This window comes from Rutidosis leptorrhynchoides, chromosome 11 (genome assembly GCF_046630445.1).
Source record: "Rutidosis leptorrhynchoides isolate AG116_Rl617_1_P2 chromosome 11, CSIRO_AGI_Rlap_v1, whole genome shotgun sequence".
In the NCBI taxonomy this organism is placed as follows: Eukaryota; Viridiplantae; Streptophyta; class Magnoliopsida; order Asterales; family Asteraceae; genus Rutidosis; species Rutidosis leptorrhynchoides.
Window position 1 is genome coordinate 297137389 of NC_092343.1, and position 288358 is coordinate 297425746.

The window sequence follows — 288358 nt, forward strand, 5'->3', positions numbered from 1 at the left end:
TGTAGCTTCGTGTTGCCCTTTTCTCCGTACACCATTAAGGGTTTTCCTTTTTCTTGTATAATGCGAATTGCATTTTTATAACAAACGATCTCTGCTTTCACTTCTTTCAACCAGTCTATACCGATTATCACATCAAAACTCCCTAACTCTACTGGTATCAAGTCAATCTTAAATGTTTCGCTAACCAGTTTAATTTCTCGATTCCGACATATATTATCTGCTGAAATTAATTTACCATTTGCTAATTCGAGTAAAAATTTACTATCCAACGGCGTCAATGGACAACTTAATTTAGCACAAAAATCTCTACTCATATAGCTTCTATCCGTACCCGAATCAAATAAAACGTAAGCAGATTTATTGTCAATAAGAAACGTACCCGTAACAAGCTCCGGGTCTTCCTGTGCCTCTGCCGCATTAATATTGAAAACTCTTCCGCGGCCTTGTCCATTCGTGTTCTCCTGGTTCGGGCAATTTCTAATAATGTGGCCCGGTTTTCCACATTTATAACAAACTACATTGGCATAACTTGCTCTGACACTACTTGCTCCGCTATTACTCGTTCCGACACCATTTGTTCCTTTCGTTCTGTTAACCCCTGGTCCGTAGACCTCACACTTCGTCGCGCTATGACCATTTCTTTTACACTTGTTGCAAAATTTGGTGCAGAACCCCGAGTGATACTTTTCACACCTTTGGCATAGCTGCTTCTGATTGTTGTTGTTGTTGCAGTTATTATTATTATTAAGATGATTGTTGTAGTTGCTATTGTTGTTGTTGTTGTTGTTGTTGTTGTTGTTGTTGGGCCGTTTGTTGTAGTTGCGATTGATGTTACAATTGTTAGGATAGTTGTTGCGATTATTGTTGTAATTGCTGTTGTTGTTGTATTGGTGATTCTTATTGAAATGTCCCGTTCTTATTGATTAAAAACGTTCCATATTAATTGATTTAGTTGCGAGGTTTTGACCTCTATATGAGACGTTTTTCAAAGACTGCATTCATTTTTAAAACAAACCATAACCTTTATTTCATAAATAAAGGTTTAAAAAGCTTTACGTAGATTATCAAATAATGATAATCTAAAATATCCTGTTTACACACGACTATTACATAATGGTTTACAATACAAATATGTTACATCGAAATCAGTTTCTTGAATGCAGTTTTTACACAATATCATACAAACATGGACTCCAAATCTTGTCCTTATTTTAGTATGCAACAGCGGAAGCTCTTAATATTCACCTGAGAATAAACATGCTTTAAACGTCAACAAAAATGTTGGTGAGTTATAGGTTTAACCTATATATATCAAATCGTAACAATAGACCACAAGATTTCATATTTCAATACACATCCCATACATAGAGATAAAAATCATTCATATGGTGAACACCTGGTAACCGACAATAACAAGATGCATATATAAGAATATCCCCATCATTCCGGGACACCCTTCGGATATGATATAAATTTCGAAGTACTAAAGCATCCGGTACTTTGGATGGGGTTTGTTAGGCCCAATAGATCTATCTTTAGGATTCGCGTCAATTAGGGTGTCTGTTCCCTAATTCTTAGATTACCAGACTTAATAAAAAGGGGCATATTCGATTTCGATAATTCAACCATAGAATGTAGTTTCACGTACTTGTGTCTATTTTGTAAATCATTTATAAAACCTGCATGTATTCTCATCCCAAAAATATTAGATTTTAAAAGTGGGACTATAACTCACTTTCACAGATTTTTACTTCGTCGGGAAGTAAGACTTGGCCACTGTTGATTCACGAACCTATAACAATATATACATATATATTAAAGTATGTTCAAAATATATTTACAACACTTTTAATATATTTTGATGTTTTAAGTTTATTAAGTCAGCTGTCCTCGTTAGTAACCTATAACTAGTTGTCCACAGTTAGATGTACAGAAATAAATTGATAAATATTATCTTGAATCAATCCACGACCCAGTGTATACGTATCTCAGTATTGATCACAACTCAAACTATATATATTTTGGAATCAACCTCAACCCTGTATAGCTAACTCCAACATTCACATATAGAGTGTCTATGGTTGTTCCGAAATATATATAGATGTGTCGACATGATAGGTCGAAACATTGTATACGTGTCTATGGTATCTCAAGATTACATAATATACAATACAAGTTGATTAAGTTATGGTTGGAATAGATTTGTTACCAATTTTCACGTAGCTAAAATGAGAAAAATTATCCAATCTTGTTTTACCCATAACTTCTTCATTTTAAATCCGTTTTGAGTGAATCAAATTGCTATGATTTCATATTGAACTCTATTTTATGAATCTAAACAGAAAAAGTATAGGTTTATAGTCGGAAAAATAAGTTACAAGTCGTTTTTGTAAAGGTAGTAATTTCAGTCGAAAGAACGACGTCTAGATGACCATTTTAGAAAACATACTTCCACTTTGAGTTTAACCATAATTTTTGGATATAGTTTCATGTTCATAATAAAAATCATTTTCTCAGAATAACAACTTTTAAATCAAAGTTTATCATAGTTTTTAATTAACTAACCCAAAACAGCCCGCGGTGTTACTACGATGGCGTAAATCCGGTTTTACGGTGTTTTTCGTGTTTCCAGGTTTTAAATCATTAAGTTAGCATATCATATAGATATAGAACATGTGTTTAGTTGATTTTAAAAGTCAAGTTAGAAGGATTAACTTTTGTTTGCGAACAAGTTTAGAATTAACTAAACTATGTTCTAGTGATTACAAGTTTAAACCTTCGAATAAGATAGCTTTATATGTATGAATCGAATGATGTTATGAACATCATTACTACCTTAATTTCCTTGGATAAACATACTGGAAAAGATAAAAATGGATCTAGCTTCAATGGATCCTTGGATGGCTCGAAGTTCTTGAAGCAGAATCATGACACGAAAACAAGTTCAAGTAAGATCATCACTTGAAATAAGATTGTTATAGTTATAGAAATTGAACCAAAGTTTGAATATGATTATTACCTTGTATTAGAATGATAACATACTGTAAGAAACAAAGATTTCTTGAGGTTGGATGATCACCTTACAAGATTGGAAGTGAGCTAGCAAACTTGAAAGTATTCTTGATTTTATGAAACTAGAACTTTTGGAATTTATGAAGAACACTTAGAACTTGAAGATAGAACTTGAGAGAGATTAATTAGATGAAGAAAATTGAAGAATGAAAGTGTTTGTAGGTGTTTTTGGTCGTTGGTGTATGGATTAGATATAAAGGATATGTAATTTTGTTTTCATGTAAATAAGTCATGAATGATTACTCATATTTTTGTAATTTTATGAGATATTTCATGCTAGTTGCCAAATGATGGTTCCCACATGTGTTAGGTGACTCACATGGGCTACTAAGAGCTGATCATTGGAGTGTATATACCAATAGTACATACATCTAAAAGCTGTGTATTGTACGAGTACGAATACGGGTGCATACGAGTAGAATTGTTGATGAAACTGAACGAGGATGTAATTGTAAGCATTTTTGTTAAGTAGAAGTATTTTGATAAGTGTATTTAAGTCTTTCAAAAGTGTATAAATACATATTAAAACACTACATGTATATACATTTTAACTGAGTCGTTAAGTCATCGTTAGTCGTTACATGTAAGTGTTGTTTTGAAACCTTTAGGTTAACGATCTTGTTAAATGTTGTTAACCCAATGTTTATAATATCAAATGAGATTTTAAATTATTATATTATCATGATATTATCATGTATGAATATCTCTTAATATGATATATATACATTAAATGTCTTTACAACGATAATCGTTACATATATGTCTCGTTTAAAAATCATTAAGTTAGTAGTCTTGTTTTTACATATGTAGTTCATTGTTAATATACTTTATGATATGTTTTCTTATCATAGTATCATATTAACTATATATATATATATCCATATATATGTCATCATATAGTTTTTACAAGTTTTAACGTTCGTGAATCACCGATCAACTTGGGTGGTCAATTGTCTATATGAAACATATTTCAATTAATCAAGTCTTAACAAGTTTGATTGCTTAACATGTTGGAAACATTTAATCATGTAAATATCAATCTCAATTAATATATATAAACATGGAAAAGTTCGGGTCACTACAGTACCTACCCGTTAAATAAATTTCGTCCCGAAATTTTAAGCTGTTGAAGGTGTTGACGAATCTTCTGGAAATAGATGCGGGTATTTCTTCTTCATCTGATCTTCACGCTCCCAGGTGAACTCGGGTCCTCTACGAGCATTCCATCGAACCTTAACAATTGGTATCTTGTTTTGCTTAAGTCTTTTAACCTCACGATCCATTATTTCGACGGGTTCTTCGATGAATTGAAGTTTTTCGTTGATTTGGATTTCATCTAACGGAATAGTGAGATCTTCTTTAGCAAAACATTTCTTTAAATTCGAGACATGGAAAGTGTTATGTACAGCCACGAGTTGTTGAGGTAACTCTAGTCGGTAAGCTACTGGTCCGACACGATCAATAATCTTGAATGGTCCAATATACCTTGGATTTAATTTCCCTCGTTTACCAAATCGAACAACACCTTTCCAAGGTGCAACTTTAAGCAAGACCATCTCTCCAATTTCAAATTCTATATCTTTTCTTTTAATGTCAGCGTAGCTCTTTTGTCGACTTTGGGCGGTTTTCAACCGTTGTTGAATTTGGATGATCTTCTCGGTAGTTTCTTGTATAATCTCTGGACCCGTAATCTGTCTATCCCCCACTTCACTCCAACAAATCGGAGACCTGCACTTTCTACCATAAAGTGCTTCAAACGGCGCCATCTCAATGCTTGAATGGTAGCTGTTGTTGTAGGAAAATTCTGCTAACGGTAGATGTCGATCCCAACTATTTCCGAAATCAATAACACATGCTCGTAGCATGTCTTCAAGCGTTTGTATCGTCCTTTCGCTCTGACCATCAGTTTGTGGATGATAGGCCGTACTCATGTCTAGATGAGTTCCTAATGCTTGCTGTAATGTCTGCCAGAATCTTGAAATAAATCTGCCATCCCTATCAGAGATAATAGAGATTGGTATTCCATGTCTGGAGACGACTTCCTTCAAATACAGTCGTGCTAACTTCTCCATCTTGTCATCTTCTCTTATTGGCAGGAAGTGTGCTGATTTGGTGAGACGATCAACTATTACCCAAATAGTATCAAAACCACTTGCAGTCCTTGGCAATTTAGTGATGAAATCCATGGTAATGTTTTCCCATTTCCATTCCGGGATTTCGGGTTGTTGAAGTAGACCTGATGGTTTCTGATGCTCAGCTTTGACCTTAGAACACGTCAAACATTCTCCTACGTATTTAGCAACATCGGCTTTCATACCCGGCCACCAAAAATGTTTCTTGAGATCCTTGTACATCTTCCCCGTTCCAGGATGTATTGAGTATCTGGTTTTATGAGCTTCTCTAAGTACCATTTCTCTCATATCTCCAAATTTTGGTACCCAAATTCTTTCAGCCCTATACCGGGTTCCGTCTTCCCGAATATTAAGATGCTTCTCCGATCCTTTGGGTATTTCATCCTTTAAATTTCCCTCTTTTAAAACTCCTTGTTGCGCCTCCTTTATTTGAGTAGTAAGGTTATTATGAATCATTATATTCATAGATTTTACTCGAATGGGTTCTCTGTCCTTCCTGCTCAAGGCATCAGCTACCACATTTGCCTTCCCCGGGTGGTAACGAATCTCAAAGTCGTAATCATTCAATAATTCAATCCACCTACGCTTCCTCATATTCAGTTGTTTCTGATTAAATATGTGTTGAAGACTTTTGTGGTCGGTATATATAATACTTTTGACCCCATATAAGTAGTGCCTCCAAGTCTTTAATGCAAAAACAACCGCGCCTAATTCCAAATCATGCGTCGTATAATTTTGCTCGTGAATCTTCAATTGTCTAGACGCATAAGCAATCACCTTCATTCGTTGCATTAATACACAACCGAGACCTTGCTTTGATGCGTCACAATAAATCACAAAATCATCATTCCCTTCAGGCAATGACAATATAGGTGCCGTAGTTAGCTTTTTCTTCAATAACTGAAACGCTTTCTCTTGTTCATCATTCCATTCAAATTTCTTCCCTTTATGCGTTAATGCAGTCAAGGGTTTTGCTATTCTGGAAAAGTCTTGGATGAACCTTCTGTAGTAACCAGCTAGTCCTAAAAACTGGCGTATGTGTTTCGGAGTTTTCGGGGTTTCCCACTTTTCAACAATTTCTATCTTTGCCGGATCCACCTTAATACCTTCTTTGTTCACTATGTGACTGAGGAATTGAACTTCTTCCAACCAAAATGCACACTTTGAAAACTTAGCGTACAATTCTTCCTTCCTCAATACTTCTAACACCTTTCTCAAATGTTCACCGTGTTCTTGGTCATTCTTTGAGTAAATAAGTATGTCATCAATGAAAACAATGACAAACTTGTCAAGGTATGGTCCACACACTAGGTTCATAAGGTCCATGAACACAGCTGGTGCATTAGTTAAACCAAACGGCATGACCATAAACTCGTAATGACCGTAACGTGTTCTGAAAGCAGTCTTTGGAATATCATCTTCTTTCACCCGCATTTGATGATACCCGGAACGTAAGTCAATCTTTGAATAAACAGACGAGCCTTGTAGTTGATCAAATAAGTCGTCAATTCTCGGTAGTGGGTAGCGGTTCTTGATGGTAAGTTTGTTCAACTCTCGGTAGTCGATACACAACCTGAATGTACCATCTTTCTTCTTGACAAACAAAACAGGAGCTCCCCACGGTGATGTGCTTGGTCGAATGAAACCACGCTCTAAAAGTTCTTGTAATTGGCTTTGCAGTTCTTTCATCTCGCTGGGTGCGAGTCTGTAAGGAGCACGAGCTATTGGTGCAGCTCCTGGTACAAGATCTATTTGAAATTCAACGGATCGATGTGGGGGTAATCCCGGTAATTCTTTCGGAAATACATCGGGAAATTCTTTTGCAATGGGAACATCATTGATGCTCTTTTCTTCAGTTTGTACTTTCTCGACGTGTGCTAGAACAGCATAGCAACCTTTTCTTATTAGTTTTTGTGCCTTCAAATTACTAATAAGATGTAGCTTCGTGTTTCCCTTTTCTCCGTACACCATTAAGGGTTTTCCTTTTTCTCGTATAATGCGAATTGCATTTTTGTAACAAACGATCTCCGCTTTCACTTCTTTCAACCAGTCCATACCAATTATCACATCAAAACTCCCTAACTCTACTGGTATCAAATCAATCTTAAATGTTTCGCTAACCAGTTTAATTTCTCGATTCCGACATATATTATCTGCTAAAATTAATTTACCATTTGCTAATTCGAGTAAAAATTTACTATCCAAAGGCGTCAATGGACAACTTAATTTAGCACAAAAATCTCTACTCATATAGCTTCTATCCGCACCTGAATCAAATAAAACGTAAGCAGATTTATTGTCAATAAGAAACGTACCCGTAACAAGCTCCGGGTCTTCCTGTGCCTCTACCGCATTAATATTGAAAACTCTTCCACGGCCTTGTCCATTCGTGTTCTCCTGGTTCGGGCAATTTCTAATAATGTGGCCTGGTTTTCCACATTTATAACAAACTATATTGGCATAACTTGCTCCGACACTACTTGCTCCGCCATTACTCGTTCCGACACCATTTGTTCCTTTCGTTCTATTTACCCCTGGTCCGTAGACCTCACACTTCGCCGCGCTATGACCATTTCTTTTACACTTGTTGCAAAATTTGGTGCAGAACCCCGAGTGATACTTTTCACACCTTTGGCATAGCTGCTTCTGATTGTTGTCGTTGTTGCGGTTATTATTGTTGTTGGGATGATTGTTGTAGTTGCTGTTGCTGTTGTTGTTGTTGTTGTTGTTGGGCCGTTTGTTGTAGTTGCGATTGATGTTGCGATTGTTGGGATAATTGTTGCGATTATTGTTGTAATTGCTGTTGTTGTTGTATTGGTGATTCTTATCACCGTTTTCCTCCCACTTTCTTTTGACTTGCTTCACATTGGCCTCTTCAGCAGTCTGTTCTTTAATTCTTTCTTCAATCTGGTTCACTAGTTTGTGAGCCATTCTACATGCCTGTTGTATGGAGGCGGGCTCGTGTGAACTTATATCTTCTTGGATTCTTTCCGGTAATCCTTTCACAAACGCGTCGATCTTCTCTTCCTCATCTTCGAATGCTCCCGGACACAATAGGCACAATTCTGTGAATCGTCTTTCGTACGTGGTAATATCAAATCCTTGGGTTCGTAACCCTCTAAGTTCTGTCTTGAGCTTATTGACCTCGGTTCTGGGACGGTACTTCTCGTTCATCAAGTGCTTGAATGCTGACCACGGTAGTGCGTACGCATCATCTTGTCCCACTTGCTCTAGATAGGTATTCCACCATGTTAACGCAGAACCTGTGAAGGTATGCGTAGCGTACTTCACTTTGTCCTCTTCAGTACACTTACTTATGGCAAACACCGATTCAACCTTCTCGGTCCACCGTTTCAATCCGATCGGTCCTTCGGTTCCATCAAATTCCAAAGGTTTGCAGGCAGTGAATTCTTTGTAGGTGCATCCTACACGATTTCCTGTACTGCTAGATCCAAGGTTATTGCTGGTATGTAGCGCAGCCTGTACTGCGGCTATGTTTGAAGCTAGAAAAGTACGGAATTCCTCTTCATTCATATTCACGGTGTGTCGAGTAGTCGGTGCCATTTCCTTCAAAATAGTTAAATGGAACAAGTTAATCATACAGAATATTAAGAGTAGTTAATAGTATTTCGTAGCATAATATGAACTCATTTATAAAAGCTTTTTCTTCATATTAGCGTTTTATAAGTTTAAATTCGGGTAGTACCTACCCGTTAAGTTCATACTTAGTAGCTAATATACAATTCAACTACTACAATTCTATATGACAAACTGATTGTAATAATATTTCGCGTTCAAACTTTTATACAATATTTTACAAACTTACAATACCGCTTATTTTACATAAAGCATGAAATATAGCACACAATAACTTTGATACAAGATAGTTGTGAAGACAATTCTAGCTAGTACACAAGTCGTTCAGCAAAGGCAATAAAGACACGTAATTCATACGTCCAGAAACAAGTCATGCATTCTGGTTTTACTAGGACTACTTCCCATCCTTGGTCTTGTGCAACATAACCGTTATGGCCGTTGATAAGACAGCGTGTTGTAACGTCATCAAAGGGACGAGGGTTACGTAATGTCCAACAGTCCCGTAATAATCTAAAAACCTCATTTCTTACCCCAATTACCGACTCCGTCACTTGTGGAAACGTTTTGTTTAATAGTTGTAGCCCGATGTTCTTGTTCTCACTTTGGTGAGAAGCGAACATTACTAATCCGTAAGCATAACATGCTTCTTTATGTTGCATGTTAGCCGCTTTTTCTAAATCACGAAGTCCAATATTCGGATATATTGAGTCAAAATAATTTCTTAACCCGTTGCGTAAAATAGCATTTGGGTTCCCCGCAATATATGCGTCAAAGTAAACACATCGTAACTTATGGGTTTCCCAATGTGATATCCCCCATCTTTCAAACGAAAGTCTCTTATAAACCAAGACATTCTTGGAACGTTCTTCGAATGTCTTACAAACTGATCTCGCCTTAAATAGTTGTGCCGAAGAATTCTGGCCGACTCTAGACAAGATTTCATCAATCATGTCTCCGGGTAGGTCTCTTAAAATATTGGGTTGTCTATCCATTTTGTGTTTTTAAACTGTAAAATAGACAAGAGTTAGTTTCATAAAAAAAATACTTATTAATACAAGCAATTTTTACATATATCATAAAGCATAAGAACACTATATTACATATATTACACCACACGAATACAACTATCTTATTCCGACTCGCTCGTTTCTTCTTCTTCGGTTTTGGTTCGTTTTGCCAAGTTTCTAGGGATATATGATGTTCCCCTAATACGAGCCGTCATTGTCCACATTGGTTTAGAAAAACCTGGTGGTTTAGAGGTTCCCGGGTCATTGTTACAACTTAAGGACTTCGGGGGTTGACGATACATATAAAGTTCATCGGGGTTGGAATTAGATTTCTCTATTTTTATGCCCTTTCCCTTATTATTTTCTTTTGCCTTTTTAAATTCAGTTGGGGTAATTTCTATAACATCATCGGAATTCTCTTCGGAATCCGATTCATCGGAGAATTGGTAATCCTCCCAATATTTTGCTTCCTTGGCGGAAACACCATTGACCATAATTAACTTTGGTCGGTTGGTTGAGGATTTTCTTTTACTTAACCGTTTTATTATTTCCCCCACCGGTTCTATTTCTTCATCCGGTTCCGATTCTTCTTCCGGTTCCGATTCTTCTTCCGGTTCCGACTCTTCTTCCGGTTCCTCTTCGGGAACTTGTGAATCAGTCCACAAATCATTCCAATTTACATTTGACTCTTCATTATTATTAGGTGAGTCAATGGGACTTGTTCTAGAGGTAGACATCTATCACATAATATCAAACACGTTAAGAGATTAATATATCACATAATATTCATATGTTAAAAATATATAGTTTCCAACAAAAATGTTAAGCAATCATTTTTAAAGAAAACACGGTCGAAGTCCAGACTCACTAATGCATCCTAACAAACTCGATAAGACACACTAATGCAAATTTTCTAGTTCTCTAAGACCAACGCTCGGATACCAACTGAAATGTCCCGTTCTTATTGATTAAAAACGTTCCATATTAATTGATTTCGTTGCGAGGTTTTGACCTCTATATGAGACGTTTTTCAAAGACTGCATTCATTTTTAAAACAAACCATAACCTTTATTTCATAAATAAAGGTTTAAAAAGCTTTACGTAGATTATCAAATAATGATAATCTAAAATATCCTGTTTACACACGACTATTACATAATGGTTTACAATACAAATATGTTACATCGAAATCAGTTTCTTGAATGCAGTTTTTACACAATATCATACAAACATGGACTCCAAATCTTGTCCTTATTTTAGTATGCAACAGCGGAAGCTCTTAATATTCACCTGAGAATAAACATGCTTTAAACGTCAACAAAAATGTTGGTGAGTTATAGGTTTAACCTATATATATCAAATCGTAACAATAGACCACAAGATTTCATATTTCAATACACATCCCATACATAGAGATAAAAATCATTCATATGGTGAACACCTGGTAACCGACAATAACAAGATGCATATATAAGAATATCCCCATCATTCCGGGACACCCTTCGGATATGATATAAATTTCGAAGTACTAAAGCATCCGGTACTTTGGATGGGGTTTGTTAGGCCCAATAGATCTATCTTTAGGATTCGCGTCAATTAGGGTGTCTGTTCCCTAATTCTTAAATTACCAGACTTAATAAAAAGGGGCATATTCGATTTCGATAATTCAACCATAGAATGTAGTTTCACGTACTTGTGTCTATTTTGTAAATCATTTATAAAACCTGCATGTATTCTCATCCCAAAAATATTAGATTTTAAAAGTGGGACTATAACTCACTTTCACAGATTTTTTACTTCGTCGGGAAGTAAGACTTGGCCACTGTTGATTCACGAACCTATAACAATATATACATATATATTAAAGTATGTTCAAAATATATTTACAACACTTTTAATATATTTTGATGTTTTAAGTTTATTAAGTCAGCTGTCCTCGTTAGTAACCTATAACTAGTTGTCCACAGTTAGATGTACAGAAATAAATTGATAAATATTATCTTGAATCAATCCACGACCCAGTGTATACGTATCTCAGTATTGATCACAACTCAAACTATATATATTTTGGAATCAACCTCAACCCTGTATAGCTAACTCCAACATTCACATATAGAGTGTCTATGGTTGTTCCGAAATATATATAGATGTGTCGACATGATAGGTCGAAACATTGTATACGTGTCTATGGTATCTCAAGATTACATAATATACAATACAAGTTGATTAAGTTATGGTTGGAATAGATTTGTTACCAATTTTCACGTAGCTAAAATGAGAAAAATTATCCAATCTTGTTTTACCCATAACTTCTTCATTTTAAATCCGTTTTGAGTGAATCAAATTGCTATGATTTCATATTGAACTCTATTTTATGAATCTAAACAGAAAAAGTATAGGTTTATAGTCGGAAAAATAAGTTACAAGTCGTTTTTGTAAAGGTAGTAATTTCAGTCGAAAGAACGACGTCTAGATGACCATTTTAGAAAACATACTTCCACTTTGAGTTTAACCATAATTTTTGGATATAGTTTCATGTTCATAATAAAAATCATTTTCTCAGAATAACAACTTTTAAATCAAAGTTTATCATAGTTTTTAATTAACTAACCCAAAACAGCCCGCGGTGTTACTACGACGGCGTAAATCCGGTTTTACGGTGTTTTTCGTGTTTCCAGGTTTTAAATCATTAAGTTAGCATATCATATAGATATAGAACATGTGTTTAGTTGATTTTAAAAGTCAAGTTAGAAGGATTAACTTTTGTTTGCGAACAAGTTTAGAATTAACTAAACTATGTTCTAGTGATTACAAGTTTAAACCTTCGAATAAGATAGCTTTATATGTATGAATCGAATGATGTTATGAACATCATTACTACCTTAATTTCCTTGGATAAACCTACTGGAAAAGAAAAAAATGGATCTAGCTTCAATGGATCCTTGGATGGCTCGAAGTTCTTGAAGCAGAATCATGACACGAAAACAAGTTCAAGTAAGATCATCACTTGAAATAAGATTGTTATAGTTATAGAAATTGAACCAAAGTTTGAATATGATTATTACCTTGTATTAGAATGATAACATACTGTAAGAAACAAAGATTTCTTGAGGTTGGATGATCACCTTACAAGATTGGAAGTGAGCTAGCAAACTTGAAAGTATTCTTGATTTTATGAAACTAGAACTTTTGGAATTTATGAAGAACACTTAGAACTTGAAGATAGAACTTGAGAGAGATCAATTAGATGAAGAAAATTGAAGAATGAAAGTGTTTGTAGGTGTTTTTGGTCGTTGGTGTATGGATTAGATATAAAGGATATGTAATTTTGTTTTCATGTAAATAAGTCATGAATGATTACTCATATTTTTGTAATTTTATGAGATATTTCATGCTAGTTGCCAAATGATGGTTCCCACATGTGTTAGGTGACTCACATGGGCTGCTAAGAGCTGATCATTGGAGTGTATATACCAATAGTACATACATCTAAAAGCTGTGTATTGTACGAGTACGAATACGGGTGCATACGAGTAGAATTGTTGATGAAACTGAACGAGGATGTAATTGTAAGCATTTTTGTTAAGTAGAAGTATTTTGATAAGTGTATTGAAGTCTTTCAAAAGTGTATAAATACATATTAAAACACTACATGTATATACATTTTAACTGAGTCGTTAAGTCATCGTTAGTCGTTACATGTAAGTGTTGTTTTGAAACCTTTAGGTTAACGATCTTGTTAAATGTTGTTAACCCAATGTTTATAATATCAAATGAAATTTTAAATTATTATATTATCATGATATTATCATGTATGAATATCTCTTAATATGATATATATACATTAAATGTCTTTACAACGATAATCGTTACATATATGTCTCGTTTAAAAATCATTAAGTTAGTAGTCTTGTTTTTACATATGTAGTTCATTGTTAATATACTTTATGATATGTTTTCTTATCATAGTATCATGTTAACTATATATATATATATATATATCCATATATATGTCATCATATAGTTTTTACAAGTTTTAACGTTCGTGAATCACCGATCAACTTGGGTGGTCAATTGTCTATATGAAACATATTTCAATTAATCAAGTCTTAACAAGTTTGATTGCTTAACATGTTGGAAACATTTAATCATGTAAATATCAATCTCAATTAATATATATAAACATGGAAAAGTTCGGGTCACTACACTTATCACCGTTTTCCTCCCAATATTTTGCTTCCTTGGCGGAAACACCATTGACCATAATTAACCTTGGTCGGTTGGTTGAGGATTTTCTTTTACTTAACCGTTTTATTATTTACCCCACCGGTTCTATTTCCTCCTCCGGTTCCTCCTCTTCCGGTTCTGATTCTTCTTCCGGTTCCGACTCTTCTTCCGGTTCCTCTTCGAGAACTTGTGAATCAGTCCACGAATCATTCCAATTTACATTTGACTCTTCATTATTATTAGGTGAGTCAATGGGACTTGTTCTAGAGGTAGACATCTATCACATAATATCGAACGCGTTAAGAGATTAATATATTCACATGTTAAAAATATATAGTTTCCAACAAAATTTGTTAAGCAATCATTTTTCAAGTAAACACGGTCGAAGTCCAGACTTACTAATGCATCCTAACATACTCGATAAGACACACTAATGCAAAATTCTAGTTCTCTAAGACCAACGCTCGGATACCAACTGAAATGTCCCGTTCTTATTGATTAAAAATGTTCTATATTAATTGATTTCGTTGCGAAGTTTTGACCTCTATATGAGACGTTTTTCAAAGACTGCATTCATTTTTAAAACAAACCATAACCTTTATTTCATAAATAAAGGTTTAAAAATCTTTACGTAGATTATCAAATAATGATAATCTAAAATATCCTGTTTACACACGACTATTACATAATGGTTTACAATACAAATATGTTACAACGAAATAAGTTTCTTGAATGCAGTTTTTACACAATATCATACAAGCATGGACTCCAAATCTTGTCCTTATTTAAGTATACGACAGCGGAAGCTCTTAATAATCACCTGAGAATAAACATGCTTAAAACGACAACAAAAATGTTGGTGAGTTATAGGTTTAACCTATATATATCAAATCGTAACAATAGACCACAAGATTTCATATTTCAATATACATCCCATACATAGAGATAAAAATCATTCATATGGTGAACACCTGGTAACCGACAATAACAAGATGCATTTTTAAGAATATCCCCATCATTCCGGGACACCCTTCGAATATGATATAAATTTCGAAGTACTAAAGCATCTGGTACTTTGGATGGGGTTTGTTAGGCCCAATAGATCTATCTTTAGGATTCGCGTTAATTAGGGTGTTTGTTCCCTAATTCTTAGATTACCAGACTTAATAAAAAGGGGCATATTCGATTTCGATAATTCAACCATAGAATGTAGTTTCACGTACTTGTGTCTATTTTGTAAATCATTTATAAAACCTGCATGTATTCTCATCCCAAAAATATTAGATTTTAAAAGTGGGACTATAACTCACTTTCATAGATTTTTACTTCGTCGGGAAGTAAGACTTGGCTACTGGTTGATTCACGAACCTATAACAATGTATACATATATATCAAAGTATGTTCAAAATATATTTACAACACTTTTAATATATTTTGATGTTTTAAGTTTATTAAGTCAGCTATCCTCGTTAGTAACCTACAACTAGTTGTCCACAGTTAGATGTACAGAAATAAATCGATAAATATTATCTTGAATCAATCCACGACCCAGTGTATACGTATCTCAGTATTGATCACAACTCAAACTATATATATTTTGGAATCAACCTCAACCCTGTATAGCTAACTCCAACATTCACATATAGAGTGTCTATGGTTGTTCCGAAATATATATAGATGTGTCGACATGATAGGTCGAAACATTGTATACGTGTCTATGGTATCTCAAGATTACATAATATACAATACAAGTTGATTAAGTTATGGTTGGAATAGATTTGTTACCAATTTTCACGTAGCTAAAATGAGAAAAATTATCCAATCTTGTTTTACCCATAACTTCTTCATTTTAAATCCGTTTTGAGTGAATCAAATTGCTATGATTTCATATTGAACTCTATTTTATGAATCTAAACAGAAAAAGTATAGGTTTATAGTCGGAAAAATAAGTTACAAGTCGTTTTTGTAAAGGTAGTAATTTCAGTCGAAAGAACGACGTCTAGATGACCATTTTAGAAAACATACTTCCACTTTGAGTTTAACCATAATTTTTGGATATAGTTTCATGTTCATAATAAAAATCATTTTCTCAGAATAACAACTTTTAAATCAAAGTTTATCATAGTTTTTAATTAACTAACCCAAAACAGCCCGCGGTGTTACTACGACGGCGTAAATCCGGTTTTACGGTGTTTTTCGTGTTTCCAGGTTTTAAATCATTAAGTTAGCATATCATATAGATATAGAACATGTGTTTAGTTGATTTTAAAAGTCAAGTTAGAAGGATTAACTTTTGTTTGCGAACAAGTTTAGAATTAACTAAACTATGTTCTAGTGATTACAAGTTTAAACCTTCGAATAAGATAGCTTTATATGTATGAATCGAATGATGTTATGAACATCATTACTACCTTAATTTCCTTGGATAAACCTACTGGAAAAGAAAAAAATGGATCTAGCTTCAATGGATCCTTGGATGGCTCGAAGTTCTTGAAGCAGAATCATGACACGAAAACAAGTTCAAGTAAGATCATCACTTGAAATAAGATTGTTATAGTTATAGAAATTGAACCAAAGTTTGAATATGATTATTACCTTGTATTAGAATGATAACATACTGTAAGAAACAAAGATTTCTTGAGGTTGGATGATCACCTTACAAGATTGGAAGTGAGCTAGCAAACTTGAAAGTATTCTTGATTTTATGAAACTAGAACTTTTGGAATTTATGAAGAACACTTAGAACTTGAAGATAGAACTTGAGAGAGATCAATTAGATGAAGAAAATTGAAGAATGAAAGTGTTTGTAGGTGTTTTTGGTCGTTGGTGTATGGATTAGATATAAAGGACATGTAATTTTGTTTTCATGTAAATAAGTCATGAATGATTACTCATATTTTTGTAATTTTATGAGATATTTCATGCTAGTTGCCAAATGATGGTTCCCACATGTGTTAGGTGACTCACATGGGCTGCTAAGAGCTGATCATTGGAGTGTATATACCAATAGTACATACATCTAAAAGCTGTGTATTGTACGAGTACGAATACGGGTGCATACGAGTAGAATTGTTGATGAAACTGAACGAGGATGTAATTGTAAGCATTTTTGTTAAGTAGAAGTATTTTGATAAGTGTATTGAAGTCTTTCAAAAGTGTATAAATACATATTAAAACACTACATGTATATACATTTTAACTGAGTCGTTAAGTCATCGTTAGTCGTTACATGTAAGTGTTGTTTTGAAACCTTTAGGTTAACGATCTTGTTAAATGTTGTTAACCCAATGTTTATAATATCAAATGAAATTTTAAATTATTATATTATCATGATATTATCATGTATGAATATCTCTTAATATGATATATATACATTAAATGTCTTTACAACGATAATCGTTACATATATGTCTCGTTTAAAAATCATTAAGTTAGTAGTCTTGTTTTTACATATGTAGTTCATTGTTAATATACTTTATGATATGTTTTCTTATCATAGTATCATGTTAACTATATATATATATATATCCATATATATGTCATCATATAGTTTTTACAAGTTTTAACGTTCGTGAATCACCGATCAACTTGGGTGGTCAATTGTCTATATGAAACATATTTCAATTAATCAAGTCTTAACAAGTTTGATTGCTTAACATGTTGGAAACATTTAATCATGTAAATATCAATCTCAATTAATATATATAAACATGGAAAAGTTCGGGTCACTACACTTATCACCGTTTTCCTCCCAATATTTTGCTTCCTTGGCGGAAACACCATTGACCATAATTAACCTTGGTCGGTTGGTTGAGGATTTTCTTTTACTTAACCGTTTTATTATTTACCCCACCGGTTCTATTTCCTCCTCCGGTTCCTCCTCTTCCGGTTCTGATTCTTCTTCCGGTTCCGACTCTTCTTCCGGTTCCTCTTCGAGAACTTGTGAATCAGTCCACGAATCATTCCAATTTACATTTGACTCTTCATTATTATTAGGTGAGTCAATGGGACTTGTTCTAGAGGTAGACATCTATCACATAATATCGAACGCGTTAAGAGATTAATATATTCACATGTTAAAAATATATAGTTTCCAACAAAATTTGTTAAGCAATCATTTTTCAAGTAAACACGGTCGAAGTCCAGACTTACTAATGCATCCTAACATACTCGATAAGACACACTAATGCAAAATTCTAGTTCTCTAAGACCAACGCTCGGATACCAACTGAAATGTCCCGTTCTTATTGATTAAAAACGTTCTATATTAATTGATTTCGTTGCGAAGTTTTGACCTCTATATGAGACGTTTTTCAAAGACTGCATTCATTTTTAAAACAAACCATAACCTTTATTTCATAAATAAAGGTTTAAAAATCTTTACGTAGATTATCAAATAATGATAATCTAAAATATCCTGTTTACACACGACTATTACATAATGGTTTACAATACAAATATGTTACAACGAAATAAGTTTCTTGAATGCAGTTTTTACACAATATCATACAAGCATGGACTCCAAATCTTGTCCTTATTTAAGTATACGACAGCGGAAGCTCTTAATAATCACCTGAGAATAAACATGCTTAAAACGACAACAAAAATGTTGGTGAGTTATAGGTTTAACCTATATATATCAAATCGTAACAATAGACCACAAGATTTCATATTTCAATATACATCCCATACATAGAGATAAAAATCATTCATATGGTGAACACCTGGTAACCGACAATAACAAGATGCATTTTTAAGAATATCCCCATCATTCCGGGACACCCTTCGAATATGATATAAATTTCGAAGTACTAAAGCATCCGGTACTTTGGATGGGGTTTGTTAGGCCCAATAGATCTATCTTTAGGATTCGCGTTAATTAGGGTGTTTGTTCCCTAATTCTTAGATTACCAGACTTAATAAAAAGGGGCATATTCGATTTCGATAATTCAACCATAGAATGTAGTTTCACGTACTTGTGTCTATTTTGTAAATCATTTATAAAACCTGCATGTATTCTCATCCCAAAAATATTAGATTTTAAAAGTGGGACTATAACTCACTTTCATAGATTTTTACTTCGTCGGGAAGTAAGACTTGGCCACTGGTTGATTCACGAACCTATAACAATGTATACATATATATCAAAGTATGTTCAAAATATATTTACAACACTTTTAATATATTTTGATGTTTTAAGTTTATTAAGTCAGCTGTCCTCGTTAGTAACCTACAACTAGTTGTCCACAGTTAGATGTACAGAAATAAATCGATAAATATTATCTTGAATCAATCCACGACCCAGTGTATACGTATCTCAGTATTGATCACAACTCAAACTATATATATTTTGGAATCAACCTCAACCCTGTATAGCTAACTCCAACATTCACATATAGAGTGTCTATGGTTGTTCCGAAATATATATAGATGTGTCGACATGATAGGTCGAAACATTGTATACGTGTCTATGGTATCTCAAGATTACATAATATACAATACAAGTTGATTAAGTTATGGTTGGAATAGATTTGTTACCAATTTTCACGTAGCTAAAATGAGAAAAATTATCCAATCTTGTTTTACCCATAACTTCTTCATTTTAAATCCGTTTTGAGTGAATCAAATTGCTATGGTTTCATATTGAACTCTATTTTATGAATCTAAACAGAAAAAGTATAGGTTTATAGTCGGAAATATAAGTTACAAGTCGTTTTTGTAAAGGTAGTCATTTCAGTCGAAAGAACGACGTCTAGATGACCATTTTAGAAAACATACTTCCACTTTGAGTTTAACCATGATTTTTGGATATAGTTTCATGTTTATAATAAAAATCATTTTCCTAGAAGAACAACTTTTAAATCAAAGTTTATCATAGTTTTTAATTAACTAACCCAAAACAGCCCCCGGTTGTAACTACGACGGCGTAAATCCGGTTTTATGGTGTTTATCATGTTTCCGGGTTTTAAATCATTAAGTTAGCATATCATATAGATATATATCATGTGTATAGTTGATTTTAAAAGTGTAGTTAGAAGGATTAACTTTATTTGCGAACAAGTTTAGAATTAACTAAACTATGTTCTAGTGATTACTAGTTTACCACTTCGAATATGATAGCTTTTTATGTATGAATCGAATGATGTTATGAACATCATTACTACCTTAAGTTCCTTGGATAAACCTACTAGAAAATAGAAAAATGGATCTAGCTTCAACGGATCCTTGGATGGCTCGAAGTTCTTGAAGCAGAATCATGACACGAAAACAAGTTCATGTAAGATCATCACTTGAAATAAGATTGTTATAGTTATAGAAATTGAACCAAAGTTTGAATATGATTATTACCTTATATTAGAATGATAACCTACTGTAAGAAATAAAGATTTCTTGAGGTTGGATGATCACCTTACAAGATTGGAAGTGAGCTAGCAAACTTGAAAGTATTCTTGATTTTATGTAACTAGAACTTGTAGAATTTATGAAGAACACTTAGAACTTGAAGATAGAACTTGAGAGAGATCAATTAGATGAAGAAAATTGAAGAATGAAAGTGTTTGTAGGTGTTTTTGGTCGTTGGTGTATGGATTAGATATAAAGGATATGTAATTTTGTTTTCATGTAAATAAGTCATGAATGATTACTCATATTTTTGTAATTTTATGAGATATTTCATGCTAGTTGCCAAATGATGTTCCCAAATGTGTTAGGTGACTCACATGGGCTGCTAATAGCTGATCATTGGAGTGTATATACCAATAGTATATACATCTAAAAGCTGTGTATTGTACGAGTACGAATACGGGTGCATACGAGTAGAATTGTTGATGAAACTGAATGAGGATGTAATTGTAAGCATTTTTGTTAAGTAGAAGTATTTTGATAAGTGTCTTGAAGTCTTTCAAAAGTGTATAAATACATATTAAAACGTACATGTATATACATTTTAACTGAGTCGTTAAGTCATCGTTAGTCGTTACATGTAAGTGTTGTTTTGAAACCTTTAGGTTAACGATCTTGTTAAATGTTGTTAACCCAATGTTTATAATATCAAATGACATTTTAAATTATTATATTATCATGATATTATGATGTATTAATATCTCTTAATATGATATATATACATTAAATGTCGTTACAACGATAATCGTTACATATATGTCTCGTTTAAAAATCATTAAGTTAGTAGTCTTGTTTTTACATATGTAGTTCATCGTTAATATACTTAATAATATGTTTACTTATCATAATATCATGTTAACTATATATATATCCATATATATATATGTCATCATATAGTTTTTACAAGTTTTAATGTTCGTGAATCACCGGTCAACTTGGGTGGTCAATTGTCTATATGAAACCTATTTCAATTAATCAAGTCTTAACAAGTTTGATTGCTTAACATGTTGGAAACACTTAATCATGTAAATAACAATTTCATTTTATATATATATAAACATGGATAAGTTCGGGTCACTACAACCCTAATCCCAACAACAACACCAACACCAACCCGAACTACAAAGGAACCTTACCTCAATGCAAGCGATGCTACAAACACCACACTGGGTATTGCAATGTTGTCTGTGAGAAGTGCCAACGGGCTGGGCACATCGGGAAGGACTGCAAGGTCACCACTTTGAATGGAAAGCCAAATACCAATGGACCGAAGAAGTGTTATGAATGCGGGCAGACGGGCCATTTCAGAAATGCATGTACAAATAAGCGAAAAGATGGAGGACCACATCGTGGTAGAGCTTTTAATGTTAATGCAAGGGATGCACGTGATAAACCCGACTTGGTGACAGGTATATTCACAATCAACAATCTTTTAGCTTCTGTCTTGTTTGATACTGGTGCGGATAGAAGTTATGTATGTAGACATTTTTGTGATAAGATTAATTGGTCATTAGTCCCGTTAAAAGAGAGTATGCTTGTCGAGGTCGCCAATGGAAAACTTGAAAAGGATGACCATATTAGTCGTGGAGCTATTATCAACATAGCTGGTGCAGATTTCGAAATTGATTTGATACCTATCAAACTGGGAAGTTTTGACGTGATCGTCGGTATGGATTGGTTGAGCAAGATAAAGGCCGATATTATCTGTAGAGATAAAGCACTTCGCATACCACAAGGAGATGGCGAACCACTGGTTATCTATGGAGAGAGATGTACCTCGAAGATGAACCTCATTAGTTGCGTGAAAGCGCAAAAGATTATGAAGAAGGGACATTTTGCTGTCTTAGCACATGTGAAAGCGGTAGAAACTGAGGTGAAGAGCGTGAACGACGTTCGAATTGTGAACGAATTTTCCGATGTCTTCCCAGAGGAATTACCTGGATTACTGCCGCAGAGAGCAGTAGAGTTTCATTTAGTGCCAGGAGCAGCACCTGTAGCTCGCGCACCTTATAGACTCGCACCTTCCGAGATGCAAGAATTACAGAGTCAACTACAAGAGCTGTTAGATCGAGGGTTTATCCAACCAAGTTTCTCGCCTTGGGGCGCACCTGTGTTGTTTGTAAAGAAGAAGGATGGATCTTTCCGTATGTGTATCGACTACCGTGAACTCAATAAATTGACAATCAAGAATCGGTATCCTTTTCCACGAATTGACGATCTTTTTGATCAACTACAAGGATCGAGCGTTTATTCAAAGATCGATTTGCGATCCGGCTATCACCAGTTGAGGGTAAAGGAAAGTGACGTGATGAAAACTGCATTCAGGACCCGTTATGGTCATTATGAGTTTCTCGTGATGCCATTCGGTTTGACAAATGCACCTGCCGTGTTCATGGACCTCATGAATCGTGTCTGCAAGCCTTACTTGGATAAGTTTGTTATCGTCTTCATAGATGATATCCTCATCTACTCTAAGAGCGAAGAAGAACATGAGGAACACCTCCGATTAGTGCTTGAACTCTTAAGACAAGAGCAACTTTACGCCAAATTCTCCAAGTGTGAATTTTGGTTGAAGGAAGTACAATTTTTGGGTCATGTTGTAAGCGACCAGGGTATCAAAGTTGATCCCGCCAAGATTGAAGCCATCAGCAAGTGGGAGACCCCCACTACTCCGACGCATATTCGCCAATTCCTAGGTCTCGCCGGTTATTACCGAAGATTCATCGAAGGATTTTCTCTGATTGCGCGTCCTTTGACCGCACTGACTCACAAGGGCAAGAAGTTCATTTGGGAACCCACACACGAATCAGCATTTCAAACTTTGAAGAAGAAGTTAACCACAGCACCTGAAATGTCCCGTTCTTATTGATTAAAAACGTTCCATATTAATTGATTTCGTTGCGAGGTTTTGACCTCTATATGAGACGTTTTTCAAAGACTGCATTCATTTTAAAACAAACCATAACCTTTATTTCATCAATAAAGGTTTAAAAAGCTTTACGTAGATTATCAAATAATGATAATCTAAAATATCCTGTTTACACACAACCATTACATAATGGTTTACAATACAAATATGTTACAACAAAATAAGTTTCTTGAATGCAGTTTTTACACAATATCATACAAGCATGGACTCCAAATCTTGTCCTTATTTAAGTATGCGACAGCGGAAGCTCTTAATAATCACCTGAGAATAAACATGCTTAAAACGTCAACAAAAATGTTGGTGAGTTATAGGTTTAGCCTATATATATCAAATCATAATAATAGACCACAAGATTTCATATTTCAATACACATCCCATACATAGAGATAAAAGTCATTCATATGGTGAACACCTGGTAACCGACATTAACAAGATGCATATATATAAGAATATCTCCATCATTCCGGGACACCCTTCGGATATGATATAAATTTCGAAGTACTAAAGCATCCGGTACTTTGGATGGGGTTTGTTAGGCCCAATAGATCTATCTTTAGGATTCGCGTCAATTAGGGTGTCTGTTCTCTAATTCTTAGATTACCAGACTTAATAAAAAGGGGCATATTCGATTTCGATAATTCAACCATAGAATGTAGTTTCACGTACTTGTGTCTATTTTGTAAATCATTTATAAAACCTGCATGTATTCTCATCCCAAAAATATTAGATTTTAAAAGTGGGACTATAACTCACTTTCACAGATTTTTACTTCGTCGGGAAGTAAGACTTGGCCACTAGTTGATTCACGAACCTATAACAATATATACATATATATCAAAGTATGTTCAAAATATATTTACAACACTTTTAATATATTTTGATGTTTTAAGTTTATTAAGTCAGCTGTCCTCGTTAGTAACCTACAACTAGTTGTCCACAGTTAGATGTACAGAAATAAATCGATAAATATTATCTTGAATCAATCCACGACCCAGTGTATACGTATCTCAGTATTGATCACAACTCAAACTATATATATTTTGGAATCAACCTCAACCCTGTATAGCTAACTCCAACATTCACATATAGAGTGTCTATGGTTGTTCCGAAATATATATAGATGTGTCGACATGATAGGTCGAAACATTGTATACGTGTCTATGGTATCTCAAGATTACATAATATACAATACAAGTTGATTAAGTTATGGTTGGAATAGATTTGTTACCAATTTTCATGTAGCTAAAATGAGAAAAATTATCCAATCTTGTTTTACCCATAACTTCTTCATTTTAAATCCCTTTTGAGTGAATCAAATTGCTATGGTTTCATATTGAACTCTATTTTATGAATATAAACAGAAAAAGTATAGGTTTATAGTCGGAAAAATAAGTTACAAGTCATTTTTGTAAAGGTAGTCATTTCAGTCGAAAGAACGACGTCTAGATGACCATTTTAGAAAACATACTTCCACTTTGAGTTTAACCATAATTTTTGGATATAGTTTCATGTTCATAATAAAATCATTTTCTCAGAATAACAACTTTTAAATCAAAGTTTATCATAGTTTTTAATTAACTAACCCAAAACAGCCCGCGGTGTTACTACGACGGCGTAAATCCGGTTTTACGGTATTTTTCGTGTTTCCAGGTTTTAAATCATTAAGTTAGCATATCATATAGATATAGAACATGTGTTTAGTTGATTTTAAAAGTCAAGTTAGAAGGATTAACTTTTGTTTGTGAACAAGTTTAGAATTAACTAAACTATGTTCTAGTGATTACAAGTTTAAACCTTCGAATAAGATAGCTTTATATGTATGAATCGAATGATGTTATGAACATCATTACTACCTTAAGTTCCTTGGATAAACCTACTGGAAAAGATAAAAATGGATCTAGCTTCAACGGATCCTTGGATGGCTCGAAGTTCTTGAAGCAGAATCATGACACGAAAACAAGTTCAAGTAAGATCATCACTTGAAATAAGATTGTTATAGTTATAGAAATTGAACCAAAGTTTGAATATGATTATTACCTTGTATTAGAATGATAACATACTGTAAGAAACAAAGATTTCTTGAGGTTGGATGATCACCTTACAAGATTGGAAGTGAGCTAGCAAACTTGAAAGTATTCTTGATTTTATGTAACTAGAACTTGTAGAATTTATGAAGAACACTTAGAACTTGAAGATAGAACTTGAGAGAGATCAATTAGATGAAGAAAATTGAAGAATGAAAGTGTTTGTAGGTGTTTTTGGTCATTGGTGTATGGATTAGATATAAAGGATATGTAATTTTGTTTTTATGTAAATAAGTCATGAATGATTACTCATATTTTTGTAATTTTATGAGATATTTCATGCTAGTTTCCAAATGATGGTTCCCACATGTGTTAGGTGACTCACATGGGCAGCTAAGAGCTGATCATTGGAGTGTATATACTAATAGTACATACATCTAAAAGCTGTGTATTGTACGAGTACGAATACGGGTGCATACGAGTAGAATTGTTGATGAAACTGAACGAGGATGTAATTGTAAGCATTTTTGTTAAGTAGAAGTATTTTGATAAGTGTATTGAAGTCTTTCAAAAGTGTATAAATACATATTAAAACACTACATGTATATACATTTTAACTGAGTCGTTAAGTCATCGTTAGTCGTTACATGTAAGTGTTGTTTTGAAACCTTTAGGTTAACGATCTTGTTAAATGTTGTTAACCCAATGTTTATAATATCAAATGAGATTTTAAATTATTATATTATCATGATATTATCATGTATGAATATATCTTAATATGATATATATATATACATTAAATGTCTTTACAATGATAATCGTTACATATATGTCTCGTTTAAAAATCATTAAGTTAGTAGTCTTGTTTTTACATATGTAGTTCATTGTTAATATACTTAATGATATGTTTACTTATCATAGTATCATGTTAACTATATATATATCCATATATATGTCATCATATAGTTTTTACAAGTTTTAACGTTCGTGAATCACCGGTCAACTTGGGTGGTCAATTGTCTATATGAAACATATTTCAATTAATCAAGTCTTAACAAGTTTGATTGCTTAACATGTTGGAAACATTTAATCATGTAAATATCAATCTCAATTAATATATATAAACATGGAAAAGTTCGGGTCACTACAGTACCTACCCGTTAAATAAATTTCGTCCCGAAATTTTAAGCTGTTGAAGGTGTTGACGAATCTTCTGGAAATAGATGCGGGTATTTCTTTTTCATCTGATCTTCACGCTCCCAGGTGAACTCGGGTCCTCTACGAGCATTCCATCTAACCTTAACAATTGGTATCTTGTTTTGCTTAAGTCTTTTAACCTCACGATCCAATATTTCGACGGGTTCTTCGATGAATTGGAGTTTTTCGTTGATTTGGATTTCATCTAACGGAATAGTGAGATCTTCTTTAGCAAAACATTTCTTCAAATATGAGACGTGGAAAGTGTTATGTACAGACGCGAGTTGTTGAGGTAACTCAAGTCGGTAAGCTACTGGTCCGACACGATCAATAATCTTGAATGGTCCAATATACCTTGGATTTAATTTCCCTCGTTTACCAAATCGAACAACGCCTTTCCAAGGTGCAACTTTAAGCATGACCATCTCTCCAATTTCAAATTCTATATCTTTTCTTTTAATGTCAGCGTAGCTCTTTTGTCGACTTTGGGCGGTTTTCAACCGTTGTTGAATTTGGATGATCTTCTCGGTAGTTTCTTGTATAATCTCTGGACCCGTAATCTGTCTATCCCCCACTTCACTCCAACAAATCGGAGACCTGCACTTTCTACCATAAAGTGCTTCAAACGGCGCCATCTCAATGCTTGAATGGAAGCTGTTGTTGTAGGAAAATTCTGCTAACGGTAGATGTCGATCCCAGCTGTTTCCGAAATCAATAACACATACTCGTAGCATGTCTTCAAGCATTTGTATCGTCCTTTCGCTCTGCCCATCAGTTTGTGGATGATAGGCAGTACTCATGTCTAGAGGAGTTCCTAATGCTTGCTGTAATGTCTGCCAGAATCTTGAAATAAATCTGCCATCCCTATCAGAGATAATAGAGATTGGTATTCCATGTCTGGAGACGACTTCCTTCAAATACAGTCGTGCTAACTTCTCCATCTTGTCATCTTCTCTTATTGGCAGGAAGTGTGCTGATTTGGTGAGACGATCAACTATTACCCAAATAGTATCAAAACCACTTGCAGTCCTTGGCAATTTAGTGATGAAATCCATGGTAATGTTTTCCCATTTCCATTCCGGGATTTCGGGTTGTTGAAGTAGACCTGATGGTTTCTGATGCTCAGCTTTGACCTTAGAACACATCAAACATTCTCCTACGTATTTAGCAACATCGGCTTTCATACCCGGCCACCAAAAATGTTTCTTGAGATCCTTGTACATCTTCCCCGTTCCAGGATGTATTGAGTATCTGGTTTTATGAGCTTCTCTAAGTACCATTTCTCTCATATCTCCAAATTTTGGTACCCAAATCCTTTCAGCCCTATACCGGGTTCCGTCTTCCCGAATATTAAGATGCTTCTCCGATCCTTTGGGTATTTCATCCTTTAAATTTTCCTCTTTTAAAACTCCTTGTTGCGCCTCCTTTATTTGAGTAGTAAGGTTAGTGTGAATCATTATATTCATAGATTTTACTCGAATGGGTTCTCTGTCCTTTCTGCTCAAGGCGTCGGATACCACATTTGCCTTCCCCGGGTGGTAACGAATCTCAAAGTCGTAATCATTCAATAATTCAATCCACCTACGCTGCCTCATATTCAGTTGTTTCTGATTAAATATGTGTTGAAGACTTTTGTGGTCGGTATATATAATACTTTTGACCCCATATAAGTAGTGCCTCCAAGTCCTTAATGCAAAAACAACCGCGCCTAATTCCAAATCATGCGTCGTATAATTTTGTTCGTGAATCTTCAATTGTCTAGACGCATAAGCAATCACCTTCATTTGTTGCATTAATACACAACCGAGACCTTGCTTTGATGCGTCACAATAAATCACAAAATCATCATTCCCTTCAGGCAATGACAATATAGGTGCCGTAGTTAGCTTTTTCTTCAATAACTGAAACGCTTTCTCTTGTTCATCATTCCATTCAAATTTCTTCCCTTTATGCGTTAATGCAGTCAAGGGTTTTGCTATTCTGGAAAAGTCTTGGATGAACCTTATGTAGTAACCAGCTAGTCCTAAAAACTGTCGTATGTGTTTCGGAGTTTTTGGGGTTTCCCACTTTTCAACAGTTTCTATCTTTGCCGGATCCACCTTAATACCTTCTTTTTTCACTATGTGACCGAGGAATTGAACTTCTTCCAACCAAAATGCACACTTTGAAAACTTAGCGTACAATTCTTCCTTCCTCAATACTTCTAACACCTTTCTCAAATGTTCACCGTGTTCTTGGTCATTCTTTGAGTAAATAAGTATGTCATCAATGAAAACAATGACAAACTTGTCAAGGTATGGTCCACACACTCGGTTCATAAGGTCCATGAACACAGCTGGTGCATTAGTTAAACCAAACGGCATGACCATAAACTACTAATGACCGTAACGTGTTCTGAAAGCAGTCTTTGGAATATCATCTTCTTTCACCCGCATTTGATGATACCCGGAACGTAAGTCAATCTTTGAATAAACAGATGAGCCTTGTAGTTGATCAAATAAGTCATCGATTCTCGGTAGTGGGTAGCGGTTCTTGATGGTAAGTTTGTTCAACTCTCGGTAGTCGATACACAACCTGAATGTACCATCTTTCTTCTTGACAAACAAAATAGGAGCTCCCCATGGTGATGTGCTTGGTCGAATGAAACCACGCTCTAAAAGTTCTTGTAATTGGCTTTGCAGTTCTTTCATCTCGCTGGGTGCGAGTCTGTAAGGAGCACGAGCTATTGGTGCAGCTCCTGGTACAAGATCTATTTGAAATTCAACGGATCGATGTGGGGGTAATCCCGGTATTTCTTTCGGAAATACATCGGGAAATTCTTTTGCAATGGGAACATCATTGATGCTCTTTTCTTCAGTTTGTACTTTCTCGACGTGTGCTAGAACAGCATAGCAACCTTTTCTTATTAGTTTTTGTGCCTTCAAATTACTAATAAGATGTAGCTTCGTGTTGCCCTTTTCTCCGTACACCATTAAGGGTTTTCCTTTTTCTCGTACAATGCGAATTGCATTTTTGTAACAAACGATCTCTGCTTTCACTTCTTTCAACCAGTCCATACCGATTATCACATCAAAACTCCCTAACTCTACTGGTATCAAATCAATCTTAAATGTTTCGCTAACCAGTTTAATTTCTCGATTCCGACATATATTATCTGCTGAAATTAATTTACCATTTGCTAATTCGAGTAAAAATTTACTATCCAAAGGCGTCAATGGACAACTTAATTTAGCACAAAAATCTCTACTCATATAGCTTCTATCCGCACCCGAATCAAATAAAACATAAGCAGATTTATTGTCAATAAGAAACGTACCCGTAACAAGCTCCGGGTCTTCCTGTGCCTCTACCGCATTAATATTGAAAACTCTTCCGCGGCCTTGTCCATTCGTGTTCTCCTGGTTCGGGCAATTTCTAATAATGTGGCCCGTTTTTCCACATTTATAACAAACTACATTGGCATAACTTGCTCCGACACTACTTGCTCCGCCATTACTCGTTCCGACACCATTTGTTCCTTTCGTTCTATTAACCCCTGGTCCGTAGACCTCACACTTCGCCACGCTATGACCATTTCTTTTACACTTGTTGCAAAATTTGGTGCAGAACCCCGAGTGATACTTTTCACACCTTTGGCATAGCTGCTTCTGATTGTTGTTGTTGTTGCGGTTATTATTGTTGTTGGGATGATTGTTGTAGTTGCTGTTGTTGTTGTTGTTGTTGTTGTTGTTGTTGTTGGGCCGTTTGTTGTAGTTGCGATTGATGTTGCGATTGTTGGGATAATTGTTGCGATTATTGTTGTAATTGCTGCTGTTGTTGTATTGGTGATTCTTATCACCGTTCTCCTCCCACTTTCTTTTGACTTGCTTCACATTGGTCTCTTCAGCAGTCTGTTCTTTAATTCTTTCTTCAATCTGGTTCACTAGTTTGTGAGCCATTCTACATGCCTGTTGTATGGAGGCGGGCTCGTGTGAACTTATATCTTCTTGGATTCTTTCTGGTAATCCTTTCACAAACGCGTCGATCTTCTCTTCCTCATCTTCGAATGCTCCCGGACACAATAGGCACAATTCTGTGTATCGTCTTTCGTACGTGGCAATATCAAATCCTTGGGTTCGTAACCCTCTAAGTTCTGTCTTGAGCTTATTGACCTCAGTTCTGGGACGGTACTTCTCGTTCATCAAGTGCTTGAATGCTGACCACGGTAGTGCGTACGCATCGTCTTGTCCCACTTGCTCTAGATAGGTATTCCACCATGTTAACGCAGAACCTGTGAAGGTATGCGTAGCGTACTTCACTTTGTCCTCTTCAGTACACTTACTTATGGCAAACACCGATTCGACCTTCTCGGTCCACCGTTTCAATCCGATCGGTCCTTCGGTTCCATCAAATTCCAAAGGTTTGCAGGCAGTGAATTCTTTGTAGGTGCATCCTACATGATTTCCTGTACTGCTAGATCCAAGGTTATTATTGGTATGTAGCGCAGCCTGTACTGCGGCTATGTTTGAAGCTAGAAAAGTACGGAATTCCTCTTCATTCATATTCACGGTGTGTCGAGTAGTCGGTGCCATTTCCTTCAAAATAGTCAAATGGAACAAGTTAATCATACAGAATATTAAGAGTAGTTAATAGTATTTCATAGCATAATATGAACTCATTTATAAAAGCTTTTTCTTCATATTAGCGTTTTATAAGTTTAAATTCGGGTAGTACCTACCCGTTAAGTTCATACTTAGTAGCTAATATACAATTCAACTACTACAATTCTATATGAAAAACTGATTATAATAATATTTCGCGTTCAAACTTTTATACAATATTTTACAAACTTACAATACCGCTTATTTTACATAAAGCATGAAATATAGCACACAATAACTTTGATACAAGATAGTTGTGAAGATAATTCTAGCTAATACACAAGTCGTTCAGCAAAGGCAATAAAGACACGTAATTCATACGTCCAGAAACAAGTCATGCATTCTGGTTTTACTAGGACTACTTCCCATCCTTGGTCTTGTGGAACATAACCGTTATGGCCGTTGATAAGACAGCGTGTTGTAAAGTCGTCAAAGGGACGAGGGTTACGTAATGTCCAACAGTCCCGTAACAATCTAAAAACCTCATTTCTTACCCAATTACCGACTCCGTCACTTGTGGAAACGTTTTGTTTAATAGTTGTAGCCCGATGTTCTTGTTCTCACTTTGGTGAGAAGAGAACATTACTAATCCGTAAGCATAACATGCTTCTTTATGTTGCATGTTAGCCGCTTTTTCTAAATCACGAAGTCCAATATTCGGATATATTAAGTCAAAATAATTTCTTAACCCGTTGCGTAAAATAGCATTTGGGTTCCCCGCAATATATGCGTCAAAGTAAACACATCGTAACTTATGGGTTTCCCAATGTGATATCCCCCATCTTTCAAACGAAAGTCTCTTATAAACCAAGACATTCTTGGAACGTTCTTCGAATGTCTTACAAACTGATCTCGCCTTAAATAGTTGTGCCGAGGAATTCTGACCGACTCTAGACAAGATTTCATCAATCATGTCTCCGGGTAGGACTCTTAAAATATTGGGTTGTCTATCCATTTTGTGTTTTTAAACTGTAAAATAGACAAGAGTTAGATTCATAAAAAAAACTTATTAATACAAGTTTCTAGGGATATATGATGTTCCCCTAATACTAACTGTCGTTTTCCACAACGGTTTAGAAAAACCTGGTGGTTTAGAGGTTCCCGGGTCATTGTTATAACTTAAGGACTTCGGGGGTTGACGATACATATAAAGTTCATCGGGGTTGGAATTAGATTTCTCTATTTTTATGCCCTTTCCCTTATTATTTTCTTTTGCCTTTTTAAATTCAGTTGGGGTAATTTCTATAACATCATCGGAATTCTCGTCGGAATCCGATTCATCGGAGAATTGGTAATCCTCCCAATATTTTGCTTCCTTGGCGGAAATACCATTGACCATAATTAACCTTGGTCGGTTGGTTGAGGATTTTATTTTACTTAACCGTTTTATTATTTCCCCCACCGGTTCTATTTCTTCATCCGGTTCCGATTCTTCTTCCGGTTTCGATTCTTCTTCCGGTTCCGACTCTTCTTCCGGTTCCTCTTCGGGAACTTGTGAATCAGTCCACGAATCATTCCAATTTACATTTGACTCTTCATTATTATTAGGTGAGTCAATGGGACTTGTTCTAGAGGTAGACATCTATCACATAATATCAAACGCGTTAAGAGATTAATATATCACATAATATTCACATGTTAAAAATATATAGTTTCCAACAAAATTTGTTAAGAAATCATTTTTCAAGTAAACACGGTCGAAGTCCAGACTCACTAATGCATCCTAACAAACTCGATAAGACACACTAATGCAAAATTCTGGTTCTCTAAGACCAACGCTCGGATACCAACTGAAATGTCCCGTTCTTATTGATTAAAAACGTTCCATATTAATTGATTTCGTTGCGAGGTTTTGACCTCTATATGAGACGTTTTTCAAAGACTGCATTCATTTTAAAACAAACCATAACCTTTATTTCATCAATAAAGGTTTAAAAAGCTTTATGTAGATTATCAAATAATGATAATCTAAAATATCCTGTTTACACACGACCATTACATAATGGTTTACAATACAAATATGTTACAACAAAATAAGTTTCTTGAATGCAGTTTTTACAAAATATCATACAAGCATGGACTCCAAATCTCATCCTTATTTAAGTATGCGACAGCGGAAGCTCTTAATAATCACCTGAGAATAAACATGCTTAAAACGTCAACAAAAATGTTGGGGAGTTAAAGGTTTAGCCTATATATATCAAATCATAATAATAGACCACAAGATTTCATATTTCAATACACATCCCATACATAGAGATAAAAGTCATTCATATGGTGAACACCCGGTAACCGACATTAACAAGATGCATATATATAAGAATATCCCCATCATTCCGAGACACCCTTCGGATATGATATAAATTTCGAAGTACTAAAGCATCCGGTACTTTGGATGGGGTTTGTTAGGCCCAATAGATCTATCTTTAGGATTCGCGTCAATTAGGGTGTCTGTTCCCTAATTCTTAGATTACCAGACTTAATAAAAATGGGCATATTCGATTTCGATAATTCAACCATAGAATGTAGTTTCACGTACTTGTGTCTATTTTGTAAATCATTTATAAAACCTGCATGTATTCTCATCCCAAAAATATTAGATTTTAAAAGTGGGACTATAACTCACTTTCACAGATTTTTACTTCGTCGGGAAGTAAGACTTGGCCACTGGTTGATTCACGAACCTATAACAATATATACATATATATCAAAGTATGTTCAAAATATATTTACAACACTTTTAATATATTTTGATGTTTTAAGTTTATTAAGTCAGCTGTCCTCGTTAGTAACCTACAACTAGTTGTCCACAGTTAGATGTACAGAAATAAATTGATAAATATTATCTTGAATCAATCCACAACCCAGTGTATACGTATCTCAGTATTGATCACAACTCAAACTATATATATTTTGGAATCAACCTCAACCCTGTATAGCTAACTCCAACATTCACATATAGAGTGTCTATGGTTGTTCCGAAATATATATAGATGTGTCGACATGATAGGTCGAAACATTGTATACGTGTCTATGGTATCTCAAGATTACATAATATACAATACAAGTTGATTAAGTTATGGTTGGAATAGATTTGTTACCAATTTTCACGTAGCTAAAATGAGAAAAATTATCCAATCTTGTTTTACCCATAACTTCTTCATTTTAAATCCGTTTTGAGTGAATCAAATTGCTATGGTTTCACATTGAACTCTATTTTATGAATATAAACAGAAAAAATATAGGTTTATAGTCGGAAAAATAAGTTACAAGTCATTTTTGTAAAGGTAGTCATTTCAGTCGAAAGAACGACGTCTAGATGACCATTTTAGAAAACATACTTCCACTTTGAGTTTAACCATAATTTTTGGATATAGTTTCATGTTCATAATAAAAATCATTTTCTCAGAATAACAACTTTTAAATCAAAGTTTATCATAGTTTTTAATTAACTAACCCAAAACAGCCCGCGGTGTTACTACGACGGCGTAAATCCGGTTTTACGGTGTTTTTCGTGTTTCCAGGTTTTAAATCATTAAGTTAGCATATCATATAGATATAGAACATGTGTTTAGTTGATTTTAAAAGTCAAGTTAGAAGGATTAACTTTTGTTTGCGAACAAGTTTAGAATTAACTAAACTATGTTCTAGTGATTACAAGTTTAAACCTTCGAATAAGATAGCTTTATATGTATGAATCGAATGATGTTATGAACATCATTACTACCTTAAGTTCCTTGTATAAACCTACTGGAAAAGAGAAAAATGGATCTAGCTTCAATGGATCCTTGGATGGCTCGAAGTTCTTGAAGCAGAATCATGACACGAAAACAAGTTCAAGTAAGATCATCACTTGAAATAAGATTGTTATAGTAATAGAAATTGAACCAAAGTTTGAATATGATTATTACCTTGTATTAGAATGATAACCTACTGTAAGAAACAAAGATTTCTTGAGGTTGGATGATCACCTTACAAGATTGGAAGTGAGCTAGCAAACTTGAAAGTATTCTTGATTTTATGTAACTAGAACTTGTAGAATTTATGAAGAACACTTAGAACTTGAAGATAGAACTTGAGAGAGATCAATTAGATGAAGAAAATTGAAGAATGAAAGTGTTTGTAGGTGTTTTTGGTCGTTGGTGTATGGATTAGATATAAAGGATATGTAATTTTGTTTTTATGTAAATAAGTCATGAATGATTACTCATATTTTTGTAATTTTATGAGATATTTCATGCTAGTTGCCAAATGATGGTTCCCACATGTGTTAGGTGACTTACATGGGCTACTAAGAGCTGATCATTGGAGTGTATATACCAATAGTACATACATCTAAAAGCTGTGTATTGTACGAGTACGAATACGGGTGCATACGAGTAGAATTATTGATGAAACTGAACGAGGATGTAATTGTAAGCATTTTTGTTAAGTAGAAGTATTTTGATAAGTGTATTGAAGTCTTTCAAAAGTGTATAAATACATATTAAAACACTACATGTATATACATTTTAACTGAGTCGTTAAGTCATCGTTAGTCGTTACATGTAAGTGTTGTTTTGAAACCTTTAGGTTAACGATCTTGTTAAATGTTGTTAACCCAATGTTTATAATATCAAATGAGATTTTAAATTATTATATTATCATGATATTATCATGTATGAATATATCTTAATATGATATATATATATATATATATACATTAAATGTCTTTACAATGATAATCGTTACATATATGTCTCGTTTAAAAATCATTAAGTTAGTAGTCTTGTTTTTACATATGTAGTTCATTGTTAATATACTTAATGATATGTTTACTTATCATAGTATCATGTTAACTATATATATATCCATATATATGTCATCATATAGTTTTTACAAGTTTTAACGTTCGTGAATCACCGGTCAACTTGGGTGGTCAATTGTCTATATGAAACATATTTCAATTAATCAAGTCTTAACAAGTTTGATTGCTTAACATGTTGGAAACATTTAATCATGTAAATATCAATCTCAATTAATATATATAAACATGGAAAAGTTCGGGTCACTACATCACCTATCCTATCACTTCCTGAAGGCAGTGACGACTTTGTTGTTTATTGTGATGCATCGAAGAGTGGTTTTGGTTGTGTACTGATGCAACAATCAAAGGTTATTGCCTATTCCTCCTGCCAATTGAAGATTCACGAGCGGAACTACACTACACATGATCTTGAACTTGGAGCCGTTGTCTTTGCGCTTAAATTGTGGAGACACTATTTGTATGGAACTAAGAGCACTATCTTCACTGATTACAAGAGTCTCCAACACATCTTTGATCAGAAGCAACTGAATATGAGACAACTTCGATGGATCGAGACGCTCAACGACTACGATTGTGAACTCCGTTATCACCCTTGCAAGGCCAATGTTGTAGTTGACGCTTTAAGCCGAAAGGAGAGGATGGCACCTCTTCGTGTTAGGGCTCTGAACATCACCATCCATTCGAACCTCAACAGCCAGATCAGAGTAGCCCAAGTTGAGGCTCTCAAGGAGGAGAACATATCTCACGAACATTTGAACATACGTATCTCTCGATTCGAGGTTAGGGAGTCTGGACTCCGATGTTATGCCGGAAGAATTTGGGTACCTTATTATGGAGATCTAAGAAACCTGATACTTGATGAAGCACACAAATCGAGATATTCGATTCATCCTGGAGCGGGCAAAATGTACCACGACCTTAAAGAACAGTATTGGTGGCCGAATCTTAAGAAGGACGTTGCAACTTATGTTGGGAAGTGTTTGACTTGCTCGAAGGTTAAAGCCGAGCATCAGAGACCTTCTGGATTACTTCAGCAACCGAAGATCCCACAATGGAAGTGGGAAAGGATCACAATGGATTTTATCACCAAGCTACCAAAGACGGTGGGCGGATACGATACTATTTGGGTTATTGTTGACCGCCTTACCAAATCTGCACACTTTCTAGCGATGAAGGAAACTGATACAATGGAAAGACTTGCTCAATTATACATTAAGGAGGTTGTATCTCGTCATGGTGTACCTTTATCGATCATTTCCGATCGCGATCCCCGTTTTGCCTCTAGATTTTGGCATTCTTTGCAAGAAGCCATGGGAACTCGTCTCGACATGAGTACTGCGTATCATCCACAGACTGACGGGAAAAGTGAGTGAACGATTCAGACCTTGGAAGACATGTTGCGTGCATGTGTCATTGATTTTGGAAAGGCCTGGGAAAGACATTTGCCACTCACCGAATTCTTGTACAACAACAGTTATCACTCTAGCATTAATGCTGCACCTTTCGAAGCATTGTATGGCCGTAAGTGCCGATCTCCTATTTGTTGGGCTGAAGTAGGCGAAAAGCAAATCACCGGACCCGAGGTAGTCCACGAAACCACGGAGAAGATTGCTCAGATTCAAGCTAGACTTAAGACTGCCCGTGATCGCCAAAAGAGTTATGCCGATCTTAAACGTAAGGACTTTGAATTCAATGTTGGAGACCATGTTATGTTGAAGGTTGCACCTTGGAAGGGTGTGATCCGTTTTGGGAAGCGCGGAAAGTTAAACCCGCGGTACATTGGTCCTTTTGAAATTTTGGAGCGTGTTGGACCCGTTGCTTATCGCCTTGATCTTCCAACACAACTGAGTTCAGTTCATCCTACCTTCCACGTATCAAACTTGAAGAAGTGTCTTGCTCCACCTGAACTGATCATACCACTTGAGGAACTTACGATTGACGACAAACTTCACTTTGTGGAAGAACCTGTTGAGATCATGGATCGTGAGATCAAAACTTTGAAACGCAAGAAGATTCCGATTATACGAGTACGATGGAATGCCAAACGAGGACCTGAGTTTACTTGGGAGTGAGAGGATCAAATGATGCGAAAGTATCCTCACCTTTTCCCGACTCCTCCATCTACCTCAGCTTAAATTTCGGGACGAAATTTTCTTTAACAGGTGGGTAATGTAACGACCCTAGAATTTCCAACGTTTATTTATTAATAATTGTTATTATTAATACGTGTGATTAAACTAATGTATGTTATTACATTTACATGTTACCATGATTGCCCGTACTTGACTTTTAAGTGCCCGAAACGTCTTTGTGACACCCGGAACTTTCACGAATAATATTTTTAGATATTATTTACATTCATGATTAAATTTATTAATCATTTTAATTAACTAAGGCTATTAGTTAGTTACTTGGGCTTTAATTGGGTTTAATTGTTAATTAGTTGAACTTGGGCTTTGTTAGTGTAATGGACTCATGTTATTGGACTTCCAAGCCCACCCTACATTATTAATGGACTTAGTTAGCCCATGTCCTACACTTGTAAGTATCAATTAGATGGAGACTACTTAGTTTAATACTTGAAGGAATCTAGTTACCATAATCCCCATGCACATACCTCTATTAACCGCACTTTTTCAAGCTTTACAAACAAGTAACCATTAAACATTTACCTTCCCCTTTGTTGCTGCAGAAAAACCGTAGGCCATATTTCCTTGGAGGGAGGTTTTGATTTCATTTTTTGCTATTACTCTTTCACTTATATTCATCATTCATTTTCACACACTTTACTTGCAAAATCCTCTCAACTTTTCTCTCATCTCTTTCTCTCTTTTGCTCTCAAATATTGTAAGTTACATGATACTTTTTCTCTTCCTTTCTTCTTGTAAAAACCGAAATCCAACACCATTTAATCATCATCATCTTTTGTTGTTTATTACTTGATCTTGTTGTAGCTTACTTACTTATAGTTATTTGTTACTTACTTACTTAGTTTACAAGAATCAAACTACCTAGTTGATTCTTCATTTTATCTTGTTATAACAAGAACAACAAGAACATAATCTATCTAGTTATGTTCTACCCTACTTGTTTCAAAAGATTATAAAGTTCATGGTTGAAAGACATACTTGAAGTTCATGAAGTAAACTTTAAAGTTTACTTTCTAAAGATCAAACTTTGGTTTGAATCTTTAAAGTATGAACAACCATGAACCTTTTCTTGTTTATTTAAGTTTACTTCTTCAATTTATGCACTTTAATTTCATGTAGTTAGTTTATATGGTCAAGTATTACAAGTTAGTCTTGATCTCATATCTCTTGAACAAATTAAGTTAACTTTGAAAGTTCAAGAACACACAAATAAGTTTTCTTTAAATATAACTTTGGATCTAGACTTTTGAGTCTTGGATCTTCAAGATCAAACTAAGAACTATGTTCTACTACTTATGATCTTAATTAGTTAGTTAACTTTCAAGTTATAGTTCATGTAAGTGTCAAACCTAAGACTTTGATGTAACTTTGGTTCATCAAACTACATGCAACTCTTAAGTGAGTTGTGCTTCATGTCTTAGACTTGCACTAGGGTTATGATAGTCAAGACTTGGTTAAGATGATGTAGATACATCAATGAGTTGTACACTTGAAGCTATATGCATCAAGGATGAGAACCATGATGAACATCAAGCACCAAGACCACCAGAATCCTTTTAAACTCACTGTTTCTGTCCAAAAGCTACTGGTCTGATGTTTCTGTAACAGACCAGTAGACCTGGGATATTCTAACCGTGATTTTTAGATAGAAATTTTCGAGTAGATAACTTTTCATATAGGACTCGTCTTAATCCGAGTTACGGTTTAGGATTTATGGCCCTCCGATCGTTACTATGTCCTTTAACGTTGTGCAGAAATTTCTGACCTACTCGTACTTAGACCGTCTCCACGGTCAAAACAAGATGAGTTTGCTTCTGTAAATTTTACCACACTTAAGGGACTCATAGACGGATCCATGGCCACTGGTCTCACCTTTATTCAGTAAGGGTAGAGGCCGTGGTGACTGACTGAAGTCAGACTTTGTTTTAAACTACTTTCATAAACGAAACCTACTTTACGCCGTTTGTTTGATAATGAATGATGATGACCTTTATGACCTTAAATACATCCTTTTAAGCCTATTAAGATAATTTACTGACTTAGTACTATTTGCCTTAGGTTGAGGACCTTCGGACCGATTATTTGCACACCTTTCCCGACTACTACTTTACCGCTACATATCATTGTGAGTTATAGCATTCCCTTTTTACTTTAACTTATTTTGGGAACTGAGAATACATGCGGATTTTATGTTTTACATACTAGGCACGAGTACTTAAACTTATATATGTGTGGGTTATATAACGGCAGAAACATTCCCTTTAGCTCGGTAACGTTTAATCATTGGTTTTTGAACCATGAACGCGAATCTTAGATATGGATCCATAGGGTTTGACATCCCCACTCGGGCTAGTAGCGCTAGAATTTAACGAGTGTTTAATACTTCGTAGACATACGCACTTGCCAAGTGTACTTTCAGGGGGTATAAACGTTAAGTTAGTTACCAAGTGCCCATGGTTAACATATACTTTACCATACTATTTTGAAACGCTCGTTGTAGCACTGAAATCTCGTGGCCTACCTTACATACTGTTATACTTAAACTATAGCTCACCAACCTTTGTGTTGACGTTTTTAAGCATGTTTTTCTCAGGTTCTTGAGGTTAGCTTCCGCTGTGTACTAGTCGTGCTGTAGACACCCGCTGCTTAGAGTTGTCATCGCATGAACTACTTTATTTTGCATTCAAACATTCGTACTTTTGAACTATGACTTGTAACGACCATTGTGGTCACATACACTTATTATTTGCTTCTACTTAGTGAAGCATGCTTTTGAAATGTAAAACATTTGATGTCGGTTATGACATCACCTTTTTTTTTATTGTGAATGCAACTTCTTTAATTACAGCATATAGTACGTAACCTTGTAATGATCCTGTTGTTGATGATTCGTACACGATGGTTTTGTACGGGGCATCACATTAACTAATGCTTTTGTAAGATCTTTAGATCTTGTTGAACCTTCTGAGACTATAATACTTGAAAGCAGAAATCCACTAGAGTCTGAACTTTTGAAACCTTCAGACTCTAATAGTTTAGTCTCTCAAAATAATAGTGTATGTTCTGACCTAGAGTCTGACACCCAAGAGTCAAGTTGCAAGAGCAATTCTGAATCATCATCTATCACTGACACTTGTCCAGATCTAAAAAGGTCAACTAAAAGAAGGTCAAAGTCAAAACAAGCTAAGACTATTCAAAAACTCAAAAAGAAAATTTCAAAACTCAATGAAAAAATCAAGTGTCAAGAAAAATCTTCAGTTAAAAGAACATCTTGTTTTCCTGAGAAAATTAAGAAGGTATGGAAACCTAAAGCTTGTGAAAATAAAGGTGTTTTAAAAACAGTAAAGGAAAAGTTGATTTGGATTGGAAACAAAGCTTTTGTCTAGAGAGTGAAGAGCACTCCAACTGAACCCACTGAAAAGTGGGTTCCCCTTAAAAACTAACAATTTTTTTTTGTTTTGTGTCTTGTGTAACAGGGTAACATGTGGTATTTGGATAGTGGTTGTTCAAGACACATGACTGGATGCAAAGAGCATCTTGTAGGGTTTGTTGAAGAAAAAGGTCCTTATGTAAGATATGGTGATAATTCAGTTGCAAAGACTATTGGTTATGGTACTGTTAAAGCTGGAAGTGTTTCATTTAAGAAAGTTGCTTTAGTTGAAGGGTTGAAGCATAATCTGCTAAGTGTGAGTCAAATTGCTGATGAAGATTGTGAGATCAGATTAAGAAAGAAAGCTGGTATTATTTATGACCCTAAAGGAAGACCAACACTTGTAGCCTGGAGATTTCAAAATATGTATATGCTGGATTTAGATTCTGTTGATGCTGGAATAGAAACATGTTTGTACTCTCAGACTGTTCCTGAACTTAATTGGCTCTGGCACAAAAGGTTATCTTATCTCAATTTCAAAAACATTAATGAGCTTTCCAAAAAGAAGCTTGTAAGAGGTTTGCCTCAACAACCTTTCAAGAAAGATAAACCTTGTTCTGCTTATATTATGGGTAAACAGACCAAAACAAAGTTTCCCTCAAAAACCCTAGCTACTATTAGTGATCCACTTCATATGCTACACATGGATCTATTTGGTCCAATGAACACTAGTAGTCTGGGTGGGAAAAGATATACTCTGGTAATTGTTGATGAGTATTCTAGGTTTACTTGGGTTATTTTCTTAGCTGCAAAAAGTGATGCTCCTGAAGAAATCATAAATTTAATCAAGAGAGAGCAGGTTCAAAAAGGTGTTCTTGTTAAACAATTGAGAAGTGATCATGGCACTGAGTTCAAAAATGTTACTCTAATTGACTTTTGTGAAGAGTCTGGGATTGGTCAAAATTTCTCTGCTGTTAGAACTCCATAACAAAATGGAGTTGCTGAAAGAAGAAATAGAACACTTATTGAAGCAGCCAGAACTATGCTATGCCAATCAAATGTTGCACTCAGATTCTGGGCAGAAGCTGTTAATACAGCTTGTTATACTCAAAACAGATCCTTGATTGTGAAGAAGCATGGCAAAACTCTTTATGAGTTATACCATAAAAAGGTGCCTACTATTCATTACTTCCATGTATTTGGGTGTAAGTGCTACATTTTAAATCAAAGAGATCAGCTTGATAAGATGAGGCCAAAATCTGATGAAGGTGTATTTATGGGATATTCTTCTGTTTCTAAAGCTTATAGAGTTTATAATCAGAGGAGAATGAAGATTGAAGAATCCATTAATGTTTCTTTTGATGAAAGTTCTATAGAAATGGATCAGTCGTCCAGCACTGAGCAATCTGCTCTTGGTGAATTGTCAAATTTAATTTCTGGAAACAGTGTTCAGACTCTGGATTCAGAGTCTGAGTCAGATGAACCTAATTTGTCTGGGTTGAAAAATGATTCTGCAGATAATTCTCATACAGAAGAAGTTCCACAAGAAGATGAGTCTGTTGTTATTCAAGAGGGTGATCAGTCATCAAATACCACCTTGGATCCTGCTGTTCCTACTAGAAAATCATCTATAAATATAGTTCCTCCAAAGCATCTTGAGGATTATGTTGTGGATCTTACTGGTTTGCCTAAACCTAGCTCTTCTTCTCAGACACCTGTGTCTGACTTTGCTATTGCAAACTACTGCTTCTTTTCTTGTTTTCTTTCACTAATTGAGCCCAAAGATGTATATGAAGCATTGGCTGACAATGATTGGGTTGAGGCTATGACTGAAGAGTTGACAGAATTTGAAAGGAATGATGTATGGGAGTTGGTTCCAAAGCCTGATGGTAAAACTGCAATTGGCACTAAATGGATTTATAGAAACAAAGTTGATAAAGATGGTATTGTGATTAGAAATAAAGCAAGATTGGTTGCTCAAGGGTATAGACAAGAAGAAGGAATAGATTATGATGAGACTTTTGCTCCTGTTTCTAGAATTGAAGCTATTAGACTGTTTCTGGCATATGCTGCTCATAAAGATTTCAAGGTGTTTCAAATGGATGTGAAGAGTGCTTTTCTGAATGGTAAATTGCAAGAAGAAGTGTATGTGAAACAACCTCCTGATTTTGTAAGTAAGAAATTTCCTAAGCATGTTTACAGATTGAAGAAAGCATTGTATGGTCTGAAGCAAGCTCCCAGAGCCTGGTATGATACCTTGTCAACATTTCTTCTAGAAAAGAATTTTTCCAGAGGAGCCATTGACAAGACTTTATTTATCAAAAAAGACAAAAGTGATGTGTTACTTGTTCAAATTTATGTTGATGACATTATTTTTGGGTCTACTAATCCACGCTTAAGAAAATGGTTTTCTGACATTATGTCTGAAGAGTATAGAATGAGCAATTTATGTACTTTAAACTATTTTCTTGGGTTGCAAATTAAACAGAGTTCTGAAGGCATTTTTATTAATCAAAGTAACTACATTTCTGACATGTTAACTAAATTTGGTTTTAAAAATTGTTCTACTTTGAGAACTCCAATGAGTGTTTCTGAAAAGCTTGATAAAGATGAATCTGGAAAACCCACTTGTCAATCAACCTATAGAGGTATGATTGGATCTTTGTTATACTTAACTGCTTGTAGACTTGATATAATGTTTGCTACATGTCTTTGTGCACGTTACCAATCAGATCCTAGGGAGTCTCATTATAAAGCTGTGAAAAGAATTTTTAGGTACTTAAAAGGTACCCCTAACCTGGGTCTTTGGTACTCCAAAGACTCAGGGTTTGATCTAATTGGTTACACAGATGCAGACTATGCAGGTTGTAAATTAGACAGAAAGAGCACTTCTGGTGGATGTCAATTGCTAGGTGGAAAATTGGTCAGCTGGACTAGTAAAAAGCAGAATTCTGTGGCCACGTCCACAGCAGAAGCTGAATATGTTGCTGCAGGAAGTTGTTGTGCTCAATTACTTTGGATGCAACATCAACTTTTGGATTTTGGGTTAACATTGACCAAAACTCCAATAATGTGTGACAATGAAAGTGCAATTGCTATTACTGAGAATCCAGTGTTTCACTCCAGAACCAAGCATATTGAAATCAGGCATCATTTTATAAGGGATTGTGTTGAGAAGGGCAAAGTGTTTTTAAAGCATATTGGTACTAAAGATCAATTGGCAGATATTTTCACTAAGGCACTTCCTGAAGAAAGGCATTTTTATCTGCTTGGACAACTTGGAATGTTAAATCCATCTATTGAAATGTTGTCCAGTGATGATATTTCTTGAGTCTGAATTATTTTATTAGGGTCTGGGTGACATAATATTGTTCAGAGTCTGGGAAAGTTTACTCAAGGGTATTTTTGTGTATAAATTTGTTTCCTTCTTTAGTCAAATAAAGTTTTTTTTTTAAATTTCGTTTTTAGGTTAATTTTTTTTCTTTATTCTATTTCCTAAAATAAAAGGGTCAAATTTGGTATTAATGAAGGGAGTTAATGGTAACCTTTTGCAAATTTTTGTCCGGAGTATTAATTTGATAATGATTGTGTCAATCTTTTTGATAACTTTTTGCTATAATGCATTGGATCAATCTTGACCGTGCAGACCAACCTGCAGATTCTGAGCAATCAAGTCTGAGTTGTTACCCCAGAACTGAATTGAATTGATTGTACAAATTGCCCTTCTCGAGTATCTTTTCCGCCCTACACCGACACCGGGTTTAGTTGGCTCGGTAATTTTACTCGACATGTGGTTGTTTCGAAACAGGGAACAACTTTGAATACACAAGCTTGTAACCTGCGGATGAACCGCACACTAGAGCCTTATTGGGGCTAAAACCAATAACGAGAGCCTTTTTGGTATCATTGGAATTAACGGTATACTCCACCCTATGATGTTACACATACAGAGCAGGCTGAGGATATGAATGAGGAAATCCCACCTCATTCTAACCCATCTTCTCCCGCTGCTACTGAACAAAATCTCCATTTAACCAACCTTATGAACTCACCAGTTCATATTGAGAATACCACCATACTTAAAACCCTAGATGTTACAGCACTTGTGAATTCACCTCAAAAATTCACTAGGCAAGGTGCTTCTAGTACTACTTCATCACCTCTGCTAGAGGTTGGTGAAGGCAGTGCTTTGACCCAACCTAAACTTGATAGGATAGTAAACTTGGATACCCTCATTACTGTCACTGAAGAAACCCACTCAGTTGACTTATTTGAAGAAGTCCCAATCCTGGACTCAAATAACCAAATCCAAAAACCAGCTGCAATGAACAAGCCAACTGTTACCCCAGACTTAAGTCTGTCACTACCCATCCAAAATGTTCCATCCTTACACATTCTTGAACAGGCTTCCAATGTTACACTCATGTCACAGGGTGTGATACAGGCCTCAAATCCTTCTATGTCCAAAGATCGCCCTACTTTTCAACAGGAAGACTGTGAGGACATACCAACCCTACCCTTATCTTCTGGCACTACTTCTCAGACTGAGGCACCAGTCACCATGGTTGGCCTACATCAGGCTTTGACCAAGTTGACTAAGGAGTTTTGATGACAAGCTCTCTGGTGTGCAGTCTAAGATTAATAATCTTAACTTTAATAATAATTTTGTTTCAAAAGATGAGCTGTTGGAGGTAAGGAGGTTGGTTGGGGATATGCAGGGGTTGACTAGTACAGGTGGTTCAGGGTCTGTAACAGAAATTAATCACAGGTTGGCTGAGCTGGAGAAAAGGATAATTGGTGTTGATGAACTGAGACAATGTTTTACTGGGCTTGCTTCTGATATTTTTTCCCTCAAGAATCAACAGACTGAAATTTGGAAGGTCATATCTTCTCTCCCTTTAGATGATGTCAAAAAGTGGGAGAAACGAAAGAGGTCAGATGATGCAGGTACAGGTACTGCAGATGCAGGTTTTGCAAGTATTGAGGGGGAGCAATCAAAGAGAGCTCAAATTGAGGGGGAGCATCAGATTGAGGGGGAGAATATAACTGATAGGGGTGTTGGTGATACTCAAATGGTTGCTGTTGGTAGTGTTGGTGATATTCAAGGAAGCATGAGTAGTGTTGTGGTTGCTGCTATGCAAGGTAATTTAAGAGCTCAGATGAACAAAAAATTTAGATTCAGAAGATATGAAGGTGATGTTGTCAAGGTTGAGGTTGATAAATCTGAATTTGAAGGTATCACTTTATTGCTAACCATGACTCATTTACCTGATAGGAGATTAAGAGTTAAATTGAATCAAATTGTTCGATTGGGTTTTTGTGAGTGGAAAGGCATAGCTGTTCCTGAACATTTAGAATTTGTTGATGATAAGTATGTTGAGTATTTGGATGCTTTGATGATCAAGACAAATGGAAATCAAAGGATGTTGATTAGGGTTGAACAGTTTGAAGGAGCTAGTATTGAGTTGTTGATCAGTTTGTTAACAAGATATGTGACAGAGCAGACTTATCCTTTTAGAGTCAAATTGTTGTATCATTTGTACAGCAAACTGTCCATGTTGAAGAATATTCATTTTATGAAGAGCAAGTGTAAACTGATTGAAAAAGAGTATGCAAAGTTGAAGAAGTAGGTGATCAGGTTGTTTTGACATCATCAGATAGGGGGAGATTCTTGGGAAAATGAAAATAATAATCTGATGAGTCAAAAGCATTTTGCAGATTTTAGAGTCTGGAGGTTTAGAGTCTGAAGTTGCAGACTCTGGAATTGCTGGAGTAAACGTTTGAAGATTTCTTGAAGCAAAAGCCATAGAATATTCTAGAGATATGCTTGTTATTCAAGAAGATTTGTTTTGAAGATTTGATTTTATCTCCAGAATTGACTTCCTAGTTATTAGCAAATTTGGTTTGTTTTTAGTTTATCTTTTCCGTATTTGTAGCAAAGTAGTTTTGTAAATCAAATCTCCAGATTTGGTTTTTGATCTGTATAAATAGGGACGTGTGCTTTTCATTCAATGCATCTTTTGGCACGATCAATATTATCAAACATATATTTCATATCGTGTTCTCTCAATTCTTGTACTTATAATTCTTATTTATTGTTCAATTGAGAGTCTGGTGTTCATAGATCAAATACTGTGAACTAATAATCTCGGTCCTGATGATGTCTTTCATCGGAGCAACGATGTACAATCTTCATTGGAAGACTCGGGATATTAGGTAATCGGAAGATGATTTATGATAATGCTAAAAACGAACATATATTTCATAGCATTATCCTTCAAGAAAGACAAGCTTTTAGTTGCAATTGTTCTATTTACAAGTGATATTCGTTTAAATAATAAAAGGTGAAGACAAAAGACATATTCGGCGATTTGAAGACGCAAACGACCAAAAAGCTAAAAAGTACAAAGTACAATCCAAGTGGTTCAAATTATTGCTGAGAAATGTCTAAAAGTTACAACAGTACGAGCCGCGAAACGCAAAGTACAAGATATTAAATCGTACGAAAGGACGTTCGAAAATCCAGAACCGAGACCTGAACCAACTATCAACGTACGACTCAACGGAGCTAAAATTACAAGTCTACTATGCACAAGAATATAATATAATATATATATAATTATATAAAATTATATATATTATATTATATTAATTAAATACTCAGCAGCCCACGTTTTTAGAGCAAAATATCTGGATCCAGGGTGGTCATGCGATCGCATGGCCAGGAAGGCTAAAATCCATGCGATCGCATGGAGTACTGTAGATGGCCAAGTCCTATAAATTGCAGTGTTTTCGGCCGAATTATGTACACCATATCCTACTGATATCACTCTCTCTCAAATATATATATTTATTTTATAATTATAATTTTAATATTAAGTTAATAATAATAAGGTTATAGTGGCGAATGTTTTAAGTTTGTAAGTCGAAATTCTATCTGTGTAACACTACGCGATTAATACTCATTGTAAGTTATGTTCAACATTTTTAAATTAATGTCTCGTAGCTAAATTATTATTATGTTTATTTAAGCCGAAGTAATCATGATGTTGGACTAAATATTAAGACGGGGTTATTGGGCTTTGGACCATAATTGGGGTTTGGACAAAAGACCGACACTTGTGGAAATTGGACTATGGGCTATTAATGGGCTTTATATTAATTAAATGATATCTCGTTGATTTAATATAGAGATTTATAATTTGACGTATTTATATATAACCACATACGCTTGACTGGGTACGGTGGGCGGGATATCTATAAATACTAATAATTATTCATTTGACCGGACACGGGGATGGATTAATAGTCACTGGACTCATTAAAACAGGGGTGGATTACATTCAAGGGTAATTGGTGTAATTGTTAACAAAGTATTAAAACCTTGGATTACACGCAGTCGATAACCTGATGTATTCATTAAACAAAGTATTAAGACTTTGTTACAGTTCGAATCCCCAATTAGTTGGAATATTTGACTTCGGGTATAAGGTTAATTTGGCGAAGACTCTCGCACTTTATAATTATGACCGATGGACTATTATTGAAAGGACCCGTTCATATACATTATAAACGATTCACAATAGTTGATTACATTGCGAGGTATTTGACCTCTATATGATACATTTTACAAACATTGCATTCGTTTTTAAAAGACAAACTTTCTTTACATCAAAAATTGACAGGCATGCATACCATTTCATAATATCCACTATCCAACTATAAATTGATTTAATAATAATCTTTGATGAACTCAATGACTCGAATGCAACGTTCTTCGAAATATGCTATGAAAGACTCCAAGTAATATCTTTAAAATGAGCAAATGCACAGCGAAAGATTTCTTTAACACCTGAGAATAAACATGCTTTAAAGTGTCAACCAAAAGGTTGGTGAGTTCATTAGTTTATCATAATCATTTATTTCCATCATTTTAATAGACCACAAGAATTTCATTTCCAGTTCTCATAAATATACGTCCCATGCATAGAGACAAAAAAAATCATTCATATGATGAACACCTGGTAACCGACATTAACTAGATACATATAAGAATATCCCCTATCATTCCGGGATCCTCCTTCGGACATGATATAAATTTCGAAGTACTAAAGAATCCGGTACTTTGGATGGGGTTTGTTAGGCCCAATAGATCTATCTTTAGGATTCGCGTCAATTAGGGTGTCTGTTCCCTAATTCTTAGATTACCAGACTTTAATAAAAAGGGGCATATTCGATTTCGATAATTCAACCGTAGAATGTAGTTTCAATTACTTGTGTCTATTTCGTCAAACATTTATAAAAGCGCATGTATTCTCAGTCCCAAAAATATAAAGGGTAAAAAGGCAAATGAAACTCACCATACTGTATTTCGTAGAAAAAATACATATAACGTCATTGAACAAGTGCACGGTTGGCCTCGGATTCACGAACCTAAATTAATTATATATAATTATGTGTTGGTCAATATTTGTCTAACAAATTAGGTCAAGTCATAGTGTACCACAATCCTAATGCTCGAGACTAATATGCAAAAGTCAACAAAAGTAAATTTGACTCAAAATAATTTCCAAAAATCTATACATGATTAATATATAGTTTAAATATCGTCATTTTATATTTTTAAATATTTTTAAAAGATTTATTAGAGTAAATAATATAATGTATTTATTAATAAATAAAATTTTATATTAAATTTATATAATATAATATACTTTTATATATATTAAGTAATAAAATTTATAGGGTTCATTTAATATCATAAAGATAATATGATAGGTATTATTAAAGTAAGTTATTACACGTAGTAAAATATGTTTGTATCACATATTTATTTGATAAAATAATATCTATAATGATAGTAAGTAAAAGTTGTATTATTTTGTAATAATAATTATTATTATAAAAATATCAATATTTATAATTACTAAGATGACATTATGATAAAACGATAATTCTAATTATGATAACTTTAATATTTACGATAATTTTTAATATTATCTTTAAAATAATAATTCTATTTAAAATAATAATAATAATTATATTTTATAGTAACAATGACATTTCTATTAAAATGATAATTTTTGTTAAAATGATAGTTTTAATACTAACGATACTTTTAATAATAATAGTAATGATAAAAATAATAAGAATGATAATTTTATCTAAATCAATATCTTATAATATTTTAATTTCATCATGATACTCTTACTCATTATTTCCTAATCGTTTCGTTTAATAGCTTTTAATCGTCTTTTATATCGTGTTCATAATAATGATAATAATAGTAATCAAAATAATTAGGTGTTACAAATATTTGTTTTAATTACACTAATATTAATAATGATAGTTGCTATAACATTATTAACGATAATACTAATAATTATCTTAATGATTATATAGTAATAATAATAATAACAATAACAATAACCATTTTTAAATAATGATATATATATATATATATATTAATAATGATAATAATAATACTAATACTAATAATAATAATAATAATAATAATAATAATAATTGGATAATAATAATAATACTAATTATAACTTTAACGATAATAACGATAGTAATAATAAAAAAAATAACAATTTTTAATGATAAATCCCTTTTATTGATAAAGATAATAATAATGATAATAATAAGATAAAACTAGAACGACGATAAAAATGACGATAATAATAATCATTTTTAATAAAAATATCGAAAATTCAATTGATTATAACTTCTAATCCGTTCATCGAAACCATTCGACATCTAAAGGAAAAGTCCTTAATTTTTCGCTAGCTTTCCAAGGACATGCATATCTTATACCTTATATCAACCGCAAGTGTAACTAATTCAATATTCAACCTAACCTGTCTAAGGGCAATATCAAAAGTACAAGCATGCATAATCCTAAATACTCGAGCACTAGTCAGGGATACACTATTAGTATGTAAAAGTTAAATTATGAGTACTCACGTATCAATATTGAGATTCAATATTGCAGGAAAGGTACGTAGACGCAACGGAAATGATAAACACTATATTAACCTCACGAGCATACCTATGAACCATACTCAATCACCTCCATAGCTATAACCCATAATTTCCTTAATCCTATCCTACTCGAAAAACAATTTCGAAATCACTCGGACAGCACTCCGTCGTAATATTTTATGTATACTAATAATATCTTGAAATAATACGGAGTAAATATATATATGTAAATCGATTGAGAGAGTTTAGAGAAAAATATTTTCAAGTTTCTATGAAATAATGAAACCTATTGAATTCTATTTATAATAGATTTTTGAATTATTAAAGTGAATTATTAAAGTATGAATTATTAAAGTGAATTATTAAAGTATGAATTATTAAAGTGAATTATTAAAGTATGAATTATTAAAGTGAATTATTAAAGTATGCATTATTAAAGTATGAATTATTAAAGTATGCATTATTAAAGTGAATTATTAAAGTGAATTATTAATAAAGTAAAGGTAAAGTTTAAGTATAGTAAAAGTATAAAACTATGTACATATAATACGCGTATAAATATATATAATATTAATTTAAATCGTTATATATATTTAATAAAATAAAATATAAATATCATTATCTTTATCATACTAGTTAAGTAATGAGTTGTCAAAAGTGGTTCTAGATATTTATAAAAGTTATATACGTTTTAATAATAGAGTTCTTTTTAAACTGAAAACGTTTTTGTACGTTTGAAACTAAATAGATCAATCGAGTCTTTATGAGATTCAATCTTCCACTATCCTTTGTCTAGTTCTCAATGATTGACGATTTGTTCTTATTTATAAATCACTTTACCATTTTTCGAATATTGTTAAAATGGAAAGATTTCTCAAATCAACGTGGGCCTTTCAACAGAGACTTATAATCATAATTCAATATATCTGATAATTCAATCATTTGATCTTATCTTCTAATTCCATTGATAAACATTTTGAAAGAGATACAATCATATAAAGTATTTAATCTAATATTTTGTTTACGTTTCAAGTTATAATATATATACACATATACATATATAATCATATTCGCTTAATGGTTCGTGAACGTTGGAACTTGGTCGAGGTTGAATGAATATATGAACATAGTTTAAAATTCTTGCAATTTAACTTAACAAATATTGCTTATCGTGTCGGAAACATATAAAGATTATAGTTTAAATTTGGTTGGAAATTTCCGGGTTGTCACAGTACCAACCCGTTAAAGAAATTTCGTCCCGAAATTTGAGTGGAAAGGTCGTGAATGATAATAAGTATGTTTTCATGATGCATACGGGCTGAAAATTAGAGTTTTATCATTAGCGAATAATTTGGATAAACAATCCATTTATATGAAGAGTACGAATGAAGCTAACATAGAAGAGTGAAATGAGTAAGTGTAGATTCATCTTATCATTTGACGTAGATATGATTGATTCCCAGATTTCAAGGGATTTGAAGAAAATCTTCTTAATAAGATTTGACTCTCCGGTAATCAAGGGAATTAGGATCCGCTTTAAATGCGATTGTCCATTTTAATTGTTCTGTCGGAGATTTTCTTATAAATTCACCTCCTTCGTTTCCTTACAACTCACACCTTCTGTTGATGCATTTTATGCAAGTCCCTAGACATCTACCCACGTCCATTGCAGGTACAACAATTTACAGGCCACCATGATTGCTCGTTATTATCCTATCTGTGTTTGTATGTGGTTACAGGAACTGCAGGAATGAGGTTTAGATGTTTGACTATGTTAGACTTAGTCAGACGTACGAGTGAAGCCTCACTAGTACAGCTGACAGGCTCATACGCACGGTTGATGCTGAGCTAAGTCACAATTACAACCTAAATGAGAAGACACGAGTGTGTGATCACCCGTACGGCTGATGAAGCCAACTCGTACGTGTGATGAATGAATCGTATGGGTGAGTCAATAGCAGGGGTATATAAAGTCTTATGTTCTTCATTTTAGGTTAAGCCTCTCATTTGTTACACACACTCAGATCTAGTGAGCTCCTCCGATTCTCTCTCAGTCCAAATCACCCAGGTGGTGGTTTGACTAAATTAATCAAAAAAAACTTAACCTATTCACTAGAGGGTTTGATTCACTTATTCCGCCATTGTGTGAGTTAAATCTGTTGATTTCTAAGTTCCTAGTCATGTTTCATCACCTTCTATTCTTTCCCCCTCAACTCATATTTTAAAGTATTTATCAATATGCTCCATCCAGTTCTGATTCTCGATATACTTCTAACTTTCATATCGGTCATTCTTCTTTTTCATCTACCGCCTGAAGAATCTATTTACTTCTACTATACTCTTGGGTTTATAGTGTTTCTAGCTCTCCCGTGTCTTTATATTGCTATATGCATCGATATATATGGTTTATAATTTCTGGTTTGTCGTTGGGATTTATATGTTCCTTTATATTTCAAAGTCTCTGCTTCTGTCTTCTATAATCATTATCATTCACAGTTAATGCTCTCTTTTATTTGCTACAATTTATACCCCAATTTCTATTTCGGAGTTTTGTCCTTTCGTTTCTTCTTCTTGCGAATAAGCACCGCTTGTAATGGTCCAGAATTCACAGATATGAATTTTGAAATGAACATTGTTAATGTTCTAGGAAGGAAATTGTGATGGCACGATCTTGACTTGTCAAATTACTAGAATACCTTGGAAAAGGCCAAATCATCAGGAAATATTTTCTTGATATTTTAGAGGTTAAATAGAATACAAGAGTCGTATAACATGGCACATGATGATGTTATGATCTGCGAATCATCACGTTCCATTTAGAAACTCAGCATGACTTACTGTAATATAATCACATTGATCAAGTGTCGTTATATTATACTAATTCATGCTTCAGTTCCCAACATTACTTCAAAATATTCCTATTTTAAACTTGAATGTTTCAGAATTTAGAAACTAAAATAGTTTCTTTTATGATGTAATATAGATAGCGCGAAGAGGTAAATAATTTCAAATAAGAAAAATTAAGAAAATATATTCAGAAATATGGAGGATATTTATAATGAAAGATATGATGATATTTTAGAATTTCTAATATCAGAGGATGATGAAGAATATTGTCCGCAGGGGTTTAGAGTCAGGAGCAAGGTATTTGTTAATAACTTCAGCAGGTACTGAATTATTTGGATCCTTTGAAGTCAGGTTCAGTCTTTGTAATTTGTCCACAGCCTCCTTCCTACTTTGCTCAATCCATTTTCCAGTTCCAAAACTTCTCTTTTTCTGCGCTTTGCCAGCACACTTCATCATTATCATCCAGCTTTTACCGTTTAAAGTCGTTTATAGTTTTTGCTGCTTCATTAGCATTTTTTTCCCATTTTTGGAGAACCAATTCGTAGTTCGGAGTGTTTTTCAGAAACTTCACATTCAAATTAAGTCCAGAAGATAGACGTTATATATACACATATAACTGTTAGCGTAGACATCCTGCGAGATTTCAAAATACTGATTGCTAATTCTCAATGATTCGTATGGCAATTCTGATTACAAGATGCGAATGAGTAAATGATGGGGTTTCAATGAATAATTATAATGACTTTTTGGAGAGGTTAAAGTCAAAGGGTAATGAAGTTGTTGGTACATCTGCTAATAATGTGGTGGAATGTAAAAGGTTCCCTGGTAACGATGGTGTATATCTCAAGATTATAATAAGGTTAGTCTGACTGAAAAGTTGAAGTTGACTTGCTGGAGCTGTGACAAAACTGGCTACTTTGAATAGGAGTCGCAAAGTTATTTTTGCTAATAAATGCCAAAGAATCTGACGCGGATACGTTGTTTAAACTTTTACTTTGGTTTCAAGAGTTTTTTGGGTACATAACTGTGGGTAACATGTGGTTGGATCATCATCTCGATTGCTCATCATTCGAAGTGTGTTCAGAAATTTTCGAAGGGTTTGAACACAGATTGTAATCGTTAACATACATTTGATGTTCTAACACAGTTTTGAAGTCAAAATATAGCTTGTGAAAGATGTAAGGATCTAAGAGTGATGATTTTGGTCATATCTCAAGTTGAATTTTGAGATTTCAAAATTAGAATATGTAATTAAATTTTGAATGAGTATGGTTGTTTTGATTTCTATAAAAGAATGTATATTGTTGTGAAAGTAGGGAGTATAATGGATGATTTGCTGAATCAGATTCGAAGAATGTAACATATTAATTGTGAATTTATATATCTCTCGGGTATTACCTACCCGTAAAAAAAAATTTCACAATTAATATTATGTACAAAAGAATTTTATTACAGTCTTTATGAAAATATATATATATGTATATTTTCTTCAGATGTAACATAGATTTAATGAGTTAATGTTAAATTAAACTCATTTGATTTACGGTTGAAACTAGAATTGAATAATCCCTAAAGGCTTTAAAAAGTACATAACTTTTACGCAGTATTACTTTATTGACATTGAAATTATGAATCAATACTTCGTTATTTATTGATGTATGATGTTCGGTTCGTGGAATTCTTGTGAATTTCGCAAAGTACGAATGATATTATCTGAAAAGTTTCGGGTACATCGATGATGAAAGTGTAAAATCAAATATATACTTGATTTATTATGAATTGGAATTTGTTGAATTACGACAGAGATTTTAGTTAACGCTGGTTAAGTTGCGGCCGAAGGACGTACATTATTGCATATTTGTAATATGAATTAACTGAGTAGTTAAGATTCACACACAATAGCTTAGCACGGAAAGATTTATTTCCAAAATATATATATATATATATATATATATATATATATATATATATATATATATATATATATATATATATAATATACATATAATTTCTTCAGAGGGAATGAGTTAATTCTTCATAACTCGTTGATACAATATACACGTTATTGATTCGTAATGATGTCCACAGTGATTCTTGAACTGACGGAGTTTGTGATGTTATCGGTGTTATTGATTCGGATGTTGACTGTACTGAAGATGCTGGTAACGCTGACTGTACTGTTGATGCTGTTGGTAAAGCAAGTTTAGCTTGTTAATCACACACCATTTTTGTCAGGGTTTCTACTCTTCCTTCTATCATTTTGGTTCGCTTAACTGATTTATGGTTAGGGCTAGATTAGATAATCTCTAAGACTTTAGAGATTACATAATCACCGCGGAATGTTTCTCCAATGAAGTTATGAATTAATACTTCGTCAGTTATTGTTGTTGGTACTCCTTGGTATCTATGGTGCGTATGACGTTGATGCTCATGGGACAGATTGTGAAGTTGAGATTTACGTCGCGGTTGTGGTTGGAGGTGGTAATGGTACTGTTGGCGTTGATGATGGTGGTACTGGTTATGCTGCTGATGCTGCTGCTGGTGTTTGTAATCTCTGCACCATATTCTCCAAAGCCACTACCCGAGCACGAAGCTCGTTGACTTCTTCTATTACACCGGGGTGATTGTCGGTTCAGATGAGCGGATAAATAAAATCTAAAATTTGATGTAATATATAATCGTGACGAGATACTCTGGAAATGAGCGAGAAAATGATGTTTCGGATAGGTTCGTCGGTAAGTGCTTCAGGTTCTTCGTCAAGAGGGCAATGTGGTGGATGGAATGGATCACCTTCTTCTTGTCTCCAATGATTGAGGAGGCTACGAACCCATCCCCAATTCATCCAGAATAGGTGATGACTGATTGGTTGATCTATTCTGGTCACACTGCTTTCGGAGCTTGAATGGGATTCCATTTCGGAATCTGAGTGACTTGAACTGATGACGAATTCCATTTCGTACGATTGGATAAAGGATTTTTTTTTCGATATGAAATGATTTTGGCTAATGGATGGTATTCTAATTACATAGAATATATATATATATATATATATATATATATATATATATATATATATATATATATATATATATATATATATATATATATATATATATATATATATATATATATATATATATATATATATATATATATATATATATAGATCAAAAGATTTCGTAGATTACGGAGGACTTTGCGGGATATGTCAGGCAAAGTTTAAAGTAACAGATACGATAAGATATGATTAAGCAGATATGCTAAGATATGAATTTTTGTCTATACACTATTCATGCAATCAATGCAGCAAGACGTGTCTTAGACTAAAAATGATAAGCAGGTAATTTCTTGAGGATGATAAGTAGTTAATTTTTGACACAAAATGATAAGCAAAACTTTTGACATCCAGACACGGTCGAAGTCCAGACTCACTAATGCATCCTATCGACTTATCAGTTAGACACACTAATGCAGACCTGGTTCACTAAGACCACCGCTCTGATACCAACTGAAAGGACCCGTTCATATACATTATAAACGATTCACAATAGTTGATTACATTGCGAGGTATTTGACCTCTATATGATACATTTTACAAACATTGCATTCGTTTTTAAAAGACAAACTTTTTTACATCGAAAATTGACAGGCATGCATACCATTTCATAATATCCACTATCCAACTATAAATTGATTTAATAATAATCTTTGATGAACTCAATGACTCGAATGCAACGTTCTTTGAAATATGCTATGAAAGACTCCAAGTAATATCTTTAAAATGTGCAAATGCACAGCGGAAGATTTCTTTAACACCTGAGAATAAACATGCTTTAAAGTGTCAACCAAAAGGTTGGTGAGTTCATTAGTTTATCATAATCATTTATTTCCATCATTTTAATAGACCACAAGAATTTCATTTCCAGTTCTCATAAATATACGTCCCATGCATAGAGACAAAAATAATCATTCATATGGTGAACACCTGGTAACTAACATTAACTAGATACATATAAGAATATCCCCTATCATTCCGGGATCCTCCTTCGGACATGATATAAATTTTGAAGTACTAAAGCATCCGGTACTTTGGATGGGGTTTGTTAGGCCCAATAGATCTATCTTTAGGATTCGCGTTAATTAGGGTGTCTGTTCCCTAATTCTTAGATTACCAGACTTTAATAAAAAGGGGCATATTCGATTTCGATAATTCAACCATAGAATGTAGTTTCAATTACTTGTGTCTATTTCGTCAAACATTTATAAAAGCGCATGTATTCTCAGTCCCAAAAATATAAAGGGTAAAAAGGCAAATGAAACTCACCATACTGTATTTCGTAGTAAAAATACATATAACGTCATTGAACAAGTGCAAGGTTGGCCTCGGATTCACGAACCTAAATTAATTATATAAAATTATGTGTTGGTCAATATTTGTCTAACAAATTAGGTCAAGTCATAGTGTACCACAATCCTAATGCTCGAGACTAATATGCAAAAGTCAACAAAGTAAATTTGACTCAAATTAATTTCCAAAAATCTATACGTGATTAATATATAGTTTAAATATTATCATTTTATATTTTTAAATATTTTTAAAAGATTTATTAGAGTAAATAATATAATGTATTTATTAATAAATAAAATTTTATATTAAATTTATATAATATAATATACTTTTATATATATTAAGTAATAAAATTTATAGGGTTCATTTAATATCATAAAGATAGTATGATAGGTATTATTAAAGTAAGTTATTACACGTAGTAAAATATGTTTGTATCACATATTTATTTGATAAAATAATATCTATAATGATAGTAAGTAAAAGTTGTATTATTTTGTAATAATAATTATTATTATAAAAATATCAATATTTATAATTACTAAGATGACATTATGATAAAACGATAATTCTAATTATGATAACTTTAATATTTACGATAATTTTTAATATTATCTTTAAAATAATAATTCTATTTAAAATAATAATAATAATTATATTTTATAGTAACAATGACATTTCTATTAAAATGATAATTTTTGTTAAAATGATAGTTTTAATACTAACGATACTTTTAATAATAATAGTAATGATAAAAATAATAAGAACGATAATTTTATCTAAATCAATATCTTATAATATTTTAATTTCATCATGATACACTTACTCATTATTTCCTAATCGTTTCGTTTAATAGCTTTTAATCGTCTTTTATATCGTGTTCATAATAATGATAATAATAGTAATCAAAATAATTAGGTGTTACAAATATTTATTTTAATTACACTAATATTAATAATGATAGTTGCTATAACATTATTAACGATAATACTAATAATTATCTTAATGATAATATAGTAATAATAATAATAACAATAACCATTTTTAAATAATGATATATATATATTAATAATGATAATAATAATAATAATAATAATAATAATAATAATAATAATAATAATAATAATAATAATAATAATAATAATAATAATTGGATAATAATAATAATACTAATTATAACTTTAACGATAATAACGATAGTAATAATAAAAAAATAACAATTTTTAATGATAAATCCCTTTTATTGATAAAGATAATAATAATGATAATAATAAGATAAAACTAGAACGACGATAAAAATGACGATAATAATAATCATTTTTAATAAAAATATCGAAAATTCAATTGATTATAACTTCTAAATCGTTCATCGAAACCATTCGATATCTAAAGGAAAAGTCCTTAATTTTTCGCTAGCTTTCCAAGGACATGCATATCTTATACCTTATATCAACCGCAAGTGTAACTAATTCAATATTCAACCTAACCTGTCTAAGGGCAATATCAAAAGTACAAGCAGGCATAATCCCAAATACTCGAGCACTAGTCAGGAATACACTATTAGTATGTAAAAGTTAAATTATGAGTACTCACGTATCAATATTGAGATTCAATATTGCAGGAAAGGTACGTAGACGCAACGGAAATGATAAACACTATATTGACCTCACGAGCATACCCATGAACCATACTCAATCACCTCCATAGCTATAACCCATAATTTCCTTAATCCTATCCTACTCGAAAAACAATTTCGAAATCACTCGGACAGCACTCCGTCGTAATATTTTATGTATACTAATAATATCTTGAAATAATACGGAGTAAATATATATATGTAAATCGATTGAGAGAGTTTAGAGAAAAATATTTTCAAGTTTCTATGAAATAATGAAACCTATTGAATTCTATTTATAATAGATTTTTGAATTATTAAAGTGAATTATTAAAGTATGAATTATTAAAGTAAATTATTAAAGTATGAATTATTAAAGTGAATTATTAAAGTATGAATTATTAAAGTGAATTATTAAAGTATGAATTATTAAAGTGAATTATTAAAGTATGAATTATTAAAGTGAATTATTAAAGTTAAAGTAAAGTAAAAATAAAGTAAAGGTAAAGTTTAAGTATAGTAAAAGTATAAAACTATGTACATATAATACGCGTATAAATATATATAATATTAATTTATATCGTTATATATATTTAATAAAATAAAATATAAATATCGTTATCTTTATCATACTAGTTAAGTAATGAGTTGTCAAAAGTGGTTCTAGATATTTATAAAAGTTATATACATTTTAATAATAAAGTTCTTTTTAAACTGAAAACGTTTTTGTAGGTTTGAAACTAAATAGATCAATCGAGTCTTTATGAGATTCAATCTTCCACTATCCTTTGTCTAGTTCTCAATGATTGACGATTTGTTCTTATTTATAATTCACTTTACCATTTTTCGAATATTGTTAAAATGGAAAGATTTCTCAAATCAACGTGGGCCTTTCAACAGAGACTTGTAATCATAATTCAATATATCTGATAATTCAATCATTTGATCTTATCTTCTAATTCCATTGATAAACATTTTGAAACAGATACAATCATATAAAGTATTTAATCTAATATTTTGTTTACGTTTCAAATTATAATATATATACACATATACATATATAATCATATTCGCTTAATGGTTCGTGAACATTGGAACTTGGTCGAGGTTGAATGAATGTATGAACGTAGTTTAAAATTCTTGCAATTTAACTTAACAAATATTGCTTATCGTGTCGGAAACATATAAAGATTAAAGTTTAAATTTGGTTAGAAATTTCCGGGTTGTCACAATTATGGACAAAACCAGATGGATATATCGAATAATTCATGACAAAGGACAATTAACCCATGATAATAAATTAAAATCAACACGTCAAACATCATGATTATGGAAGTTTAAATAAGCATAATTCCTTTAATTTATATCTTATCGTACTTTTATCTACCGTCATTTTATTTATCGTCATTTTATTTATCGTACTTTAAATTATTGCACTTTTATTTATCGCACTTTTATTTATCATCATTTACTTTACGCTTTAAATTAAGTTATATTTATATTTAATATTTTACATTAGGTTTTAATTGTGACTTAAGACATAAATCGACAAACCGGTCATTAAAAAGTAATAACCCCCTTTTATAATAATAATAATATTACTTTTATATATATATATATATATATATATATATATATATATATATATATATATATATATATATATATATATATTTATACAAATATAGTTTAAAATATATATAACGTTAAACTCAGCTGTATCCCTGTGGAATGAACCGGACTTACTTAAAACTACACTACTCTACGATTAGGTACAAAGCCTATAAGTGTTGTAGCAAAGTTTAGGTATATCCATTCAATAAATAAATAAATAACTTGTGTAAAATTGTATCTTATTTAATAGTATTTCGTAGTAAAATATATTCTATTTCGTACTACACCTCGCACACGCTGCCGGGGAACGCCATAGAACGTTATAATAAAAAAAAATAATTTTTAAGCCATTTTTGTAAAAATATATAAGTTTTAAAAAAAATAAAAGCATAAAAAAATATTTTTCTATATTTTTAAGTGTTTAAGTAAAAAGAAAATATATTTTATTTAATTTATATAAAGGTATAAAAGTATTATTTTTAGTTCTTAAAAATATAAATTTATTTATAATAAATATTACTTATATATTATTTTTATAAATTAAAAATTAAATTAAAATTAAAAGTATTCGGGCCGAAACTGTAGTAGCCCAACAACAAAGGCCTGGTATCCGAGTCCATGCGACCGCATGGCTTTTTAACCCTAAACTCATGCGATCGCATGAGCTGATGGGACAGTTCTGAAACCTCAGCCGACGAATTAGGGTTACGGTTTAATTAATTATTATTATTAATTAACTAGAATTAGGGTTTTAATTTAATAATAATTAGTATTAGTTTTTAATTAAAGTTTTAATTAATTTTATTAATTTATAAATTAGTACCTTTTTAATAAATAATATAAAAATTATATTTTTATAAAAATTATATTTTTATAACTTTAAGTTTTATTTTTATATTTTGTATCTTTTTATTCGTTTAATTCGTAATTTGTATATTTTGATCGTTCGTAATTAGTTTTAAACTTAGTTTTTGCCGTAGTTATTTTATATTTCTAAATTTTTAGGCTTTGCCGTAAAATCCCTTAAGAGCGTTTTCTTTAGATTAAGATTTAGGCGCTTTAGAATTTTACGACATCGCTTATCGCCTTAGTTTTAAATAAATTTTAGTGCCTATTAAGTTATTGCCGTTTTAGATATAGAATTCCTTTTAAGCTTTAATTCCTTTAGACGCAATTTTTAATATTTAGTTTTTAGACTTTTAAGTTTTGACGCTTTACTTTCTTATTATTATTTTTCGATCTTTTATTTTTCGATGTTTTTCGACACACTCTTCTTCTTTCTCATTTCTACGCTCTAGTTTTTAGGACGTAGAATTTTCTATATCTTCTTCAAAATTTTGAAAAAAAAATTATTTTAAGCGGTTAAATTGATAGACATCCAAAATTTTCTGATTCGTAGTAATAGTTGGATTTGTTAGTGGCGAGTTGTGGGCTTCCGATTTAAAGGGTCCTGGCTACCTGCTCCATCTATTGGCTATTCGAAACGTGGGCAAAATCAGAAAAGTCTATTAATTTGATAACTTATATAATTTTTTTATTTTTATAACTAATAGGATATTCAGTGAATGTACCGAGCAAAACGTTCACCACCTTTCATACGTTCACCACCTGTAACTCGATCAAGACATCTAGCCAATATTGTCTCCTTTGATTTTTCTTTAGAATCGTCATCTAGTCAACCAAGTACTGCAATTCAAATTTCCGATAATCCATTTTTTGAACCCGACCTCACAATTGAGAACCCGGAGGATATTCAAGGACAATTCAGAGATCCTGAACCACTAATCATTACTCCTGAACCACAAATCATTCAACCAAAAATTGTCGAGGAAAAAACCATTAAATCAGAATCCTCTAGTGATTCAGATTCAACAAATTCAATCATGGTAAATCAGGAACCTCTAAGTATGGAAGATCGAATGAGAGCTACACTCACTGGCCAAGGTCATGCCATTACTCAACCAGACATTAATGCGCCAGATTATGAAATCAAAGGACAATTCCTACACATGGTAACTAATCAATGCCAATTTAGTGGTGCGCCGAAGGAAGATCCAAACGAACATCTTCGTACCTTTAATAGGATTTGTACTCTATTCAAAATCAGAGAAGTTGAGGATGAACAGATCTATCTCATGTTATTTCCCTGGACTTTAAAGGGAGAAGCCAAAGATTGGTTAGAATCGTTATCTGAAGGGGCGATTGATACATGGGATGTTTTAGTTGAGAAATTTCTTAAAAGATTCTTTCCGGCATCTAAAGCCGTGAGACTTCAAGGAGAAATTGTTACGTTCACACAAAATCCAAATGAAACTTTATATGAAGCGTGGACAAGATTTGGAAAGTTGTTGAGAGGATGTCCTCAACATGGTTTAGACACTTATCAAATAGTACAAATATTCTACCAAGGATGCAACATTACTACACGAAAAGACATCGACATAGCAGCTGGTGGTTCCATTATGAAAAAAACCGCAACTGAAGCTTACAAAATTATTAATAACACAGTCTCCCACTCACATGAGTGGCATCAAGAAAAAGACATCGTTAGATCATCTAAAGCGGCTAGAGCCGATTCTAGCCATAACTTTGATTCCATTTCCGCAAAGATAGATGCTTTCGAGAGACGAATAGAAAAGATGACTAAAGATATTCAAGCAATACAAATTAGTTGTGAGCAGTGTGGAGGACCACATTTGACAAAAGATTATCTCAGTATTGAACAAACAATGGAACAAAGAGAGAATGTTTCATATATGAACCAGAGGCCTGGAAATAATTATCAAAATAATTATCAACCGCCAAGACCAAACTACAATCAAAATCAGAATTATAACCGAAATGCTCCATATAACAACCAACAAGGTCCTAGCAATCAACAAGTATCTAATAATACTTACAACCAGCAAAGACCTATTTTTCCAAATAAACCACCACAAACCGATGATAAAAAGCCAAATTTAGAAGATATGATGTCAAAGCTAGTTGAATCTCAAACTCAGTTTTTCACATCTCAGAAACAAACTAATGAACAAAATGCTCAAGCATTTAGAAATCAACAAGCTTCAATTCAAAATCTGGAACAAGAAGTAAGTAACCTAGCAAGGTTGATAGGTGAAAGAAAACTGGGGAGTCTACCCAGCGATACAAATGCTAACCCCCGGAATGAAACAGCTAAAGCCATTACTACGAGAAGTGGTATTACACTCAAACCTCCTAAAATACTTGTAATTTCTGATGACTCTATTCCCACTACACAGGATCACAGCCTGAGCAAGAGAAGGAAACAAAACCGGTAGTTGAAAAGGTTATAACATAGTTAAGGCAAAGCCTTATGTTAAACCATACCAACCACCGCTTCCTTACCCGAGTAAAATGAGAAAAGAAAGACTTGAAGCCGAGCAATCCAAATTCTTGGATATGTTTAAACAAATAAATGTCAATCTTTCTTTCATTGATGTGATTTCAGGAATGCCAAGATATGCTAAATTCTTGAAAGATCTAATTACAAATAGAAAGAAAATGGAAGAACTCTCGGCTGTTACAATGAATGCTAATTGTTCTGCAGTGCTATTAAATAAACTACCAGAAAAACTCTCAGATCCAAGAAGTTTCACAATTCCATGTTTTCTGGGTAGTCTTAGTTCAATATAAGCATTGGAAGACTTAGGTGCTAGTATAAATTTAATGCCGTATTCATTATACGCTAAACTAGACCTCGGAGAATTGAAACCAACACGAATAAGCATACAACTAGCTGATCGATCAGTAAAATATCCTAGAGGGATAATGGAGAACATGCTAGTTAAAGTTGGTACTTTAGTATTTCCAGTAGATTTTGTTATTTTGGACATGGAAGAAGATTCTCGAGTTCCTCTTTTATTAGGAAGACCATTCTTAAACACGGCTAAAGCAATAATAGACGTGTTTGGTAAGAAACTGACCCTAAGTATAGAGGACGAGAGTGTTACCTTTTCTGTTGATAGAGCCATGCAACAACTGCAATCTGCAGATGATACATGTTATTATATTCAAACTATAGATTCACATGCAGAATTGTTAGAAGAATTTCCAGAATTACAAGGAACGGGAGAATGTTCTTTAGGAGAAGGAACTGAACCAATTGATGAAGCTGAAATGTTAGCTACACTCATGGCTAATGATTACGAACTAACAACAGAAGAACTTCAAATGGTAAAAGAGGAAGACAGATATCGATATAAATCATCGATAGAAGAACCTCTGATATTAGAGTTAAAGCCACTTCCAAACCATTTAGAATACGCTTATTTACATGGTGAATCTAAATTACCTGTAATAATATCGTCTTCTCTTACGAAAAATGAAAAATCTCAACTCATTTCTGTGCTAAAAGCTCATAAACTAGCTATTGCATGGAAGATTCATGACATTAAAGGCATAAGTCCTTCGTATTGCACACACAAAATCCTTATGGAAGAAGGTCATAAAAAATATGTGCAACACCAACGAAGACTAAATCTAAATATGCAAGATGTTGTTAAGAAAGAAATTATTAAACTGCTCGATGCAGGTTTAATTTATCCAATCTCTGATAGTCCATAGATAAGCCCAGTTCAATGTGTACCTAAGAAGGGTGGCATAACTATCATCACAAATGAAAAATATGAGCTTATTCCTACTAGGACTGTAACAGGATGGCGTGTTTGTATTGATTATAGAAAATTAAATGACGCCACCAGAAAAGATCACTTTCCCTTCCTTTCATTGATCAAATGTTGGAAAGATTAGCCAGAAATAGTTACTATTGTTTTCTTGACGGTTTCTCCGGATACTTTCAAATTCCAATCGCACCCGAGCACCAAGAAAAAACTACCTTCACGTGCCCTTATGGTACTTTTGCTTACAAACGCATGCCATTTGGACTTTGCAACTGAAAGGACCTGTTCATATACATTATAAACGATTCACAATAGTTGATTACATCGCGAGGTATTTGACCTCTATATGATACATATTACAAACATTGCATTCGTTTTTAAAAGACAAACTTTCTTTACATCGAAAATTGACAGGCATGCATACCATTTCATAATATCCACTATCCAATTATAAATTAACTTAATAGTAATCTTTGATGAACTCAGTTACTCGAATGCAACGTTCTTCGAAATATGCCATGAAATACTCCAAGTAATATCTTTAAAACAACTAAATGCACAGCGGAAGATTTCTTTTATACCTGAGAATAAACATGCTTTAAAGTGTCAACCAAAAGGTTGGTGAGTTCATTAGTTTATCATAATCATTCATTTCCATCATTTTAATAGACCACAAGAATTTCATTTCCAGTTCTCATAAATATACGTCCCATGCATAGAGACAAAAATAATCATTCATATGGATTGAACACCTGGTAACCGACATTAACAATATGCATATAAGAATATCCCCATCATTCCGGGATCCTCCTTCGGACATGATATAAATTTTGAAGTACTAAAGCATCCGGTACTTTGGATGGGGTTTGTTAGGCCCAATAGATCTATCTTTAGGATTCGCGTCAATTAGGGTGTCTGTTCCCTAATTATTAGATTACCAGACTTAATAAAAAGGGGCATATTCGATTTCGATAATTCAACCATAGAATGTAGTTTCAATTACTTGTGTCTATTTCATCAAACATTTATAAAAGCGCATGTATTCTTAGTCCCAAAAATATAAAGGGTAAAAAGGCAAATGAAACTCACCATACTGTATTTCGTAGTAAAAATACATATAACGTCATTGAACAAGTGCAAGGTTGGCCTCGGATTCACGAACGTATCAATATTGAGATTCAATATTGCAGGAAAGGTACGTAGACGCAACGGAAATGATAAACACTATATTGACCTCACGAGCATACCCATGAACCATACTCAATCACCTCCATAGCTATAACCCATAATTTCCTTAATCCTATCCTACTCGAAAAATAATTTGGAAATCACTCGGACAGCACTCCGTCGTAATATTTTATGTATACTAATAATATCTTGAAATAATACGGAGTAAATATATATATATATATATATATATATATATATATATATATATATATATATATATATATATATATATATATATATATATATATATATATATGTAAATCGATTGAGAGAGTTTAGAGAAAAATATTTTCAAGTTTCTATGAAATAATGAAACCTATTGAATTCTATTTATAATAGATTTTTGAATTATTAAAGAGAATTATTAAAGTATGAATTATTAAAGTGAATTATTAAAGTATGAATTATTAAAGTAAATTATTAAAGTATGAATTATTAAAGTGAATTATTAAAGTATGAATTATTAAAATGAATTATTAAAGTATGAATTATTAAAGTGAATTATTAAAGTTAAAGTAAAGTAAAAATAAAGTAAAGGTAAAGTTTAAGTATAGTAAAAGTATAAAACTATGTACGTATAATACGCGTATAAATATATATAATATTAATTTAAATCATTATATATATTTAATAAAATAAAATATAAATATCGTTATCTTTATCATACTAGTTAAGTAATGAGTTGTCAAAAGTGGTTCTAGATATTTATAAAAGTTATATACGTTTTAATAATAAAGTTCTTTTTAAACTGAAAACGTTTTTGTACGTTTGAAACTAAATAGATCAATCGAGTCTTTATGAGATTCAATCTTCCACTATCCTTTGTCTAGTTCTCAATGATTGACAATTTGTTCTTATTTATAAATCACTTTACCATTTTCCGAATATTGTTAAAATGGAAAGATTTCTCAAATCAATGTGGGCCTTTCAACAGAGACTTGTAATCATAATTCAATATATCTGATAATTCAATCATTTGATCTTATCTTCTAATTCCATTGATAAATATTTTGAAACAGATACAATCATATAAAGTATTTAATCTAATATTTTGTTTACGTTTCAAGTTATAATATATATACACATATACATATATAATCATATTCGTTTAATGGTTCGTGAATCGTTGGAACATGGTCGAGGTTGAATGAATATATGAACATAGTTTAAAATTCTTGCAATTTAACTTAACAAATATTGCTTATCGTGTCGGAAACATATAAAGATTAAAGTTTAAATTTGGTTGGAAATTTCCGGGTTGTCACAGTACCTACCCGTTAAAGAAATTTCGTCCCGAAATTTGAGTGGAAAGGTCGTGAATGATAATAAGTATGTTTTCATGATGCATACGGGCTGAAAATTAGAGTTTTATCATCAGCGAATAATTTGGATAAACAATCCATTTATATGAAGAGTACGAATGAAGCTAACATAGAAGAGTGAAATAAGTAAGTGTAGATTCATCTTATCATTTGACGTAGATATGATTGATTCCCAGTTTTCAAGGGATTTGAAGAAAATCTTCTTAATAAGATTTAACTCTCCGGTAATCAAGGGAATTAGGATCCGCTTTAAATGCGATCGTCCATTTTAATTATTCTGTAGGAGATTTTCTTATAAATTTACCTCCTTCATTTCCTTACAACTCACACCTTCTGTTGATGCATTTTATGCAAGTTCCTAGACATCTACCCGCGTCCATTGCAGGTACAACAGTTTACAGGCCACCATGATTGCTCGTTATTATCCTATCCGTGTTTGTATGTGGTTACAGGAACTGCAGGAACGAGATTTAGATGTTTTACTATGTTAGACTTAGTCAGACGTACGAGTGAATCCTCACTAGTACAGCTGACAGGCTCATACGCACGGTTGATGCTGAGCTAAGTCACAATTACAACCTAAATGAGAAGACACGAGTGAGTGATCACCCGTACGACTGATGAAGCCAACTCGTACGTGTGATGAATGAATCGTATAGGTGAGTCAACAGCAGGGGTATATAAAGTCTTATGTTCTTCATTTTAGGTTAAGCCTCTCATTTGTTACACACACTCAGATCTAGTGAGCTCCTCCGATTCTCTCTCAGTCCAAATCACCCAGGTGGTGAATAATAGCTCTAGGTATTGATCTAATCACACTTGATTTAGTTGTGGTTTGACTAAATTAATCAAAAAAAACTTAACCTATTCACTAGAGGGTTTGATTCACTTATTCCGCCATTGTGTGAGTTAAATCTGTTGATTTCTAAGTTTCTAGTCATGTTTCATCACCTTCTATTCTTTCCCCCTCAACTCATATTTTAAAGTATTCATCAATATGCTCCATCCAGTTCTGATTCTCGATATACTTCTAACTTTCATATCGGTCATTCTTCTTTTTCATCTACCGCCGGAAGAATCTATTTACTTCTACTATACTCTTGGGTTTATAGTGTTTCTAGTTCTCCCGTGTCTTTATATTGCTATATGCATCGATATATATGGTTTATAATTTCTGGTTTGTCGTTGGGATTTATATGTTCCCTTATATTTCAAAGTATCTGCTTCTGTCTTCTATAATCATTATCATTCACAGTTAATGCTCTCTTTTATTTGCTGCAATTTATACCCCAATTTCTATTTCGGAGTTTTGTCCTTTCGTTTCTTCTTCTTGCGATTAAGCACCGCTTGTAATGGTCTAGAATTCACAGATATGAATTTCGGAATGAACATTGTTAATGTTCTAGGAAGGAAATTGTGATGGCACGATCTTGACTTGTCAAATTACTAGAATACCTTGGAAAAGGCCGAATCATCAAGAAATATTTTCTTAATATTTTAGAGGTTAAATAGAATACAAGAGTCGTATAACATGGCACATGATGATGTTATGATCTGTGAATCATCACGTTCCATTTAGAAACTCAGCATGACTTACTGTAATATAATCACATTGATCAAGTGTCATTATATTATACTAATTCATGCTTCAGTTCCCAACATTACTTCAAAATATTCCTATTTTAAACTTGAATGTTTCAGAATTTTAAAACTAAAATAGTTTCTTTTATGATGTAATACAAATAGCGCGAAGAGGTAAATGATTTCAAATAAGAAAAATTAAGAAAATATCTTCAGAAATATGGAGGATATTTATAATGAAAGATATGATGATATTTTAGAATTTCTAATATCAGAGGATGATGAAGAATATTGTCCGCAGGGGTTTAGAGTCAGGAGCAAGGTATTCGTTAATGACTTCAGCAGGTACTGAATCATTTGGATCCTTTGAAGTCAGGTTCAGTCTTTGTAATTTGTCCACAGCCTCCTTCCTACTTTGCTCAATCCATTTTCCAGTTCCAAAACTTCTCTTTTTCTGCGCTTTGCCAACACACTTCATCATTATCATCCAGCTTTTACCGTTTAAAGTCGTTTATAGTTTTTTTCTGCTTCATCAGCATTTTTTTTTTCCATTTTCGGAGAACCAATTCGTAGTTCGGAGTGTTTTTCAGAAACTTCACATTCAAATTAAGTCCAGAAGATAGACGTTATATATACACATATAACTGTTGGCGTAGACATCCTGCGAGATTTTAAAATACTGATTGCTAATTCCCAATGATTCGTATGCCAATTCTCATTACAAGATGCGAATGAGTAACTGATGGGGTTTCAATGAATAATTATAATGAATTTTTGGAGAGGCTAAAGTCAAAGGGTAATGAAGTTGTTGGTACATCTGCTAATAATGTGGTGGAATGTAAAAGGTTCCCTGGTAACGAAGGTGTATATCTCAAGGTTATAATAAGGTTAGTCTGACTGAAAAGTTGAAGTTGACTTGCTGGATCTGTGACAAAACTGGCTACTTTGAATAGGAGTCGCAAAGTTATTTTTGCTAATAAATGCCAAAGAATCTGACGCGGATATGTTGTTTAAACTTTTACTTTGGTTTCAAGAGTTTTTCGGGTACATAACTGTGGGTAACATGTGGTTGGATCATCATCTCGATTGCTCATCATTCGAAGTGTCTTCAAAAATTTTCGAAGGGTTTGAACACAGATTGTAATTGTTAACATACATTTGATGTTCTAACACAGTTTTGAAGTCAAAATATAGCTTGTGAAAGATGTAAGGATCTAAGAGTGATGATTTTAGTCATATCTCAAGTTGAATTTTGAGATTTCAAAATCATAATATGTAATTAAATTTTGAATGAGTATGGTTGTTTTGATTTCTATAAAAGAATGTATATTGTTGTGAAAGTAGGGAGTATAATGGATGATTTGCTGAATCAGATTCGAAGAATGTAACATATTAATTGTGAATTTATATATCTCTCGGGTATTACCTACCCGTTAAAAAAAAAAATTTCACAATTAATATTTTGTACAAAAGAATTTTATTACAGTCTTTATGAAAATATATATATGTATATTTTCTTCAGATGTAACATAGATTTAATGAGTTAATATTAAATTAAACTCATTTGATTTACGGTTGAAACTAGAATTGAATAATCCCTAAAGGCTTTAAAAAGTACATAACTTTTACGCAGTATTTCTTTAATGACATTGAAATTATGAATCAATACTTCGTTATTTGTTGATGTATGATGTTCGGTTCGTGGAATTCTTGTGAATTTCGCAAAGTACGAATGATGTTATCTGAAAAGTTTCGGGTACATCGATGATGAAAGTGTAAAATCAAATATATACTTGATTTATTATGAATTGGAATTTGTTGAATTGCGATAGAGATTGTAGTTAACGCTGGTTAAGTTGCGGCCGAAGGACGTACATTATTGCATATTTGTAATATGAATTAACCGAGTAGTTAAGATTCACACACAATAGCTTAGCACGGAAAGATTTATTTCAAAATATATATATATATATATATATATATATATATATATATATATATATATATATATATATATATATATATATATAATATACATATAATTTCTTCAGAGGAAATGAGTTAATTCTTCATAACTCGTTGATACAATATACATGTTATTGATTCGTAATGATGTCCACAGTGATTCTTGAACTGACGGAGTTTGTGATGTTATCGGTGTTGTTGATTCGGATGTTGACTGTACTGACGATGCTTGTAACGCTGACAGTACTGTTGATGCTGTTGGTAAAGCAAGTTTCGCTTGTTAATCACACACCATTTTTGTCAGGGTTTCTACTCTTCCTTCTATCATTTTGGTTCGCTTAACTGATTTATGGTTAGGGCAAGATTAGATAATCTCTAAGACTTTAGAGATTACATAATCGCCGCGGAATGTTTCTCCAATGAAGTTATGAATTAATACTTCGTCAGTTATTGTTGTTGGTACTCCTTGGTATCTATGGTGCGTATGACGTTGATGCTCGTGGGACAGATTGTGAAGTTGAGGTTTATGACGCGGTTGTGGTTGGAGGTGGTAATGGTACTGTTGGCGTTGATGATGGTGGTACTGGTTATGCTGCTGATGCTGCTGCTGGTGTTTGTAATCTCTGCACCATATTCTCCAAAGCCACTACCCGAGCGAGAAGCTCGTTGACTTCTTCTATTACACCGGGGTGATTGTCGGTTCGGACGAGCGGATAAATAAAATCTAAAATTTGATGTAATATATAATCATGACGAGATACTCTGAAAATGAGCGAGAAAATGGTGTTTCGGACAGGTTCGCCGGTAAGTACTTCAGGTTCTTCGTCAAGAGGGCAATGTGGTGGATGGAAGGGATCACCTTCTTCTTGTCTCCAATGATTGAGGAGGCTAGGAACCCATCCCCAATTCATCCAGAATAGGTGATGACTGATTGGTTGATCTATTCCGGTCACACTGCTTTCGGAGCTTGAATGAGATTCCATTTCGGAATCTGAGTGACTTGAACTGATGACGAATTCCATTTCGTACGATTGGATAAAGGATTATTTTTTTCGATATGAAATGATTTTGGCTAACGGATGGTATTCTAATTACATAGAATATATATATATATATATATATATATATATATATATATATATATATATATATATATATATATATATATATATATATATAGATCAAAAGATTTCGTAGATTACGAAGGACTTTGCGGGATATGTCAGGCAAAGTTTAAAGTAACAGATACGATAAGATATGATTTAGCAGATATGCTAAGATATGAATTTTTGTCTATACACTATTCATGCAATCAATGCAGCAAGACGTGTCTTAGACTAAAAATGATAAGCAGGTAATTTCCTGAGGATGATAAGTAGTTAATTTTTGACACAAAATGATAAGCAAAACTTTTGACATGCAGACACGGTCGAAGTCCAGACTCACTAATGCATCCTATCGACTTATCAGTTAGACACATTAATGCAGACCTGGTTCGCTAAGACCACCGCTCTGATACCAACTAAAATGACCCGTTCATATACATTATAAACGATTCACAATAGTTGATTACATCGCGAGGTATTTGACCTCTATATGATACATATTACAAACATTGCATTCGTTTTTAAAAGACAAACTTTCTTTACATCGAAAATTGACAGGCATGCATACCATTTCATAATATCCACTATCCAATTATAAATTAACTTAATAGTAATCTTTGATGAACTCAGTGACTCGAATGCAACGTTCTTCAAAATATGCCATGAAATACTCCAAGTAATATCTTTAAAACAAGTAAATGCACAGCGGAAGATTTCTTTTATACCTGAGAATAAACATGCTTTAAAGTGTCAACCAAAAGGTTGGTGAGTTCATTAGTTTATCATAATCATTCATTTCCCTCATTTTAATAGACCACAAGAATTTCATTTCCAGTTCTCATAAATATACGTCCCATGCATAGAGACAAAAATAATCATTCATATGGATTGAACACCTGGTAACCGACATTAACAATATGCATATAAGAATATCCCCATCATTCCGGGATCCTCCTTCGGACATGATATAAATTTTGAAGTACTAAAGCATCCGGTACTTTGGATGGGGTTTGTTAGGCCCAATAGATCTATCTTTAGGATTCGCGTCAATTAGGGTGTCTGTTCCCTAATTCTTAGATTACTAGACTTAATAAAAAGGGGCATATTCGATTTCGATAATTCAACCATAGAATGTAGTTTCAATTACTTGTGTCTATTTCATCAAACATTTATAAAAGCGCATGTATTCTCAGTCCCAAAAATATAAAGGGTAAAAAGGCAAATGAAACTCACCATACTGTATTTCGTAGTAAAAATACATATAACGTCATTGAACAAGTGCAAGGTTGGCCTCGGATTCACGAACGTATCAATATTGAGATTCAATATTGCAGGAAAGGTACGTAGACGCAACGGAAATGATAAACACTATATTGACCTCACGAGCATACCCATGAACCATACTCAATCACCTCCATAGCTATAACCCATAATTTCCTTAATCCTATCCTACTCGAAAAATAATTTGGAAATCACTCGGACAGCACTCCGTCGTAATATTTTATGTATACTAATAATATCTTGAAATAATACCGAGTAAAAATATATATATATATATATATATATATATATATATATATATATATATATATATATATATATATATATATATATATATGTAAATCGATTGAGAGAGTTTAGAGAAAAATATTTTCAAGTTTCTATGAAATAATGAAACCTATTGAATTCTATTTATAATAGATTTTTGTACGTTTGAAATAAAGTTCTTTTTAAACTGAAAACATTTTTGTACGTTTGAAACTAAATAGATCAATCGAGTCTTTATGAGATTCAATCTTCCACTATCCTTTGTCTAGTTCTCAATGATTGACAATTTGTTCTTATTTATAAATCACTTTACCATTTTCCGAATATTGTTAAAATGGAAAGATTTCTCAAATCAACGTGGGCCTTTCAACAGAGACTTGTAATCATAATTCAATATATCTGATAATTCAATCATTTGATCTTATCTTCTAATTCTATTGATAAATATTTTGAAACAGATACAATCATATAAAGTATTTAATCTAATATTTTGTTTACGTTTCAAGTTATAATATATATACACATATACATATATAATCATATTCGTTTAATGGTTCGTGAATCGTTGGAACATGGTCGAGGTTGAATGAATATATGAACATAGTTTAAAATTCTTGCAATTTAACTTAACAAATATTGCTTATCGTGTCGGAAACATATAAAGATTAAAGTTTAAATTTGGTTGGAAATTTCCGGGTTGTCATAGCAACGCCCCTGCAACCTTTCAAAGGTGCATGATGGCGATTTTTCATGACATGATAGAAGAATGCATCGAAGTTTTCATGGATGACTTTTCAGTCTTCGGTGATACTTTTGAAACATGTATAGTTAATCTTGAACGAATGCTTATTAGATGCGAGCAATCAAATCTAGTTCTTAATTGGAAGAAATGCCATTTCATGGTTAAAGAAGGCATCATTCTTGGTCATAAAATTTCAAAGGAAGGAATTGAAGTGGATAGAGCAAAAGTAGATGTAATTGCTAAACTTCCACATCCCACCAATGTTAGAGGAGTTAGGAGTTTTCTGGGGCATACCGGTTTTTATCGACGTTTCATAAAAGACTTTTCTAAAATTGTCACTCCTATGAATAAACTCCTAGAAAAGGATGCTCCATTCATCTTTTCAGATGAATGCATCAAATCTTTTAATATTCTTAAAGAAAAACTCACTAATGCGCCGATCATGATAACTCCAAATTGGAATCTACCATTTGAACTCATGTGCGATGCAAGTGATTTTGTAATGGGAGCCGTTTTAGGACAAAGGATTGAAAAACGATTTCAACCTATTTATTACGCTAGTAAGACGTTACAAGGAGAACAAACGAATTACACAACTACTGAAAAAGAACTCCTTGCTATTGTCTTTGCTTTTGATAAATTTTGTTCATATCTCGTTCTAGCTAAAACGGTGGTCTATACCGACCATTCTGCTCTTAGATACCTATTTTCGAAACAAGATGCCAAACCATGATTAATTCATTGGATCTTACTCTTACAAGAGTTCGATATTGAAATTTGAGACAAAAAGGGAGCAGAAAATCTCGCCGCTGATCATCTCTCTCGCCTTGAAAACCCTGAATTAGAAGTTCTAAATGAATCGGCTATACAAGATAACTTTCCTGATGAATATCTATTGAAAATCGATTATAGTGAAATTTCATGGTTTACAGACTATGCAAACTACTTAGTATGCGGATTCCTTGAAAAAGGGTTGTCGTACCAAAAATGAAAGAAATTCTTTAGTGATATAAAACACTATTTTTGGGAAGATCCACATTTATTCAAAAGTTTTCCCGATGGAATAATACGCCGATGCATATTCGGGGATGAAGCTAGTCAAATCTTAAACCATTGTCACGCAGGACCAACAGGAGGGCATTATGGGCCTCAACTCACAGCAAGAAAAGTCTACGACGCTGGATTCTATTGGCCTACAATTTTCAAAGACGCACACCTTCTTTGTAAATCCTGTGATGCTTGTCAAAGGGCCAGAAAAATAAGTCAACGTGATGAAATGCCACAAAATGTCATTCAAGTATGTGAAGTATTTGACGTTTGGGGTATTGACTTTATGGGTCCATTTCCAAAATCTCATAATAATCTCTACATTCTCGTTGCCATTGATTATGTATCTAAATGGGCGGAAGCACAAGCTCTCCCAACTAACAATGCACGAGTTGTAGTCAATTTCTTAAAACGTCTTTTTGCAAGGTTCGGAACACCGAAAGCTTTAATAAGTGATCGGGGTATTCATTTTTGTAATAACCAACTTGAGAAAGTTCTCAAAAGATATTGAGTAACTCATAAAATCTCAACCGCTTATCATCCACAAACAAGTGGACAAGTTGAAAATACCAACCGAGCATTAAAACGTATTCTAGAGAAAACTGTAGGGTCAAATCCGAAGGAATGGTCCATGAAATTGGAGGATGCACTCTGGGCTTTTAGAACAGCCTACAAAACTCCAATTTGAACCACACTTTTTAAACTTGTTTACGAAAAAGCATGTCACCTTCTAGTAGAAATTGAGAACAAAGCATTTTGGGCTTTGAAGACATGTAATCTTGATTTACATGAAGCTGGCCGTTTACGGTTAAATCAATTAAACGAATTAGAAGAATTAAGACCTGATGCATATGAAAATTCGTTAATCTATAAGGAAAGAACGAAGAAATGGCATGATAAAAGAATCAGAAGTTCAAAAGAATTTAAGGAAGGAGACAGAGTTCTTCTTTTCAATTCACGATTCAAGCTATTTCCTGGAAAGTTAAAATCAAGATGGTCTGGACCATTCACAGTCAAAAGAGTTTTCCCATACAGAACAATAGAGTTAATAAATTCAAATGGGATTGAATTTAAAGTTAATGGTCACAGAGTTAAACATTACATACATGGTCCGAGGAAAGTTGACAATGAAGTCAATCATAATTTCACCACCCAAGAAAACCCTCAGAATGAAAACATAAATATGTCGTCAACAACATATGAAAAACCAAAATTGGAAGACAGAGAGGCTTCAAATTGGAGTGATGAAGAAGAATTTCTATATAAACCTCCCATTCCAAGAAAAGAAGAAAAATGTGAACAAGAAGTTCAAGTAGAAGTGAAAGAACCAAGAAAAGATCACTCAGAAAAGGTTAACAAACCAACTCTACGTACTAAAGTAGGAGACCCAGGTGAATTTATCATTTCTTGCTTGCTTAATGATGGTGCTATGTATAATGGGCTCGCAGATTTAGGAGCGAGTGCGAATGTTATGCTTCTTTCTTTATACAAAAGATTAGGTGTAGGTAAATTAAGACCAACCAGAATAGGTGTTCAATTATTTGATCAAACCATTAAACACCCGGTTGGAATAGCCAATAATTTACTTGTTAAAGTAGAAAGTTTAACCTTTGTTGCAAACTTCATAGTTATTAATATGGAGGAAGACCTTGATATTCCTCTAATTTTAGGTCGCCCATTTTTAGCAACCACCGAGGCGTTCTTTGATGTAAGAGAAGGTAAAATGACACTTAGGCATGGTGATAAATCGGTCACCTTTGTGGATCAAAAGTTTCAATCTTCACCAATCAAAACTGTTGAACTAATAAAAACACCTAAGTGTGGGGAAGATGAAGCAACACCCAATGATGACCTGATAACAAAGAACCCCGTTGTTGATACAAAATTAGATGGACCCGTTTTTAACAGTTCAACGAAGAAACTTTATAAACGGATTCAAGATGCTAGGATTAAAGGGAACTTTAAGTTATGTAACTGATTAGTATCCAATTTTTCGCCTAAAGAAAAGGCGATGTTAATTGAATTTGTGAATGTTACAGAGGAAATCAACAAATGGCTTGAAGCAAAAGTCAGAGATATGCAAGTTGTTGATGTTCCAATTGAAAATAATAATGAAGTTAATCACAAGTTCGACACCACAGCTAGCTAAGTGTGGGGAGATTCAAATGTTTTAAAGGATAATATAATGCTGTCTAGGGTTAGATTTTATGTTTTCGTTTAGTTCTCGAAAATGGAATCCGAATGGTCTTTTCCTAGCAGACCCTAAAGAACTAGTCTTCTCCCTCCATTCTGAATTTTTATTTCTTTTAGGTTTTACGAGATGAAGAATTCTTTTGATTTGAACCATGGTCTACTACTACACGCTATGATTACTAAACGTAATAATAACACCTTCCCGAGTGAACTGGTATCATTCATAAGAGGCAAAATGGACGAAGTGAGGAAAGAACTCAGGAAAGATCATCATAAGACACATTTTGGTAAAGGAAAATCAAAATCCGCAACAAAAAGAAGAGCAAGACACCTTGAAAGATGTCATAAATGCGGAAAATGGTCACACGAAGGGAAATGTTCGAACAATCAAACACATTCCAATACCGAGTTCGTTACTTTATGTAGAGAAGGACCGTTTATATGTTTAGAAGAAAAGTTATTGAAAAATCGAGGTTACGCTTATGTAGCTATGGAAAACCAAATTGAACGACTCTCCTATGAGTCGACTAAAGCAGGTCTCTGAGAATTCTATCTCACAGGTAAGTATGTACATTTTTTATTTGTTTTTATTTATTACTTTTAACCTTTTGATAATGAACGCTGAATCGTTCGCTATAAAGTATTAAATTGATATTCAATAAAATTAGGTATACGAAACCGAAATTATTGATATCATACAAAAATTTAATGCATCACTGCGAAATTTACCGTTTATTCATAAGGTATAAATATCTTTAATCAATCAATTCAAAATATTTTAGAAATTCGTCAGGAGTAAAACTAGGCAATATAGCCGAAATTACTTTACCCAAAAGAGGGACGTATATTTTTGTTAATACTTGATTGATTAAAGTGGGATAAAAGACCAAAAAGATTTTTATTTTTATTTTTACCTTGTTTTTAAAATTAATATATAACTATATTATTTTAAATGTTAGTTTGAAAAATTAATGTATAAAAATATTATTAATATTTATATGAAATTTTAATATGCATTTTAATTTTAAGTTTGGTGTGAATTTAAAAACAAAAATGTACTTAATTTCATTAAGTTAAAAATATGATTTCTAAAATTCGTCGTAAGTTGAAGACTAGGTCATTGAACCGAAATAGCTTTACACAAGGGCGGGACGACAAATTTTGTTATCATTATTTTTAATCTTATTGATTTAAAGTATGCCAAAAACATTAAAAAAACTCAAAAATCTTTGCTTTTAAAACAACACTTTTAAAATGACAAATTTTAAAATTTTGCCGAGGGACGAACTAGGTGAACGTACCGAAACGCCTTCAATCTAAAAAGAAACAAAATTTTAAAAATAAATTAATTAATTGTTTTACAAAATAAAGGTTTTTATATATAAAAAAAATACAATATTACACCCCATGCGATCGCATTAGGTTTACCTTGGAAAACCATGCGATCGCATGGGGTTTACCTTGGAAAACCATGCGATCGCATGGTGGCCCAGAACAGGTCAAGTATCAAAAGCTCAGTCGACTGGTTCTCTGTCTCACAAAATACACACACACATACGAAAACACTCTCAAAAACATCCCTAAAATCATCATTTTTTCACCAAAATTCACCAAATTTCTTGCTATAATCCGCTCTAATCATGCGTTTGTTCAGAAGTTTTTCAAAGAAGGTAACAATTCCACCCCTAAAACTCTTTAAATTCGAATTTTAGTGTTCTTGAGCAAATTTTTACCTAATTTAATTTTGATGATTTCTAGTGTAATTATAGTTAAATTATTAGTATATTATGCTTGTATAACCTAAATTGATTCTATTTGTCATGATTTTTAGAAATCTAGGGTTTGTGTTCTTGAGCAATTTGGGGCTTTTTGATATAAACAGGTTATGGCCGATTTTTGTTATGAATTATTGATAAATTAAGTAGTGTAACATGTTTAGGTAGCTAAATGATCCAAACTTTGATCCTAAACATGACTTTTGAACATCAAAGTGGACTTTTTATGTCTAAAATTCATGAACTTGATTAAATTGATGTAATTGCCATTTGAAACTTGTTTAATTGCTAGTAATGGTTATTTTAACATGTTATTTGAGTTGGATGCTTATGAACTTTGTATACATTTTCATATATGCTTATTTGAAAAATTGTAGAATTGATAAAAATATGAAAATGAGTATATGTTTAATATGGATTAAACATGTTATTGTAATTGTTTTAATTTGTTATTTTGCTAATACTAATGCATATTTGAATGCACAAATTTTGTGTTTAATGTGTTTTGCAGTGAAATACAGATACGGACGGTGCATCATCGTCTAGACAACTTGAACAAGAACCTGATCAAGAACCGCAACCGGAACCACAACCTGAACAACAATAACATTATGATCAACACGTACCATACTATGAACCAGAACCACAATTTTTTATTGCATACATAATATTTCCCATTCACCATGTAATAGAACACTCAAGAATTCATGAACATGAGTTACATCCCAATCTAAGATTTGATAGAAGCTGGAGAGATTACCCAACGTACCAACGTAACAAATTTAAGCTTTGCACCAAAAATGTGGAAGTACCAAGGGTAATAGATTGGGAGCCTTTAGAAAGGGTCAACCTAGCTAACTTAGTTATGCTATTACTAATCCAAAGGTATGGCAACTCTTTTTTTCCTGATTGGGAACGTTTATTTACCACTCGTAGGCCTGTATATAAGGAGTGGTGTGTTAAGCTAATGAGTACTATAGCCTTAAATAAGGATGTAGATAGGTTAGACGATAAAACTTTTCTTAGATTTTTACTTAGAGGTAGGATGTACAGGATGTCCATGATAGACATATCTAGGGCTTTACAGATTTACACCCCCGCTAAATTATTATCACCTGATTGTACAGCTTTAATTTATCAAGGTGAGAGGGTAGATAGAGATTTTGATGCTAACGCCAAATGGAGGAGTATGTCAAATTTTAATGTGTTTACACGGGGAGGAAGACACTCCTATTTAGATATTAATAAGGCAGAGCTTCGCATAATTCATAGATTTTTAGCAAACTCGATTACACAAAGAGGTAGAAACAAGGAAAAAGTGACCCTAAACGATTTATTCTACCTTAAGTGCATTCGAGACACTAGAGGCTTTGTTAATGAAATGTCCCGTTCATATTGATTATAAACGTTCCATATTAATTGATTTCATCGCGAGGTTTTGACCTCTATATGAGACGTTTTTCAAAGACTGCATTCATTTTTAAAACAACCATAACCTTTATTTTATCGATAAAGGTTTAAAAAGCATTACGTAGATTATCAAATAATGATAATCTAAAATATACCGTTTACACACGACCATTACATAATGGTTTACAATAAGAATATATTACATCAAAAATAAGTTTCTTGAATGCAGTTTTTACATAATATCATACAAGCATGGACTCTAAATCTTGTCCTTATTTTAGTATGCAACAGCGGAAGCTCTTAATAATCACCTGAGAATAAACATGCTTAAAACGTTAACAAAAATGTTGGTGAGTTGTAGGTTTAACCTATATATTATCAAATCATAATAATAGACCACAAGATTTCATATTTCAATATACATCCCATACATAGAGATAAAAATCATTCATATGGTGAACACCTAGTAACCGACATTAACAAGATGCATATAAGAATATCCCCTATCATTCCGGGAAATCCTTCAGACATGATAAAAACGAATTCGAAGTACTAAAGCATCTGGTACTTTGGATGGGGTTTGTTAGGCCCAATAGATCTATCTTTAGGATTCGCGTCAATTAGTAGATCGGTTTACTAATTCTTAGGTTACCAAGCAAAAGGGGCATATTCGGCTTCGATCATTCACCCATATAATGTAGTTTCAATTACTTATGTCTATTTCGTAAAATATTTATAAACTGCATGTATTCTCATCCCAAAATATTAGATTTTAAAAGTGGGACTATAACTCACTTTCACAGATTTTTACTTCATCGGGAAGTAAGACTTGGCCACTGGTCGATTCACGAACCTATAACAAATATGTACATATATATCAAAGTATGTTCAAAATATATTTACAACACTTTTAATACGTTTTAATGTTTTAAGTTTATTAAGTCAGCTGTCCTCGTTAGTAACCTACAACTAGTTGTCCACAATTAGATGTACAAAAATAAATCGATATATATATTATCTTGAATCAATCCACGACCCAGTGTATACATGTCTCAGGTTAGATCACAACTCAAAGTATATATATTTTTGGAATCAACCTCAACCCTGTATAGCTAACTCCAACATTACTGCATATAGAGTGTCTATGGTTGTTCCAAATAATATATATAGATGGGTCGATATGATATGTCAAAACATTTGCATACGTGTCTATGGTGTCCCAAGATTACATAATATATTAGAATACATGTATAATATAATATAAGTTAGCTAGGATATGATTAATATAAATTTGTTACCAATTTTCACGTAGCTACAACAAGCAAAAATATCCAATCTTGTTTTACCAATAACTTCTTCGTTTTAAATCCGTTTTGAGTGTTTCAAGTTGCTATGGTTTCATATTGAACTTAAGTTTATGAATCTAAATAGAAAAAGTATAAGTTTATAGTCGGAAATACAGGTTACAAGTCATTTTTGTAAAGGTAGTCATTTCAGTCGAAAGAACGACGTCTAGATGACCATTTTGGAAAACATACTCCCACTTTGAGTTTAACCATGATTTTTGGATATAGTTTCATGTTCATAAGAAAAATCATTTTCTCAGAAGAACAACTTTTAAATCAAAGTTTATTATAGTTTTTAATTAACTAACCCAAAACAGCTCGCGGTGTTACTACGACGGCGTATATCCGATTTTACGGTGTTTTTCGTGTTTTCCGGTTTTAAATCATTAAGTTAGCATGTCATACAGATATAGAACATGTGTTTAGTTGATTTTAAAAGTCAAGTTATAAAGATTAACTTTTGTTTGCGAACAAGTTTAGAATTAACTAAACTATGTTCTAGTGATTTCAAGTTTAAACCTTCGAATAAGGTAGTTTATATATATGAATCGAATGATGTTATGAACATCATTACTACCTCAGGTTTTGTGGATAAACCTACTGGAAATGAGAAAAATAGATCTAGCTTCAAAGAATCCTTGAATGGCTTGAAAGTTCTTGAAGCAGAATCATGACACGAAAACAAGTTCAAGTAAGATTTCCACTAGAAATAAGATTGTTATAGTTATAGAAATTGAATCAAAGTTTGAATATGAGTATTACCTTGTATTAGAAAGATATCTTACTGTAAATAAGAAAGATTTCTTGAGGTTGGATGATCACTTTACAAGATTGGAAGTAAGCTAGCAAACTTGGAAGTATTCTTGATTTTATGAAACTAGAACTTATAGAATTTATGAATAACACTTAGAAATTGAAGATAGAACTTGAGAGATATCAATTAGATGAAGAAAATTGAAGAATGAAAGTGTTTGTAGGTGTTTTTGGTTGTTGGTATATGGATTAGATATAAAGGATGTGTAATTTTGTTTACTTGTAAATAAGTCATGAATGATTACTAATATTTTTGTAATTTTATGAGATATTTCATGCTAGTTGCCAAATGATGATTCCCACATGTGTTAGGTGACTCACATAGGCTGCTAAGAGCTAATCATTGGAGTATATATACCAATAGTACATACATCTAAAAGCTGTGTATTGTACGAGTACGAATACGGGTGCATACGAGTAGAATTGTTGATGAAACTGAACGAGGATGTAATTGTAAGCATTTTTGTTAATTAGAAGTATTTTGATAAGTGTCTTGAAGTCTTTCAAAAGTTTATGAATACATATTAAAACACTACATGTATATACATTTTAACTGAGTCGTTAAGTCATCATTAGTCGTTACATGTAAATGTTGATTTGAAACCTTTAAGTTAACGATCTTGTTAAATGTTGTTAACCCAATGTTTATTATATCTAATGAGATGTTAAATTATTATATTATCATGATATCATGATATATTAATATATCTTAATATGATATATTTACATTTAAATGTCGTTACAACGATAATCGTTACATATATGTCTCGTTTCGAAATCCTTAAGTTAGTAGTCTTGTTTTTACATATGTAGTTCATTGTTAATATACATAATGACATGTTTACTTATCATTTATCATGATTAAACATAGTGTAACAATATCTTAATATGTAATTAGTAAGACGTTGTTATAACGATAATCGTTATATATATCGTTTCGAGTTTCTTAATTCAATAAACACAATTTTATGTATATAACTCATTGTTAAAATACCTAATGAGATACTTAATTATCCTAATATCATGTTAACTATATATATAATCATATATATGTCATCATATAGTTTTTACAAGTTTTAATGTTCGTGAATCACCGGTCAACTTGGGTGGTCAATTGTCTATTAGAAACCTATTTCAATTAATCAAGTCTTAACAAGTTTGATTGCTTAACATGTTGGAAACACTTAATCATGTAAATATCAATTTCAGTTAATATATATAAACATGGAAAAGTTCGGGTCACTACAGTACTTACCCGTTAAATAAATTTCGTCCCGAAATTTTAAGCAGTTGGAGGTGTTGACGTATCTTCTGGAAATAAGTGCGGGTATTTCTTCTTCATCTGATCTTCTTGTTCCCAGGTGAACTCGGGCCCTCTACGAGCATTCCATCGAACCTTAACAATTGGTATCTTGTTTTGTTTAAGTCTTTTAACCTCACGATCCATTATTTCGACGGGTTCTTCGATGAATTGAAGTTTTTCGTTGATTTGGATTTCGTCTAACGGAATAGTGAGATCTTCTTTAGCTAAATATTTCTTCAAATTCGAGATGTGGAAAGTGTTATGTACAGCCGCGAGTTGTTGAGGTAACTCAAGTCAGTAAGCTACTGGTCCGACACGATCAATAATCTTGAATGGTCCAATATACCTTGGATTTAATTTCCCTCATTTACCAAATCGAACAACGCCTTTCCAAGGTGCAACCTTAAGCATGACCATCTCTCCAATTTCAAATTCTATATCTTTTCTTTTAATGTCAGCGTAGCTCTTTTGTCGACTTTGGGCGGTTTTCAACCGTTGTTGAATTTGGATGATCTTCTCGGTAGTTTCTTGTATTATCTCCAGACCCGTAATCTGTCTATCCCCCACTTCACTCCAACAAATCGGAGACCTGCACTTTAATGACCCGTAATTTTTCGATCGTTCTATACTTATAAGAATAATATTTACATAAATTAAACCTTACCAACATGATAAGCAATCCAAATAGATGAGATTTATGTTTTTGAAAAGAGTTTACACAACGTTTGACCGTCTAGTTTGACCGATGATATCACGAACTATACAATATATGATAATTATACGTTTGTGTATATATATGTATACATACATATTTAACATGATCTAAGAATGTTATAATATCTTATTTTGTATTAATAACAATAAGTTATAAGTATATTTTGAAACTACTAACTTAAGTTTTCAAAACGATAACCATACGTAACGTTAATTGACATAAATACTTATGACCTATAATGTTTATACATATATCGTATAAGTAATGTATTTAATCACTTTTTAAGGACTTGAATACATAAAACAATATAAGTGTATTCACAAAAGATAGCTATATTTGAATCCTCATTCCATTTTTCACAAAAATTCTATACGTATATCTAGAGTATATGTACTCGTATCATACCTAGCTCCTATACGTATTTACTATTGGTATATACACATCAAATCAACACCAACCAGCCCTTGTTCAATGCCGTATGTATAAGGTAATTACTTTATATGATTGCTTGACTAAATACATAAGATTACAAGCTTGAAATTTGTCCATGTCCCCCCCCCCCCTTGATCACGTTTTTAAGGAGTAAGAAGTACTCCATTTTTGATTCACTTTTACTTCAAATCTTTAGCTAAAAACACACACACTCTCAAGAGCCTTAAACTCCATAACCATTCAGCAAGAAACCATGAAGATCTAGCCATAGAAACAAGCCTTAAACACCATAAGAAAACCTTTACAAAAACACTTCAAGAATCCTTTCCAAGAACACAAACTTACTTCCAATCTTTCATCCAATTCCATCACCCTTTTGGTTCTAGGTTCTTACTCCTCTTTTACAGCAATCTTGTCCAAATAACTAGAGGTAGTAACTTTGTTCATAACCTTATTCGATTCATATATATATAGCTATCTTATTTTGTGGTATAAAATTTTAACAACAAGAACATAGTTTGAATGTTTTCAAACTTGTTTGCAAACTAAATAGATCCTTCTAACTTAACTTTTAAAATACTTCAAGACCTGTAATATAACATAAATATATGCTAATTTAACAAGGTATAACTTGGTTTTTCAAAGAACACCTTAAAAACTGAATTTACGACGTCGGAGTGTAACCGGGGGCTGTTTTGGGTTGGATAATTAAAAACCATCTTGAACTTTGAATTGGAGGTTTATATTCTGGAAAAATGATATTTCTTATGAATATGTTAACACATAAAAATTTCATGATTTAATTCAAAGTATAAGTATTTTTAGAAAAATGGTCATTAAATGATATTTTTGTAACAAAAATGATTAACTTCATAAGTTTCACTAAAGTTTGACCTATGACCTGTGATTTTGAATACAAACTAAGGTATTTACAGTTCATATTCTTAAAGAGGGACTCGATCCAAGGAAGTGGCAAGTTGAACCAACGAAAACGGAGTTGTAACGAAGAAACTATGACCAAAACGAGATCGGATATCTAAGACTAGTTTAGCTACGAAAATAATTGGAGAAAATTAAAAAAATCACATATTTTTAAAATAACATGATATTTCATATATATGTACTCATAATTTAATTTTATATGGTTCAGGATCACCCGTAAGCAATACGAGAAGATTAATCATAAGATTCCCATGATTGTACGCAACACGTCATTTGACAACACCGGTACTTTATGTACGCAACACGTCATTTGACAACACCGGTACCGTGGGTCAAGATTAATCTCGACCAATACATATACGATGGGGGTTTTATTTATTTCATTGGGGGTTTATTAAACACCTAAAAATGAACCATTAAAATTGAATTACTAACATCGGACTGCTAACTACGGACTAAGGAATTATTAAAAGTATTAAAAGTATTATAAGTATATATATGTGACGTTTGTTTAAAATGAAAATATATTGATAAATTATATATGGATAGGTTCGTGATATCAATCGGAGACCAAGTCGAAATTACATATCTTCAAGACAAAAGTGAGTATATAGTCCCACTTTTAAACTCTAAGTATTTCGGGATGAGAATACATGTATTTTATGTTTTACGTTATGGACACAAATAACTGAAAAATATATTCTACGTTGAGTTGTACCACTGGCATACTTCCCTGTAACTTGGTAACTATTATTTACAGCGGTATTGTAAACGCGAATCCTGTTGATAGATCTATCGGGCCTGACAACCCCAACCGGACTGGACGACCAGTATTCAACGGTTGCACAGTACTTCGTTTCGTGACTACACTTGGTACGGTGTAGTAAGATTTCATAATAAAGGGAATATGCGATGTGATTAAATGTTAAGTATGGTTACCAAGTGCTCAACCACTTAGAATATTTTTATTAACATGTTTACATATGAAATCTTGTGGTCTACATTTATACCGCTGCCGGCATTAAACCTATATCTCACCAACTTTATGTTGACGTTTTAAACATGTCTATTCTCAGGTGATAATTAGAAGCTTCCGCTGCAACATGTTGAATTTAAACAAGATCTTGAGTATGCATATTTGTGTCAAAAATAAAACTGCATATAGGAGGATTTGTAATGTAAGATATGCTAGAAATCGTATTGTTATCATCACATGTAAAGTTTGTAAGTCTAAGATTATCGCTAAATGATAATCATCTTTTTATTGTCTAAAGCTTGTATTAAAATAAGAGTTATGGTTTGTAATGTAAAATAAATGCAGTTGTTCTTTTAAAAATGTCGCATATAGAGGTCAATACCTCGCAATGAAATCATACGTTATCTAACTCGTTCTTATGGTTAAGGACGGGTTATGACATGTGGTATCAGAGCGGTGGTCTTAGCGAACCAGGTTTGCATTAGTGTGTCTAACTGATAAGTCGTTAAGATACATTAGTAAGTCTGGACTTTGACCGGGTCTGATTTAAAAACCATTGCTTATCATTGTTGGTTAAAATTTATATGTAAATATTATGTAGTACTAATGGGTTAGTTGTTGTGTGATAGATGTCGGGCTCAAAACTTGTTATCACATTCAGCGACTCCGAACCAGAATCTTCAGATGGTGTTCCAGTCATTAACCTATCCGATGACGAAAATAATATCTTTGGGGAAGACTCACAAATTCCGGATGAACCGACTATAGAGAACCCGGAAAGTGAACCCGAGGAGGAAAGTGAACCCGAGGAAGAAATACAGGAAATTACAAAAGACAAGTTCGAACTAGGAAAGAAACGAAAGGCTAATGAATTAGAAAATTCAAATCCCGAGTTTAGTAAGGATGATGTGGCACCAACTCCACTAGACACTACCACCCCTATTCCCGCTATTCCTATTCGTTCTATCCCGGCATCCAGTTCTTCAGTCCCACAGCCAAAATATAGGCAGACAGCCAGGATAAGCGTTAAGCGATTCTTTGAACCTAAACGTCCTAGAAAATAGACCAAACGATGCGCTGCCGTATTAAACCATGGGATCATATAATGTTTTGTATAATATTATTAGTGTGGTTTGCTTAATGTTCGATGTAAGATAAGCATATGTAAAATAGTGAAGTGTGAAATGAAATAATTTTCCATGGTTAAGTATTATTTAGATGGTAGTAATTGATTCTGTACTAAGCTATTAAGTATGGACATTAACAGGTAGGTACTACCCTAGATATAATTATAAAACGCTAATAAGAAGAAAAGGCTTTTATAATAATACCTGGTTCATATTATTAATAAGCTATAATGTACTGTAAATATACACTACATCTATAATATTCCATGTGAATAATTATTTTCTTTTCATTCTTATAGAAGAATATGGCGCGATTGAACCGAATGACGGAACAAGAAATCCAGGAACTCATCAATCAGCGAGTGAACGATAGAATGTTATGGGTCGAGGCTGCAAGAGGTGCTGCAGTTAACCTAAATCCTCGTGTGGGGTGCACTTACAAAACTTTTCAAGCTTGCAAGCCCTCATCATTCAGTGGAACAGAAGGACCGATCGGTTTAACCCGGTGGATAGAAAAGATGGAGACTGTGTTTAAAATAAGTGGTTGTGTTGAAAAGGACATGACCAAGTATGCATCGTGCACTTTACAAGATAGTGCACTTACGTGGTGGAAAAATTATGTGAAGGCTGTAGGAGGAGATGTAGCTTATGATACTCCTTGGGAAGAATTCAAAACAATGTTAATCAACGAGTATTGTCCAAGGAACGAGGTTAGGAAGTTGGAAGATGAATTACGAAGCCTGAAGGTTGTTGGTACTGAAATCACCAACTACAATCAGCGATTCATGGAATTAGTTTTGCTATGTCCTGAATTGGTTCCAACCGAAGAACGGAAGATTGAAATGTACAAAGATGGTTTGCCCAAAAAGGTCAAGGCAAATGTTACAGCATCGAAACCTAAGACAATTAATGAAGCTATAACCATGGCAAACGAGCTAATGGATCAGGTCATCATGGATAAGAAAGTATCCAATACTGATGTGAAGGTATCAGGTAACAAAAGAAAGTGGAATGGAAATTATGATCGAGGTAACCAACAACAATCTTTTAAGAAACAAGAAATCACGCAAGGTGCGGGTAGTGGTTTAAGCTTTGGTTATAAAGGACAAAATCCTTTATGCAACCGATGCCACAAACATCACTCTGGTTACTGTAATGTGGTATGCAACAAATGTAATCGAAAGGGTCATCTTGCTGAAGATTTTAGGGCTCTCGTTACAAATACAAATGGTACCAAGACTCCTGCCACTAATGCAAATAGAACTGCTTTGGCTACTGTTACTTGTTATGGATGTGGGAAACAGGGTCATTATAAGAGCCAGTGCCCGAATCCAGAGAAGAATATCGGACCTGCACAAGGGAGAGCATTTGTTATTAATGCTAGAGAGGCGTGTGAAGACCCGGAGCTTGTTACGGGTACGTTTACCATTAATAACTTATCCGCATCTATTATATTTGATACTGGTGCTGATAGAAGTTACGTGTGTAGAGACTTTCACGCTAAATTGAATTGTTCATCATTACCTCTAGATGCTAAGTACATGATTGAGTTAGCTAATGGTAAACTAATTAAAGCCGATAAAATTTGCCGTGATTGTAAAATAAATTTAGCCGGAGAAACATTTAAGATTGATTTGATACCCGTAGAATTAGGAAGTTTTGATGTAATAATCGGCATGGACTGGATGTCCAAAATAGGAGCTGAAGTTGTGTGCGCCAAGAAGGCAATTCGCATTCCTCGTAAGGATAAAACGCCAGTAATGATTTATGGAGAGAAGGGTAACTCAAAGCTAAAACTCATTAGTTATTTGAAAGCTCAAAAGTGCTTGAAGAAAGGGTGCTATGCTATCTTAGCACATGTTAATAAAGTCGAAAAGAAAGAAAAAGAGAAGTGCATCAATGACGTGCCTGTGGCAAGAGATTTTCCTGAAGTATTTCCGGAAGAGTTGCCGGGATTACCTCCATTTAGATCTGTAGAATTTCAAATAGATCTTGTACCAGGAGCTGCACCGGTTGCCCGTGCTCCATATAGACTTGCACCGTCCAAGTTAAAAGAACTTCAGAGTCAGTTAAAAGAATTACTGGATCGTGGATTCATACGACCAAGTACTTCACCGTGGGGAGCTCCAATTTTATTCGTCAAGAAGAAAGGCGGATCTTTCCGAATGTGTATAGATTATCGTGAATTAAATAAGTTAACTATCAAGAATCGGTATCCACTACCGAGAATTGACGACTTATTTGATCAACTCCAAGGATCATGTGTGTACTCGAAAATTGACCTAAGATCAGGCTATCATCAATTACGCGTCAAAGAAGAAGATATACCGAAAACTGCTTTTCGGACACGTTACGGTCATTACGAATTTTTGGTCATGCCGTTTGGATTGACGAATGCGCCAGCTGTATTCATGGACCTCATGAATCGAGTTTGTAGTCCATATTTAGATAAGTTTGTTATTGTTTTCATTGATGACATTCTTATCTATTCCAAGAGTAAGCAAGAGCATGAGCAGCATTTAAGTTTAATATTAGAGTTGTTGAGAAAAGAACAGCTATACGCTAAATTTTCTAAGTGTGCTTTCTGGTTGAAAGAAGTGCAATTTCTTGGCCACGTTGTTAGTAGCAAAGGAATTCAGGTTGATCCAGCAAAAATTGAAGCCATTGAAAAATGGGAGACTCCTAAGACACCAATGCAGATACGCCAATTTTTGGGTTTAGCCGGTTATTATAGAAGGTTTATTCAAGATTTTTCCCGAATAGCTAAGCCGTTGACAGCGTTAACGCAAAAAGGGAAGAAATATGAATGGACTTCGGAGCAGGAGAGTGCATTTCAATTACTGAAAAAGAAGTTGACTACGGCGCCTATTTTATCGTTACCAGAAGGGAACGATGATTTTGAAATATATTGTGACTCTTCGCGACAACGTTTTGGTTGCGTTCTTATGCAACGGAAGAAAGTTATTGCATACGCATCCCGACAATTAAAGATTCACGAGCGGAATTATACGACGCATGATCTAGAACTGGGAGCAGTCGTGTTTGCATTGAAGATATGGAGACACTACTTGTATGGGGTTAAATGCACTGTGTTTACTGATCATAAAAGCCTTCAACATATTTTCGATCAAAAACAGCTGAACATGAGGCAACGTAGGTGGGTTGAGTTAATAAATGACTATGATTGTGAAATTCGTTATCATCCCGGGAAAGCGAACGTGGTGGCCGACGCTCTAAGCAGAAAGGAACGAGAACCAATTCGAGTACGAGCGATGAACATAAAAATTCGCATGAATCTCAACTCACAAATCAAAGAAGTTCAACGAGAAGCACTTACTAAAGAAAATATTGGAAATGAAATAATGAAGAAGTATGAGAAGCAACTCGTTATGCGGGAAGATGGAATTCGATATTTTGCAAATCGTATTTGGGTACCAAAGTTGGGTGGATTAAGGAAGTTGATATTGAACGAGGCACATAAGACAAGATATTCGATACATCCTGGAGTTGGAAAGATGTACCAAGATCTTAAGACACATTATTGGTGGCCTAATTTAAAGACAGACGTTGCAACATATGTTGGGGAGTGTTTAACTTGTTCCAAAGTCAAAGCAGAACACCAGAAGCCGTCAGGGTTACTTCAACAACCAGAAATTCCAGAATGGAAATGGGACGGTATTACCATGGATTTCATCACGAAGTTACCAAAGACTGCCTGGGGATACGACACCATTTGGGTAATTGTTGATCGTCTTACCAAATCTGCACATTTCTTGCCTATAAAGGAAACAGATAGAATGGAGAAATTATTACGATTATATATAAAGGAAATAGTTTCAAGGCATGGAATACCTATTTCCATTATATCTGATCGTGATAGTAGATTTACCTCAAAGTTCTGGCAATCACTACAGGAGGCACTAGGAACTCGTTTGGATATGAGCACCGCATATCATCCGCAAACCGACGGGCATAGTGAAAGAACAATTCAGACTCTTGAAGACATGCTCAGGGCATGTGTGATCGATTTTGGAAACGGATGGGATAAATATCTACCATTAGCAGAATTCTCGTATAATAATAGTTATCATGCGGGCATTAAAGCTGCGCCATTCGAAGCATTGTACGGAAGGAAGTGTAGATCTCCTATTTGTTGGAATGAAGTAGGAGATCGACAATTAACTGGTCCCGAGATCATACACGAAACGACTGAGAAGATAGTACAAATCAAGGAGAGATTAAAAACAGCCCGTAGTCGCCAAAAGAGCTACGCCGATGTTCGAAGGAAACCATTAGAGTTTCAGATCGGTGACATGGTTATGTTAAAGGTGTCACCTTGGAAAGGTGTAATACGTTTTGGAAAAAGGGGTAAACTAAACCCAAGGTATGTAGGCCCGTTCAAGATCATCGAACGCATTGGACCGGTAGCTTATCGACTCGAGTTACCGCAACAACTCGCCGGAGTACATAATACTTTTCACGTCTCAAACCTTAAGAAGTGTCTTGCAAAGGAAGACCTCACCATTCCTCTTGAAGAAATCCATGTCGACGAGAAACTACAATTCGTCGAAGAACCAATCGAAATCATGGACCGTGAAGTTAAACAGCTCAAGCAGAGCAACATACCGATTGTTAAGGTTCGTTGGAATGCTCGAAGGGGTCCCGAGTTTACTTGGGAACGAGAGGATCAGATGAAACAAAAGTATCCACACTTGTTTCTCGATGACGCAAAATAGGTACAATTTTAAAATTTCGGGACGAAATTTATTTAACGGGTAGGTACTGTAATGACCCGCACTTTTTCGATCGTTCTATACTTATAAGAATAATATTTACATAAATTAAACCTTACCAACATGATAAGCAATCCAAATTGATGAGATTTATGTTTTTGAAAAGAGTTTACACAACGTTTGACCGTCTAGTTTGACCGATGATATCACGAACTATACAATATATGATAATTATACGTTTGTGTATATATATGTATACATACATATTTAACATGATCTAAGAATGTTATAATATCTTATTTTGTATTAATAACAATAAGTTATAAGTATATTTTGAAACTACTAACTTAAGTTTTCAAAACGATAACCATATGTAACGTTAATTGACATAAATACTTATGACCTATAATGTTTATACATATATCGTATAAGTAATGTATTTAATCACTTTTTAAGGACTTGAATACATAAAACAATATAAGTGTATTCACAAAAGATAGCTATATTTGAATCCTCATTCCATTTTTCACAAAATTTCTATACGTATATCTAGAGTATATGTACTCGTATCATACCTTGCTCCTATACGTATTTACTATTGGTATATACACATCAAATCACCACCAACCAGCCCTTGTTCAATGCCTTATGTATAAGGTAATTACTTTGTATGATTGCTTGACTAAATACATAAGATTACAAGCTTGAAATTTGTCCATGTCCCCCCCCTTGATCACGTTTTTAAGGAGTAAGAAGTACTCCATTTTTGATTCACTTTTACTTCAAATCTTTAGCTAAAAACACACACACTCTCAAGAGCCTTAAACTCCATAACCATTCAGCAAGAAACCATGAAGATCTAGCCATAGAAACAAGCCTTAAACACCATAAGAAAACCTTTACAAAAACACTTCAAGAATCCTTTCCAAGAACACAAACTTACTTCCAATCTTTCATCCAATTCCATCACCCTTTTGGTTCTAGGTTCTTACTCCTCTTTTACAGCAATCTTATCCAAGTAATTGGAGGTAGTAACTTTGTTCATAACCTTATTCGATTCATATATATATAGCTATCTTATTTTGTGGTATAAAATTTTAACAACAAGAACATAGTTTGAATGTTTTCAAACTTGTTTGCAAACTAAATAGATCCTTCTAACTTAACTTTTAAAATACTTCAAGACCTGTAATATAACATAAATATATGCTAATTTAACAAGGTATAACTTGGTTTTTCAAAGAACACCTTAAAAACTGAATTTACGACGTCGGAGTGTAACCGGGGGCTGTTTTGGGTTGGATAATTAAAAACCATCTTGAACTTTGAATTGGAGGTTTATATTCTGGAAAAATGATATTTCTTATGAATATGTTAATACATAAAAATTTCATGATTTAATTCAAAGTATAAGTATTTTTAGAAAAATGGTCATTAAATGATATTTTTGTAACAAAAATGATTAACTTCATAAGTTTCACTAAAGTTTGACCTATGACCTGTGATTTCGAATACAAACTAAGGTATTTACAGTTAATATTCTTAAAGAGGGACTCGATCCAAGGAAGTGGCAAGTTGAACCAACGAAAACGGAGTTGTAACGAAGAAACTATGACCAAAACGAGATCGGATATCTAAGACTAGTTTAGCTACGAAAATAATTGGAGAAAATTAAATAAATCACATATTTTTAAAATAACATGATATTTCATATATATGTACTCATAATTTAATTTTATATGGTTCAGGATCACCCGTAAGCAATACGAGAAGATTAATCATAAGATTCCCATGATTGTACGCAACACGTCATTTGACAACACCGGTACTTTATGTACGCAACACGTCATTTGACAACACCGGTACCGTGGGTCAAGATTAATCTCGACCAATACATATACGATGGGGGTTTTATTTATTTCATTGGGGGTTTATTAAACACCTAAAAATGAACCATTAAAATTGAATTACTAACATCGGACTGCTAACTACGGACTAAGGAATTATTAAAAGTATTATAAGTATATATATGTGACGTTTGTTTAAAATGAAAATATATTGATAAATTATATATGGATAGGTTCGTGATATCAATCGGAGACCAAGTCGAAATTACATATCTTCAAGACAAAAGTGAGTATATAGTCCCACTTTTAAACTCTAAGTATTTCGGGATGAGAATACATGTATTTTAAGTTTTACGTTATGGACACAAATAACTGAAAAATATATTCTACGTTGAGTTGTACCACTGGCATACTTCCCTGTAGCTTGGTAACTATTATTTACAGCGGTATTGTAAACGCGAATCCTGTTGATAGATCTATCGGGCCTGACAACCCCAACCGGACTGGACGACCAGTATTCAACGGTTGCACAGTACTTCGTTTCGTGACTACACTTGGTACGGTGTAGTAAGATTTCATAATAAAGGGAATATGCGACGTGATTAAATGTTAAGTATGGTTACCAAGTGCTCAACCACTTAGAATATTTTTATTAAAATGTTTACATATGAAATCTTGTGGTCTACATTTATACCGCTGCCGGCATTAAACCTATATCTCACCAACTTTATGTTGACGTTTTAAACATGTCTATTCTCAGGTGATAATTAGAAGCTTCCACTGCAACATGTTGAATTTAAACAAGATCTTGAGTATGCATATTTGTGTCAAAAATAAAACTGCATATCGGAGGATTTGTAATGTAAGATATGCTAGAAATCGTATTGTTATCATCACATGTAAAGTTTGTAAGTCTAAGATTATCGCTAAATGATAATCATCTTTTTATTGTCTAAAGCTTGTATTAAAATAAGAGTTATGGTTTGTAATGTAAAATAAATGCAGTTGTTCTTTTAAAATTGTCGCATATAGAGGTCAATACCTCGCAATGAAATCATACGTTATCTAACTCGTTCTTATGGTTAAGGACGGGTTATGACATGCACTTTCTACCATAAAGTGCTTCAAACAACGCCATCTCAATGCTTGAATGGTAGCTGTTGTTGTAGGAAAATTCTGCTAACGGTGGATGTCGATCCCAACTGTTTCCGAAATCAATAACACATGCTCGTACCATGTCTTCAAGCGTTTGTATCGTCCTTTCGCTCTGCCCATCAGTTTGTGGATGATAGGAAGTACTCATATCTAGACGAGTTCCTAATGCTTGCTGTAATGTCTGCCAGAATCTTGAAATAAATCTGCCATCCCTATAAGAGATAATAGAGATTGGTATTCCATGTCTGGAGACGACTTCCTTCAAATACAGTCGTGCAAACTTCTCCATCTTGTCATCTTCTCTTATTGGCAGGAAGTGTGCTAATTTGGTGAGACGATAAACTATTACCCAAATAGTATCAAAACCACTTGCAGTCCTTGGCAATTTAGTGATGAAATCCATGGTAATGTTTTCCCATTTCTATTCCGGGATTTCGGGTTGTTGAAGGAGACCTGATGGTTTCTGATGCTCCACTTTGACCTTAGAACACGTCAAACATTCCCCTACGTATTTAGTAACATCGGCTTTCATACCCGGCCACCAAAAATGTTTCTAGAGATCCTTGTACATCTTCCCCGTTCCAGGACGTATTGAGTATCTGGTTTTATGAGCTTCTCTAAGTACCATTTCTCTCATATCTCCAAATTTTGGTACCCAAATTCTTTCAGCCCTATATCGGGTTTCGTCTTCCCGAATATTAAGATGCTTCTCCGATCCTTTGGGTATTTCATCCTTTAAATTTCCCTCTTTTAAAACTCCTTGTTGCGCCTCCTTTATTTGAGTAGTAAGGTTAGTGTGAATCATTATATTCATAGCTTTTACTCGAATGGGTTCTCTGTCCTTTCTACTCAAGGTGTCGGCTACCACATTTGCCTTCCCAGGGTGGTAACGAATCTCAAAGTCGTAATCATTCAACAATTCAATCCACCTACGCTGCCTCATATTCAGCTGTTTCTGATTAAATATGTGTTGAAGAATTTTATGATCGGTATATACAATACTTTTGACCCCATATAAGTAGTGCCTCCAAGTCTTTAATGCAAAAACAACCGTGCCTAATTCCAAATCATGCGTCGTATAATTCTGTTCGTGAATCTTCAATTGTCTAGATGCATAAACAATTACTTTCGTTCGTTGCATTAATACACAAAGGAGACCTTGCTTTGAGGCGTCACAATATATCACAAAATCATCATTCCTTTCAGGTAATGACAATATAGGTGCCGTAGTTAACTTTTTCTTTAACAATTGAAACGATTTCTCTTATTCATCTTTCCATTCAAATTTCTTCCCTTTATACGTTAATGCAGTCAAGGGTTTTGCTATTCTGGAAAAGTCTTGGATGAACCTTGTGTAGTAACCAACTAGTCCTAAAAACTGGCGTATGTGTTTCGGAGTTTTTGGGGTTTCCCACTTTTCAACGGTTTCAATCTTTGCTGGATCCACCTGAATACCTTCTTTGTTCACTATGTGACCGAGGAATTGAACTTCTTCCAACCAAAATGCACACTTTGAAAACTTAGCATACAATTTTTCTTTTCTCAGCAAGTCTAGCACTTTTCTCAAATGTTCTTCATGCTCTTGATCATTCTTCGAGTAAATAAGTATGTCATCGATGAAAACAATGACAAACTTGTCAAGATATGGCCCACGCACTCGGTTCATGAGGTCCATGAACACAGCTGGTGTGTTAGTCAATCCAAACGGCATAATCATAAACTCGTAATGACCGTAACGCGTCCTAAAAGTAGTCTTTGGAATATCATCCTCCTTCACCTGCATTTGATGATATCGAGAACGTAAATCAATCTTCGAATAAACAGACGAGCCTTGTAGTTGATCAAATAAGTCGTCGATTCTCGGTAGTGGGTAGCGGTTCTTGATGGTAAGTTTGTTCAACTCTCGGTAGTCGATACACAACCTGAATGTACCATCTTTCTTGTTGAAAAACAAAAAAGGAGCTCCCCATGATGATGTGCTTGGTCGAATGAAATCACGCTCTAAAAGTTCCTGTAACTGACTTTGTAATTCTTTCATTTCGCTGGGTGCGAGTCTGTAAGGAGCACGAGCTATTGGTGCAACTCCTGGTACAAGGTCTATTTGAAATTCAACGGATCGATGTGGGGGTAATCCCGGTAATTCTTTCGGAAATACATCGGGAAATTCTTTTGCGACGGGAACATCACTGATGTTCTTTTCTTCAGGTTTAACTTCCTCGATGTGTGCTAGAATGACGTAATAACCTTTTCTTATTAGTTTTTGCACCTTCAAACTACTAATAAGATTTAATTTCGCGTTGTTCTTTTCTCCGTACACCATTAAAGGTTTTCCTTTTTTCACCCATAATGCGAATCACATTTTTGTAACAAACGACCTCTGCTTTCACCTTTTTCAACCAGTCCATGCCAATTATTACATCAAAACTCCCTAACTCGACTGGTATTAAATCAATTTTAAATGTTTCATCCCCCAGTTTATTTTCTCTCTCCCGACATATATTATCTGCTGAAATTAATTTACCGTTTGCTAATTCGAGTAAAAATTGACTATCCAAAGGCATCAATGGGAAACTTAATTTAGCATAAAATTCTCTACTCATATAGCTTCTATCCGCACCCGAATCAAATAAAACATAAGCAGATTTATCGTCAATAAGAAACGTACCCGTAACAAGCTCCGGGTCTTACTGTGCTTCTGCCGCATTAATATTGAAAACTCTTCCATGGCCCTGCCCATTAGTATTCCCCTGATTCGGGCAATTTCTAATAATGTGGCCCAGTTTTCCACATTTATAACAAACAGCGTTGGTATTACTTGCTCCGACACTATTCGTTTCGGCATTACTTGTTCCGACATTATTCGTTCCTTTAGTACTGTTAAACTTTGGTCCGTAGACCTCACACTTTGTCGCGCTATGACCATTTCTTTTACACCTGTTGCAAAATGTTGTGCAAAACCCCTGATGATTTTCTTCACACCTATGACATGGCTATTTTTGGTTTTTGTTGCCGTTGTTGTTATTGAGGTTGTTGTTGGGATTGTTATTGTTGTTGAAATGGTTGTTGTAGTTGTTGTTGTTGTTGGGATGTTTGTTGTAGTTATTGTTAGGATTGAGGTTATTGTTGCGATTATTGTTGCGGTTGTTGGGATAGTTGTTGCGATTGTGGTTGTAATTGTTGTTGTTGTTGTACTGGTGACTCTTGTCACCATTTTCCTCCCACTTTCTCTTGAGTTATTTCGTGTTGGCTTCTTCGGCCGCCTGCTCTTTAATTCTTCCCTCAATCTGATTTATGAGTTTATGAGCCATTCGACTTACCTTCTGTATAGAAGCGGGCTCGTGTGAACTCACATCTTCTTGAATCCTTACTGGTAACCCTTTTACAAACGCGTCGATCTTCTCTTCTTCATCTTCGAATGCTCCCGAACATAATAGACACAACTCTGTGAATCGTCGTTCATATATGGTAGCGTCGAACCCTTGTGTTCGTAACTCTCTAAGTTCTGCCTTAAGTTTATTGACTTCGTTTCTAGAACGGTACTGCTCGTTCATCAATTGCTTGAATGCTGACCACGGTAGTGCGTAAGCAGCATTTTGTCCTACCTGTTCAACATAGGTGTTCCACCACGTTAACGCAGTACCTTTGAAGGTATGTGTAGCGTACTTAGCTTTGTCCTCTTTAGTACACTTACTTATGGCAAACACCGATTCGACTTTCTCGGTCCACCATTTCAATCCAATTGGTCCTTCGGTTCCATCAAATTCCAAAGGTTTGCAGGCAGTGAATTCTTTGTAGGAGCATCTTACACGATTTCTTGCGCCGTTAGCTGCATTGCTAGATTCAGAGTTATTGTTGGTATGTGGCGCAGGCTGTACTGCGGCTATGTTTGCAGCAAGAAAGGTACGAAATTCCTCTTCGCTCATATTCATGGTGTGTCGAGTAGTCGGTGCTATTTCCTTCAAAATAGCCAACTGAATCGAGTTAATCATACAGAATATTAAGTGTAGTCAATAGTATTTCGTAGCATAATATGAACTCATTTATAAAAGCTTTTTCTTCATATTAGCGTTTTATAAGTTTAAATTCGGGTACTACCTACCCGTTAAGTTCATACTTAGTAGCTAATATACAATTCAACTACTACAATTCCATATGAAAAACTGATTATAATAATATATCACATACAAATATTCTTCAAACTTACAACTACGCTATATTACATATAACATGAAATATAGTACACTATGATACATGACAGTTTTGAAGATAAATCTAGTTAATACGCAAGTTGTTCAGCAAAGGAAATAAAGACACGTAATTCATAAGTCCATAAACAAGTCATGCATTCTGGTTTTACTAAGACAACTTCCCATCCTTGGTCTTGTGGAAAATAACCGTTATGACCATTGACTAGGCAGCATGTTGTAATGTTGTCAAAAGGACGAGGGTTTCGTAATGTCCAACAGCCCCGTAATAATCTAAAAACCTTGTTTCTCACCCCAACTACTGAATCCGTCACTTGTGGGAAGGTTTTATTTAAAAGTTGCAATCCGATGTTCTTTTTCTCACTTTGGTAAGAAGCGAACATCACTAACCCGTAAGCATAACATGCTTCTTTATCTTGCATGTTTGAAGCTCTTTCTAATTCACGAAATCCTATGTTGGGATATGTTGAGTCAAAATAGGTTCTTAACCCGTAGCGTAAAATTGCATTTGGGTTCCCCGCATTTAATGCTTTAAAGAAAACACGGCATAACTTACGGTCTCCCCAATGTGATATACCCCACCTATCAAAGAAAAGCCTTTTATGAACTAAGCCATTTCTGGAAAGTCTTTCAAATGTTTGACAAGTTAATTTCGCCATAACTAAATGTGCTGATGAATTCTGACCGACTCTAGACAAGATTTCCTAAATCATATCCCCTGGTAGGTCTTCTAAAATATTCGGTTGTCTACCCTTAACGTCCATTTTGTTTTTATACTGTAAAATAGACAAGGATTAGATTCGTAAAAGATAATTAACAAACAATACAAGCAATTTTTACATAGAACATAAAAGTACAAGCACACTACAATACATATAATACACAACATGATTACAACCCTCTAATCTGAATCATTGGTTTTTTCTTCTTCAGAATTGGTTTGTTTTCCTAATTTTCTAGGAATATATGGTGTTCCTCTAATACGAGCCGTCGTTTTCCATAATGGTTTAGAAAAACCTGGTGGTTTAGAGGTTCCCGGTCATTGTTACGTTTTAGGAAATACAAATGTTGTCGATACATATAAAGTTCATCGGGGTTGGAATCGGGTTTCTCTATTTTTATACCTTTTTCCTTATTATTTTCTTTCGCTTTATTAAATTGGGTCGAGGTAATTTCTATAACATCATCGGAATCCTCATCGGGATCCGATTCATCGGAAAATTGGTAATCTTCCCAATATTTTGCTTCCTCGGCGGAAACACCATTGACCATTATTAACTTTGGTCCGTTGGTTGAGGATTTTCTTTTATTTAATCGATTTACTATAGGTATCAATATTTCTTCCTCCAGAACCTCTTCTTCTTCTGGTTCCTCCTCTTCCGATTCCTCCTCTTCCGATTCCTCCTCTTCTGGTTCCTCTTCTTCCGGTTCCTCCTCTTCCGGTTCCTCTTCAGGAATTTGTGAATCTTCCCAAAATATATTCGACTCTTCATTATTATTAGGTGAATCAATAGGATTTGTACTAGAGGTAGACATCTATCACACAATATCAAACACGTTAAGAGATTAATATATCACATAATATTTACATGTTAATAATATATAGTTTCCAACAAAAAAATGTTAAGCAATCGTTTTTGAAGAAAAACACGGTCGAAGTCCAGACTCACTAATGCATCCTAACAAACTCGGTAAGACACACTAATGAAATTTTCTGGTTCTCTAAGACCAACGCTCGGATACCAACTGAAATGTCCCATTCATATTGATTATAAACGTTCCATATTAATTGATTTCGTCGCGAGGTTTTGACCTCTATATGAGACGTTTTTCAAAGACTGCATTCATTTTTTAAAACAACCATAACCTTTATTTGATCGATAAAGGTTTAAAAAGTATTACGTAGATTATCAAATAATGATAATCTAAAATATACCGTTTACACACGACCATTACATAACGGTTTACAATAAGAATATATTACATCAAAAATAAGTTTCTGGAATGCAGTTTTTACATAATATCATACAAGCATGGACTCCAAATCTTATCCTTATTTTAGTATGCAATAACAGAAGCTCTTAATAATCACCTGAGAATAAACATGCTTAAAACGTCAACAAAAATGTTGGTGAGTTATAGGTTTAACCTATATATTATCAAATCATAATAATAGACCACAAGATTTCATATTTCAATATACATCCCATACATAGAGATAAAAATCATTCATATGGTGAACACCTGGCAACCGACATTAACAAGATGCATATAAGAATATCCCCTATCATTCCGGAAAATCCTTCGGACATGATAAAAATGAATTCGAAGTACTAAAGAATCCGGTACTTTGGATGGGGTTCGTTAGGCCCAATAGATCTATCTTTAGGATTCGCGTCAATTAGTAGATCGGTTTACTGATTCTTAGGTTACCAAGCAAAATGGGCATATTTGGCTTCGATCATTCACCCATATAATGTAGTTTCAATTACTTGTGTCTATTTCATAAAATATTTAAAAACTGCATGTATTCTCATCCCAAAATATTAGATTTTAAAAGTGGGACTATAACTCACTTTCACAGATTTTTACTTCGTCGGGAAGTAAGACTTGGCCACTGGTCGATTCACGAACCTATAACAAATATGTACATATATATCAAAGTATGTTCAAAATATATTTACAACACTTTTAATACGTTTTAATGTTTTAAGTTTATTAAGTCAGCTGTCCTCGTTAGTAACCTACAACTAGTTGTCCACAATTAGATGTACAAAAATAAATCGATATATATATTATCTTTAATCAATCCATGACCCAGTGTATATACGTCTCAGGCTAGATCACAACTCAAAGTATATATATATTAGGAATCAACCTCAACCCTGTATAGCTAACTTCAACATTACTGCATATAGAGTGTCTATGGTTGTTCCAAATAATATATATAGATGGGTCGATATGATATGTCAAAACATTTGCATACGTGTCTATGGTATCCCAAGATTACATAATATATTAGAATAAATGTATAATACAATATAAGTTAGCTTGGATATGATTAATATAAATTTGTTACCAATTTTCACGTAGCTACAACAAGCAAAAATATCCAATCTTGTTTTACCCATTACTTCTTCGTTTTAAATCCGTTTTGAGTGTTTCAAGTTGCTATGGCTTCATATTGAACTTAAGTTTATGAATATAAACAGAAAAAGTATAAGTTTATAATCAGAAATACAGGTTACAAGTCATTTTTGTAAAGGTAGCCATTTCAGTCGAAAGAACGATGTCTAGATGACCATTTTGGAAAACATACTTCCACTTTGAGTTTAACCATGATTTTTGGATATAGTTTCATGTTCATAAGAAAAATCATTTTCCCAGAAGAACAACTTTTAAATCAAAGTTTATCATAGTTTTTAATTAACTAACCCAAAACAGCCCGCGGTGTTACTACGACGGCGTATATCCGGTTTTACGGTATTTTTCGTGTTTTTCGGTTTTAAATCATTAAGTTAGCATGTCATATAGATATAGAACATGTGTTTAGTTGATTTTAAAAATCAAGTTATAAAGATTTACTTTTGTTTGCAAACAAGTTTAGAATTAACTAAACTATGTTCTAGTGATTTCAAGTTTAAACCTTCGAATAAGGTAGTTTATATATATGAATCGAATGATGTTATGAACATCATTACTACCTCAGGTTTTTTGGATAAACCTACTGGAAATGAGAAAAATAGATCTAGCTTTAAAGGAACCTTGAATGGCTTGAAAGTTCTTGAAGCAGAATCATGACACGAAAACAAGTTCAAGTATGATTTCCACTCGAAATAAGATTGTTATAGTTATAGAAATTGAATCAAAGTTTGAATATGAGTATTACCTTGTATTAGAAAGATATCTTATTATAAATAAGAAAGATTTCTTGAGGTTGGATGATCACTTTACAAGATTGGAAGTAAGCTAGCAAACTTGGAAGTATTCATGATTTTATGAAACTAGAACTTATAGAATTTATGAAGAACACTTAGAACTTCAAGATAGAACTTGAGAGAGATCAATTAGATGAAGAAAATTGAAGAATGAAAGTGTTTGTAGGTGTTTTTGGTCGTTGGTATATGGATTAGTTATAAAGGATGTGTAATTTTGTTTACTTGTAAATAAGTCATGAATGATTACTAATATTTTTGTAATTTTATGAGATATTTCATGCTAGTTGCCAAATGATGATTCCCACATGTGTTAGGTGACTCACATAGGCTGCTAAGAGCTGATCATTAGAGTGTATATACCAATAGTACATACATTTAAAAGCTGTGTATTGTATGAGTACGAATACGGGTGCATACGAGTAAAATTGTTGATGAAACTGAACGAGGATGTAATTGTAAGCATTTTTATTAAGTAGAAGTATTTTGATAAGTGTATTGAAGTCTTTCAAAAGTGTATGAATACATATTAAAACACTACATGTATATACATTTTAACTGAGTCGTTAAGTCATCGTTAGTCGTTACATGTAAATGTTGATTTGAAACCTTTAAGTTAACGATCTTGTTAAATGTTGTTAACCCAATGTTTATTATATCTAATGAGATGTTAAATTATTATATTATCATAATATTATGATATATTAATATATCTTAATATGATATATTTACATTTAAATGTCGTTACAACGATAATCGTTACATATATGTCTCTTTTTGAAATCCTTAAGTTAGTAGTCTTGTTTTAACATATGTAGTTCATTGTTAATATACATAATGACATGTTTACTTATAATTTATCATGATTAAACATAGTGTAACAATATCTTAATATGATTCATATGTAATTAGTAAGACGTTGTTATAACGATAATCGTTATATATATCGTTTCGAGTTTCTTAATTCAATAAACACAATTTTATGTATATAACTCATTGTTAAAATACCTAATAAGATACTTACTTATCATAATATCATGTTAACTATATATATAATCATATATATGTCATCATATAGTTTTTACAAGTTTTAACGTTCGTGAATCACCGGTCAACTTGGGTGGTCAATTGTCTATATGAAACCTATTTCAATTAATCAAGTCTTAACAAGTTTGATTGCTTAACATGTTGGAAACACTTAATCATGTAAATATCAATTTCATTTAATATATATAAACATGGAAAAGTTCGGGTCACTACAGTTAATTTCCCCTACTGTATTGAGTTTTATTTGTCCAAAGTTGTGGAAGGTATACAGGACGGGGGAATAATAGGAGGAGGAATTTTTGTTACTTTCATTGGAGAGTATTTAGGTGTAGATAGGAAACACGGGGGTCCAATGATGGTGGTTGAGGAACAAACCGATATTATAGGTTTGCAGGTTTATCAACGTGCAAAGTTACTAAAACGGAGGCACAATATGCCAATACCATATCAGGGCAACCATCTACAGGTAGAGAGGGGTTCGGATGAGTAGATGGAGGAAGCAGATGACATTAGGGATGTCATTAGGGATAGTTATACTGATGTCTTCCAGCATGTAGATGAGGTGGAAATGAATAACCAGGCTAGGCATCATCAGTATGAGCAGTGGAGAGCCGCGGATGAGTATGAGCAATCCAGGTGACGCCAACACGATAGCTGGCAAGTTCATCAGCACCAAATCATGAGCCAACTATCATATTAGGTACCACATAACTACATTCCGACTCGGCCTGCTTTTTATCCACCACATCACCCTGACATGCGACCACCCTTTGACCTGTATGACCCCAATCAAGCCTACCAGGACACCTATCACCAACCATGGAACCCGAGCGATGATATGAACTGGAATCCCTATCCAAATCAATAGTGTTCCATTGGTGATTTCTTATCTTTTTTCATTTTTATTTATTTATGTTTAAACATTTGATATTTTGATACTTTTATGTAATTTTTAACATTTTTATTATTGTGTTACTAATATTTCAAATTACCATGCATGTTTATATTTGTATTGTATGTATATTGTGAATTGTAAACAACAGGGAAAACAGCGCATTTTCAAAGACTGGCATTAAGTTCTGCAAAAGCAACTAATTTTGACGACAAGATGCAAAATAAATGTGATATAACAACTGCAGGAATGAACAAATGATGTGCACCATTTATCATTCAAACAAACAACAATATGTTTGGAAACTTTGGTAAAATTTAATCATTTTTCTACGCTAATCACCCTCAATAATTTAAATTGTTACTGATTTCTTGCAAATGAGGGCATTGCAAGATCTTAAGTGTGGGAAGGGATTAAATTCTTTCGGTTTTTTTTAAAAAAATTTGACTTATACACTTGGTTTAATAGCCACCGTTAAACTTTACTAGTAACACAGTAGTTGTATTAGAATCTAGTGCTCTCTGATAATAAAGAACATGCCTAGTCTTATATACTGATTACCCACTTCTAGTAAAATTTTTAAAATTTTTTTCAACTAAATGAACTCAAATTCATGTTTATACATATTTATAAACGATAAAACTAGGAGTTAATACCGAAATTATTGTTACCTCGGAAAGGGCATAAATTGAGAAACAACTCAAAACGCTTGAATTCATTTAAAATGTAATAGAAGAGAATAAAAAGGCAAAGAAAGAAAAATAAAAGCCAAGTGTGGGAAATATTTACCAAGTTATTTAGAACATCTATCACATATTTTTGTACAAATAATTAAAGATACTTTTGTTTTGGACAATATTAATCAGTTTTACCCAGTTTATTGTAATATAAATGGAATTTAAAAGGAAGTAAAGTTATTCCGAGAAAAAGACACGCTTTTCTTGATTTAGGTCAGGAAGTAGTGGTCCAGACCAGTTGTAGAGTCTACGAAAAACCTTGAAAAGTTTTCTCGAAAATCAGCTGGAAATCCATGGACCTCGGCATCAAACAGGGTCGCCATGTGGTCAGACTTATCCTAACCATGAGAGGATCTGTCTCGTACAATGGGGGGTACCGTGCAAATTAGCTTATAAGACTAATGAATTAGATCCTCAGAAAGGATAATCTCCTTAAAGATCAAAAATCAGCTTTTAAGCCTGATATTACTCAATCCTTGAGATTGACTTTAAAGATTGAGAATTACAAACTCATGGAATTCAATGATATCTAAACTTGAGCTTGAACGAGAAAATACTTTGATCAAAATTACAAACCGATTTGTTTTCTGAAAACCTATTTTCAATGCGTTCATTACCATTGAACGTAAAATCCTAAGAATTCACCAAAATTCATTAGGTCACCTGAACCAAATCGGGTGTCAACCGTAAGAACGGTGGTTGCATAGCATGGTCGAAGACAGGACCTTCTGCCAGACCGAAAAATTATAGGGTGATCTTTACTATTGCTCCTACAAAGGATAGTAATTGCATCCGACACGATATAGACCATAATCAAAAGCATGTCATTAGACATTACCTTAATAGTTGCTTGTTCAACGCTTTCCTTTACAACTGGATGGTAGTTTACCGAAAGGTAATATACGGAACAAGTAAACTGGACGTGTTGCTTTCCCAATACAAGGTTAGCAAGTGGGTGACACAAAACCATAAGTTTTGAGCTAAAATTTTCAAATCTGAAACCCACAAAAACATTTTGCAAACACCGGTGAAGGTTTATTCAGGAAAACTTATCTAGGGTAAAAGCTAGATTGAATTTTCAAAAGATCAAATATTTTCATAAAGATCCAATTTTCTAAAGGATCTAAATTTTCATAGTCATGTGGGACTGTAAACCACATCGTTACTATCATTGTTCATACCGCCGTATTAAAATCACTGATGTACAAAGTGTAAAGAATAAAGAAGTGATTCTAGTAAAGTTATATTTAAGTTCTATATTGCTTGAGGATAAGCAACGCTCAAGTGTGGGAATATTTGATAATGCTAAAAACGAACATATATTTCATAGCATTATCCTTCAAGAAAAACAAACTTTTAGTCGCAATTGTTCTATTTACAAGTGATATTCGTTTAAATAATAAAAGGTGAAGACAAAAGACAGATTCGACGATTTGAAGACGCAAACGACCAAAAAGCTAAAATGTACAAAGTACAATCCAAGTGGTTCAAATTATTGCTGAGAAACGTCTAAAATTTACAAGAGTACGAGCCGCGAAACGTAAAGTACAAGATATTAAATCGTACGAAAGGACGTTCAAAAATCCGAAACCGAGACCTGAACCAACTATCAATGTACGACTCAACGAAGCTAAAATTACAAGTCTACTATGCACAAGAATATAACATAATATATATATAATTATATATATTACATTATATTAATTAAATACTCAGCAGCCCATGTTTTTAGAGAAAAATATTTGGATCCAGGGTGGCCATGTGATCGCATGGCCAGGAAGGCTAAAATCCATGCGATCGCATGGAGTACTGTAGATGACCAAGTCCTATAAATTGCAGTGTTTTTGGCCGAATTATGTACACCATATCCTACTGATATCACTCTCTCTCAAACATATATATTTATTTTATAATTATAATTTTAATATTAAGTTATTAATAATAAGGTTATTGTGGCGAATGTTTTAAGTTTGTAAGTCAAAATTCTGTCTGTGTAACACTACGCGATTAATACTCATTGTAAGTTATGTTCAACCTTTTTAAATTAATGTCTCGTAGCTAAATTATTATTATGTTTATTTAAGCCGAAGTAATCGTGATGTTGGACTAAATATTAAGACTGGTTTATTGGGCTTTGGACCATAATTGGGGTTTGGACAAAAAGACCGACACTTGTGGAAATTGGACTATGGGCTATTAATGGGCTTTATATTAATTAAATGATATCTCGTTGATTTAATATAGAGTTTTATAATTTGACGTGTTTATATATAACCACATATGCTTGACTGGGTACGGTGGATGAGATATCTATAAATACTAATAATTATTCATTTGATTGGACACGGGGATGGATTAATAGTCACTGGACTCATTAAAATAGGGGTGGATTACATTCAAGGGTAATTGGTGTAATTATTAACAAAGTATTAAAACCTTGGATTACACGCAATCAATAACCTGGTGTATTCATTAAACAAAATATTAAGACCTTGTTACAGTTCTAATCCCCAATTAATTGGAATATTTGACTTCGGGTATAAGGTTAATTTGGCGAAGACTCTCGCACTTTATAATTATGACCGATGGACTATTATGGACAAAACCAGATGGACATATCGAATAATTCAGGACAAAGGACAATTAACCCATGGTAATAAATTAAAATCAACACGTCAAACATCATGATTACGGAAGTTTAAATAAGCATAATTCCTTTAATTTATATCTTATCGTACTTTTATTTCCCGTCATTTTATTTATCGTCATTTTATTTATCGTACTTTAAATTATTGCACTTTTATTTATCGTCATTTACTTTACACTTTAAATTAAGTTATATTTATATTTAATATTTTACATTAGGTTTTAATTGTGACTTTAGACATAAAATCGACAAACTGGTCATTAAACGGTAAAAACCCACTTTTATAATAATAATAATTATATTATATATATATATATATATATATATATATATATATATATATATATATATATATATATATATATATACACAAATATAGTTTAAAATATATATATAGCGTTAAACTCAGCTGTATCCCTATGGAACGAACTGGACTTACTAAAAACTACACTACTCTACGATTAGGTACACTGCCTATAAGTGTTGTAGCAAGGTTTAGGTATATCCATTCAATAAATAAATAAATAACTTGTGTAAAATTGTATCGTATTTAATAGTATTTCGTAGTAAAATATAATCTATTTCGTACTACACCTCGCACACATCAATTTGCAACGTGTTCAAGACAATGGGCTCGATTTTGGAGACCAAGTTTTGGTCTCATTGAAGATAAGCTTTCGTGACATTTCTTTATTCGACCTATGGGTTTCGTTGGTTGTTGAGTCCCTTAATGGTTCCAGAATTTTTGGACGACCTATCTACGTAGCTTGGTCATTGCGGCATGGGATGGGCACTTCTAGTATCGTGGTATGACCTTAGTGTTTCTAAGCTAGTTTGTAATTTCGTTCTCAATGATTTTGTGGTAGTTGGACTAGATCTATATTTCACCATTCTTGGCTTGGTTTCAATCGCGGAGGAGAAAAATATGGCTTTATCGTCTATCGAATGGCTTTGGTTTCACTCACTTGTAAAAAAGGTAAATTTGGTTGTATTTATATCGGTGGGCCCTCAAGTAGGCTCATAGTACACGTGTCTTAGGAATTTGAATGGTGTAAGATTTTTTGAAAACCCTATATGTAACCATGATTTACAGCAGAATGTGTCACGGGCATGTGTTGGAAGGGTCTTCTCTCTGACATTCCATTTAATGCGCTTCCAGTCAAGGGGTCAAAAATATTTTTGCATAGAAAATTGAATGGAAGTTTAGTAACGTACCTACATAAGCTAGCATTACCAAACTGGGGGACTTAATGATACGCCCCAAAGATCGTATTTAAAAAGTCAAGAATTAAAGATTATTTATATTTACCGTATACCAGATATGAAAAGGGTTATGAGTTCTTGGTGGAAGTTGGTGTTGTGTTTAGTTGTCAGGACATATGTGTCATCTGGGTTTCATTATCATGTTCATCATTATGCAGGATAAAAACACTTGAGAATAGTTATGTAGTGTTACACGTAAGCCCTTAAACCCTTTAGCTTGGAAATTCTAAAGACTAACTGGTAGCATGTGACATAAAACCCAAAATATCTAGAAGTGCTCACACATGGCGAGCGTGTGAGCCACGTAAAGCTCTTTATTTTGAAAAGTTTATTACACGTGGTACGTGTGCCATGTTAGCAACACTCATGTAACGAACTTCCCCACCTATAAATACACTCGTTGGGTAATTCATTTCACAATCATCACTCACTCTAAACTTACTCTGTAGACTTTTGCTCTCAGATCTAGTTTTACGAATTCCGATCAAATTTTGAGTGCCTCAATCGAAATTTTCCTATTTAGATATTAATTACTCTTTTTTCGATTAGATTAGTCTTCATATGTTTTATGCCATTGTAAATTCAGATTGGACCAGGTATCTACAAATGTCTGAAATTAAACAATAGGATCCAACATTTTTTCTTTTAAATTTGCACTGGAAATTATTATCCTTGATATTACATTCGATCACAAGAACTATATTTGAAAGTAGCAAGATGGGTAATAATTTCGAACCGTTTTATATATTAACAAGTAGGTTCGAGTCCTACTTTTTTTTATTAACGGCGAAAATTTTATTAAAAACTAGCAAGAAGCTAGCAAATTACAAAAGGTTAGGAAGCCATAAGTTTTAATTTGAAACTAATGAACTTCTATTTTTTAGCTGATTAAAACAGTATAAATGAATAACTCAAACAAGTTACTCCTATTAACTTATGTATCATAGAAGACAACATTGTTAGGATAATTCCACACATTTCAAATCAACGAAACCACAATGATCCTCGGCTTAGTCTTTGTACTTGCATTGGCTTAGCATAGATTTACAATCTTTGATAAAGTGAGATAATACCCATTCATGTCACTTAGGTTATTCAGAAAATGTATTTTCATGTGTTGGTTTAAGATCCAACATTAATATTCAAACGTTAATCTAGGTTTTGATGATGAAAATAATCATAAGCAATGACAAGTAATTTTAAAGTAAAAACGCAAGTTCATTAACTTACTTTTTCTCTATCAAATGACCAAAACACATAACATATAAATCTGAAAGTGTCGTTTTAACAATGAGCATGCATATGGTCAAACTTCACGGTTAAACCGCAATCAACTGTATACACTCTATAGTCACATTCCTAAGTCTAAAACTGATAAAAGGAACATACAGACAACATCACGGCTAAGCCATATATCGACCGTAGTCGTGGCAACTCAAAACTATGATTTTAAAATAGATTTATCTAAGACAGTTTGACAATGTTAATGGTTGAAACTCCATCTAATCAACATTACATGAGTTTCTAAAAGATAATTAACAATGTTCAATCAATTCCATACTTGAACACGATTATCTCCATTAATAAGCCACATGTCTTAAGACTAATCATCGCATAAATACATAAGTGTTTGATGAATTTCATAATCTTAATATCTATCTAGACATCTTAAAAAATGTCATCAAGTCCCAATTAGGAGAAGCTCTTAAGTAAATATAAGTTGTACATTATTGTACACTTATACATGTATGTGTTTAGAGATTAGTTTATACGTGCTTAGACATGAACATGATTAGTTATTGCATGCTTAGAGATTTCCATGATTAGTTGCAAAATAAAGTTAACTATTATGTGCTTAGAAACTAACATGACTTTGTGGTTAATTGTTACATGCTTACAAATTGATATGATTAGCTAATACGTGACCAAATAATTATCTAATTCTATTAGCTATTATGTCTAACACGGTGGTTACAAATATACATGCTTAATTGAATACTTGTCCAGAGATCAAGCCATACACTTCTATATTCAAAATATATATTGGTTTAATAACTTATAACAATCTTAAATCATGTATTTATCTGATTTATGGAAATTAAATTATCTCAAGTAAAGCACTTGAACAAAGACATGATAAACCCAAGATAAAACCATACGACTCTATTTGCCTAAACACTTTAAGAACATGGTTTTATGAAACATATATATATATTGATCTAAGTGTACTAATCAATATGCTTAAATGAATACATATTATGTGATTAGAAATACCGAACAAATTTCATGCTACTTAAAAAGCTAAATCATATGGACATACATCTTGATTAACTACAAACATAATTTATGGTTAAGGACTAAATAATCAATGCATGCTATTTTCCTTACACTTAAAATGATCAATATATGTTGCCTGCTTAGTCACTTGAACAACCCAATGAATGTTGGTTTAAGTGAATAATCTTATGCCTAACCCGTAGTCATTAACAAATGCGCTTAAATTGTTGTACCTACTGCCAAAATGACTTGTACAATTGAATCAGTTAGGAGTATAAGATTAAGTGTGTGCTTAGGGTTAAGGTCAACTAATCAATATTCACAATCGTTCGATGGTAATATTAAGTTTATGATTAAAGCAAAAGTTGTTTTTTCAATCTATAACCAAATGGCTACATAATTGACCAATGTTTGATTTATAGATTGGAATTGTTCCAAATCTTCACTTAGCTTAAATGAGATTCATGGTGTAATGACAAGAAAGAAATACTTGTCCAAAGTGTTTGTGACAAGTCACTTTCATAAAGCTAAGTCCAACATAATTCAAACACTTTAAGCCTAAAACATTTGTCTAGACTATTGCACACTTTTTGCAAGTAACATTAAATCAGCAAAAGTCTAACACACTTAAATGGGAAGAATCGTTACACATCGGTCATTTAAACTATTTCTTTTAAAAGAGAAGAACCGTTACACGAACAACATCTGCGTTTGGTTTTGAAAATGCTCAAGGACGAGCAGTTGCATGCGAAGTTTTATAAGTGTGACTTTTGGTTGTAAAGTCCAATTTTTGGGCCACATTGTAGGTGTCAATTGTATTCAAGTTGATCCTGAAAAGATAGAGACAATCAGAAATTAGGAAACTCCCAAGTTGGTAAATCCGGCAATTTCTTGGTCTAGCCGGATACAAAAGATTTATTGAGGGTTTTTCTACTATTGCCCGACCTTTAACCACTTTGACTCATAAGGGTAAGAAATATGAATGGACTGAGCAACATGAGTCTGCGTTTCAGATGTTGAAGTAGAAACTGACTACTGCCCGATTCTATCTTTATCTGAGGGAAATGAAGATTTCGTGATATATTGTGATGCTTCATCACAAGGGTTTAGTTGTGTGTTGATGCAACGAAACAAAGTAATTGCTTATGGCTCTAGATAATTGAAGATTCACGAGCAGAACTATACGACACATGATCTAGAACTTGATGTTGTGGTCTTCACACTGAAAATGTGGAGACACTACTTGCATGGTACTAAGTGTACAATCTACACTGACCATAAGAGTTTACAACATATTTTCAATTAGAAACAACTCAACATGAGACAACGATGTTGGGTAGAATTGCTAAATGACTACAACTGTGAGATTCAATACCATCCTGGCAAAGCGAACGTGGTAGTGGATGCTCTAAGCAGAAAAGAGAGAGATAGACCTCTCAGGGTCCGATCTCTCAACATGGTTATCCGTACAAACCTTACGTCACGGATCTGTGATGCACACCTGGAAGTCGTGAAACAAGAGAATGTCGATGTTGAATTTATCAAGGGTTTGATAAGAAATTTGGCATAAAGGAGGATGGAACACGATATTTTGCTAACCGAATCTGGGTACCAAAGTTTAGTGGATTGAGAGAACTGGTGTTGGAGGAAGCACACAAGTCAAGGTACTCAATTCATTCTAGATTAGATAAAATGTACCAAGATCTGAAGGCTTTTTATTGGTGGCCAAATTTGAAAACTGACATTGCTACCTATGTCAGAAAGTGCTTGACTTGCTCTAAGGTCAAGGTTGAACACCAGAAGCCATCAAGGATGCTGACTCAACTAGAAATTCCCCAATGGAAGTGGAAATGCATTGCAATGAACTTCATCAAAAAACTGCCAAAAATCGTGGGAGGTTATAAAACCATTTGGGTTGCCGTGAATAGTCTCATTAAGTCTTCACACTTCCTACCAATAAGAGAAGTCATCTCCAGGCATGGAGTGACTGTATCCATTATATTCGATCGCGACAGTCGATTTACTTCTAGATTCTAGCAAACGTTAGAAGAAGCAATGAGGACTCGTTTAGATATGAGTACAACATATCACCCCCAGTCAGATGGTCAAAGTGAACGAACCATTCAAACTTTAAAAGATATGTTGCGAGCATGTGTCACTAATTTTGGAAACAAATGAGATAAGTATTTTCCATTAGCCGAGTTCTCATACAATAATAGATACCATACGAGTATTAAGACTGCACCTTTCAAAGCATTGTACGGAAGAAACTGTAGATCTCCCGTATGCTAGAGCGAACTAGGGGATACTCAATTGACAAGTTCTAAAATCATACAGGAGATAACTGAGAAAATCGTGCAAATTCAAGAACGATTGAAAACGGCTCGAAGTCGTCAGAAAAGCTATGCCGATGTCAGAAGGCGACCTTTAGAATTTCAAGTTGGCGATAAAGTCATGCTTAAAGTATCACCCCGAAAGGGTGTAGTACGGTTCAGAAAACGAGGTAAACTGAGTCCTAGATATGTTGGACCATTCGAGATAACTGAAAGAGTTGGACCGGTGGCTTACAGATTGAAACTACCACAAGAACTTAGTGAAATACATGACACTTTTCATGTGTCAATGTAACGACTCAACCCATTATCCAACCGAATACGCATCAATTTTTTTTTATATATATGACAGATGGGTGCGCGGCGCGCTCCACTGCCTGTGCGCGGCGCGCACAAGGCCTGGTCAGCTTCTGTCCGAAATTTCCAATTTTCAATTAAAGATCTCCCACTTCCCGAAACTTTTAGGCGAAACTCTTTTCACAACACATTATAATAAACAAGACTAACACGTTCTAAAAATAAAACGAGTTTTACGACACCGGGACCACATCGGCCGTTTTACGACTTTCGTACAAAATACAAATTTCAATTCCAATTTACATTTAGACGAGTTAGGACTCTATAACCCAACCCGATACCAAGAGCATAATTCCGGGGACTACCAAATCCCCAATCCGCGTTCGCATATCCAAAAGCTACCCCATCGAGCCCAAGCTGTGACGACCTAAAAATTTCCGACCAATTTAAACTTAATCATTATATGTTTCTGACACGATAAGCAAAGTCTGTAAAGTTGAGTCTCAAAAATTTTGGAACTATGATCATATATTCAATTACCCTTTAACTGTACTCGACGATTCACGAACCATTGTTGTAAATAAAAATATTTATATATATAAAAATAAATGTAAATATATAAATAATAATTGAAAGTAATAAAATATAATTTAAATAATAAAATCAAATATGTAAAATAAGAATTAAGTGTAATTTAAAATGAACATACATATATATGATATTTTTTTTACATAATTGTTGATTGTATGTATATTATAATATATTAAAATGTATAAGTATTAAATATTCAATATATGTTATTACATAATAAATATTATATAATTAGTAAATATTGCATAAATAACACTATGTAAGATTACTATATTAAATATTATTACCAGTTATAATACAGTTGTTATATCAATATATTATCATTACTTTCATTATTATTATTGGTATTAATATCAATATTAGTATTATTAATATTATTATTATAATTATAATTTAAAAGTTATGAATATCAAAATAAATATGTTAAATATAAATATTATTATAAGAATGATTAAAATTATAATTTTAGTTATTATTATTATTATGATTATTATTATTATTATTATTATTATTATTATTATTATTGTTATTAAACCATCATTTTTATTTAAAATTATTATTATCATTATTAATTATTATTATTATCAGTATTATTAATATTATTATTAACATTATTAAAAATAATTATCATTTTTCCTTGTTATTAACATTATTAATATTATTAGTTATTAATATTAATATTAATATTAATATTAATATTAATATTAATATTAATATTAATAGTAATATTATAATTAATATATTTATATTTAATTATATTACAGCAGATATAATTGGAATCTGTTTTTCCATCAACATCAATTTTTTTTTTATTTTATTTTTTTCTATCGTCCTTCTTATCTGCTAGGTAGAAAAGTCGAATTCAATTTTCAATACAAAACAATTGTGTTCAAATCATGTTACAGAATCAATCAATTATTGCACATTATATAAACCCTATTATTGTTAGAAGAAAAGAAAAAAAAACGAGAAATTAACAGAAGATGAAGGAGGAACCAGTCCCCTGTTCGTGATAGTTTTATTTCCAAAACTCAAATACGAATCAATCTTCAAAAACTATAAATGCAAGATTGTTAGGAATCATCTAATTAAATTATCTGTAAGTTTCCAATCATCAATTCTTACTATCTATTTCGAATTTTGAAGTCAAACAATAATTTCAAAAAGTCAACTGTTTTGTTCATCTTAAAATTAGAATTCATATTGATGTTTATGAATCAATTGATGGTTCAGAAAGTTTCTATGAATGATTTTCAACACAATTCATGTTATAATTATAATCTATAACTATCTAAAATTTAAGATTCGATTTGGAGTTTAAGTGTTCTTGAACTGTGATTAACAACAGCTCAATTATGAATAAATTTTCAAAATTTAACAATGCAGTATTGTTATGAATTGTTTACTTAAACTATTTGTAGAATTCCATATTCCAATTCATCATATTAAGTTATAAATTTAGAGTCAAAGATTCAAGTTAAAAAGTCAAATTATGGTTCTAAATTCGAATTGAAGTTTTAAAACGTTGTTTCTGTTGGAATTGAGAATCCCTAAAGTTTTTAAGAATAATTTAGCACCCTTTTCATGTTTTAATCTTTGTCTGAAACATATTTAAAATTCGAAATTGAATTTGAGTTTATGTCGTTTTCCATGTTTTCATTTACAGCGAATTTTATAAATTATTTTGTTGTTTTAATTAATCAAGTAAATCCCAAATTGTTTCTGTGCCTTAAAACAAAATAGATAAAATTTCATTAGTTTGATTTGAACTTGGTTCGATTTGAAATTATGATGAAGAAGAAGATAGGACAGGTACAGTAGGTTAAATGAAATTAAAACGGGGTATAGGTTAGAAAAACAGGAGCAGAGGGACGGTTAGGGTTGTTTGTGGGTAAGCGAGAGGTCTCGGGTTCAAGCCCGGGCGGTGGCGCATTCTTTTTTAAAAAAGCCTTTTTCTTCAAAGGTAGTCATTTATTTTTCATTTCTATTATTATTATTATTATTATTATTATTATTATTATTATTATTATTATTATTATTATTATTATTATTATTATTATTATTATTATTATTATTATTATTATTATTATTATTACTATTATTATTGTTATTATTATTATTATTATTATTATTGTTATGATGTTAATTATTATTAGTACTAATATTAATAATATGATTATTATTATCATTAATTTAATTAGTATTATTGTTATTACTAGTATAAAGTACTATTAGTATCATTTTATAATATAATCATTAGTAATATTATTATTATCATTATTATTACTAGTATTATACTATTAGGATTATTATTATTAATATGATCATTTGAAATATCTACTAAAACTATAATTATTATTAAACCTACCATTTTTATTAAAAATATTACTTTTGTTAAAAACTACTTTTTTTAGTAAAATTACTATTATTATTATCATTTTCGTAAATATTAGTATTAATATTTTTTTATAAATAATAGAAGTGTTAATATTGACATAAGTAATATTACTATCACAAGTATTATTATTATGAAAGTACTAAAATCTGTATCATGACTATCATTAACAGGACAATCAATATTGTTACAAGTATTATTATTAATGACACTATTATTATTACTATGATTCTTATTATAATTATTATTATAAGTAATGTTATTATTAAAATTATCATTATAATCAAATACAACTTTTTATTGCTATATTACTAAGTATATAAAAATATACTTACAAGTAAAAATTACATATATGTATGAATATATTATATTAACAATTTTTATATAAATATTCATATAAAACAAATTAGGTATTTTTAATAATAATATATATGTATATATAAATATATAAATAATAATCATTTTCAAATATATATACAAATTAAATAAATAATATATAAAGTTATAATATATGAAATTGTTCGATTACGATTATGTGTATTAATAAATATACAAATGATATAGGTTCGTGAATCCAAGGCCAACCCTACACTTGTTCAATTTCGTCATATGTATTTTTACTACAAAATACAGTATGGTGAGTTCATTTGCTCCCTTTTACTCTTTATATTTTTGGGACTGAGAATACATGCTCTATTTTTTTTATAACTGCTTTATTAAATGCTTTTGAAATATATTTTGAACTGAGAATACATGAAATGCTTTTATAAATGTTTGACGACATAGACACAAGCAAAACATTCCTCGAATGAATTATTATGGAGACGGAAGTTCTGTGGATTATTATTGAATTAGTTGAACGTTATAATTGCCACTAATTGTTGTGAATATTTTCCCGTGCTTATTATTGCTTGGTAACCTAAGAATTAGAATCGGGTATGGCCCTAATTCACGCGAATCCTAAAGGTAGCTACCGGGTTTAACACCCTCACCCAGAATGTTCACTAGACGATAGAGCTAGTGGGCGTGGTGTTTAGTACTTCGAAGTTTATATATTATACAGACGAGAGGTTCTGGTTTGGGGATATTATTGATGCGCATTATATGTTAAGGTCGGTTACCATGTTGAGAAATGAAATCGAAATGAATGTTATGTTTTCAGAGAATGATTTTTATACACAGGTTATGTGTATTAGTTTTGTGCATGAGATATGTGCATGATTATTTAAAAATCGCGAGGCAACCTACGGGGGAGAAAAGGATACGAACCTACTCTGCTAAGCATTATGAAAATTGGTTTCGTACACGAGATAGGTGTATTATATTTGAATCTTGTGGTCTATCAAAATGATGAATTTTATTGTTTTATGATAAACCTATGAACTCACTAACCTTTTGATTGACACTTGAAAGCATGTTTATTCTCAGGTATGAAAGAAATCTTTTGCTGTGCATTTGCTCATTTTAGAGATAATACTTGGAGTCATTCATGACATATTTCAAAAGACGTTGTATAAGAGTCGTTGAGTTCATCAAGATTATTATTAAGTCAATTATAATTGGATGTATTATGAAATGGTATGCATGTTGTCAACCTTCGATAAAAAGGAAGTTTGTCTTTTCAAAACGAATGCAATGTTTGTAAAATGTATCATATAGAGGTCAAGTACCTCGCGATGTAATCAACTATTGTGAATCGTTTATAATCGATATGAACGGGTCCTTTCAGTTGGTATCAGAGCGGTGGTCGTAGCGAACCAGGTCTTGCATTAGTGTGTCTAACTAGTAGTTGTTAGGATGCATTAATGAGTCTGGACTTCGGCCTAGTAGTTGTTAGGATACATTAGTAATTCTGGACTTGAACCTGGTCTGCATGTCAAAAGTTTTGCTTATCATTTCGTGTCAAAAATTAATTGCTTATCATCCTTAAAGTCTCGACACATCTTATTACAATTATTGCATAGCTGGTGTACAGACGAATTCATATCTTAGCATATCTGTTACTGTAAACTTTACCCGACATCTTCCGAAAATCCCTCCGTGATTTATGGAATTTTGGTATTATATATACATATGTAAATTATGTATTGAAGAGTACCAATCTAAAATCTATTTCATATCAATAATCATCTCCCTAATTATACAAGATGGATCCCATATCTAGTTCAAATTTCTTAAACTCCGACAGCTATTCCGATATGGATATTCGCCTGAACTCCGAAGACAGTGTAACCGGAATGGATCAACCAATCAGCCATCACCTGTTCTGGATGAATTGGGGATGGGTTCGTAGCCTACTTAATCACTGGAGACAAGAAAAAGGTAATCCCTTCCATCCACCTTATTACCCTCTCGGTGAAGAACCTGAAGCACTTACCGGTGAACCTGTCCGAAACACTATTTTCTCTCTCATTTCCAGAGTATCTCCTCATGATTATATACAATCTCAAATTTTAGATCTTATTCATCCACTCGTCCGAACTGACAATCACTTCGGCGGAATAGAAGAAGTTAACGAACTTTGCGCTCGGGTTGTGGCTTTGGAGAATATGGTGCAAAGGTTACAAGCACCACCAGCAGCACCGACAGTAACAGTACCACCAACAACAACATCCGCAAAACATCAACGTCATACGCATCATAGATACCAAAGAATACCGACAACAAAAGCCGATGAAGTATTGATCCATAACTTCATTTGAGAACCATTCTGCGGTGATTATGTAACCTCTAAAGTCTTGGAGGTTATTCATTTCTAGTTCCAGCCGAAAATCAAATGAGCTTAATATCATATTAACTCATTAAATCCATGATTACATCTGAAGAAAATATATATGAATGTATATTTTCATAAAGATTGTAATTTTAAAAAAATTCTTTTGTACAAACTGTTAATGGTGAAAATATTTTAACGGGTAGGTAATACCCGAAGAATATTTAGATTTCACATTAATAAGTTACACTGTACATTCTTCGAATCTGATTCAACATTCATTTACTATCCTACTTACATCCACAGATATACGAATCCATTCAATGCAGGATAACCATTTTCTTTCAATTTCGTATTTGGATTTTGACATATCAGAATCCAACAAGTGGTATAATGAAGAAAACATTGGACAAAATAAAATTTGTTAGAAACAAACAAAATAACTATGAGAAATTCTGTTAAGATTCCACGCTAACAAAATCCTAGCTAACTGTTCCTAGCTAACTATTAATTCCGTGTTACATTTTATTATTTATCGCAATTTTAATTCTCACAATTTTATTTATCGTCATTTAATTTCTGTTATTTATTTTACGCACTTTAAATATCGTCGTATAAATCGGGACACATATACAATGTTTTGGCATATCATATTGACGTCATATATATATATATTATTTGGAATAACCATAGACACTCTATATGCTATAATGCTCGAGTTCGATATACAGGGTTGAGGTTGATTCTTAAATAATATATATACTTTAAGTTGTGATCGAGTCTGAGACATGTATACAATGGGTCACGACATGTATTAATTAATTCAAATATTATATATTAAACTATATATGAATTGTTGATCTACTAATTGTGGACTATTAACTGTGGACTACTAACATTGAACTGATAAAATGAATTAAAATATTGATTATAACATATGAAACTAACATTTCTTAAAGTTTGCCACTTGATTTCATCTTAAACCTCAATTGTATCTTGACGATTACAATCTGCGTTCAAACCTTTCATGATTCTTGAAAACACCTCAATCGAGAGGATGAACCAACTGCACTTCATCTACGGAAGAAAAGATTTAAGAATATAGTTATGCACCTGAAAAACTCTCGGAACCTGAGTAAACGTTTAACAATCCCTTTCCAAATTAGCAAATTTTGTCACAGCTCCAACAAATCAACTTCGACTTTTATTCGAATAAGTCTTATTATAACTTTGATATATACGTTTGCCCCTTCATCATCGTTATCGAAAAATCGTTTATATTCCACCACAATAACAGTAAACTTACCAGCAACTTCATTACTCATTGGCTTAAGTCTCTCTGAAGAACCATTATATTTGTTCATTAAAACCCTATCATATACTCAAACACATTTTGTTACAAGAATTACCATACCAATTACTGAGAATTAGCAATCAGTACTTTTAAATCTCGCAGCGTTTCTACATCAACAGTTATATGTATACCTAAAACATTTATATCTTAGAATTATGATATTCCATTCTGAAATTCTGAAAAGCACCCAGTCTATGAATCAATACTCCAAATTCTGAAAAAGCTAAATGAAGCAGCAGAAACTATAGACAACCGTAAATGCCCTTAACCGTCGAAAAGTTTGATGATAAAGAATAAAATATTGGCAAAGCTTAGAAAATTTGGTACAGGAAAACGGATGGAGCAAACCATGAAGGAGGCCATGAACGAATCACAAAGACTAAACCTGCCTTCAAAGAATCCAAATGATTCAGTAACTGCTGAAGTCATTAACGAATACCTCGCTCCTGACTCTACACTTTTACAGAAAAATCTTCATCATCATCCATCGATATTAGAAATTCTAAGATATCATCGTATCTTTCATTATAAATATCCTCGATATTTTTGAAGATATTTTCATAACTATTCTTATCTGAAATCATTTATCTCTTCGCAATATCAGTGTTACATCAGAAAGGAAACTATTTTAGTTTCTAAATTCTGAAGAAAAAAAAATTCGAATTTAAAATTTGAATGTTTTTGAAGTAGTGTTGGGAACTGAAGCATGAGTTAGTATTATATAATGACACTTGATCAATGTGATTATATTACAATAAGTCATGCTGAGTTTCTAATGAAACGTGATGATCCACAGGCTATAACATCATCATGTACCATTTTACACGACTCTTACATTCTATCTAATATATATAAACATATCAAGAACATGTCTTCCTGATAATTCTATCTTTTCTCTTGAATTCTGGTAATTTAACCAATCAATATCGTGCTATTACAATATCTCTCTTAGAACGTTAGCTATGTTCATTTCGAATTTCATATCTATGAATTGTGTACCATTACTCGCTTGACTTAAGGTCGAGAAAAGAAAACAAAAGTATGGAACTCCAAAATATAAAGGAAATGAAGGGAATGGATTTATAGTGAAATATCCGGCAGAGCAATCAAAACAGATTATCGCATTTAACCAAAGAAGATCTTAATTTCCTTAATTACCGAAGAATCAAATCTTATTACGAATATATTCTCCAATTTCCTTGAATTCCGGAAATCAACCGTGACTACGTCACCGGTTAAGACAAATATACATTTACTCATTTCACTATTTTTGTGATAGCTTCACTCGTACTCTTCACATAAACAAATTGTTTTATCCATATTACTCGCTGGTGATAAAACTCTAATTTTCAGCTCGTATGTGTCATAAAGACATACTTATTATCAACCATGACCATCCCAATCAAATTTCGGGACGAAATTTATTTAACGGGTAGGTACTGTGACGACCCGGAAATTTTCGACCAAATTTAAACTTAATCTTTATATGTTTCTGACACGATAAGCAAAGTCTGTAAAGTTGAGTCTCAAAAATTTTGGAACTATGATCATATATTCAATTACCCTTTAACTGTACTCGACGATTCACGAACCATTGTTGTAAATAAAAATATTTATATATATAAAAATAAATGTAAATATATAAATAATAATTGAAAGTAATAAAATATAATTTAAATAATAAAATCAAATATGTAAATTAAGAATTAAGTGTAATTTAAGATGAACATACATATATATGATATATTTTTTTTTACATAATTATTGATTGTATGTATATTATAATATATTAAAATGTATAAGTATTAAATATTAAATATATGTTATTACATAATAAATATTATATAATTAGTAAATATTGCATAAGTAACACTATGTAAGATTAATATATTAAATATTATTACCAGTTATAATATAGTTGTTATATCAATATATTATCATTACTTTCATTATTATTATTGGTATTAATATCAATATTAGTATTATTAATATTATTATTATAATTATAATTTTAAAGTTATGAATATCAAAATAAATATGTTAAATATAAATATTATTATAAGAATGATTAAAATTATAATTTTAGTTATTATTATGATTATTATGATTATTATTATTATTGTTATTAAACCATCATTTTTATTTAAAATTATTATTATCATTAATTATTATTATTATTATTATTATCAGTATTATTAATATTAATATTATTAATATTATTATTAACATTATTAAAAATAATTATCATTTTTCCTTGTTATTAACATTATTAATATTATTAGTTATTAATATTAATATTAATATTAATATTAATGGTAATATTATAATTAATATATTTATATTTAATAATATTACAGCAGATATAATTGGAATCTGTTTTTCCATCAACATCAACTTTTTTTTTATTTTATTTTTTTCTATCGTCCTTCTTGTCTGCTAGGTAGAAAAGTTGAATTCAATTTTCAATACAAAATAATTGTGTTCAAATCATGTTACAGAATCAATCAATTATTGCACATTACATCAATCAATTTTATATTTAATATATTTATATTTAATAATATTACAGCAGATATAATTGGAATCTGTTTTTCCATCAACATCAATTTTTTATTTTTTTTATTTTTTTCTATCGTCTTTCTTGTCTGCTAGGTAGAAAAGTCGAATTCAATTTTCAATACAAAACAATTGTGTTCAAATCATGTTACATCAATCAATCAATTATTATTAGAAGAAAAGAAAAAAAGGAGAAATTAGCAGAAGATGAAGGAGGAACCAGTCCCCTGTTCGTGATAGTTTTATTTCCAAAACTCAAATATGAATCAATCTTCAAAAACTATAAATGCAAGATTGTTAGGAATCATCTAATTAAACTATCTGTAAGTTTCCAATCATCAATTCTTACTATCTATTTCGAATTTTGAAGTTAAACAATAATTTCAAAAAGTCAACTGTTTTGTTCATCTTAAAATTAGAATTCATATTGATGTTTATGAATCAATTGATGGTTCAGAAAGTTTATATGAATGATTTTCAACACAATTCATGTTATAATTATAATCTATAACTATCTAAAATTTAAGATTCGATTTGGAGTTTAAGTGTTCTTGAACTGTGATTAACAACAGCTCAATTATGAATAAATTTTCAAAATTTAAAAATGCAGTATTGTTATGAATTGTTTACTTAAACTATCTGCAGAATTTCATATTCCAATTCATCATATCGAGTTATAATTTTGGAGTCAAAGATTCAAATTAAAAAGTCAAATTATGGTTCTGAATTTGAATTGATGTTTTAAAACGTTGTTTCTGTTGGAATTGAGAATCCCTAAAGTTTTTAAGAATGATTTAACACCTTTTTCATGTTTTAATCTTCTCTGAAACATATTTAAAATTCGAAATTGAATTTGAGTTTATGTCGTGTTCCATGTTTTCATTTACAGCGAATTTTATAAATTATTTTGTTGTTTTAATTAATCCAGTAAATCCCAAATTGTTGCTGTGCCTTAAAACGAAATAGATAAAATTTCATTAGTTTGATTTGAACTTGGGTCGATTTGAAATTATGATGAAGAAGAAGAAGATAGGACTGGTACAGTGGGTTAAATGAAATTAAAACGGGGTATAGGTTAGAAAAGCAGGAGCAGAGGGACGGTTAGGGTTGTTTGTGGGTAAGCGAGAGGTCTCGGGTTCATGCCCGGGCGGTGGCACATTTTTTTTTAAAAAGCCTTTTTCTTCAAAAGTAGTCATTTATTTTTCATTTCTATTATTATTATTATTATTACTATTATTATTGTTATTATTATTATCGTTATGATGTTAATTATTATTAGTACTAATATTAATAATATGATTACTATTATCATTAATTTAATTAGTATTATTGTTATTACTAGTATTAAGTACTATCAGTATCATTTTATAATATAATCATTAGTAATATTATTATTATCATTATTATTACTAGTATTATACTATTAGGATTATTATTATTAATATGATCATTTGAAATATCTACTAAAACTATAATTATTATTAAACCTACCATTTTTATTAAAAATATTACTTTTGTTAAAAACTACTTTTTTTAGTAAAATTACTATTATTATTATTATTATTATTATTATTATTATTATTATTATTATTATCATTTTCGTAAATATTAGTATTAATATTCTTTTTTATAAATAATAGAAGTGTTAATATTGACATAAGTAATATTACTATCACAAGTATTATTATTATGAAAGTACTAAAATCAGTATCATGACTATCATTAATAGAACAATCAATATTGTTACAAGTATTATTATTAATGACACTATTATTATTACTATGATTCTTATTATAATTAATGTTATTATTAAAATTATCATTATAATCAAATACAACTTTTAATTGCTATATTACTAAGTATATTAAAATATACTTACAAGTAAAAATTACATATATGTATGAATATATTATATTTATAATTTTTATATAAATATTCATATAAAACAAATTAGGTATTTTTAATAATAATATATATGTATATATAACTATATAAATAATAATCATTTTCAAATATATATACAAATTAAATAAATAATATATAAAGTCATAATATATGAAATTGTTCGATTACAATTATGTGTATTAATAAATATACAAATGATATAGGTTCGTGAATCCAAGGCCAACCCTACACTTGTTCAATTTCGTCATATGTATTTTTACTACAAAATACAGTATGGTGAGTTCATTTGCTCCCTTTTACTCTTTATATTTTTGGGACTGAGAATACATGCGCTGTTTTTATAACTGCTTTATTAAATGCTTTTGAAATATATTTTGAACTGAGAATACATGAAATGCTTTTATAAATGTTTGATAAGATAGACACAAGCAAAACATTCCTCGAATGAATTATTATGCAGATGGAAGTTCTGTGGATTATTATTGAATTAGTTGGACGTTATAATTGCCACTAATTATTGTGAATATTTTCCCCTGATTATTATTGCTTGGTAACCTAAGAATTAGAATCGGGTATGGCCCTAATTCACGCAAATCCTAAAGGTATCTACCGGGTTTAACACCCCCACCCAGAATGTTCACTAGACGGAAGAGCTAGTGGGCGTGGTGTTTAGTACTTTGAAGTTTATATATTATACAGACGAGAGGTTCTGTTTTGGGGATATTATTGATGCGCATTATATGTTAAGGTCAGTTACCATGTTGAGCAATGAAATCGAAATGAATGTTATGTATCGAGAGAATGATTTTTATACACAGGTTATGTGTATTAGTTTTGTGCACGAGATATGTGCATGATTATTTAAAAATCGCGAGGCAACCTACGGGGGAGAAAAGGATACGAACCTACTCTGCTAAGCATTATGAAAAATGGTTTCGTACACGAGATATGTGTACTGTATTTGAATCTTGTGGTCAATCAAAATGATGAATTTTATTGTTTTATGATAAACCTATGAACTCACCAACCTTTTGGTTGACACTTGAAAGCATGTTTATTCTCAGGTATGAAAGAAATCTTCTGCTGTGCATTTGCTCATTTTAGAGATAATACTTGAAGTCATTCATGACATATTTCAAAAGACGTTGCATTCAAGTCGTTGAGTTCATCAAGATTATTATTAAATCAATTATAATTGGATGTATTATGAAATGGTATGCATGTTTTCAACCTTTGATGAAAAGGAAGTTTGTCTTTTAAAAACGAATGCAATGTTTGTAAAATGTATCATATAGAGGTCAAGTACCTCGCGATGTAATCAACTATTGTGAATCATTTATAATCGATATGAACGGGTCCTTTCACAAGCGCTCCTACGCAACTAGTCTAACAACTAGCTAACCTCATAACACAATACCTGAAAAAGGTAAACAACGAGAGGGGTAAGCTAACGCTTAGTGAGTGCAATAAGTATACACGTACATATATAACCTACTTACTTTCAATCACTTACACAATTTACCTCATACACGCTAGCATTTAAATTAGCATACCATTTCAACACACAACGCCAAATCCACGATATCACGAGCTAGCATAAACGATAGCATATAACACGAACAATATAATATGCTATACTACAACACATAGCCATGGTTAACCAATCATACAAAGGGAAGGATTCTCGCAAATGAACCGTTAGCCACGCAGACGCCACTAGTATGCATCACTAGTCCCTTGGGTGGTATCGTATACCCGAACTTAAATCCCACTCGTCACGTGAAATGTGGTATCGCATACCCGAACTTAAAACCCACACTTCACGCCCGCACACACACATGATGATGAGGTATTGCATACCCGAACTTTAAACCCTCATCCCATGCCAACACGATGTGGTATCGCATACCCGAACTTAAAACCCACATCGATCTTGAGGTATCGCATACCCGAACTTTAAACCCTCATCCCATGCCAACACGATGGGGTATCGCATACCCGAACTTAAAACCCACATCGCACTTCGCACAAGTAAATACATTAAATACACACATGTATAATTATTCCACTTACCTCGAAATGCCCGCACAAGTCATGTTTGTAAATCGCCTCCAAACGCAACCGAGCAAACCTTTACCTATAATACGCATATAGATATACACACAATCAACCTACATTTTCTACAAGAGAATTCGACTCCAACACCCTTAACCAAGTGTTTCCATCAAACATAACGACCCGCCCATTAATCACCTAAAATGGACTTCACCAATTACCACTACGGGTGGTAATTCTCACCCATCAAACAAGTACAATTTAACCTAAATTATACTTGGCACCATTTAAACCTACCTAGGTCTTAACACGAAATTACTACTTAGGTAGTAATCATTTCAAACACCATTAAACACTTAACAAAAGTGCTTATCATCCAATTAATCCAAAATTAGTGTCATTACCAAATTTGACCCAATTCAATTCACCCATTTAACATAAGTCCCGAAAATATCCTTAATCACTAACGGCTAGTGATTAACTTTTCAAAACACCATTTAACGCATGAACCAAGCATTTACATACTTGATTCTTCAAATCTTGACTCAAAACTTAGTTTGACACCAAATCAAGGTTAACACCCATTTTGTCATACAAATATGTTCTTATGAACATCTAAAAACTAACACACTTACAAGCTAGTGATGTAACACCCAAACCATGAACAAATTCGTCCTCAAACCCTAAACCAACAATAATCGGGTTTACTTACACAACACATATAGCAAAACCCCCAAATTCATGAGAAATGGGGTTTAGAACCCTAACAAGCTCAAACCCTAAACATGAACAAGAGTCTTAACAATTAAATTCAGAGTTAGAGCTTACCAACACTACCAAAACGTAGCCAAGAATGAGATGAACAATTTTAACACTCGAGCTTTTGATCGATTCAAACTTCTTCTTCTCCAAAACCCCAAATCTCTCTCTAGAACTTTCTCTCTCTCTAAGAATGGATGAGAGTGTTTAGTGGATGTGAAAATGATCCAAAACTAGATCCAATTCTGGTGTTACGGCTACAGATCTGACCCCAAGTGAAAAGACACAATTGCCCTTCATTTAACTCTAATTAACAGAAAACAGAAAACTGTCGCCAGGTGTAGTGCGCGGCGCACACCCCTAGCCATGCGCGGCGTGCACGATGGTCTAAACAGTCTGTCAACTTTTAAATTTCCTCCACACTTCACACACTTAATGTGCATCATTTTTACTCTATGTACAAGAATTATTTGGGTTTTACAACTCTCCCCCACTTAGATTGGATCACGTCCTCGTGATCCGCACCAAATACTAGAAGTTAAGCACTTCTCCCTCGAACATTTTCGCCTCCAAATGCGGAGTCACACATGTAGTAATCACGCATCCGACTTCTTGCTTCGTACATTAACGCACCATATATTACAACGAGGAAGGGTAATCACCCCTCGAGATAAAACAACCGCAACCGTTTGCTCCTACACCGAGTATCCAACTCGTACAATACTTTTCACAATCAAACCAAAAGTAGAGCAATTCACCGACAATCATCGTCGTCACTCCTCACGATCCTACGAAACACAATAAAGCCCGACATCCATAACATCCCCCGTAAATTCTAAGATCTCACCACACGCTAATAATCACTAGCGTGCACTACCGTAACAAGTGATATCTCATACACTCGAAGTCCAGAATTTCCGCTTAGGAAAATACGAAAAACACCACATATCACTTCAAGTCCTCTCGGCTAAAATTCGCAACAAGCTACATCAATAATCGCACTACCAACGCGAACTACTAAAATCCACTACGTCGTGAACCATGACTTGCATTAATCCAAATTAAGAAGGATTTATGCTTCCTTAAAACTCCCTACTCCATTGGTTAATAAACGTACTACTCAACCGATCATTCCTGAATATTCTCTAGACCAAGAACCAACTTCCTCCGGCTCCATACCCGGGTCTATCTTCAACGAAGAAATTTTGATAACCCCAAAATAACACTTTAGAAGCACCATTTTCCCGCCGATCGATCCGCACACGACTATCCGTCACTAAATTAATCCAGGACGACAATATTACACTACGAGTTAGGTGAAACATCAACGCATCGTCATAGGATTTCTCCTCTGAACCATACAATAAGGCTTCCTAGTACTAGCATAAAGGCTATTCGTATAATAAAATCCCGTCAACAGCGAATTATCATCACAAAATTTCCGCAATTCGTCACACGACTCACAAAAAAGTCACCAAATTCGGGTGAACCTTCCTACCTAAACCGTCCGTTAAGGATGGCCTCGATATTTCAATGCAACCTATGGGTCACATCACTATGGTACACATTCTCACAACCAAAACAACACCTGCGTGTCTCTATGTGAGACAATCAGAACCGACACTCTTGCCTCACAATCGTTCATTAAGTAGAATAATCCACTTGACAATTTTCACGATCACGTTTCCTGATAGGGAAAATACAGTATCCACCACAATATTGAAATTGTACCTATTCGACAATACGATCCAAGTTTCATAGCAACCTAGATTTTACATTCGAGAGCACCTGCAACAACTTCATTATGTCACCTCCGTGAACTCCAACTTTGCACTTGATCTCGTACCGCACTTTGGTGCTACATGACCACTTTACATAAGAAGTCTTACACTTCACTAGATTTAACAGCACCGGGACTTCCTCATACGACAGTAAAAACTTCCACACTTAAGATTCAGCTCCATATTCCCACCGCCAAGAAGATAACATCCCGCGGAATTGTCATTCCACGACACACATGACCATCCTCATCGTTGGTCATACACCCCAAATCACCGTAAATTCACCTTAGGCTCTCTGAGCCATCATACACAATCACTAGAGATGTCGTATATGCGACGACATCGCACCTTTGTACCACGATTAACAATTAACTGCCCTTCATCGTTCGCAAAGCGAACTTCACCAAAATCCTATGTACGCCTCTAAGCCTAGGCATACGCCACTCCACTTAATCAGTCGTGCATCTCAGTCGAGATCACCCGACCTTCCCCGCAACGAACCTTTATTAACAATTGCTTACTCTCATGGAGAAGAGTGACCAACCCGACACAATAATTGCATCGACTGCAATATCAACACTTTGTCCTAACCTTCGGCCTAACCGACCATTAAGTCCATCATTGACTCACCGATCATCTTTACCCGCCTATCACTTAAGAGCAAAAAGATTCGCTCACCCGTCACTTCATAAGAAGTATTTACCGCAATGCTCTTAAACTTCAACTTGTGCAACCGTCGAATTCCTATCACTCGTCGATCACTATTATAACCCTCGATGCTTCCAAGGGTATCCCACGGGCACCCTAAGCACAAAATGATCACGCCATCACCGGAGTTGAACATTACACTAGCAGGTATAAGAAGGCACCTGATGCCGTGTCATGCAACTCCCACCGCAACCTATCGAGATTTAGAAACTCGATCTTTGGGTCCCATACACCCGACATTGCCCATCTCTCCCCAATAATGACCCAAAGCCATACTTACCCGAAAAACCTCACGGTTTATTGTCTTATCAAAAGTTTCTACCGATCACACACTACCCGCAACTTTCACAAGGCCAAACGATATAGTCTAACGAAACCTTCCGTCTAATGCTAAGAGGTGCTTGGAACACCAAGTCTTACACCCTTCCAAATAACAACACAATCAATACAACAAGGGATATTATGTTAGGAATGTTACCCTATAATCCATAACACGCTTACGCGATCAATGTCATACGGATCTCACTCTCATGAGTTTAATGACCTGAAGACTCCTCAATTCGCAAATTCTATGACGACTCATAAGTAGAATCCTTACGCGATCCTCTAACCACACACTCTACGGAGTGTATCTCAATTCTACAATCATTAGACTTGCTATTTCCCATCACGGGATTCAAGTCCTTGTCGCACACACATACGCACTAATCGGTTATCCTAGTTACGATGAGTAACTTTAACCAATGATAATCTCAATAGTGCACCCGCTACATAGGGTGACTAAGTACGCGTCGAACTCGTAAGTTTGCTCACTCACTTAACTAACCAAAACCACCATAACACTTCCCGACTAACAATGAACCCGATGTGTCTACAAGCACATCATCCGAGATAACTATATCCTAGGAACCAATAAACGATTCCTAATTCATCCCGAATCTACCCCAACCATGCCACGTTTCCTCCGTTCGGTACTCGTCATGTCATGCTTGATGTCAAGATACACTTTCGTAATAATGGTGATCGGTCACTATTACAAATGCGTACCTTACCATTTTTACATGGTCACACAAAGTACTTTACTCGGACTGACGCAACATTCACACCAAATAACACGCGATAACTCCTAGTACCCAAATGACCAAAGTCCTTATCGTGAACTTGATCACTCAAAGCCGCCAACCATTTGAATCTCTCCAATAGATTCATCCCTAGGACATCGCACCAAATAGATACCTGTATATATATACACCTATATACAATATAATAATAAATGTACACAAGTACACCACAACAACAAGTCAACCTATAACCTAGGTGACTATCACTAAAACAATGTCCAGGTTCACCTACTTACATTAGGCACTTTCAAATCTCAGTCTGACCCGTATTCCTACAAGTCCCGCATATAATGCATAAACGTCAATAAGTCTAAGACTAGGCACCTATTCCAAGGTCACCTAATTCCCTTAGACTATGCTCTGATACCACTTGTAACGACTCAACCCGTTATCCAACCGAATATAATATATATATATATATATATATATATATATATATATATATATATATATATATATATATATATATATATATATATATATATATATATATATATATGACAGATGGGTGCGCGGCGCGCTACACTGCCTGTGCGCGGCGCGCACAAGGCCTGGTCAGCTTCTGTCCGAAATTTCCAATTTTCAATTAAAGATCTCCCACTTCCCGACACTTTTAGGCGAAACGCTTTTCACAACACATTATAATAAACAAGACTAACACGTTCCAATAATAAAATGAGTTTTACGACACCGGGCCCACATCGGCCGTTTTACGACTTTCGTACAAAATACAAGTTTCAATCCCAATTTACATTTAGACGAGTTAGGACTCTATAACCCAACCCGATACTAAGAGCATAATCCCGGGGACTACCAAATCCCCAATCCGCGTTCGCATATCCAAAAGCTACCCCATCGAGCCCAAGCGCTCCTACGCAACTAGTCTAACAACTAGCTAGCCTCATAACACAATACCTGAAAAAGGTAAACAACGAGAGGGGTAAGCTAACGCTTAGTGAGTGCAATAAGTATACACATACATATATAACCTACTTATTTGCAATCACTTACACAATTTACCTCATACACGCTAGCATTTAAATTAGCATACCATTTTAACACACAACGCCAAATCCACGATATCACGAGCTAGCATAAATGATAGCATATAACACGAACAATATAATATGCTATACTACAACACATAACCATGGTTAACCAATCATACAAAGGGAACGATTCTCACGAATGAACCGTTAGCCACACAGATGCCACTAGTATGCATCACTAGTCCCATGGGTGGTATCGCATACCCGAACTTAAATCTCACCCGTTACGTGAAATGTGGTATCGCATACCTGAACTTAAAACCCACACTTCACGCCCACACACATATGATGATGAGGTATCGCATACCCAAAATTTAAACCCTCATCCCATGCCAACACGATGTGGTATCGCATACTCAAACTTAAAACCCACATCGCACTTGAGGTATCGCATACCCGAACTTTAAACCCTCATCCCATGCCAACACGATGGGGTGTCGCATACCTGAACTTAAAACCCACATCGCACTTCGCACAAGTAAATACATTACATACACACATGTATAATTATTCCACTCACCTCAAAATGTCCGCACAAGTCATGTATGTAAATCGCCTCCAAACGCAACCGAGCATACCTTTACCTATAATACGCATATAGATATACACACAATCAACATACATTCTCTACAAGAGAATTCGACTCCAACACCCTTAACCAAGTGTTTCCATCTAACATAATGACCCGCCCATTTAGTCACCTAAAATGGACTTCACCAATTACCACTACAGGTGGTAATTCCGACCCATCAAAAAAGTACAATTTAACCTAAATAATACTTGGCACCATTTAAACCAACCTAGGTCTTAACACGAAATTACTACTTAGGTAGTAATCATTTCAAATGCCATTAAACACTTAACAAAAGTGCTTATCATCCAATTAATCCAAAATTAGTGTCATTACCAAATTTGACCCAATTCAATTCACCCATTTGACTTAAGTCCCGAAAACATCCTTATTCACTAACAACTAGTGATTAACTTTCCAAAACACCATTTAACGCATGAACCAAGCATTTACATACTTGATTATTCAAATCTTGACTCAAAACTTAGTTTGACACCAAATCAAGGTTAACGCCCATTTTGTCATACAAACATGTTCTTATGAATATCTAAACACTAACACACTTACAAGATAGTGATTTAACACCCGAACCATGAACAAATTCATCCTCAAACCCTGAACCCACAATAATTGGGTTTACTTACACCTCACATATAGCAAAAACCCCAAATTCATGAGAAATGGGGTTTAGAACCCTAACAAGCTCAAACCCTAAACATGAACAAGAGTCTTAACATTTAAATTTGAAGTTAGAGCTTACCAACACTACCAAAACATAGCCAAGAACGAGATGAACAACTTTAACACTTGAGCTTTTGATCGATTCAAGCTTCTTCTTCTCCAAAACCCCAAATCTCTCTCTAGAACTCTCTCTCTCTCTCTCTCTAAGAATGGATGAGAGTGTTTAGTGGATGTGAAAATGATCCAAAACTAGATCCAATTCTGGTGTTAAGGTTACAGATCCGACCCCAAGTGAAAAGACACAATTGCCCTTCATTTAACTGTAATTAACAGAAAACAGAAAACTGTCGCCAGGTGTAGTGTGCGACGCGTACCCCTAGCCATGCGCGGCGCGCACGATGGTCCAAACAGCCTGTCAACTTTTAAATTTCCTCCACGCTTCACACTCTTAACGTCCGGTTAACGTTCTGAGAATTTAGTTTTGGTTAACGGCAACTAAAGACGAACCACACTTAGTGGACTAGCAACCAAAAATGTAACAAAAATCACTTTTAATAATTATATTATATAATTATTATGTTTTTAAGACACTTTTAATTTATTAGATTTTTTATAGATTAAAAATGCGATAAATAAACGTATATTGATCGGTTTTGGCGTTTTCGATTAACGACACCTAACAGGCTACACAAGGAATGAACCAACTAGTCAAGACTTAGCCCATGGAAACCCTAGATGGTCTATTTGTCTGAACCACCCCACCCCCACCTTTTTGTGTCTTGTTTTGGGTTATTTGTTATTTGTGTCCATGTAAATTAGACCTTAACTTATCCCTAAACCTAATTAATCAAAACAAAAAGCTGCTATTCCTTACCTCCCTCATAATTTTGACCTAATCAGCCCCAAACCCCCAACCCTAGTCAACATTTTAAAGCTTCAAGAACTCTTTAGTTTGTTTCTTACTCACTTAATTGCTTATGTATTCACGATCATCTCTTCAAGCTCTACACATTTATAGCACTATTTGCTTGATCTAGGGTATAATTTTTATAACCCTGATCTTTTAATCTCTGATTTCATATATATTTATAGTGTATTGTTGTTAGTGCTCAAGCCCACGACCAATTACTCGTTATCGATTGTTAGATTGTATGGTTTGCGCTTTTTATAAAATTCATTTTTGAATCTGAACTAAACCATATGTATGTTATAAAATAAGTAAATAGTATGTATCTAAATGAAAATATATCGAAAAATTAATAAGTTTGCTCGCAAGAATCACTTGATTTCGTTAAGAATTGCTCCCGTTATGCTTATTTGAAGTTTTGACATGATTATGCTTTGAATACGAATTTTTTGGGTAAAATGTTTTAGGATTGCAAATGTGAATTGTTTACCAACTGAAAAATAATTAAAAACCACACAAGTTAGACTTAATGTAAATTGGATTCATAATGCTCATGATATGCTAGATTGATTGTTTGCAACTACTTTGTTAATCAACACTTTAAACTGATGCAAAAGACCATTTTAACTTAACTTCTGGAGAACAAGCTTTTTATTTTTTAAGATTACATGATTATTAATTCACTTTTCATGTAGATTATGCATGCTAATTGTTCCTAGATGCTTAAATAATTGCATTCGAAAATGACTACCTGAATAGAGTCAATTCTGTCTCGTATGCACAAAGTTTGGCCTAACATGAACTAGAAGTTGATTGGACACTTGGCCTTTTGATATATTGATAAGAGAATCATATTACATTGGTATGTCAACATGCAAAACCATATACCTTGTGTGCTACGTGTGTCATAAAACGATATGTCTGGATTCTGTCCAAATTAGAACATCCGACTTCCTTTGTAAAACTGTACTAATTGGCTTAACCAAAAGCTTATATCTTTTTACCACTTAAACTTTGGGATGTTAGTGATCATCTCCCACTGGCCATGTGTCAATTGAATTTTTCTAGAATAAATGATAAATGAAACAAAACTGTTGGGCGTGCAGAAACTGACTTGGTGAAAATCGTATGTAACATGAGTAACAGAAATCATTTGAGGGCATCTTTAGACTTTGTAGAAAGCTTATAACATGTTACTTTGATCTAGAGTGAACCACATTTCCATGATTCATGAGTTGTGATTTATGCTTGTTGATTTGCATGACTTACATTAAAATGAAATTACACAAGTAAACACGTATATGACAAACAGTGATCTAAAAGTTGTTAGTTGACCTAGGGTTGACTCATTGACCAAGATTTCATAACCTACTGATGTGTTTGACTTCGGTTAACCACTTGGACCAAGTTTGCCTTTTGTTGACTTGCATGAACTGTGTTGATTATGTGTTGACGTTTACAACCTTATCGAGTCGGACCGAGCTATAAAACATGTACAATATGGGATAACATAGTGTGATATTATAAACTTACTTGAACAATATCAATGATTAGGTTGCATTACACGATAGTAATCGTTCGGTTTACTTACTACTTTTGACTATCACTTACCGTGCGCTCAAGGTGAGTCTACAGTCCCATTTTCACTAATACTTTTGGGATGAGATAGATGCTACTTTCGAACTATTTCTTAAAGTGTTACAAATGTTTTTTACTTTTGACACGAGTACTTATTATACATGTTGAGTTATTGTTTGGAAACCCCTTTGCTTGAATACTTTAATTACCTTTTGTTAAGCACGAACTAGATGGACGGATACGTTAGGTTTGACAATCCTCACCCTACTTAACTTGGGTGCATATGTTTTGTACTATTTTACACTCGAACAAGTGTATACGATATATAGGGTAAAGGATAAGCATAGTTCTAAACTACTCGAGGTGTTAAGCTAGTATACAAGTGCTCATAAATGTATGTACTTTTTACAACACTTGGGTTGTAAGTAGAAAATCTTGTTGTCTAAAACAAGTAATTATTTCTCTGAATACTGTTTTTCAAACACTGCTTTATGTTACTTAAACATGTGGTTTATAAATATTTGAATCATGAGATGGTATTGTCTACAAAATTTGAAACTTGACATGGTATTGTCTACAAACATTGAAACTTGACATGGTATTGTCTACAACCATTTGAAACGGGACACAGTATTGTCTACAAACTTTTGATATGAAACCTTTGTGGTCTCATATGTTAGATTTGGTTACCTAAACTTCTTTTTTACAAGCAGGAGAAACAAAACATTTTTGATGTCTTACACAGCTAAAACTTGACATTGTTGTTTACAAACAGTTTAAAACTTCACATTTGATGTCTGCAAACTTTTGATATTAAATCTTGGTGGTCTTATGCTGATAAACGTTTTTCTGAAAATCGTTTCTTAAATATATGTATTGTTTACTTAAACCTGTAGATTCACTCAACATTATTGTTGACCTATTTTGTATGTTTTATCTCGGGTATTAATTGCTTCCGCTGTAGAACTTTGCTGTTACATAGAAGTCAAGCCATGCACTGGGACCAGAGTAAACAACGCTGTTAATGGACTTTGACGGGGTGTTAAATAATTGTTGATGAAGAGTAAAATGGACATAAAATAGGTTGAAAAAACTTATATTTTACGTGTATGATCAAAATTATAGTTTCTCGTTCACATGTGCATATTTGTTTGTGTAACATTTGAACATTTCATATAATTAACAATTTAACATGTAATTTATCGTAATGAACATATGTTTGTTAACAATATGTGCATTAATTAACATTTGCATGTAATTTGTTGCATGATATGGCCGAAACAGACGGTTTTTATTCGCGCGGTGTCGTCAGTCCACGGCTCGCCAGGATCAGCCACTCGTGGGAGGAAGGTACTATTTTAAATTTATATTTAGCGGGGCCTAAATTTTAAGTACTCCTTATAAGTAAGGGAAGTATGACCTAGAGTCGTATTTTTGAGATATCAGTAGAATCGAACCTATATTTAAGCCTAAGATAGTTAGGGAGTATTGAATATTTATTTTTAGATTTTCTAATTAATAAGACAGATAAAGTAAATGCGATAAAATTCGTAATTCAGATAAGGTTAAAGTGAGTGCATGATATGACTTCATCAGTTATTCTGCCAAGATTATGGAATGCTGGCTCATGAATAGGCAGATGCCCTGTATTCATTACACTGGTCCTAAACGCCCCTGTCATAAGACATGTCACTGGGCACTGCGTTAGGCTTGAAGATTCTGAATAGACAGCAACGTCCCTTACCCCCGACGCCCGTGCAGTCTGACTACAGGCATACACGTTCAGACGACTCATCCAATTGAGCAACTCGGTTGGGTGACGTATTAACATTCCGAAATGGTCTAAACTTTCTTAAGCATAATAGAATACATGGTTTACCATATTCGAGAGACGTGATGCATTTCAATGCTTTCGTTAATGATTGGTAAAAGATAGTTAGGCCCTTAAAAAGAGTTCAACCATAAAGAACACCATGGCCAAGTCAAGCTGACTTCCATGAACACGTTCGGTTATCCTAACGGTCCAATCCTTTATGTGTCTAAACAAACAGTTCCTTAATTAACTAAGAATCCCTCAAGCGGGGTGCAATGCTTGATACCGCGTAATGGTGCAGTGTACTGGTCAACACTAACCAGGTTCCATGGCCTTACTTAGCAGAGGTACAGCTTACAACAACCGCTGTGCTTCAGCGTGCACGTACGAAGTTTATATGCTTGGTGACTACACTAGCATGGTCTAGGACCGACAATGTACTAAGGGTTTAGTCAGATGTTTCACTACGAAAGAGTCCTCAGTCAGAATCCAAAGCTCGATAGACTTACTACAACCGGTGTGTCTCGGTCACCGGTGTGTCTCGGTCGATCTTACATTGTATCGGATAGACTTCTCTTACCAAGGGGTGATACAGATAGTGTACTCTGAATCGGGGTTCGCGACTTCCCAATAACAGAGCCTATAACTACGTTCTATTAATTGGAAAAAGCGATTGAGTTTAAAGCATAATTGGAAAGCATTTCAACAGCATACACAGACGATATTATTTCGGCATTATAACTGCTTACATCATAACAAACACTAAAGATAACTACTCGCTAATCATGGCAACAATATCATAAAACATTATATAAGATAAAGGATAGAAGTACCAGTAGATTAAATGAGTTTCGAATACAAAAGTGACAACTTCAAAACTCCAGACCGATCCTAATACAATCTTCAGCGTTCTTCTCCGGGTACTGGGTTTCCCGCAGGGAGTCGAAGGCCTTGAGAGTATGACTAATATTGTATAAGAGAGAGAAAGAAGTGAATTGAAGTGTGTGTTGGAATGAATGACAAAGCCCCTTTAAATAGACTAGGAATTTGCCAAAATACGGCTGGCAGGCCATATGGCAGCCAGTTTAGTGACCCTTATTTGGCAGGCCGTTTTCCTGGCAGCCCGTATGACAGGCCGCTTGGTGAGCCGTATTTGGCAGGACATTTACATACTGGCAGGCCATATGGCAGGCCGTATGGCAGGCCATTTTTGATGCTGGTCAGCCTTGATTCACTGGATCGTAACTTGATTTCTTGGCTTTCACCGTTTTCGCTCTAGAATCTTCGTTTTAGCTCTGATTCTCTTGATTCTTTTTGCACCGCCTTCGTAATTTCTTGTTCTTCAATTTTAACTGACGAAGTGGGTATTTTGCCGATAAAGTTCGAATCTTTATTGTTTTTGGGCCTTAATACCGGGGTGAAAACGTGACTTTTTAGCCGATATCAAATATCCCACAATTAGACTTTGCTTGTCCTCAAGCAAACTCTCATTTCCTTAAGAATCTTTTCGGCGTTTCTTTTCTAATAGCCTAAGCGGTTTGCTTTTATTATAAGAGCAAAATATAAGATGAGTTATCTATGTTAGGATTGAAGTTATCTCTGCAAGCATGCGAGGAGGTTATATGACATTGGCTAGCTTTCACGGGTCACTCGAATCACTTAAGTGTTTAGGGTTCCCTATACATCTAAGAAATGAATACACTCATAGCCAGTCATGCTGCACCCATCGTCATAGGCTTGATAAAGACTCAAATCCTTGCTCCTGATGCGAGAACGGTAGTAATCTCAGCTTTATAGGTCGTTTGTCAATGATGGAAAAGGAACTTTGGAGTGGTAGTGAAGTGAAATAAAGGGTGATGTAGTCTTTATACAGACTTTTATTTGGATAAATAGGAGTGCTGAAGTATTTTGAGAAGCTCTTTTGAACTTTTCTTCAATTGATAATCATTTTCGGTTGACTTTTCTCTTATTAAGTTCTGTCTTTCTCAGAACTAATTTTTTTTTTTTTGAGACTTCATCTCGAGAAACTTTTTGCCGATAAACTTTTTCAAGACCTTTGCCATGATACTTGAGAGGTTTATAACATCGGGTTTTCGGAAGGAATCTCATTTTCTGGATTTTTTGAGGAATAGTAAAGGTGATGTAGATGTGGTGGTGGAGTAGAAGAGTGGAGGTGCGGAAGGTTTATGTTTGACAAATGGCTAGCTATTTTGATTACAACCGAATCACGTTTCGCTGCTTGGAGATGTAGATCTAAAGCAAGTTCTGATTCTGAGCACAGACATCGGCACTCTCAACGGAAAATAGTGAAGCATTAAAGATGAATGCTGGTCTTATTTGGGGTGCCTCACCATAATCAATTTAGGTCGATAATGCCTTAGTCATGCAATGCTCTATTAGAGATTTCAATCTAACAAGATTTCCACCTTACTTAAGCCTTATTTTTATTGATAAACGTTTCAGGTTTTCAAAAATACTCTTTCAAAAAGGGTTTCTTTTGCAAAAATTTTGAAATTTGGCTTAAGGACTTGGAATCTTCGTAATGGGTTATTATAATATAGTATAAAAAGATTATACCAACATCCCACACTTAGACAAACATTGTCCTCAATGTTCCTAGTGTATCCCACACTTAGGAGTTTTAGTTGAAGATTTGGGAGTATTTGTCTAGTGTTTTAATTGGGTGTTATCCCACACTTAGTGATAAGCTAGGATGTGGCATAGTTTGAATCTTGAGCTAGTAGCGAAAAGAAAGAAATACCCCTAGCAGATGCGGCTGGTTTCCAATCCTTGCGTCTTTATCGGCTCATTTTTCGTTCTTTATTCTTCTACTCTACTTTATTGTACGGGTTGCCTCCCTAGAAGCGCTTTTGTTTAAGGTTGTTGGATCGACCTTAGTGATGCTTCAAAAAGTGAACATTCCTCGCTGATGGTTGTGATCTTGGTCTTCTTGAGGGAATGTGAGTCTTGGTGGATAAATCCTGAGAAAGTGTCGGACCAATAGTGGTAACAGATCTGGTACTTCTCTTGAAGATCTTCTGAAAGATAAGTAGTGCACAGTTTCGGCTCTTGATAAGTCTTGAAGTCCGATGAGGATATGATCCACAGCTCTGCTAGTTGACCCATGAATGTCAATCATAGAAGCAGTGCTGGTGTTGATTATTTCTCTAGTGGGATGCTCATTTTGGAGGTCTTCAAATAATGTTAGAAACTGTATCTTTAGAATTTTGAAGTCTTCGGAACGGTGATCTCCACAGTAAGAGTCAGTAGCTTTGCACATATTTACTAAGAGGCGAAGCTGGAAAGAAATGAAGAGCAATCCTGATCCGAGTATTAATTTCACCATCTTTGAGTATATCTCCCTACATCCAGCTTTAAATGTGAAACTAGGATCCGTGGATTCTTGGAAGATACGTGTTATCTGCTTAGTAACGTAGGTGGAAATGTTGACTCGATCTGGTTCAAGATGAGAGAACGGATTGTTTCTCCTTGCTTCTTCCATAACAACATCTCGTAGCTCTTTGATAATCAGATCGACGTGGTGATCAATGGTTACGTAAATTACTAGCCTCTCTGGTGTGTTTTCGAAATTATCTCTTTCCAAGAGAGCGAAAAAGCTGTGAATATCCTCGATCATTTGCAAGTCAGAGTGATAAGTCGGGCGTCCGGTGGAAAGATCCATATGCTTCTGGATGAGAGTCAGTAGTGCTCATTGGTTTCGTGAGAACGGAAGTGCAGATCCGGCTAAGGCATTATAAACCTTAGAGTAAATGATCTTCTGATCTCGACAGAATCTTGTCTCAAGAATAGTGCGAACCACTGAATTGTGCTCTCGTTGCCTTTCTTCGTGATAGATATGATCGTGAAGAGAATTGATAAAGTCTTGAATGCATTCTTCTAGGATTTCAACATCATTATCTTCTCTTCGGAGATAGAGGTGGTGTTCTTCTCTGATAGCCATAATTCGTTCTGTTAAGCGTAGCGAAAAATCAATGGTTGATTTTTCTGATAGCTTCGAGAATGTCTTCAAATTCATCAGTATCGTTGATGAAGGTGATCATGTCTGCATGTGTGGATATAACCGAAATTCAATCTGAAGAAGAGTCCGGCTCCCCTTGATCTGGTTATGTTGGAGAGTGTGAGTTATTCAGAATGTCTTCATGTTGCTCTTCCTCATCATCATCGGTATCTTGTTCCTCTGAGGATGCGTCTGATGAACGGGTTTCTTCAGTATTCTGATTCTCTAGTTTGACACTTGCAGGATCAATTTCTATATCCTTAACCTCAGCCTTGTCGATCTTCTTCTTAAAGCGAATGATTAAACTGTGATTTTCCATCTCAAGCCTCATTATTTCCTCATGATGCTCAGTGTTTGGAGCGGGTATTGTCGCAGTTTCTTTTACGGCTTCCATTTCCTCTTCCTCTTTAGATTCCTCCTCTTCCTCTATTTCTTCGCTGGGATCCTCTTCTTCCATTTCTAGGTCGTCTACAGACTGTGATTCGACACCCATCTTGAAATCATCGACTGGTGGTGATGACTTGTCATCGGAAGTGATCCGTCTGGTGGAAATAGCAAACATCTCTGCCTCTCCAGAAAGATCGGTTGGTCGGTCAATTTTGAAGGTAACGCTCTCCCCATGTGATCGTAAGATCAAGGTTTGATTGTACACATCAATGACAGTCCTAGCCGTATTCATGAAAGGTCTTCCTAACACTATTGGTGTGTGTAGGTCTTCCTTAATATCCATCACTACGAAATCCGTAGTATACAAGAATTTGTCGACTTTCACCAAGACGTTCTCAACTATGCCCTTAGGATATCGAATTGTGTGATCGGCAAGTTGGATTGTCATTTTGGTTGGTGAAAAGTCTCCTAACTCTAATCTATGATAGAAAGAGTAGGGGATTAGGTTGATACTTGCTCCTAAATCTGCTAGCGCATGAATGGTTCCAGATTGGTAGATTGAACATGGAAAAACGAATCGGCCCGTATCTCCTAGCTTTGGTGGTAGAGAGTTTCTGAGTAATGCAGAGCATTCTTCACTCAGTGGAATTTTGTTAGAGTCTGTTATCCTCTCCTTTGTAGAGAGAAGCCTTCGGATGTATCTCTTCTGGTTGGGAACTTTGGACATAGTGTCCAGGAATCTTCCATCAAGTTTGAAGGAATCAAGCTTAGATGGTTCTTCTTGTAACCTTCCAGGATAAGGTACCCGAACTGGAGTTTCAGGAGTCAGCTTCTGAGTATATGTTGATTTGTTCTTTAGCCTAGTTGACCTTCTCCGTGGTTCTTCCTCTGGGATTACAGAGTCCATTTGCTTTGCTTCTTCTATGTGGGGATTTTGGATAGTATTACTTGGCAATCTTCCATGCGGTCAGGTTTCAAGACGTTGTGATAACTGTCCGAGCTGCGTTTCCAAACTTTTGAGCAGAGCCAATTGATTTCTCATTAGTATCTCCGTCTGATATTGTCTGGTTGCAGTTCTCTGATTTAACTGTTGTTACCCTTGAATGAACTGAGTTAACTGATCATCAGCTCCGAGAGTGGGGTTAGTTGCTTTTGTAATCTGGGTGGTAGGGGAATTTTCCTCAACTGAGGACCAGTGAGTGGGAGTGGTTGATCGTAGGTCAATTGAGATTGTTTGGCTGGATAAGGTGGATAGCGATAGCGAAAAGGTTGATTGCTTTACTGAAATTGATTAACCCTAGGTGGTTGATTGAATCCGAGATTTGGTGGACGAGCTGGTTATTGGACGTAACAGACTGAACCGTCAGGGTTTTCGTACTCAACTTGATATTCTTCAGTAGGTTGCGGGTTGGTACAATTAACACAAGCCTGAGCTTGGTTAGCCTGCTGCAGCTGCGTCTTTAGTTCTCCGAGTTGTTTAGCAAGAGATTCCATCTTATCCGTGAGGGATTTGATGGCCTCCGTTTGATTGTTAAGTGCAGAGAGTGGGGCAGATGATGAAGTTGTTTCACCACTGTTCCAGTCATGATGATGCATTGTCATGCTCTTGAGCAATTTCCATTCTTCGTCTGCGGGTTGGTTCATCAGATTCCCTTAAGCTGCTGCATCGATCGTTGACCTATGATTTACCGTAAGACCATTATAGAAGGTACATATTTGGGCTGACCGTTCTAGCTGGTGATTAGGGAATTTCTTCAGCAGAATTTTTTAAATCGCTCCCATACAGTGTAAAGAGATTTATCATAACTTTGTTTGAAGTTAATGATGTCATTCTTCAGTTTGGTTTCTTTAGAAGGAGGAAAATATTTGGTTAGGAATTTAGTAGCCATCTCTGTCCATGACGTGATGGAATCTTTTTCCAGTCCTTCGAACCAAGTTTGAGCATGATCAGTGAGAGAATAGGGGAACAAGTATAGCTGGACTATATCTTGTGCTATCCCTGGCTGTTTGTAGGAGTTCGAAAGAGATATGAATTTCTCAAGGTGAGAATTAGGATTGTCATTCGGTATTCCATGAAATTGACAGCTATTTTGAATGAGCTGGATGATGTTATGTTTTAATTCGAATGAGTGTCCTTGAATCTCTGGAAATCTGATTAGTCCTCCTCGCCCTTCAATCGAGGGTTTGATGTTTTCTGCTAAAGTAACGCGTAACGCCATTTGATTTTTGATTCGTGCTTCCTTGCATGCTTTAGAGATTATTGCGTCTGGATCAGGTACGAATAACAACGGCCCTGGTCTAGATCGGGTTTGGGTCATACACTAGGTGTGCCTTTTTTTTTTTTAATTTTTCGCAAATAAACTAAAATTATAATAAGCTAAACTAATTTAAAGTAATCTAATCTAGGGTAATCTAATTCTAAGGTAATCTAACTTAATCTAAGGTAATCTAAGGTAATCTAATTTAAGGTAATTTAACTAACTATCCTACGGTGGAATATGTTTTTGTTCTGGCTACTGATTCCCTGGTATTTCGGTAACAGAGCTCCGCACGAACTGTTCAACAAACCAAGTGGCCAGGCCGACTACGGAGAGGCAGGATCCTTTTGGTCCCAATATAATTGGCGACTGTTTGGAAAATCCAATAACCAAGTCCGTGTATAATTGTCTTTCTTAGACACCACTAAATGCTTGTGAATAAGTTTGATAGAGAGCAGTATTGCCTGATACCAGTTCCCCGGCAGCGGCGCCAAAAACTAGTCTCCTCTCGTGATATGGCCGAAACGGATGGTTTTTATTCGCGCGGTGTCGTCAGGCCGTGGCTCGCCAGGATCAGCCACTCATGGGAGGAAGGTACTGTTTTAAATTTATATTTAGCGGGGCCTAAATCTTACTACTCCTTATAAGTAAGGGAAGTATGACCTAGACTCGTATTTTTGAGATATCAGTAGAATCGAACCTATATTTAAGCCTAAGATAGTTAGGGAGTAGTGAATATTTATTTTTGGATTTTCTAATTAATAAGACAGATAAAGTAAATGCGATAAAATTCGTAATTCAGATAAGGTTAAAGTGAGTGCATGCTATGACTTCATCAGTTATTCTGCCGAGATTATGGAATGCTGACTCATGAATAGGCAGAGGCCCTGTATTCATTACACTGGTCCTAAACGCTCCTTTCATAAGACATGTCACTGGGCACTACATTAGGCTTGAAGATTCTAAATAGACAGCAACGTCCCTTACCCCCGATGCCCGTGCAGTCTGACTACAGGCATACACGTTCGGACGGCTCATCCAATGGAGCGACTCGGTTGGGTGACGTATTAACATTCCAAAATGGTCTAAACTTTCTTAAGCATAATAGAATACATGGTTTACCATATCCGAGAGACGTGATGCGTTTCAATGCTTTCGTTAATGATTGGTAAAAGATAGTTAGGCCCTTAAAAAGAGTTCAACCATAAAGAACACCATGGCCAAGTCAAGCTGACTTCCATGAACACGTTCGGTTATCCTAATGGTCCAATCCTTTATGTGTCTAAACAAACAGTTCCTTAATTAACTAAGAATCCCTCAAGCGGGGTGCAATACTTGAGACCGCATTATGGTGAAGTGTACTGGTCAACACTAACTGGGTTCCATGGCCTTACTTAGCAGAGGTACAGCTTACAACAACTGTTGTGCTTCAGCGTGCACGTACGAATTTTATATGCTTAGTGACTACACTAGCATGGTCTAGGGCTGACAATGTACTAAGGGTTTAGTCAGATGTTTCACTACGAAAGAGTCCTCAGTCGGAATCCAAAGCTCGATAGACTTACTACAACCAGTGTGCCTCGGTCGATCTTACATTGTATCCAATAGACTTCTCTTACCAAGGGGTGACAAAGATAGTGTACTCCGAATCGGGGTTCGTGACTTCCCAATAATAGAGCCTATAACTACGTTCTATTAGTTGGAAAAGCGATTAAGTTTAAAGCATAATCGGAAAGCATTTCAACAGCATACACAGACCATATTATTTCGGCATTATAACTGCTTACATAATAGCAAACACTAAAGATAACTACTCGCTAATCATGGCAACAATATCATAAAACATTATATAAGATAAAGGATAGAAGTACCAGTAGATTAAATGAGTTCTGAATACAAAAGTGACAACTTCAAATCTCCAGACTGCTCCTAATACAATCTTCAGCGTTCTTCTCCGGGTACTAGGTTTCCCGCACGGAGTCGAAGGCCTTGAAAGTATGACTAATATTGTACAAGAGAGAGAAAGAAGTGAATTGAAGTGTGCGTTGGAATGAATGACAAAGCCCCTTTAAATAGATTAGGAATTTGCCAAATTACGGCTGGCAGGCCGTATGACAGCCCGTTTGGTGGCCCGTATTTGGCAGGCCATTTTTCTGGCAGCCCGTATGGCAGGCCGCTTGGTGAGCTGTATTTGGCAGGCCGTTTACATACTGGCAGGGCGTATGGCAGACCGTTTTTGATGCTGGTCAGCCTTGATTCACTGGATCGTAACTTGATTTCTTGTCTTTCACCGTTTTCGCTCTAGAATCTTCGTTTTAGCTCTGATTCTCTTGATTCTTTTTGTACCACTTTAGTAATTACTTGTTCTTCAATTCTAACTGACGAAGTGGGTATTTTTCCGATAAAGTTCGAATCTTTGTTGTTTTTGGGCCTTAATACAGGGGTGAAACCGTGACTTTTTAGCCGATATCATTGCATTTAAATGCAAAAAAAACTATGATACTAAAAAGTTCTTGCAGTTCTCGTCTTTTTTGTGGTTCTCATTTAGTAGTTTATTATCCTTTATCCTATCGTATTAGGAGTAAACAAATATAAATAATTTTTATATGCATATATATGCGGAAATTAAAATACTCTAATAGACTCGCGGATCAAATTTTATCCGCGACAAATTTTGCTTCTCCACGGCCTCGCAACCTGTCAACGGGTATACTTTATTACTCGTAACCATAGGGTAAGATTTCATGATTTTACACACCCATCACAGATCAAATATTCGCGAATTGCTGATTTTTCAGAGCCCGTTGCGGCATCGCCATCCCTAATTAAAACCCTCGCAAGATTCATCATTTTTTACTCTTATTTTAAGATTTATCTCCATCTCCATATCTGTTTTAAATTACTTAAATCAATAGTAATACCACCCTCTTTTATCACTATTATTAAAGGTACGATATAATGTAATATTTTTCTATCTGATTTTTTGAAAAGCTTTTTATTTGATTTTACACTTAAAATTATGACTTTGTAGCTCCGTTGGTCCTTAAATTATACCCGAAATTGTAATTCGAGTCCCTCAAGTTTTTAATTGGATTTTCGAGTCCTTTTAGTTGCATAATTCGGCAATCTGTGTCCCTCCATCTAACTGCCATCTAAATTGGCCGTTAACCCTTGACATGGGCCATGCATGTGAGGGTAAACCGTTTTTTACTCTTTTCTTCATTAAAAACGAGGTCCAACGGCATAAAAAATTTTATAATTATATATTTTTATTTTATAAATTTATAAATTCTTTAATTATAATTTATACATTATATATTTTTAATATTTAATTTCTTCTTCATCTCATCTCATGAAGGTATTTTTGACTTTTTTTTTTTATCTTTTTCACCTTCAACCACCAACCCCACATTCTCACCTTCATCTTCATCAACCCTCCAATTCACGATCCTACTAACAGCAACCAAATCCACACTCAGCCGCTCGATTCACAAAACACTAACAATAATAAAATCCTAAAACCCTCTAGACAACTACCCGACATTCTTGCCTGGAATTTTGTCAAACATAAACACTAAATTGTTCATACCAAATACTCCGCGTATCATTTTATTATTATCAAATTTCAAATAAAAAACATCAAATTAGATAATGACGCTGATCATTTTACTCGGTACAACTCCTTTCTTTCACCCAATTTCATTTTTCACCAGTCAGTACTACTACTTTCGTCAAATAATTCCTCATCGGACGAGTGGAAGAAGGCGGTGGTTTCACGATGACACTCTGTACTTCTCCATTGCTATAGACGATTACAAATTTTATACTCTATTTTATTTTGTCTTCGCTACCCAGCCCCACCCCAATTCTCTTAGTTATGTTCTTTCAGTTCAAAGTGTTGGAAATTTGGTGTAATTGAGGGATTTAATCTACACTTGTATATGGGTTAGGAGGTACGGAGTGTACACCCATTAAGTGATAGATTACCCGGACCCGAAAGTAGTTTTACATTATCACAAATTTGAGTGATTATGGAAGTATTATTCCTGCACTAGGTGAAACATCTCCATCGTGGAAATAAAACAAACAACTTTATAAAAAGGATTTAATCGATTTCCTTGATTTGGTTGTTGGAAATAAAACAAACAACTTTATGAAAAGGATTTAATCGATTTTCTTGATTTGGTTGTTGGAAATATAACAAACAACTTTATGAAAAAGGATTTGTTTTAGATTTGAAAGGGAAATTGAAATTTATGAAAAGGATTTAATCGATTTCCTTGATTTGGTTGTTGGAAATAAAACAAACAACTTTATGAAAAGGATTTGTTTTAGATTTGAAAATGAAATTAGTTAGTGAAACATCTCCATCGTGGAAAAATACTTGTTTTTGGGTGCCTATAAATAAGGACTATCATTCATGAGAAAAAAACAGATACAAAAAACACCTTAATACTCTTATGCAAAAGAGTTCTTGTTTAGTGCCAATAACAAGAACTAATCTATGTCTTATCCCAAAGTGATATTCGTGTAACCCAGGCAATAAGGGTTGAATAATTACTTTCGAAAAGTGATACCACGATTCAGTGATTTATCCGGCTATCGATTATTTTACCCTACACGAAATTTCAATAAAACCTCCAACAATCGAAAGTAATTATTTGTTATAATCGATGGCAGCTACGATGAAACACATGAGGGCGAATTTCTCTAAACTTGATAAGTTTGAGGGAATTGATTTTAGGAGATGGCAAAAGAAGATGCACTTCTTTCTGAGCAGCATGAGTGTGGTGTACGTACTCAGCACACCCATTCCTGAAGATCATGGTGATGATGCCACTGTTGAACAAATTCGGAAAAGGTTCAAGTGGGAGAACGATGACTACATCGCTAGAGGTTTAATCCTCAATGGTATGGCTGATTCCCTTTTTGATATTTACCTAAATGTTGAATCTGCTAAAGAACTATGGGACTGTTTAGAAACCAAGTATATGTCTGAGGATGCTTCTAGTAAAAAGTTCCTTGTGGGTAATTTTAATAATTACAAGATGGTCGATTCTAGACCGGTCTTGGAACAATACAATGAGCTCATTCGTATACTTGGTCAATTCACACAACATAAGATGAACATGGATGAGTCTATTCAAGTCTCAAGCATAATTGATAAACTACCTCCATCTTGGAAAGAATTTAAACATTCTTTGAAACATAAGAAGGAGGTGTTAACTCTTGTTGAGTTGGGTAGTCATCTGTGTATTGAGGAATCCCTCAGGTTGCAGGATAATGACAAGCCAAAGAGCAACGAAGTTTCTGGTACGTCTGTTGTCAATATGGTGGAACATAAAAAGTTCACTAGTAATAATGACAAAAAGGGAAAACGTAAACATCAAGGTAATAAAAAAGTTGATCCTAATAAGAAGTCTAAATTGACTTGTTCGAAGTGTGGTAAATCTGGACACTTGAAGAGGGATTGCAAGGTTATTTTTGGCACTAATAATGCTAAGGGATCTAGTACAAATGGTTCGGGCAATGGTTCGAACAACCAAGCCCCGAAAGGTCAGAATATATTTAAAAATTTAATTGAGAATTATTATGTTTCGTATATATATGAGATTTGTTTTGTGCAGGATGATGATGTTGCGTGGTGGGTTGACTCTGGAGCTACTATTCATGTATGTAAGGATAGATGTTAGTTCAAGACTTACGAGTCGGTGACTGATGGATCAATTTTTCATATGAGAAATGAGTCAACAGCCTCTATTCATGGACGTGGTCGTGTGGATTTAAGTTTTAGTTCTGGAAAGATTGTTTCTTTGTTTAATGTTTTGCATGTACCACAAATTAGGAAAAATTTGGTTTCAAGTAGTATGTTGAATAATTGTGGTTACAAGCAAGTTATTGAATTTGACAAGTTTGTTCTATCTAAAAATGGTTTATTTGTTGGATTTGGTTATTTAAGTAATGGAATGTTTAGACTAAACATTGAACATGTAAGTGTTGATATTGCTTGTATGTCTACTACTAGCATAAATAATTCTATTCTTTGGCATGCTAGACTAGGACATGTACACTTTAAAAGAATGCAAGATATGTCTAAAGATGGATTAATACCGGCCTTTGATATGAACAATGAAAAGTGTAAAACGTGTATGTTGACAAAGATCACTAAGAAACCTTTTCAAAATATACATCGTGATACTGAGATTTTGGAATTAATACATAGTGATTTATGTGATTTGCATGCAACTCCTACTTTAGGGAACAAGAAATATTTTGTGACTTTTATTGATGATGCTTCTAGGTTTTGCTATGTTTATTTGTTACATACTAAGAATGAAGCATTAGATAAATTTAAAATATTTAAAACTGGAGTAGAATTACAACAAAAGGCATTGATTAAAAGACTTAGAACGGATAGGGGAGGTGAATACATTGACCAATTGTATTTCCAATCCGTTGGTATTATCCATGAGACCACAGCTCCTTATACTCCACAACAAAATGGTATATCTGAGAGGAAAAATAGGGCCCTCAAAGAGATGGTTAATTCCATGTTATCCTATTCGTGTTTAAGTAAGGGATTTTGGGGAGAAGCTATATTAACAGCTTGTTATTTGCTTAATAGAGTTCCTAACAAAAGGAACAAGATTACACCTTATGAACTTTGGAATAAAAGAAAACCTAACTTGAACTATCTTCGGGTATGGAGTTGTAGGGCTGTTGTAAGACTGCCTGATCCCAAGAAGAAAAGTTTGGGTGAAAGAGGTATAGATTGCATATTTATTGGATATGTTGAACATTCCAAGGTGTATAGGTTCTATGTTATAGAGCCTAATGATTTTGTCTCAATTAATTCTGTGATTGAATCAAGGGATGCAATCTTTGATGAAAATCGATTTTCATCTATACCTAGACCAAAGGATACGATTCCAAGTAACAAAGGAATCAATAAGGATTGTTATGATGAAGTCTCTGAAAAGGCTGTTGATCAGTCACTTGAGATTCGAAAAAGCAAAAGAAAAGGGAAACCTAAATCATTTGGACCTGATTTTCAGTTATACTTAATTAAAGGTTCTAGGGATGATGTTTCTACCCAATATTCGTATTGTTTCAATGTTGATGATGATCCTAAAACATATGATGAAGCAATGATGTCTCAGGATGTTGCATTCAAGAAAGATGCAATTAATGATGAGGTGGATTCTATCATGGGTAATAACACTTGGGTGTTAGCTGATCTACCTCCTGGTTGCAAACCTTTGGGTTGCAAATGGATCTTCAAAAAGAAGATGAAGGTAGATGGAACTATTGAAAAGTTCAAGACAAGGTTAGTCATTTAAGGCTTTAGACAAAAGTTTGGAATTGACTATTTTGATACTTATGCTCCTGTGGCACGTATCACTACCATTAGACTGTTGATTGCTTTGGCTACAATTCACAATCTGGTTATTCACCAGATGGATGTGAAGACATCATTCTTGAATGGTGAATTGGATGAGGAGGTTTATATGAACCAACCTCATAGCTTTGTCATGCCAGGTAATGAAGGCAAGGTGTGCAAACTTGTGAAGTCCTTATATGGTTTGAAACAAGCACCTAAGCAATGGCATCAGAAATTTGATGAAGTGGTTTTATCTACTGGTTTTAAATTAAACCAAGCAGATAAATGTGTATATAGCAAATTTGATGATTCTGGTAAAGGAGTTATAATTTGTCTATATGTTGATGACATGTTAATCTTTGGGACTGACCAAAGTCAGGTTGATTTAACAAAAGAATTTTTGTCATCAAAATTCTCCATGAAAGATATGGGGGAGGCTGACGTTATCCTTGGCATTAGGATCAAATGTGAAAGCAAAGGAATTTCGATTTTTCAATCTCATTATGTTGAGAAGGTGTTGAAAAAGTTCAATTGCTTTGAATGTACTCCTGTGAGTGCCCATGTTGATCCAAGTGAGAACCTTATGCCTAATCAAGGTGAAGCTGTATCACAACTTGAGTATTCTCAGGTGATTGGCTGTTTGATGTACACCATGACTTGTACAAGGCCGGATATTGCTTTTGCTGTGGGAAAACTGATTACATAACTAGTAATCCTAGTACTCATCACTGGCAAGTAATTAGGCGGGTACTGAAGTACTTGAAGAAAACTATGGACTATATTTTATCTTATAATGGGTTTCCTTCGGTAATAGAAGGATATTCTGATGCGAGTTGGATAACCAATATTGAAGATCATTCTTCAACGAGTGGTTGGGTGTTCTTGCTTGGGGGAGGTGCTATTTCATGGGCTTCTAAGAAGCAGACATGTATTACCAACTCAATGATGGATTCTGAGTTTGTTGCTTTAGCTGCTGCTGGTAAAGAAGCAGAATGGCTTAGAAACTTGATCCATGAGATACCATTATGGCCTAAACCTATAGCACCCATGTCTATCCATTGTGATAGTGATGCGACATTGGCAAAGGCTTATAGCCAGATGTACAATGGAAAGTCTAGACACTTAGGTGTCAGACATAGCATGATTTGTGAACTCATCATGAATGGGGTGATTTCTATAGTGTTCGTGAGGTCACAACAGAATTTAGCTGATCACTTGACGAAGGGATTGGCAAGAGACTTGGTTGACAAGTCTGCTGTGGGGATGGGTTTAAAGTCCACATAAATGTCTAATTATAAGATACCCAATTCCCTTCCAATGAAAATTAGAAGTTGAATTCAATGCGGAAGGCTTATACTTAGAAATTTGGAGTACATAAATTTTATATCATCCCAAGGTAAGGTATGTACTCGGACCTGCTGAAGGTGAGGTTGAAGTCTGGCTTCTTAACAGTTCATTTGAAAAAGTGTAAGAGTAGGTGCATGACTGAAGTGAACTACCTATGTGAATGTGAAGTTTTGCCGCTTCAACAAAGCTTGGACTTTTAGCTTTGGATACATTCATGAAAGGATATGGACACATGGCTTGTAAAGTGTTAGGATAGCTTTAGAGTATTTGAAAACTTATGTGTATATTATTTTCAGTTATTCAAATGGGTTGAATGGTTCAATTCTTAGAACACCCTGATTCTTGAATATTTGGAATGTGTAATGTACTAAGGTGAAAATTCAATCTTCAAGATATTTTCATTTATGCATGAGTTTTTGTTTTAATTTGGTTAATTCTCATGAAACGAATTGCACTAAATTGGGGAGGATTGTTGGAAATTTAGTGTAATTGAGGGATTTAATCTACACTTGTAAATGGGTTAGGAGGTACGGAGTGTACACCCATTAAGTGATAGATTACTCGGACCCGAAAGTGGTTTTCCATTATCATAAATTTGAGTGATTACGGAAGTATTATTCATGCACTAGGTGAAACATCTCCATTGTGGAAATAAAACAAACAACTTTATGAAAAGGATTTAATCGATTTCCTTGATTTGGTTGTTGGAAATAAAACAAACAACTTTATGAAAAGGATTTAATCGATTTTCTTGATTTGGTTGTTGGAAATAAAACAAACAACTTTATGAAAAAGGATTTGTTTTAGATTTGAAAAGGAAATTGAATTTTATGAAAAGGATTTAATCGATTTTCTTGATTTGGTTGTTGGAAATAAAACAAACAACTTTATGAAAAGGATTTGTTTTAGATTTAAAAAGGAAATTAGTTAGTGAAACATCTCCATCGTGGAATAATACTTGTTTTTGGGTGCCTATAAATAAGGACTATCATTCATGAGAAAAAAATAGATACAAAAAACACCTTAATACTCTTATGCAAAAGAGTTCTTGTTTACTGCCAATAACAAGAACTAATCTCTGTCTTATCCCAAAGTGATATTCGTGTAACCCAGGCAATAAGGGTTGAATAATTACTTTCAAAAAGTGATACCACGATTCAGTGATTTATCCGGCTATCGATTATTTTACCCTACACGAAATTTCAATAAAACCTCCAACACAAAGTTCATCATCCTGTTGCCATTAATAGGGAGATATTTGAAACTGAATAAAGGCAAGAATTTTTTATAAACAAAATAATGTAGCAAATTTATTAAAGAGGGTGCTGAACATGAAGATAATAGTAAAAAGATTTTCTTGCGCCGGTGGTCCCTCGTTTTTAATGAAGAAAAGAGTAAAAAGATTATTTTACCTTCACATGCATGTCACATGTCAAGGGTTAACGGCCAATTTAGATGGCAGTTCGACGGAGTGACGCAGATTGCCAAATTATGCAATTAAAAGGACTCGAAAATCCAATTAAAAACTTAAGGGTTTCGTGTATAACTTAAGGACCAACGGAGTAAAAAAGTATAACATTATTTGAATTCCAATTGTTTTATTCTATATGTACAGAAGGATAAGATATATGATATGATTTAATAATAATAGTAAATAGTAATAGTAATAGATATATTGATGAATGTGATATAGATTGCTGATAAATTGTTTATATGATTTTATTAGTAGTGGAATTGTAGTCATAATCATGTCAAGAAGGATGCTGATTGATGATGGAATTGATAATGAAGAGAATTAACAAGAGTTTGATTTTGATCTGTTTGTGATTGGTGCTGGTAGTGGTGGTTAATGATACGCATACCCGATCAGCTCTTGTAGCGCATCAAACAGCATCGCCACAATACCTGTAAGAGACACGCGCATAGGAAGGAAGCACTCAAATCACCACTATAAAGCTAATCCCATGCTTGTGCATGGGTGACGTGCACATGTCAGGCGATGCTTGAAATGTCCAGTTCTTATTGATTAAAAACGTTCCATATTAATTGATTTCGTTGCGAGGTTTTGACCTCTATATGAGACGTTTTTCAAAGACTGCATTCATTTTAAAACAACCATAACCTTTATTTCATCAATAAAGGTTTAAAAAGTTTTACGTAGATTATCAAATAATGATAATCTAAAATATCCTGTTTACACATGACCATTACATAATGGTTTACAATACAAATATGTTACAACAAAATAAGTTTCTTGAATGCAGTTTCTACACAATATCATACAAGCATGGACTCCAAATCTCGTCCTTATTTAAGTATGCGACAGCGGAAGCTCTTAATAATCACCTGAGAATAAACATGCTTAAAACGTCAACAAAAATGTTGGTGAGTTATAGGTTTAACCTATATATATCAAATCATAATAATAGACCACAAGATTTCATATTTCAATACACATCTCATACATAGAGATAAAAATCATTCATATGGTGAACACCTGGTAACCGACATTAACAAGATGCATATATAAGAATATCCCCATCATTCCGGGACACCCTTCGGATATGATATAAATTTCGAAGTACTAAAGCATCCGGTACTTTGGATGGGGTTTGTTAGACCCAATAGATCTATCTTTAGGATTCGCGTCAATTAGGGTGTCTGTTCCCTAATTCTTAGATTACCAGACTTAATAAAAAGGGGCATATTCGATTTCGATAATTCAACCATAGAATGTAGTTTCACGTACTTGTGTCTATTTTGTAAATCATTTATAAAACCTGCATGTATTCTCATCCCAAAAATATTAGATTTTAAAAGTGGGACTATAACTCACTTTCACAGATTTTTACTTCGTCGGGAAGTAAGACTTGGCCACTGGTTTATTCACGAACCTATAACAATATATACATATATATCAAAGTATGTTCAAAATATATTTACAACACTTTTAATATATTTTGATGTTTTAAGTTTATTAAGTCAGCTGTCCTCGTTAGTAACCTACAACTAGTTGTCCACAGTTAGATGTACAGAAATAAATCGATAAATATTATCTTGAATCAATCCACGACCCAGTGTATACGTATCTCAGTATTGATCACAACTCAAACTATATATATTTTGGAATCAACCTCAACCCTGTATAGCTAACTCCAACATTCACATATAGAGTGTCTATGGTTGTTCCGAAATATATATAGATGTGTCGACATGATAGGTCGAAACATTGTATACGTGTCTATGGTATCTCAAGATTACATAATATACAATACAAGTTGATTAAGTTATGGTTGGAATAGATTTGTTACCAATTTTCACGTAGCTAAAATGAGAAAAATTATCCAATCTTGTTTTACCCATAACTTCTTCATTTTAAATCCGTTTTGAGTGAATCAAATTGCTATGGTTTCATATTGAACTATATTTTATGAATCTAAACAGAAAAAGTATAGGTTTATAGTCGGAAAAATAAGTTACAAGTCGTTTTTGTAAAGGTAGTCATTTCAGTCGAAAGAACGACGTCTAGATGACCATTTTAGAAAACATACTTCCACTTTGAGTTTAACCATAATTTTTGGATATAGTTTCATGTTCATAATAAAAATCATTTTCTCAGAATAACAACTTTTAAATCAAAGTTTATCATAGTTTTTAATTAACTAACCCAAAACAGCCCGCGGTGTTACTACGACGGCGTAAATCCGGTTTTACGGTGTTTTTAATGTTTCCAGGTTTTAAATCATTAAGTTAGCATATCATATAGATATAGAACATGTGTTTAGTTGATTTTAAAAGTCAAGTTAGAAGGATTAACTTTTGTTTGCGAACAAGTTTAGAATTAACTAAACTATGTTCTAGTGATTACAAGTTTAAACCTTCGAATAAGATAGCTTTATATGTATGAATCGAATGATGTTATGAACATCATTACTACCTTAATTTCCTTGGATAAACCTACTGGAAAAGTGAAAAATAGATCTAGCTTCAATGGATCCTTGGATGGCTCGAAGTTCTTGAAGCAGAATCATGACACGAAAACAAGTTCAAGTAAGATCATCACTTGAAATAAGATTGTTATAGTTATAGAAATTGAACCAAAGTTTGAATATGATTATTACCTTGTATTAGAATGATAACCTACTGTAAGAAACAAAGATTTCTTGAGGTTGGATGATCACCTTACAAGATTGGAGGTGAGCTAGCAAACTTGAAAGTATTCTTGATTTTATGAAACTAGAACTTTTGGAATTTATGAAGAACACTTAGAACTTGAAGATAGAACTTGAGAGAGATTAATTAGATGAAGAAAATTGAAGAATGAAAGTGTTTGTAGGTGTTTTTGGTCGTTGGTGTATGGATTAGATATAAAGGATATGTAATTTTGTTTTCATGTAAATAAGTCATGAATGATTACTCATATTTTTGTAATTTTATGAGATATTTCATGCTAGTTGCCAAATTATGGTTCCCACATGTGTTAGGTGACTCACATGTGCTGCTAAGAGCTGATCATTGGAGTGTATACACCAATAGTACATACATCTAAAAGCTGTGTATTGTACGAGTACGAATACGGGTGCATACGAGTAGAATTGTTGATGAAACTGAACGAGGATGTAATTGTAAGCATTTTTGTTAAGTAGAAGTATTTTGATAAGTGTATTGAAGTCTTTCAAAAGTGTATAAATACATATTAAAACACTACATGTATATACATTTTAACTGAGTCGTTAAGTCATCGTTAGTCGTTACATGTAAGTGTTGTTTTGAAACCTTTAGGTTAACGATCTTGTTAAATGTTGTTAACCCAATGTTTATAATATCAAATGAGATTTTAAATTATTATATTATCATGATATTATCATGTATGAATATCTCTTAATATGATATATATACATTAAATGTCTTTACAACGATAATCGTTACATATATGTCTCGTTTAAAAATCATTAAGTTAGTAGTCTTGTTTTTACATATGTAGTTCATTGTTAATATACTTTATGATATGTTTTCTTATCATAGTATCATGTTAACTATATATATATATATCCATATATATGTCATCCTATAGTTTTTACAAGTTTTAACGTTCGTGAATCACCGATCAACTTGGGTGGTCAATTGTCTATATGAAACATTTTTCAATTAATCAAGTCTTAACAAGTTTGATTGCTTAACATGTTGGAAACATTTAATCATGTAAATATCAATCTCAATTAATATATATAAACATGGAAAAGTTCGGGTCACTACAGTACCTACCCGTTAAATAAATTTCGTCCCGAAATTTTAAGCTGTTGAAGGTGTTGACGAATCTTCTGGAAATAGATGCGGGTATTTCTTCTTCATCTGATCTTCACGCTTCCAGGTGAACTCGGGTCCTCTACGAGCATTCCATCGAACCTTAACAATTGGTATCTTGTTTTGCTTAAGTCTTTTAACCTCACGATCCATTATTTCGACGGGTTCTTCGATGAATTGAAGTTTTTCGTTGATTTGGATTTCATCTAACGGAATAGTGAGATCTTCTTTAGCAAAACATTTCTTTAAATTCGAGACGTGGAAAGTGTTATGTATAGCCGCGAGTTGTTGAGGTAACTCTAGTCGGTAAGCTACTGGTCCGACGCGATCAATAATCTTGAATGGTCCAATATACCTTGGATTTAATTTCCCTTGTTTACCAAATCGAACAATGCCTTTCCAAGGTGCAACTTTAAGCATGACCATCTCTCCAATTTCAAATTCTATATCTTTTCTTTTAATGTCAGCGTAGCTCTTTTGTCGACTTTGGGCGGTTTTCAACCGTTGTTGAATTTGGATGATCTTCTCGGTAGTTTCTTGTATAATCTCCGGACCCGTAATCTGTCTATCCCCCACTTCACTCCAACAAATCGGAGACCTGCACTTTCTACCATAAAGTGCTTCAAAAGGCGCCATCTCAATGCTTGAATGGTAGCTGTTGTTGTAGGAAAATTCTGCTAACGGTAGATGTCGATCCCAACTGTTTCCGAAATCAATAACACATGCTCGTAGCATGTCTTCAAGCGTTTGTATCGTCCTTTCGCTCTGCCCATCAGTTTGTGGATGATAGGCAGTACTCATGTCTAGACGAGTTCCTAATGCTTGCTGTAATGTCTGCCAGAATCTTGAAATAAATCTGCCATCCCTATCAGAGATAATAGAGATTGGTATTCCATGTCTGGAGACGACTTCCTTCAAATACAGTCGTGCTAACTTCTCCATCTTGTCATCTTCTCTTATTGGTAGAAAGTGTGCTGATTTGGTGAGACGACCAACTATTGGTAGAAAGTGTGCTGATTTGATGAAATCCATGGTAATGTTTTCCCATTTCCATTCCGGGATTTCGGGTTGTTGAAGTAGACCTGATGGTTTTTGATGCTCAGCTTTGACCTTAGAACACGTCAAACATTCTCCTACGTATTTAGCAACATCGGCTTTCATACCCGGCCACCAAAAATGTTTCTTGAGATCCTTGTACATCTTCCCCGTTCCAGGATGTATTGAGTATCTGGTTTTATGAGCTTCTCTAAGTACCATTTCTCTCATATCTCCAAATTTTGGTACCCAAATCCTTTCAGCCCTATACCGGGTTCCGTCTTCCCGAATATTAAGATGCTTCTCCGATCCTTTGGGTATTTCATCCTTTAAATTTTCCTCTTTTAAAACTCCTTGTTGCGCCTCCTTTATTTGAGTAGTAATGTTATTATGAATCATTATATTCATAGATTTTACTCGAATGGGTTCTCTGTCCTTCCTGCTCAAGGCATCGGCTACCACATTTGCCTTCCCCGGATGGTAACGAATCTCAAAGTCGTAATCATTCAATAATTCAATCCACCTACGCTGCCTCATATTCAGTTGTTTCTGATTAAATATGTGTTGAAGACTTTTGTGGTCGGTATATATAATACTTTTGACCCCATATAAGTAGTGCCTCCAAGTCTTTAATGCAAAAACAACCGCGCCTAATTCCAAATCATGCGTCGTATAATTTTGTTTGTGAATCTTCAATTGTCTAGACGCATAAGCAATCACCTTCGTTCGTTGCATTAATACACAATCGAGACCTTGCTTTGATGCATCACAATAAATCACAAAATCATCATTCCCTTCAGGCAATGACAATATAGGTGCCGTAGTTAGCTTTTTCTTCAATAACTGAAACGCTTTCTCTTGTTCATCATTCCATTCAAATTTCTTCCCTTTATGCGTTAATGCAGTCAAGGGTTTTGCTATTCTGGAAAAGTCTTGGATGAACCTTCTGTAGTAACCAGCTAGTCCTAAAAACTGGCGTATGTGTTTCGGAGTTTTCGGGGTCTCCCACTTTTCAACAGTTTCTATCTTTGCCGGATCTACCTTAATACCTTCTTTGTTCACTATGTGACCGAGGAATTGAACTTCTTCCAACCAAAATGCACACTTTGAAAACTTAGCGTACAATTCTTCCTTCCTCAATACTTCTAACACCTTTCTCAAATGTTCACCGTGTTCTTGGTCATTCTTTGAGTAAATAAGTATGTCATCAATGAAAACAATGACAAACTTGTCAAGGTATGGTCCACACACCCGGTTCATAAGGTCCATGAACACAGCTGGTGCATTAGTTAAACCAAACGGCATGACCATAAACTCGTAATGACCGTAACGTGTTCTGAAAGCAGTCTTTGGAATATCATCTTCTTTCACCCGCATTTGATGATACCCGGAACGTAAGTCAATCTTTGAATAAACAGACGAGCCTTGTAGTTGATCAAATAAGTCGTCGATTCTCGGTAGTGGGTAGCGGTTCTTGATGGTAAGTTTGTTCAACTCTCGGTAGTCGATACACAACCTGAATGTACCATCTTTCTTCTTGACAAACAAAACAGGAGCTCCCCACGGTGATGTGCTTGGTCGAATGAAACCACGCTCTAAAAGTTCTTGTAATTGGCTTTGTAGTTCTTTCATCTCGCTGGGTGCGAGTCTGTAAGGAGCACGAGCTATTGGTGCAGCTCCTGGTACAAGATCTATTTGAAATTCAACGGATCGATGTGGGGGTAATCCCGGTAATTCTTTCGGAAATACATCGGGAAATTCTTTTGCAATGGGAACATCATTGATGCTTTTTTCTTCAGTTTGTACTTTCTCGACGTGTGCTAGAACAGCATAGCAACCTTTTCTTATTAGTTTTTGTGCCTTCAAATTACTAATAAGATGTAGCTTCGTGTTGCCCTTTTCTCCGTACACCATTAAGGGTTTTCCTTTTTCTCGTATAATGCGAATTGCATTTTTGTAACAAACGATCTCCGCTTTCACTTCTTTCAACCAGTCCATACCGATTATCACATCAAAACTCCCTAACTCTACTGGTATCAAATCAATCTTAAATGTTTCGCTAACCAGTTTAATTTCTCGATTCCGACATATATTATCTGCTGAAATTAATTTACCATTTGCTAATTCGAGTAAAAATTTACTATCCAAAGGCGTCAATGGACAACTTAATTTAGCACAAAAATCTCTACTCATATAGCTTCTATCCGCACCCGAATCAAATAAAACGTAAGCAGATTTATTGTCAATAAGAAACGTACCCGTAACAAGCTCCGGGTCTTCCTGTGCCTCTACCGCATTAATATTGAAAACTCTTCCACGGCCTTGTCCATTCGTGTTCTCCTGGTTCGGGCAATTTCTAATAATGTGGCCTGGTTTTCCACATTTATAACAAACTACATTGGCATAACTTGCTCCGACACTACTTGCTCCGCCATTACTCGTTCCGACACCATTTGTTCCTTTCGTTCTATTAACCCCTGGTCCGTAGACCTCACACTTCGCCGCGCTATGACCATTTCTTTTACACTTGTTGCAAAATTTGGTGCAGAACCCCGAGTGATTCTTTTCACACCTTTGGCATAGCTGCTTCTGATTGTTGTTGTTATTGCGGTTATTATTGTTGTTGGGATGATTGTTGTAGTTGCTGTTGTTGTTGTTGTTGTTGTTGTTGTTGGGCCGTTTGTTGTAGTTGCGATTGATGTTGCGATTGTTGGGATAATTGTTGCGATTATTGTTGTAATTGCTGTTGTTGTTGTATTGGTGATTCTTATCACCGTTTTCCTCCCACTTTCTTTTGACTTGCTTCACATTGGCCTCTTCAGCAGTCTGTTCTTTAATTCTTTCTTCAATCTGGTTCACTAGTTTGTGAGCCATTCTACATGCCTGTTGTATGGAGGCTGGCTCGTGTGAACTTATATCTTCTTGGATTCTTTCCGGTAATCCTTTCACAAACGCGTCGATCTTCTCTTCCTCATCTTCGAATGCTCCCGGACACAATAGGCACAATTCTGTGAATCGTCTTTCGTACGTGGTAATATCAAATCCTTGGGTTCGTAACCCTCTAAGTTCTGTCTTGAGCTTATTGACCTCGGTTCTGGGACGGTACTTCTCGTTCATCAAGTGCTTGAATGCTGACCACGGTAGTGCGTACGCATCATCTTGTCCCACTTGCTCTAGATTGGTATTCCACCATGTTAACGCAGAACCTGTGAAGGTATGCGTAGCGTACTTCACTTTGTCCTCTTCAGTACACTTACTTATGGCAAACACCGATTCAACCTTCTCGGTCCACCGTTTCAATCCGATCGGTCCTTCGGTTCCATCAAATTCCAAAGGTTTGCAGGCAGTGAATTCTTTGTAGGTGCATCCTACACGATTTCCTGTACTGCTAGATCTAAAGTTATTGTTGGTATGTAGCGCAACCTGTACTGCAGCTATGTTTGAAGCTAGAAAAGTACGGAATTCCTCTTCATTCATATTCACGGTGTGTCGAGTAGTCGGTGCCATTTCCTTCAAAATAGTTAAATGGAACAAGTTAATCATACAGAATATTAAGAGTAGTTAATAGTATTTCGTAGCATAATATGAACTCATTTATAAAAGCTTTTTCTTCATATTAGCGTTTTATAAGTTTAAATTCGGGTAGTACCTACCCGTTAAGTTCATACTTAGTAGCTAATATACAATTCAACTACTACAATTCTATATGAAAAACTGATTATAATAATATTTCGCGTTCAAACTTTTATACAATATTTTACAAACTTACAATACCGCTTATTTTACATAAAGCATGAAATATAGCACACAATAACTTTGATACAAGATAGTTGTGAAGACAATTCTAGCTAGTACACAAGTCGTTCAGCAAAGGCAATAAAGACACGTAATTCATACGTCCAGAAACAAGTCATGCATTCTGGTTTTACTAGGACTACTTCCCATCCTTGGTCTTGTGCAACATAACCGTTATGGCCGTTGATAAGACAGCGTTTTGTAACGTCATCAAAGGGACGAGGGTTACGTAATGTCCAACAGTCCCGTAATAATCTAAAAACCTCATTTCTTACCCCAATTACCGACTCCGTCACTTGTGGAAACGTTTTGTTTAATAGTTGTAGCCCGATGTTCTTGTTCTCACTTTGGTGAGAAGCGAACATTACTAATCCGTAAGCATAACATGCTTCTTTATGTTGCATGTTAGCCGCTTTTTCTAAATCACGAAGTCCAATATTCGGATATATTGAGTCAAAATAATTTCTTAACCCGTTGCGTAAAATAGCATTTGGGTTCCCCGCAATATATGCGTCAAAGTAAACACATCGTAACTTATGGGTTTCCCAATGTGATATCCCCCATCTTTCAAACGAAAGTCTCTTATAAACCAAGACATTCTTGGAACGTTCTTCGAATGTCTTACAAACTGATCTCGCCTTAAATAGTTGTGCCGAAGAATTCTGGCCGACTCTAGACAAGATTTCATCAATCATGTCTCCGGGTAGGTCTCTTAAAATATTGGGTTGTCTATCCATTTTGTGTTTTTAAACTGTAAAATAGACAAGAGTTAGATTCATAAAAAAATACTTATTAATACAAGCAATTTTTACATATATCATAAAGCATAAGAACACTATATTACATATATTACACCACACGAATACAACTATCTTATTCCGACTCGCTCGTTTCTTCTTCTTCGGTTTTGGTTTGTTTTGCCAAGTTTCTAGGGATATATGATGTTCCCCTAATACGAGCCGTCGTTGTCCACATTGGTTTAGAAAAACCTGGTGGTTTAGAGGTTCCCGGGTCATTGTTACAACTTAAGGACTTCGGGGGTTGACGATACATATAAAGTTCATCGGGGTTGGAATTAGATTTCTCTATTTTTATGCCCTTTCCCTTATTATTTTCTTTTGCCTTTTTAAATTAAGTTGGGGTAATTTCTATAACATCATCGGAATTCTCGTCGGAATCCGATTCATCGGAGAATTGGTAATCCTCCCAATATTTTGCTTCCTTGGCGGAAACACCATTGACCATAATTAACTTTGGTCGGTTGGTTGAAGATTTTCTTTTACTTAACCGTTTTATTATTTCCCCCACTGGTTCTATTTCTTCATCCGGTTCCGATTCTTCTTCCGGTTCCGATTCTTCTTCCGGTTCCTCTTCGGGAACTTGTGAATCAGTCCACAAATCATTCCAATTTACATTTGACTCTTCATTATTATTAGGTGAGTCAATGGGACTTGTTCTAGAGGTAGACATCTATCACATAATATCAAACACGTTAAGAGATTAATATATCACATAATATTCATATGTTAAAAATATATAGTTTCCAACAAAAATGTTAAATCATTTTTAAAGAAAACACGGTCGAAGTCCAGACTCACTAATGCATCCTAACAAACTCGATAAGACACACTAATGCAAATTTTCTGGTTCTCTAAGACCAACGCTCTGATACCAACTGAAATGTCCCGTTCTTATTGATTAAAAACGTTCCATATTAATTGATTTCGTTGCGAGGTTTTGACCTCTATATGAGACGTTTTTCAAAGACTGCATTCATTTTAAAACAACCATAACCTTTATTTCATCAATAAAGGTTTAAAAAGCTTTACGTAGATTATCAAATAATGATAATCTAAAATATCCTGTTTACACATGACCATTACATAATGGTTTACAATACAAATATGTTACAACAAAATAAGTTTCTTGAATGCAGTTTCTACACAATATCATACAAGCATGGACTCCAAATCTCGTCCTTATTTAAGTATGCGACAGCGGAAGCTCTTAATAATCACCTGAGAATAAACATGCTTAAAACGTCAACAAAAATGTTGGTGAGTTATAGGTTTAACCTATATATATCAAATCATAATAATAGACCACAAGATTTCATATTTCAATACACATCCCATACATAGAGATAAAAATCATTCATATGGTGAACACCTGGTAACCGACATTAACAAGATGCATATATAAGAATATCCCCATCATTCCGGGACACCCTTCGGATATGATATAAATTTCGAAGTACTAAAGCATCCGGTACTTTGGATGGGGTTTGTTAGACCCAATAGATCTATCTTTAGGATTCGCGTCAATTAGGGTGTCTGTTCCCTAATTTTTGGATTACCAGACTTAATAAAAAGGGGCATATTCGATTTCGATAATTCAACCATAGAATGTAGTTTCACGTACTTGTGTCTATTTTGTAAATCATTTATAAAACCTGCATGTATTCTCATCCCAAAAATATTAGATTTTAAAAGTGGGACTATAACTCACTTTCACAGATTTTTACTTCGTCGGGAAGTAAGACTTGGCCACTGGTTGATTCACGAACCTATAACAATATATACATATATATCAAAGTATGTTCAAAATATATTTACAACACTTTTAATATATTTTGATGTTTTAAGTTTATTAAGTCAGCTGTCCTCGTTAGTAACCTACAACTAGTTGTCCACAGTTAGATGTACAGAAATAAATCGATAAATATTATCTTGAATCAATCCACGACCCAGTGTATACGTATCTCAGTATTGATCACAACTCAAACTATATATATTTTGGAATCAACCTCAACCCTGTATAGCTAACTCCAACATTCACATATAGAGTGTCTATGGTTGTTCCGAAATATATATAGATGTGTCGACATGATAGGTCGAAACATTGTATACGTGTCTATGGTATCTCAAGATTACATAATATACAATACAAGTTGATTAAGTTATGGTTGGAATAGATTTGTTACTAATTTTCACGTAGCTAAAATGAGAAAAATTATCCAATCTTGTTTTACCCATAACTTCTTCATTTTAAATCCGTTTTGAGTGAATCAAATTGCTATGGTTTCATATTGAACTCTATTTTATGAATCTAAACAGAAAAAGTATAGGTTTATAGTCGGAAAAATAAGTTACAAGTCGTTTTTGTAAAGGTAGTCATTTCAGTCGAAAGAACGACGTCTAGATGACCATTTTAGAAAACATACTTCCACTTTGAGTTTAACCATAATTTTTGGATATAGTTTCATGTTCATAATAAAAATCATTTTCTCAGAATAACAACTTTTAAATCAAAGTTTATCATAGTTTTTAATTAACTAACCCAAAACAGCCCGCGGTGTTACTACGACGGCGTAAATCCGGTTTTACGGTGTTTTTCATGTTTCCAGGTTTTAAATCATTAAGTTAGCATATCATATAGATATAGAACATGTGTTTAGTTGATTTTAAAAGTCAAGTTAGAAGGATTAACTTTTGTTTGCGAACAAGTTTAGAATTAACTAAACTATGTTCTAGTGATTACAAGTTTAAACCTTCGAATAAGATAGCTTTATATGTATGAATCGAATGATGTTATGAACATCATTACTACCTTAATTTCCTTGGATAAACCTACTGGAAAAGTGAAAAATGGATCTAGCTTCAATGGATCCTTGGATGGCTCGAAGTTCTTGAAGCAGAATCATGACACGAAAACAAGTTCAAGTAAGATCATCACTTGAAATAAGATTGTTATAGTTATAGAAATTGAACCAAAGTTTGAATATGATTATTACCTTGTATTAGAATGATAACCTACTGTAAGAAACAAAGATTTCTTGAGGTTGGATGATCACCTTACAAGATTGGAGGTGAGCTAGCAAACTTGAAAGTATTCTTGATTTTATGAAACTAGAACTTTTGGAATTTATGAAGAACACTTAGAACTTGAAGATAGAACTTGAGAGAGATTAATTAGATGAAGAAAATTGAAGAATGAAAGTGTTTGTAGGTGTTTTTGGTCGTTGGTGTATGGATTAGATATAAAGGATATGTAATTTTGTTTTCATGTAAATAAGTCATGAATGATTACTCATATTTTTGTAATTTTATGAGATATTTCATGCTAGTTGCCAAATGATGGTTCCCACATGTGTTAGGTGACTCACATGGGCTGCTAAGAGCTGATCATTGGAGTGTATATACCAATAGTACATACATCTAAAAGCTGTGTATTGTACGAGTACGAATACGGGTGCATACGAGTAGAATTGTTGATGAAACTGAACGAGGATGTAATTGTAAGCATTTTTGTTAAGTAGAAGTATTTTGATAAGTGTATTTAAGTCTTTCAAAAGTGTATAAATACATATTAAAACACTACATGTATATACATTTTAACTGAGTCGTTAAGTCATCGTTAGTCGTTACATGTAAGTGTTGTTTTGAAACCTTTAGGTTAACGATCTTGTTAAATGTTGTTAACCCAATGTTTATAATATCAAATGAGATTTTAAATTATTATATTATCATGATATTATCATGTATGAATATCTCTTAATATGATATATATACATTAAATGTCTTTACAACGATAATCGTTACATATATGTCTCGTTTAAAAATCATTAAGTTAGTAGTCTTGTTTTTACATATGTAGTTCATTGTTAATATACTTTATGATATGTTTTCTTATCATAGTATCATGTTAACTATATATATATATATATATATATCCATATATATGTCATCATATAGTTTTTACAAGTTTTAACGTTCGTGAATCACCGATCAACTTGGGTGGTCAATTGTCTATATGAAACATTTTTCAATTAATCAAGTCTTAACAAGTTTGATTGCTTAACATGTTGGAAACATTTAATCATGTAAATATCAATCTCAATTAATATATATAAACATGGAAAAGTTCGGGTCACTACAATGCTGTAGCTGGCAGAAGACACCTGGCATACAAGAGGTCAAGTCCGACAAGAACACTTTTTACTTTTGTCGGGTGAGCTCACTCGAAGATGTACTATTGGCAGGCCACAATCCTTTTAACCTTATTATGTGGCGATAAAAGACAAGAATGATGCCCTATAAATAACGGACTTCGTCCACAACATGAATGGGATTATTCACTTTACACACACATATACACTATCAACAATAGCGCATAGCGCTGATTTACCCTCGCTACCGGACTTAAAAGCATCTCACTAGATATTCTTGATATACAGGTAATGTTCTACGAACATAAACTCTATACCCAGCTCGAGCCATCGCTAACCGGATAATCATCGATGGTGGGTCAATGTTTAACCACCCCTACAGAGATCATCATCTCGTGAGGGGTTATTCACGGTACTCCGGACCAGAGAGTTAAACCCAATTGACCCTTAAATCCCCCTTCTTTGATGTCGAGCATGGACTAAACCCGACCTGATTAATCTATGCTTGATCACTTGGCGCCATCCATGGGACACACAAGTTAAAAGATTTTGATTTGATCTTTTTTCTGTATGTCCGCTAACAACTCGCTTGTTTCTTTTTGATACAGTAACATGTGTTGAAATGACTAGCAAGCCAGAAGTACCTAAACCTGCACAAGCGCGAGCTACCTTGCCCACATGACCTAAGCCGACAACCAAAGGATCTGCAGAAACCTCTGACAATGCGCCACCAAGGGGCGCCCAGATACCTCCCCTTGGTGCACCAACATCACCCTACAAGACACCGGAAGCGATCAGGCCGATACCCTGGGCCTCGAACACCGCAAGCGTGGGGTTCACCCCCATCGACCCGACACCTGAGGCCACGCACAGTAACCCAAGTCACACGAGCAGCCTGCCGGCCCACAAGCACAAGACCCTCTCCGTCGCCACGACGTGATGCCTTTCCAAAAAGTCCAAGATCCAGTGCCACTACCTTCACGCAGGGAACTTCATCCGCGGGAAGAGATGCTTCCATCGAATCACTGGCTCAAACTCGCGAACAACGCGCCCTCAGCCTAGCCAATCTGATCTATGCTTTGATGAATACTGCGCCAGACATCATGGTGCACAAATTTGAACAGCATGGGAAGGCCGAACTCATGATCAAAAACCTGTACGTGGGAATGAAAGGGGTGCCCGTCAAACCCTCTTTTGAAACCGCTCCCACTGGGGAAAAATTTGAAGCGCACATATTGAACCACATCTCGGCGCCACTGCCCGTGATACCACTTATCTTAGGGTGTTACGATGGGTTCTCGGATCCAGATGACTTTTTGAAAAAGTACGAGTGAATAGCACAAAACCACCGTTGGGCAGACGAAACAAAATGCATGGAATTCCCTCCGCTGCTTGAAGGTGTAGCTCGACAATAGTTCAACAACCTTCCTGCGCCCGTTATTAGTTGTTATGATGATCTTTAAACACGTTTTTTTCTCAACTTCCATAACATGCGCGTAACTCAAAGGATGCATGTTAAATGCCATGAAATCAAACATGAATGAGGAGAATCCCTGGGATAGTTTATCGATAGGTACTGCCAAGAAGTAGCTAAAATTCCTAATTGCGCTAAATCACTGAAGGTATATGGCTTCATACACGGAATATGTCGGGAACGCCACCTAACATTGTGGCAGAGACTTCGGAAGCGCCCACCAGAAATGCTAGCGGAGGCCATTAGAGAAGCACACGAACACATGCTCGCTGAAGAAGATACTAACAGGTATTCGGGCTATCGCAGATCAAGAAATAGCCGGCATGAGGGATACTATTCGCCAATGGGGGGTCATCATTCAGGCAGTTTCGGAAGAATTCAGCACGACTCCAGCCTATACCGCCACCATGGTAGCAACCATCACAATGATAGGAAACACCAACGAAACCATCAAGGGAACAACAGTAATCAGCAACACCATCAAAACAGGGATAGTGACTCACGGGAAAACAAGCAGGTGCTAATCAAAACTCTTACCAAAAGTTTGAAAGAGATATGTGTTACTGAGCCCATCTCTAAAACATTTGAGAAGCCAGCACGCATGCACGGCATGATAAATCCAAGTTCTGTGAATTTCGTGATGATTTGGGACACGAGACCAATCGTTGCAAAGCATTGGTTGACAAAGTGATCGTCTGTCTCAAGCGTGGAGAATTAGAACATTTGAAGCCAGCGAAGGAGGAGTACAAGAAAGAAAATGAAGGTACTGAAAAGGACAAGGTTATCTACGTCTTTTCGTGGCAGAAATGGAAGGAGATTGAGAAGGAACCACTATTGCCGTATAAATCCCTCAAGGCGCATCTGAAGCCCATTTATGAAAGGAAATATGCCCCATTAGTTGTGGAAGGTTACTTGCCTGAGTGCGGCCAATACATCAACAAAATTCTCATTGACACCGGTAGTTGTGTCAATGTTATGTTCTTCCACTGCTTCAATGCCCTATCCTACAAAATGAAGAGCAACATAAGAGAAGTGAAACAACAGTTCATAGGAATATGTAGGGACCCCGCTTGGTCAAAAGGGATACTCAGAGCAGCGTTGACCTTGTGGGATGATCATGACAGGGAGAGGGAGCACACATTGGTGGTTGACTTTAAAATGACCTGGTGGAATCAGAATGCGATGCTATCCGTGGGCAACCGGTGTTATCACACTTTGCCATCACCACCAACATTTCTCAAGGAATCATAGTGCTACCTACCCCGCTAGGGAAAGCCACGCTCAAGTCCAAAGTAACAGTGGAGGAATATCAACTTCAGCAGGTACCCATGTGCACATATATAACTAATTGCTTTGAAAATTAAAACAACAGATCATGCGCGGTCACATAATGGCAAAATCAGTACTTAAATACTTAACAGGATGGAATGCAATAGATGTGTAACCAGTCTGCGTGCTTACCGCATTAAAATGAGCACAATCTTACATAATCTGAAACATTAGACACATATTAGAGTGCGCTTGCACACATACTCGTGCATTCGTTGATTTTGTAACACAATTTGACTGGTATCTGAAGATCTGAAGTATTCAAGCTGCGGTAAAGGCGAAAATTGATGGGGCCAGTTCTTTAGGGACTGGAAATGACGAGGGGGACGAGATTGCCGGCGTGGACTATGAGTTCGAGGAATACAAGGATGAGAAGTTGAAGGAGAGATCGTGGTAGTACGATTGTGGTCAGGATGGCTATTCCTATGTTTTATTACTAAAATATTTGGAAGTTTTTAAGCGCACCTTGTCTAGCGCATATTTGAAGTCTGTACTAATATGACAATATCCCTAAGCACTTTACGCGCAGTATTTATCTACGTTTAATTACCGTCTCCAGGTTAATGTCTGCTGAAATCTTTGTGCCATTATATGTAAAGTAGTTCTATAACTTGAAAACGGTGCGCACAATCTTTTAGGCAGCTCACTCCTGCCTTTGAAGGGTTTCTTTCTCCGGCACCCGTGCGGAAGAAGCTTGTTTGGCGACAAGCTAGTCTATTATAACCGGACGGTTAAGCATCATTGGGTTGACCTAACTTACCCGCACAGAACTTGAGATCTGCAAGTCATGAGTATAAACGACGGCTTTGGTCGTGCCTGACCTCAATCCTAAGTGTTTGCGCACTTAGAAGACTCCATATGTGTACATACGGACGTTTAACTTAAGCATATATTGTGTACACAAAAATATATGTGATAAGTTAAGTGTTGACATTAGTTGAGTATAATTACGATTAAAATCGACAAGAAACTTAGCCAGATTAAATAACATGTTAACAAATAATCATATGCACTTGATCATACCGTGACTACGAAACGAGCAAACTACTAAAGATGGCGATACAACATAGGTGCGCATTCATAAACTTTGGTGCATTATAACATAAGCATCATCCACAATAAGAAAAACGCAATAAGACAAATATTTCATTTCCAAAAAATTCATTACAATACATACAAGAAGTAATAAATTACAACTCATCGGTTAACAAACGATGGGCGTTGGCGGCGGGATCATTGGACAAAGCCACCAGCGAGGGAACCATGATATTAACCAATGACGGCGCAATTTCTTGCTCTTTTGCGCCGCGAGGATTAGCAATAATAGCATCTAAAGCTTCAAAAGATTGAACGTGAGGCTGAATCTTCTACCAAAAAGTAAGCCTATCTTCCTCCTTGAAGGCGATAACAGCGTCAACAAATAGGTCGCTTACGTATTTTGAATTGCAAGCGCGAGAAACAAGCGAAGGAAGACCCTTCTTCAACATCTCGAATTGACGCACTGCCGCGTCACGATCGCCTTCGCAGGAAGATAACCGACCAATAAAATCCTCGTGCTCTTTAGCAAGGGCACTTTTTTCAGACTCAACAGAGTTAACCTTTTCGATTAACCCCTCAACCTGAGAAATCAAAGACGCCTTCTCAGAAGCTAAGGCAGACGAGGCGGTAGTTTCCTCTTGGCACGCCTTTTTCGCCTCCTCAAGCTTCGAGTTCAGAAACACTATGCGGTCATGAGCCTGATCGGCAGTCAATGCACCCGGCGTAGAAGAACCGGCGCCATCAAAACGAGCCTTTGCCTCCTGTAGGCAAAATTGAGAACGCATCAAGTTCAACATAGTTAGTTGAACGTCAAAACACCATGCTGTCTCAGGCAATAGATGCGTAAAATAGCCGGGGAGATTGATACTCCCTAGAAAGTTGAATTGGGAGGTCGCCGTCTTCTCCAGCAAGGACAGTAGGTCATTCATACCATAAAACTGCAAGCGAGCCTCTGAAAGCAAAAGGATAACCGTTAGTGTTTTAATTAGTAGTGCAATTGTTCATAACTTAAGCAAAATGAAACTACCTTTTGCCTTCTTAGCACGTTTACTTTTATGCCCACTCTCAGTTGGGGCCTCAGTCACCTTGGGCCCCTCAGCATCCACTCGTTGAGAGTCGTCACCTGCACGACTCTCACATTGTTCGGCACCACCAGAGCCACTGGCGCCACCAGAAATGTCACCCTGAGCTAAAGAGTCAGCGCTCAAGCCTTATTCTCCCTCATTCTCCGTTTCGGGCACCTCAGTGTATACGCCCATGATGTCGCGGGATGCAAGGAGCCTGTCTAGATGCATCTCTGCAAATTCAAAAAAGATAAGTTAGAAGGACGCACTAAAAAGAAGACAAGTACAAAGTTAATGCCCATCTGCCGCCTACCATTATCATCGACATCTTTGATAACTGGCAGGGCAGGCGGGTAGGGACACAAGTTAGCAATCCGTAAGATATCACTGTTGTATTGGTGAATGGGAAGTTCACGGTTATAGAAGTGCTCAAGCCTTCACGCATCAACTGGGGATAGGGAGATTTAGCGTTTAACCGCAAATCTTTCTCGTTCGTATGCTACGCACGAATATTTCTATAAGCAAGGAGAATAAACAAATCATCAATGTAAAAGAATGAGTTCTTCCATTTCTTGCGCACCCCAGCTTTCAGGTGCTTCACAAAGTTAACTCTGTCATCAAAAGCATACCAACTCTGCTGGCTTCTGCGGTACGAAAACACATGTTTAAATAGAGCTAGCGAGGGGGGAACCGGTAATGGTGACAAATCATCTCAAAAAGGGTAATGCAAGATGCACTGTATGGGTGTAGCTGGCCAAGACCAATGTTGAAGTGGTCAAGAACCTCCATGAAAAAAGGAATAGAAGGATAGCGCATGTTCCCTTCCACCATGACTTGCCGATACATGGTGACCTTACCGTCAATAACAGTATCTGCGCGCTAATTCGGTAGCGGTGCTATGGGATTCAAATCAGCCAAGGGGGGTACCAGACTACCAAAAGCGCGATTTTGCGCCCTGTCATAATGGACCTAATGGCTACGCAATTCAGAGGCTCACCAGTTATCACAACTCTAGTTTTTCGACATAAGTTGTCTAGTTTGACTTCTTTAAGTTACAATTTCTGACATGACGAGTAAACTTATTAATCTATGTCTTGGTCTATTTTAAGGTTTGTATAGACCTAATTAAGGATGCATTTTAGATTTTACTTGATTAGGTGTTACCTCACACATTTTGCATAAAGACTTAAAACCCTAACTTATCATCATAAACCCTAGAATTGTAAATTATATTTTTATATATATATATTAACCTAATAACTAAACTTATTAACTAAGTAATTAGATTAAAGACTTAAAACAATTTCATTTGAACATTGATCATAAGATAAAAACATTCCTACACTTCATCATTTTCACAACTAGTCTTGATCACTTTGTACATAGCCATTTCTTTCACTTAACCAACCTTAACCTATCTTGATTTGAACCTAACCTAAGCTTACTTCCTAAACCCTAAATATACAAGTAAACATATTAGAATTATACATTAGAAAGACTACACAAGTACATGTACACTTGCAAAACCAAAAATTGACTAGAACATCACACCATCATCATTACCATCGTTTTTCATCATCATCATCACATACATCACCAAAATATCTTCTCTAATACTTCCTAACTAAGCAAAGCACCATGCAAAACATCATCATGATCTCCATTTATGGCAAGCGGTGAGTCATCTTCTCCCCTCCTTCTCCCTTTGCCACGTCCCAACACCACTACCACCATCACCTCTATATAAACTCTCTTCTATCCTCCATTCTCCCATTTCTTCATTCTCTCTTCTTCTCTCACACTTATCCACTCTTAAATAAAGATTTTAAGCTATCATTCGATAATCTTCTTTAAGCATTAGGAGTATATTTCATCAAGGTATAACTAGCTAAACTAAATCTATTCATCATTTCTAATCAAAATCAAGAACTTTCATGGTGTAAAAGCTAGATCTAGAGTGTTAAATCATTCAATGATGACTATATGGATAACCATGATCTTGATTCTAGATCATTAACTTAAGATCTCTATATGTCCAATGTCTTAAAATGAAGTTAAAGTAAGAACCAAAGTGGTTAAACTATGTAAAACCGTTTTGTCTTTGAGTTGTCCAAATTTCTACTTGAAGTCTAGGACCTAAACACCAACCTGTGGTTGCTCTCTGGAACTCATGAATTTATATGATGTTCATATATGTGTTTGAGACTTTTTGTAAATATTTCATGATTTATTTCAAAGGGAAGTCATTTTAAAATTTTATTTGGTGAAACATGTTTAGATTCACAACAATCTGACCAAGTTTCAAAGATTCATGTATAGGTCAAAATATAAAATAGATTTTGAACCAAAGTCTTCTTATCTAAGAAGTAAACTTAATAAGGAAGCCAAGGACAGTAAAATCACCAAAATCCATTAAGAAATCATTAGGATATAGTCCTATCTATTTCACATATGATTTTATTGAAGTCAGAAATTAGTTTAAAACCTTATCTCCAAACACAGGGTTAATGAAGACTTGGAGACTATTCCTTTTGCGAATAAGAACTTTTATATGTACTAAGACTTCAGAAAAGTTCTTGAGTCAAATAAATAATTTTTGCTATTTCTAAACTTGCATAAGATCTTGTAGTGTAAAACTGGACTGTTTTGCACACTTGTGAAGAAATGAACTTTTGACCAACTTATGTTCTGATTTTAGAGGCTAACCTTACATGGTTATAACCTACACTCAAAGATCTTTCAATATAGAGTAAATTCACTTAAAATGGATGTCTAGATCAATAGAAACACCTACACTTATGTCATGATAAAACTAGTCAAAAATAGTGTACTCTTAAAACTATGAACTAATATCTTTTGAAACCAAGAACTGAATTGGACATGTAAGAGTACTTAAGCGATTGATCTTAAACCTAATGTAAGTACTATATTAGATAGTATGACCTCTGACCTTACAAAATTTCATTAGGACTCAAGCCCGGAACACCGAACACAATCTGATCGATTACCGTGAACGCTTCACACCACATTACTTGTGAGTTCGTAGTCCCATTTTTAATCAATATTTTATAATTTTGGGATGAGATAATACTTTTTATTGTTTTACATATTGGAATTAAGTACTTACAACTATATTCTATGTTGAGTAACAAAGGTCAATTTAGAAAGCCCGATTTTGATATCGTTAATTACCGGTTTGGTAAATGTGAATATTATGAATAGATATATTTGAGGATGACTCCTCACATCAGGATAGGCCTTGTAGGCTATCGGATGCATAGCCTTCGACCATATGCACTTAGACCTTAAGTGAAGCTTGTTTTCGGGTACTTTTACGTTAACGTTCGATATCGAAAGCTCATGGACTAGAATATCTTTTAACTGTTTTATGCATGAAATCTTGATGTCCACTAACTTATGCATTGTAACTAAACCTATGAACTCACCAATATTTATATTGATGTTTTTAAGTATTTATCTCAGGTACTTAGCTTTTGGAGAACTTTCAGGTCGGGCATCGTGGAAGTTTTAAAAATGTCTTTTGTTAAATCTAGTTTTGATAGGCTAGATTATGATGTATTTGTAATTGTACTATGTCTGTACTTGTATTTTGTAACCACGATGTACCAAAACTAAAAACAGAGACCGTGATTTAATAATATTTATGTTTCCGCTGCTACGTTGACTATAACCTGAGACACTTTGTTAAAATTCACACCACGTCTTAGGAAATCGAGATGGGGGTCGTGACAGACATGGTATCAGAGCTTGGGTTATAGGGAATGTGGACAACATTAGTGTGTCTAGACCTGACCAACTAGGATTGCATTAGTGTGTCCCACCTATAACCGAGTCAAAAATTTTCCGGTCTCTACTATTTTTCGAGTCATATATTATTACTTTTACTCGTCGAAAATTCTATAGGCTAACTTTTATATGTTGTGTATGTTAAGATGGCTTTGTCTAGTTTTATGGGATCCAATACCGTGACTGCACCTATCATTGTTAGTGATGATTCTGATGACAATTCTACTAGGAACGAATTTGAGATGTATCAACCATTCTGGAGACGATGGATATGGGTTAGGGAAATCCTAGGTAGATGGAACCAACAAGAAGGAACCCCTTATCATGAACATAATGTGCCTCCGACTATTAATGGTAGGGATGGATTAATGGGTCAATCATAACAGGACACGATTTATACCTTGTTTGCTAGGATGTTTAGGCATGAGAGACGCATCAAACGACTTCAAGGGTCGGTTGATTATTTGTATATTCAGGAGAATCAGGATGGTAACTATTCCCGTTTTAACGAGATCGAGGGTGTTCAGTGCACACAGCAGGAGGAGATTGTGACGACCCAGAAATTTCTGACCAAATTTAAACTAAATCTTACGATGATTCCGACACGATAAACAAGGTTTGTAAAGTTGAGTCTTAAGAATTTTCAAACTATTCCAGGGTTCATTTAACCTTTGACTATTCCCGACGATTGATGAACAATTGATTTGTAAATAAATATGTATGTATATATATATATATATATATATATATATATATATATATATATATATATATATATATATATATATATATATATATATATCCTCTATATTACTAATTCGGTAGTGTAAGTCCACGTGGCAGTCAGACAGAAACCCTCATCATTTATCTTTTTTCTCCTTAAAAGTTGATTATAATTCTACAAAAATGACACGTGTCCCTCAATAATCCCTTCAATTGGTTGGGGTCGTTCATAATTAGGGCTCACAAAATTATTTTTCCAAATTTTTCATCGATTCATTCTATCACTGATTCAATCTTTAACGATTAATCTTAAGAAGTTCATGTTCATCATCATGATCATTGAAACCGCTCCTATCCCTCAAAAGTGAAAACCCTAGAATAACCACGATCACTATATCCGTCGATTATATCTTCGATGGCGAGTGTAATTCCGTGATACGCGTTTCAGTTTGTTTCATAATCGGTTGTTGCAGGAATCAATTCGATGGTCAATTGAAAATTCCTCAATCAGTCAATCGTTGCGAGAATTATTTCAAGCGGCTTTTATTAAGCTTTATCGCATTAAATGGGTAAGTTTGAATTTGTATTTTTTTCGTTCTAATTATGGTTCATCGTCAATTGAAAAGTAGATATACGTGTCTTGATTAATAAGTTTGTTTTAATTCTGAGGGAGTATTTTGTGTAATTGGTTATAATTTATGTTAAAAGTGAATTTGATTACTTAGCTATTTGTTGTACAGTAAAATTGCTGGTAGCTTTCTTCAATTTTTAGTTTTGTTTCGTGAGCAGAAATTGAAGAGAGCATGTCTAAAGCCACTTTTTGAAGCCTTGCAAAAGATCAAAGAAGGTATTTTAAGTTTTTTATTCATTTTATTTTTGTTTATAAGCTGATCAAAGAAGCCATTTTTTTTGTTTCAAAGAAGGTATTTCAAGATTCAGACTTTGATGGTTGGTTTTTAGTTTCTGGATTATACTTTTTTTTTTCTTTTCTTATTTATTCATTTTTTCGATAGTCGTGCAAGATATGAGATGCTTTAAATCGTATTTTCAATTCACATATAATAGTGATTGATGGATTGTCTTGGACATTAATGTTTAACACTTTATGCTTCATTTTAATTAAAAGAAATCTAATGCTAATTGTGACTGATTGCTATACATCGTGCTTATTATACCTTTTTAAAAATCTATAACTCACAAGTAACTTTGAATTTTTGACCAGATTCAACCTTTTCTGATATGTGACAACTTGTAGTATCTCATACCGTTTCTTTTTAAATAGTTAATGAGATGAGATTTTGTGGTTAAATCAACTGTTGTAGCAACTTTCAACCTGATTAATCCATTTGATATTTTAATTTGTTTATTTAAATGTGCTGTTTCTCCTGCTAATATTGGAGCTTACCCCAATCGACATTCGTAAGTAATTTGTCGAAATTTACATCTCTAATATTTTTTTAATGAGACGCAGTTTTGTAATCATGACCTTTTCGATGCTTGCCACCACAGATTTTATAGCAAATGTAGAGAACATGACTGAAAGATCATTAGAGAATGGGTCAAAAGGGTTTTTTTATAACATATGTAGAGAACAAGATTGCAAGATATTTAGAGTATGGGTCAAAGGGGATTTTATAACACATATGTAGAATATGACTGCATTTTATGTTTTAAAATCATAATGAAGTCTTCTTTGATCCGGAGATATCATCTATCAAACAACTGGATCTTGCCATTTCATGATGCAACATGTTAAAATGGTTAGTATTGATACCAATTTTTTCTCGCAGTTTGCTATTCTTAAATTGGTGGAATATTTCTTATTTTATGCTAGAGGTGGAAATATGGGTGGGTAGGTCGGGTTGGGCTGTTTATCAGTCACAAGTTCAAACGTGTCGTATATTTTATGGGTCGGGAACGGACAGTTCGACTACAAACTTTTTTTGTGCCATTAATAAAATTTACAGGAACAATCCTATTACAATTTATGAACCACCTATGAAAGTCATCCTAATGCTTCAACTGATATATGTTAAGAAATTGTTTTCCACCCCAAATTTAATCTTTGTTTTGTGTAGTATATTTTACTATCTAAATCTAATAATGTACTTAGTTTATCTGTACTTTGTTTATTTGCTTATATATTCACTTGATATCCTATGCTGATGTATTTCACCAGGTAATTGATCAAGTGAGTATATGACTGATTGGGTACATAGTGTACTGCCAAAATGAGATTCAAGCTATGTTGGCCATCATTATAACATTGTGGTACATAGTCTAATGTAATACATTGTGTGATTATATGATTTATTTGGTAGCTAAATTTAGTAATATTTTTGGTGATTATATTGGTTATTATTTATGGAATCCGTTTGTTTCAGTTCATAAATAATCAACATAATTTTGACATTACTTCCATGTTATTTGTGAATATAATCTATGATCTCCTTGCGTGTGCAGGTTATTGACTGTTTTGACAATGATTTTTGTTTAGGCAGTCTATTACCCTAAAGTAGTAGGCCTATTTGCTTATTATTAACAGTTAAGTTTGGATTAATAAACATTACCTGAGGGTATGGTTAATTAATAATGCTGTAGGAAAACCTGGAAGTGATTATTGATTATATTGAGTTTGGATTATCACAACGTTCTTTTCATCACATCTATATTGCTCTCTCTCTCTCTATCTCTCTTTCTGCTTTGAGAATTTTAGTGGATTATGTTTATGGGTTTTGTTTTTTTGTAATTTTGTTACTGTAATTGTAATTACTGTTCTTTTTGCTTTATTTTATCATCGGAATTTTGTTTATTGAGCGATTGTTTAATGATGTTTTTCTATTTTGTTTAGAGTTGAAGACAACTTATTCTGTAACTTTCTTATTGGAAAGACGTTATAAGTTGACTGTGTTGCTTGAGTTTGTGAAGGTTTTGTGTTTATTATGGTTATAGTTTTTGGTTTGTGTATTGTTTTGTAAAGGGTTCTAATTTGTTTTACATCTGCTTTTGTCTTATCTTTGTTGTTGCTTAATAGTTTTACCCGCAATAACCTCCCTATCATTGATTGATACTACGTTTGGATTTGTTTCTATTGTTGCGCCTGAGTCTGCTTCTTTATCGAGGCTCCTGGACAGTCAACTGTTGGTGTTAATCGTATTGCAAGTGGTAATGCTCTTATATATACTTACACTATCTATAAATATTATTAGTATGGTTGTTGAGTCCCCTACAGAATGTAGGATTTAATTATGACAAACATGATTACTAACATTTAATAAAAAAATATCATAATATAATAATAAATTGGCATCTGTTTGTAATATGCCACATAAATTTTTATTGTTTTTCAGATTTTGATTCAAAGAATCAAATTAAAGATACTAAATGAGTTATTATATTACTAATTATCGATTTTTTTTGTTTTTTTGTTTGATTGATTAATCGAGTGATATTGTAGTTGTTAGAGTACAAGATCTCTTGGATGAATGGAATAATTGTAATCTTGCTTAACAAAAGGTATCAATTTCCTCTTATTTTATATTGGGAAAAACATTAATTTTATTCTAATGGAATTAGTGAATGCACGACTGTTTGATAGAATGCTTGATTCTTATACTATTTCGTGTGGCAACTGGGTTGTGTTTATATTGAATCTTTTGTCATTGATTTATACTGTTTAAAGTTTGTACTCATGAAAATGATAATTTTAATAACAATTACCTTATCATTCGTGATACATTCAGTCAATATGACACTCACTCAGTTTGTCTATTATATTTTTTTATTTTAACAGTGATAAGTAATTGTAAAACAAAACCATAGGTTGCTATCTATGTAGGTGGGGCATACACTGGTGTTTGGATGGCTGCTACCATCAATGATTTATGCCATGGTAAGTGATACTATGTTATGTATAATGTGTATAATTCTTTATTAATCTATGGTTGTCTCATCTTCTACAAGCAGATTAGTTAATGGAACTTATAGAACTTGGATACACATTATGGTTAATCTATCGATATCTTCTCTTTAAGGTAGGTAATTTTTTGGTTTTGCAACCTGCAATTTTATTGGTAAAAAATGTGTGTTTACAAGTAACGAGTACTTGGCAAACGACTCAAGTTGAGTCGGTTTGGGTAATGAGTCCAACTATATTTGGGTTGAAACGGGTCATGAGTCAAACGAGTCAGATTTTCAAACGAGTCAAACGAGTCAGATTTCAAACGACTTCAAACAGGTCAGGTTGGATAAGAGATCAAAACGGGTCAGGGGTCAAATGAGGTTGGGCCCATTTTTGTTTTTTTTTTCAAATAAAATAAAAAATAGGATGCTTACAATCAGAATAAATGAGCTACCAAGTTCGAGGATAAGAGCTCCGTATATTCTTTAAAGTAGATAACTATGTATTAACATTCTACCCAAAAATTAAGTTTTTGAGATTTTATGTGGAGTATCTTTCTCATATTATATGGACATTTCTTCATGAACACGCATTACTCAGAATAACACTATAACTGGCTAGCATTTTTAGTAATCTATTTGTTCTACTTTTTGTTATGTTATTTTACATTGTCAATTCTGCTTCTGCTTATATATCAATGGCTAAAGTTGTGGCTGAATATTGGAATCTATCATCGAATGTGGACAATGTCAAGTAAAACGCAGATACTTTATCAAACATTATCATATTAATGTTATCCAACATCACATCATTGTTTACATTTGTGCTTATTGTTGAATGGGAGTACTAATTTATGCTTCTATAATACATACAGTTGTTTCCGGGATACTGTCTAACTGATAAAGGGATTTGGTCACCAACAATCAACTGAAAAGAGGTTCAGTACAAGCATTTTGATGAAGACCTTTTGATGAATTCAGTAAGTTATTGTTCATTTGCATCACATCTTGATCCTTATGTTCGGAATGCATCTGCTTCCATTTATGATTTCATATGTTGTAATGTTTGAAGGCATGTTGAACGTAAGTGATGTTCATGAAGTTAGTTGATCATTAATATTTAATATAAATGTTAATATGATTAACTCTATAAGTTTACATTTGTTTTCATGAAAACATGACGTCCAATGTTTAGGAGAGTACTGATGGTTTCAACATGCTACAACTGGCCTTTTTAAACTGTTTCATAAAAAGGTCTTGACGTATACAGTCAATTATAATCCATTTGCATTTACTTCTTTCAGGTTTTACTGGATACCACATTTGAAGACGATGTAATAATTACTATAGTCATTTGTGCATTAGCCACTTTTTGTTTAACGTACATGTAAACAACACTAGGGAAAAACAATCAAATCTACATTTCAATACCTAAGGGTTTCTTAATTAGGGTTTGTATATTACTAACTACTCAGTCTCATTACTAACATCTTCGAATGCTATTTTTTAGTCTCAATACTAACGTCTTCAAATATTATTTTTAGAGATACCGTGCAACGCACGGACTCCGATTATTGGCTTAGGTCACACTGAAATTGTGTATTTCATGTAGAAGTATATTTCAAGCCGAGTATTTTTTATTTTTATATTTACATATGTTTCTCCATTTATTAAACTACCGTCTAAAGGATTGGTTAATAAGCGTTCCAAGTTATGCACCTTATAATTTATAAAAATCATGTCAGTTTCAATTTTATAATATGTAAAGTCTTTTGGTTGTCCATTTTGACCCTTCACCCGTTTGGCCTAATTTTTTGTTAAATTGAAAAACTATCACAAGAATTGACCACTAATATGTTGTAGGAAACTACAACAATAGTTCTATTACAGTCTAACCTACATATCATGTACTAAATGTTGTTTTGTGTAAAACAAAAATACTTAAGCATTTCACCCACAATAATACTTGAAATATTGTCTTTAACATATCGTTAATTGATATAACATTTTACGACTCAAGTTTGTTTTTTGAATAGTCCCCGTGCAACGTACGGACTCTTAAATCTATTAGCACTTTAAGGTTGGCACAAAATGTTTATTCGATTAGCGCTTTAAAGAGCATTCTTTTTATTTGTTTCATGTTTTCAAGAATGAATAACTTAAGATTATGTTCTGAATAACTTTATGAAGAATCAACTTAGCAACACTTTTATGATATGTATTATTTTTAGATTACCAATACAACTTTCAACATCACTTACGATAATGACGATAGAGAATCGTTATTTCATATACAACTGAAATATACTACTCCATATAAAAATTTCGGATGAGTACCCGTGCAACGCACGGGCTCATAAATCTAGTATATATATATATATATATATATATATATATATATATATATATATATATATATATATATATATATATATATATATATATATATATGACGACCCGGAAATTTCCAACCAAAATTAAACTTTAATCTTTATATTATTCCGACATGATAAGCAAAGTTTGTTAAGTTAAATCTCAAGAATTTTAAACTGTGTTCATACATTCATTATAACCTCGACCAAATTCCGACGATTCACGAACCGTTATATATAGATAGATATGTATATGTATATATATATATTATAACTTGAGAATATTAATAAAGTATTAAACGTATAATACTTTACACTAACGTATTTGTTTCAATATGATTTTCGACAAAATTAAAAAAATATATATTAAATGATTGAATTATCAGAAATATTGAATTATGATTACAAGTCTCTGTTGAGAGGTCCACTATGATTTGAGAAAATCTATTCCTCTTAACGATATTCAGAATAATTTGTAAAGCTATTTATAAATAAAAACAAAAAGTGTCATTTACGAAAGTTAAACAAAAGTTAGTGGAGAATTGGTTTCCATAATATTCTATTAATCTATTTTCAAACGTACAAAGACGTTTTCAGTTTAAAAAAAAAACTTTATTATTAAAACGTATATAACTTTTATAAATATCTAGAATCACTTTTGACAACTCATTACTTAGCCAGTATAATAAATATAACGATATTTATATTTTATTTCATTAAATATATATAACGATTTAAATAAATATTATATATATTTATACGCGTATTATACATACATAGTTTTTATACTTTTACTATACTTTAACTTTACCTTTACTTTATTTTTACTTTACTTTAACTTTAATAATTCACTTTAATAATTCACTTTAATAATTCATACTTTAATAATTCACTTTAATAATTCATACTTTAATAATTCACTTTAATAATTCATACTTTAATAATTCACTTTAATAATTCATACTTTAATAATTCACTTTAATAATTCATATTTAATAATTCAAAAATCTATTATAAATAAAATTCAATAGGTTTCATTATTTCATAGAAACTTGAAAATATATTTCTCTAAACTCTCTCAATCGATTTATATACATAAAATATATTTCAAGATATTATTTGTATACATAAAATATTACGACGGAGTGCTGTCCGAGTGATTTCAAAATAGTTTTTTTTGAATGAGTCGAAGCTAAGGAAATTATGGGTTATAGCTATGGAGGTGATGGGTATGGTTCATGGGTATGCTCGTGAGGTCAATCTAGTGTTTATCATCTCTGTTGCATCTACGTACTTTCCTGCAATATTGAATCTCAATATTGATACGTTCGTGAATCCGAGGCCAACCTTGCACTTGTTAAATGACGTTATATGTATTTTTACTACGAAATACAGTATTGTGAGTTTCATTTGCTCCCTTTTATATATATTTTTGGGACTGAGAATACATGCGCTGCTTTTATAAATGTTTTACGAAATAGGCACAAGTACTAAAACTAATTCTACGTGGGTTTAAACCAGAAATATACCCTTAGCTTGGTAACATTAAACTACTTGTCTATGTACGGTAGGCGCGAATCCTAAAGATAGATCTATTGGGCCTGACAAACCCCATCCTGACTATAGGATGCTTTAGTACTTCGAGGTTATTTTAAACACACCTGATCTGGTGTACTTCAGAGGGTAAAACATGAACGTTAAGGCTTGTTACCGGGTGCCTACAACTTATAGAATACTTTTATACACTTGCGAGTGTACATATATTTATAAACGGAAATCTTGTGGTCTATTAATATATTGAAATGATTATTATGATAAACCTATGAACTCACCAACCTTTTGGTTGACACTTTAAAGCATGTTTATTTTCAGGTATTAAAGAAATCTTCCGCTGTGCATTAGCTCATTTTAAGGATATTACTTGGAGTCATTCATGGCATATTTTGAAAGACGTTGCATTCGAGTCATTGAGTTCATCAAGATTATTATTAAGCCAATTATAGTTAGATGTATTATGAAATGGTGTGCATGCCGTCAACTTTCATTGTAAAGAAAGTTTGTCTTTTAAAAACGAATGCAATGTTTGTAAAATGTATCATATAGAGGTCAAATACCTCGCGATGTAATCAACTATTGTGAATCGTTTATAATGTATATGAACGGGTCCTTTCAGTTGGTATCAGAGCGGTGGTCTTAGCGAACCAGGTCTGCATTAGTGTGTCTAACAGATAGTCGTTAGGATGCATTAGCGAGTCTGGACTTTGACCGTGTCTGCATGTCAAAAGTTTTGCTCATCATTTTTGTCGGAAATTACCTGCTTATCATTCTTAGTCTAGACACATCTTATTGCATTGATTGCATGAATAGTGTATAGACAAAATTCATATCTTAGCGTATCTGCTAATTCATATCTTAGCGTATCTGTTACTGTAAACTTTGCCTAACATATTCCGTAAATTCCTCCGTAATCTACGAAACCTTTTGCTCTATATAATTAGAATACCACCCGATAGCCGGAAAATCATTTCATATCGAAAAATTCTTTATTCAATCGTACGAAATGGAATTCGTCATTAGTTCAAGTCCCTCGGATTCCGAAATGGAATCCCACTCAGGTTCCGAAAGCAGTGTGACCGGAATGGATCAACCAATTAGTCATCATCTATTCTGGATGAATTGGGGATGGGTTCGTAGCCTCCTTAATCATTGGAGACAAGAAAAAGGTGATCCCTTCCATCCACCACATTGCCCTCTTGGCGATGAACCTGAAGCACTTACCGGCGAACCTGTTCGAGACACCATTTTCTCACTCATTGCTAGAGTATCTCGTCATGATTATATACTATCCCATATTGCAAATCTTATTCATCCGCTCGTTCCAACCGCCAATCATCCTGGTGTACTAGCAGAAATTAACGAACTTCGCGCCCGAGTAGTGGCTTTGGAACACATGGTGCAAGGATTACAAACACCATCAGCAGCACCAGCAGCATAACCAATACCGCCAGTAACATCCACATCGCAAGCCTCAATACCACAAGCTTCAGCAGCATCACCAGCAGTTACCGGCAGTATCATCAACAATATCGTCAGCACCACCATCACCGTCAGTACTGTCAGCATCATCAGCACTAGCAGCACCTATAACATCACAAGTTCCGTCAGTTCAAGAATCACCGTGGACGTCATCATTGATCAACAACGAGTATTTTGTATCAACGAGTTATGAAGTATTAACTCATTCTTCTGAAGAAATTATATATATATTTTATATATATGAATGCTGAAACTATAAAAATCTTTCGTACTAAGCTATTGAATATGAATTGAAAAAGGGTAGATACTACTCAGTTAAATTCATATTACTAATATGCTATGATGTACATCCTTCGTTAAAAACCTAACCATCGTAACTACAATCTTTGATTCAATTAAATGAATTCTGTTTCATAATAAACCAAGTGTATCATTCAATAACATGTTTGATTTTACACTTTCATCTTCAATGTACTCGAAACTTACTGGAAAACAACATTCGTATCTTGTGAAGTTAGCAAGAGTTCTACGAGCATCAGCATAATTCACTAAGGAAATATCTATAAGAATAAATATTGAAGTATTGATTACATTAGCGAAATACTCCGCGAAGATTATGTAATCTCTAATGTTTTAGAGATTATTCTTTACTAATCCAAGCCGAAAATCAAATGAGCTTAATATGATATTAACTCATTAAATCTGTATTACATCTGAAGAAAATATACATACATATATTTTCATAAAGACTGTAATGAAAAATTCTAGTTCAAAATATTATTTGTGACATTTTTTTTAACGGGTAGGTAATACCCGAGAGATATATAAATGCACAATTAATATATTACATTCTTCGATTCTAATTCAGTAAATCATCAACTATACTCCCTATTTTCACAACAGTATACCTTCTTTTATAAGAAATCAAAACAACCATACTCATTCAAATTCAATCACCTATTCTGATTTTTGAAATCTCAGAATGCAACTGGAGATATAACAAAACCATCACTCTTAGATTCCTATATCTTTCAAAGCTATACTTTGACTTCAAAACTGTGTTAGAACATCATATGTATTAACGATTACAATATGTGCTCAAACCCTTCGAAATTCCTGAAGACACTTCAACTAAGGAACAATCGAGATGATGATCCAACCACATGTTACCCACAGTTATACACCTGTAAAACTCTCGAACCCAAAGTCATAGTTTAACACGTACCCGCGTTGAATTCTTTAGCATTTATTAGCAAAAACAGCCTTACGATTCTTTTCAAAGTAGCCAGTTTTGTCACAGCTCCAACAAGTCAACTTCAACTTTTCAGTAAAACTAATTTTATTATAACTTCGATAGATACGCTGCCCTTTCACAATCTTACTGGGGAACCTTTCATATCTCACCACATTAGCAGTAAACTTATCAACAACTTCATTAACCTTCGACTTAAACCTCTCCGAAAAGTCACTATACTTTTTCATTGAAACTCCATCTCTTACTCATCCGCATCTTGCAACAAGAATTGCCATACCAATTATTGAGAATCAGCAATCAGTATTTTGAAACCTCGCAGCATGTCTACATCAACAATTACATATACACACAACGTCTACCTCCAAGACTTACATTCTTTGAATGAGAAATTTCTGAAAAACACCCTAAACTGCGAACCAGTTCTCGAAATTTTGAAAAATGCTGATGAAGCAGCAAAAACTGTAAACGACCTTAACAGTAAAAAGTTGGATGATAAAGGATAGTATATTGGCAAAGCTCAGAAAAAGAGAAGGTTTGGAACTAGAAAACGGATTGAGCAAAGTATGAAGGAGGCTGTGGACAAATCACAAAGGCTGAACCTGCCTTTAAAGAATCCAAATGATTCAGTACTTGCTGAAGTCATTAACGAATACCTTACTCCTGACTCCAAACCCCTGCGGACAATATCCTTCATCATCCTCTGATATTAGACATTCTAAGATATCATCGTATCTTTCATTATAAATATCATCCATACTTCTGAAGATATTTTTATATTTATTCTTATCTGAAATCATTTACCTCTTCGTGCTATCTGTATTATATCATAAAAGAAACTATTTTAGTTTCTAAATTCTGAAACATTCGAGTTTAAAATAGGAATATTCTTAAAGAAGTGTTGGGAGCTGAAGCATGAGTTAGTATAATATAATGACACTTGATCAACGTGATTATATTACAGTAATTCATGCTGAGTTTCTAAATGAAACATGATGATTCACAGATCATAACGTCATCATGTGCTATGTTACACGACTTTTGTATTATCTTTGATCTCTAAATATCAAGAAAATATTTCTTGATGATTCGGCCTTTTCCGAGGTATTCTGGTAATTTGACAAGTCAAGATCGTGTCATTACAATTTTCTTCCTAGAACATTAACAATGTTCATTTCGAAATTTATATCTGCTAATTCTGGACCATTACAAGCGGTGCTTAATCGCAAGAAGAAGAAACGGAAGGACAAAGCTCCGAACTAGAAATGGGAGTATGAATCATAGCAAATAGAAGAGAGCTTAAACTGTGGATGACAATGATTATAGAAGAAGCAAGGACTTTGAAATATAAGGGAAGATATAAAACCCAACAACAACCCAGAAATCACAAACCGTATATATCAATGCATATAGCAATATAAAGACACGGGAGAACTAAAAACACTATAAAACCAAGAGTATAGTAGAAGTAAATAGATTCTTCCGGAGGCAGATGAAAAAGAAGAGCGACAGATATGAAAGTGAGGAGTATATCAAGAATCAACACTGGATGAAGCATATTGACAAATACTTTAAAATATGAGTTGAGAAGGTGTGAGTTGTGAGAAAACAAATGAGGTGGATTTATAGTGAAATATCCGACAGAGAAATCAAAATAGATTATCGCATTAATTCGAAGAGGGTCATAATTTTCTTAATCGCCGAATAATCAAATCCAATATAGATTCCAAAGATTTTCTTTTCGGAGATCAATCGTGATGACGTCAAAAGATACGACGAATCACTATTATCTTATTTTATTCATTTACGATAACTTCACTCACACGCTTCGAGTAATCGAATTATTTTATCCATTCTTCTTGAACATGATAAAACTCTGTAATCATTATAATAACATTCTCATTGTTAGTCATGACGACCTCTATCCTATTTCGGGGACGAAATTTCTTTAACGGGTAGGTACTGTGACGACCCGGAAATTTCCAACCAAATTTAAACTTTAATCTTTATATTATTTTGACATGATAAGCAAAGTTTGTTAAGTTAAATCTCAAGAATTTTAAACTGTGTTCATACATTCATTATAACCTCGACCAAATTCCGACGATTCACGAACCGTTATATATAGATAGATATGTATATGTATATATATATATTATAACTTGAGAATATTAATAAAGTATTGAATGTATAATACTTTACACTAACGTATTTGTTTCAATATGATTTTCGAAAAAATTAAAAAAATATATATTAAATGATTGAATTATCAGAAACATTGAATTATGATTACAAGTCTCTGTTGAGAGGTCCACTATGATTTGAGAAAATCTATTCCTCTTAACGATATTCAGAATAATTTGTAAAGCTATTTATAAATAAAAACAAAAAGTGTCATTTACGAAAGTTAGACAAAAGTTAGTGGAGAATTGGTTTCCATAATATTCTATTAATCTATTTTCAAACGTACAAAGACGTTTTCAGTTTAAAAAAAAACTTTATTATTAAAACGTATATAACTTTTATAAATATCTAGAATCACTTTTGACAACTCATTACTTAACCAGTATAATAAATATAACGATATTTATATTTTATTTCATTAAATATATATAACGATTTAAATAAATATTATATATATTTATACGCGTATTATACATACATAGTTTTTATACTTTTACTATACTTTAACTTTACCTTTACTTTATTTTTACTTTACTTTAACTTTAATAATTCACTTTAATAATTCATACTTTAATAATTCACTTTAATAATTCATACTTTAATAATTCACTTTAATAATTCATACTTTAATAATTCATACTTTAATAATTTACTTTAATAATTCATACTTTAATAATTCGCTTTAATAATTCATACTTTAATAATTCACTTCAATAATTCAAAAATCTATTATAAATAAAATTCAATAGGTTTCATTATTTCATAGAAACTTGAAAATATATTTCTCTAAACTCTCTCAATCGATTTATATATATATATATATATATATATATATATATATATATATATATATATATATATATATATATATATATATATATATATATATATATATATATTTGCTCTGTATTATTTCACGATATTATTTGTATACATAAAATATTACGACGGAGTGCTGTCCGAGTGATTTCAAAATAGTTTTTTTGAATGAGTCGAAGCTAAGGAAATTATGGGTTATAGCTATGGAGGTGATGGGTATGGTTCATGGGTATGCTTGTGAGGTCAATCTAGTGTTTATCATCTCCGTTGCATCTACGTACTTTCCTGCAATATTGAATCTCAATATTGATACGTTCGTGAATCCGAGGCTAACCTTGCACTTGTTAAATGACGTTATATGTATTTTTACTACGAAATACAGTATTGTGAGTTTCATTTGCTCCCTTTTATATATATTTTTGGGACTGAGAATACATGCGCTGTTTTTATAAATGTTTTACGAAATAGGCACAAGTACTAAAACTAATTCTACGTGGGTTTAAACCAGAAATATACCCTTAGCTTGGTAACATTAAACTACTTGTCTATGTATGGTAGGTGCGAATCCTAAAGATAGATCTATTGGGCCTGACAAACCCCATCCTGACTATGGGATGCTTTAGTACTTCGAGGTTATTTTAAACACACCTGATCTGGTGTACTTCAGAGGGTAAAACATGAACGTTAAGGCTTGTTACCGGGTGCCTACAACTTATAGAATACTTTTATACACTTGCGAGTGTACATATATTTATAAACGGAAATCTTGTGGTCTATTAATATATTGAAATGATTGTTATGATAAACCTATGAACTCACCAACCTTTTGGTTGACACTTTAAAGCATGTTTATTCTCAGGTATTAAAGAAATCTTCCGCTGTGCATTAGCTCATTTTAAGGATATTACTTGGAGTCATTCATGGCATATTTTGAAAGACGTTGCATTCGAGTCATTGAGTTCATCAAGATTATTATTAAGCCAATTATAGTTAGATGTATTATGAAATGGTGTGCATGCCGTCAAATTTCGTTGTAAAGAAAGTTTATCTTTTAAAAACGGATGCAATGTTTGTAAAATGTATCATATAGAGGTCAAATACCTCGCGATGTAATCAACTATTGTGAATCGTTTATAATGTATATGAACGGGTCCTTTCAATATATATATATATATATATATATATATATATATATATATATATATATATATATATATATATATATATATATATATATATATATATATATATATATAAATGTAAGTATATATAGTAATTCGGAAGTAAAATATAATCTAAACATTAAAATGAAATGTGTAAAATAAGATATAAAATAATTAAATGTATTTTAAAATAAATCATATATAAATATTTATGATTTCCATAGATAATTATTATTATATGTATATTGTAAAAATATATAAAATTTATTAATAATAAATTATTATTATTAATATCATTGTTATCATTGTTAACCTCATCATTATCATAACTAATAGAAAAAATTACAATTTTAACTAACATGGATAATATTAGCATTATTACCTAATACTAATATTACCATTATCATTAAAAATTATTATTATTAATGATTGATTATTAGTGTCATTATTATTAAAATTATCATTTTTTATTAAAAATAATATTAGCATATTATCATTTATCATTTATTATTACTAATTCCTTTATCAATAATTTTATTATTATTAGTAACATTATTATTAGTATTATTAATAGTATTAATATATTATTACTTGATAAATTTCAAAGTTTTCGAATTTTATAAGAATATATATGTAAGTAGATACATAAATAAAGTTATATATATATATATATATATATATATATATATATATATATATATATATATATGTATATATATATATATATACACAGATATATATAAAAATATAAATACAATTATAATATACATATAAATATTAATATTATAATGCGTACGAATTCATTAGAGATAGCAATCAAACTGTTTAGGTGATTGAATTATGTCACTAAATTGGTACGATCGAATTTAAGCTGGAATAATAAAACAAGATTCAGTTAACATCAATATCAAACTCTGTATTATATTTTTTTTTGTTCTTGTCTGCCTTAGTATTATTTGATCCGTGAATTGAGATTTATGAAATTGTGTAATACCGTGTTACTATTGCTATCTATCTATCTCTTATATATCTCTTATATATACAGAGGAGTTATATATCATCTTCATTTATCTCTCTCACACTCTCTTGCACATCCGGCGACACTCTAACCCAACCACCATCATACAATCACCCCACCACCATTCGAACCACCATCGTGAAACTTATCACAACCACCTTTGAACATCATCATCCGAAGTCATGTGCTGCTGTGTTTTGTTATCAACCAAGGACACCACCACCTTCTTGAACTTTTGCTCGGAAACTATCATCACTACACCACCATTCAACCGAGACTCAACCATCATCACCTCAAACCACAACTGCTCGCATATTAAATTTTTTTTAACCAAAACCAAAAAAGGACCGCCTTGGAAAAAGAAAGTCACCACTACTTCCATGATTAATCAAAGAAGGCTGCTGCACTTGAATTCTGCTTCCGTCACTTCTGAACGATACCAAACCACTTGAAGCCGTCAAAACCACCTAGCCTTTATATATATATATTTTTGTTGATCGTGACCCACTACCATGTGCCACCCTAACATCTATTTATGATGTCTTCTTGCTGTTACAAGCCGTGACCATAACCACCACCATCAAACTTTTGGTTACAGCTAGATTTCTGTTTTGGAATCAACGAACCACCAAGAACCACATGAACCCGGCACCTATTATTATCATTTATTTATTCTTTTATTTTCTTCTTTTCTTCACTCTTTTTCTTTGTGAGCACACTCAAACAACCACCATATTCGGCCTATACTTCAAAATTCTGTCTTCGATTTGATTCACCTTGAATAACCACCACAACAGCCACCTTATATTTTTTTCTTTTTCTTCCAGGAACCCGACACCCATGCGTGATATATATACTTCCTTGTGGTTGCAGTGGGACCAAATCACCGCAAAATGTTACAAACTCCAGCTACTTAAAAGTAATCTAGCTCTTTCTTTATTTTTATTTTTTTTATTTTGGCCGACAACAGACCACAGTGGGAGTCACAAAAAGGAAAAGTTTTGATTCTTCTTTTATAATTACAAGATATGTGGTGAAGATAATTAAGAATACATAACGCGTATCTTTTTACATTCAAATGGAAAGTTTCGGCTTACCAAAAAGGGCCTTTATCAAAGGAACGTTTTTTTTAAGCACTATGATGAAAAGGTTGCATTTTTAACAATTTAAAGTTTGTCAAATTGATTGCATGGAATATAATAACACTTATCATATTTAACGAATATTGGTGGGACGGTTTAATGAGTGTATGTCCGACAAATTGGACTTTTAAGAAAAGTGGCGTAATATTTTTTTTACACAAGTAATCCCACTTGATTAATATTGTTTGCTAATAATATTACCCACCTGCACCAAATCGGTATTAGACCACCATCAAGAAATTGAACTTGGGTCGATAATTTCTAGTTTTGTTGGGCCACCGCATGCTTTCTCCTAATTGGGCCGTATAATTGAAATCAGTTATTAAACAGCCTAAATCCACTCGGGTTAGTTATTATTAATTTTTTCCCGCTGCTACTGCTTCGTTTATGATGGCTGGGTGCTCACCGTTGCTTCTGTTATTTCTGTCAACACACAAGCAGGAAGTGCTACTATCTCGCTAGTAATTCTGCTTCGGTTTCCATGTCTATTAATGGGGATGATAAGAGGATGATAATGATGTTAGTTAAGGATAATGATAACTAGAATTAAGATGATGATATAGGAACGACGAAGAATGATGATGAGATAATGATAATGGTTCCATGACATTGATGAACGAACGATTATCGTGATGATAATGAGTAAGGCGATGATGATGTTTACGATAACAAAATGGTGACGATGTCGTGATGATCAATGAAGATATACGATGACGATTAGGAGGGTATAATTCTTATTATTATTATTATTCTATTATTATCATAATTATTATTTTTATAAACAAAAGATATCTATATAAAAATATATATTTATTACATATATCATAAGTATACTAATATTAAATTTCTAATATATAAACTAAAATAATATTATTTATATTAATATCACATTTAATAAAGTATATATATATATATATATATATATATATATATATATATATATATATATATATATATATATATATATATATATATATATATATATATATATATCATATAAATATTATAACAAATAATAAGGATTAACGAAATTATATATATAAAGATATTAATCTATGTATATATATATTATCAAATATATATGAACTTAGTTGATTAATATTACAATATGTTAATATATAAATATATAAATATATAAATATATATATGTATATATATATATATATATATATATATATATATATATATATATATATATATATATATATATATATATATATATATATATATATATATATATATATATTTGATATAGGTTCATGAATCCGAGGCCAACCCTGCATTGTTCAGTTCCGTCGTATGCATATTTTTACTATAAAATATTGTATTGTGAGTTTCATTACTCCCTTTTTAAATGCTTTTGCAATATATATTTTTGAGACTGAGAATACATGCGCTGCTTTTATAAATGTTTTACGAAATAGACACAAGTAATTGAAACTACATTATATGGTTGAATGGATCGAAGCCGAATATGCCCCTTTTAGCTTGGTAGGCTAAGAATTAGGGAACAGACCCCCTAATTGACGCGAATCCTAAAGATAGATCTATCAGGCCCAACAAGCCCCATTCTGGAATTTGGAATGCTTTAGTACTTCGAAATTTATCATGTCCGATGGGTGTCCCAGAATGATGGGGATATTCTATATGCATCTTGTTAATGTCGGTTACCATGTGTTCAATCAATATAAATGATTTTTGTCTCTATGCATGGGATGTATATTACTGAAATATGAAATCTTGTGGTCTATTAAAATGATGAAAATGAATGATTATGATACACTAATGAACTCACTAACCTTTTGGTTGACACTTTAAAGCATGTTTATTCTCAGGTATGAAAGAAATCTTCCGCTGTGCATTTGTTCATTTTAGAGATATTACTTGGAGTCATTCATGATATATTTCAAAAGACGTTGCATTCGAGTTGTCGAGTTCATCAAGATTATAACTAAGTCAATTATAGTTGGATATATTATGAAATGGTATGCATGCCATCAACTGTCAATGTAATGAAAGTTTGTCTTTTAAAAATGAATGCAATGTTCGTAAAATGTATCATATAGAGGTCAAGTACCTCGCGATGTAACCAAATGTAATGTATTCGTCCAGATAGATTTGGACGGGTCATGAAAGAGATTGAGTTATTGAAGCATCGTGTTGATGATTTATCGGCTAGGAATCGTGATCTTACGGAGCAAGTTACTTGTTTGAACATCCATTTGAACCAAGTGATTTTGGTGGTTAAAACCATTGCACCACTTTAGACTCATCGTTTGTGATTAGGAGTGTTGATTTTCTAACTTACACTCTTAGATGTTCATATTTCGGATATTATAGGTTAAGTAACTAATGTAATAGTTGTTTATATGTATGAATGGAACTAACGGGTATGTTAGATACCTAAATTTGGTGATATTGAAAAGCCTATCTTAATCGATAACTTTTATATTATGAATTGCTTGAGTTCATTTTCATATTATGAACAATTATATATATGTTACTTATAATATCTCAAATATTTGAATTATCTTTCTTTGTTAGAAAAATGCCTCCGAAGAGAAATCCAAACACGGGAATGAGTGCTGCTCAGATTGAGGAGATGGTAACTCAAAGAGTAGCCGAAGCATTTGCTAAAGCTGAAGCAAGACGTACAACAAATGCTGCGAATGAAAGGAGACCCGAAGTGTCAAATGTTCAGCAGCGATGCAATTACAAGGAATTTATGAGTTGCAAGCCCCAGAGTTTTTCAGGAACGGAAGGACCCGTAGGGTTAATGAGATGGCTTGAAAAACTAGAATCGGTATTCAAAATCAGTGAGTGCACAGACAATGATCGAGTGAAGTTCGCATCATGTACTCTTTTGGATGGAGCCTTAACCTGGTGGAATTCTTTTGCCAACTCAGTGGGTATTGATGTTGCATATAATACGCCATGGGAAGAATTTAAGAAGCAGATGATTGATGAGTATTGCCTGAGGAATGAGATTCAAAGGCTAGAAACTGAGTTATGGAACTTAAAGTTACAAGGAACGGATATCTCAGGATATACTAATCGATTTCTTGAGTTAGCTTTAATGTGCCCAACCATGGTTACTCCCGAATATAAGAGAATTGAGAGATATATTTGGGGACTGTCAGAAGACATTCAAGGAAATGTTATGTCATCTAAACTAGAAACGATCCAGAGTGCTATTCGTATGGCGCATGATTTGATGGTGCAAGTAGTGTGACGTCAACCAATCAATGCTAAGACGGATGTGAAGGTTACGACTGAGAAGCGTAAGTGGGATGGAAACTAAGAAGGTAATTCCAAGAAGCAAGGAACTACCAAGGTTGAGAGTTCGAATAGAAAGTATGCAGGAAAGAAACCCTACTGCAGCAGGTGCACGAAACATCATTTCGGTGTTTATACTGTAGTTTGTGAGCAATGCAAGAAGCAAGGACATCTCCCAAAAGATTGTAGAGTTCATTTATTAGGGAATGATAGGAACAATAAGAGCAATTAGAATGTTTGCTTTGGATGTGGTCAAGCAGGGCATTTCAAGAAAGAATGTCCTAAGGCTAAGAAGGGTGAAATGGCTAAGGGCCAAGCTTTTCTGATCACAACGAAGGAAGCTCGTGAGGACCCAGAGTTAGTCACGGGTACGTTCCTCCTAGATAACCATTTAGCATCTATTTTATTCGATACCGGCACTGATAAAAGTTTTATAGCTAAGGATTTTAGTATTGCGATAAATAGGCCTTTAACTGCCTTAGACACTAGATATGCTGTAGAATTGGCAAACGGTAAATTGATAAAAGTAGATAAGATTATACGAGATTGTGCCTTAAATTTGTCATACAATATGTTTGAGATTGATTTAATGCCCGTTGAGTTAGGAAGTTTCGATGTTGTTATTGGTATGGACTGGTTGTCTAAGAATCGTGCGGATATTAATTGTGCGGAAAAGTCTATCCGTATACCTCTTGAGAATGGTGATAACTTAGTCATCCAAGGAGATAAGAGTATGGTAAACCTTAATATTATTTCCTGTATGAGAGCTCGAAAGTATTTAAAGAAGGGATATCCTTCCATTCTCGCACATGTGAAAGAACTCAAAACCAAAGAGATTGGATTGGAGGATGTTCTAGTTGTTCATGAGTTTCCTCAAGTATTCCCAGAAGATTTTCCAGGACTACCCCCGCATAGACAAGTTGAATTCCAGATTGATTTAGTTCCCGGAGCTGCACCAGTTGCCAAATCACCTTATCGATTAGCTCCTTCAGAACTACAAGAACTATCAAATCAACTCCAAGAATTGTTAGATAAAGGATTTATTTGACCTAGTGTTTCTCCGTGGGATGCTCCAATCTTGTTTGTCAAGAAAAAGGACGGATCTTTCAGAATGTGCATTGACTATCGAGATCTGAATAAGCTTACAGTCAAGAATCGTTACCCATTACCAAGGATAGATGATCTATTTGGCCAATTGCAAGGGTCAAGTGTTTATTTCAAGATCGACCTCAGATCAGGGTACCATCAATTGAGAGTCAAAGAGGATGATGTGCCTAAGACAACGTTCAGAACACGCTATGGCCATTATGAATTTTTGGTAATGCCGTTTGGTTTAACCAACGCCCCTGCAGTATTTATGGATCTGATGAACAGAGTATGCAAGCCGTATCTAGATAAATTCATCATAGTGTTTATCGATGATATTTTGATCTACTCCAAGAATAAGGAAGAGCACGAGCAACATTTGAGATTAGTTTTGCAACTTTTAGAAAAAGAGCAGTTATATGCTAAATTTTCAAAGTGTGGTTTTTGGCTCGATTCAGTCCAATTTTTGGGTCATGTGGTTAATAGAGAAGGTATCCATGTTGATCCTACCAAGATTGAGGCTATTAATAATTGGGAAGTGCCTAAGAACCCGTCTGAAATTCGTCAATTTCTAGGACTTGCTGGATATTATAGAAGATTTATTTAGAATTTCTCCAAGATAGCAAGACCGTTAACTGTGTTAACACACAAGGATAAGAAATTTGAATGGTCCTCAGCACAAGAATCTGCTTTTCAAATGTTGAAACAGAAGTTAACAGCCGCACCTATACTATCCCTACTGGAAGGAAATGAAGATTTTCTGGTTTATTGTGATGCGTCTAGACAAGGTTTAGGATGTGTTTTAGTGCAACGACAGAAGGTCATTGCGTATGCATCTCGTCAACTGAAGAACCATGAGCAGAATTATACAACTCATAATTTAGAGTTATGAGCCGTTGTGTTTGCATTGAAAATATGGAGACACTATTTATATGGGACCAAGTGTACCATATATACAGATCATAAAAGTCTTCAGCATATTTTCAATCAGAAACAGTTAAACATGCGACAAAGACGTTGGGTGGAGCTTATAAATGATTACTATTGTGATATTCGATATCATCCAGGGAAAGCGAACATTGTAACTGATGTATTGAGTCACAAAGAAAAGGTTAAACCTCTGAGAGTTAGGTCATTGAATATGACTATTCAGACAAACCTTGTGTCTCGTATTCAAAATGCACAATTAGATGCTATGAAGGAAGAGAACGTGAAGAATGAAGGAATTAGTGAGAAGGATAAGAACTTTAAATTTAAGAGTGACGGAACCCGATATTTTGCAAACAGAATTTGGATTCCAAAGATTGGTGGATTGAGAGAGCTTGTGATGGATGAAGCACACATGACAAGATATTCAATTCATCCAGGGTCTGGGAAAATGTACCATGACCTAAAGGAATTCTATTGGTGGCCGAACATGAAAGCTGAAATTGCAACTTATGTTGGGAAGTGTTTGACATGTTCGAAGGTCAAAGGTGAGAATCAAAAACCATCGGGATTATTGCAGCAACCTGAGATTCCTGAATGGAAATGGGAAGGAATTACGATGGATTTCATTACGAAATTACCAAAGACTGCTAAGGGTTATGACACTATTTGGGTAATAGTGGATCTCCTTACGAAATCTGCACATTTCTTACCCATGAAAGAAACCGACAAGATGGAAAAGTTGGCAGATTTGTATATTAAGGAGATTGTCTCTAGACATGGAGTTCCAATTTCTATTATCTTTGATCGAGATAGCAGATTTACTTTAAGATTTTGGCAATCTTTACAAAAAGCCCTAGGTACTCATTTGGATATGAGTACGGCTTATCATCCCCAAATCGATGGGCAGAGTGAGATAACTATTCTAACATTTGAAGATATGTTCTGAGCAGGTGTAATTGATTTTGGAAGTGGCTGGGATCAGTATTTACCTTTAGATGAGTTTTCATATAACAATAGTTATCACTCGAGTATAAAGGCTGCTCCATTTGAAGCTTTGTATGGAAGGAAATGTGTGACTCACAATTGACAGGACCGGAGATTATCCAAGAAATAAATGAGAAGATCTTTCAGATTCAGGAAAGATTAAATACGGCAAGAAGTAGGCAGAAGAGTTATGCCGATGTCTGAAGGAAATTTCTAGAATTTCAAGTGCGTAACAAAGTTATGCTAAAAGTTTCTCCATGGAAAGGAGTAATAAGGATTGGGAAGCGAGGAAAGCTGAGCCCGAGATATGTAGGACCTTTTGAGGTTATTGAAAGGATTAGTCCAATTGCATATAGATTGAAACAACCACAGGAGCTTAGTGGTATTCATAATGCTTTCCATGTTTCGAACTTGAATAAGTGTTTGTCGGATGAGAATTTAGTAATTCCTTTGGAAGAACTAAGTGTCAATGACAAGTTGCATTTTGTTGAGGAGCTAGTAGAAGTATTGGATCGTGAGGTGAAAAAGCTGAAGCATAGTAAAATCCTAATTGTTAAAGTTTGTTGGAATGCCCGGAGAGGTTCAGAGTTCACGTGGGAACATGAGGACCATATAAGGCAGAAATATCCTCATTTGTTCAATAATCGAAGTACCTCCTAAATTTCGAGGACGAAATTTTCCTTAACGGGTAGGTAATATCACAACTCTAGCTTTTCGACTTAATTTGTCTAGTTTTACTTCTTTAAGTTACAATTTACGACATGACGAGTAAATTTATTAATCTATGTCTTGTCTATTTTGGCGTTTGTATAGCCCTAAGGATGCATTTTAGGTTTTACTTGATTAGGTGTTACCTCACACATTTTGCATAAAGACCTAAAACCCTAACTTATCATCATAAACCCTAGAATTGTAAATTATATTTTTATATATATTAACCTAATAACTAAACTTATTAACTAAGTAATTAGATTAAAGACTTAAAACAATTTCATTTGAACATTGATCATAAGATAAAAACATTCCTACACTTCATTATTTTCACAACTAGTCTTGATCACTTTGTACATAGCCATTTCTTTCACTTAACCAACCTTAACCTATCTTGATTTGAACCTAACCTAAGCTTACTTCCTAAACCCTAAACATACAAGTAAACATCTTGGAATTATACATTAGAAAGACTACACAAGTACATGTACACTTGCAAAACCAAAAATTGACTAGAACATCACACCATCATCATCACCATCGTTTTTCATCATCATCATCACATACATCACCAAAATATCTTCTGTAATACTTCCTAACTAAGCAAAGCACCATGCAAAACATCATCATGATCTCCATTTATGGCAAGAGGTGAGTCATCTTCTTCCTTCCTTCTCCCTTTGCCACATCCCAACACCACTACCACCATCACCTCTATATAAACTCTCTTCTATCCTCCATTCTCCTATTTCTTCATTCTCTCTTCTTCTTTCACACTTCTCCACTCTCAAATACAGATTATAAGCTATCATTTGATCATCTTCTTTAAGAATTAGGAGTATATTTCATCAAGGTATAACTAGCTAAACTAAATCTATTCATCATTTCTAATCAAAATCAAGAACTTTCATGGTATAAAAGCTAGATCTAGAGTGTTAAATCATTCAATGATGACTATATGGCTAACCATGATCTTGATTCTAGATCATTAAACTTAAGATCTCTATATGTCCAATGTCTTAAAATGAAGTTAAAGTAAGAACCAAAGTGGTTAAACTATGTAAAACTGTTTTGTCTTTGAGCTGTCCAAATTTCTACTTGAAGTCTAGGACCTAAACACCAACCTATGGTTGCTCTCTGGAACTCATGAATTTATATGATGTTCATATATGTGTTTGAGACTTCTAGTAAAGATTTCATGATTTATTTCAAAGGGAAAGTCATTATAAATTTTATTTGGTGAAACATGTTCAGATTCACAACAATCTGACCAAGTGTCAAAGATTCATATATAGCTCAAAATATAAAATAGCTCTTGAACCAAAGACTTCTAATATAATAAGTACACTTAATAAGGAAGCCAATTACAGTAAAATCACCAAAATCCGTTAAGAAATCATTAGGATATAGTCCTATCTAGTTGGCACAAGATTTTATTGAAGTCAGAAATTAGTTTAAAACCTTATCTCCAAAGACAAGGTTAATGAAGACTTGGAGACTATTCCTTTTGAGAATAAGCACTTTTATATGTGATAAGACTTCTGTAAAGTTCTTGAGTCAAATAAATAAGTTTTGCTATTTCTAAACTTGCATAAGATCTTGTAGTGTAAAACTGGACTGTTTTGCACACTTGTGAAGAAATGAACTTTTGACCAACTTATGTTCTGAGTATAGAGGCTAACCTTACATGGTTAGAACCTACACTCAAAGAGCTTTCCATAAATAGTAATTCACTTAAAATGGATGTCTAGATCAATAGAAACACCTACACTCATGTCATGATAAAACTAGTCAAAAACAGTCTACTCTTAAAACTATGAACTAGAAACTTTTGAAACTGAGAACCGAATTGGACATGTAAGATTACTTAAGAGATTGATCTTAAACCTAATATAAGTACTATATTAGATAGTATGACCTCTGACGTTAAAAAATTTCATTAGGTCTCAAGCCTAGAACACCGAACACAATCTAACCGATTACCATGAACGCTTCACACCACATTACTTGTGAGTTCGTAGTCCCATTTTTAATCAATCTTTTATACCACGGTGTACCAAAACTAAAAACAGAGACCGTGATGTAATAATATTTATGTTTCCGCTGCTACATTGACTATAACCTGGGACATTATGTTAAAGTTCACACCACGTCTTGGGAAATCGATACGGGGGTCGTGACACCAGTAGAAGAAGATGCCATCTATTAAAAAATAATTCAAAAGAACGTAAGTAAAGAAACTAAACGCGCCCTAACCTGAAGAAACTTAAAGACAAGATTGAAGAAGCAGTAAGCCGAGAAGATTTGCGCAGAATTGAAGAACACAGAGAGAGTAAAAAATGAGAGTAGTTATGAGGTATTTATAGGGAAGTAAAAACACGGAAGAGGTCTCAAGAGAAGTTGAAAAGGGCGGTAAAAATATGAACGGCAGAGATGGGGCCACGTGTCAAAAGTTGGAAAGGAAGAAATACGAGCAGGACAAAACATTATTCAAATGAAAATAGAAGAAAGCAAAGATGCTTGGCGAAGAATAGGTAGACATTGGTCATAAGTTGAGTTCAACGCCATGCGTAGTACATGCGCATACCATTGAACTGGGGGGACTTAATGATACGCATACCCAATCATCTCGTGTAGCACATCAAACAGCATCGCCACAATAGCTGTAAGAGATGCACGCATAGGAAGGAAGCACTCAAGTCACCACTATAGCGCTAATTACATGCTTGCAAATGAGTGACGTGCACATGTCAGGCGATGCTGTAGCTGGCAGAAGACACCTGGCAGACAAGAGGTCAAGTCTGACAAGAACACTTTTTACTTTTGTCGGGTGAGCTCACTCGAAGATGTACTATTGGCAGGCCATGATCCTTTTAACCTTATTATGTGGCAATTGTGACGACCCGGAAATTTTCGACCAAATTTAAACTTAATCTTTATATTATTTCGACACGATAAGAAAAGTCTGTAAGGTTGAGTCTCAAAAAGTTTGAACTATTTCATATATTCAATTGACCTTCGACTGCTCTCGACGATTCACGAACGACTATTTGTAAATAAATATGTGTGTATATATATAAATAATAATTGGAAGTATAATTGGAAATATTGAATGTTGTTGTTATGAAATATGTTATTATAATAATTACTATTTAAAACATATCTATATATAGATAAAAGTATACTAAAAAAATAAATATTAAATGATTGTAATACTCGTTTGATGTTCCAATTGATATTAAGCAAGTTAAATTCAAACTTATATGGTTTTAGAAATAAACGGTGACCCGAAAATGAGTGATATAATTTATAGGCTTATTAAAAATATATTTGATTAATTTTAAAAATATTTAATTTTGAGTTGGGATTGAGCTCGAATGACAGGTCAATTTTTATGATCGATATTAAACAAGTTTAAACTCGAATTTATGAGAAGTTAAAAATAAACGTTGGTCCATAATTAAGTTTTATCAAATTTAAGTTTGTTAAAAAATATATAATTAAATACCCTGAGTTAAGATTAGTACTTCGTACATATTATTTATAACAGAAAATAAATGATTAACGAATCTTTTTAATTAGGTTTCAAGCAGTTAATGAACAAAATAAATAAATGGACTTAATTTAAAAATTTTGGATTTTTAGGAACACTTTTATATTTTAACTGTTTAGCAATGGACCACGATATAAGAGTCCGTGAAAGGAATATTAAACTAATAATTTAAGGCGGCTACATTCAGATATTTAGTTACTGTAGTTGATTGGCAATCATCCATACCTTTTAATATATATTTACATATTGAAGATATATACTTACATATACATATACAATTCACATCAAATGAATGCATCCAACATCATATCTTTCTCTATCCTCTATATACGTTCTATATATATATATTCCTTACACCACTATGTACAACCATTGACACCCTTATCACCAACTTCATCTCACATGCCACCCAATATCAACTCTAAACCGCAACCACCATCGGGTATCATCCTAAACCGCCACTCTTCACCACCTCACCTCTAAGAACTACCACCAAAACCCGATCACCATCAACCAACTCTCTATCTCTTTATGATCTTAGTTTGAGAAACCAAAACTCATCACCAACATCGATCAACAAAACGCTGCACTTATGTGTTAACCACGATAACCACCATCACTTGAAATCTTGTAATTACTATCGACTTTTGTTTCCTTCCTAGTTATGTCTGAGACCCAACCACCACAATCACAACAAACCATTCACCCCCATGAAACCACCTTTGTGGCCTTTTCTTGCTCATCTCCATGATATCACCAAGATCACCACGACACAACCTTCATCAAATCTCATAACCTTGAATCACCACCACCTCTTCTTCTCCTTCTCATGTGATACCGTGACCATCACCACAACAAACCCTCACCATCGTGAGCCCATTTAAAACCCTACTACCATTGAAAACCACAACATCCATCATCAACGAATCTCTTCCCTTCTTGCTTTTCTGTTTCAGTCGAACCCCATCAAGAAACCATCATCTTCATCATAAAACCAAATATCTCTTTATTTCCGTTTACCCGTCGTGCAAACAACCAACACCAATTACTCCAATTCTACTGCTGCAATACCTATTTCTCCATTGCTACTACTATGTTTTGTTTTCCATTTAAAACCAAAGAACCAAACCACCACCGCCGGTTACAAACCACCACTCCTTCACCAATTTTTTTCTTTCTTTCTTTCTTCTTTTTCTTTTTCCTTATTCTTCACTGTTGCTACAGCTATCACTTACTGCTGTTATGCTTGCTGTGCGTTTCTATTCACCATCGAAGATCCCACAAACATTATTAAATCGCCACTTGTTTGATACTGATAACGAGTGACCAAGAAACCAATCATCACCACCGCATATTTTTTTTATTACGCATCCCACTTGCCGATTAAAGAATTATGTGGATCAAGGTTGGTCCCTTTTTTTTCTCTTTCTCATTCACATTCCTGGTAAACCTCAATTTTCTGTCTCCCACTTACAACTTCAGATTTCTTATTTATTTATTTACACCGACACTCTATAATTGCTTTATGAAACTTGGGTCACCTAGGACTTTTATTTGTTTCTTGGACCATTGATCACTTGGGCCGAGATTTAAGATAATGATGGTGACACGATGCATGATAATCACGATGGGTAGATGTTGATTGATGAGAGTGATGTACGAAGATGATGATTTATGATATACGTATAGATAATGATGATGATGAGTCCGTATGATATAGTAGATATGATATCGATTAGGATGATTAATGATGATAATTAGATGTATATGATGATGATGATGATGATGTTCGGGTATATAAATGATGATATGATGATTAAGTTAATATAGGATGATGATGATTCTGTAAAGTTATGATCATGATAATAATAATAAGTATGATGATGTTTAAGTTAAGATGATGAAGAAGATATTATGATATGCTAATAATGGATCAAAAGAATAAATGGTATGAATTAGAACAGAAAAACTGTTACGGACGAATGGTTAAGGGAGTTATCGGGTTAGCAGGAGGTCGCGGGTTCAAACCCGGACTTGGGCATTTTTTTAAGGACTACTTCTTAGAGGTAGTTTAATTATTACTCATTTTTATTATTATTATTATTATTATTATTATTATTATTATTATTATTATTATTATTATTATTATTATTATTATGATTTTTAAAGTAAGTAGTATTATTATTGAAACTAAATTTTTATATAAAATTTATCATTTTTATTATTAGAACTATCATTATAATTTTTCTTATTATTATTAGAATTATCATTATTTTTATCATTATAATTTTTATTATCATTTTTATTATTTCTAACGCTAATATAATTATTTTTATCATTATTATTATTAGTATTATTTGTATTATTTTTATAACTATATTTTTATCACTAATTTTTATTATCATTTTTATTATTTCTAACGCTAATATAATTATAATTTTTATTATCATTTTTATTATTTCTAACTATATTATTTACATAAAACATAACTATATTAATATGTTTGTAATAAATATTAATTATCTATTTATTGTATATAAAAATAAATATAGTTAATTTAGTTATTAATGAAACGTACAAGTTACTAAAATAACAATTAATAATAATACCTAAATTTGTTCAATTTCCATTATATGTGTTAATATACATATAAATGATATAGGTTCGTGAATCCGAGGCCAATCCTGCATTGTTCAGTTGTTCAATGTCGTCATATGTATTTTTACTACAAAATACAATATCGCGAGTTTCATTTGCTCCCTTTTTAAATGCTTTTGCAATATATATTTTTGGGACTGAGAATACATGCGCTATTTTATAAATGTTTGACGAAATAGACACAAGTACTTGAAACTACATTCTATGGTTGGATTACTATACCGAATATCGCCCCTTCAAGTCTGGTAACCTAAGAATTAGGGAAATGTCCCCTAATTGACGCGAATCCTAAAGATAGATCTATGGGCCTAACAAACCCCATTCTGGAATTTGGAATGCTTTAGTACTTTGATTTAAATGGTGATTGCGATTGCCAATATTTATGGCATACTTGCGAGTATGCGGGGGATATTCTATATGCATTATGTTAATGTCGGTTACCAGGTGTTCATCATACGAATGATTTTTATACACTTGCGAGTGTAATGTTATTTATGAAAAATGAAATCTTGTGGTCTATTAAAATTATGGAATGATTTATTATGATAAACCTATGAACTCACCAACCTTTTGGTTGACACTTTAAAGCATGTTTATTCTCAGGTATGAAAGAAATCTTCCGCTGTGCATTTGCTTATTTTAAAGATATTACATGGAGTCGTCCATGGCATACTTAGGACAGTTCATCGCAATGGGACCAAATGTTGATGAATTCGTCCAGGTGGATTAGGACGGGGTATGACATGTGGTATCAGAGCGGTGGTCTTAGCGAACCAGGTCTTGCATTAGTGTATCTAACTGATAGTTTCTTAGATGCATTAGTGAGTCTGGATTTCGACCGTGTCTGCATGTGAAAAGTTTTGCTCATCATTTCATGTCGAAAATTACCTACTTATCATCCTTAGGAAATTACCTGCTTATCATTCTTAGTCTAGACACATCTTACTACATTGATTGCATGAATATTGTATAGACAAAAATTCATATCTTAGCGTATCTGCTAATCCATATCTTAGCGTATCTGTTACTATAAACTTTGCCTGATATATTCTGTAATTTCCTCCGTAATCTACGAAATCTTTTGTTCTATATATATAGATATTCTATGTAATTAGAATACCATCCAATATCCGAAAATCATTTTATAGCAAAAAACCCTTTACTCAATCGTACGAAATAGAACTCGCCACTAGTTCAAGTTCTTCGGAATCTGACAATTATTCCGACAAGGATATTCACTCGAGCTCCGAAAGCAATATAACCGGAATGGATCAACAAAACAGTCATCACCAATTCTGGATGAATTGGGGATGGATTCGTAGTCGACTTAATCAATGGAGACGTGAAGAAGGCGATCCCTTCCACCAACTGAATTCACCACTTGACGAAGAACCTGAAGCACTTACGGACCTGTCCGTAATACCATTTTCTCTCTTATTTCCAGAGTATCTCGTCATGATTATATACTATCTCAAATTCTAGATCTTATTCATCCACTCGCCCGAACTGACAATCATCCCGGAGTAATCGAAGAAGTCAACGAACTTCTCGCTCGAGTAGTAACTCTAGAGAATATGGTACAAAACTTACTAGCTTCAGCAACATCACCGGCACCAACAGTACCATCAGTAACAGCACCACTACCATCAACAATCCATGCCTCAACATCTCATTCTGTACCTCGAGTATAATCATCGTTCAACGTATCGTTCTACATCAATTACCTTCATTCTTCATGGCGATTATGTAATCTCTAATGTTTTAGAGATTATGTATTCTAGATCTAACGATAAATCAAATGAGATTAATATTATATTAACTCATTAAATCCATGATTACATCTGAAGAAAATATATATGTATATATGTTTTCATAAAGATTGTAATTAAAAATTCTTTTGTACAAACTGTTAATGGCGAAAATATTTTAATGGGTAGGTATTACCCGAGGAATATTTAGATTTCACATTAATAAGTTATACTCTACATTCTTCGAATCTGATTCAACGGTCATTTATTATTGATGTGCGTAGAGGTGTATACAAAATAGTGATATTTTTACAAGGAAATACTATTAAATACGATACAATTTTACACAAGTTATTTAATTATTTATAGATTGGAAATACCTAAACCTTGCTACAACACTTATAGGCAGTGTACCTAATCGTACAGTAGTGTAGTTTTTAGTAAGTCGGGTTGTTCCACAGGGAGCTAGCCAAGTTTAACGCTATATTTTTAAAACTAAATTTGTAAATATATAAATATATATATATAAATATAAGTAGTATTATTATTATAAAAGGGGGATTTTACCGTTTAAAAACCAGTTTGTCGATTTTAAAACTTTAGTCGCAGTTAAAACCTAATGTAAAATATTAAAATTAAAACATAATTTAAAGCGTAAAGTAAATGACAATAATTAAAGTGCGATAAATAAAAAGTGCGATAAATGACAACAAATAAAATTACGATAATTAAAAAGTACGATAATTAAAAGTGCAATTAAATAAAATGACAGTAAATAAAAGTGCGATGAAATATGAAATAAAGGAATTATGCTTATTTAAACTTCCATAATCATGATGTTCGACGTGTTGTTTTTAGTTTAGTACCATGGGTTAATTGTCCTTTGTCCTGGATTATTTGATATGTCCATAAGGTTTTGTCCATAATAGTCCATCAATCATAAATATAAAGTGCGAGAGTCTTCATCAAATTATCCTTATACCCGAAGTCAAATATTCCAACTAATTAGGGATTCGAATTGTAACAAGATCTTAATACTTTGTTTAACGAATACACCAGGTTATCGACTGTGTGTAATCCAAGGTTTTATTACTTTGTTAACAATTACACCAATTACCCTTGTATGTAATTCACCCCGGTTTCAACAAGTCTATTGATTATTAATCCATCCCCATGTCTGGTCAAATGAATAATTATTGGTATTTATAGATATCCCGCCCACCGTACCCAGTCAGGCGTATGTGATTATATATAAATACGTCAAATTATAAGTCTATATATTAAATTAACGAGGTATCATTTAGTTAATATAAAGCCCATTAATAGCCCATAGTCTAATTTCCACAAGTGTCGTTCTTTTGTCCAAACCCCAATTATGGTACAAAGCCCAATTACCCCGTCTTTAATATTTAGCCCAACATCACGATTACTTCAGCATTAAATAAGTATAATAATAACTTAGCTACGAGACATTAATTTAAAAAGGTTGAACATAACTTACAATGATTAATAATAGCGTAGCGTTACACGGACAGAATTTCGACTTACACACTTACAACATTCGCTAACATACCCTTATTATTATTAATCTTAAATTAAAATTAAAATTAAAATTAAAATATAATTTTATATATATATATATATATATATATATATATATATATATATATATATATCTGTGAGATAGAGAGGATAGATGGTATGTTTTGCTCGAGCACCAAACTGCTTTTTATAGGAGTGTGGTCAGAAAAAGTAAGCCATGCGATCGCATGGGAATTAGGCCTCCAGGCCATGCGATCGCATGGTGCAAGAATACAGCTCACAATCTTTTGTTTGTTTATTTGCCGACGGTTTTATACATAATATAATATATATATAATTTTAAGAATTAATTATATATTATATTATATTCATGTGCATAGTTGACTTGTAATTTTTAGTCCGTTGCATCGAGCTTTGAGAGTTGACTCTGGTCCCGGTTCTGGATTTTCGAACGTCCTTGCGTACAATTTAATATCTTGTACTTTGCGTTTTGCGGCTCGTACTCTTGTAACTTTTAGACGTTTCTTATCAATAATTTGAACCACTTTGATTGTACTTTGTACTTTTGAGCTTTTTGGTCGTTTGCGTCTTCAATTCATCGAATCTGTCTTTTGTCTTCACCTTTTATTATTTAAACGAATATCACTTGTAAATAGAACAATTACAACTAAAAGCTTGTCTTTCTTGAGGGATAATGCTATGAAATATATGTTCGTATTTAGCATTATCAAATATTCCCACACTTGAGCGTTGCTTGTCCTCAAGCAATATAGTCTTGAAATAAAAATACTATAATCACTTCTTTATTCTTCACACTTTATACATTAGTGATTTTTATACGGCGATATGAACAATGGTAGTAACGATGTGGTTTACAGTCCCACATGACTATGAAAATTTAGATCCTTTAGGAAATTGGATCTTTATGAAAACATTTGATCTTTTGAAAATTCAATCTAGCTTTTACCCTAGATAAGTTTTCCGGAATAATCCTTCACTGGTGTTTGCAAATTATTTTTGTGGGTTTGGTGGGTTTCAGATTTGAAAATTTTAGCTCAAAACTTGCGGTTTTGTGTCACCCACTTGCTAACCTTGTATTGGGAAAGCAACACGTCCAGTTTACTTGCTCCGTATTACCTTTCGGTAAACTACCGTTCGGTTGTAAAGAAAAGCGTTGGACAAGCAACTGTTAAGGCAATGTCCAGTGACATGCTTTTAATTATGGTCTATAACGTGTCAGATGCAATTACTATCCTTTGTAGGAGCAATAGTAAAGATCATCCTATAGTTTTTTGGTCTAGCACAAGGTCCTGTCTTTGACCATGCTATACAACCACCGTTCTTACAGTTGACACCCGATTTGGTTCAGATGACCTAATGAATTCCAGGTGAATTCTTAGGATTTTACGTTTAATGTTAATGAACGCATTGAAAATGGGTTTTTCAGAAAACAAATCGGTTTGTAATTTTGATCAAAATATTTTCTCGTTCAAGCTCAAGTTTAGAGATCATCGAATTTCATGAGTTTGAATTCTCAATCTTTAAGGTCAATCTCAAGGATTGAGTAATATTAGGCTTAAAAGCTGAGTTTTGATCTTTAAGGAAATTATCCTTTCTAGGGATCTAATTCATTAGTCTTATAAGCTAATTTGCACGGTGCCCCCCATTGTACGAGACAGATCCTCTCATGGTTAGGATAAGTCTGACCACTTGGCGACCCTGTTTGATGCTGAGGTCCGTGGATTTTCAGCTGATTTTCGAGAAAACTTTTCAAGGTTTTTCGTAGACTCTACAACTGGTCTGGACGGCAACTTCCTGACCTAAATCAAGAAGCGCGTGTCTTTTTCGGAAGACTTTACTTCCTTTTAATGATGGAATTGATTCATCGTGTAGATCCATCTTTCTTTCAAATATATTACAATTTACTGGGTAAAACGGTTAATTTTGTCCAAAACAAAAGTATCTTCAATTATTTGTATAAAAATATGTGATATATGTTCTAAATAATTTGGTAAATTTTTCCCACACTTGACTTTTATTTTCCTTCCTTTGCCTTTTTATTGTCCTCTATTCCATTTTAAATGAATTCTAACATTTTAGGTTGTTTCTCAATTTTTGTCCTTTCCGAGGTAACAATAATTTCAGTGTTAACACCTAGTTTTATCGTTCATAAATTTGTATAAACATGATTTTGAATTCATTTATTTGAAAATTTTGAAAATTTTTACTAGAATTGGGTAGTCAGTATATAAGACTAGGGCTGTTCTTTATTATCAGAGAGCACTAGATTCTAATACAACTACTGCGTTACTAGTATTTTTAATGGTAACCAAGTGTTTAAGTCAAAAAATTTTAAAAATCTGAAAGAATTTAACCCCTTCCCACACTTAAGATCTTGCAATGCCCTCATTTGCAAGAAATCAGTAACAATTTAAATTATTGAGGGTGATTAGCGTAGAAAAATGATTAAATTTTACCAAAGTTTCTAAACATATTAGCGTTTGTTTGTTGAATGATAAATGGCGCACATCATTTGTTCATTCCGTCTTGTTGTTACATCACATTTGTTTTTCGTTTTGTCGTCAAAATTAGTAGCTTTTGCTGAACTTAATGTCAGTCTTTGAAAATGCGCTGTTTTACCCGGTTGTGTAGAATTGACAATATACATACATACAAATAATAACATGCATGGTAATTTGAAATGGGACTTAAAATCCCACTTTCAAATCAAATATGAAATATTAGTACAACATAATAAAAATGTTAAAACTTACATAAAAGTATCACAATATAGTATGTTTAAACATAATTAAATAAAAATAATAAAAAGATAAAAATCATAGAAATCACCAACGGGAATTGTATCAATCTGGATAGAGGTTCCAGTTCATGTCGTCGGGCGGGTTCCATGGTTGGTTATAGGTGTAATGATAGGCCTGGTTGGGGTCGTAGAGAGTAAATGGTGGTCGCATATCGGGCTGGTGTGGAGAATAGTAAGCAGGTCGGGTCGGTACGTAGTTATTTGGTACCTGAGGTGATAGCTGGCTCATGATCTGATGCTGATGATTGTGCCATCTATCATGCTGTCGTTGCCTAGAATGCTCGTACACATTCTCGGCGTTCCACTGCTCGAACTGACTAAATCTACCCTCGTTTGTCATTTCTACCTCATCTATACGCTGGTAGACGTCAGTCATAGCCTCCCTAATGACATCCCTAATGTCATCTGCTTCCTCCATTTCCTCATCTGAACCTTTCTCTACCTGTGGATGATTACCATCATATGGTACTGCCTGATTGCGTCTGCTCTTTAATACCTTAGCACCCTGATAGACCTTCAATCCTAAAGTATCATCCTATTCCCTACATACCATAAGTGGACCCCCTTGATCCCTATCTACACCCAAATACTCTCCAATGAGAGTAACAAAAATACCTCCACCTATTACTCCCCCGTCCTGTATTCGTGCCACTACTTTGGACAGATAAAAACCAACACAGTAGGGGATATTAACAAAGCTTCTAGGGTTTCGAATACACTTAAGGTAAAATAAATCGTGTAAGGTCATCTTCTCCTTGTTTTTACCTCTTTGTGTAATCGAATTAGCTAAAAATCTATGTATAATACGTAGCTCTGCTTTGTTAATATCTAAATAGGAGTGTCTTCCTCCCAGTGTAAAAACATTATAATCTGACATACGCCTCCAGACGGCGTCCGCGTCAAAATTCCTATCTACCCGTTCCCCATGATAAATCAAATTTATACAATCGGGTAGTAGTAATTCACCAGGAGTGTAAATCTGTAAAGCCCTGGCCATGTCTAGCATGGACATTCTGTACATCCTACGGCCAAGTATAAATCTAAGAAAACTTCTATCATCTAACCTAACTACATTCGCATTAAGTGAAATAGTACTCATAAGCTCAACGCACCACTCTTTATATACATGCATACGAATGGTGAATAAACGTTCCCAATCGGGAAAAGAAGAGCTACCATACCTTTGGATCAAATGCTGTCTAACTGAGTTAACTAGTTGGACCCTTTCCAAAGGCTCCCAATCAATTACCCTCGGCACTTCTACATTTTTCGTTATCAGTTTGAATTTGTTACTTTGATATGTCGGGTAATCTCTCCAACTTCGATCAAATCTCAGATTAGAATGCAACTGTTCTTCATGAATCATTGGGGGTGCTATTATCGAATGAATCGGAAATATTACGTAGGCATTAACATATTCTTGTTGCGGATCATAATATGGTACGTGTTGATCAGGTTGTTGTTGTTGTTCTTGTTGTTGCTCCTGTTCAGGTTCTGGTTCATATTGTGGCTCATATTGCATTTCTGGTTCAGGTTCTGGAGTAGGTTGCCTAGATGATGATGATGCACCATCAGTATCGGTATTTTTCTTCTTGCTAAAAAATTCAAACCTAGGAATGATTAGAGCGGATTGTAGGACGAAATTTGGTTGAATTTGGTGAAAAAATGGCGATTTTAGAGTGATATGTGTGTGTTTACTCGTATATGTGTGTGTGTTGTGTTATGAAGACAGAGAGCAGTCGCTGGGTTTTTGATACCTGACCAGCATTTGGCCTCCATGCGACCTCATGGATTTGAAGAGGAAACCCCATGCGATCGCATGGGGTCGGTTTTTTTTTTTAAATAAAAACCTTTACTTAATAAAACATAAATTAATAAATTTTAAAATTTTGTTTCTTTTTAGGAGTGAGGGCATTTCGGATCGTTGTCCTAGTCCGTTTCTCGACAAAATTTTAAAAATTTGTTATTTCAAAGCGTTGTTTTAAAAGCAAAGATTTTTGGGTTTTTTTTAATGTTTTTGGCATACTTTAATTCAATAAGATTAAAAATAATGATAATAAAAGTTCTCGTCCCTCCCTTGGGTAGAGCAATTTCGATTCAACGACCTAGTTTTCAACTAACGACGAATTTTAAAAATCAAATTTTTAACTTAGTGAAATAAAGTAAATTTTTATTTTTAAATTCACACCAAACTTAAATTTAAAATGCATAAAATTAAAAATTCATATTATTAAAAATTCACACCAAACTTATATTATATTTTTGTTTTTATACATACAAACTTATATTAAAAATATTAATTTTTAAAATACTTAAAAACTTAAATATTTTGATTTAAAAATATTTACAATAATAATTTAATATTTATATATTAATTTTAAAAATATGGTAAAAATTAAAATTAAAAAAAAAATCTTTTTGGTCTTTTATCCCACTTTAATCAATCAAATATTATCAAAAATATACGCCCCTCTTTTCGGTAAAGTAATTTCGGTTCCATAACCTAGTTTTACTCCTGACGAATTTCTGAAATATTTTGGGTTGATTGATTAAAGATATTTATACCTTAAGAATAAACGGTAAATTTCGCAGTGATGTAATAAATTTTTGTATGATATCAATAATTTCGGTTACGCATACCTAATTTTATTGAATACCCATTTAATACTTTATAGCGAACGATTCAGCGTTTATTATCAAAAGGTTAAAAGCAATAAAAATAAAAAAATAAAAAAGTATACATACTTATCTGTGAGAAAGAATTCTCAGTGACCTGCTTTAGCCGGCTCATAGGAGAGTCGTGTGATTTGGTTCTCCATAGCTACATAAGCGTAACCTCGATTCTTCAATATCTTCTCTTCTAAACATATGAACGGTCCTTCTCTGCATAGAGTAACAAATTCGGTATTTGAATATGTTTGATTGTTTGAACATTTACCTTCGTGTGACCATTTTCCGCATTTATAACATCTTTCAAGGTGTCGTGCTCTTCTTTTTGTTGCGGATTTTGATTTTCCTTTACCAAAATGTATCTTATGATGATCTTTCCTGAGTTCTTTTCTTACTCCGTCCATTTTGCCTCTTATGAAGGATATTAGTTCACTTGGAAGTGTGTCATTATTACGTTTAGTAATCATAGCGTGTAGCATTAGACCATGGTTCAGATCGAAGGAATTCTTCATCTCGTAAAACCTAAAAAAATAAAAATTCAGAATGGGGGGAGAAGACTAGTTCTTTAGGGTCTGCTAGGGAAAGACCATTCGGATTCCATTCTCGGAAACTACACGAAAACAGAATATCTAACTCTAACATAAATAACTATTATCCTTAAAAGACTTAATTCTCCCCACACTTAGTTAGCTGTGGTGTCGAAATTGTGATTAACTTCGTTTTCAATTGGACTATCAACAACTTGTATATCTCTGACTTTTGCTTCAAGCCAATTGTTGACTTAATCTGTAACTTTCACAAATTCAACTAACATTGCCTTTTCTTTAGGCGACAAATTGGATACTAATCGGTTACATAACTTAAAGTTCCCCTTAATCCTAGCATCTTGAATCCGTTTATAAAGTTTCTTCGTTGAACTGTTAAAGATGGGTTCATCTAATTTCGTATTAACAACGTGGTTCTTTGTTATCAGGTCATCATTGGTTGTTGCTTCATCTTCCCCACACTTAGGCATTTTTATTGGTTCAATAATTTTGGTTGTTGGAAATCTAAACTTTCGGTTCACAAAGGTGATTGATTTGTCACCATCCCTAAGTGTCATTCAACCTTCTCTTACATCAATGAATGCTTCGGTGGTTGCTAAAAATGGGCGACCTAAAATTAAAGGAATATCAAGGTCTTCCTCCATATTAATAACTATGAAATTTGCAACAAAGGTCAAACTTTCCACTTTATCAAGTAAATTATTTTCTATTCCAACCGGGTGTTTAATGGTTTGATCAAATAATTGAACACCTATTTTGGTTGGTCTTAATTTACCCACACCTAATCTTTTGTATAAAGAAAGAGGCATAACATTTGCACTTGATCCTAAATCTTCTAGTCCATTATACATAGCACCATCGTTAAGCAAGCAAGAAATGATAAATTCACCTGGGTCTCCAACCTTAGTAAGTAGAGTTGGTTTGTTACCCTTTTCCAAGTGATCTTTTCTTGGTTCTTTCACTTCTACTTGAACTTCTTGTTCACATTTTTCTTCGTTTCTTGGAATGGGAGGTTTGTATAAAAATTCTTCTTCATCACTCCAATTTGAAGCTTCTCCGTCTTCTAATTTTGGTTTTTCATATGTTGTTGATAGCATATTTATGTTTTCATTCTGAGGGTTTTCTTGGGTGGTGAAATTATGATTGACTTCATTTTCAACTTCCATCGGACCATGTATGTAATGTTTAACTCTGTGACCATTAACTTTAAATTCAATCCCATTTGAATTTATTAACTCTATTGTTCCGTATGGGAAAACTCTTTTGACTATGAATGGTCCAGACCATCTTGATTTCAATTTTCCAGGAAATAGCTTGAATTGTGAATTGAAAAGAAGAACTCTGTCTCCTTCTTTAAATTCTTTTGAACTTCTGATTCTTTTATCATGCCATTTCTTCGTTCTTTCTTTATAGATTAACGAATTTTCATATGCTTCATGTCTTAATTCTTCTAATTCGTTTAATTGACTTAACCGTAGATGTCCGGCTTCATGTAAATCAAGATTACATGTCTTCAAAGCCCAAAATGCTTTGTGCTCAATTTCTACTGGAAGATGACATGCTTTTTTGTAAACGAGTTTAAAAGGTGTGGTTCCAATTGGAGTTTTGTAGGCTGTTCTAAAAGCCCAGAGTGCATCCTCCAATTTCATTGACCATTCCTTCATATTTGATCCTACGGTTTTCTCTAGAATACGTTTTAAAGCTCGGTTGGTATTTTCAACTTGTCCACTTGTTTGTGGATGATAAGCGGTTGAGATTTTATGAGTTACTCCATATCTTTTGAGAACTTTCTCAAGTTGATTATTACAGAAATGGGTACCCCGATCACTTATTAAAGCTTTCGGTGTTCCAAACCTAGCAAAAAGACGTTTTAAGAAGTTGACTACAACTCGTGCATCATTAGTTGGGAGAGCTTGTGCTTCCGCCCATTTAGATACATAATCAATGGCAACGAGAATATAGAGATTATTACGAGATTTTGGAAATGGACCCATAAAGTCAATACCCCAGACGTCAAATACTTCACATACGTGAATGACATTTTGTGGCATTTCATCATGTTGACTTATTTTTTCGGCCCTTTGACAAGCATCACAGGATTTGCAAAGAAGGTGTGCGTCTTTGAAAATTGTAGGCCAATAGAATGCAGCATCGTAAACTTTTCTTGCTGTGAGTTGAGGCCCATAATGCCCTCCTGTTGGTCTTGTGTGACAATGATTTAAGATTTGACTAGCTTCATCTCCGAATATGCATCGACGTATTATTCCATCGGGACAACTTTTAAACAAATGTGGATCTTCCCAGAAATAGTGTTTTATATCACTAAAGAATTTCTTTCGTTTTTGGTACGACAACCCTTTTTCAAGGAATCCACATACTAAGTAGTTTGCATAGTCTGCAAACCATAGAATTTCACTATAATCGATCTTCAATAGATATTCATCAGGAAAGTTATCTTGTATGGCCGATTCATTCAGAACTTCTAATTCAGGATTTTCAAGACGAGAAAGATGATCAACTGCGAGATTTTCTGCTCCCTTTTTATCTCGGATTTCAATATCGAACTCTTGTAAGAGTAAGATCCAATGAATTAATCGTGGTTTGACATCTTGTTTCGAAAATAGATATCTAAGAGTAGAATGGTCGGTATAGACCACCGTTTTAGCTAAAACTAGATATGAAAGAAATTTGTCAAAAGCAAAGACAATGGCAAGGAGTTCTTTTTCAGTAGTTATGTAATTCGTTTGTGCTCCTTGTAACGTCTTACTTGCGTAATAGATAGGTTGAAATAGTTTTTCAATCCTTTGTCCTAAAACGGCTCCCATTGCAAAATCACTTGCATCGCACATAAGTTCAAACGGTAGATTCCAATTTGGAGTTATCATGATCGGCGCATTAGTGAGTTTTTCATTAAGAATATTAAAAGATTTAATGCATTCATCTGAAAAGATGAATGGAGCATCCTTTTCTAGGAGTTTATTCATAGGAGTGGCAATTTTAGAAAAATCTTTTATGAAACGTCGGTAAAAACCGGCATGCCCTAGAAAACTCCTAACTCCTCTAACATTGGTGGGATGTGGAAGTTTAACAATTACATCTACTTTAGCTTTATCTACTTCAATTCCTTCCTTTGAAATTTTATGACCAAGAACGATGCCTTCTTTAACCATGAAATGGCATTTCTCCCAATTAAGTACTAGATTTGATTGTTCGCATCTAATAAGCATTCGTTCAAGATTAATTAGACATGATTCAAATGTATCACCGAAGACTGAAAAGTCATCCATGAAAACTTCCATGCATTCTTCTATCATTTCGTGAAAAATCGCCATCATGCACCTTTGAAAGGTTGCAGGGGCGTTGCAAAGTCCAAATGGCATGCGTTTGTAAGCAAAAGTACCATAAGGGTACGTGAATGTGGTTTTCTCTTGATCCTCGGGTGCTATTGGAATTTGAAAATATCCTGAAAAACCATCAAGAAAATAATAGTAACTATTTCCGGCTAATCATTCCAACATTTGATCAATGAAAGGTAAGGGAAAGTGATCTTTTCTGGTGGCGTCATTTAATTTTCTATAATCAATACAGACACGCCATCCTGTTACAGTCCTAGTAGGAATAAGCTCATTTTTCTCATTTGTGATGACAGTCATGCCACCCTTCTTAGGTACACATTGAACTGGGCTTACCCATGGACTATCAGAGATTGGATAAATTAAACTTGCATCTAATAGTTTTATAATTTCTTTCTTAACAACATCTTGCATATTAGGATTTAGTCTTCGTTGGCGTTGCACATAAGTTTTATGACCTTCTTCCATAAGGATTTTATGTGTGCAATACAAAGGACTTATGCCTTTAATGTCATGAATCTTCCATGCAATAGCTGGTTTATGAGCTTTTAGCACAGAAATGAGTTGAGATTTTTCATTTTCAGTAAGAGAAGACGATATTATTACAGGTAATTCTGATTCACCATGTAAATAAGCGTATTCCAAATGGTTTGGAAGTGGCTCTAACTCTAATGTCGGTGGTTCTTCTATCGATGATTTATATCGATATCTGTCTTCTTCTTTTAGCATTTGAATTTCTTCTATTGTTGGTTCATATCCATTAACCATGAGTGCGGTTAACATTTCAGCTTCATCAATTGGTTCAGTTCCTTCTCCTAAAGAACATTCTCCTGTTCCTTGTAATTCTGAAAATTCTTCTAACAATTCTGCATGTGAGTCTATAGTTTAAATATAATAACATGTAAAGTCTGCAAATTGCGGTTGTTGCATGGCTCTATCAACAGAAAAGGTAACACTCTCGTCCTCTATACTTAAAGTCAGTTTCTTACCGAACACGTCTATTATTGCTTTAGCCGTGTTTAAGAATGGTCTTCCTAATATGAGAGGAACTCGAGAATCTTCTTCCATGTCCAGAATAACAAAATCTACTGGAAATACTAAAGTACCAACTTTAACTAGCATGTTCTCCATTATCCCTCTAGGATATTTTACTGATCAATCAGCTAGTTGTATGCTTATTTGTGTTGGTTTCAATTCTCCAAAGTATAGTTTAGCGTATAGTGAATACGGCATTAAATTTATACTAGCACCTAAGTCTGCCAATGCTTCTATTGAACTAAGACTACCCAGAAAACATGGAATTGTGAAACTTCCTGGATCTGATAATTTTTTTGGTATCTTATTCAACAACACTGCAGAACAATTAGCATTCATAGTAATAGCCGAGAGTTCTTCCATTTTCTTTCTATTTGTGATTAGATCTTTCAAGAATTTATCATATCTTGGCATTCCTGAAATGACATCAATGAAAGGAAGATTTACATTTATTTGTTTAAACATATCCAAGAATTTGGATTGCTCGGCTTCAAATCTTTCTTTTCTCATTTTACTTGGGTAAGGAAGTGGTGGTTGGTATGGTTTAACATAAGGTTTACCCTTAACTGTTTTATCTTCATTAACCTTTTCAACTACCGGTTCTGTTTCCTTATCTTGCTCAGGTTGTGGTTCCTGTGGAATAGGAATAGAGTCATCAGAAATTACAGGTATTTCAGGTGGTTTAAGTGTAATACCACTTCTTGTCGTAATTGCTTTAGCTGTTTCATTCCGGGGGTTAGCATTTGTATCACTAGGTAAACTTTCTGGTTTTCTTTCGCCTATCAACCTTGCTAGGTTACTTACCTCTTGTTCCAAATTTTGAATAGAAGCTTGTTTATTTCTAAATGCTTGGGCATTTTGTTCATTCGTTTGTTTCTAAGATGTGAAAAACTGCGTTTGAGATTCAACTAGCTTTGACATCATATCTTAAAAATTTGGCTTTTTATCATCGGTTTGTGGTGGTTTATTTTGAAAAATAGGTCTTTGCTGATTGTAAGGATTGTTGGATACTTGTTGATTGCTAGGACCTTGTTGGTTGTTGTATGGAACATTTCGGTTATAATTCTGGTTTTGATTGTAGATTGGTCTTGGCGGTTGATAATTATTCTGATAATTATTTCCAGGTCTTTGGTTCATGTATGAAACATTCTCTCTTTGTTCCATTGTTTGTTCAATACTGAGACAATCTTTTGTCAAATGTGGTCCTCCACACTGCTCACAACTAATTCGTATTGAGTGAATATCTTTAGTCATATTTTTCATTCGTCTCTCGACAGCATCTATCTTTGCGGAAATGGAATCAAAGTCATGGCTAGAATTAGCTCTAGCTGCTTTAGATGATCTAACGATATCTTTTTCTTGGTGCCACTCATGTGAGTGGGAAGCAGTGTTATCAATAATTTTGTAAGCTTCAGTTGCGGTTTTCTTCATAATGGAACCACCAGCTACTATATCGATGTCTTTTCTTGTAGTGATGTCGCATCCTTGGTAGAATATTTGTACTATTTGATAAGTATCTAAACCATGTTGCGGACATCCTCTTAATAACTTTCCAAATCTTGTCCACGCCTCATATAGAGTTTCATTTGGCTTTTGTGTGAACGTAACAATTTCTCCTTGAAGTCTCAAGGCTTTAGATGCCGGAAAGAATTGTTTAAGAAAATTTTCAACTAAAACGTCCCATGTATCAATCGCCCCTTCAGGTAACGATTCTAACCAATATTTGGCTTCTCCCTTTAAAGTCCAGGGAAATAACATGAGATATATCTGTTCATCCTCCACTTCTCTGATTTTAAATAAAGTACAGATCCTATTAAAAGTTTGAAGATATTTGTTTGGATCTTCCTTCGGCGCACCACTAAATTGGCATTGATTAGTTACCATGTGTAGGATTTGTCCTTTGATTTCATAATCTGGCGCATTAATGTTTGGTTGAGTAATTGCGTGACCTTGGCCAGTGCGTTTAGCTCTCATTCGATCTTCCATACTTAGAGGTTCCAGATTTTCCATGATTGAATTTGTTGAATCTGAATCACTAGAGGATTCTGATTTAATGGTTTGTTCCTCGACAATCTCTGTTTGAATGATTGGTTGTTCCGGAGGAAAGATTAATGGTTCAGGATCTCTGAATTGTCCCTGAATATCCTCCGGATTCTCAATTGTGAGGTCGGGTTCAAAAATGGATTATCGGAAATTTGAACTGGAGTACTTGGTCGACTTGATGACGATTCTAAAGAAAAATCAACGGCGACAATTGTAACAACCCAAACCATCCAACGACAAAACCACGTGAAAACAGCAAAATAAAAAAAAAATTCCTGAACAGCATGTTGCGCGGCGCGCCATATAGGCCGCGCGGCGCGCCAAAGTGGACTGTCCAAAAAGTTCTTAATGCGAAAATGTTTGACTAGTTCCCGACGTATTTAGACAAAACGCTTTTAACCGCATGTTCAATATATGAAAACTAGCGCGTTCCATTAATAAAATTTAGTTTACGAAGCGGGGCCCACATTGACCCAAATTACCCCTTAAGTACCAAAATACAATTTTCGACCATACGACTTTTAATACAAAACAAAGCCGAGCATGGCGATTGGGGATACGCTACCCAATCCTAATAAATCCAAAAGCAAGTCTCTAAAGCAACTATGCAAGTCTTCTAGTCCCCGCGCTTACCCGAGCCACCGTCCGCATGCAATCTATAAAAAAAAAGAGTCAACAACGAGAGGGTAAGCTAACGCTTAGTGAATGATAATATACTACATACATATATATGTATAAAATGAATACGCCACACAAATATCAAATACCGCATACCGAACAACCAAGCATAAAGGCAAGCTAGTCTAGGCGTACCGTACAAACACTAAGCACGAGCTAAGATACAACAACAAAATATAAGTTCACCAACGACGACGTGAACCACGCCAAATAGCTACACCCGGAGGGTTAGCTACAACACAACAATACATTAATATATAACAATATAAACGAACAAGGTTAACACCTTAACCCAATACCGAGAACCAAATACCACAATGAAGATTGGCCGAACTACACGAGCCTTAGTAATCCGAAACCACACGAGATTACTATCTTCACAACATCGAGGTTGGCCGAACTACACGAGCCTTAGTAATCCGAAACCACACGAGATTACCACCTCAATAAGATGACCGAACTACACGAGTCATCGTGAATCCGAATACACATGCGATTCACTTCTCAACATTAAACCCTTCGCCATTGGGGTTATATCAACCACATCACAACCACGTGTGATAATGTACACGCGAACGTGTACTTCGCCAAAGATGGTCAACCAAAACGCACAATCGTGCCAATTGGACTCATGCAAAAGTCCATCAAGTCCACCTACATGTGAAGTGAGCTCTATAGCCGAGAATCACTTCACCCGACCCACACCCATCCTACACATACATATGCACATAGGATATTATCACTCACCTTGAAGTCTTGAAGAAAGCTTCCAAGTAAACCGCAACTCGCCAATGGAAAATACCTATTCCATTATCACAATTACAACAATACACTTAGAGTGGATTTACAAATCAACCCAATTCGTCACTTAGTGCAATTTCGACCCAAATGCACTTCCAAGCACAAACCGTGCCCAACACTAACCAATAATCACTAACACAAGTGAGAATGGTCCTAATACGCCAATTAAACCCGAACTCAAGTGTTAAACATGTGTCATACCCATTTTGACACTTAAACCCTAATTTTGACCCATAAGGTCAAAATCTCACCATTTACAAGTTTTGACACCAAAACACATTTAACTTGGTTTTATACTTCAACTTAATCCATTTCAAGTTTATAAACCTCATTAAATCGCCAAATGTGTCATAATCACCACCAAACCCTAATTTGACCCAAAGTCACAATTAGTCAACCAAATAACCTTAAATGGGTTTCAATACTTCCATAATCACTAACTTAAGTGATTAAACTCAATTTCAAGTCCTAAACATGGCCAATTACTTCACCAACCCAAAATCCACCAACACTAACAATAAACCCGATTACTAGCATCACTAAACCCACTTCATGAGTCTAAATGGGTTTATCAACAAATCACGTTCAAACCCTAACTTTGAATAGCAAAATCAACAATGAAATTCTGAGTTAGAACTTACCAATACCGCCAAAATGATGCCGTCGACGAGTAGAACAACTTTAATGCTTGAGGTTTGACCCGAAACAACCTCCTTCTTCTCCAAATGGAGTTCTCTCTCACTAGAACTCAATCTCTCTCTAGGATTTAAGGATGGGAGTGTTTGTGTGGGTGAGAAATGAGCTCCAATGGAGTTCTAGGTCAGTCTTGATGACCCCAAACAGACCCTAATTGAAAAGACCAAAGTACCCCTCATTTAAACCTTTTAAAAAGGTTGAAAATTGCCTCTGCAGCAATCGGCGCGCCGCGCCAGAAGGTGGAGCGCTGCTCCAAATAACTGGAAATTGTGGTCGAGCCCAAAACAGGTTTCAGCAACTTGTTTTGGCCATAACTTTTCGACCGTAACTCCGTTTTTGATGAATCAAATATCGTTGGAAACGTAATAAGATATTCTATCCAATGGTAAGGCTTTGAAACATCAAATAAAACTTTATTTGAGGTTGAAAAGATACGTACACACCTTGTCACTTCGGACAACGTCCAGTTTCCTTCGACGTTCGAGCAAGCAACACGTACACTTCATACACGCATCATACACCATAAATACATTATGTACAATCAATATTTGGGTCTTACAACTCTCCCCCACTTAAACTCGATCACGTCCTCGTGATCTTCTCCACTTAACCAATTCGGAACTACTCAACGGTCCTCAATTATAAGTCCCAATCCGACTTTTCTAAGCAATTCTTCCCAATGAATCGCCTTTAACAACTAAAATCGTCACCCGCAATTTTATCGAAACTAAAATCCGAGCACTAAAACCTGCTCAATCCCCCATTCATCAGGAAAACTCAACCGATCTCGTACCGAGATATCAACCCTATAGTGTACCCTTTCCAAGTACCATGCTAAAAACAACCAAATATCGACCTAAGGTCAACAACCCGAAACGATGAAGACCGAACCAAACGAACCCTTACGGATTACACCAATCACTAAACATCCCTTGTAGTGCGCCATACGACCAATACACAACTACCGTAACATCATAATCCAACGGCTAGAACCGATAGCTCCCAAAACGACTATGGAAACGCAAAACCCAAGGTGTACGAAATCAACCATCGTCACGCCCGTAACAAACATGTGAGCGAAACACGGCTATCGCCTCACTAATCCCACAACATGGTCCTCACGACCCCACCATCGACGTATAAAACGACCGATAGTTCCCGCAACATGGTCCTTACGACCCTACCATTGGTGTATCAAACAACCAATAGATCACACGACACGAAGGCTGGCCGAAAACACACGCGCCCTAGTGAATCCGAACTACACGCGACTCACTACCTTCACCACAACAACAATCGGGAATGGCCGAACTACACGCGCCATAGTGAATCCGAACTACACGAGAGTCACTATCCCGGAGGAATGACCGAATTACACGAGTCATTTGTGAATCCGAACTACACGAGACTCACTCCTCAATAAAATGACCGAAACCACACGAGTCATTTGTGAATCCGAACTACACGAGATTCACTTCCACAATACAATGATCGAAACCACACGAGTCATTTGTGAATCCGAACTACACGAGACTCACTCCTCAATACAATGACCGAAACCACACGAGTCATTTGTGAATCCGAACTACACGAGATTCACTTCCACAATACAATGACTGAAACCACACGAGTCATTTGTGAATCCGAACTACACGAGATTCACTTCCACAACATCGAGGTTGGCCGAACGACACGAGCCTTAGTAATCCGAAACCACACGAGATTACTACCTCAATAAGATGACCGAACTACACGAGTCACCATGAATCCGAACTACACGAGATTCATTTAGTTAAGATGACCGAAACCACACGTGTCATCGTGAATCCGAAACCACACGCGATTCACAATCTCAACATAGGAATGGTACTCGCATTTCCCACCGGTACTCGCATTTCCCGATAGTGTTACACCATACCGACATAACACTACTCTCTTGATGAAGTCAGCGGACCCCGAAGGTCATACTCCACCAATCTCAACACCGGATGAAGTCAGCGGACCCGAAGATCATGCTTCACCGATATAACACCACGCTCATGATGAAGTCAGCGGACCCCGAAAGTCATGCTCCACCAATCACGTATTCCCATGATGAAGTCAGCGGACCCTAAAGATCATGCTTCATCAAACAACCATACCATAATCGAGCAAGAACTACCTATACCAAACATAGGTACCAAACAATAATTCTTCACAAGAGAACCCAACACACACCTCCCTTAACCGGAGGATTTCACCTTGCTCGCCAAACACGTCCATTATCTCTCAACGAGATTTACCACGTTACCACCTCGGTGATGATTCAAATCCCAAACCATAAGTACAATTTATCCGAAATTGTACTCTACCACAAATCGACCCAACCAGGTCTCGACAACATTTTTCGGATCTACCAATAGCATCATCCGAAATTTCACACTAAAACTTCCTCGTGCGGGAGTGTAACTCCCCCACTTAGAACCACGTTCCATATCCACAACTCGTACAACCGCACAATGCTACCATAGGTAGACTTTACCAACAATTGGGCTCACACGACCCATTACCACATCTTGCTCCAACCTTGAGCACACGAAGGATTTTAACCAACCCTTAAACACTTTGTACGAAAAGTGTACCGCAACACAATCGGAATCGAACACCACGCTAGTAGGTATAAAAGAGGCACCTAATGTCGCGTCATAAAGACTCCATTACCAACACACATCGAGATTTAAAACACTCGATCTCAAGCGTTCCAACCAACTGACGAACCTCATGATTCGTCACTTCAACATCAAAGCGAACACGCGCTTAACAACCAAACACCAAAACCATTTCCGTGGCTTGGTAGAAACGTTTCTCAAATACTAAGGAATGCTTGGTTGCACCAAGTCTTACGCCCTTCGCCCGTCAATCAATCATCAACATAGGGTACTTCCATTAGGAACGTCACCCATAGCATAACATGCACAACAAAGGCACGCAACTCAAACTCAAACGGCATTTAATAAATAATCAAAAGACATATTTATCAAAATTAAACGTACCTTAACGTCTCCTGGCCGCACCCGTCCCCGCTAACTTGGGACATTCCGACTTACGATGTCCTTATTTTTGGCAATTGAAGCACACCATACCATCACCCTTTGGTACCGAACATTCCCAAGACTTGTGACCCCTCACGCCACAATTGTAACATCTAGCCGCACTAGAATCCGACATACCCGCTCGCGTACCACCCGTGCTCACACTCGGACCCTTAGCCCTCTTACTCGGAGCACCATAAGAAACGACCCTTCGCTCACTTGAAGGTTCACCCTTTTTCGATCGTGAATATGACTCGAAACCTCTAGCCAAGTCGAATAATTCCGAAAACGATTTCGCTTGACCCCGACTAATTTTACTTTTCAAGTCATCATTCAAGGTCCGATAGAAATCTCCCATCAACAAACGATCATTCCCCAAATACTCCGGACAAAAACGAGCCTTCGCCATAAAGGTCGTCTTGAGAGTACTCAAATCCATAGATCCTTGTCGCAAATTTCGCAACTCATTACGCAATTCCCACAAATTGGCCGAAGTCCGGAACTCCTCGAAGAATTCCTCCTTAAAGTCGTCCCACGATAAAGCCATAAACGTCTCGCCACCGACAAGATCAATCTTACCATCCAACCAATCCCTTGCCCTACCCCGCAACAAACTCGTAGCGAGTCTCGTCTTTCTCTCGGGAGGGCAATCAATAGTACGGAAACACCCTTCGACGTCCGAAATCTAAGTTGTGCTTACCAAAGGATCCGGCTTTCCATCATACATCGGGGGTTTAGTCCTCATGAAGCTCTTAAGATAACGCTCCATTTCACCACTACTTTGAAGTTCGGAATACCCATTTGCGTCATTCGCCTCGGTCTCATTTCGCGTCGTCATTCTAAAGAATGCAAAACGATTAGTCCACGAACGTGTAAAACCGTACGCACGACACAGCCCCATCTTGCTAAACACTCATCGTACATCACTTGTTAGACACGATTTGCACCCGTAATAAGGTTTGCAAGTTGTTATTATGTACACATGCCGCATCGACTCGTTAGTACAACGACCGTCTCGCTCGATGATATACACAAACACAACCAAAATTCTACGCGGTACAAACACATACAAACACACGCGAGAATTATTATCACAACACAACAACATATTAATAATATCCGCATTACTAATATAAACGTTAGTCAACCTATAGCCAAGGCACTAACCAAACCCATTCCGACCCGTAATCCTACAAGTCCCGCAACAATTTAAGCACACACAAGTCTAAGTCTAGGCACCTATCTCAAGTCACCTAAATCCCTTAGACCATGCTCTGATACCACTTGTAACAACCCAAACAATCCAACGACAAAACCACGTGAAAACAGCAAAATAAAAAAAAATTCCTGAACAGCATGTTGCGCGGCGCGCCATATAGGCCGCGCGGCGCGTCAAAGTGGACTATCCAAAAAGTTCTTAATGCGAAAATGTTTGACTAGTTCCCGACGTATTTAGACAAAACGCTTTTAACCGCATGTTCAATATATGAAAACTAGTGCGTTCCATTAATAAAATTTAGTTTACGAAGCGGGGCCCACATTGACCCAAATTACCCCTTAAGTACCAAAATACAATTTTCGACCATACGACTTTTAATACAAAACAAAGCCGAGCATGGCGATTGGGGATACGCTACCCAATCCTAATAAATCCAAAAGCAAGTCTCTAAAGTAACTATGCAAGTCTTCTAGTCCCTGCGCTTACCCGAGCCACCGTCCGCATGCAATCTATAAAAAAAAAGAGTCAACAACGAGAGGGTAAGCTAACGCTTAGTGAATGATAATATACTACATACATATATATGTATAAAATGAATACGCCACACAAATATCAAATACCGCATACCGAACAACCAAGCATAAAGGCAAGCTAGTCTAGGCGTACCGTACAAACACTAAGCACGAGCTAAGATACAACAACAAAATATAAGTTCACCAACAACGATGTGAACCACGCCAAATAGCTACACCCGGAGGGTTAGCTACAACACAACAATACATTAATATATAACAATATAAACGAACAAGGTTAACACCTTAACCCAATACCGAGAACCAAATACCACAATGAAGATTGGCCGAACTACACGAGCCTTAGTAATCCGAAACCACACGAGATTACTATCTTCACAACATCGAGGTTGGCCGAACTACACGAGCCTTAGTAATCCGAAACCACACGAGATTACCACCTCAATAAGATGACCGAACTACACGAGTCATCGTGAATCCGAATACACACGCGATTCACTTCTCAACATTAAACCCTTCGCCATTGGGGTTATATCAACCACATCACAACCACGTGTGATAATGTACACGCGAACGTGTACTTCGCCAAAGATGGTCAACCAAACTGCACAATCGTGCCAATTGGACTCATGCAAAAGTCCATCAAGTCCACCTACATGTGAAGTGAGCTCTATAGCCGAGAATCACTTCACCCGACCCACACCCATCCTACACATACATATGCACATAGGATATTATCACTCACCTTGAAGTCTTGAAGAAAGCTTCCAAGTAAACCGCAACTCGCCAATGGAAAATACCTATTCCATTATCACAATTACAACAATACACTTAGAGTGGATTTACAAATCAACCCAATTCGTCACTTAGTGCAATTTCGACCCAAATGCACTTCCAAGCACAAACCGTGCCCAAAACTAACCAATAATCACTAATACAAGTGAGAATGGTCCTAATACGCCAATTAAACCAGAACTCAAGTGTTAAACACGTGTAATACCCATTTTGACACTTAAACCCTAATTTTGACCCATAAGGTCAAAATCTCACCATTTACAAGTTTTGACACCAAAACACATTTAACTTGGTTTTATACTTCAACTTAATCCATTTCAAGTTTATAAACCTCATTAAATCGCCAAATGGGTCATAATCACCACCAAACCCTAATTTGACCCAAAGTCACAATTAGTCAACCAAATAACCTTAAATGGGTTTCAATACTTCCATAATCACTAACTTAAGTGATTAAACTCAATTTCAAGTCCTAAACATGGCCAATTAGTTCACCAACCCAAAATCCACCAACACTAACAATAAACCCGATTACTAGCATCACTAAACCCACTTCATGAGTCTAAATGGGTTTATCAACAAATCAAGTTCAAACCCTAACTTTGAATAGCAAAATCAACAATGAAATTCGGAGTTAGAACTTACCAATACCGCCAAAATGATGTCGTTGACGAGTAGAACAAATTTAATGCTTGAGGTTTGACCCGAAACAACCTCTTTCTTCTCCAAATGGAGTTGTCTCTCACTAGAACTCAATCTCTCTCTAGGGTTTGAGGATAGGAGTGTTTGTGTGGGTGAGAAATGAGCTCCAATGGAGTTCTAGGTCAGTCTTGATGACCCCAAACAGACCCTAATTGAAAAGACCAAAGTACCCCTCATTTAAACCTTTTAAAAATACTGAAAATTGCCTCTGCAGCAATCGGCGCGCCACGCCAGAAGGTGGAGCGCCGCTCCAAATAACTGGAAATTGTGGTCGAGCCCAAAACAGGTTTCAGCAACTTGTTTTGGCCATAACTTTTCGACCGTAACTCCGTTTTTGATGAATCAAATATCGTTGGAAACGTAATAAGATATTCTATCCAACGGTAAGGCTTTGAAACATCAACTCAAACTTTATTTGAGGTTGAAAAGATACGTACACACCTTGTCACTTCGGACAACGTCCAGTTTCCTTCGACGTTCGAGCAAGCAACACGTACACTTCATACACGCATCATACACCATAAATACATTATGTACAATCAATATTTGGGTCTTACAACAATATTGGCTAGATGTCTTAATCGAGTTGCAGGTGGTGAACGTATAAAAGGTGGTGAACGTTTTGCTCGATGCATTCACTGAATATCCTATTAGTTATAAAAAATAAAAATTATTAAAGTTATCAAATTAATAGACTTTTCTGATTTTGCCCATGTTTCGAATAGCCAATAGATGCAGCAGGTAGCCAGGACCCTCTAAATCGGAAGCCCACAACTCGCCACTAACAAATCCAACTATTACTACGAACCAGAAAATTTTGGATGTCTATCAATTTAACCACTTTAAATAATTTTCGTTGAAATTTAAAGAAATTTTAGAGAAGAAATAGAAAAATCTATGTCCTAAAAACTAGAGCGTCGAGAAATAAGAAAAAAAAAGAGCGCGTCGGAAAACGTCGAAAAATAAAAGGTCGAAAAATAATAAAAAGAACGTAGCGCGTCGAAACTTAAAAATCTAAAAACTAAGAATTAAAAGTTGCGTCTAAAGGTATTAAAGTTTAAAGAAATTCTATATCCAAAACGGCAATAACTTAAAAAGTACTAAAATTTATAAAATATTAAGGTGAAAAGCGACGTCGTAAAATTCTAAAGCACCTAAATCTTAGTCTAAAGAAAAAGCACTTAAGGGATTTTACGACAAAGCCTAAAAATCTAGAAATATAAAAATAAACTACGGCAAAAACTAAGTTTAAAACTAATTACGAACGAAAAATACAAATATTACTAAACGACTAAAAAGATAAGAAATAATAAAAAAATAAACTTAAAGGTATAAAAATACAATTTATAAAAAAAATTATTTTTATATTATTTATTTATAAAAGTATTAATTTTTAAAACTAAATAAACTAAAAACTTAAAATACAAAATTAATTAAACTAAAACTAATTATTATTATTATTAAATATAAACCCTAATTAAAAATAATATTAAATTTTAACCCTAATTAGGTTTTAACAATAATAATAATAATTAATACTCCATAATTAATATTGTACGAGGATCAAACCTGGCCTATCAGAACCTCTCATTCGATCGAATGAGTTTGAAACGCAGAAGCCATGCGATCGCATGGATGCATTTTCAAATTCTGATGCAGGCTTAAATTCGACAGGTTCAAATGTTTTTTTTAAATATTTAAATAGAATAAATAAAAACTTATATTTTAAAAACTAAAATAAAAATAAAGAACTTTATAATTTTATATATATTTAACAAACTCTTAAATATATATATATATATATATATATATATTATATTTTTCTTTTTATATTTTTAATTGTATTTTTAAAATTTAAAACGTATTTTTACAAAAGTAAATTAAAAATCTTTTTTTTATATAGCGTTGTGCTTCTGGCGTTTAAGCAGTCCCCAGCAGCGGGCCAAAAATACTTGATGTGCGTAGAGGTGTATACAAAATAGTAATATTTTTACAAGGAAATACTATTAAGTACGATACAATTTTACACAAGTTATTTAATTATTTATAGATTGGAAATACCTAAACCTTGCTACAACACTTATAGGCAGTGTACCTAATCGTACAGTAGTGTAGTTTTTAGTAAGTCCTGTTCGTTCCACAGGGAGCTAGCCAAGTTTAATGCTATATTTTTAAAACTAAATTTGTAAATATATAAATATATATATAAATATAAGTAGTATTATTATTATAAAAGGGGGATTTTACCGTTTAAAGACCGGTTTGTCGATTTTAAAACTTTAGTCGCAGTTGTAACGACCCTGGATTTTTCCAACGTTATTTATTAATAATTATTGTTATTAATACGTGTGATTAGACGAATGTATGTTATTACATTTACGTGTTGCCATGATTGCCCGTACTTGACTTTTAAGAGCACGAAACGTCTTTGTGACACACGAAACTTCATGAATAATATTTTCAAGTATTATTTACATTCATGATTAATTTTATTAATCATTTTAATTAACTATGGTGACTAGTTAGTTACTTGGGCTTTATTTGGCTTAACTTGTTATAATTGGAACTTGGGCTTGTTTTAAGCTAATGGACTCTTGAACTTGGGCTTATAAGCCCACCCTACATTTATTAATGGACCTTTTGCCCACTCTTTCAACTTGTAAGTATTAGTTTGAATGGTAACTAGTTAGCTAACTTTGAATTGGAATCTAGTTGCATGTAATCCCCATGTAAATACCCTTAATATCCCACTTTTGTAAGCCTTACACACTAGTGACCAACAAACAAATCTCTCCTCCCTCCCCCACCCAAAAACCGTCGGCCTACCCCCTTGTAAAGGGATAGTTTTGTTTAAAACTTCATTACTTGTTCATTTGATTATTCTCTCATTTTCTCACACACACTTAACTTGCTTTTTCTCTCAAAACTTCCTCTCATCTTTTGCTCTCTAATCTTGTAAGTAGCATGAGTTTCTTTCTTCCTTTTCTTGACCTAAAACCGAAACCAAAAGCACTCTAAATCATCATCATCATACTTTGTTTCTTTTAATCTTTTGTTACTTGTAGATTGATTACTTGTTATTGTTAGTTTGTTACATGTAATTGTTAGTTAATCTTTACTAGTTACAAGATCAAACTTACTAGTTTGATTCTTCATAATATCTTGTATTTATCAAGAACACAAGAACTAAACTTACTAGTTTATGTTCTACATATATTGTTTCAAAAGATTATAAGTTCATTGTTGTTGAAATCATACTTGTAAGTCATGGAAGTAAACTTAAAGTTTACTTTATTTAAAGATCAACTTTGGTTGAATCTTTAAAAGTATGAACAACCATGAATCTTTCCTGTTTATTTAAGTTTACTACTTCATTTATGCACTTCAAATTACTTGTTTGTTGGTTTGTTGGTCAAGAACTACAAGTTAGTCTTGATCTCATTTCTCTTGAACAAAAGTTAACTTTATTAAGTTTCAAGAACATAGAAGTATAACTCTTTAGTTATAACTTCACATACTTGTAATGGATCTAAGTTTTATAGATTATGATCTACATGTTTTGTTATAAACAAGAGCTTTAAAGCTTACATACACTTTACTAGTTGATAATCTAAGTTTGTAACTTGTTTTTACTCTTAAAGTTCATGTAAGTGTTAGAACTAAGACTTTGATGTAACCTTGGTTCATCAAACTTCATACAACTCTTAAGTGAGTTGATCTACATGTCTTAGACTCACACTTGTGTTATAATTGTCAAAACTTAGTTGTATTACTTTCATATTTCATGTATGTGTTAAAACTAAGACTTTGATGTAACTTTGGTTCATCAAAACACTTACAACTCTTGAGTGAAGTTGTGCCACATGTCTTAGATTTGCACAAGGGTTATGATGGTCAAAACTTGGTTAAGATGATGTAAACACATCCATGAGTTGTACACTTGAAGCTATATACATCAAGGATGAGAACCATGATGAACATCAAGCACCAAGACCACCGGAACCCTCTAAACTTACTGTTTTCTGTCCAAACTTTCTGATCAGCTGTTTCTGGAACATACCAGTAGGTCTGGGCTGATCTAACCTTGATTTTTAGATAGAACTTTTCGATTAGATAATTTTTCATATAGGACTCATCTACATCCGAGTCACGGTTTAGGATTTATGGCCCTCCGACCGTCACTATGTCCATTTAACGTTGTGCAGAAATTTCAGACCTACTCGCACTTATACCGTTGCCACGGTCAAACGAAGACGAGTTAGCTTCTGTAATTTTTACCACACTTAAACGACTCATATACGGAGCCATAGCCACAGGTCTCAATTCTGTTCGTTTTGTGTAGAGGCCGTGGTGACTGATCCAAGTCAGCCTTTGTTTTAAACTACTTTCATAAACGAACCTTACTTGTTACCTTTTGTTTGATGATGATTGATGATGACCCTTATGACCTAAATTACATACATATGAACCTTTTTAGACAACTTACTGACTTAGTTTTATTTGACTTAGGTTGAGGACTTCAGACCGTTTACTTGCACACCTTTCCCGACTACTACTTTACCGCTACTACACATCATTGTGAGTTATAGCATTCCCTTTTTACTTTAACTTATTTTGGTAACTGAGAATACATGCGGATTTTATGTTTTACATACTAGGCACGAGTACTTAAACTTATATATGTGTGGGTTATACAACGGCATAAACATTCCCTTTAGCTCGGTAACGTTTAATCATTGGTTTTTGAACCATGAACGCGAATCTTAGATATGGATCCATAGGGTTTGACATCCCCACTCGGACTAATCGCGCTAGCATTTAACGAGTGTTTAATACTTCGTAAACATACACACTCGCCAAGTGTACTTTCAGGGTGTATTATTTTATTAAACGTTAAGTTAGTTACTGAGTGCCCACGGTTGAGCATATACTTAAACATATTGATTTGGATTACTATTTTGGAAACGCTCTTTGTAGCACTGAAATCTCGTGGCCTACTTACATTATTGTTACACTTAAACTATAGCTCACCAACCTTTGTGTTGACATTTTAAAGCATGTTTTTCTCAGGTGCTTGAGGTTAGCTTCCGCTGTTGTACTAGTCTTGCTGTAGACACCCGCTGCTCTATAGTTGTCACGCATGAACTACTTTACTTTGCATTCAAACTTTAGTACTTTGAACTATGACTTGTAACGACCATTGTGGTCACATACACTTATTATTTGCTTCTACTTAGTGAAGCATGCTTTTGAATTGTAAAACTTTCGATGTTGGTTTAGACATCACTTTATTAAAGAATGCAAACTCTTTTTTTTGAAAATGCATATAGTACTTAACCTTGTAATGATCCTGTTGTTGATGGTCCGTACATGATGATTTAGTACGGGGCGTCACATTTGGTATCAGAGCATTGGTTGTAGGGAATTAGGTTGTATTAGTGAGTCTAAGACAAACCCGAGTAGGATTCACTAATAGGACTAATCTACAACTTGCTAGTTTACTTATTTCCGCTGGACTTACTTCATGCTGCTGCTTACTTTTACTGCTATATGTCGTATACTGCTACATGTTTTCGCTACTGCATACTATCGTTTCCTTTTACTGCTATGTAAACTCACTGTATGCTTTTGCTTACTCTCACTACTGCATGCTACTATCTGCTTTTAGCATGTTACTTCGGCATGATACTGTTACTATTGCCATGCTACGTGCTGCTGTAAACGATCTAGGCTGCTGTAGTTGATATGCCTGATTACACTCTTGCTACATGCCTACTATTCGCTATATTGACATGGAGAACTTATCCTTCCCAGTTCAGATGTTTTCCTGAACTACTTTCCCACTCATGTAAACCTAAGAACTAGTAGTGTAATCCACCTGTTACTACTGTTCCACCGTCCCAGAGATCAAAACATTACTTCACGCAATCTAGAAGATTGTTCAGTTGACACATACCCTGTACGCTTTCATGACCGTCACTTAACTCTTTCATTCTTTACCACTGCTCGACGATCTAACAACACTTCTGGACTTAGGTCCCTAACACTCCTAGACATTGGATAAGTCGGGAGGACATCTCCTCTCACAAGGTCATAGTACCTTCTACTGATGCTCAAACACATCATATTACTACTTGCTACACGTACAACCCGACGTGAGACCCGGATTGAATATTTAGAAGGAACCTAACAACGTTGCCTGAATCCGAACCTTTGAAGAAACTTCGGGACACTTAAGCATTAATACATGGTCTACGGAACCTACGCACCCACATCAAGAAACTGCGAGATTAGTTATATCGATTCTATTTTGAGATGGCATAGATAAAGCACCGTTAGATGAAATTGTGTATAATTGGAAGTGATCACGTTACATTGACCATATGGATTGATATTGGAATGAACGTATGATTTAGTACAATATAATGACGCCAGGCCAGCGTGATTATATTGAAGTAAATCATGCAGAAGTTCCAATATTACTACATGAGGAATATGGGGTGATCCAGGGAAAATTTTATTAGGAATCACTTGAGCATACACATTGTAGCCTGTTAAATTTAGGGAAAGAATAACCACGTTGCCCAGATACTGTAAAATAAGGGCCTTGATTGTATAATTGATAACCCGAAAATTTGTATTAGAGATCCACACCCTGGACTTTTAAGGAAAAAGTTCTCAAATAGGAAAAACTTTGTACTAACTTGTGGTAGAACAATCGTTATCTCAGTTATAGAAAGTCGCATGGATCCTGATTTTTGTTAGGGTACGTTTCATCACAACGTTTTATTGTTTCGGAGTTGTTTAATACTAGAATGATAGAAACCTTATATCTAAGCACCTTAGCGTTATGAATAATAAGCCATCAACAACCATGAGAGTTAGGTATTCTATAGGACCAGCAAATGGTAAGCTGGCAGAGATAGAGGAATAATTTAATGTGGTACTTTAAGATTAACAGGTGGGTCATTTGGAGATGACCTCATGTTAATCAAACTTGGGAGTTTTAATGTAGTACTTGAGAAGGATTAGTTACCTACGTACAGGCATATGCTATTTGAGAAGATTGATAAAATTTTCACAGCAGTATAATAAGATTAGTTGGAATGAACCCTAAGATTAACCTACCACCCATCAATTTGGGAAATTGGATGCAATAGTTGGGATGAACTTTCGGATTAACTTAATACTCATCGAGCTAGGAAGCTTTGAGGAAATAGTTAGAACGAACTGACTTTCAAGGATGAAAGTGGAATTTGTTTATAATGAGGGAAAATTTATTCGTATACCTCGCAAGAACGGTGAAACTATTATGGGAAGAGATGTAGCCAGAGAACTGAACCTTATTAGTTACATGACAACAACTCGAAATCCCACAATGGAAATGGGAAGGAATTCCTCGCTAAATACCAAAGGCGGTAAGATGGTTAGGACATCATCTGGGTTATTATTGACCGTCTCACCAAAACTGCTTACTTTCTAGCCATGAAAGAAACCGATACAATGGACAAACTTGCACAACAATACTTAAGGAAGATTGTATTCTGTCACTTCAGCAATTCAAAGCCTATATTGAAGATCTCCCAAGAATCTCCTTTTGATACTCATTCTTACGCAACTCTAAGTCCTAGCTTATTACGAGAAATCTTTATTCGGTGATAACCACAACATCATCCTTCTTACCTCGATATCCATCATACCAGTTCAAAATTTTCCTAAAATCAATGAGTGGTTAACTCTCATCCTCATACTCTCCCATTTGTAATCTCACTTATAAGCAACAACTTCACACTTAATCATTTTTAGTCAAAGGACTTATGCCCTACTACTAGTCGTCAAACACGTATAAATTCAATGGTTTTTATTACCTCAAATATCACTCGAAATTTTCAAAAGTCTTTTACTCGATTCTCATCAATCTTTTCCAACTTATAACCTCCGAAATATGAAATTTTGTTTGCCAAAACTTTACACACATTATTTTACTGTGCTATCCTCTCAAAGCTTTATAGAAATAAATTTATTTTGGTTGCCCTTCATGCAAATTTTTTTTTTTGGAATCGTATCCGTTATATAAAATAAAGTAAATGAGTACTTATTTTTGACAAGTACATATGAAACTTCACCTTCACTTTTACAAATCAAATCTTTTATTTAAAGGATATTATACTTTGAACGGTACGTGTGTTGTACATAACCCTAATTTACTAAGAACTTCATTCCTTCTCTTACATTGTCACCATAAACGATTTTTATAAAACCTTCGTTGGTTATAATATAAAATTTTTGTTGCTTATCCGTATCCAAGTCATCATAAAGGCTTTATAACCGTCGAAATCGAGAGATTCATGTATATGTGATAAAGTCACTGACTACCACGTCATGCAAGGCCTTCGGACATCCACATAAACCATTCAAAACTATTGCGTTACCCCATGGATTTATTTCACCACACCTGTTGGAACAATGCTCTTTCTTACATAACTCTAAGTCCTGACCTATTTCAAGGGATCCTCATTTAGTGGTACAAATACCATCATTATTCCGACTTTAACACTAGTCATAACCTGTTTGGCGCTTTGCAAATTCGAGAAGCAATTAATTTCTCATCCTCGTGCTCGATCCTTCGTACCTTACCTTTTAGCAATGGCTTCGCACGAAAATATTTTTGGCCTAAAGACTTGTGTCCTGATAATTACCAAAACTACATTTATGCCATTAGTTTTCATTACCTAGTAACTGGTCACCCGATGATTCAAAGCTTTTCCACTCAACCTCTTTCAACTCGTAACCTTTGAAATACGAAAAACTACGTTTATCAAAATATTTACCCGTTGTTTATTTGTGCGGTCCTCACGAGATTTAAAAACTTTTCTGTCATTTATACGATTTATAAAATCGTACATACATAAATTTATACTTACTTATTTTGATACTAAGTTATATCTTCAAATTATATAAAAAAAAACGCTCCTTTACCGAGTTATTCAACTTAAGTCAAATAGTTTTTTGCAAAATGGTACACGTTGTACCTACTTCTAAATTTACTAAAAATTTTATTCCGTTTACGTTGTCACAACAAATGTTTAAAGGTTTTATTTTTTAAAACTCCCTTAGTTAATTTTATTTAAGGTTTTCGTATCAGACTACACTATGTATGGATCACACTTTTTCTCGCCCTCTGTTAGGGATGAAACTTACTATTAAGATCTTTGTTAAAAACTCTCGAGCCACTTTGGGTGGCGGTTTTATAAAATTGGTCAGAAAATCTTTGCACCCATAAAATGTTCTTTTAAAGTTAGACATGATAAACACGCGGGCCAATAAATCAGTTTTCCAGAGTACACTCAGAGGTCATCTCATTGTAGGAAAAGCACTAGGTGAGTTCCCACTCTCAATACTTCACGGCGAATCACAACACCCTCGTAAACCTCATCTCTATGAATCTGTATGTTGAGACACAAGAGTCATTTTTGAAGATTCTTTTCACTCAGATTAAACTGTTCTTTATGACCAAGAGTCCACGTGTATTCTTATCCGCACACCCCCTTAAGTACAGGGTAAATTCCGAATGAACCACTCGAAGAGTTCACTCTCGTTCAAGACCGCGCCTTTCGTGCGACTTTCTTATGGAAATGTAACATAGGAAACTTTGAGAGCCTATGAATCTTGTTACCCCTTGGAAGGGGACTGCTTAAAATATTTACGACACTCATGTGGATACTCTATATATTTCTTCCTTCATTGGTTGCAACTGTATGTTGCTCTAGTTAACGTTAACCCTAACTTCAACATGTAACTGAAAGGATGAGGTTATATTGCGGAACCGTGTTTTCATTTCATCCAAGGATAGGTTCACATGCAGTATGGTAAACTAGGTGATATCCCTCATTGTTCGTTCAGACCGTTCTGAAGACACTATGAATAATTATGGCTTGCCGGTCCGATTGATCACTTTTAGCTAAATTTCAATTCACTTATTCAAATGAAACGTTCTTAAATATTGGGTTCCTTATGCCTATGGTCTCCTTCCAAAATCAAGGGGATTTGTAAAATCCGTGGCTAACACTATCCTGACATCAAATCGCATGGTTGTGATCACCATGTTTTCCATCCTACCTGTCAGCTTTATATTACGGCCTAAGCGCTCGATGTTTTTGATGAGCTTAGAATCATTCGTGATGCATTTCATGCATCCAGCTTACTGAAGGTGCCTGTAAGGTTAAACACACCATCTTTCCTTTTATAGATATACATTCAGACGACATACTCCTGTTAAGCAGAAACGAAATCGATTTGCTGATCTTTTAAGACACGAGACTTAATTAATGGCATGTACCCATTCTTACTTTCATACACCGAAATACCTTTCAGGGTAAATAACTTACTTCTGAGCCCACGAGTCTCACAGAACTTTAATACGCCTCTTCTTGTTCGAATACGGTACCATTGTTTGTCACTCCTTAAAATTTCGGGACGAAATTTTCTTTAACAGGTGGGTAATGTAACGACCCTGGATTTTTCCAACGTTATTTATTAATAATTATTGTTATTAATACGTGTGATTAGACGGATGTATGTTATTACATTTACGTGTTGCCATGATTGCCCGTACTTGACTTTTAAGAGCACGAAACGTCTTTGTGACACACGAAACTTCACGAATAATATTTTCAAGTATTATTTACATTCATGATTAATTTTATTAATCATTTTAATTAACTATGGTGACTAGTTAGTTACTTGGGCTTTATTTGGCTTAACTTGTTATAATTGGAACTTGGGCTTATTTTAAGCTAATGGACTCTTGAACTTGGGCTTATAAGCCCACCCTACATTTATTAATGGACCTTTAGCCCACTCTTTCAACTTGTAAGTATTAGTTTGAATGGTAACTAGTTAGCTAACTTTGAATTGGAATCTAGTTGCATGTAATCCCCATGTAAATACCCTTAATATCCCACTTTTGTAAGCCTTACACACTAGTGACCAACAAACAAATCTCTCCTCCCTCCCCCACCCAAAAACCTTCGGCCTACCCCCTTGTAAAGGGATAGTTTTGTTTCAAACTTCATTACTTGTTCATTTGATTATTCTCTCATTTTCTCACACACACTTAACTTGCTTTTTCTCTCAAAACTTCCTCTCATCTTTTGCTCTCTAATCTTGTAAGTAGCATGAGTTTCTTTCTTCCTTTTCTTGACTTAAAATCGAAACCAAAAGCACTCTAAATCATCATCATCATACTTTGTTTCTTTTAATCTTTTGTTACTTGTAGATTGGTTACTTGTTATTGTTAGTTTGTTACATGTAATTGTTAGTTAATCTTTACTAGTTACAAGATCAAACTTACTAGTTTGATTCTTCATAATATCTTGTATTTATCAGGAACACAAGAACTAAACTTACTAGTTTATGTTCTACATATATTGTTTCAAAAGATTATAAGTTCATTGTTGTTGAAATCATACTTGTAAGTCATGGAAGTAAACTTAAAGTTTACTTTACTTAAAGATCAACTTTGGTTGAATCTTTAAAACTATGAACAACCATGAATCTTTCCTGTTTATTTAAGTTTACTACTTCATTTATGCACTTCAAATTACTTGTTTGTTGGTTTGTTGGTCAAGAACTACAAGTTAGTCTTGATCTCATTTCTCTTGAACAAAAGTTAACTTTATTAAGTTTCAAGAACATAGAAGTATAACTCTTTAGTTATAACTTCACATACTTGTAATGGATCTAAGTTTTATAGCTTATGATCTACATGTTTCGTTATAAACAAGAGCTTTAAAGCTTACATACACTTTACTAGTTGATAATCTAAGTTTGTAACTTGTTTTTACTCTTAAAGTTCATGTAAGTGTTAGAACTAAGACTTTGATGTAACTTTGGTTCATCAAACTTAATACAACTCTTAAGTGAATTGATCTACATGTCTTAGACTCACACTTGTGTTATAATTGTCAAAACTTAGTTGTATTACTTTCATATTTCATGTATGTGTTAAAACTAAGACTTTGATGTAACTTTGGTTCATCAAAACACTTACAACTCTTGAGTGAAGTTGTGCCACATGTCTTAGATTTGCACAAGGGTTATGATGGTCAAGACTTGGTTAAGATGATGTAAACACATCCATGAGTTGTACACTTGAAGCTATATACATCAAGGATGAGAACCATGATGAACATCAAGCACCAAGACCACCGGAACCCTCTAAACTTACTGTTTTCTGTCCAAACTTTCTGATCAGCTGTTTCTGGAACAGACCAGTAGGTCTGGGCTGATCTAAACTTGATTTTTAGATAGAACTTTTTGAGTAGATAATTTTTCATATAGGACTCGTCTACATCCGAGTCACGGTTTAGGATTTATGGTCCTCCGACCGTCACTATGTCCATTTAACGTTGTGCAGAAATTTCAGACCTACTCGCACTTATACCGTTGCCACGGTCAAAAGAAGACGAGTTAGCTTCTGGAATTTTTACCACACTTAAACGACTCATATACGGAGCCATAGACACAGGTCTCACCTCTGTTCGTTTTGCGTAGAGGCCGTGGTGACTGATCCAAGTCAGCCTTTGTTTTAAACTACTTTCATAAACGAACCTTACTTGTTACCTTTTGTTTGATGATGATTGATGATGACCCTTATGACCTAAATTACATAAATATGAACCTTTTTAGACAACTTACTGACTTAGTGCTATTTGACTTAGGTTGAGGACTTCGGACCGTTTACTTGCACACCTTTCCCGACTACTACTTTACCGCTACTACATATCATTGTGAGTTATAGCATTCCCTTTTTACTTTAACTTATTTTGGGAACTGATAATACATGCGGATTTTATGTTTTACATACTAGGCACGAGTACTTAAACTTATATATGTGTGGGTTATACAACGGCATAAACATTCCCTTTAGCTCGGTAACGTTTAATCATTGGTTTTTGAACCATGAACGCGAATCTTAGATATGGATCCATAGGGTTTGACATCCCCACTCGGGCTAGTCGCGCTAGCATTTAACGAGTTTTTAATACTTCATAAACATACGCACTCGCCAAGTGTACTTTCAGGGAGTATTATTTTATTAAACGTTAAGTTAGTTACCGAGTGCCCACGGTTGAGCATATACTTAAACATATTGATTTGGATTACTATTTTGGAAACGCTCTTTGTAGCATTGAAATCTCGTGGCCTACTTACATTATTGTTACACTTAAACTATAGCTCACCAACCTTTGTGTTGACATTTTAAAGCATGTTTTTCTCAGGTGCTTGAGGTTAGCTTCCGCTGTTGTACTAGTCTTGCTGTAGACACCCGCTGCTCTAGAGTTGTCACGCATGAACTACTTTACTTTGCATTCAAACTTTAGTACTTTGAACTATGACTTGTAACGACCATTGTGGTCACATACACTTATTATTTGCTTCTACTTAGTGAAGCATGCTTTTGGATTGTAAAAATTTCGATGTTGGTTTAGACATCACTTTATTAAAGAATGCAAACTCTTTTTTTTGAAAATGCATATAATACTTAACCTTGTAATGATCCTGTTGTTGATGGTCCGTACATGATGATTTAGTACGGGGCGTCACAGCAGTTAAAACCTAATGTAAAATATTAAAATTAAAACTTAATTTAAAGTGCAAAGTAAATGACAATAATTAAAGTGCGATAAATAAAAAGTGCGATAAATGACAATAAATAAAATTGCGATAATTAAAAAGTACGATAATTAAAAGTGCAATTAAATAAAATGACAGTAAATAAAAGTGCGCTGAAATATGAAATAAAGGAATTATGCTTATTTAAACTTCCATAATCATGATGTTCGCCGTGTTGTTTTTAGTTTAGTACCATGGGTTAATTGTCCTTTGTCCTGGATTATTTGATATGTCCATACGGTTTTGTCCATAATAGTCCATCAGTCATAAATATAAAGTACGAGAGTCTTCGTCAAATTATCCTTATACCCGAAGTCAAATATTCCAACTAATTGGGGATTCGAATTGTAACAAGGACTTAATACTTTGATTAATGAATACACCAGGTTATCGACTGCGTGTAATCCAAGGTTTTATTACTTTGTTAACAATTACACCAATTACCCTTGTATGTAATTCACCCCTGTTTCAACAAGTCTATTGATTATTAATCCATCCCCATGTCTGGTCAAATGAATAATTATTGGTATTTATAGATATCCTTCCCACCGTACCTAGTCAAGCGTATATGATTATATATAAATACGTCAAATTATAAGTCTATATATTAAATTAATGAGGTATCATTTAGTTAATATAAAGCCCATTAATAGCCCAAAGTCTAATTTCCACAAGTATCATTCTTTTGTCCAAACCCCAATTATGGTACAAAGCCCAATTACCCCGTCTTTAATATTTAGCCCAACATCACGATTACTTCGGCATTAAATAAGCATAATAATAACTTAGCTACGAGACATTAATTTAAAAAGGTTGAACATGACTTACAATGATTAATAGTAGCGTAGCGTTACACGGACAGAATTTCGACTTACACACTTACAACATTCGCTAACATACCCTTATTATTATTAATCTTAAATTAAAATTAAAATTAAAATTAAAATATAATTATATATATATATATATATATATATATATATATATATATATATATATATATATATATATGTGTGAGATAGAGAGGATAGATGGTATGTTTTGCTCGAGCACCAAACTGCTTTTTATAGGAGTGTGGCCAGAAAAAGTAAGCCATGCGATCGCATAGGAATTAGGCCTCCAGGCCATGCGATCGCATGGTGCAAGAATACAGCTCACAATCTTTTGTTTGTTTATTTGCCGACGGTTTTATATATAATATAATATAATATATATATATATATATATATATATATATATATATATATATATATATATATATATATATATATATATATATATATATATATATATATATATATATATAATTTTAAGAATTAATTGTATATTATATTATATTCATGTGCATAGTTGACTTGTAATTTTTAGTCCGTTGCGTCGAGTGTTGAGAGTTGACTCTGGTCCCGGTTCTGGATTTTCGAACGTCCTTGCGTACAATTTAATATCTTGTACTTTGTGTTTTGCGGCTCGTACTCTTGTAACTTTTAGACGTTTCTCATCAATAATTTGAACCACTTTGATTGTACTTTGTACTTTTGAGCTTTTTAGTCATTTGCGTCTTCAATGCGTCGAATCTGTCTTTTGTCTTCACCTTTTATTATTTAAACGAATATCACTTGTAAATAGAACAATTACAACTAAAAGCTTGTCTTTCTTGAGGGATAATGCTATGAAATATATGTTCGTATTTAGCATTATCAATTATCCTACTTACATCCACAGTTATACGAATCCGTTCCCCACAGAATAACCATTTCCATTCAATTTCATATTTGAATTTTGACTTATAAAAATCTAACAAGTGGCATAATGAAGAAAACATTGGACAAAATAAAATTTGTTAGAAACAAAAAAATTAACTATGAGAAATTTTGTTAAGAATCCACTCTAACAAAATCCTAGCTAACTGTTTCTAGCTAACTGTTAATTCCTTATTACAATTTATTTATCGCAATTTATTTATTGCAATTTTAATTCTCGCAATTTTATTTATCGTCATTTAATTTCTGTTATTTATTTTACGCACTTTAAATATCATCGGGACACATATATAATGTTTTGACATATCATATCGACGTCATCTATATATATTATTTGGAATAACTATAGACACTCTATATGCGGTAATGTTCGAATTAACTATACAGGGTTGAGGTTGATTCTCAAATAATATATATACTTTGAGTTGTGATCGAGTCTGAGACATGTATATAATGGGTCATGACACGTATTAATTAATTCGAATATTATATATTAAACTATATATGAATTGTTGAATTACTAATTGTGGACTACTAACTGTGGACTAAGAACATTGGACAATTAAAATGAATTAAAATATTGATTATAACATATGAAACTAAACATTTCTTCAAGTTTGCCACTTGATTTCATCTTAAATCTCATTTGTATCTTAACGATTACAATCTGTGTTCAAACCTTTCATGAATCTTGAAAACACCTCAATCGAAAGGATGAACCAACCGCACTTCATCTATAGAAGAAAAGATTGATGCATATAGTTATGTACCTGAAAACACTCAGAACCTGAGTAAACGTTTAACACGTATATGTGCTAGCTCCTTTGACATTGCTATTACCGAAAATAACATTGCAATTCTTTTTCAAATTAGCCAATTTTGTCACAGCTCCAGCAAGTCAATTTCGACTTTTCGTTCGAAACAACCTTATTATAACCTTGATGTATATGCGTGCTCTTTTATTCTTATCGGGGAACCTTTTATATTCCACCACATTATCAGTAGATGTACCAGAAACTTCGGCTTTAATCTCTCTGAAAAATATCTATATTATTCATGAAACCCCATCATGTACTCACCTACATTCTGTAACGTTAGTTGCTATACCAAAAAGCTTGAATCATTATTCTCGAATTTCGCAGCGTTCCTATGTCAACAGTTATATATATATATATATATATATATATATATATATATATATATATATATATATATATATATATATATATATATATATATATATATATATATATATATAACGTATATCTTCCGGACTGATGAATTTCAATTCGAAATCTCTGAATTCCTGAAAAGAACTCTAGCTTACGAATCCGACCTCTGAGTTCTGAAAAAGCTCAAAAGTTTTGATACTGGAAAACGGATTAAGCAAACTATGAAGAAGGCTGTGGACAAAACACAAAGATTAAATCTGCCTTCAAAGGATCCAAATGATTCAGTATCTATTGAAATCATTAATGAATACCTTGCTCCTGACTCTACACTTTCATGGACAAATCTTCATCATCATCCATCGATATTAGAAATTCTAAGATATCATCATATCTTTCATTATAAATACTTTCGATATTTTTGAATATATCTTCATAACTATTCTTATCTGAAATCATTTATCTCTTATCGCTATCTGTATTACATCATAAAGGGAAACTTTTAGTTTCTATATTCTGTAAACTTTCGAGTTTAAATTATGAATGTTTTTGAAGTAGTGTTGAGAACTGAAGCATGAGTTAGTATAATATAATGACACTTGATCAACGTGATTATATTACAGTAAGTCATGCTGAGTTTCTAATGGAACATGACGATTCACAAACCATAATGTCATCATGTGCAATGTTACACGACTCTTACATTCTATCTAATATATAAACATATCAAGAACTTAATTTCTTGATAATTCCATCTTTTCTCTTGAATTCTAGTAATTTAACCAATCATGATCGTGCTATTACAATTTCTCTCTTAGAACATTAGCCATGTTCATTCAAAACTTCATATCTACAAATTCTGGACCATTAATCATTTGACTTAAAGTTGGGAAGAGAAAACAAAAGTTTGAATTGAGAAAGAAAGAATAGATGGTATGAGCTGTGAAAATAAGGAAACGAAGGGAGTGAATTTATAGTGAAATATCCAACAGAGCAATCGAAATAGATTTTCTCATTTAATCAAAGAGGATTCTAATTTCCTTAAATCTTGAAGAATCAGATCTAATAGATTTCCAAGATTTTCTTTAAATTCCATAAATTTCGGAATTCAACCGTGACTACGTCAAAAGTTAAGACAAATCTTTAATTTCTTCATTTCACTTTTTTGTGATAGCTCCACTCATACGCATCAAGTAACCGAATCGTTTTATCGATATTAATCAATAATGATAAAACTATATTTATCAAGTCATATTCGTCATGAAAACATTCTTATTGTTAGCCATAACGACCTCGATCAAATTTCGGGGACGAAATTTCTTTAACGGGTAGGTATTGTGACGATCCGGAAATTTCTGACCAAATTTAAACTTAATCTTTATATTATTTCGACACGATAAGCAAAGTCTGTAAGGTTGAGTCTCAAAAAGTTTGAACTTTTACATATATTCAATTGATGACCTTCGACTGCTCCCGACGATTCACGAACAACTATTTGTAAATAAATATGTGTGTATATATAAATAATAATTGGAAGTATAATTGGAAATATTGAATGTTGTTGTTATGAAATATGATATTATAATAATTACTATTTAAAACATATCTATATATACATAAAAGTATATTAAAAAAATAAATATTAAATGATTGTAATACTCGTTTGATGTTCCGATTGATATTAAGCAAGTTAAATTCAAACTTATATGGTTTTAGAAATAAACGGTGACCCAAAAATGAGTGATATAAATTATAGGCTTATTAAAAATATATTTGGAATCTATTTGATTAATTTTAAAAATATTTAATTTTGAGTTGGGATCGAGCTCGAATGACTGGTCAATTTTTATGATCGATATTAAACAAGTTTAAACTCGAATTTATGAGAAGTTAAAAATAAACGTTGGTCCATATTAAGTTTTATCAACTTTAAGTTTGTTAAAAAATATATAATTAAATACCCTGAGTTAAGGTTAGTACTTCGTACATATTATTTGGAACAGAAAATAAATGATTAACGAATCTTTTTGATTAGGTTTCAAGCAGTTAATGACCAGAATAAATAAATGGACTTAATTTACAAATTTTAGATTTTTAGGAACACTTTTATATTTTAACTGTTTAGCAATAGACCACGATATAAGATGTGACGACCCGGAAATTTCCGACTAAATTTAAACTTTATCTTTATATTATTCTGACACGATAAGCAATGTTTGTTAAGTTAAATCTCAAGGATTTTAAACTATGTTTATACATTCATTTAAACCTCGACCAAATTCCAATGATTCACGAACCATTAAATGAACATATATGAATATGTATGTATATATGTATATGTTATAAATTGAAAATGTCAACAAAGTATTTAAATGTATAATGCTTTATATGAACGTATTTGTTTCAATATGATTATCGACAAAATTAAAAAAAATATATTAAATGATTGAATTATCAGAAACATTGAATTATGATTACAAGTCTCTATTGAGAGGTCCACTATGATTTGAGAAAATCTATTCCTCTTAACGATATTCGGAATAATTTGTAAAGCTATTTATAAATAAAAATAAAAAGTGTCATTTACGAAAGTTAGACAAAAGCTAGTGGAGAATTGGTTTCCATAATATTCTATTAATCTATTTTCAAACGTACAAAAACGTTTTTAGTTTAAAAAGAACTTTATTATTAAAATGTATATAACTTTTATAAATATCTAGAATCACTTTTGACAACTTATTACTTAACCAGTATAATAAATATAACAATATTTCTATTTTATTTCATTAAATATATATAACAATTTAAATTAATATTATATATATTTATATGCGTATTATATATACATAGTTTTTATACTTTTACTATACTTTAACTTTACCTTTACTTTACTTTTACTTTACTTTAACTTTAATAATTCACTTTAATAATTCATACTTTAATAATTCACTTTAATAATTCATACTTTAATAATTCACTTTAATAATTCATACTTTAATAATTCACTTTAATAATTCATACTTTAATAATTCACTTTAATAATTCATACTTTAATAATTCATACTTTAATAATTGACTTTAATAATTCAAAAATCTATTATAAATAGAATTCAATAGATTTCATTATTTCATAGAAACTTGAAAATATATTTCTCTAAACTCTCTCAATCGATTTATATATATATATATATATATATATATATATATATATATATATATATATATATATATATATATATATTTGCTCTGTATTATTTCAAGATATTATTAGTATATATAAAATATTACGACAGAGTGATGTCCGAGTGATTTCAAAATAGTTTTTTGAATGAGTCGAAGCTAAGGAAATTATGGGTTATAGTTATGGAGGTGATGGGTATGGTTCATGGGTATGCTCGTGAGGTCAATCTAGTGTTTATCATCTCCGTTGCGTCTACGTACTTTCCTGCAATATTGAATCTCAATATTGATACGTGAGCACTCATAACTTAACTTTTATATATCAATAGTGTATCCCTGACTAGTGCTCGAGTATATAGGATTATTCATGCTTGTACATTCGATATTGTCCTTAGATAGGTTTGTTGAATCCTGAATTAGATACATATGCTACTGAGATATGGTATATGATATGCATGTCATTGGAAAGCTAGCGAAAAATTAAGAACTTTTCATTTAGATATCGAATGGTTTCGATGAACGTATTAGAAGTTATAGTCAACTGAATTTTAGTATTATTGTTAAAATGATTATTATTACTATCGTCGTTATTATTTTAATAGAAATATCATTGTTATTATAAAATATCAATATTACTATTATGTTAGTATTATCATTTTATCATAATACCATTTTTAGTAAATATAAATATTGTTATTTTTTATAGAATAATAATAATTATTATTACAAAATAATACAAATTTTACTTATTATTATTATGATCAATATTATTTTATCAAATAAATAGGGGATACAAAGATACTTTTCACCACGCGTAATATAATTACATTAATAATACTTACCACTATAGTTTTACGATATTAAGTGAACTTTATAAATTCTATTACTTAAGATATATAAACGTATATTTTATCATATATAAACGTTAATATAAATTTTTATTAATAAATGACTTTTATTATTATAAAATCTAATAAATATATTTAAATATATAAAACGACTATAGTTAAGTTATATAATAAACACGTATAAATTTTAGAAGTCATTTTGGGTCAAGTTGACTTTTGTTGACTTTTGCATATTAGTCTCGAGCATTAGGATTGTGGTACACTATGACTTGACCAAAAATTGTTAGACAAATATTGACCAACATATAAATATATATAATTAATATAGGTTCGTGAATCCGAGGACAACCTTGCACTTGTTAAATGACGTTATATGTATTTTTACTACGACATACAGTATGGTGAGTTTCATTTGCTCCCTTTTATATATATTTTTGGGACTGAGAATACATGCGCTGTTTTTATAAATATTTTACGAAATAGGCACAAGTACTAAAACTAATTCTATGTAGGTTTAAACCAGAAATATACCCTTAGCTTGATAACATTAAACTACTTGTCTATGTACGGTAGGCGCGAATCCTAAAGATAGATCTATTGGGCCTGACAAACCCCATCCTGACTATGGGATGCTTTAGTACTTCGAGGTTATTTTAAACACACATGTTCTGGTGTACTTCAGAGGGTAAAACTTGAACGTTAAGGCTTGTTACCGGGTGCCTACAACTTGTAGAATACTTTTATACACTTGCGAGTGTACATATATTTATAAACGGAAATCTTTTGGTCTATTAATATAGTGAAATGATTGTTATGATAAACCTATGAACTCACCAACCTTTTGGTTGACACTTTAAAGCATGTTTATTCTCAGGTATTAAAGAAATCTTCCGCTGTGCATTAGCTCATTTTAAGGATATTACTTGGAGTCATTCATGGCATATTTTAAAAGATGTTGCATTCGAGTCATTGAGTTCATCAAGATTATTATTATGTCAATTATAGTTGGATGTATTATGAAATGGTGTGCATGCCGTTAACTTTCGTTGTAAAGAAAGTTTGTCTTTTAAAAACGAATGCAATGTTTGTAAAATGTATCATATAGAGGTCAAATACTTCGCGATGTAATCAACTATTGTGAATCGTTTATAATGTATATGAACGGGTCCTTTCAGTTGGTATCAGAGCGGTGGTCTTAGCGAACCAGGTCTGCATTAGTGTGTCTAACTGATAGTCGTTAGGATGCATTAGTGAGCCTGGACTTCGACCGTGTCTGCATGTCAAAAGTTTTGCTTATCATTTTTGTCAGAAATTGCCTGCTTATCATTCTTAGTCTAGACACGTCTTACTGCATTGATTGCATGAATAGTGTATAGACAAAATTCATATCTTAACGTATCTGCTAATCCATATCTTAGCGTATCTTTTACTGTAAACTTTTCCTGACATATCCCGTAAATTCCTCTGTAATCTACGAAATCTTTTGCGCTATATATATAGATATTCTGTGTAATTAGAATACCACCCGATATCCGAAAAATCATTTCATCTCCAAAAATCCTTTATTCAATCGAACGAAATGGAATTCGTCATTAGTTCAAGTCCCTCGAATTCCGATATGGAATCCCACTCAAGCTCCGAAAGCAGTGTGACCGGAATGGATCAACCAATTAGCCATCATATATTCTGGATGAATTGGGGATAGGTTCGTAGCCTCCTCAAAAATTGGAGACAAGAAGAAGGTGATCCCTTCCATCCACCACATTGCCCTCTTGGCGATGAACCTGAAGCACTTACCGGCGAACCCGTCCGAAATACCATTTTCTCTCTCATTTCCAGAGTATCTCGTCACGATTATATACTACATCAAATTCTAGATTTTATTTATCCGCTCGTTCGAACCGACAATCACCCCGGTGTAATAGAAGAAGTCAACGCGTTTCGCGCTCGAGTAGTGGCTTTAGAGAATATGGTGCAAGGGTTACAAACACCAACAAATAACGAAGTATTAATTCATAATTTCAATTTTATTGAATAAATACTCCGTAAAAGTTATGTAATTTCTAAAGTCTTTAGGGATTATTCAGTTCTACTTTCAATCGTAAATCAAATGAGTTTAATTTAATATTAACTCATTAAATATTTGTTACATCTGAAGAAAATATGCACATATATATTTTCATAAAGACTGTAATAAAATTCTGTTGTACAAAATATTAATTGTGAAAAAAAATTTAACGGGTAGGTAATACTCGAGAGATATATAAATTCACAATTAATATGTTACATTTTTCGAATCTGATTAAGCAAATCATCAACTATACACCCAAAATCTCATAACAATATACATTCTTGTATAGTAATCAAAACAACCATTCTCACCCAAATTTGATTACGCATTCTGATTTTGACAAATCAAAATCCAAGTCATGATTTAACAGAAGACATCACTCTTAGATTCCTACATCTTTCAAAGCTATACTTTGACTTCAAAACTGTGTTAGAACATCATATGTATATTAACGATTACAAACTGTATTCAAACTCTCCGAAGTTTTCGAAGACACTTCAAACAATGAACAATCGAGGTGATGATCCAACCACATATTACCCACATTTATGTACCTAAAAAGCTCTCAAAGTCAAAGTCATAGTTCGATGCGTATCCGTGTCAGACCCTTTGGCATTTATTAGCTAAAATGACTTTTCAATTCCTTTTCAAAGTAGACAGTTTTGTCACAGCTCCAGCAAGTCAACTTCGACTTTTTAGTCGGACTAGTCTTATTATAACCTCGATAGATACGTTGCCCTTTCGTCATCGTTACTGGGGACCTTTCATATCTCGCCACCTTAGCAATAAACTTACCAACAACTTCAATTATCTTTGACTTTTCGAAAAATCATTATATTTATTGAAATCACATCATTTACTCATTCGTATCTTGTAACGAGAATTGTCATACGAATCATCGAAAAACAGTAACCAGTATTTTGAAATCTCGCAGCTTGTCTACGCCAACAGTTATATGTGTACGTAAAACGTCTATCTCCTGGACTTACATACTTTGAATGTGAAGTTCTGAAAAATATTTTGAACTGCAAACTAGTTCTTGAAATGCTGACGAAGCATCAAAAACTGTAAACGATCTTAACAGTAAAAAGTTTGATGACAAAGAATAGTAAGGTGGTAAAGCTGAGAAAAAGAGAAGGTTTGGAACTGGAAAACGGATTGAACGAACTATGAAGGAGGCTGTGGACGAATCACAAAGACTAAATCTGTCTTCAAAGAATCCAAATGATTCAGTGCCTGCTAAAGTCATTAATGAATACCTTACTCTTTATTCTAAACCTTTACAGACAAATCTTCATCATCATCCATCAATATTAGAAATTCTAAGATATTATCATATCTTTCATTATAAATATTCGCGATATTTCTGAAGATATTTTCACAACTAATCTTATCTGAAGTCATTTATCTCTTTGCGCTATCAGTGTTACATCATATAAGAAACTATTAGTTTCTATATTCTATAAACTTTCGAGTTTAAATTATGAATGTTTTGAAGTAGTGTTGGGAACTGAAGCATGAGTTAGTATAATATAATGACACTTGATCAACGTGATTATATTACAGTAAGTCATGCTGAGTTTCTAATGGAACATGACGATTCACAGACCATGCCGTCATCATGTTCCATGTTACACGACTCTTGTATTCTATTTAATCTCTAAAAATATCAAGAATATATTTTCTTGATGATTCGGTCTTTTCAGGGTATTCTGGTAAATTAACAAATCAAGAACGTGCCATTACTATTTCCTTCTTAGAACATTAACTATGTTCATTCTGAAATTCATATCTGCGAATACTGGACCATTACAAACGTTGCTTAATCGCAAGAAGAAGAAACGAAAGGACAAAACTCCTAAATAGAAATTGGAGTATAAATCGCAGCAAATAGAAGGGAGCATTAACTATGGATGTCAATGATTATAGAAGACAAAAGCAGGGGCTTTGAAATATAAGGGAAGATATAAAACCCAACAACCACCCAAAAATTATAAACCGTATATATCGATGCATATAGCAATATAAAGACACGGAAGAACTAAAAACACTGTAAAACCGAGAGTATAGTAGAAGTAAATAGATTCTTCCGGAGGCAGATGAAAAAGAAGAATGACATATATGAAAGTGAGGAGTATATCGAGAATCAGTACTGGATTAAGCATATTGACAAATACTTTAAAATATGAGTTGAGGGAGAAAGAATAGAAGGTGTGAGTTGTAAGGAAACGAAGGAGGTGGATTTATAGTGAAATACCCGACAGAGAAATCAAGATGGATTATCGTATTAATTCGAAGAGAATCATAATCTCCTTAATCACCGAAGCATCAAATCCAACATAGATTACAAAGATTTTCTTTAAATTCGTAGATCAATTGTGATGACGTCAAAAGATATGACGAATCACTATAATCTTATTTCCTTCATTTACGATAACTTCCCTCATACGCTTCAAGTAATCGAATTATTTTATCCATACTTCTTAGACATGATAAAACTTCATAATCGTTACGTCATAATAACATTCTCATTGTTAGCCATAACGACCTCTATCAAATTTCGGGGACGAAATTTCTTTAACGGGTAGGTACTGTGACGACCCGGAAATTTCCGACTAAATTTAAACTTTATCTTTATATTATTCTGACACGATAAGCAATGTTTTTTAAGTTAAATCTCAAGGATTTTAAACTATGTTTATACATTCATTTAAACCTCGACCAAATTCCAATGATTCACGAACCATTAAATGAACATATATGAATATGCATGTATATGTGTATATGTTATAAACTGAAAATGTCAACAAAATATTTAAACGTATAATGCTTTATATGAACGTATTTGTTTCAATATGATTATCGACGAAATTAAAAAAAATATATTAAATGATTGAATTATCAGAAACATTGAATTATGATTACAAGTCTCTGTTGAGAGGTCCACTATGATTTGAGAAAATCTATTCCTCTTAACGATATTCGGAATAATTTGTAAAGCTATTTATAAATAAAAATAAAAAGTGTCATTTACGAAAGTTAGACAAAAGCTAGTGGAGAATTGGTTTCCATAATATTCTATTAATCTATTTACAAACATACAAAAACGTTTTCAGTTTAAAAAGAACTTTATTATTAAAACGTATATAACTTTTATAAATATCTAGAATCACTTTTGACAACTCATTACTTAACCAGTATACTAAAAATAACGATATTTATATTTTGTTTCATTAAATATATATAACGATTTAAATTAATATTATATATATTTATACGCGTATTATACATACATAGTTTTTATACTTTTACTATACTTTAACTTTACCATTACTTTACTTTTACTTTACTTTAACTTTAATAATTCACTTTAATAATTCATACTTTAATAATTTACTTTAATAATTCATACTTTAATAATTCACTTTAATAATTCATACTTTAATAATTCACTTTAATAATTCATACTTTAATAATTCAGTTTAATAATTCATACTTTAATAATTCACTTTAATAATTCAAAAATCTATTATAAATAGAATTCAATAGGTTTCATTATTTCATAGAAACTTGAAAATATATTTCTCTAAACTCTCTCAATCGATTATATATATATATATATATATATATATATATATATATATATATATATATATATATATATATATATATATATATATATATATATATATATATATATATATATATATGTATATATATATATATATATATATATATATATATATATTTGCTCTGTATTATTTCAAGATATTATTAGTATATATAAAATATTACGACGGAGTGATGTCCGAGTGATTTCAAAATAGTTTTTTGAATGAGTCGAAGCTAAGGAAATTATGGGTTATAGCTATGGAGGTGATGGGTATGGTTCATTGGTATGCTCGTGAGGTCAATCTAGTGTTTATCATCTCCGTTGCGTCTACGTACTTTCCTGCAATATTGAATCTCAATATTGATACGTGAGCACTCATAACTTAACTTTTATATATCAATAGTGTATCCCTGACTAGTGCTCGAGTATATAGGATTATGCATGCTTGTACATTCGATATTGTCCTTAGATAGGTTTGTTGAATCCTGAATTAGATACATATGCTACTGAGATAGGGTATATGATATGCATGTCATTGGAAAGCTAGCAAAAAATTAAGAACTTTTCATTTAGATATCGAATGGTTTTGATGAACGGATTAGAAGTTATAGTCAACTGAATTTTAGTATTATTGTTAAAATGATTATTATTACTATCGTCGTTATTATTTTAATAGAAATATAATTGTTATTATAAAATATCATTATTACTATTATGTTAGTATTATCATTTTATCATAATACCATTTTTAGTAAATATAAATATTGTTATTTTTTTATAGAATAATAATAATTATTATTACAAAATAATACAACTTTTACTTATTATTATTATGATCAATATTATTTTATCAAATAAATAGGGGATACAAAGATATTTTTCACCACGTGTAATATAATTATGTTAATAATACTTACCACTATAGTTTTACAATATTAAGTGAACTTTATAAATTCTACTACTTAAGATATATAAAAGTATATTTTATCATATATAAACATTAATATAAATTTTTATTAATAAATGACTTTTATTATTATAAAATCTAATAAATATATTTAAATATATAAAACGACTATAGTTAAGTTATATAATAAACACGTATAAATTTTAGAAGTCATTTTGGGTCAAGTTGACTTTTGTTGACTTTTGCATATTAGTCTCGAGCATTAGGATTGTGGTACACTATGACTTGACCAAAAATTGTTTGACAAATATTGACCAACATATAAATATATATAATTAATATAGGTTCGTGAATTCGAGGCCAACCTTGCACTTGTTAAATGACGTTATATGTATTTTTATTACGAAATATAGTATGGTGAGTTTCATTTGCTCCCTTTTATATATATTTTTGTGACTGAGAATACATGCGCTGTTTTTATAAATGTTTTACGAAATAGGCACAAGTACTAAAACTAATTCTACGTGGGTTTAAACCAGAAATATACCCTTAGCTTGGTAACATTAAACTACTTGTCTATGTACGGTAGGCGCAAATCCTAAAGATAGATCTATTGGGCCTGACAAACCCCATCCTGACAATGGGATGCTTTAGTACTTCGAGGTTATTTTAAACATACCTGTTCTGGTGTACTTCAGAGGGTAAAACATGAACGTTAAGGCTTGTTACCGGGTGCCTACAACTTATAGAATACTTTTATACACTTGCGAGTGTACATATATTTATAAACGGAAATCTTGTGGTCTATTAATATATTGAAATGATTGTTATGATAAACCTATGAACTCACCAACCTTTTGGTTGACACTTTAAAGCATGTTTATTCTTAGGTATTAAAGAAATCTTCCGATGTGCATTAGCTCATTTTAAGGATATTACTTGGAGTCATTCATGGCATATTTTGAAAGACATTGCATTCGAGTCATTGAGTTCATCAAGATTATTATTATGTCAATTATAGTTGGATGTATTATGAAATGGTGTGCATGCCGTCAACTTTCGTTGTAAAGAAAGTTTGTCATTTAAAAACGAATGCAATGTTTGTAAAATGTATCATATAGAGGTCAAATACCTCGCGATGTAATCAACTATTGTGAATCGTTTATAATGTATATGAACGGGTCCTTTCATAAGAGTCCGTGAAAGGAATAGTAAACTAATAATTTAAGGCGGCTACATTCAGATATTTAGTTACTATAGTTGATTGGCAATCATCCATAACTCTTAATATATATTTACATATAGAAGATATATACTTACATATACATATACAATTCACATCAAATGAATTAATCCAAAATCATATCTTTCTCTATCCTCTATATACGTTCTATATATATATTCCTCACACTACTATGTACAACCATTGACACTCTTATCACCAACTTCATCTCACATGCCACCCAATATTAACTCTAAACCGCAACCACCATCGGGTATCATCCTAAACCGACACTCTTCACCACCTCACCTCTAAAAACTACCACCAAAACTCGATCACCATCAACCAACTCTCTATCTCGTTATGATCTTAGTTTGAGCAACCAAAACTCATCACCAACATCGATCAACAAAACGCTACACTTCTGTGTTAACCACGATAACCACCATCACTTGAAATCTTGTAATTACTATCGACTTCTGTTTCCTTCCTGGTTATGTCCGACACCCAACCACTACAATCATAACGAACCATTCACCCCCATCAAACCACCTTCGTAGCCTTTTCTTGCTCATCTCCACGATATCACCAAGATCACCACGACATCACCTTCATCAAATCTCATAACCTTGAATCACCACCACCTCTTCTTCTCCTTCTCTTGTGATACCGTGACCATCACCACAACAAACCCTCACCATCGTGAGCCCATTTAAAATCCTACTAGGGTTGAAAACCACAACATCCATCATCAACGAATCTCTTCCCTTCTTGCTTTTCTGTATCAGTCGAACCCCATCAAGAAACCATCATCTTCATCATAAAACCAAATATCTCTTTATTTCCGTTTTCCCGTCGTGCAAACAACCAACACCAATTACTCCAATTCTGCTGCTGCAATACCTGTTTCTCCATTGCTACTACTATGTTTTGTTTTCCATTTAAAACCAAAGAACCAAACCACCACCGTCGGTTACAAACCACCACCGCCGGTTACAAACCATAACACCTTCACCATTTTTTTTTCTTTCTTTCTTCTTATTTTTCTTTTTCCTCATTCTTCATTGTTGCTACGACTATCACTTACTGCTGTTATGCTTGCTGTGTGTTTCTATCCACCATCGAAGATCTCACAAACATTATTAAATCGCCACTTGTTTGATACTGATAACGAGTAACCAAGAAACCAATCATCACCACCGCATATTTTTTTTATTACGCATCCCACTTGCCGATTAAAGAATTATGTGGATCAAGGTTGGTCCCTTTTTTTTTCTCTTTCTCATTCACATTCCTGGTAAACCTCAATTTTCTGTCTCCCACTTAGGACTTCAGATTTCTTATTTATTTATTTACACCGACACTCTATAATTGCTTGATGAAACTTGGGCCACCTTGGACTTTTATTTGTTTCTTGGACCATTGATCACTTGGGCCGAGATTTAATTAATTTGTTGGGCTGCCATTTTTTTATATTTTATTTTGGGCCGTAAACCTTGTTGGGCCGATTGAGGATCTTGATAATGAAAATGAATGAGTTATTAGTTTGATGGTTTAGATAATGATAGCGATTCATTCTGATGCTGTTTCGTGTTATTTTTAATATGCATACATAATGACAAATATGATAATGATGGTGACACGATGCATGATAATCACGATCAGTAGATGTTGATTGATGAGAGTGATGTACGAAGATGATGATTTATTATATACGTATAGATAATGATGATGATGAGTCTGTATGATATAGTAGATGATATGATATTGATTAGGATGATTAATGATGATAATTAGATGTATATGATGATGATAATGATGATGGCGTTGGGGTATATAAATGATGATATGATGATTAAGTTAATATAGGATGATGATGATTCTGTGAAGTTATAATCATGATAATAATAATAAGTATGATGATGTTTAAGTTAAGATGATGATGAAGATATTATGATATGCTAATAATGGATCAAAAGAATAAATGATATGAATTAGAACAGAAAAACTGTTACGGACGAATGGTTAAGGGAGTTATCGGGTTATTAAGAGGTCGCGGGTTCAAACCCGGACTTGGGCATTTTTTTAAGGACTACTTCTTGGAGGTAGTTTACTTATTACTCATTTTTATTATTATTATTATTATTATTATTATTATTATTATTATTATTATTATTATTATTATTATTATTATTATTATTATTATTATTATTATTATTATTATTATCATTTTTAAAGTAAGTAGTATTATTATTGAAACTAAATTTTTATATAAAAATTATCATTTTATTTTTATTATTTGAACTATCATTATTATTATTATTATTATTATTATTATTATTATTATTATTATTATTATTATTATTATTATTATTATTATTATTATTATTATTATTATTATTAGAATTATCATTATTTTTATCATTATTATTTTTATTATCATTTTTATTATTTCTAACGCTAATATAATTATTTTTATCATTATTATTATTAGTATTATTAATATATCAAATAAATATTTTCTATATAAAAATATATTATTTACATAAAACATAACTATATTAATATGTTTGTAATAAATATTAATTATCTATTTATAGTATATAAAAATAAATATAGTTAATTTAGTTATTAATGAAACGTACAAGTTACTAGAATAACAATTAATAATAATACCTAAATTTGTTCAATTTCCATTATATGTGTTAATATACATATAAATGATATATGTTCGTGAATCCGAGGCCAACCCTGCATTGTTCAGTTGTTCAATGTCGTCATATGTATTTTTACTACAAAATACAGTATCGTGAGTTTCATTTGCTCCCTTTTTAAATGCTTTTGCAATATATATTTTTGGGACTGAGAATACACGCGCTGTTTTATAAATGTTTGACGAAATAGACACAAGTACTTGAAACTACATTCTATGGTTGGATTACTGTACCAAATATCGCCCCTTCAAGTCTGGTAACCTAAGAATTAGGGAAATGGCCCCTAATTGACACGAATCCTAAAGATAGATCTATGGGCCTAACTAACCCCATTCTGGAATTTGGAATACTTTAGTACTTTGATTTAAATGGTGATTGCGATTGCCAATATTTATGGCATACTTGCGAGTATGCGGGGGATATTCTATATGCATTATGTTAATGTCGGTTACCAGGTGTTCATCATATGAATGATTTGTATACACTTGCGAGTGTAATGTTATTTATGAAAAATGAAATCTTGTGGTCTATTAAAATTATGGAATGATTTATTATGATAAACCTATGAACTCACCAACCTTTTGGTTGACACTTTAAAGCATATTTATTCTCAGGTATGAAAGAAATCTTTCGCTGTGCATTTACTCATTTTAAAGATATTACATGGAGTCGTTCATGGCATACTTAGGACAGTTCATCGCAATGGGACCAAATGTTGATGACTTCGTCCAGGTGGATTAGGACGAGGTATGACATGTGGTATCAGAGCGGTGGTGTTAGCGAACCAGGTCTTGCATTAGTGTGTCTAACTGATAGTTGATTAGATGCATTAGTGAGTCTGGACTTCGACCGTGTCTGCAAGTCAAAAGTTTTGCTTATCATTTCGTGTCGAAAATTGCATGAATATTGTATAGACAAAAATTCATATCTTAGCGTATCTGTTACTATAAACTTTGCCTGATATATTCTGTAATTTCCTCTGTAATCTACGAAATCTTTTGTTCTATATATATATATATATATATATATATATATATATATATATATATATATATATATATATATATATATATATATTCTATGTAATTGGAATACCATCCAAAATCCGAAAATCATTTCATACCGAAAAACCATTTACTCAATCGTACGAAATGGAACTCGTCACTAGTTCAAGCTCTTCGGAATCCGATAGCTATTCAGACGTGGATATTCACTCGAGCTCTGAAAGCAGTATAACCGGAATGGATCAACAAAACAGTCATCACCAATTCTGGATGAATTGGGGATGGATTCGTAGTCAACTTAATCAATGGAGACGCGAAGAAGGCGATCCCTTCTACCAACCGAATTCACCTCTTGACGAAGAACCTGAAGCACTTACCGACGGACCTGTCCGTAATACCATTTTCTCTCTCATTTCCAGAGTATCTCGTCATGATTATATATACTATCTCAAATTCTAGATCTTATTCATCCACTCGTCCGAACCGACAATCATCCCGGAGTAATCGAAGAAGTCAATGAACTTCTCGTTCGAGTAGTAACTCTGGAGAATATGCTACAAAACTTACCAGCTTCAGCAACATCACCGGTACCAACAGTACCATCAGTAACAGCACCAGTACCATCAACAATCCATGCCTCAACATCTCATTCTGTACCTCGAGTATAATCATCATTCTTGAAGGTATTTTTTATGCCCGAGAGATATATTAAATTAATGTGGCTAATGTGTTGTGATCCAAGTCGGGTCATACCCAATAACAAACTTACCGACACCTTATATGCATTTAATCCTAACGATTGGATCGTTAAGTAAATACGCGACACTTGGATTTTAGAAAATCGGTTTTCTAAAATATTATCACTTGAGATAAATTATTTGGATGATTTATATTTGATTATTTATAGGTTTAAATAATTATATTGTGTTATATTTTATAAAAGGTTTATAAAATATATAAGTAGCATAACATTAAATGGGTTTTATACAAGTTTTATAAATAACAAAGTTTATATAAATAACAAAGTTTATTTATAAAATATGGTGAGTGTGGGATGATTTTGGAGCCCCAAGAAAGACCATCCCATGCTTATTCTTGTTGCTTTCTATAACACAATTCCATATATGCATGTTCCTTGACTAGAAGTACACATACACATGTAATTACATCAAGTGAACTAGCAAAAAAAACTGCACCATTCTGCTGTATTCAGGCCGTGGGTTTTGAGGTGCAAGAGGGTGTACTTCAAGCTCTTTTAAAGGCTAATTTTAAGTGTCAACAAATCCTAACCAAAGTACTAGGTGTTGGTGTCTTGTTTGGGGTATAATCTCTTGAGGTTTCATCATTTTGAGACTTGTATTCATCATCATTCCAAGTTGCTGCTGACTGAATTTTCACAGCATATACAAGAGGTTTCTAGCTTGGTTTTGTAAGTGTTTAAGTGTGTTAATCCTAACATAACTTAAGGGTGGTGTTGGTGCATCAAAAGCTTGGAGTTTTACATGCTTACTAATCCTCTTCTTCATCTATTTACCTCCTAACTTGGAGTAGGTACATCTCTAAACATCCTTTTATTGTAAGCATATTTCACAACTTGATCCTTATTGGGATTCAACTTTATTAGTCAAAGATTAACAAGTTTAAAATGGTAATTACGAAATGCTTCCGCTTTAATTTGATACTTAAAAAGGTTTTATGTATTATGAAACTTGTTAAATCCCAACAATGGTATCTAGAGCCGAAGTTGTTGAAATATGCTTCGTGAAGATTTTAAACCCGCTAGATTTTTGCATTTTATGAACGTGCATAATAGTAGAATGCAAAAATTTTCGGTTTTGGGTGGGTTTATGTGTTAGGCCGAATTGTTTGGGTTCCAAAAGTGGGTTTTGGGCTCTTTCATTTGGTCATATTTGGTTGCATGTTCATGTTCACAATCATAGCCTTGACCTTGTGTTGAATGCATGTTATGGTTGTATGTTTGGTTAATATGTAATATTCATGTGGTATGTAATATTAATTCATTCAATTGGATGTAATATTTATTTTGGCTATGTAATTTGTTTTACATTTGGTATGTAAAATAGAATAGGTTGTATTTTCATTTTCTAGATAAAAATGTATTAGGATACATATTTTGTAAAATGAAGATACAAGATGATGAAGACTTGAAGAACACAAGGAACATATGGATGCAAGGTTAAGTGGGAGATTTGAAATCTCCTACTTTGTATTATTACCCCTTAACCCGGTGACATTTGTTTTCGGCTAAACAAATGTCCACCTAAATGGCTAGATTGTGAACATACTTGTTTTGCATGTGTGGTTGTTTGTTTGTTTATTGTATTGTATGTTTGGTTGATACAATTAATCACAAGATAACAACAAGCAAAACGACAATTTAATTGGTTAAATTAAACGTATTAATAACATGCAAGATGACAATTTAATTGGTTAAATTAAAAGCAACTAAAGACCTTAATAAATGGTTATTAAGAACAAGAAAAGGATCACATATATATAAAATGGTTTATATCAAGTAATTGGCAAATTACAAGACTTGAAAATGGATTTCAAATGAAGCATACACTAAATGCATGTTGGTGTATGGCATAAATGTTTTCTTAAACTAGAATTAACGAAAACTTAAAATCCCTTAATCGACAAGGTAAACAAGTTTAACGCCATCCTTTTGTGGGACACTTAAACGTAGTAGGGAACTCATAATGGGATAAAGGTCACCTAACCGTTATGAGCTAACTAATATGGTTAAGGTAAAATTCGCATGCTTGTGGGATAAAGGTCACCTAACCACTTGTACGTTAATTTTACATGTTTACACAAGTAGGACGACTTGATTTGGGAATCATGAACTTAGGGTCACCGAAGCATGAGGAACAAATAGGCGTTGATGGGATAAATATGCCATGCAAAAGGATTGCATGATCCCATAATTTAGAAGTTGCAAAAGGATTGCAATTGTCATATAAATGACTACCTAGCTAGATCAAATAACGGGATAAAGGTCACCTAACCGAAATTTGATTTACCGTTGGATTCTAATATTTAATAAAACAATTATATATAAAAGGGTATTATTTATTAATTTTAAAATCAATACTTAAATGAACTTTGTTAATTTTGTAGATGGCCGCAAATAACAACAACATGCAAAATGCACCACTTAACCTAAACAACCTATCATTAAGGTCTCTCCTCGAGAAAGACAAACTCAACCATACAAACTTTATGGATTGGTTCCGTAATCTTAGAATTGTCCTCAAACTTGAGGATAAAGCGTATGTGTTGGAGGACCCTATTCCTGACCAACCGGATGAGGAAGATCTAGAGGGCATGGCTTATTATGACAAGTATTGCGCCGATTCGGTGCAAGTCGCTTGCCTAATGCTTGGGACTATGATACCCGAACTCCAAAAGGATTTCGAACATCATAGTGCATATGACATGATTACACAATTGAAGGAGATGTTCCTTCAACAAGCACGTGTCGAGCGCTTCGAAACGGTTCGAGCATTACATGCATGTCGTATGGATGACACCCAATCCGTATCCTCTTATGTCCTCAAAATGAAAAGCCTTATTGATCGCGCAAACCATCTTAATCTCAACATATCTAATGAGCTAGCCACTGATCTTATCCTAAACTCCCTGTCAAAGAGGTTTGACCAATTTGTAATTAATTACAATATGAATCGGATGGATAAGACCATTGGTGAACTTCATGGCATGTTAAGGACGGCCGAAACTAGCATGGGTAAGAGGGCTTCACCCGTGCTAATGATCAATGATGGTGGGTCCAAAGGTAACAACACCTCTAAGCCAAAGGCGGCTAAGAAGAAAGGACCCGCCCATCAAGGCAAGGGAAAGGGGAGGATGGTTACCCCAACCAAAAACAAGAACAAGAAGCAAAAGGTTGCCGGACAAGCAAACCCCAAGGAAGACCCGTGCTTCGGTTGCGGTGAAATGGGTCACTGGAAACGCAATTGCCCGGTCTACCTTAAGGAGTTGAAGGATAAGAGGGATGCGGGACAATCCTCAGGTAACATATATATGGTATATATAGAGCTTAGTATTACTTCTTCTAATACATGGGTATTAGACACTGGATGTGGAACTCACATTTGCAATTCTTTGCAGGGGTTCAAAAGAAGTAGCAAGCAAACGGGAACATCAAGTCTCTTTATGGGTAATGGAGCCAAAGTGCAAGTGAAGGCTCAAGGAGACTTTGTATTAAAACTTCCAAGTGGTTTGGAACTTATTTTAAACAATGTTTTGTATGCACCGGATTTATGTCGAAACATTATTTCAGTTTCCCGTTTAAAACAATGTGGGTTTTATCTTAATTTTGTAAATGATGATATCCACGTTTATTTAGATAATGTATTTTATTTTAAGGCTTCGCCTTCAAATGGAATTTATGAATTGGTTCATGATGACACATCATCTAGTAGCTCAATATACCATACTAGCACCAAGAAACTCAAAAGGGATTTGAGTGATTCCTACTTATGGCATTGTCGCCTTGGTCACATAAACAAGAATCGAATGCATACACTCCAAAAGAATAGCCTTTTGAAATCAAATGAACTAGACTCGTTTGATTTATATGAATCTTGTTTACAAGGCAAAATGACTAAAGCACCTTTCAAAGGGACCTACGAAAGGGCTAAGGACTTATTGGGATTAATACATTCGGATGTATGTGGACCCTTTAAGCCCATAGCTAGGAATGGTGAAAGATACTTCGTTACTTTCATTGATGACTTCAGTCGTTTCGGATATGTCTACTTGTTAAGACATAAGGACGAAACTTTTGAAGCATTCAAAGAGTATCAAAACGAAGTACAAAATCAACTCAATAAGACAATTAAGGTACTTCGAACCGATAGAGGAGGTGAATACCTAAGCGATGCCTTCCAAGATCATCTTAGAAGTTGTAAGATTATCTCGCAACTTACTCCACCCGGGACACCACAGCTTAATGGTGTGTCCGAAAGGAGGAACCGAACTGTAGTGACCCGAACTTTTCCATGTTTATATATATTAATTGAGATTGATATTTACATGATTAAATGTTTCCAACATGTTAAGCAATCAAACTTGTTAAGACTTGATTAATTGAAATAGGTTTCATATAGACAATTGACCACCCAAGTTGACCGGTGATTCACGAACGTTAAAACTTGTAAAAACTATATGATGACATATATATGGTTATATATATAGTTAACATGATATTATGATAAGTAAACATATCATTAAGTATATTAACAATGAACTACATATGTAAAAACAAGACTACTAACTTAATGGTTTTGAAACGAGACATATATGTAACGATTATCGTTGTAACGACATTTAATATATATATATATCATATTAAGAGATATTCGTACATTATAATATCATGATAATATAATAATTTAAAATCTCTTTTGATACTATAAACATTGGGTTAACAACATTTAACAAGATCGTTAACCTAAAGGTTTCAAAACAACATTTACATGTAACGACTAACGATGACTTAACGACTCAGTTAAAATGTATATACATGTAGTGTTTTAATATGTATTCATAAACTTTTGAAAGACTTCAAGACACTTATCAAAATACTTCTACTTAACAAAAATGCTTACAATTACATCCTCGTTCAGTTTTATCAACAATTCTACTCGTATGCACCCGTATTCGTACTCGTACAATACACAGCTTTTAGATGTATGTACTATTGGTATATACACTCCAATGATCAGCTCTTAGCAGCCCATGTGAGTCACCTAACACATGTGGGAACCATCATTTGGCAACTAGCATGAAATATCTCATAAAATTACAAAAATATGAGTAATCATTCATGACTTATTTACATGAAAACAAAATTACATATCCTTTATATCTAATCCATACACCAACGACCAAAAACACCTACAAACACTTTCATTCTTCAATTTTCTTCATCTAATTGATCTCTCTCAAGTTCTATCTTCAAGTTCTAAGTGTTCTTCATAAATTCCAAAAGTTCTAGTTTCATAAAATCAAGAATACTTTCAAGTTTGCTAGCTCACTTCCAATCTTGTAAGGTGATCATCCAACCTCAAGAAATCTTTGTTTCTTACAGTAGGTTATCATTCTAATACAAGGTAATAATCATATTCAAACTTTGGTTCAATTTCTATAACTATAACAATCTTATTTCAAGTGATGATCTTACTTGAACTTGTTTTCGTGTCATGATTCTGCTTCAAGAACTTCGAGCCATCCAAGGATCCATTGAAGCTAGATCCATTTTTCTCTTTTCCAGTAGGTTTATCCAAGGAACTTAAGGTAGTAATGATGTTCATAACATCATTCGATTCATACATATAAAGCTATCTTATTCGAAGGTTTAAACTTGTAATCAGTAGAACATAGTTTAGTTAATTCTAAACTTGTTCGCAAACAAAAGTTAATCCTTCTAACTTGACTTTTAAAATCAACTAAACACATGTTCTATATCTATATGATATGCTAACTTAATGATTTAAAACCTGGAAACACGAAAAACACCGTAAAACCGGATTTACGCCGCCGTGGTAACACCGCGGGCTGTTTTGGGTTAGTTAATTAAAAACTATGATAAACTTTGATTTAAAAGTTGTTATGCTGAGAAAATTATTTTTATTATGAACATGAAACTATATCCAAAAATTATGGTTAAACTCAAAGTGGAAGTATGTTTTCTAAAATGGTCATCTAGACGTCGTTCTTTCGACTGAAATGACTACCTTTACAAAAATGACTTGTAACTTATTTTTCTGACTATAAACCTATACTTTTTCTGTTTAGATTCATAAAATAGAGTTCAATATGAAACCATAGCAATTTGATTCACTCAAAACGGATTTAAAATGAAGAAGTTATGGGTAAAACAAGATTGGATAATTTTTCTCATTTTAGCTACGTGAAAATTGGTAACAAATCTATTCCAACCATAACTTAATCAACTTGTATTGTATATTATGTAATCTTGAGATACCATAGACACGTATACAATGTTTCGACCTATCATGTCGACACATCTATATATATTTCGGAACAACCATAGACACTCTATATGTGAATGTTGGAGTTAGCTATACAGGGTTGAGGTTGATTCCAAAATATATATAGTTTGAGTTGTGATCAATACTGAGATACGTATACACTGGGTCGTGGATTGATTCAAGATAATATTTATCGATTTATTTCTGTACATCTAACTGTGGACAACTAGTTGTAGGTTACTAACGAGGACAGCTGACTTAATAAACTTAAAACATCAAAATATATTAAAAGTGTTGTAAATATATTTTGAACATACTTTAATATATATGTATATATTGTTATAGGTTCGTGAATCAACAGTGGCCAAGTCTTACTTCTGGACGAAGTAAAAATATGTGAAAGTGAGTTATAGTCCCACTTTTAAAATCTAATATTTTTGGGATGAGAATACATGCAGGTTTTATAAATGATTTACAAAATAGACACAAGTACGTGAAACTACATTCTATGGTTGAATTATCGAAATCGAATATGCCCCTTTTTATTAAGTCTGGTAATCTAAGAATTAGGGAACAGACACCCTAATTGACACGAATCCTAAAGATAGATCTATTGGGCTTAACAAACCCCATCCAAAGTACCGGATGCTTTAGTACTTCGAAATTTATATCATATCCGAAGGGTGTCCCGGAATGATGGGGATATTCTTATATATGCATCTTGTTAATGTCGGTTACCAGGTGTTCACCATATGAATGATTTTTATCTCTATATATGGGATGTGTATTAAAATATGAAATCTTGTGGTCTATTGTTACGATTTGATATATATAGGTTAAACCTATAACTCACCAACATTTTTGTTGACGTTTAAAGCATGTTTATTCTCAGGTGAATACTAAGAGCTTCCGCTGTTGCATACTAAAATAAGGACAAGATTTGGAGTCCATGTTTGTATGATATTCTGTAAAAACTGCATTCAAGAAACTGATTTCGATGTAACATATTTGTATTGTAAACCATTATGTAATGGTCGTGTGTAAACAGGATATTTTAGATTATCATTATTTGATAATCTACGTAAAGCTTTTTAAACCTTTATTTATGAAATAAAGGTTATGGTTTGTTTTAAAAATGAATGCAGTCTTTGAAAAACGTCTCATATAGAGGTCAAAACCTCGCAACGAAATCAATTAATATGGAACGTTTTTAATCAATAAGAACGGGACATTTCAGTTGGTATCCGAGCGTTGGTCTTAGAGAACCAGAATTTTGCATTAGTGTGTCTTATCGAGTTTGTTAGGATGCATTAGTGAGTCTGGACTTCAACCGTGTTTACTTGAAAAATGATTGCTTAACAAATTTTGTTGGAAACTATATATTTTTAACATGTGAATATTATGTGATATATTAATCTCTTAACGCGTTTGATATTATGTGATAGATGTCTACCTCTAGAACAAGTCCCATTGACTCACCTAATAATAATGAAGAGTCAAATGTAAATTGGAATGATTCGTGGACTGATTCACAAGTTCCTGAAGAGGAACCGGAAGAAGAGTCGGAACCAGAAGAAGAATCGGAACCGGAAGAAGAATCGGAACCGGATGAAGAAATAGAACCGGTGGGGGAAATAATAAAACGGTTAAGTAAAAGAAAATCCTCAACCAACCGACCAAGGTTAATTATGGTCAATGGTGTTTCCGCCAAGGAAGCAAAATATTGGGAGGATTACCAATTCTCCGATGAATCAGATTCCGACGAGAATTCCGATGATGTTATAGAAATTACCCCAACTGAATTTAAAAAGGCAAAAGAAAATAATAAGGGAAAGGGCATAAAAATAGAGAAATCTAATTCCAACCCCGATGAACTCTATATGTATCGTCAACCCCCGAAGTCCTTAAGTTGTAACAATGACCCGGGAACCTCTAAACCACCAGGTTTTTTTAAACCAATGTGGATAACGACAGCTCGTATTAGGGGAACATCATATATCCCTAGAAACTTGGCAAAACGAACCAAAACCGAAGAAGAAGAAACAAGCGAGTCGGAATAAGATAGTTGTATTCGTGTGGTGTAATATATGTAATATAGTGTGCTTATGCTTTATGATATATGTAAAAATTGCTTGTATTAATAAGTATTTTTTTTATGAATCTAACTCTTGTCTATTTTACAGTTTAAAAACACAAAATGGATAGAAAACCCAATATTTTAAGAGACCTACCCGGAGACATGATTGATGAAATCTTGTCTAGAGTCGGTCGGAATTCCTCGGCACAACTATTTAAGGCGAGATCAGTTTGTAAGACATTCGAAGAACGTTCCAAGAATGTCTTGGTTTATAAGAGACTTTCGTTTGAAAGATGGGGGATATCACATTGGGAAACCCATAAGTTACGATGTGTTTACTTTGACGCATATATTGCGGGGAACCCAAATGCTATTTTACGCAACGGGTTAAGAAATTATTTTGACTCAATATATCCGAATATTGGACTTCGTGATTTAGAAAAAGCGGCTAACATGCAACATAAAGAAGCATGTTATGCTTACGGATTAGTAATGTTCGCTTCTCACCAAAGTGAGAACAAGAACATCGGGCTACAACTATTAAACAAAACGTTTCCACAAGTGACGGAGTCGGTAATTGGGGTAAGAAATGAGGTTTTTAGATTGTTACGGGACTGTTGGACATTACGTAACCCTCGTCCCTTTGACGACGTTACAACACGCTGTCTTATCAACGGCCATAACAGTTATGTTCCACAAGACCAAGGATAGGAAGTAATCCTAGTAAAACCAGAATGCATGACTTGTTTCTGGACGTATGAATTACGTGTCTTTATTGCCTTTGCTGAACAACTTGTGTACTAGCTAGAATTATCTTCACAACTATCTTGAATCAAAGTTATTGTATGCTATATTTCATGCTTTATGTAAAATAAGCGGTATTGTAAGTTTGTAAAATATTGTATAAAAGTTTGAACGCGAAATATTATTATAATCAGTTTTTCATATAGAATTGTAGTAGTTGAATTGTATATTAGCTACTAAGTATGAACTTAACGGGTAGGTACTACCCGAATTTAAACTTATAAAACGCTAATATGAAGAAAAAGCTTTTATAAATGAGTTCATATTATGCTACGAAATACTATTAACTACTCTTAATATTCTGTATGATTAACTTGTTCCATTTGACTATTTTGAAGGAAATGGCACCGACTACTCGACACACCGTGAATATGAATGAAGAGGAATTCCGTACTTTTCTAGCTTCAAACATAGCCGCAGTACAGGCTGCGCTACATACCAACAATAACCTTGGATCTAGCAGTACAGGAAATCGTGTAGGATGCACCTACAAAGAATTCACTGCCTGCAAACCTTTGGAATTTGATGGAACCGAAGGACCGATCGGATTGAAACGGTGGACCGAGAAGGTCGAATCAGTGTTTGCCATAAGTAAGTGTACTGAAGAGGACAAAGTGAAGTATGCTACGCATACCTTCACAGGTTCTGCGTTAACATGGTGGAATACCTATCTAGAGCAAGTGGGACAAGCCGATGCGTACGCACTACCGTGGTCAGCATTCAAGCACTTGATGAACGAGAAGTACCGTCCCAGAACCGAGGTCAATAAGCTCAAGACAGAACTTAGAGGGTTACGAACCTAAGGATTTGATATTACCACGTACGAAAGACGATTCACAGAATTGTGCCTATTGTGTCCGGGAGCATTCGAAGATGAGGAAGAGAAGATCGACGCGTTTGTGAAAGGATTACCGGAAAGAATCCAAGAAGATATAAGTTCACACGAGCCCGCCTCCATACAACAGGCATGTAGAATGGCTCACAAACTAGTGAACCAGATTGAAGAAAGAATTAAAGACCAGACTGCTGAAGAGGCCAATGTGAAGCAAGTCAAAAGAAAGTGGGAGGAAAACGGTGATAAGAATCACCAATACAACAACAACAGCAATTACAACAATAATCGCAACAATTATCCCAACAATCGCAACATCAATCGCAACTACAACAAACGGCCCAACAACAACAACAACAACAACAGCAACTACAACAATCATCCCAACAACAATAATAACCGCAACAACAACAACAATCAGAAACAGCTATGCCAAAAGTGTGAAAAGAATCACTCGGGGTTCTGCACCAAATTTTGCAACAAGTGTAAAAGAAATGGTCATAGCGCGGCGAAGTGTGAGGTCTACGGACCAGGGGTTAATAGAATGAAAGGAACAAATGGTGTCGGAACGAGTAATGGCGGAGCAAGTAGTGTCGGAGCAAGTTATGCCAATGTAGTTTGTTATAAATGTGGAAAACCGGGCCACATTATTAGAAATTGCCCGAACCAGGAGAACACGAATGGACAAGGCCGCAGAAGAGTTTTCAATATTAATGCGGCAGAGGCACAGGAAGACCCGAAGCTTGTTACGGGTACGTTTCTTATTGACAATAAATCTGCTTACGTTTTATTTGATTCGGGTGTGGATAGAAGCTATATGAGTAGAGATTTTTATGCTAAATTAAGTTGTCCATTGACGCCTTTGGATAGTAAATTTTTACTCGAATTAGCAAATGGTAAATTAATTTCAGCAGATAATATATGTCGGAATCGAGAAATTAAACTGGTTAGCGAAACATTTAAGATTGATTTGATACCAGTAGAGTTAGGGAGTTTTGATGTGATAATCGGTATGGACTGGTTGAAAGAAGTGAAAGCAGAGATCGTTTGTTACAAAAATGCAATTCGCATTATACGAGAAAAAGGAAAACCCTTAATGGTGTACGGAGAAAAGGGCAACACGAAGCTACATCTTATTAGTAATTTGAAGGCACAAAAACTAATAAGAAAAGGTTGCTATGCTGTTCTAGCATACGTCGAGAAAGTACAAACTGAAGAAAAGAGCATCAATGATGTTCCCATTGCAAAAGAATTTCCCGATGTATTTCCGAAAGAATTACCGGGATTACCCCCACATCGATCCGTTGAATTTCAAATAGATCTTGTACCAGGAGCTGCACCAATAGCTCGTGCTCCTTACAGACTCGCACCCAGCGAGATGAAAGAACTACAAAGCCAATTACAAGAACTTTTAGAGCGTGGTTTCATTCGACCAAGCACATCACCGTGGGGAGCTCCTGTTTTGTTTGTCAAGAAGAAAGATGGTACATTCAGGTTGTGTATCGACTACCGAGAGTTGAACACACTTACCATCAAGAATCGCTACCCACTACCGAGAATCGACGACTTATTTGATCAACTACAAGGCTCGTCTGTTTATTCAAAGATTGACTTACGTTCCGGGTATCATCAAATGCGGGTGAAAGAAGATGATATTCCAAAGACTGCTTTCAGAACACGTTACGGTCATTACGAGTTTATGGTCATGCCATTTGGTTTAACTAATGCACCAGCTGTGTTCATGGACCTTATGAACCGAGTGTGTGGACCATACCTTGACAAGTTTGTCATTGTTTTCATTGAGGACATACTTATTTACTCAAAGAATGACCAAGAACACGGTGAACATTTGAGAAAGGTGTTAGAAGTATTGAGGAAGGAAGAATTGTACGCTAAGTTTTCAAAGTGTGCATTTTGGTTGGAAGAAGTTCAATTCCTCGGTCACATAGTGAACAAAGAAGGTATTAAGGTGGATCCGGCAAAGATAGAAACTGTTGAAAAGTGGGAAACCCCGAAAACTCCGAAACACATACGCCAGTTTTTAGGACTAGCTGGTTACTACAGAAGGTTCATCCAAGACTTTTCCAGAATAGCAAAACCCTTGACTGCATTAACGCATAAAGGGAAGAAATTTGAATGGAATGATGAACAAGAGAAAGCGTTTCAGTTATTGAAGAAAAAGCTAACTACGGCACCTATATTGTCATTGCCTGAAGGGAATGATGATTTTGTGATTTATTGTGACGCATCAAAGCAAGGTCTCGGTTGTGTATTAATGCAACGAACGAAGGTGATTGCTTATGCGTCTAGACAATTGAAGATTCACGAACAAAATTATACGACGCATGATTTGGAATTAGGCGCGGTTGTTTTTGCATTAAAGACTTGGAGGCACTACTTATATGGGGTCAAAAGTATTATATATACCGACCACAAAAGTCTTCAACACATATTTAATCAGAAACAACTGAATATGAGGCAGCGTAGGTGGATTGAATTATTGAATGATTACGACTTTGAGATTCGTTACCACCCGGGGAAGGCAAATGTGGTAGCCGATGCCTTGAGCAGGAAGGACAGAGAACCCATTCGAGTAAAATCTATGAATATAATGATTCATAATAACCTTACTACTCAAATAAAGGAGGCGCAACAAGGAGTTTTAAAAGAGGGAAATTTAAAGGATGAAATACCCAAAGGATCGGAGAAGCATCTTAATATTCGGGAAGACGGAACCCGGTATAGGGCTGAAAGGATTTGGGTACCAAAATTTGGAGATATGAGAGAAATGGTACTTAGAGAAGCTCATAAAACCAGATACTCAATACATCCTGGAATGGGGAAGATGTACAAGGATCTCAAGAAACATTTTTGGTTGCCGGGTATGAAAGCCGATGTTGCTAAATACGTAGGAGAATGTTTGACGTGTTCTAAGGTCAAAGCTGAGCATCAGAAACCATCAGGTCTACTTCAACAACCCGAAATCCCGGAATGGAAATGGGAAAACATTACCATGGATTTCATCACTAAATTGCCAAGGACTGCAAGTGGTTTTGATACTATTTGGGTAATAGTTGATCGTCTCACCAAATCAGCACACTTCCTGCCAATAAGAGAAGATGACAAGATGGAGAAGTTAGCACGACTGTATTTGAAGGAAGTCGTCTCCAGACATGGAATACCAATCTCTATTATCTCTGATAGGGATGGCAGATTTATTTCAAGATTCTGGCAGACATTACAGCAAGCATTAGGAACTCGTCTAGACATGAGTACTGCCTATCATCCACAAACTGATGGGCAGAGCGAAAGGACGATATAAACGCTTGAAGACATGCTACGAGCATGTGTTATTGATTTCGGAAACAGTTGGGATCGACATCTACCGTTAGCAGAATTTTCCTACAACAACAGCTACCATTCAAGCATTGAGATGGCACCGTTTGAAGCACTTTATGGTAGAAAGTGTAGGTCTCCTATTTGTTGGAGTGAAGTGGGGGATAGACAGATTACGGGTCCGGAGATTATACAAGAAACTACCGAGAAGATCATCCAAATTCAACAACGGTTGAAAACCGCCCAAAGTCGACAAAAGAGCTACGCTGACATTAAAAGAAAAGATATAGAATTTGAAATTGGAGAGATGGTCATGCTTAAAGTTGCACCTTGGAAAGGCGTTGTTCGATTTGGTAAACGAGGGAAATTAAATCCAAGGTATATTGGACCATTCAAGATTATTGATCGTGTCGGACCAGTAGCTTACCGACTTGAGTTACCTCAACAACTCGCGGCTGTACATAACACTTTCCACGTCTCAAATTTGAAGAAATGTTTTGCTAAAGAAGATCTCACTATTCCATTAGAAGAAATCCAAATCAACGAAAAACTTCAATTCATCGAAGAACCCGTCGAAATAATGGATCGTGAGGTTAAAAGACTTAAGCAAAACAAGATACCAATTGTTAAGGTTCGATGGAATGCTCGTAGAGGACCCGAGTTCACCTGGGAGCGTGAAGATCAGATGAAGAATAAATACCCGCATCTATTTCCAGAAGATTCGTCAACACCTTCAACAGCTTAAAATTTCGGGACGAAATTTATTTAACGGGTAGGTACTGTAGTGACCCGAACTTTTCCATGTTTATATATATTAATTGAGATTGATATTTACATGATTAAATGTTTCCAACATGTTAAGCAATCAAACTTGTTAAGACTTGATTAATTGAAATAGGTTTCATATAGACAATTGACCACCCAAGTTGACCGGTGATTCACGAACGTTAAAACTTGTAAAAACTATATGATGACATATATATGGTTATATATATAGTTAACATGATATTATGATAAGTAAACATATCATTAAGTATATTAACAATGAACTACATATGTAAAAACAAGACTACTAACTTAATGGTTTTGAAACGAGACATATATGTAACGATTATCGTTGTAATGACATTTAATGTATATATATCATATTAAGAGATATTCGTACATCATAATATCATGATAATATAATAATTTAAAATCTCTTTTGATACTATAAACATTGGGTTAACAACATTTAACAAGATCGTTAACCTAAAGGTTTCAAAACAACATTTACATGTAACGACTAACGATGACTTAACGACTCAGTTAAAATGTATATACATGTAGTGTTTTAATATGTATTCATACACTTTTGAAAGACTTCAAGACACTTATCAAAATACTTCTACTTAACAAAAATGCTTACAATCACATCCTCGTTCAGTTTTATCAACAATTCTACTCGTATGCACCCGTATTCGCACTTGTACAATACACAGCTTTTAGATGTATGTACTATTGGTATATACACTCCAATGATCAGCTCTTAGCAGCCCATGTGAGTCACCTAACACATGTGGGAACCATCATTTGGCAACTAGCATGAAATATCTCATAAAATTACAAAAATATGAGTAATCATTCATGACTTATTTACATGAAAACAAAATTACATATCCTTTATATCTAATCCATACACCAACGACCAAAAACACCTACAAACACTTTCATTCTTCAATTTTCTTCATCTAATTGATCTCTCTCAAGTTCTATCTTCAAGTTCTAAGTGTTCTTCATAAATTCCAAAAGTTCTAGTTTCATAAAATCAAGAATACTTTCAAGTTTGCTAGCTCACTTCCAATCTTGTAAGGTGATCATCCAACCTCAAGAAATCTTTGTTTCTTACAGTAGGTTATCATTCTAATACAAGGTAATAATCATATTCAAACTTTGGTTCAATTTCTATAACTATAACAATCTTATTTCAAGTGATGATCTTACTTGAACTTGTTTTCGTGTCATGATTCTGCTTCAAGAACTTCGAGCCATCCAAGGATCCATTGAAGCTAGATCCATTTTTCTCTTTTCCAGTAGGTTTATCCAAGGAACTTAAGGTAGTAATGATGTTCATAACATCATTCGATTCATACATATAAAGCTATCTTATTCGAAGGTTTAAACTTGTAATCAGTAGAACATAGTTTAGTTAATTCTAAACTTGTTCGCAAACAAAAGTTAATCCTTATAACTTGACTTTTAAAATCAACTAAACACATGTTCTATATCTATATGATATGCTAACTTAATGATTTAAAACCTGGAAACACGAAAAACACCGTAAAACCGGATTTACGCCTCCGTAGTAACACCGCGGGCTGTTTTGGGTTAGTTAATTAAAAACTATGATAAACTTTGATTTAAAAGTTGTTATTCTGAGAAAACTATTTTTATTATGAACATGAAACTATATCCAAAAATTATGGTTAAACTCAAAGTGGAAGTATGTTTTCTAAAATGGTCATCTAGACGTCGTTCTTTCGACTGAAATGACTACCTTTACAAAAATGACTTGTAACTTATTTTTCCGACTATAAACCTATACTTTTTCTGTTTAGATTCATAAAATAGAGTTCAATATGAAACCATAGCAATTTGATTCACTCAAAACGGATTTAAAATGAAGAAGTTATGGGTAAAACAAGATTGGATAATTTTTCTCATTTTAGCTACGTGAAAATTGGTAACAAATCTATTCCAACCATAACTTAATCAACTTGTATTGTATATTATGTAATCTTGAGATACCATAGACACGTATACAATGTTTCGACCTATCATGTCGACACATCTATATATATTTCGGAACAACCATAGACACTCTATATGTGAATGTTGGAGTTAGCTATACAGGGTTGAGGTTGATTCCAAAATATATATAGTTTGAGTTGTGATCAATACTGAGATACGTATACACTGGGTCGTGGATTGATTCAAGATAATATTTATCGATTTATTTCTGTACATCTAACTGTGGACAACTAGTTGTAGGTTACTAACGAGGACAGCTGACTTAATAAACTTAAAACATCAAAATATATTAAAAGTGTTGTAAATATATTTTGAACATACTTTAATATATATGTATATATTGTTATAGGTTCGTGAATCAACAGTGGCCAAGTCTTACTTCTGGACGAAGTAAAAATATGTGAAAGTGAGTTATAGTCCCACTTTTAAAATCTAATATTTTTGGGATGAGAATACATGCAGGTTTTATAAATGATTTACAAAATAGACACAAGTACGTGAAACTACATTCTATGGTTGAATTATCGAAATCGAATATGCCCCTTTTTATTAAGTCTGTTAATCTAAGAATTAGGGAACAGACACCCTAATTGACGCGAATCCTAAAAATAGATCTATTGGGCTTAACAAACCCCATCCAAAGTACCGGATGCTTTAGTACTTCGAAATTTATATCATATCCGAAGGGTGTCCCGGAATGATGGGGATATTCTTATATATGCATCTTGTTAATGTCGGTTACCAGGTGTTCACCATATGAATGATTTTTATCTCTATATATGGGATGTGTATTAAAATATGAAATCTTGTGGTCTATTGTTACGATTTGATATATATAGGTTAAACGTATAACTCACCAACATTTTTGTTGACGTTTAAAGCATGTTTATTCTCAGGTGAATACTAAGAGCTTCTGCTGTTGCATACTAAAATAAGGACAAGATTTGGAGTCCATGTTTGTATGATATTCTGTAAAAACTGCATTCAAGAAACTGATTTCGATGTAACATATTTGTATTGTAAACCATTATGTAATGGTCGTGTGTAAACAGGATATTTTAGATTATCATTATTTGATAATCTACGTAAAGCTTTTTAAACCTTTATTTATGAAATAAAGGTTATGGTTTGTTTTAAAAATGAATGCAGTCTTTGAAAAACGTCTCATATAGAGGTCAAAACCTCGCAACGAAATCAATTAATATGGAACGTTTTTAATCAATAAGAACGGGACATTTCACGAACCCTAATGGATATGGTTTGATCTATGATGGCTAGAAGCTCGTTACCTCTATCATTCTGGGGTTATTGTCTATGCTCAGCGGCTCGTATTTTAAATATGGCCCCAACCAAGAAAGTGGAACGAACACCTCATGAGATGTGGTTTGGAAAACCTCCATCTCTATCATACTTAAAGGTATGGGGATGTGAAGCTTACCCTAAGCGTTACGTCCCTAATAAGTTGAATGCTCGATCCATGAAGTGTATCTTCATAGGATATCCCAAGGATGATATGGGATACTATTTCTATGATCCTTCCGAGCAGAATGTATTTGTTGCTCGGAAGGCTGAATTCCTTGAAACTAAGTTCCTAATGGAAGGCAAAAGTGAAAGGAAGATAGATCTTGAAGAGGTTCAAGATCAAGTAGATGATACACAATTGGCTGACACTAGCACTCAACATGAAAATGTTGAGAGTGATCAGATGGATGATCAAAATACACAAGACGTTCGCAGATCTGGTAGGATTAGTAATCCTCCTGAGAGATATGGGTTTCTCATGGATGGTTGCTATGTGGTTGATTTGGATGAACCAATAAACTACCATGATGCTTTATCAAGGATTGATAAAGATAAATGGCAGGAAGCCATGAACGCTGAGATGCAATCCATGTATGACAACCAAGTTTGGGAACTTCTTGCGCAACCTCCTGGCTCTAGGCTAGTTGATTGTAAATGGCTGTTCAAAATGAAAACCGACATACATGGAAACTTGGATACATATAAAGCTAGACTTGTAGCAAAAGGTTTCACTCAAACTCAAGGGGTTGACTATGATGAAACTTTTTCGCCTGTGGCGATGCTAAAGTCTATTAGGATATTACTTGCCATTGCTGCGCATTATGATTATGAAATATGGCAGATGGATGTCAAGACCGCTTTCCTAAACGGACATCTTGAGGAAGATGTCTATATGGTTCAGCCTGAGGGTTTTGTTGATCCGAAATATCCTAAAAAGGTATGCAAGTTAAAGAAGTCAATCTACGGATTGAAACAAGCATCTAGAATGTGGAATCATCGTTTTAATGAGGAGGCCAAGAAATTTGGCTTCATTAAAAATGGTGATGAAGCTTGTGTATACAAGAAAGCTAGTGGGAGCACTATCATGTTCCTTGTACTATATGTGGATGATATATTGTTATTTGGAAATGATATTCCGGCAATGCAAGGTGTTAAAACTTGGTTAAGCAAATGCTTCTCCATTAAGGATCTTGGAGAAGCATAATACGTTTTGGGGATTGGGATCTACAGGGATAGATCCAAGAAACTGATAGGTTTAAATCAAAGTGCATACATTGAAAAAATCTTGAAAAGGTTCAAGATGGAGAACTCTAAGAAAGGTTTGGTACCTATTCAAAAGGGAACACTTCTCAGTTCATCTCAGTGCCCCACCACCAAAGATGAACAGGAGAGAATGAAGAAAGTCCCATATGCTTCTTCCATTGGGTCAATCATGTATGCAATGATATGCACTAGACCGGATGTGTCATGCGCTCTTAGCCTGACAAGTAGATACCAGAATAACCCAGGAAACAGTCATTGGATTGCTGTTAAAAGTATATTGAAATACCTTAGGAGGACTAAGGATATGTTTCTGATATATGGGTCTGGTGAGGAGGAACTCGCTGTAAAGGGTTACGTAGATGCGAGTTTCTAAACTGATCGAGATGATTTTCGATCACAATCCGGTTATGTCTTCACAT

The 288358-nt window shown here is 33.9% G+C and overlaps 2 protein-coding genes and 1 non-coding gene across 3 annotated transcripts; 2 read left to right on the forward strand and 1 right to left on the reverse strand.

Annotated features, from left to right (window-relative positions):
- Nucleotides 1-64232: 64232 nt before the first annotated feature.
- On the reverse strand, nucleotides 64233-64339 carry LOC139879092 (small nucleolar RNA R71). The gene has a single exon (XR_011769943.1). It is a non-coding gene; the product is annotated as a small nucleolar RNA R71 (small nucleolar RNA).
- Nucleotides 64340-204242: 139903 nt separating this feature from the next.
- On the forward strand, nucleotides 204243-205256 carry LOC139875597 (uncharacterized). Its single transcript, XM_071862922.1, has 3 exons — nucleotides 204243-204607; nucleotides 204944-205026; nucleotides 205120-205256. The coding sequence occupies exons 1-3, from the start codon at nucleotides 204243-204245 to the stop codon at nucleotides 205254-205256; spliced, it is 585 nt and encodes a 194-aa protein (XP_071719023.1).
- Nucleotides 205257-205393: 137 nt separating this feature from the next.
- On the forward strand, nucleotides 205394-205813 carry LOC139875598 (uncharacterized). The gene has a single exon (XM_071862923.1). The coding sequence runs from the start codon at nucleotides 205394-205396 to the stop codon at nucleotides 205811-205813; it is 420 nt and encodes a 139-aa protein (XP_071719024.1).
- Nucleotides 205814-288358: the final 82545 nt, after the last annotated feature.

Bases quoted from the DNA above. Each gene is read 5' to 3' on its own strand.
- LOC139875598 (XM_071862923.1), top strand. From the start codon at position 205,394: ATGCTAAAAGTTTCTCCATGGAAAGGAGTAATAAGGATTGGGAAGCGA.
- LOC139875597 (XM_071862922.1), top strand. From the start codon at position 204,243: ATGCGACAAAGACGTTGGGTGGAGCTTATAAATGATTACTATTGTGAT. The intron at 204,608-204,943 runs GTCTGGGAAAAT...GATTGTCTCTAG, and splicing joins AGATATTCAATTCATCCAGG to ACATGGAGTTCCAATTTCTA. The intron at 205,027-205,119 runs GTACTCATTTGG...TGTTCTGAGCAG, and splicing joins ATCTTTACAAAAAGCCCTAG to GTGTAATTGATTTTGGAAGT.